Source organism: Xylocopa sonorina, chromosome 1 (genome assembly GCF_050948175.1).
Source record: "Xylocopa sonorina isolate GNS202 chromosome 1, iyXylSono1_principal, whole genome shotgun sequence".
In the NCBI taxonomy this organism is placed as follows: Eukaryota; Metazoa; Arthropoda; class Insecta; order Hymenoptera; family Apidae; genus Xylocopa; species Xylocopa sonorina.
Window position 1 is genome coordinate 9,256,472 of NC_135193.1, and position 243,793 is coordinate 9,500,264.

A 243,793-nucleotide genomic window follows, 5' to 3' on the forward strand; every position below is an offset into this window, starting at 1 on the left:
GTTTTCTATATAGTTGATTACGCTCAATGGAACGCATTATGCATGTGTGTTCGATTGGATGTCAGCCGATAGCTGGCTATCCTCAAGCGCTTTAACTCGCTCGTCAATGAGGGCAGCTGCGTGTACCTGGCATATCGGCTAGCGAACACCCCTTTTAATCAAGCCAAATCGAGAGCTCGCACTTTTCTAACACGAATCTGACAATCAGCGCTCCGATCCTCCAAAATTCTTCAGTCTCAAAATTCTTTTTAACGCACAACCTATTCTTCTCCCTTTCGTTGCTCGATAGCAAGATTACACGCATTCGACTAGGTGTCTGGCGAGGAAAATATGCACATCGGAGAAGGATCGTTTAAGGGGCGAGTTGAACGAACAAAGCGCGCAGGAATGCGGCCCGGATGCACGTATTGGTACGAAACGGAGTAGTAATGTCGTACGGATGTGTAATGGCGGCAAGGCTACGGCTCGAGCCGTTGAACGAAATGCGTAGACAAAGGAGTCGCGAGCGAGGCCTTCGTAGCACGTGTGTAACTGCCTTTAACGCTATGGGGAAACATAAATAAAGTCAGGGTCGAGTGACCACGCGTCATCGTCCCTCCATGGTATACACCCAGGCCTGTTCCGCCCAGTACGCGATGGTTACTCGCTAAACATTCGACTCGAAGAAAGTTTTACTGCCCGAGAGTTTCAAAGCTCGTGTCGATTTTTCTATCCACCGGTGTAGCTCCAAAAAAGTTTAATTTCCTTCAATTTCACAGCAGAGATTTTAATGCATCCTTCTTTTACTCTTCACAAGAGAGAGAGACAGAGAGAGAAAGAGAGGAACGTGTGAATACATTGAAAAGCAAGTACGATTCAGCAACGTGAATTAACAGAGAAAGAGAAACGGAGCAGAGGTCCGCTGGAAACTTCTTCATTTGGAAAAAGTTGAACCACTCGCCCCATTCATCCCTCGTTCACCTCCCAATCAAACGTATCGCGGCGGTACGAATTAGAATCGACGTCCTCCAACGAACGAGTTAGCAAAGTTCCCATCGAGCCGCGATGGCGAACTAGGACGAAGACAATTCGCGTTGTCGGAGAACGTCTGCCCGTTTGTATAGGCCGAAGGTCCTACCCAGGCCTTTTGTCGCGGTACAATGCCACGCGTTCTGCCACAATTCCGCAGACGATGAGGATGGATGCGCGTACTGCTCGCGGGGGCAGCCTCCACGCATAATGCTCGACCATGGATCCGGGCTGCGTTATTAAAGGTGATTGTCGCAGGTAGACACGGACAGGTGTGGTAAGGACGCGTGGCGCAGCCACTCGAATCTCGGCATGGAAGTTGACCCCGAGTCGCTTCGATTTGCTTTATTAATTATGCACGATAAATATCCATTCCCATTGGTGAGAAAGAAAAAGGTCCCCTCTGTAGGTATGTATCTTCGGTCGAAGGATTATTTGCGGCCTTGTTATAGAGTTTGTACGTTAATGCTGTCAGGTGTGTTGGTTATCGCCTCTTTTTTGCTTCCTTTGCTGGAGTGATAACAGGATGGAAACACAGTGGTTGTATTCTTGCCATTTGTTCGCGTTGTCGAATGTGTTAATGGACTTGAAAGAAATCAGGCTGAAATGGCTGCTTATTATTAGAGGGATCGTATCACATCGTACGATCGCGTAAAAGTTTGAAATTTACTTGGATTAATTTTTCTTGAAAGGTTCGAAGGAATTGTTTTACAAAATAAATCCTGATACATTAGTAGAGAAATCGCTTTCAAATATCTGAATGTAATTTTGCATCGGTGGTTGGCTACACGCGAGGATCGTAAATCTAAATTATTGCAGACAACCGTAAACATTCGAAGCCGTTAGGGTAATAACGAGCAAGAAGCAATAGGCGTGCGTGCTCGCAATTGGTAAGTAAAACCGTTTGTCTCGTCAAAGATCGTTATTAATCGAATACTCGAAGTGACAGACGGCCGTCAAACGTCTTTATCGTTCTGTTACCTTCGACGCGTGTACATAATGACACCATCGGCAAGGATCGTTCCCGGTTTCTCTTTAAAGGCCGCTTTTGCCCGAAGGACGCGTGCGTCGACCGATTAAAGTGGCCGCAATTATCGCGCTGGGACCAGTTCCCGCTATTCCAGTTCTCTACACTTTCGTTACGTAATCACGATTGTCGGATCGCATAAATATTCTCGCGGGATCCGTTATGCACGCGTGAATGGGCGAGCGCAGCTTTTATGCAACGGCCTTCTTCCGATTCGTGACCGTGCATCCACGGTCTGCAGTCTTCCGCAACGATTCCTTCGGTCCCCAGAGTGATCGATCGTTCCATCCTCTTAGCGTCTTCTCTTTTTCTTCGTTTGCGGTTAAGACTGTGTTGCTGTTGCCTATGTCGCGATGCAGAATGGCCAGATTGCAGGGTGCAGCGACGTATTGCTTTTCGACTAGTTGCAAGTAGAGTCTGTTTGGCGCATCGGTACAGATTTGATCGACTCGCGAAATCTGGAGCTGAATCTACAATACTTACGAGCGGTCTTTCTGGATCTACTGACCAGACAATGAAATTTATGTGTCTATCTCGATTTCAAGTTTCGCAATTGAAGAATGAAAAAAGATGCAGGTTACGAGAAATGGTGGTGCTGTTAGCCGTTTGTGTGGTATCCGTGAGCAAAAAGCAAAGGTGCCGTGAAAATGTCGCGTGACGTTAGTTCTAGTTTCTTGAAAAAAAAACCAATTGAGGAATCAGGAGGTCGTCGTGACGTGTTACAAGTACCGCTATCCTCTCACCTACGTGAGAGGTGTCCTTCATCGGCCTTGGAACTCTGTCCGTTTTCCTCAATGACAGTGTGAGCCAATTATTCATCCGTGATCGTTCCACATTGCTTTCATTTCCTTTTCCATTTCATTGTTGCACGTTGCTGCATTATCCTCTGGAAACTTCTACAGCTAATTTTAATTCCACCTTTCTAAGTATCGATCAATCATCCTTTCTAAGTATCACATCGTAATGAGTTTCTGAAGGTGATCCGAACAAATTTTTATCGCATTTGTAGTATATAATTTATCCTATTTTAGTATTTGAAAATATTTCTATCATAAACAGAACGTTTCGTGTTCGCGAGGAATGGACTGCCACGCGCGGCGCTGTTCGTAATACCGCAGCAAAATTGGCCACTATCTCTACACTTATGATCCGCGACCGCTGGAAAAATAGGAGTACGATCAAATAGCTGTGTCGAGGATATTTCAGTAATGTTTATCTCCATCCACATCTCGAAGGACACCGCATAGAGAATGACACGATCGATATCTTGGAATTGTGCTTCGCATTGTATGCAGTTTGCTATAACGGACCTCCAGCTGACAATCAGGCTGACCTTTGTCACGTCACATTCTTTTTATCGTAATTGAAAAATATTTGCTCGACGGTACGGTTGATGATGGATCCTCCACGCGACGTTTACCATTTCTAGTCGCACCGTTAGCGAATAAAAATCGATGCCTGTCGATCGACGTATTGTTCGATTTTCGTAGAATTCGTAATGACGCGTTAAAAATTCCCGTTTCCTTCGATCGAAGTTGGGGGGTAAAAAGGAAACGTGGCGGTTCGACGGAAACAATGGCCGTCTGATAAAAGTTGGAGACTGTCCTTTTAACCTGTCCTAATGTCAAGGATACTCGAACGATTAATCGCCCGCTAACGCTCGCATCGTTTCAAGGAAGTGTTGACGACTCGTCTAGACGGAAATGCTGGGAAAAAGAAGGCATCTATCAACCGCAACGTCCTGTGTCGCATTACAAACTTCCAGGGTCGACGCGAACGTGAAAGAAAGCCATTATACTTAGGAGTACCGTTCCCAGCAGTATTTTTAGCGGAACGATTTATTAATCATCGTTCACCTCGGACAAACGGGGTTTAATAATAGCAAGGAAACATTTAGTATTCGCAAATGAGACTATCGTTTAAATAGATCTATTCGCGTTTAACGCACGAATATGGAGGAACTATCTATTCGTTATTAGGGGCTTTGCGAGAATTCGAATCTTTCCGCTCGTTCTATTCTTGATAAACCCTTCTAAATTATTCGTTTCGTATCTGCTATAAACGTTTCATATCCTAAGCGTTTACACTCATGTTACCATACGTAGATATAGCAAACGTATTCAAGGATTCTCACGTTGCCTCGATCATCCCTTCAGCTATTTAACCCTCCACTAGCCAAGTGTAACTTTCGAGTCGCCACACCAGTGAAAATCTTATTCTCCCTTTGCGTCGCATTCGATTTTTAATTCAGAGAGATGATCGAGCCGGTTTCTCGCTTTAGTTTGACTTGATCGCGATAACGGGGACGGGAAAACAGCCGCGTGACTTCCGGCGTGGCCGCTCGTGCAGAGAGCGAACGGAGCAAACGTCGTCGAGGATGGCCGCAATGTCCTGTGTCACATTTCAGCGACAACCGTGCAGCGACGAGATCCATTCGCGACGGGAGTGACAATCGCGTTTCGAAAAACCGCAGTTTCCTTCTAGAGCGGTGAAATCAAGGATACAGGGGCTGGCACTTCCCCTCTCGCGACTCGCGGCGTCCGTTTCTTCTGGAATTGTACGCGAGCGGATATTGGTGTCTACGAGCCTCCATCGACAAAACTATTTCATAAGGGCGTTTTAAAAATATCACTGCTATAATGTTTAAGCGTCGCGCGGTTGTGCAAACACGGTAGAACGGTCCGATTGCGCGGAGATTGGATACCCTCGACGCTTCTGATGTTTGGCGACGAAAATTGTCGAAGCTTCAATTTCTGTTACGCAACTAACTCGTCGGAATGGCTAAATGTTTGCTTGAATCGAGACATCCGTTCTCCTTTCCGCGCTGTATCCGTTCCGTTGTATAATAACGCGTTTACGAAGCGATGGACGGGTAACAGAAGCGTTGCCATTGAAACGCTGCTAGCTTCGATAAATCTTCCTCGCCTCTCTCTGCTCCTATATTATCTTTTCTATATTATCGGAAAATTTTCAATCATTTTCATTAGCCCTCGAGCTGCTCGTAGAGCTCGCGCTCGCCTCGAGATTGAATTCACTGTTATCGATCGCGTTGGGGTTCAACAAACCCGCGTCGCCGGTCGCGACGAACTCGAGGGCGACTTGGAAACTGAAAAGAGACGGTTTATCGCGACGCTCAATTATCAGCCGGCGAGCGATTCGAGCGATCTCGGTCACCCTTCAAGATTCGACCTGACCTCGAATCGGAATTGAACACGCCGGGACTCTTAAAGCGCGCGAACAGTGCTGCAATCCTGGCCAATCAGCGAACAAACAGCCGCGCTGGGAATAAAGGTGAGCCTAATTGGCGCAATTCAGATTTAAACGAGGTCCACGTCCTTGACTGTTCATCTCGCGCGACGGCGAAACTGATAACCGTACGTAGAGCGTCGTAAGGCATCGCGACATAGACGACGGGCCGTGGTCGGCCCTCCTCATGGTTGGCGGCACGTTGTCGGCGAACGACCGCGTAAACGGTCATTCCACGCGGTTATCAGCGTTTTGTTTCACGCTCCTGCTCCGCTCAGGACGTTGGACTCTAGGGAAGGTCAGGCTGCGGGAAACGTCGTTCCTCCCCGCCGTGGATAACGACTAATGGGGAGAACGCGCGGTCGATTTATCAGAGATCCATGGAACTGTACGCTGCGAGTTATTTGTAATCGTTTAGGCGCGAGGTCGAGTGAATGGTTTTGTTCAGGGCTGGTAGATTTGGAATTAGATTAGTCCAAGAAATGCAATCAGCTCGATGACAGAGCGATAGAGTTGTTCGGTAAACCGGTTTGTAAAAACAGGGTGCAACGATAGCGTTATCGAAATTTGGCCTTGCTCGAGTCACGCAGAACAGTGTTCGATTGGTTACGAGCTTTGCAGTTATCGAGTCGGCTATTATTGTCTCTTGTCGCGTTCCGATAAGGCGGCAAGGGGTCACCCTGCCAGGTCATTAGCTTCTGCTTTAGCACCTATCAGTGCGATATCGGTCCCTGAGAAAGGTCAGTCATGGACTCGGTCTGTTTTCTTGCGACGAGGTGGTTGACATCGAACATGGCGATCCCGTCTTATCTTCCTCTCCATTGTTTCGGAACATCCAAAGAGCACTCCTCGATTCTAATGCCATCTCGCAATTATCGAAAACGTTAAGTTCGAAGAGAACTATTTGTTTTATGCGAAATAGGCTTATTATGACGCAACAACTGCTAAATTGCACTTGTAGGCGATTACTCATGCCGCGCTGAGAGACTCTAATAGGCGTCTGACGAAAACATCCGTGTACTACTTCGTCCTTGCCGCGGTTCCGTTGGAAAGGCGTTTTCCATCCGCGAGGGTGAAAGTTACACCGTGGAAAACGTCACCGCAGATGACGTGGCTCGATAGTGCATGCCTCACGACGAAACCGCGAACTCGAAGCCGGTCGAAGGTTGGACTCCTCGACCTTCGCCTGTACCGGCGTTTACGCCTGAAAACGGCGATCGTTCCGAGCCAAGCTCGACGCGGTGCGCGGCGCGCACACGCGACCAACGTGTCCTTCGACCGAGTTCTTTCAGCATTCCACGCGTACTTGTACTTGTTCCATCACATGTGTAGACACGCGTATCTGCGTTTAGACACGCGGAGATGCTCGCGTTCCTCTCGCGTGCACGTAAGTAGCTTAAACTGCACGCTCATTGGTATGACTTTGTCAAAAAATGGTAACCATCGTGCCATTATGATAGACGTGGACGTATCGCTTCTTTTTGGAACGGAATTGCTATAGTGGTACCTTTAAAGAGTTTATCACTCGTCGATTAAGGAATTTGCAGTTTATCACTCGTCGATTAAGAAAGTTTGCAATTTCACTATTTGATGTTCCTCGATTATGCAGGGTTTCTACATTTTTAAGGTTCGTCCATGTATCCGTTCTGAATATTTGAAAGCAGGAATGGCGACGATTTAGTCGAACGAACGAAACTTTCCTCTATTTATATAGGTCGTTATCCGTTGAAAAGCGACAGTGTGTACACCATTCATGCTCTCGTTCTACAGGGTGCGCCCATGGCGATCCCTTCGACCTACTTTCGCCCGCGTCTACTGGAAATCGAAGAGGGTCAGGCTCGATGACAGGATATCCTGGGATCGTTATGAACGCGTGAGAATGCAATTTGCCGCCATCTAATTTGCCGTCGCTTATTGTGCGCACTCGTGTTGCCCGCTGTTGGCACAAGTTCACGGATAGGGAAGAGGTAATGGCAGCTTTTTTTATCGCACCGCGGGGTCGATGCCACCATATTGTCGGTCGCTCGTTTTCCCGCCGACTCGTCGTTGTATCTCTTCCTTTATACCCGTTCTTTTAACAGTCGATAGCATATTTCTCGCCACTTCTCATTTCATTGCGTTTTATCGCGGTATAAATGAATAACGCAATGATTCAGGTAAAATTCCTAGCGAACGAAATTGACGAAATAATTGACGAGTATCCGGTAATAAAAATTTGAATTTCGATTCGTATGCGACGCGGAAACTTGATCGCGTCGAGCGTAAACAGGATATTTTAATTGCATACTGTCATAGGCAAATCGAATGACGTTACTGTGTTACGAGTTAGCTCGCATTATGTATTCTTATTCTTTTCTTTTCCTTTTTTCATCGCAGAGATAACCGCGCGCCACGATGCGACGCGGATGGAAAACGTAACGAGCCAAAGTGCGGCTGCTACCGAAAACTTTTGACCCCACGATACGTCGAGCACCTTGGTACTCGCGTTACGTGAATAATTTGCCCCCGTAGTCGGTCGTTCAATAAGATTCACGTGCACGCTTAACATGTGACCCGGAGGAGCTTCGTGTCTGTCTGTTGTAAGCGACATTGAAATGCGTCGGAGTACCCGATTGGCTGGAAAATGCGCGCGGCCTTGTCGGTGGAACTCGAAAAATTTCACGTCGACATCCACCACGACGGGGAACAGCACGCCGCGCGTCGTCGGCTGTTTGTTTAATCGTTATTCCTTTTGTTTAACTCGAGAACCATTGTCTAACCCGTAATACCAGGTAGTTAACTTACACTGAAAATTTACCGTGTACGTTTTTAATTCTGAACGGTTCGATTATACGCGGCTGTCTGTCGACGCGATAAGCCTTCAAGTATCGAAGCTTTGGTGGTTGAACTTGGCGTAGAGGTTCCTTGGGTAAAGTATTTACTTGGGATTTAATTTTGGGTCAGATCAGTTCATGCTTCGCTTAAATAATAGATTAATGAAATATCCCTGTCTCTATTTCAGTGATGCGACGTATTCCAGTGTCGGAGAAGCGTTGCATCGTTACGCGGTAAATAAATTGATAAGCTATGCTCTATTTTTGGATAAATGTATGCTATCATAGTTAATTACAGGAAGTAGGGAAAGGTATCTCGTAACTGTCTGAGCAAATAATGGAAAGTGTAAAATTTGCACTAGGAAGACGCATTGCATCGTATTTACGTCAGCAGAGTATGATTATAGCGAAATTGATCTAGCTAGCAGTTCACGGAAAAGAGCTACGATTTTCTGTAATGATTCGATCGTTCTTCGTTCTGTCCTCTTGCTCTTTCCATGTTTCTTGTTTTCAGAACGGAAAAATCGATCGATTCATATCGGTTCCGAGTCGCACGCACTAGAATCCCCTTATCGTTATCGCTGTTTCCACTGACAGATTAACGTAACGTGAACGCTCTGGCGCCGGTTTTCCATCTAGATTTTTGTTTCCAGCCGCCTCCGCGCGATAGCCACGTTTACGTTGTTCGTGGAAAACAGGATACTAATCGATGAGTAATGCGTCTTTTCTATAGACGCAATTGCCTCTGTGTAAACAAAATGTCATTCGACGTACTCCCCAAGATCCACTATTGGTAGATATCGTTTACGACCATTCCATTCTCTGCAATTTTTACCGAGATTAATAAACGAACGGCCAAGTAAATACAGCCGTGATCGTCGTAGTAGGTTTTAAACATAGAGGGAACGGGAGCCTCTTCAGCGAACTTCCCTCGAAACGATGCATTAAGCTCGCGCCATCCCTCCGTGCATTTTAATCGGATTTCGCGCGTAACTGATTTTAAAGCAATTAGAATGCAACGGTGCGTACCAAAGAAGATTACGTTTCCACGGATAGATTTAATTCGAACCGACAAAAATTATGAATTCAACGCGAAATCGTAATCGATACGCGTAGACGTTCGTCGCCCAGGAAATTTTAGCGAGTGGAAAAAAAAATAACAAGGAGAGAAAGGGAAGAAGGGAAATCAGCGTCCAAGGTTGTCGCGTGCGTAACCGTTAGACACGTACGTGGAATCGTTGTTCCACAATGTTATTTTCCACGAAATTTTCATTTCTTTGAATAATTCGTGCCGCGAGATAGAGGAGGCTCACGTGCCTTGGTACTCTTGAACTTGGCTGCGCTGACGCACCGTTTCCTAACGCTAATGCGTCTATTTGCGCAACACGGCTGATAACAGACAATTGTCATTCACGTGTCGTTTCGCTTTGGCCTTCGTTTCAGAATCTATATCATATTTTTTTTTGTTTTTAATCGGTTATTGCGATGCACGCTTGCGTGGAGGAAGACTGTCCCCCGTCTGTACGCCTTCTACGAGGGACGACTAGGCATATCGAGCAAACGGTGGTGTCTCGAATAATCAGGCCAGCCAACGTAACGGTAAAATATTGTGCACGGTCAAGGTTGAAAATTCTAATCGAGCATTCGTATTTGTTTTTAACTGTTTCGCCGTTTTAGGTGGACAGCGATACGAGAGATCTTTATAACACAATTCATGCACACCTTTGTGGAAAAAAAAGACTGGAAAAATATCAGTGGCCTAGAAAATGTTGGGTAAAAAATAATCGTAAAAAGGAAACTTTCTTCTACGATATTATTTCTTGCGAATAATTCGTGTTATCTTATTTTCATACACCAAGCGCCTATTTTTATGCGCCGCGGTTGTTTGCGCGAAACGACGAAATAATTTTCGAGGAAATAAACTTTAATATCGTATTCGCGGAATTTCAATCTCATCGGGATTATTTATAAGCAAATTGAACGTGGCTCGTTAAAGACGCGGTATTTTAGTAGGACGCAGCTGGTGGAGATTAATTAGTTGGCACGAGGGAGGGTGGGTCGAGGGTTCGATGTCTTCGAACGCAACGTGTCGACGAGGATTCGTACCGATTTGTGCCTGGTCGATCGAGGGTGAGCTACGATTCCATCGATTGTACGAATTAAACGAAGGTTCGTGGAAAGTCTGGATATCCGCCAGTGCGAAGGACGTCGATCAGCCGTGATAACGAGGCGCGTTACGCGTTCGCGTGGAAAACGGGCCGGTTGTCCCTCCACGGTTTAACGGAAGGGAGTAGGGAATGGAAATCAATAAGAGAGGGTCGCGCGTATATCGTCGTTGAAGGATTGGAAATCCAACGTGCATGTGTCGCGTCACGTGGAGGGAAACGTTGACGAGAGGGAAAATAAAGTCGTGGATGCTCGATGGTTTTCGGTAAAGTCTTTGGTAAATTTTGTCCTCGATGTGGGAATGGTCAGTTTTGCGCGATGGTAAATTGTGCATTTCTTGCTTCTTGGACGTGCATAAAACGATAGCTCGCAAGAAGGAGGATAAAAAAGATTTTACGAGATAGAAGAATTCGAAGGTTCTTTTTCTTATGCGGATACATGCAAATAAACGAGTGTGTAGAAATCAAGTCATATCGCAAGGGGAAAGGCGAAGGTTTCAAGACGCCGCGGGAAACGATTCTATCCAATTTCCACAAAAATTCCCCCGGCGGGTTTCGAAGCAATTTCTGGTCCCTCTGATGTGGTTTGTAACGATTTAACAAAAAAGCAGCCACCCTCGAGGAGAAATAAGCGGAATGGCTAAGTTTCACCCTGCGAGATCGTATTATTCGCTGAAAATATTTCAACCTTCCTGGAATAAAATTAATCTCGCTGGAGTCCGAGTTACTTGACAAGTCCGAACCAGATTTCACTAGAAAAATTGCGTGGCGTTTCAAAAGAGATTAAAACGGCGTTGAAAATGAAAAGCGTCGTTCCAAGTAGTAGTGGAACAAGATCGTGAATGAGTAACTGCAGCTCCGCTGACGGATTCGTTTGGCCTTGACCTCTGACCCGTCGCAGCCCTGTTTCCTTCGGCCCTAATTCGCGTCAGTATACACACCCCATTTTTCCCGTCGTCGAACAGCAAATACGGATATCAGAGTCAGCAAAAGGTTCTCCAAGATTAGAAAGCTGAGAAGCGCCGACCTTCGTCGGAAGAGCTTTCAGCTCTTTTAACTTTCCTCGCTTCCTGCCCCCTGATTATTTGGTAATTAAACGTGAAACGAATTTCTGCGTCGTCCCACTACGCCCCCGGGAACTAACGTTAACTAGACGGAACAAGGACGAAATAATTATATTCTAAACTTTTGCAGAGATATTCGTTTCAATAGAATTTTAATTAAAACGAGAGGTCGCCAGTTAATTGGCCCGTTTTGTTCGCAGTTCTCTGAGCTTCATTTTTCACGTATTTTGTTACACTAATTTTCATCGCGCTCTCCGGAAAGTTTTGATTTCCGATTTCGTCGAAGCTCGCCTTTTAAATTCCAGTTACTTGCATTTTCACGAAATTTGGTAACCGTGTAGTCGTAGAAATAGAAAAAGGATATACAATAAATCGCGAGGGAATTGAGTTTCCTTTGGTCGTAATTGTACATTCGAAAAGTCGTTTTTAGCACACGATTGATCATTTCCGAGTGTTCGTTATTTCAGCCAGCTGATCCAGTTCGGTTTTATTTTTCAACCAAGCGTGATTAATGAACCTTCCTTTCCCGCCACACGTCAGATTTCAATCTCTCGCACCCTTCTCGAACAGGCGGGCAACCATCTCGGATTGGTGAAGACATTTCGCCCCTTCGAAGCGGGAAAAGCACGCGCGTACCGAGCCACGTGCGTGTTCTTGGGGAATTTGGAGGTCGATTGGAAGCGAAAATGATACCGCCACCCTTTTCTCGACTCCCTCACCCCGATATCTTCATCATCTGTCCCTTCGCTGGTCCTTCAGGGCTTGGAAAACTTTTCCGCCCTCGAATTTTCCAGGATCTCGATCGACTTCCCACTAGCATTTTCCTTCACTGACACGTTTCACGTTTCTACAGACACGTTTCGTAGATATTTCGGAAATTTACAGTATTTCCTGCACGCGCACTCCAATCGTACATTATAGTTTGCAAACTTATCTGACCATGGTATGATTTATGAGAGACTGACGTACCTGACGTACTCGTGTGTGTCTACGTTAATTATACCATCGGTATCATTGAATTTTATTGCCATATCATTGCGGTCGTCCTCTATTAGCAATAATCATCGATTTCTAGATTACAAGGAAAAAAGGTGTGGTGCTCCGCAATTGCAATAATTACACCTTCTCCTTCGAACAAATAGAGGAGGATAAACTTCGTAGTTGTTAAGAATGATGATAATAATTAACGAAGAAGGTTCGTCCAATTAAAGCTTTCCCCGCGTTCCATTTCTTCAGCTTTTTTATTTTTTCTTTTTTATTTAGTTTCATGAATTATTCCTGTCACGCAGAGAAGTCAGCTCGAGAGAAGAGCCTTCTAATTTTTATCGCGAGGTAAATTGCCGGGGCGGTTGGTTTTCCCGTCACGTCACGGGGAGAGTAACGAGGAAGGACGGCAGAAAGAAAGGCGAGTTTAATAATGTATCGCGCGAGGGTGGTTTTAACAGGGACGCGCCGGGATGAAGTCTGATGGAAATATATCGCGACGTATTTTTAGAAGTATCTCGGGGGCATTCGCCTCCTCGTTTGCAAAAAGAAAAGTTTTCTCTTTGAACCTGCGGGGTGACCTTGACTCCTCCACTTTCTCGTTGCAGCACGCGCTTTGTCGGACGTCCGCGCGACTTTTTGCTACCGAAATACGTTTTAGTATTCGAATCCACGGATACGTGTACATTTCGCTTTGAAGAATGCTTCAATGTTCGTATCGGCGAATCGAGAACGAGCGACTCGAAGTTAAAACGCACGTAACTTGCCTAATCTAAGAGTTTAACGAGACGAGAAACCCGAGTGGTTACTCGCCGGCTGGGGGTGCGCTGCGAAACCGCGAAATTAAAAGGAAAAGTATACCACCGCGTTAAAGGGGAAAGTCTCGACGGATACTAAGCATTACTTTTCAATACTGTCACTTTTAATGAAACTGTTAATTACCATCTATCAACATCCAATGCCACCCTCTGTGGATCGTTATCCGATTCAAGGATTGAATCAGCCATACCCTTCGTTCCATTAAGAGAAGAATTTCGCAAAGTATTCCGTCGTGGTGGAGCAGATTGCAAAACTGTAAATTGAAAGCAGTCAAGCGATACGATAATCGAATTGTCAGGAATTAAACAAATTTGTAATAATTGAGTCGCTCTTCGTTAACTTTATTATTGGTTACATCAAGTATCAAGCAGCTTTATTTTCCGTTCAATCGCCGTTGGATCGGAGTTGACGATCGATCAGACGAGACACGATTAATTAAATTTCCGAAAAGCGGCGAACAGATAACAGAAGCGTGTGAATAGCTGCCTGTTGCTGCTGAGCTCTCGGGGGAGGGTGGGAGCGTGGTGTAAGTCGTTGCTAGCTGGGTTGTGCACCCCGCTCTGCAAGCTGCATCGATCCGCCGCTCCAGCCGGTGCAACAACCCACGCATACTGACCCCGTGCGTCCTTGTAGCTCGCGGAAGGATCACCAGGATACGGTGTACTCGAACGTCGACATTTTCCACCGCGACAATAATTATTTTATACTTCGTGGGCGATATCGCGTTACGACGATCGACGATTAATATAAATGCCAGCATTGTGCTTTCCTGCTGGCAATGAACTTTGTCGTTTTCTCAGAAGTTGACAGTAGAACGTATTGTTTACCGGATGTTTAGTAGCTATTGATTCGTACTTGCGTTCTCAGTAACGGATTTAAAATAAAGAAGAGTATAAAAGTTCTTCGTGGAATATCGTAGACTGAGTTTTTGTAGTTGCTTTGAAGAATCGACAGCATTAATTATAAACGCGGATTTGCAATTAAGAAACGTTAACAGTGAGAGGGCAGCTGTTTTCGTAACCTGTCCGTGTTAGAGTTCGCTTTGATCAAATTTGAACCCCTGTTATCGAACACGTGGCACTAGTATAACGAAGTCCTGAATATGTCAAAGGTTATGCTCACACTTACATACGTTGCGTGAGTACACACACGAGTACTAAAACTCCGTTTAACCCGTGTCAAAGCTGCCGGAAGTTTTCATAACAGAAAAGATGAAACGTGCGAAAGATTTAAAAAACAAATACTTTAGTTACAGCAGCGACGTGTTTGTGCTTTAAACAAATTTTTTATCGTTTTTAATATTGCCACTTTAGAAGTGTATGGTGAGCTTAGAACGTCTCGAACGTACGTTTAACATAACAGCATGGAAGACTCCCTTCTGGTATCTTGAAGGAACGCATGGCATTGCTGTTCCTTCAAGGCCCTCGTACAACTTGCCTAGGAATTCCTTTGATCGCAAATAACCTCCCATATGCGACCACTTGCCTTTCACGAGTAGCTGAAGTGTCTTGGGGCATATAAAACTCGAATTTCTCATTAAATGTTGAGTTTAAACGGAATCCATCGATCTCGTAACTCGATTATTACATTTCATCTGTTCACGTAATGTCAATTAGACATACAAGAGATCCTGATTATCTGCACGAATTAATTCAGAAACGAACTTCCAAACTTTAGGGAATATATGCATACGAGTGTTTCGAACATAAGTTCCAATTAGCGTCCGTCTGTTCGGTCGAATAATTAGGGCAATATGACGCAGGGAATGAGTTCGAGGTCTCGTGGGGTCGTCGCGATGGAATCACTCGGGAATCAGTATGTGGTAGAAAGAGGAAGAAGAAATCTTAGTCACCCGCACATTATTCATGGCAAAGCGCCGCGGTATAGTAATATCGGTGTTAATCGAGGTTAATAATCAGCTTCCGGTGAGGCGAACCGGTGTATCAAGTCGATCGAAGTATCGTTCTCCAGCTATACGTACGTGGAATAAAGTATGTGGAATGCGAATGGATTTAACTAATCTCGAGGATAACGATGTTAGTTTAATATTATTCGAACAAAAGTTAACTTTATCCTTGAAAAATGTTTGTATATATATAAATTTGTGAATCAGCTTGAATCAGCTCGAAGCGATGACGCTACAAAATGCATCAGTGTGTCACTTGTCCGCTGAACTGGAACGATCTAACTAATTTCGCCGATCATCGCGTTGCATCTCTTATTTATGAGAAATTAGCGTAGACCGCGCAGCACCTGTGCCTATGCGAAATTGCATCCAACGCGAACTTAACGCCACTTTCATACAAGCGCAGCCGAACCTTGACACGATTCCTCTACTTCTCACAATTAAGCGTGAAGTAGCTAAAGGCGACCAAACCTTACTCAGCACCTTCTTACATCCGCGCAATGTTTACCTCGCTATTTAATCGCAATTTTGTTATCGAACACCAATCGTTTAAAGGTTCTTCAAAAAGCAGGCTGATTAAGGCTGGTTAGAGCGAAATCGTTTCGCTGTTTAACATTTCTCGACATTTCTTCCCACGCGCGAAAAGAATTACCTGCCCAAGAAATTTGTCACGACCAATAATATTGTCGTGGGCATCCACACAAAGGTAACTCGATTCTCCCAGCGAGCTGAGTCACCCGACTATATTAAGTACGTACGTGTCCAAGTAAATTCACTTGTGCAAATATAGGTCGTAAATAGCGAGCGGGCAGGAAACGGTCGTCCACCCCTTTGGCCGAAAAAAAGGCGTACAGTTGTGTCAACAAACGCCTATCTCGCCAAGGAGGGTTTTTATCTTTGTTTCCACACGGGTGGCCACCCCACGTCCCCTTGGGTATCGGCCATTAGCGTGGTGGTCCCGCTTTAGGTCGCGTCTACTCACGTGCACCCTCTGCCAGCGTCGAAGTTCAGTTCGACGGAGGCCTTGACATCGTTCCAGCGCCGGCGGTCAGGGTGGCGAGGTGAAGCAGCCGCTGGCAAGAATGCCGCGTAAGCCCTTACAATTAGTTAACAATCCCTGGTCGTCCGTAATTTCGCGTCGACACGAACACCGCTAGGCTAATTAAACGAGTGGATCGAAACGGACTCGCGCGGAGTACGTGCGCTCCATTTCGAGCACGCGTCGGTAGACCGCGGGGATCGGCTTCTTCTCCGTCTGAATGGAAATATTACGACCGCCGCTTTATTATGTGGATGGTTCCTTTGTGCTGGTCGTTACTCCGCCTCTTTGCCTCTCGTTATTGGGTTCGCTGTTTAGCATTGTGTACCTGCATACATTTGCGGTGGGTATTGTCGTATAGTGGACTGCGGATGTTTATGCGGGTAGAATTCGCGAAGAACGATGTAAACGGAGCGTTTTCAGGTGGTTCAAATCTGGGTTTGGGGTTGGAAAATCTGTGGACTGCGTCGCGTGGAAAATGTATACTTTAGTTGGAGAAGTGTTTCAATTAGTCGAAGAAACGGATAATAAACAATGGTCAGTCGTATCGCGATACATCGCGGATAGTTGCAAAGAGCGGTCCACCCCTCGTGAAGTGCACCCTTGGCTGGGTATTACCGTTCAATGGCGGTGCAGCTTTTAGGAATATTCGCTGGCTAGCTGGTAGGGTTAATGGTTTAATTAATTTTGCGTCGCTTTCGCCCTTGTAAGTCAATTAAGCACGGCACTTTCGTATTCCTCGACGGAACGGTTAAATGACGCCAGGCACGAACAAGTGACTGAGATAAAAAAGATTCGATCTAACGTCATCCTCGCGCGTAATGACGATCGGACACGCATCTGACATTTAATTCAGTCCCATTGCATCTTGTTTAACCCTTGGCGCATCGAGGTAGGGTGGTCAAATGTTTCATACTTTTGTCACACCGATATCCTTATTGAGGCTAATGAAAACGCCATTGAAAATCGAGATCGTTATCGTTCTCCGTTTTCATCATTCACAGCGAGTGCACTGGATTGCAGTTTACAAATGTTATGCAATTAATGAACGTTCAATATTCAAGCGAGGCAATAAATTTCTGCTGGCTATTGCGTTTCGAACTGTTACTGTCGGACACTGAAAGGTGCGTTAAGGTTCGCGAACGCGATCCTATCTTGGTATGCTAATAAGAAGGGTTGAAATAATTCTTTTCAATGAATAAAGATATCCCTCGCGAATTGTACAATTTTAAATGTTTGGAAAACATCCAGCGAAGAATGTTAACGAGTGAAAGGACGTAACAGTAACGAACCAAGTTGTTTGATGTACCCCGCAAGCTGCAAGATACCGATCTGTTTTCCATCAAACTGGAGATATCACCTGTTTGTTTCGGATGACGATCATCTGGTATGCGAGAGATCGAAGTGGACGGTCTTCGAACGGCGAAGGACGATTTCTCTTCCTTTCGTCACCATTAAGAGAGCCTGGGCGCACGGAAAGTATCAGGACCTTGAAAAGGGGGTCGCACCTGCAGCCTATCCTTCTTCAGGGTTCCCGACACTTTCCACCTGAGATAGACCAACACTCGTCTCGCCGATAAGCATAAAGAGTCGATTATTATGCATGAATCGCTCCTTTGTCGAGGGTGTATTAGAAACCTATCGTCAAGATTTATTAACGTTACGATTCCCTGTGTCTCGAACCACTCACCTGCCTCGAGAAAATGGTGATTAACGAACGAAGATTTACTACGAAAACCTTTAAGTGAATCATGATAAAACGAGATCTCCTCGAAGGAAAGTTTCAGCCTTTTTAAAGTAGTTTTCTGTCTCGCTCGGTTTGCTGGCTACCTTAGGGGATAAGGCTGCCTTAGGCTGCTGTAGAAGGTCCAGAGGATTACCCGTTTCGAAATAGCGCAGTCGATGGCTGGTTTTCAGGCACGTGGAGGGCTGCTGCGCCTCCTTTGGCAACCGTGGGCCGGGCAAACGGGGCGGCAAAGTGTGAATACAACGTGTGGAATACATTCAATAAAAAAGGAGCAGGTGGTTGGGACACGGGCAACAGCGGTTGCCCCGGTACGTAACACCTGCCAGAGCGAAATGCTTTTTATGAGATATCAGACTCGTGTCTGACATCTTGCCTTTGCGGGATCTCGGTTAGGATCAGTCTACTTTATGTCCCTCTGCGAGGAAGAGAACAGAGGTCGAAGTGGGGCAATTACGCCTTAAAATATATTTTTAACGGGAGATGGGATCGTTGATAGGCTGGCTGAGTATATTTTAGCGTCATCCGAAGACATTGTAACAATATTGTTGTAACTTCGTGATGTTAATCCTTGGAGCGTTGCTGATTTATTCTGACAGAGGACAAGAAGGGCTGCCGTGGAACTGCATTTCACCTGCGAATCCATCGCCACGCTTGCATGCCTGGAATTATTCGAAATCGAGGATCGAACGGAATTAATCAAAGTATCTAACAAATCGCCACAGCCGCCCATTTCATTTCTGCGGTCCGCTTTGATCGCGTAACAACGATACCCGCCCACCGACCGAATTATCGGGTGATAACCTAGAAATGAACGCGCGTCGGGGCTCGAATCAAATCGTACGTCGTAGGTTAGCGAACGGCGCGTGCGACCTACATACGTGGAGACGAGTGAAATGTGTTTCTGGACGATCGTGTGCGAAACGCAGGATTCGGGGTGTCCGCGCGGCGTGACGACCCAGAAAATCAGGCGTCGTCGTTGCGTTGTTCGTGAAACACCTGGCCACCTTCCCTGACGCCCGTGGCTTCTACGTGACCCACGCCACAGCCGCGGCCAGTCCTTCGCCAAACGTGCGAATTATTAAAAATGAAACGCTTAATCTGCCCCTGCGATAATGCCCGTCTGGCACATCCGTTTCGGAAATTGTCTTTCCTAACGCGCCGATCCAATTATTCGTTTCCGACGTGGAACACCTCTTTTCTTCCATTAACCTTCGTTCTCCCTTTGGGGGACGTATGCTTTTATCGCAGGGGCGGCACGATTGAATGAATTTGTTTCTAGACGACGAGCTTCCTTCCTTTCTTTTTTTTTCTTTTATCAAATTACTGCGATACTTGTGATTTATGTTATATCACGATTTACTTTCCATTTGTTTGAGTGAATTAATATGAAGCTTTTCGTTTGTTTGTTATTATGACACTGATGTCGAATGTGGTTGCTTGATGAATTTTTTGTAATTGGCTTGAAATGGACATGAAAAGGTTCAAGTTTATCGTAGGTTGTTGAGCCGTGTAATCATTAATTAACCGTGGCGTGTCTCTGTCAAAGATAAATTGAAATTTATAACCTTCTACTCACAGGGTTTACGGGGGTTGAGTCACTCAACTTGAAAACCTAAAGTACCTCTAAAGTTTATGATGATGGAAGTAAATGGCTGGAGGAAGAAACGTTTGCTATATAAAATCGAGTCGCAAGTTTAATTATAACGCTTGTTTCTATGTAAATAATTTAAGAAACATCGTAAGATAGAATCTTTCATTAGGCCGCTGACTAGACTGTTTCGAGTTTCGTAAATTCGGCCTTGTATAAATTCTACGAATATTCTCGAGGATGAGTAACGACCTCGAACGAGCGTCAGGGCAGATGGCCAATCCATGGTGTCTCGAAAAGCGAAGATGTTCAATCATTACCTTGGACGGTGGTGTTGAGTTCGACCCTGGGTTTCGATTCTTCGAGAATCAAGACAGATATGCGTATCCAAGAAAAAAAAATGAAGAAAAACATAGAAACAATAGAGAATGCCTAAGATTTGTAGCAAAACTGAAGATGAAACTTGAATATTAATCATCTGTCACAAGTTCGTTCGACTACCCCATCGTTGCAGATTCGTGCCTCTCCACTCTTTCGAACACGTACTCCTTTTTCAGTGTTGGACCACCCAAAAAGCGGTGCACCCATCCGGATGGACAAAGTGGTAACTCGAGATCCCAAGTTGTTCATGCTGGTACCCAATGTCTGGGTAGTCTGAATATCTTCAGCTCCCTTTTGTTTCTCAGACAAGCCTTCGCTCGAGCCTAACAAAACCGAGTCTCCTTAATTTTACTCCTCTCAAAGTTTCTCTCAGTATTTGCTCCATCACCAAAACGTTTTCCTATTTTCCTATTTTCGACGACTTTCTTATCGTCGACGAACGTTTCACTTTTAGCAAGCTGTTAACTACCTTCTCCCGCCGCTTGCGTTTCCTAGACCTTGTTCCCTCAAAGATCCGTTTAGAGAGCTGCAATCGTCAGTGTCAAGGTGGTCGAGGGAATCGATGAGCAGAGCGCACGCTGCATGGCTAATTATTCGACGCGTCCGCTTTCTTTTCAGCGGCGTTGAATTTCCATAAACGAAGCTGCTCGAGGATCGAGGCTGATTCAAACGCGAGACGACGACGGAAGCGTCTCCCTGTTTTGTATTCCCCGCACAGAGCCAATTATTGGAAGAGTTTCCACGATGTTCCTTCGGCGTCAGCCTTGAACGAATGAATAGTCGCGCGGGACGTCCTTTGGGCAGATACGATTAGCACCTTTTCAACGGCTTTCCCAACAACAGCGAATCAATCGTATCGCGGTCCGTGAGAAACGGTAACACGGTTTTAAACACAAGTCACATCGTAACTTGCACTGGCCAGAGTTTCACGAACCGCGGTACCTAGAAAAAACTTTGTCTAGCCTCGTCAAGTTGCTTCTATTCCCCCAGATCAACTAACTTGCGAACGAAAACTAGAAGTGAAGTTGCATAATTGCAACAGCAAAGGTTAAAAAGGTAGCCTCGCGAACCGATAGCAGAATCCAATAGTCAGAACGGTTAATCTCACGAAGAGAAATACTCGCGAAGTCGAACACCCATCGATCGGTCGTACGCTCGTCACCCCGACGGATGCCCCAGGTATTTTCCATAATGAGGGCTCGGGTTTATTCTCGTGGTCGATCAACAGGTTGGGCCGCCTCGGATGCAGAGTGCTCGGCGTCGTATATGCGTGGCTTCGCGTAGTCTCGGGGAAAGGCGGACGTGGCCTGTGCCTCGTAGCCGAGCGGGAGGGTGCGAGCCGCTCGTACAAGGGCAAACAGACGAGGAGGGTGGGCGCGAGGCGTGGAACGAAGGGGTTGCTCTGACGTCAGGATGACGCAATGTGGGTGCAAACCCGCTTTCGCCCTCCGCTCGCGCATCTCCGCCCTATAGCTGACATTGACACTGGCCCGAGCATCGATCTGTCCTCGAACGGGGTGAGTGCCGAGGCTGGCGAGGGTCACCGCGACCGTTTCGCCGCGCGCGGCGTTGCTTCGTCGGAGGTCATCGGTGTGATTTACCTCCTACGTGCTGGTCAGATCTGGAGAACGATTTCAACGGATTTAAAGGAACTCTGCTGGCGATTCTGCGCCCCGTGTGTCAAGGCTGAATCGAGTTCATTTTCGTTAGCTTTCTGTGGAGAATTTTTAGTTGAGAAAAAGAGAGAGAGAGAGAGAGAGAGAGGTATTGGGTACTCGTAGAAAAATTGAGAGCTTTCCTTTTTTTATTGTTTCAAGGGAGTCGCGTCAGTGTGTCTGCGAACATATAAAGAACCGAGCTAATTGCAGTTCGTTTTAAGCGTTAGCTTTCTTTTTCAGGCTGGAATCTTTTCGCGACGGAGTGTAACATTCTGTTATTAATAACCACCAGAATGATTTACCTTCCATGTTCTATTATTGGAACGTCGATCGATTCATTGACGCCAGTAACGAGAATGTAAAGTGACCGATTGTACTTAGAAGCTTGGAGCATTGTTAACGTGGCGGATAAATAGTTTAAACGAAGTGGAATACAACGGGACACAATGCAGAGTGCTCAATAACTATTAGCATTGTATTTTCCTCGATCGCTTCTAGAAATTCTTTAACTCTTTCATAGCAGGAATTTTGATAAAAATACTTGAATTTTATATCAGATTCCTTGCAACCATTAAGTAGTAAAAATACTTCGCGAACTTAACGAAGAAGCTATGATTGCACAATTCACCCTAATACATACACTTCGCAGAGGGTGACTATAATCAGATTTCTTTATCCGTGATGAAAGTGATTTTCCAATTGGACGCTCACTGAAACGCTTGTTTCACGTTTCCTTAAATAATCAAACCGATCGTTCGGTCATTCATGCTCGAGGAATGTAAATTCAACGAGGGGTATAAATTGCCAGGAGGATATTCCACAGTCGCGACGTTTCCACGTCGTATTTATAATAACGGTAGCATTACCGATATTACGAGCCGCACGGAAATACGCCGCTATTATTAAACAGTCCAGATTTTACTATGGATTCGTCGAGAAGAGAACTATTAATGGACATTGATAATTATATCCAGCCGATAAGCGTTTCTGCTGTTCGCCAGTGGCCTAAATCCCACGAACGAATTATGGTATTGGTGTTCGAATAAATGAAAAAAAAGAAGAGAGAGAGAGAGAGAAGCAGAAAAGCTAGTGGATGCTGAATAACAACTGTAAAAAAAGAAGATGAAAATGTGAGATAGGTGTTGTTTGTCCCTACGTAACTGAACGAGTGAACGAAATGAACGAAACTACGACTTCAATAAAGATTCACTCGTGCTTTTCTATTTATCATTTTAATGGATGGACGAGCTGCGTTACGGGGATGCAGGAGTCGTTTCGAGGGGATGCAACGTGGTGCATGGGTAATCGCGCGGGCACGTGCCAAGGCCAACCTATCGGAGGATGAGTTTAAGGTCAGGGGAGTGCCTCCTTTTCAAGTATGCTAAAAAGGAACTCACGGCGCCGGACGAGGAAAAACCACCGCGATAAGATAATCAGAGTACACCGATCATTTGTCAGAGGTGCTTAATTTTCGAATTAATCGGTGCCATTTTTCGAATTCGCATTTCTGCGTGGTTTCGTAGATGGTTTGTGGGAATCTTGGGCATACACAAAGAAGATGGTGTTGTATGGATAGAGTTACAAAGTAACCAATATCGTGCAACCCTTTAATCGACTATATACTTCAATCTGCGACTTCAATCTAATGACATTTTTCTCGAGTATTTTCTGAAAATGTCATGTATACTAAATATTAAATTCATGATTTTTTGTATTTGCAGATATTTTTCAAGACTTCTAAGAATGTTACAGCGAAAGAATTACTAAAGGATCGATTCGGATGGGAAGAAGAAGACAAAGGTGTCGTTATTATAAATTTTCTACGCATAACTCGAGATATGAAAGTTTCTTTTTTATAACAATCCACGTAGGCGTCGAGGGCATAGGGGATCATTAATTTAGCTATTGATAACCTCTCGCGACCTTGGCCTTGCTCGTTACAACAAACCGCTCCGCATTCGATCAAGATGATTCACACGTGCTCTCGAGCCTTCTGATATTTTTAGAGACCTCCATGCCGATCGGCTGATATCTCGATCGAGCTTCTCGATCCGCACGGTGGCGTGTAAATTCAACCGAGAAATTTAAACTCACGAGCCTCGGCACGGAGCAACACCAAGGAACCGAGGAGCACGAATTCCGTGAATTAATCAGAACAATGTCAACAGAAAATGAAGGAGAACTTTCTTCAGCTCGTAAAATCACTCTGGCGACGCCCACGGGAACGAAGAACTCAAGCTGTTCCAGTAACACGGACAAATTCGCTTTCCCCTGGAAATTTCTGCAATTAGAGAAGCGCATAAAAACGTGGAGTTTATGATTGTATCCGTTGCTGCGATGTTCACGGACTAAAATATTATTAGCTCGAACAGCAGAAAAATGAAATGTCGAAGAGGAAAAAGCAGAACAGGCGAGAAAATGGTAAAAGTGAAGAACGAAGGGGAACAAAATGGAACTCGTCCCTGTTTACATATCCGACATATAGTGCATTGGCAAAGCACGAGTTTTGGGGACGTTTACGGGAATTCACGATCGATTTTGAAATAGCACGGATAGCCGAAGATGGGAATACGGGGAAGGAGAGCATATGCGATTCATCTGGGTGTTGATTTTCCAGAAATAGTGCCGGATGAGTACCGTAAACGTTGGTATGCGGCCATATAGCGAAGTGCCATTGAGTGCCTCGCGTAAACCCCATCCCCCTGGCCCCTTCTTCGGTTCCACGCCACCCTTTCCCGAACCGCATTCGTCGTTCTGACATTGAACGCAGAAGAGTGCAAGGAACTTTACTCTAAGGCCAATTCGCGCCAGCTGGCCTCGCCTCCGTCTTCGTTACGGAATCTCGGAATCGCGAGCGTTTCGAGATCGTTGGATCTCAAAATGAAGACGTCCATTCTACGAGAGATCGGCAGCGCAAGTACAAAATGACCGATCAGTCAAATGCTTAAGCGTTCCAACGCAACGTTGTATAATAGGCACCTCATGCTGCGAACAGATTCGTCTTAACCCCTCGAGTATCACGATCGTTTACCATTGGTACGCGTGTACTAGATTCGCGTTTTTGAAGCTGAGCCTGGAAGATTTCTGAGCCGCGAGATTTCTCATAAAAGTGTTCGTATCTACCTACCACTCGTCGATCGATGCAAGTTGTTGCGCTGTCTTTTAGCGAGCGTGTATACCTCGATGCATAATTCCAACCCTAGCACGGTGCTCGGGCAAAAATTTCGTGCACGCTCGAAGTCTGTTCGGTTCGCGCGGGCACCCTAATGCGAGCGATGGAAAAGCTCGAGAGCAGAGTGCAGAGTGGTAAAAGAAGATGGAACACGCACGACGAGCAATCGAGTGCAAGGATCCCATATGGATTGGCACGGAGCAATGAGTGCATCGGGTGAACGGCCGGCCGTGCATCCAGACTGCAGACGCCCAATAAAAATATCTTACGTCGGCCTCCCTCTCCCTCTCTCTCTCTCTCTGTCTGTCTGTCTTACTCTTTCTCTCTTGAACACCGTCTACCCACATTCATCGCCAAATTATTTTTATTATTGGATAACCGGCGGGATCGTTGCTCGTTAGCCGGCGTCGCATTCTTCGCGACTTAACGGAGGGCCACCTAACGAAAGTACACGTGCCCATCAATCCTTTTGTACATTTTTACCAACTATAAACATCCCTTTCAGCTTCTCCTGATCAAAGATCGCATCCGTCGTTCGCTGCTACAAAGACGTAACGCTTAAATTATCCACTCGAATTCCTTCAGTTTTTATTGATGTAACAAATGGCCGTTTGAATTTATCACCGCGCTTCTCGGTTTCCGGAGAACCGCGATTTTTGGATCGTGCTATTCTCGCGGTAAACGAGCGACACGGCTCATCTCGTTCAAGAAACGGGACAAGTTTTATCGGTTGTACGTTCCTAAACGACCTAGTGTACCGCGTGATAAATCGAAACGAAGCATTAGGCGGCTCGACGTCCGCGACGTCGCCATTGAATCATCAAACTCCGGCACCGCTTACGCAACAAGCGTAACAGCCGGGAAACACGATTTAATTGCAACCGTCGCAAGAATTATAGGTCGTTCCCCGTCCCCCCTCCGTTGCATACGTGAAATTTTAATTTACTGGCGACAGTCAGCGACCACGTGCCGTTCGCGGGACCGCAAATTACCGGCGCTGGAATAAATCCGCCACGCGGTTTCTTCCTCGAGCGGCCGGTTTCCCTGTGGGCAACCCTCGCGCGACGACGGTTTTCGGATTCTCGTGCCAAGTGATTCTCGTCCGCGGTTCACGAACGGCCCTCGTCTAATTTTTCGCACGCCGTGGCACGCCTTTCGCTCAGCCGACGCACGTGATTTACTCCGGTTATTTCGTATCGCACAGCGACCGGTAAATTGGGAATTGGCAGTTGCACGAAGGTCGACCAGGCGACGTTTGTAACGAGCGCGTAGATACGCGCTCCACGCGGTCGTCGCACAGGCGGTGCCGATCGTTGGAAGGACGTGGCGTTTTCATTCCGCGATATCGGTTCCTACATTCCGGTTTCCTGGTTGCAAACACTTTTTATATATACCCCTTCGAGTAATAATCGTTTTATGAAAATGTAATCGAGGCTTGTAAAGGTGGAAGAGTAAAGCGTTATGGGGGCTGTAAAAACGCAATGCTCAGGCCTTCTCGGGTAACCTCGAGAGACAAGCAAGCTTGCTCCTTTTTTTCGAACAGGTCCCATATATTTTCTGGCCTCCTTTCTGCTCAGATGCTTCGCGGAACGGCAGGTTTAACTCGCACGCCCCTGCCTTTAGCGACCTGGGTCGCGTGGGTGATTTTACCTGATCCGGTAGGGGTACGTCCTTTATTTCGATGCGTCGACCGTTTATTTCGTTATTATGCTAACAGCGTTTCGAACAGCTACGTTCTGACGGGAATTCACCGGACGAAAGAACGAAGCTCGAGGAGGCCTCTCATAAAAATGCATCGTACGATCCCAATTAGGCAGCAAAGGATGCCTCGCGATAACAGTCGCCTTACGTATATCCGAAATTTAATAAATCTCGATACTCGTCCAGTGCCTAAAAACCCAGCCTAACTCGAGCCCACCGATGAACCCTTTAAACGATCGTCTCAATCGAACCAATCGATCAAGAAGCTCCGAATCGAATAACAAACAGCCTCCAGCGCGATCTACTCTGATCCGAGTCCGGTATCCATCCACGCCAATCGGGCAACCAACGGTGCACGATTCCAGCTGGCCAACAAAGAGTCGAGGCATTTCCCGCTCCCATTTTCGACTCGCCTCGTCGCGGAGTAGCTCAGGTACGGGCAGGCACGTCCCTGAATCAAGTCAGCTCGGTCGCGTGGGTGATTTCGGTCTGTTCGGTGGGGATAACTGCCGGTTGTCGCCGGTAGTAGGGGCATCCGAAGGGCGGGACGGTCAACCGTGGCACGGACAGACGGACGGACGCACGGGGTACCGATAGGGATGCACCGACCTTGGAGGGATTTTTGCGTCTACCGTCGTGCGTTCACCCCGTCAGCAGCAGCGGAGCGAACGTACTCGCGCGGCCGCTCGGAAACGCGACGACCCCCCTCCTCATCCTTCGCTCTTTGTCTCCCCCTTTTCGCCTCCCCCCTCGGCCCTTCCAACCCCTTCCTCCGCCTCCACCCTTCCTCCTCTATCCGCGGCCCTTTCTTTCAACCGTCCTCGTCCGCAGCCTTACTCGCGGCTGAAACTCGCCGGGAATCGGCCGCCTCACCCTCGAAACCCTCTCCCGACGACGCTTCAGGGGCGGAATTTTTTCGCCGCCGTCTGCGACGGGACACCATCCAGACAATGGACAGACGGTTAGCGCTTGGAGCTTGCCGGATGTTTTGTGCCACGTTTCGGGTTTTTCTTTTATCGGGGGGCATCGGTTGCGCGTCCCTTCGACTGGGGTTTCGGAGGGAGGAAGGTCCAAGATCCTTGACCGATGAGGAGCACCGCGGCAGTTTTTAATTCGTACGATTAGTTTGGAGATTTTGGGCGAAGCTCGGGTGCTTTGGTTTCGTTCGTCGATGTAAGTTCTGGTTTTAGTGGTTGACGCACGCTCTTGGGATTCATCGAGATTCGTCGGGTCAGTTTGTTCTTAGAAAAATGTTCGTTTATTTTAAGAGGAATTGAAACGAGAGATTAGCCATGCGGTAATAGGAGCTGGTGAAATAGCGCGCGTAGGTTGATCGATGGAAATTTCTGGCGCAACGGCAGTCTTTCTACTATCTAATTGTGGCCGATGCATCGCATTGGTGGCACGTGGTGACCACGAGCCAGCCCTGGGAAGGAGATGCATCCCGCAGATTAGGCTGCACGTACGCAGCTTGCACGTGCGTGGCGTGTGCCTAATAGTGCGTGCATCGCTCCCTGCATCGAGTTGGAGGTCGTGACCTTGATGGTAGCCGTGGAGGGGTCGGTACACCAGACCAGTCGATTTACGCGGTCACGAGGCGAGAGATTGGGAAAGTCGATAAAGCGGCGCGTTTAATTAAGTATGCGTTTCACGTGCTCCGGTATACATCGACATGCCCAAGCGCTTTGCCTCTCTTTCTGCGCCCCGTGAAACGAAACGCTCGCCCCTCGCGAGTATAACTGTCTCTCGCTCCTAGGAAGTTTCCGTCCCTGATCGAAATAACAACGGCGTCGAGCACGCCTTTCGAAACCGAGCAGATGCTTCCATCGTCTCGTTTGTACATTTCACGGCTGACAAGCGATCTTTAATTTACTCGTGCTCTTCGTAGCCCAAAATTCCTTTAGAACGGAAGCCCTCGAAAGTCTCCGTTGCGCAAGAGTCTGTTTCAATCGAAGTCGAGGGAATTTCGAGGGTCGTGTCAGGGTTGAAAAGCGTATAAATGTTTCGTTGCACCCACTGCGCGGCATTGTCACCCGAGACAGGGACAGATCGCTCTTAATTCGCGGAAGAAAGGATCGCCCAGCGACCTTGGCGGACGTCCGTACGCCATCGATCCCAGAGGTCAAACTTAATTAGCGCGACAAGCACGGCGACCATTGTCGTTCAATTAATTACCCGTAGGCCAGGCCAGATAAGCCCGCGGGTGTGTGTATCCCCCAAGAGCTTCGAATCGCTTCATAATCGTCCAGCACGCGATAGGGAACGACGAACGGATCAAGGTCCTGCCGATTAAAGAAACGAGATTGCTCCGAGGGCTGGCTATTTTCAGTTTATGTATAACGTTCACGCAAGGAACGCGATCCCTTGGTTCGCTATTCCCATCGTCGTCGGAATTCTTGTTCGAGGTGACTAACAGCTTGTGCGAAACTCGAAATTGATTCGAGTACGATATTCGCACTTCTTACTTTTCTAATTGAATTCTGATCGACTCAATTGGGCGGCAAATGTCCTTCGCGGATGCAAGCCTGCCACGATTCGTAAATTACGCGAGAGGAAGAGAGGGAGGAAGAGGATCGATCAATAAGATCTTAGGCAGGAGGCAAAGGGTTAAAGATACTAACAATGCCCGAATTAATTTCGAATGGCAGGGTAGTCGCTGCAAGAAAGCGACTGTAGTTAACAGGCAATTAATAAAGGCAGGACCAAAGTGAGAGAGAGAGAGAGGAAGATAGAATTAAGAAGAAGAAGAAGAAGAAGAAGAAAAAAAAGGAACGAGTAAAAAACCGTGTGGGAACGAGATGGCACGACCTCGAAGGGCGCGGTCGAGTTCAGGCTAGACTGAAGCTGCCCTTGTGCCTAACCGACCTTGAGACAGCCCGTTTTGCCATAGTCTGACTCCCTCGTTCCCCATACCACTAACGCATCCTCCGCTTGCGCCACAAAGAGTTGTCCACCTCGCTGTGAATCACCTCCGTGTCCTACGTGGAATTTTGCAAATGGAATTTCGCCGTTTTCGACATGACCGTCCGCCAGGAGTTTCACGAACAGGTGTCCAACGCCGACCGGATTCTTGCCGCATATATTCGTGTTTTTGTATCTGGGACAAGAGTCATCTGCGGGACAGGAATCGCTTGTTCGCTGTTGCCTCTTGCTCGCGTTTAGGAAGATATGAATTTACATAAAGATTCGCAGACAATTCGCTAGAAGCGGGCGGTGGTTGCATTCCGATTTTCGCAACGTGTCCTTTGCGACAATATGTCTTCCGGTACTAAGCTCGTGCCAGCTGGTTTCCTATGAAAACTATATCTGCGTTTACTCTATTGCTGGTGATATTTTCGAAGCGACTGGTAATTAAAATATATTCGTTTCCAAGGTTTTTTAACAGGTCAATCATACGGGGCATAGATTATGCTGCGAGAGGAGGAATTTATTGGCAAATAAAAAAAAAGAATTGTTTCCGCCCGGGATCGAACCGGGGACCTTGTGCGTGTGAAGCACACGTGATAACCACTACACTACGGAAACGATGGTACGGATTTACTTCCCCTTAATTGAGAAGGGTAGTTTCTACCTTGAGACAGATTTAATTAGAAGATCATACTTGTGGATAGTGAAAGGAGGAAGTATTCAGGGATATATTGTTCGATTAATATAGTAATATTTTTAGGGAGATCTTAATGTTGATATCAGGCAAAATAAATCATAGTCGTGCAAGGGAAGTTTTCTGTTGTAAGGTAGTAGAAGAGTAATTGAAAAATTAAGGGTAGATTTTACATGTTATAGTCTTTGGAAAAAGCAAACACTATTGCTTTCTTATTTATAGCCCTGTCGGACAAGAGAGTAGATGTTAGAGTTATTTTAGTAATTAACGTTGTTAAATTTTAGCCGATTTCTAGATCGAAATCGTTCGCGTAGGCGCGCACAGTCATCCTCTTTACGAGAGTGCGGCATGCGTCGAAAAATGTTTGGTAACATTTTCTGTGAAGACAGACGAGCAACTGGTAAAACACAAAATCATCTGTAACGCGTAAACAAGGTCGACTAGGACAAACGTGTGTATAAACATTTTTTTATTGTTTCTGCGTGCTAACCTCCAAAATTCACACATTTTATTGTGCACTACGCATCGCCACCGCGCGGTGCCGTCTGCAATATCAAACACTTCGCCAATTTATTGGCCGTCGTTCAATTGTTCCAAACAATTTCGATGGCAATTCATCGAAGCCACAAATAAGTCTATTACACGCATTAACGATGCAGGATTAAGCATTAAGAATTTCTGCATCCGTCTCGCGAAATATCCCACAGATTCGATGGACCCAGTTTCACGGAAAAAAGCAGGAATCGGTACATAAATAGAACTGACCTGCGCTATCAGCTCCAACACGCGCGCTCCTTTGTCCACGACTTTCTGCGAATTCTCATCTCGTTTTTCTCTTTCGAGCGCGCATCGATCGGTCATTTTTCCACGCCGCCTCCAGCGACCACGGATGCGAAAATCGCATTTCCACCGATGCATGCATCGTGAACGCCGCGGAACGGATTTCCCATTTGAGCGCGGTGCATTTTCCAAAGGGGCGTTAAAAGTTGAATATCGATTCGAAGCGGCGAACCGAACGTTCTCATCGCTTCCTCTTTCTTTCGCCACTTTCTTTCTTAGACTCGCGTTTCCCTTCGAAGCGACAACCACGACCAAGAAAACCACTTCGAGGGTTGGAATTACCTTCCGATTGAATAAAAGCGACGCCAGTCGAGCAGTGCATCGAGCCGCCCGTTGACGCGCGGCTGTTCGAACATGCAAATGGTCCCGATCGTTAACCTTTAAATACGCGTGCAGGTGTACGAGGCACACCATTTGCATTAAACGAGAGTAAATAACAGTTGTTTTCACCGCGGGAATTTATTCTGCTTGCATCGATCCAGCTTTTCCCTAGTGTCATTCGCGCCTAATAAATATCCCCGCGCGATTCATATATTCTCGAGACGAAATCCAGGCTATTTTTCTTTTTGCTTCTTTCCCGACAGATTCGAAACGAGCATAGAGAAGATGTTACAGGAGGGATAGAAATTCAAGTGGAATGTTTCGCCACGGCGAGAGAAGGGTGGTTCCCTCGATCGGCGAAATAAATCAAAGGAGCGCGGTGCACGCTTCTGAACAGAATTGAAAATTCATCGCGCGTGCAGAGCACTTGCATACGTTACAGTTTACGGCGCGTGTAGTTAAAGGTTAATATCGTGCTGCAAGGTGATCGTCGGGTTATGATTTCGCTCGAAAAGTGGCCTGAAATTACACTAGAACGAGAGATGATCGGCTGGTTCCGCGGGGCAGGCCGGTCGGACTGGTCTCCGTAATACCAGCCTTGCAAAACGACGCTGACTCTTTTTTTCTCTTCGTTCTTTTTGTTCGCCGCGATCGAGAGGGCCGAGGGGGGGGGGGGGGGGGGGGGGGCACGGTTCTAATGAAAAGCTGCGCCTAGCCGGGTTGACGATCTTGCAATAATAGAAAGCTACGGTTAAACGAGCCGCCTGCGCGCACCGCGTCCCGCTCGGCGAAACTTTTACTTTTACTAGGGAGAAAGTGCATCGCCGCGTTGCACCTCTCGCGGTTTCGTTCGGTACGCGCAATCCGCGCTAATTTCGCGCGCGTATACTCCGTCGATTTGAGAATGCATCGCGTACGGAGCAATTACGCGGTGTACTCGAAAAGAAAAAATGCGAGACATTGCGAAATTAAGGCGTTTGGCAATGTTAAGAAAACGTTAACTTTCCATGCCAGACACCGTGGACAGCGGATTTAGAACCCCGATCCCCATTAATCAGCTTCAAGTCTCGTGTTTCCGAGTCATCGCCGGTTCGACGTTAATGAGCCCCTGTTGATCGTTCGGGGCATTGTGCTTCTCCCATTTAAGGGGGGCGACACACTTTCTTCGCGAGCAGGATCGCGAGAAACCGTGCAATTCCACGGTGGTTCATTTCGTTTCCTGGTTCGAGGCAACGATCTGCCCGGTCGTTAACCGCGGCACGTTGCATCGCGTACATAATGCGCTGTTGCATATTGCATCGTCCGATTGTCTGGCCAGAGGATCGTAGGAGAGCTGCGAGTCAACCGGCCACTCTCGTCTCGCAACGAATACGATCTTTTCAGCTCGTCGTTGCGACACGTGTGCTGTTGCGCGAGAGGGCTGCCTCGCACCCTTTCATCCCTCGAAGCGTGCGCCTCGCGTTAAGAGACACGCGGGTCGGCTCTCTCGTTGAAAAATAAAAGAAGACGCGAAATTAGTACCTCCGCGTGGCTGTACACGTGGTAACGAAGCCGGAGTGATGGTACAATGTGCAACACACTGGAGTAACAGGTTGTCGTAACGCGTGAAATACCTACTATCCTGTTATGAAATGATATTCGTGATTTATGGCTTTAGAGTGTCTGTAATTGGCGGCAGATTTTTCTTCGCGATAATGTTTCAGCGTTTCGATCATACGCGAGCGGAATTTTGCAATTCGCGCGGTATCTCGCGAAATTTTCGTGGTCCCCGATCTTTCGTTCGTGCGAAAGATAATTATACTGCGATTTAGAAAGGAAGCAACGCAGGAAGAGAGTTGTAAGAAGGAGAAAAGTAGCTGGAAATCGGTGGACGAAAGGTCAGGGGATTATGACGGACGAGGTCAGACATCTCAGCGCTCGAGTGATACCACTTTCGCACGGTGACGTTCGATCGTAGAATTCTGCGATCAAACAGTCGAGGATGGTTTCGTCATCGCATTAGAAAATAATTCCATTTGCGAGAGACTGCTGCTCATTATTCCAGCTTCGTTAGAAAATCCGAGTTTCATAGGAAAGTGGTCGGTGAGAGAATAGATCTAGGAAGTGGTAGCGTTTCATCCTTCGAGTTAAGTCATCGCGAAGTTATGCCATTGCAACGCTGTCATAAAGAAACGGTAGAAATCTTCCTGTTACCCAATGCCCCCCGCTTATTTTTCCGTCGGTCGAGAAAATAATAAATATCTGCCTCAATCGGACACACGTAAAGGAAAAACACTGTGTTCGTCTCGTTCCGTCGGTACTTGGCACAATGTGGAGAACCGACGAGTGTGTGCCAGTTAAACAAATTTCACTCTCAAAAGATAGGAAAAACTTTCACTCGCCGTCTGCTCGACTCGTGGGATCGGAATCGAAAGTGGCATATGCGACATTGTTGAATTATCCGCGTCTGGTCATTTCGTGCGCTACGATATTTACTACGTAATAGTCGACGATGACTACAAAAACGCGGAAACGATGATAGGAAGTAGACTTTCACCCAGTGATCCACTTAACTTTCATACGTCCATTCCCATCGAAGTCCACAGAAAATTAAAACTACATGGGTGGACCAACCAAAATCGTCACCCATTGCCGATATTTCGAAAGCTACGAAACCTGGGGAGCAATATTTCTCGCCACGGACTCAATGATTCGTTACGTTTCTCACAGTAGTGCATAAACGGTCGAACGTCGATGCCCATACGCGCAGGCCACAGAAAATTAAAACTACATGGGTGGACCAACCAAAATCGTCACCCATTGCCGATATTTCGAAAGCTACGAAACCTGGGCAGCAATATTTCCCGCCACGGACTCGATGATTCGTTACGTTTCTCACAGTAGTGCATAAACGGTCGAACGTCGATGCCCATACGCGCAGGCCACAGAAAATTAAAACTACATGGGTGGACCAACCAAAATCGTCACCCATTGCCGATATTTCGAAAGCTACGAAACCTGGGGAGCAATATTTCTCGCCACGGACTCGATGATTCGTTACGTTTCTCACAGTAGTGCATAAACGGTCGAACGTCGATGCCCATACGCGCAGGCCACAGAAAATTAAAACTACATGGGTGGACCAACCAAAATCGTCACCCATTGCCGATATTTCGAAAGCTACGAAACCTGGGGAGCAATATTTCCCGCCACGGACTCGATGATTCGTTACGTTTCTCACAGTGGTACACGAACGGTCGTACGTCGATGCCCATACGCGCGATACGCGGCAAAAATGGACCGACCCAATTATCCACGCGCCAATGATGGAAAGTGGAACGAGTGGCAGAACTTTCGGTTTCGCTGGCGGTTGTCTTTCACTCGGTAACCTCCATTCGGGCATTGTTACTGCGGGACGGATCTAACGCGGACGTCGGAACTTTCCTCGGTTATTGTCCCGATTTTCACCCGATCGTATCGCATCGGAGATCGGAATAAAAGCAGCGATGGAAACTACTTTCGTCCCGATGTCCATGATCCTCCGCGTCATTCCTAATTCCCTCACTCCCCCTTCTATCGTTGTAACTAGAAAGTTACATATATAATAGAGAAACGTTCGAAAGATTCGCAAAGCAACGAGGCAACATAGAAGCTCGAATTAACTAAACATCAGTCGAATTACCATCAACAGTGACCGCGTCGAGACGATCGAACTCTCTCCGAATCGCGATGCGAATCTATCCTATCATTTAGCCGGTCTGAGCAGCGTGGCATAAAGAACGGTTTGATTTCACCCTGTCGCCGGGGCCAGAGCGAAGCGGGGCCCTCGTTACGAGAGGCTCGGAGAAAGTTAGCCGCTTCATCTTCCTGGATCGAGCGAGTCGCGACGGTGTCGTTGATCCAGAAGATCGAGCGGCGCTGGTTCGGTTCGAAGAAAAGTAAGAGTGGCGAAGAAAGTGGCGCGAACTGGATGGCTGGGGCGAGGGGACCCGTCGCTGACCCAGTGCCATCCGCGGTGGCTGGTTTTACGAGCGCGGCCCAAAAACAACCGGGACGAGAGTAGGCGAAGCGGAGGTGTCGCAATCTGCTACGTGTAGGAGCCGATAGAAGTCGAGCGATCGAGGCGTGGGTGACCCGTCGACCCGGTCGATCGGGAGAGAGCGGCCTGTGAAACTCTACGGCTCTCTAGGCGATCCTCGTCTTCCTGGATCGCGGCTAACAAACGTGTCCTCTCCTCCTTTCGCGCCGTTTCGTGATCCACTGTAGATTTATGCCGTCGATCGCGAGGCTCGCTGTTTTACGTTAGCTTTTCGAGATGGGAGATTGCGGGGCGGAGGGGTTGGTACCGCAGTACGCGCTGATTTCTGATCTTTGCTCGCGAGTATTGGCGTGGAATGATTTAGATTGATATGTTTGGATTTGAGATTGATTACATGGATATTTGTTAAAAATTATTATTGCATGCTCGTTAGACATGGGAAATGTGCAAGCGTAAGCACGTATGTACATCCTAACGTACGAAGAGCAAATTTCAATGATCAAGGGCGTTGCTTACACGTACAGTCCACTATTCGCGTTGCTCGTATGTATTTACCATAAAGTCATACTTTGAAACAAGTCGTGCGATTTGCCAGTCGCAAAAATGTCACGTTTTTAATTCTATAATTAATGTTGGAGTCGATTAGATTTTTATGAAATACGAAAGTGAAGTGCGCAGTGTCTGCAAACATTACATCACGAAATCTGACGAGACGTGTGTAACAGCGAGATATTCCTTGTTAAGTCAACCAATTCTAGAGTCGAGAGTGATCAATCGAGAAAGCAGGTGTCGCGGCAGAATGGAGGCGCAACGAGGCGAAAATTACAGTAAAACTACGACGCGTCGAGAGCCGTTCGAAATGAATGGCGTGAGGCAATTTCGAGAAATAATAATTGCCGCCGCTTTAATCTTGTCAAGGTTCCCGCGAGTCGTAAATATGCGCAAGGCCGTGACACGTGAGTTACAATTCTTATCAATTCTACGCACGACAAGGTCATCACTTTATTATCAACCGTTACGTGTCCCCAGACCTCCTCCACGTGGAAACTGTTCCACGCTCGAAGACGAAAATCATTTTGTACGTATGCGTAACACATAACATACACGTCGCCTCTGATAAGTACATATTAGTTCCTCCCAGCTCGGTTAGCCTACTATTTATCGAGCCGTTCAAATTGGCCTTAGTTATTAATACCAACGGAAAGTAACCGTGAACGTGGCTGAGGGAGGGAACGATCGAACCGTACTGTTTTACCGGATCGACTCGCATTAAAACGTTGAGCAGCACCGAAAATAATTTGAGAAACATCGAGAATGCGTTCATAAGTAAACAGTATTGTAATATGAGGCTGGTTTTACATTTGGCAACCAAATCAGCGCTCGGCGGAATCAGTGGAGACGTAGACCGCTCCGAAAACAGAATTTATTCCTCTTCCTGTTTTGCTCGATTCGCACTCTGCACACTGTTTTACATCCACGTTACTTAAAACACTCCTGGTCGTATAATTAATAACAGACGTCACCGTGCGCGAATTTCGAAACCTTCTCACGCCATTAACGCGTTCTAATCGCTTTCACTTATCCTACGAAGACAGCCCAACTTCTGTTCTGTTCCACCAAAAAGTTCATCAGAGCCTTTTACTTTCGCTCCTACTGACCGACTTGATACACGACGATAAGTAACAGTCGAAGAAACGAGCAAACGGGAACGAAATTAGTGGGAGCGTCAAAGGACCAGCGGTGTTGCACCAACCAGCCAGGTGACGAACGCCACCTAATCCACCAAAACGTACCGTTAAGCGTTTCTTTTTTTCGGACATCAGCCGGCGTCAGACACGTTGACGTAATCGTGTCTCGCGTCGACGAACCGGGACAACTAGACGCGACCTACATACTGTTTCGACCGTGTTACACAACCTGCGAACAAGCCTCGACAGGGGTGAACGACCGCTTTTGTCGCCATGTTGTGAAAGCGTGTGTCGACGGAGCGTGGACCACGTGGGGACGTCTCTCAAATAGTACCACGGAACCAGTGACGACGTCGACGACGAGGAGTTTCGCTGGTCCGTTTCGAGGCCTCGTTTCACTCTCTAAACCGATTTATCGCGACCATTTCAAGAGAGTCGATTAGAGACTCAATTTCGAGGATGCTCTAAGTTCATCGTCGCCTTGTAGCATCATAGTCCGCGTATTGGATAACGAGTTCATCGTCCATTTTGGTACCTTCAACTTCGAGGAATATCTACGCTATCCGTTGATATTCCGAATCGTTCGAGTGAAATTTTCATTGTCAAAAGAACTAACGCATAGATCCAATATAGAGATTGGTATCCGCACGTTCGAAGATGTTTTATCTACTCGAGAGATGTAGTAAAGCTGCAGAGGTGCGTGGAAGTCGAGAAACGTATGGCTACCTGATTATCCCTGAAACATTGTAATTATTTTGACAGTGAGTTGGCATGAGCGAAGGAGGCACGTGCCAACGTGGCATCGTCCAGTCCGTTCCTCTCTGTTGAAACGAGACGTAGTCGACCGTGGACCGAGTATCTTTTTCGCCAGGCACGCGTTCGACTCGGAACGAAATCTTGCGTTTCTTCCAGTTATTAAATCTGTCATCGACGAACATTATCGACAGCCGTCACGTCGCCACCCGATCAATTTCCTCGGAAGGACTTTGCGCGTTGTATTTCGCCGCAGAACCTTTTTGCAAGCGTTCCCCCGCTGCCTCCGGAACGTAGCAGGAAGTGGAGGAACGGATTAGGCGTGATTCATGGCGAGCAATTATTGGACGACGGACACGTGATTAATAAACTCTTCTAGCAGAGTGAACACTTATGCCTTCAGAATGTTTTGACTCGTTCTTGGAATCAAATCACGCGATTTAAGATTTTACGTTTCATACTCCCATTGGTAATTCTTAAATCGGTTAACGAACATTTTCGATCGAACTTTCTAACTCGACAGGCGTGCGACAAGCGAGACATACGACACTTTCGATTATCAATAAAAACACGTACCATTTTGACACGTAAAAAGCGTCGATGTAAAAGTGTTGAGAACGAAGAAACAACGAAGGATCGACTATCCGTTCCGTTACCGTGCATCGAAGTCACTGCTTTCATTTCCGTCTACCATCGACGGCGCTCGATCTGCCGACGACGAGCGCCGTTTAAATGGCGCATCGAACGGTCTCGCGAACGAGACGAGATCGAACGTTTCTCTTCTCTTCCGGCTAGTAGAAATTTCTTGCGGTCCGCCGTTCCGTTAAATTGCCTTCAATTGGCGGTGAATGTCACCCCGGGTGCAACAAACTGCCCGCGGACGGTTTCGATCGATTCGTCGACTGAGATCGGATCGACGGCTAGGAGGTACGATCGGATGAAATCGTTACGTGTAAACCTGTTCGTACGGCTTGTGTGTAGCCTCTCGCGAGTAGTTAGTCCAGCGTCGGCTAGCCACGGGTAATCGAACCACGTGTCAAGGACACGCGCATTTAATTACGGTCGCACGCGCTGTTTTTACGCTCCTTGCGTGCTTTTTTACGTTCCGTAATCGAGTTCGAAGTAAACGTGTCTATGACGTGGGAACGGCGGGAGCGAGGGGGGAGAGCGGAGATGAAAAACAGAAGCAGCCGAGCGGCCGTAGAACGTGGAATTGACTTTAATTAGCTCCATGGGCCTTGCTCCAATTAATGAGGTGAACCACTTGACCCCTCGTTCTAAACTGACCAGTATTTTCTGACACATTTCCTTTTAGACGGCCACGAGCTTCCAAAGCTCGTCGACCTTTCCGTTTCACCAACGTGTGACCTCTTCCATCTTCTCCTCTCTCTCTCTCTCTCTCTCTGTCCCACAATTTCCACCTAGTTTATGAATTTTTTTTTTTATCGAACGCTTGGATATTAGAGAGAGAAACACTGAATGCACCTCGCTCGAATCGAATAGTCCCGACCGTGTGCTCCAATAATAGATCGTTCGATCGGAAGTTACTTAAAAATCCGAATAAAATTTCCAATTTAATAATTAATTCTGGTTTTGCTCTCTGTATGAAAGGCATCGACCAGACCCATTCGAGGCTAGTGAATCATTACCCCGTGTCCCTAACTACCGTCTTATCAATCAGGCCTCCACGATTCTAATTTTAGCGCCGTGTTAGGCCACTCTTCCTAATGGCCATAAACTGGGTCACATCACTGGACCATTATACATATATACACGTTGGCAAAAACACCCAATACGTCTCTCGTTCGTCAATAAAAACTCCAAACCATAGTTAAGGCATTTTTCGAACAACAAAAATATCACTACGAATGGAGCATTGTTCGAATCTTGATAAAGAATAGATTACGGCAAACCACGTAGCCATTTTACTGTTTCGAGGGTCCTACGACATTTGTATCGTCGGTCTGATCGACAACAGACGCGCTCTCGTAGCGCGATTGTCCTCGAAAGAAGGTCTGCTCGTTCACAGCAGACAGTCCACTCTCACTGGTGCTCGGTGAAAGTAAAGAGATTACTTTTGCCGCCGTTTAACCCGCCTCCGCGGTCCCAGGCTCGTTGCACGGGGTCCGCGATATCAGTGGAATACGACCGATACAATGCGCCGGAAGAAACTTTCTTTCTGTGCGACGAACGATCTTTCATGGCCGGAGAGAAGTTCGACCTGTTTCTTGCGCCTCGCAGGGAAAATCCGCGGGAACGGTTCAGCTTTATTCGTGCTTAACGAGACGATTTCTATGGAGTGAAACCAAGATGGCGACCGTTCGGTTCTTGGGACTGCCGCGCCTACGTCTGTCGCCTATATAGATCGTTCTGAAATCGTTGCATGTAGAAATTGTAATTTCAAAGAAACAGATAAGTCGAAAATGTAACATAGAAACGTGTCGTTCGAGCTCTGGCTCTCTTAGTTGGAAAATAGGGTTCGCAATTTTGAATTCGTTCTCTTGAGGAGTCGCGTACGCGTCTTTCCTGAGATACACGAGTTTATCTTGGCTGATAAATCTATTTGCCACATAGGCGTGTAAGTGGATCAAGAGCAAAGATGCTACTCCAAGCGTGTGACGCGAGCCAAGGAAATTTGATATTGTCAATTGAATCGGACTCGTAGAGTTGGTATTTTTTTCGGGAAATTTATTACTCGGATCGAACGGCTATTTTCATACGCGCGCTGCGAGAGCCAAGCGATTTTCTATTCGTCGTTCGCGAACGATGTTTGACAACTATTTTTTTAACGCCAGCCGAACCTTTGTTCCTTCAACCTGTTCTCATCGATTCCCAAACTCAGAGAGGAAAATACCGACTGAGAGGCGAAAAGAATCCGCTTAGCGCCCCCGGAGCGACGCGGTACACATATAATAGAATAAAATGCGGCTGCCGCGCTCGCACAACCATTGTCTGTTCGTAAAATTGTCGGAGACGCTCGCGTGTTTACAATCCTGCGACAAACTTGGTGACAATAAACCCTGCGGGCGGTTCGAGAACGGCGCGAGGAGCCGAAATTAGGCTGCTCAATATTTTCTGAACTTTCACCGATGCCGCACCGGGCGAGCAGATCGGACGCGATTACGCGTCCCGTTTTTTTCTCCTCTCGTTTTTCGACCGACTCTTTTTTCGTACGGCCGGCTCGAAACGCGCCAGCGTCCTCCTCTGGCGTTTCGACGAGCGTCGTAAACCACCCACGAACGGGCCATACTTTCGGGGAAATTACGCGGCCACCGCTCGACCAAACAGGACAATTAAGTCCGCGGATTTACGGCACGACTTCTATCGTTCCGTTCTCGACGAAACGCACGCACCGGTGACGACTTCGACGATTCTTGAAGCCTTTTTATATGTTTCCTCCGTCTGTTCGTTTTTCGACACGAGCTGTTTTCGATTGCTCGATTTTCGACGATGAGCGCTCCTGTTCGCGAATGTATTTGCGGGCATTCATGATTCCTCTGGGTTACAGCTACATTGTAGACCTTTAAAATTTCCTCTGCAAAAATACCTGTTCTACGATGAAGTTGGTTCAATTGCTATCGTGGTTTTATATCTGACGATCATCGTAATTGGTACGCAAGTTACACCATCGCACGAGTACAACCCTTGAACCATCCTAGAAGCTCGACTAGCATCCCAGAAGCGTCTCCAGCATCCACGTTCACCCTTCGAACACCACCTCTTCCCCATGCGTGCTCTCCCGTTCACCCTTCGCCGTCAGACCAATTACATCGGCCAACAACCGCGTCTGTGACCCCCAATACACCAATCAACGACTTCCAACCGCGACCATCACCCCATGGGGTTAGGTTGTAGCCCGAACATCCCCAGCGGGGCAGCCAAAAACGGTCCTTACAAGACGGCGGTCGATGAATCAGGGAAACAGAACCCGTACAGCGGGTCACGGTTCGTTTTCCCTTGTCGTACTTGAGGATATCCGGCGACCGCTCCCTTTTCTCCGCTCCGGATAGCGTTTCCCTTTACTCACCCCTTGCGGCTGTCCAACAGCCCACGCTTACCTTATCGCTGATACCAAAGGCAGCTGTCTCGTGTCTGTTACGATAGACTCGTTCGATCCTTCTCGACTGGCCACCTCTCCTACTAATCTGTATGTAGATTACGTATCTCGCATCCCCTGCATTTTCAAAGACGATTCAGGATGGTGACTGAAGGCTGCCTTTTGAACGCGAAAGAGTGAAGTATATGAGTTATAGAATGAAATGGACCGTGTACGGGATGGTGAAGGTATACCAATCGAGATCTTGAAAGATAATATCAAATATCGCGAAGAAGAAATCAGGTTAGGGGATGAGAGGGTACCTCGATAAGAAATCGTGTTACCAGCAAAGTGTTAACGCAGAGATCAAGATTTTTCTTTACTCTCAATGTACAATATTATATTGGTTCGTACGTGGCGATGATTATCCTAAAGAGATTCTCCTCGTATTTAAAACGAGAACAAACCATTCGATGTCTCGGAACCAAGGAGGCATTCGCGCGGCTGTCAGGCGAACAACACGCAAATGACGTTTCCACGGATTTCCTCCTCCAACGATATTACAGAAACCCGAAGGCGAAACGCTGGCCGCCGCGTCCAAAAGTGAACTCTCTTGGCGACACTAAAAATACCAGGAAAAATCACGTTCGCGTACCCGAGCGGCGAACAATGAGAGGGACCGCGCCTGGCGTCCGCGCTACCCTCCGCCCCCGCCGTATTATTACCATCCCGTAGGAGGAGGACCGAGCAACGGCTGAAGGGCACGCGTGGGCGCGCGTGAGGAGTGCGTGAGTGCGTGGACCGCGCACGCGACTCTGTCCCGTCTACGTGGAAAATGTCAATGACGTCTAAAAATAGGCCCGCACCCGGCCGCGCGAGACGTTTTCTCTCCTACGGATACGCTGGAACGCCGGCTAGAGCGGTTCCCCGTCGCCTGCGTGACCTTGACACTAGGCTGCTCGAGCCTGAGATTACGTCAGGTGGTCACCTTGACGAGGTGCTGACAGGTTCTCTCGTGCGTCCTCCTTCTTTTCCATCGTCGCGTCCTCCTCTTCTGGTACGACGGTCTGACGAGCTAAGTGGGCGTCGCGAGGGTAGAGTGGCACGCGGGGGTGGTATTCTCTGGTCTTCTCTCGTGGCTCTTCTAATGTCGTTACGCAACCCTTTTGGACGGGCATCGAAGGTTCTTCCCGTATCTGGTCGAGCGATTTTTCAATCCTGATGCGACGCCCCGTGCGAAACGATCCGTTACCCGTCGAGTTATTGGAACGTAAAACGGATTAGTCAGTACGCGGCCAATGGTGTTTTCGGTGGACGTCGAGTCAATTCTTATCGAGGCACGTTGGCAAGACACACGCACGCGTGTCTGGGAATAGAACGACAACGTGGGAGATTGATAATAGGATCGGATTTTACAGCCTCCGTCGCAGCCACTATTCTAACAGCTGAAATTGCCATGAACAAGCGGCGCGCGTCGTAAAAATAACCGGCTACAAGGGTACCTGGACTGCTAAACTGTTAAATTATGCAATCCCCTCCTGAATTCGATACAGCTTCCCTATATACATAGAAAACACGTGTCACCGATGCGTCCCAATTAGCAATGGCTACGTCGGGACGATCTGTCTCGCGCAGCGGATATAAAAAGTCCAAGGGGAAACGTTGCGTAACGCATTTTTAAACGACGCGCCGTCCGATCGACATCCACCGCGAGGATCGTCTTCGATAACGCGGCTCCCAATCAGCGGGACGTTCAATTTTACGTAACGAGCGTGAAAAGAGTCTCTCGAGGAGCCTGGAAACACGTCGTATTAACGGATCCAAGGCCTGGTCCCCTCTGTTAGACGATAACAGCCGGAGATCTTTCGATCTGCGATACTCCACGAACTCTTTTACAAACGTTCGAACAGTGTCTACGATAATTCGTAGCGAACAGGGTGCCCTCGCGAACTAATTACCCGATCAGTTTGAAATCGACGAAGAAGGCTCGAGGGCGAAGTCGGCAACGCGTTCATCCCAGAACGTGGCCATCTTGGAACAACTGGCAACGGTCCACGTTGCTTCGTATTATTATCTAAAATAATATATTTTTGCGAACCCCGTCCATTTTCGACGCGAGATCGAACCTCTCTTGAATCCGTCAACGGTTCCATTAAAACGAATCGAGCCGGTCAGCGGAGCCCGGCTAAGTTAACGACTGATTGCGCAACGAGCCTTGGTTTACGTAATTTTGGAACCGATCGGGCCGTGTCGATGACCTTGTCACACTTGGCCGTAGGTTAGGTTATGGGTGGGAAAGGCCTCGCGGAAAATTTGTCTCGCGACAGACTTATTAGCGGCGACGGGACCGATGCCGGTTTAAAATATTGGCCGGCTGCAGGGGTCGCCGCTGGTTGGCTCATCGGCGTCGACGACGTTGGCAAATGGAACCCTCCTCGCAAAGGGCGTCCGCGTGGCTCAGCTGAACACGCTGATTACGAAGTAACGAGCCAGCCTTGACCCGTCTGCGGATAGGCGATCGAGGAGTCGTACGCGCCTTGACCCGTCGTCTATTGGGACGCGGATCGCGCGAGGACGGATCGGGGCTCGAACGACCCGTGGCAAATTAGAATTTTCCGGTTTCACGGCCAGATCCTATCTATAGATCACTCCTGGGTGGAGACTTCCGGGTGTTCAAGTGGTCGACGTCGATTCGAGACCAACTAAAAACGTGCAAATCTACGGAATATCGCTGAGCCTCGTTTCGTTTCACAAGGGGCGAGATAGCTCGAAAATCCACTACTCTCTAAGAAATATATTTCAACATAGAAAATATTGCACGAAATGTTGTATTTTATAAATCGTCAAGTACTGAAGAGAACACACGTTTCTCGCGATATTCAACCCTGAAAGCGAACGTGGCTCGAGACGGCTGAGAAATCACCAGCCCTCGGATATTTTCGCGCGGCGAGAAAGCGAAAAGCAGAATGGCGTCGGGGCGTCGATTACGTCGCGTTCGTCTCGCGGCTGAATCACTTGTTGAACGGCTCGCGGAAAGTGCACGCGGAGGGACGGCCGTAAACAAAGTCCTAATATAACCACGTGTCAAAGTATCGGGGTTCGTCGAACCCCGGCTTCATTACGGACAATCGCGTTCACTTTGGCGCGCGTGTGTCTCCGAACGTAACGCCCGCTATTTCTGCCCCGCGTTCCGTCGAACCGCCGCGCGTTTTATCGCCCCTACGTTCAGTCATCGCCGTATTTACCAGGGATCTACATTTAATTATCGCTCCGTCGACCTTCCGGCTGGAACCGGAAAAGCCGCTCGACGAACCACTGAAACCGTATCGGAGCTCGTACGCTGTTCAAATATTCTTTTCCATTTCTTTATTTCACGATATACGCATTCGAGACGCTCTGCGAAACAAAATTATTCGATTCAACATTTTTATTCCATACATTAGAAGTACTTCTTACAAACATTCGATTATAATTTCGTTTGATAGATGTTGCAATATTTATTGCAACTCAGTGGTTTCTTACATGTACGGAATTAATACGGTTTTTCCGCGTCGTCGATGGGAAATTGAAGAGGTTCGTTCGCGAGGACGTGGCAAGGGTTGAGGGAGGTGGGAGGCAAAGAGTAGAAGACGGCTGTTTAATTGAGATTCAACTCCTGGCATGGATAATCGAGTGAGTCAGCGTTTGCAGTTGTCTATCCGCCTCCCTTTCCGTCCACTGGAATTCCAGCCCGACGAATCAATCGACGATGAAAGCGAGACGCGGCTCGCACCGATCGATCGACGCACGTCGGAAACTCTTGCCACGATGTTTCATCGTTCGCCACGACGACGAATTAATTCCGCTGTCTCGCGAACAGCCATGGAGTTTAATATTTCACGAGCCTTCCCTCCTTCCGTCGCGTCTTTCAACCCCGTTCTCACAAAATCGCCTCTTAATTGGAACAATTCATCACAACTTCTTGCAGGATTTCATAAGATTTTTTTTTCGCATTCGTATTTGTTCCAGTGGGTTATGCAAATCGCAACTGTGTCTCATGGAACGTGCGCATAACAGTGACCTTAAGAAACTCTACAATGTTCCGTGTAAACATCCTGTTCTTGAGTCGTCACATTTTTTGTTCCTTTAACATTGTATTACTATCTTTTTCGCTCGATGATTCATTACAAAACACTTCGTACGGTGACATTTGACTGGCAGGAAACCCTCGATTATTTCTACTTAACTTTAATCTTGAACGAAGCGGAAAAAGCCTCGTATCAGCTGAATAAAATGCAGTTTACTCGTTATTTATTCATCGTTAATTATCAGATATTTACCCCGATCGAGTCTGTAGTTAGAGAAATTCCTCTGGGTGTTCTGCGATTTTTTTTCTGATAACATCCGCTCGTTACGAGACGCGGGTGCCCCGCGTCGTTGCAGTAGAAGGTGGACGCGTGGTGTGGTCGCTCAACTTAACCTTGGAGGATTGAAATCAATGCGAGTCGCATTGTTCGTTCGAACAAGCAATCCGCGGGGACCTTGGGTCCGCCTTCGTTCTCTGAATTATTAGGGCAACAAACGTCAAACGGTTGATTTTAATTGGCCAGATAACGCGATTGAACGAGCACCCGTCGCGTACGACAGCCTCCTTCAATTTCCCGCGCCGAGGTCGTCGACGTTCACTTAACTCTGCTCGCGCGAAAATCGTATCCCTTACGATTTCCGTTCGTCCAGTGTTTCCTCACTTTCCGTCGCATTTTTAGAAGCCGAACACGTCGACGAAACGAACCGCTGGGGTGTAAATTTCGACGAGATCGTTTATATCTGACGTACAGCGCATCCGATCGATCGATGGATCATGGACAATTAACGAATCAGTTTATTTTAATTCAAGTTCGTTAATTTTTTCCTCATAGTATGACGGTGATCGAGATCGTAAAATGATCGAGGATAGTGAAGGGGACGCGACGTCCCTGAAGATGACGAATCTCGGAATGTTTAGTCCGCTTTTTCGCCCTTGTTCCATCCGCGTCGGTTCTTTGAAATTCGACGTTCGTTAATCGCTCTTTTTTTCTGGCGTTGTCCTTCGGGAAACGACGCGTGAACCTGTTTACGACAATCTGGCGATTTTCAGAATCCTCGTGTGATTTAATTTTACAAAATTTCCGCATCAAGCCAGTAGTCCAGTCATTTATTCGCATCGATAGACGTCAGAGGTGGACGAGAAGGTTGACAGAGAAAAAGGGGGATGAAAGGATCGTTCCACTTGAACACGACGAAGCTCAAGTTGAATAAAAGTGTCAAGCGCGATGTGGAATCGAGCTCGAACAGTTGAACGTTCAAAGTGTCCATCGCTGAATGCGCGTTGGTTCAAGGAGAACGAAATTAAGTCCGTGGGCACGTGTACGGCTCCTGCGAGTCGAAAATGGCCAGCGCGTACGTCTAAACAAAAATGCAGAACGAGAATTTAACGGCAGGCTGACGAGAGCAATTCGTTGATTCGCCTAATTCACGTTATAGCCAACCTTGCCCCGGATCCGCGTCTCAGCTACTCCGAGCTAATTTGTATAATTGTTTTCGACAATAGATCGTCGCGAGAAACGCGGCTAGGTCGCGTCAGTGGACCTGGTTGAGGATAAACGAGATTTTTACGGATGCCTCGCGACCGTGTGATCATCGAGTATCGCATTGCTGGCGCGAGACTTCGTCGAGTAATTTATTTTCGCACGAAAACGATTATTCGGTTGGCAACGAATCGTTGCGAAACTTATAACGTAAACTCGTCACGATTTAACACACGATTTATTACAGAAAAAAAATTGCAAAATATAGATTACCTAAATAATTGTCGATCGAAAAGGAAGCATATCTTCGCGATAGCGAAGATTACTTTCCTACGTCGCGTCAGACATTTCTTTTCCACGCTTTTTACTCGCCTTTCCTCGTGGATGACCTTTCACGGTTCGCGCAGCGCGCGCGGATGCTGCGAGTCTTCAAGGATCAAGGTTAATCCGCGCACACGCGCCTCGCGTTGACTTTCGATCTTGCGACGTTTACAGTTATTGTTTCGGTGCTGCAGAAATCCCCGCTTATCGCGACTCGTCGCTGTACCAGCGAATTAACGGTTCGATTGCTGCATATTTGCGCAATGTCCGTTCACGATACGTTTTGCGATCGCTCGAACAGCCACGGGGGCGGAGAGAAAGTTGTTGCTTCGGATGATCTCGCTGGTCCCATTGCAGAGCTTCCTCGTTTATGAAACAATAGGAAATACAGATACACCTGTGTAGAACGAAACCAGCATGAAATGCTTGGAATTTCGTGGACCAGTCGTAGCGTTTTGTAGTCCGCAGTGTTAATTCTCGTGAGTTTCTTCAGCGAGACGCGTCTCGCTTTATCGAGGCTCTCGCAAGGAAAGTAGAGACGTTCGATTGTCCACGAGAGGAGGCTGTCGTGTCGCAATCGTGAACCCTCGAGCCCGCCTCGTTGCGGTGGTATTCTCGTACCCTCTTCGTCGCTTCTGGTATTTGAATCGCAAATGGGACGACCGCTTTGCTCTGGTTCGACCAGCCCCGTTTCTGTGTCAAGGATACGAACTTTCGGTTAGAAAACGGAACCCGCTTCAAGCCTCCGTGCTGGACCTAAATTCCTCCGCTTATTGTCCAACGCGAAGAGCCGCCATGGACGCCGCGTGTCGTCCCTCGTCCGTTGCGCTTTCCGGTTTCATTCCGTTGGACATCGTCGTTAAACGACTGAGGGGAGCTTGGCAAATCTGGACTCGATTGGTGCTGTTAAATGTGTAACGTTTCAACTGAAATCGGTACACGATGGATACTTACTTATTTATTATATTATTTATTAGAAAGATGGCTCGTTCGATTCGTGTAAAAGCAACAAATCTACGAATTTCGAAGTAAAAGGATGACAATTATCGAGAAGAGTATCCGTTAAGAAACGAGTGTTCATCCACGCGTTGAAAAATCCAACAATAATCGCGAGCAGCATTCACGAACAATAATCGCGCAGTCCAACGCGTGTGCGAGACGCGCACGAAGAAGCCGTGATCAGCTGATTCGTCAGTGGCGAACGATCGCTCAATCTCATGCAGATACAAGGTAACATTCGACGTGAACTTTCTGCAAGGTTTCCGCACCTTGACTCGCGGTCCTTGCTGACGCTGCGACCGTGCCAGATAACCTATTTCTCAATACGCTAATTTATCTTCGATGAGAATAAAGAGTAAAAAGAAAAATTGTACGCACGCACACGCGCGCGCGTTAATCGTGCACGGATAATTCGTACGGTGCTTGAAAAAATTCCGTCGAAAATATTGAATGTAGATAGTTCTGTGGACAAAGTGGGGAAACGGGGGCGTTCCGAGTTCGATTCAGCAGACGCTCGCTAAACTTTCCTCGTGTCGAGCGAGCACGTAGACGCGACTCTCTGGATCGCGTCTACGGTTTCGGATCGTTCTCCTTCCGCGCGGAAACTTGGAGCAGCCTCGAGTCTTTTATTCACTTTCCAACTTCGAAACACACCGATCTAACGTGTACACGGTACGTCGATGGCGTAAAAATAGAGTTGGAGTCAGTCGCGTTTGATTTTTCGTAAACGCCAGTCTGCGAGCGGTGCCAAATATTCTCGATCGAATTCAGCGAATTTCTTCGAATCCCGAATTGATGGCCTGCCATGTAGATGGAGACAAGTGTACGCTATTCGAGAGATCGAGTGCAACGCTAAATTATTCGCACGACTTCCCATTCATGCCGCGTGGACCGTCGATGCCACACAGCTGACTGCATTCACGATGTTTCTTCGTAAACTCTGTCTCACAGTACTTTTGTAACGCTACCAAAATGATTGCCAGTCGAAAGAATGGTATTCGACCGCATCGTGTTTCCTCTCGCAACGAATGATCAGAGTACGCGCGAGCCATCCAACGGTGTTTAAAACGAACGTTTGTTCGTCATTTGAAACGAATGATACATATGCAAAAGTTCGTATAGCTCGAATCTACTTTCGACTTCGTAAGAGAATCGTAAGAAAATCAGGCGAGAGCCTCTCCGCCGAGAGGCAGCGCGGAGAAGCGATTTTCAAGCAGAGTGATTCTCGATAGTATAATGGACTACCGCGGTGGCTTCTATTTGCGGCAAATTGCATTATCTAGCGACACGTGGTGCGATGACGCGAGATGGGATCGATAAATCGTTCCTCCGGCTACCGTGCGACCAGCCATCGATCGTCGTCGCTCGAATTACGTGACGTCAATTGACCGCGAATGTTGGACGACTGTCATCGAGCTGGAGAAGCCTCGACGAAGCTACGTCTCGATCGAAATCGATGCTCGAACGGAGACGTAGAAATTGTTGCGAACGTGGGAAAATGTAGAACAGTCCTTCGACGCAGCGTCGGGCAGAAGCTTATCGAACGCGATAGATATCACCTCGAGATCCATCGACCACGATGGCATCGACGTACTGCGCGTATTAGCGACAGGGAGGAAAACTTTTTACTGGGACATGCTTGAAACGTTCGTCGATTCGAGGTGCGATTCAGCGACTATATTTACTCAGGAGTAATTGATCAGCTGTGCGTTTCGCTTGCTATCTTGGGACAGACCGATTTACCAGTACGCGGTACTATAACTAGGATGTAACTGCTATTAATAGTAACTTTTGTAACATCTCTTTACCTATACCACGCCACATCGAAATAGTAATTTTTTAAAAATAATTTTCAAGAAGTGGAACGTCGATCGTTTTCATTTTCGTGGGATATCTATCGAAGACACGATTGAAAACGTGCTCGCGATCCGTTCCCATCCATGACCCTCCTCAAGCAGATGGCGAACGATCGACTTCGACTCCGCCATCTTCTCTCGTCCACACCCCCGGGTTATTCGAAGTTCGTTGCACACACCGTTTGGGGCGGATCGAGAGATCGCGCGTTTCCGGCTCGCGTCAAGAATGAAGGCTGTCCTTGATACCAGAGTGCCAACAGAAACTACGAAACATAAGACTAAAATATTTCAGTACGCGGCGGGCGTGCACGGTCTGTACACAACCGGCTGGGTGCATTATTGACTGTGTGCCAGGACGAGCCCCTGCGTGTACGTACAGTGGGTCACGAAAGTATTCGAGCGATCACGTTTGCCACGTTTAACGAAATCAAAGGTGCGCGTTACCTTCGAGTCGGTCTCGAACCGCTGCAACGCGATATTTATAGGAAATTGTCGACAGTTTCCCTCGGACTTGGATTCTCCCTTACAAAATTGGTATCGATCGCGCGAGAGTCGATCGTTTCGCGATCGCAAATTTATATTATGCGTTATCACCTTGCATGTGATGTTTGTTCGAAAAATTGGAGATGCACGCGTGAAATCGCCACGCGTTTCCCACTCGCGCCGCCTCCGCCACCCTTAAAGGGGGATGTACCGGTAGCGGCAGGCACGCGCGTATTTCAAGTCGCGACATTGACGCGTGAACGGGGGAACGGTGTCGAGACCTTCGATTTTTACGATACGCGAGGATTCATAGAGCGTCATGGGAGAAATAGATTCTGTTGCTGGTCGTAAAAATAGCACGAGTGCCGGTGAAAAAAAAAGGGGAGCGGTTCCGTTTTATTCGAGCGGAGTGCTGGAAATTTATTACGCCATTCGCGCGATTCTCGAGAACAGGGATGCTGGTTGTTCTTCCCGCGATTGTTTGTCTCTCAGATCGACAAACATCTTTATTTCATCAATGGTATACGCTTAGATGAATCTAGTTTTCACAGATTCGCAGAATGCGCGGTCTATTATAATTAGGGTAGGTTTTCATTAACAAAAAAAGCTATCGCAACTTATTCCTCCTATCTGTGACTTCTGAACGTATGAATGAATCGTGAAAGCAACAATTTTTCCAGCTGGATCGCACCATTTCTTCCCTAAAATTCATCTCGTTCAACTGCAGGTGGCCTTAGCCAGGTTCGTTCGGTTCGCGCGTACCCATTTATCACGCTCGGGGTTAATTAATCAGAACTGAAAGCGATATCGCGGATAAAAATATCACCAGCTGGAGAATCGAGGAACGCACGAAACTCGAGTCAATTAAATGAGTCGCAGAACCGCGAGATGAACCGTCCGCGGTTAGCCCCAGGGTCTCGCGTTATAGGCAGATTAGGTGCGAGTCAGCTTCGAGCGGTTCTAACAACACCTTTCGCGCTTATTGCTTCTTTTCACGTAACCTTTCCGCCATTATCTAACCAGGAAACGTCCTATTGACTAATATTGTTTGCAATACCATTATTATATCATCATCGAGGTGGTCATTATTACGTAACTTCGCTGTAATTTGCTGATACCCAAACGATAACCGGAATACGTTCATCGAAATGTCGCGTTCAGCCTCGACTAACGTGTAATTAGTGGTCTTCGAAGTATAATAAAGTGTTACTCTTTTTTTTTACATTTTTTATTTCGTATTTGTACATTTACGACGTTAGATCATCTCGAGAAGTGATTAATTTCGTAGAAATATGCAGGGAATTCATGTCTATTCGGTAATGGGCGATGGTGTGTACATTTGGTTAAAAATAGTGTTACAGTTCGATGTAATGTGTTATAACAAGCCATATATTACGCTCAAATCATGTTACGGCCAAAAGGCGGGATAAAATTGTTTCATAGAAATGAATCAAGTTATGCGAGCAGTCTATTTTCGTGAACAACGTTAATCATTGATGAAGAACTACGTCTCCTTGCCAGACCTTTCTTCTAAAATACTCTACAACTGCTACCGCGAAGTACCCATTGTCACACATCAACCATTAAAATATAAAAACCCCACTCTCCAAGAGAACACGAACTTACACCCTTAAAGACACTTTCATCCCCACCAGTTCGCCCAAAGACAAAATTAGCCACGTCGCGTCTACTCGTGCTACCACTTCCTCACCCCCGGAGAAGACTAACTTCCCAAGTTCGAAATCATTCTTCCAACCTATCTAAATTATTTCATTCGCTACCATCTTACTCCTCCAACTCTTACTCAACCACCAGCCAAGAGAGAATCCCCTCGAAATAGAATCTTTCATAATTCAATGAACACCATTCGAAAATACAAGTTCTGATAGATACGAATTGAAAATTGCGCGGATCACGTGTACTTGTACCGCTTAATCATCCTAGGCCGTTAATTTCCCTGAAACGCACACGCCTATTGGCACGTCCGAGCATTTACCAATAACCTGACCTCCCCACGGCTCCCACCACTTCCGTATCCCGCTGACCGCTTTTACATCGATCCCGGTGAATGCCAAGAACGTCGACGGCGGCGGTGGCGGCGGCGGCGGCGGCGGTTCGATCTCGCGGATCGCCGTGACCCCGTCTGCACTTTCCGCGCAACCCCCGTGCGGGAAATTGCGATCTCACCTTCGCTCGCCGGCAATGCCAGCCAACGACCTTGGCCTTGCCCGAATAAGACGCAGCCTTAGCTGCGCCGGGCGATCGATGCGACCGCCACCGCCAGCCGGTGCGAACTGCAGCCGGGGAAACTGGATCCGGACTGGTTCTCACGTGTTTCCCGGTTTAGATGCATCGCGTGCTACGCTGGTCCCACTCGCGAAAACCGAACGGTGCTCCTCACGTGGCGAACGGTGCTGTTCCCTCTGGGCCTTCTTCTTCTTCGCTGTTGCGTTCGTTTAGGAGTACCTCTTTTCTTGCTTAGAATTTAGAAGTTAGTTCTATGCAATCGTTTTAGAAGCTGAGAGATGACGACTGCTTTCGTTGGCTCTATACACGAATGCAACCTATGGTTACTTACAATTTTTGGTACCAAAGTATTTCGGTTCTGTTCACGATTTTATTGGTTTTTTTGTGCTTTTCGATACTGATCGCTTCGGCTCGTGAATTGTTCACACGTTGTCTGGTATATAATGGGTGAAATAAGTTTAGCAGCGTAAGAGGTAGATGCTGCTGTAAAAGATATCCGCTATATTTAGCTTGTTCGACAGGCATCCGAGCGAGTTGAATCGGAATTTATCACACCGTCATCGTTTATATCGAAATTCTTTCGATTGGTCCCTGTTGTTCGAACAAAACGAGCTGCGTAATTCCGCCCTCGGAGACACCGAGGTGCCGAGTGGGACGCGACGGGACGCGATTTCAACGCTTTGTGCAAGTACCTCTGACTCAGCAGTGGGATGATGCGAGTGTTTGTTTGCGACCGAGATCGTTGCCAAGCGAGTGTCGTTGCTTCTAATCGAGAACGGTTGTTTGGTCAGGTTCTTGCTGAAGGCCTTTATAAATAAACAACTAAGGGAATCGCTTTAAAGCGCGACAGTAAAATTGGTTACTAATTCGCGAGCGCTGCGACGTCCGCTCGCTGTCAAGATGGCCGTCGTTCGAAGCTCTGCTAAAACTCTGCTCAAGGGTCGAGACACGAGCGAAACGCGAAACAATCGCGAGCGGTAATTTCTGTAATTCCAAACTGCTCCAGACAGAAATTGTAACCGCGAAATCCATCTTTCTCGTACTTCGCCTGATCAGCGCCGCGGATTCTCGTGTTCGCGACACGCGACTGCTGGATCATCGTAAACCACCGGGAGGAACGCGCACGAATCAGCGCGAGATCTGCCTGGCTCTTCCCGGGGTCTCGAAAGCTCCGATTGTAATCAGATTGCGTAACGTTGCGCGAGATGCAGCGGCAGCCTCCTTCCGCACTCCTGTACGGGGTGTCTCCTCGAGAGAACCTCGCGCAAAATTGTATTTCCAATAACTCTACGATTCTATCTCCAAGACTTTCTTCTCAGAAATGGATGAAAAGAGTCTGCAACCTCGTAAACCAACGAACCTTGGTACCAAAAGGACCTTGGTACCGAGAGTCGACTCGCGACAACCCCAAGAAAGAGGAGACGCTGGAATTTCCCGGTCACCTGTAGAATTCTGAAACGATTCCATTCGACTGTTCGACTCCCCCATTGGACGAGCTACCCCAGCCGCGATTCCTGGTTAAACGGCGCCTCCGCAGCCGACGTGGCCGGGAGCGGTCGTTGCGCGCGCGGAGCCGGCCGTCTCTCCTTCCTCTCCGCCGCGGCTGCTCGTTGGAAGGTTCCACGACGGTCGACGACGGGTGTCGGTGGCACGGAACGCTCGACATCGACGTCGTACAAGGACAAGGCCACGTGGTCACGGGCGGCTGGGACGGACACGTACGTGCACAGATACATATCGGCAACCAGTCGCGCTCCAACACCACCGCCATCCGCGGCTCGACTATAATCGGCACCGTTTACCACCGCCGCTGACCCGCTCGCATCGCGCGGGTCCTACCAGGTCTCGTCGAGCGGGCTAAGTGGGATGAGACGCTGTCGTTCAGCAGTGAACGCTCGCCTTGAACTTTCGACAATTATTTATCGTCGTTTGTTGGGTCTTTTATTTTTGGATCGGGAATCGAGGAGGGAGGGAGAATGTGAAGCGTTGGAGGATTTATTTCGCGATTGGGAAGAAACAAGTTGTTGGCACGATTTTCTGTGATAAACGTTCCTTTAATTTTGTTTCTTTTTTTTGTTCATTGGGTTAATTGGGTTATTGGTATTATTCTTTCGAAGCTTTTGCTCGGTTCGAGACTCCCGCAGCCTCCGTTATCGAGCTGCTGCTGATCCGTGCCCGATCATCGCGCACCTATTTCACTTACGCCCGAGCTGCTACCGGCACGCCTCGAATCTCTGTCACGTGTTGTCGCAGGTAAAAGCGTTGCAAAAATAAACGTGACACTGCTACGAGACTTTTTCACTAGGCACTGAATAGTGGTATACACACTACACGTGAACGTTCCATACGTAATTCTAACGTACGATACTATAATAAAACATCCAAAAATACCCTCCGCGCAGGTAATCGATAATATCCGACCGCTACAGCACGGCACAGACCGTGCCACCGTGACACGCGTACAATTTCATCGTCTAACGTACGACGAACATAATGCAGGATCGTCGCGTCGCGATCTGTGCATTCGACGTTTCACAATTTCGATGTCGCCTTTCAAAATCGTTTCCGAAGTAACTCCCTCCTTGGCTTCTTGGCGTTGCGTCTTTACGAGCTGCTCCCTTTAACAACGCTACAAGTATCCGCTCTATGCAATAAGCTCTCGCTGCTTTCCTCATCTTCGCGCTCGTGCAGTATTAAAACCAGCAGGAAGTCTCGTAACCCGACGAACATTTCCCTCTAACGAGAAGTCGCCTGATTCTGCCACGGTTTCCCCCATTAATTCCCGTCTACCTGGGGCATAAATTTTCGGGTCTAATGGATCCCAGATAGCGCACCCACGAATGTAATCCTTAATTACGCTGGCTATTTAGTCGCCCAGTACAAGGGCTGCACGGCGTCCAGTGACACGTTTGCGCGTGAGCATTAATTAACGGATGGAACGATCACAGGGACCGAGGATAGGCGCCAGTCGCTATCTGAAAATGATAGACAAAACTGTATAAAAAGAACAGCAACAATCGCAAGCAAGTTAAGAGTAATTCCGTATCCCGCAGCCATGCGCACCCCAATTGCACCCCGCGCTTCAACCCCCAAAACCGCGCGTTTCTCGAAGCAACCGTCGACCACTTTCTCGCGCGGCTTTCGATAGAAGCTGTCGACGACCGTGAGGCGTCGACGGGCCGTATCAGCGCGTGAAACTGTCTCGTCTCCCGCACCTATTCCGCTCAAGGACCCGGGCAAGGAACACGACCAAGATCGTACGAGGCGGCGGCGACGGCGGCGGCGGTGGCGGCGGCCTTGCGGTAGACACACGTGTTTCCGTGCGGAGAGCTCGCGGCGTCTACGACCTTGAAATTTGTACGGATCGACAAGATTCGGCGTAGCACCGCGTCGCTCGGTCATCCGAGAGGCGTCTCCGCTTCGCCGTGATAATCTCCGCTTACGGGAGCCGCACTTCCCGCGGTTGCGTCAGCGATCCCAGGAAAATGTAGCGTCGCAGCGAAAAAGAACGACTCCATTTGCATCTCTGGGCCTTTGGTGGCGATTTCAATCGGGCATCTCGCCTCTGCTGCTTCGTTGTAATCGACAGAAATGACCACGGTTGTGACTAACGGCACTGCAACGCGACGTTCGAGTCACGGTGCAAATGTCCGATCGCATAGAGTTTTTTAATCGAACTTCCTCGAGTTGCATATTTTTCGCTTATTCAATTAGTTGTGGCAAACACGGAACGTGACAATTGTCACACCGCAATTGGGTGGTCAGCGATCGAGGGTGTTATACGAATCCTTACATGTTACTCCTCGACGACCTAAGTCCACCTAGGAACGTCACTTTTGCTTATTCGACTTACTTATACGGTAGAAGGATATCACCGACTTCTACTCGAGACGTAGCACCTCGAATCTCCCAGTGAAATTTGAGTAAAAGGGTGAACGATGGGGAAGGACTCTGGTAGATCATTTCATAGTTCGATGCCATGCTTCTGCGGTCGTGGACATTCAAATCGATGCTGGATATTATAGATAAATAGATATTTCGACGAGAAACTCAACTTGGAACCATATAATGATAGGCCATTTTCTGCGCTGCGATGATAGCAATATCTTTTACTCGATCAAACGGTACCTTGATCCCTTCATGTTTCTTTTCGAGCAAGGAAGCTCTGGATCCAACGATCGATCCACGCGAGAATTAATGGCGTCCTCGAATTCGCCACGTGGAACTTCTTATCAATCGTAACAATTTTATCAGACGTAAGTACGCTTGGATCGTGTATCGTAAAATAGCAAATCTTTCCTCGCCAGATCTATACGAAATCGCGTTGAAACTCGTGAGTAAAATCTATCATAGAACGATCGTAGGTGAGGTCGTACAGGGTGTTGGTACGGTTGCTCGGTTCTACTTTACGCTCGCTTTTCAACCTCTTCACCAGGCGATCTCATCGACGTGTCGGAGGATTATGTAAAGCGGCTCTGCCCTTGTCCTCCCGGAATGATCGATTGGTCTCGCGTTTTCCGGTCGCGGATTACCGCGGCCACGCGGCCCTAAACGGATTCTACTCTGGCCAACCCCGAGGAAGGTTGTTCGTCCGTCGTAACGCGTGGCTCGCGCACGTAACTGCTATCGTCCGTACCCGCGTGTAGAGTTCGTTATCAGCCGAGATATCGGCGTGATTCAGCGGAGACGGGTTCAAGTACGGATCCGGAATGCGTCGTCAGATCGTAACCTCGAGAGCAACGTCACTGTCGATTGATTGTACGATCGTTTCGCGGAAACTTTATCAATGGCCTCCCCAGCCTTGAGCTTCGACGTCGCGCGGATCGTGTCACTCGTGATCTTCCATGCTCTTCTATTTCTTTCCATCGAAAATTAAGCTCGCCATCGAAAGAGAGCAGAGGAGGATGAGGCTGAAGAGTGTATCAGCTAACGGAGGTTGAAATTCCTGAGAGTTTTCCGCGAGCGTGACTAAATCGAAGCAAAACGCGGACTAAAACTGTCGCAAGGACGAGGAACGGTTCGCTCGAGTTCGTTTGAGCGTTCCTCGCGCGTGGTGGGTCGGCCTTCGACGTGACTTCTGCTCGAGAAGATCGAACCATCGTCCGCGGAGCTACGTCTATACATAATGCTGACATAACACACGGACAGCCGGCCACGGTGAAAAATAAAGTTCCATGGCCTCGAGAACCTTAACGGGCACCAGGGAATCCTGTTGGCTCCGAACTGCGACGAGCCTCACAATTGATCATCGCAGATATCGCGCCATTAACGCTGCTACCACTACAAACGCAGTCGCGTGGTCGGCTTTCTATTCTCTTCTACTTCAAGTTGATTCCATCGCACCGGAACTGCCGAAACGGACGCACACTGTTGGGAATTTTCCACAATTTTTGTCGACGATTATTCGTACGAGAAATGGCAGTCTTCCATTTTATACGATCGACTAACATCACTGGGAACCACTGCGTGATTAGCCAGACAGTATTATTTTTATCACGAAAGTTAAATTACCCGCAAAATGGCTAATCTGTTGTTTGAATTTTAAGATATGTATATGCATGGAAATAGCCTCTGAAAAACTTCTTCGTCCGACATACGGACACGAGTCTACGAATTCTAATGGAAAACGCTTAGCTCGACGGTGAACCGAGCGAGGAGTAAAAAATTTTTAGCGCAGTGATTCAGCGGTAGGGTCGCGTGTAGGTCAGAGGTGGTAACATTGATAGGGTTATGAAAATGAAATAAAAATATCTCGATCGAATTCCTCCGAACATCTTTCTTGTTTTTTTTTTTTCTTTTTTCTTTTTTCTCTGTTCTTACGCTACGCGAGATGTGTTTATTTGGACGGTTTTGCACACGAGGAGGAGAGCAGACGCACGTGGGTCCCGATCACGTTGTTCGAGGTTATGATCGAACGATCAGCCGGATCCGTACTTGAACCCCGGCGCCTTATCGCGATAACACGGGAACGAGCAGTTATCGGAGATCTGGATATAATGCGTGGTGTGTTTTAAATGGCGCGGTAAACAGAGAATCGGTACGAGCGTGTCGGCTCTCGGAATTTATCGCCGCCGGAACGTTCTTGGAACGATTAGCCGCGCAAAACTAATTTGTCGCGAGTCATTAAGAGAAATTTGCATTGCAATTATTGGCACTTACGTATTATTCAATAAACAAGAGCTTGAACCTTGGAGAAATTTTAATTAAATTCGATTTCCGTTCGGATCGTTACATAAATCGTAAATAATTATGACAAATAAACGCCGCGCGATGTTAGCTCCGCAAACGCGGCTAGGCTTCTCTATTGCCATAGTTAGCCTCTCTAACATTGAACATCGCCAGCAGGTACATTACCGTGTTTTTCACTTCCTGTTTACTCGGTAAATGAACACCGTACACCTTCCTTAATCTTATCCTGTCACCGAACGGAACGCAATACACGATAAAGAAATAGTTCTTCAACGCCAAGGTCGAGGTCGAGCTAATAATTTTTGTCACTTTTTAACCGATATCTATCATCTACTCGATGCGACATAGAAGCTACACAGCCAGCGAAAATCTAGCCGTATTGAAGTACTTGCACGCGCCTATGCTTGCGTGCATTTATCAAAGGTCTACACTATCGTATACGCAGTTAATCGCTGTACAAATATTCCCACGAAATTCATCGAGTATTCCACGCCAGTATAGAAACCCTTCAAGGAGCCAGCGAGTCAACACTCGATCGAATTCTACCATAAACCTAACGTTTATCGAACCAATCGCGTGCGACGTCTTCCTAGGAGGAACCAAAGGATACGCGTCGATGGCGCTTGCGTGTACTTTGCTCTATCGACTCAGTTTCGCGTGAACGACGAAGAATTCGAGCTGAACCATTGTACGGAGCTTTTTGCATTGGTATACGGAAATAGTTTGGAGTTTGTAGACTCATCTTTTCTGAGAGAAATTAAGGTACACGTATTTTCTGTCCCTTGCAGCGATCCTTAAAGGATCGTGGCATTGGCAATGACGTCGCCATTGTAAGACAGACTTAGCGGAAGCGTCGCGATCGTCCACGTCAGAGGAATCTCTCGTCGACCTTTAGATCGTGGCTGGTGAAAAAAGTGAACGACCTTGCAGAAAAATGTCAGTCTCTTGCTTAATTTAACACAGTGTCGAATATCTTTCGAGACTTATTAGAGGCGATACGTAAGGATGTTCGAGGCGAAGGATCGTTTAAGATCGAAGGGAGCGGCTCGACGTTAGTTCCACGAGGAATCGAAAGATTTTTATTTGCCATTCTTTAGCGGACCCGAGTCTATTCATTGGTACACGTTATTCGCCAGTATAAATCATCGTGTCGTCACGTGTCGCGTTCCGTCGACTATTTGCTTACACGCGTGAAACGAATTGCTTGTATCGTAGCCGACTCAAAGATGGTGATATATATTTTCCGCTTCTTCCGCTGTGTTTTTCCGACTCCTCTTTTCGATTTTGTATAAAATCAAATAAAGTCTGGTAATCTTCCTCGAGCAGACGCGCGCTGCTCCTCCCCTCGTTTCTCGAATTACAGAAGCTTCGTGTTCCAAATGTGCAAGGAAAAATTGAAATTGTACGGTTGTTTCGTTATTTTACGAACGAGTTAAAGTTACCAAGAAGCAGCGCCTGCAGATGTTCCGGCGAACGTTCGAAGTTGCTCGTGGAACCGCGAGCGCTAGCATATTTCTCCGAGAGGCTCGAGATCATTTCCAAAAATATCGAGAGCCTAGCGTAATGCCGAAATCATCTCCCGTAAAGGTCAATTCTACATATTCGGTTGTATCTCAAGGAAGAATTTCGTCTGGTGATCGCAGCGTAGCCTCGATTCATTGATATCGGGACAGGCGTCCGCCGGTGACTCGCCTATTCCGCTTACGATACGAAGGAGCCGCGCTCGAGGTCGCGAATATTCAACGCACGTGTTACGTCCACTCCGACGATCGATTTTGTCGCAAGATAGATCTATCAAGCTAAATCTCCTGGAATATATTAACGACTTTGTTACGTGCGCGCACGTACACCGCGTGCATGCGTGCAAGAGGCGTGCACAGAAAATTCCTGACCTGCGCACACTGCCTTGCTATGCACTATAAAAGATCAAAAGAGGCGGAGAATTAATTGAAACGAATAATTTCGATTGAAAATCGACCAGCTCGACAGGGTATACAATTATGTTCTCCAAAAATGGAGTCGATACGAGTGACGCCAGCGAGCAAGAACCCAAAGGGGGTACCATGGCGTAACGCGGACGAAGCGGAGGAAGAGGACGGAAACGGACGTCCATTATACACGTTTCCGTAATTTCCAAATACCAATCGAATTTTGTAATCTCTGCCTTGAATCTCGTACGAGCGTCGGAAGGTCTAAGTTCCATGTTCGAACCCTGATCGATTCCCAAACGAGATCGGTCGAATAGCGTGAAAGGATCGCTCGAGGATCGCTCGAGGACCGCGGAGGCACCGATAAACCGGGGCCAACGCTTTGTTCGCGTCGCGATCGGTGGCTGGCGACGCGGCAAGGACAACGGGCGCGCGTGCCAGAGGCGTATCTATCGCGGATCCGTCGGGACGTCTCGCGGCGAACGTCCGCGCGCGCTCTACCGGAGAGCAGAGCCGGCCTGTCGGCCTTGTCCTTGGGCATAATCTTTCCTCGTTATCGGACGACGCCGAGGCTGCGGTCGCGTCGGGCTACAAGCGATTAGCGCCGACTCCCGCTTCGCCGTGCGTCACTGTTCCTTTTATATATTCGCGAATAACAAACGAGCGCCGTTCGCAACGCGGTTCGCCTCCCCGGATATGCGCCTGCCGATCCTCGTGCCATCTCGATCGCTCCTTTTCTCTCGTCTCTCTTCCTTGCTGTGCAACTCGACGAATACCTCCAAGCGTCGCCACACTTTTTTTAATCATCCTTGTCTGTGTGCTTTCTCGAGCAGCGCGTTCGCCATTGCAGCGTCAATTTTCTTTCTCTATACAGATGGTAGATCGTTACTTTTATGGTATCCCAAAAGATTGATACCGTGTCTGTCCAGGTGGCAAGCTTTGGTTAAATCGTATCAGAAACGAGAATTATTGGCAGTGTCTGTATCTACTACGTGCAGTTCGTTCGAGAGATGGTTGTATCTACTGATATCGCTTCTCAGTGGACGGCTGATGCCATACGTTTGCTTAGCGATGCCAATAAAGCTAGATCGCTGCTCGTGTTTGTAACTATCTGAATTTTTTTTTTTTTTTTTAGTTTCTGGTATATACGTGTGCGAGATATACAGTGTCGATAGCGTAGATCTAGGTGGATTTTCGAAATTTCCAATGTCCGTCGAAGAAACAGAGGCTTGGAATATTGTGTCAGAGCCTGAAATAAAATTGGACAGCTTTCGATTTCCGCGATTCGGTCCAAGGTTGAAGAGTCTCTAGATTACGTATCGAAAAATCCATAGATTATAGGTTATAGATTAGGTTTATTGATTGAGAAATCCGTAGATTACGGATTAAAAATAGTTATTCCAGAAACGTCGTAATCGTTTGATTCGAAACGGAAAGCCGAAAATGCGAAACCTGTTGACTCGAGACGAACACCATTTTGGTACCGCTTTGTGGGTCTCGAGTTGCCATTGTTTCCGTCCGCCTCCGTTCGAATGCGTCACGTCGTTTGGTATTTCGTTATGGATTCAATACGCCAGTTTTAATTGAATTTCGTTTCTTTCGAATCTTCGCAAAAAAAAGGAGGAACACGAGACTCGAAGAGAGCTCGTTGAGCCAAGGACTAATTCTGCAAATGCTATCGAGGTTAACGTTGTTTTCCACCGACTTTGCAATCAACGTGTTGGATGTTTTAATATTTAACTTTCGTCTCCTTGATAATTAAGAAAAAAAAAAGAAGAAGAAGGAAATCGATGGCAACGAATTAATTGTTTGGTTGTTTCTTCGACAACGCTGTTTGTCGTTGCGTACGTTAAACGTAAATTTTTTGTTTTGTTTTTAACCAACTAATGACGAAATCGTTGCGTCAACGTGCATTGCAAAATGGCGTATCGAACCACTTTTAATTGGATATAACGCGCTTGCTATTCCTCATCGTCGACCTTGACTTCGTACTTCATATTCATCTCGTTTGACGATGAAGATCGTGTTTGACAGACATAACTGCCAGATAACTCTAAGTATTCTAGTAAACGTCGATGATCGTGGCGTTTCCGTCGATTTTCTCTGATTTATTTACCACGGCTGCGTACGTTGCTAATTAATAAGCGCTACCACACGGTAGGATCTTACGTCGGGCCGATCTTTACGCTATTTGCTCGGATTATTATCGTCAACTCTCTTGACTGTGGAAGATTTAAATGAAACAATACACTCGAGCCTCGACCAGTCATCTCGAGGAAGACGAAAGAGCTGCGAGTCCCACAGATTTAACTTCGAAGTCGAATGCTACAGATTCGAAGAACGTAATAACTTCGATACGATTATTTGCCCGTGAATTCAAGGAAAACTCTCTTATTAAGGAAAAAAGAAACGGTACGCATCGTCGAGCCGACATCTGTCTCAATCTTATGGAATAACCCGGGTCTGACGACGATAAAAATATGGCGAGCGAGAGAGAAAGAAAGAGAGAGAGAGAGAGAGAGACAAAGGAAGAAAAATGGAAGCAGATATTGTATCATCGCTGTCAGCGTCGTTTCGTCGAAAATCGAGTGGACGTTCGTCGAGGGAAAAAAAGAGAAAGATAAATCGCCTTGGAAACAGTCGAATTCCGGGGACTGGATATCCTCGAGCCTTTTTAATCGTCAACTGCTAATCGGCTTGATCGTCTGCCGGATGACTCACCGTTCTGCATTCGTTCCGTCGGTCAAGCCTGGAGGTGACCCCAGCCCTAAACAGCGATCTCGCGAGGATTGACCTGCGAGAAAGAACGCCGGAAGTCCACCGCGTAATCCGTTTGGCCACGCCAATATGGCGCTTAGCTTGGGGTCAAACCACTCTCGCGATCGTTTGATCAAGCGCTTCAGTTCGCAACAATTTAAGGACTAATTAAATCGTTAATTTACACGTTCGATTATCATCATCGTCATCATCGTCAGAACAGATGTGGTACCGTTAAAACTTTCCATTTAGAATTCTCTATGAATTGGATCACTTTCCGCCAGTTTGAAAAGCGAACGATTAGGCGAATAATAGGGTCACGGTAGTATAGCTCTAGCGAGGAGCGTAAGGTCCACTATACCAAGGCCCAATAGCACAATTCCTAAGCATCCGGCGATTATCGTCCAGCAATTGTCAGGCAACATCCCGCAGCTTTCGCAAGCTTTTTCATCGGCGAGTCCAAGTTCGACGGTGAAACACTCCTCTTTTGGCCAGCGATGAGTCAACCGACGAATACCTACGCTACGATACGCCGCGTCGTATCGTTCCACCCAACAGTGCTCCTAAAAATAATCCCTAGCTTATCGACAGGTTAGTCACGAGTTCTCAGCCCGCTGCGTAATAAGCCCCGGCGTTATCGCGGGGCTTCTGGTGATTTTTATCGCGTAATAAGAATCCACGGTCAGTTTTTGTTTGCGCCTATCGCGCGAATGACCGTGAGTTTCTTTTGTATCCTCTTGTTTGCGAGCCTCGACAGTTGGTTCCGCGATTGCCGTTGAGGATTACGTATGTAGGGACACTTGACTGCTGAGGGGAGTTGTTCATGGAATTGTCAGTGTCGAGTGCGAGTCTTTCGGTTGCTTTTTTTTATTTCGAACTATTCGTCGAAATGATTTCGTTCTGAGACCTTTTTATCGATCGATCCGAACAATTGTGAGTAAACTCGTTGGCGACGCCAAGGCTAGGTATGCGAAGGTACTCCGAAAGTTGACGGAATTAATGTTGGTAAAAGAAACCTATTCGTCTCTCTTAATAAACTTCAAAGTGGCCTTCGCGAATCGTTGAATGACATCGCGGCACGAATTCATATCTGGCGCTCGACACGCGAATCGCTGGGCCCGATCTAATCGCGTGGTCACGAAAAGCCACCCAACGCACACTATCGCTCGTGATTATTCAAACGATTTCAAAAGATGATGGATCTGGCTTCGATAATGAAACGACTGACCGAAGTGAGCACAAAATTCCAGAAATCGACACCACTTATCGTTAATAATTAATGAGTTATCTACGTACATATTCTCACCAATACTACGATTACCTTGAACAAAACTCATTCGTAACAGTCTATCGGACGTTTCTTAAAAAGCGGAACACATTTGGCACGCCAGTCTTTCTTTCCATTCGATTCTTCGATCGAAGTCTCAATTGATTCCCACTTAATTATAGCGTGTAAAATTTGTCTACGCCTCGGTTGGGAGAAAATCAAAAAAACGAAACGAAGGATCTCGAGAGAGAAAGAGAGACGACACGCTGTACGTACACGTGCTGGAAGAGCATTGAATTTCGCCACCAGCTTTCCGCCGCCTATGAAAATGACGTTCCCACTCGGCTCTCTGATTTTACAAGCCTTGACGAGACGATACAGGGCGGAGGGTGCAGAGGAGGAGGCGGTGACGCGACCTTGCGCGATTCCAACAATCCGACTAATAATAATACCAAATCGTTTCGCAAATACCGCAACACGCGCGAGCGGAGTTCCATCGTTTCTTTGCTTTGCGCTCCTCCTTCCGCTTCTCTTCCGCCTGCTTCCTCTCAGACGCTCCATCGCTTCTTCGCTCGCCAACAGCCGTGGCGATCGACTCCTTCGCTCAAACGTCGACTTCTGAACTATTAAAAAAAAGAATATTAATTATAAAAAACAAATATTGGTCGCATATCTCGCTCGTATGGCAGCCACCATTGGCGTTCTTAGCGAGCACGCGTCCCATTCCTGTCCGTTTCCAACTTAAACGCTCGCTCGTTTCGCTTGACCCGCGCGTTTCCTCCTCGTTCCTCGACCTCTCTTCTTCCTCGCGCGTCTCGCCAGCCGCGAATCACGCGCGCGTACGTCTCCTTTAACTCGAACTATTCGCGTTCGAAGGATATCCTCCAATTCGTATCCACTCGCGAAAGTCGTAACTGCTGTACGCTCGCGTTTCGGCTCGTTCGTTACGTTGGCAGCGTGTACCCGCGCGTTACGATACGGGGTCGTTTTTAAACGAGGTTTACGATTACGGGCGCAAAAATAGATCGCACGATAGCGAACGTACGCGTGGTGTCCATTTTCGAACGACGCGGGCAATCGCCGCTGCGGATTCAGCGAAGGAAATCGATAAAACCCCGGGTACGAGCGGCCAGATCTCGAAACGCGGTTTATCAACGATACTCCTCGCGGTTCTAGGAAGCGGAGCCGCTATCGTCGACCTTCAATGGCGAAACATCCATCGCGACAAGCACGTGCGTCGCACGTGTGCGCGAGGAAAGCACCGTGCAGCCGAAAGATCTGCCTAAAACAGACCTTGTTGCGAACCAACCATCGAAACCTAACTACGAATTTTCATTAGTTTCACCTAACGAAGAGGCTCGAATCAGGCTAGGTTCTCAACTATGCTCCATTCTACAGCTTAACTATGATTCACAGGGATATTCTCATTGCGTACCACTGTCTTTACGACTGAGTTGTGTACAAGGAACCATTGGTGGGGATCTTGGTGCGACCTATTTCCTCGCAGGAAGCAAACGGTGCTCCTCGCCCCGGATGAACCACGTGCGAACGCTCTCGACTCGGCTTGATCGATCTCAGTGCTCGAATAGAGTCAAATACGAAAAAAGCTCGAAGGACGGACCTCGTGTATTATAGCTGGGCGATAGAATATAAAATAGAACGCTGGTGGACGCGGTGTATACAACGAAATAGACCGCCTCGAACTTGCGAGAAATTGCGAGGTGAATGAGAAACGAATTCGAAAACTCGCTGCTCGAAGGAGGCGTGGAGCATATTGGCGCAGGGCAGTTACGCAATTAAGACGGCCAGCCGGCGGATCCTGCGCGACGTTTCCGGAACACCGCCGGTTCCGTTACGATGCAACGAACTGCGCCGCGTAACTGTAAAGGACTCGATCGTGCTAACCTGTTGCAGGCGGCTACCGCGTTACGTCACGGGTGCAGTAACGTTTATTAATACACGTCCCCTCCGAGAATGCCTGCGAGGCTGTCTTCCGTAGAAATCGAACGACCGTAGAACACGGCACGTCGATTGTCTAACCGCCGCGAATTATTTCAACAGCGACTGCTGCTGTCTCTCTTTGCTCGAAGAAATCCTCGTTAAGAAGCGCGAGCCCCGCTAAACGATTCGCGACGCGATACTCTTATCCGCGAGATCGTACGTTAAAGGTATGCTCGATTAACTGGCGGGATAACGTAACGGGATAATGAGTAATGGCGAAAATATCGCAGTTTTCGCGCGGTTCCCGCTCGAAGTTCGCGGCGACGCGTGGTACCGGTGCCATTAACTCCTCTGCGGGTCATCCGCATATTCATGAGGACGCGATCGGGCGCGTAAACGGTTCCCACGTAAATCTCATCTCTTAATTGAGAGGTAGTCGCGTTCTATTCCCACCGGTGCAGTGGCTCGATGTATCACGACGGGGCTTGAAAACGGGCACCTGGAAATTCATTACCCCTCTTGGAACTTCCTTCCAGACAGCTCGATCTGATCTGCACGTTTATCCGTCTCGCGCACGCGATCTTCCGCTCGATCGAATTGTCCTGCCTTTCGATTTTACTCGCGCGAACCGCTTTCGTACCGTTGCGCCACGTCTTTGTCGCTTTCTTATTGCTCTATTTAGTTTTTTTAACATTGTTCACCGTGTTTTTATTATTCGTAGTTGTTATGCAACCGTGGGATTGTGCGCGTGGTAAAAATCGATGAAGTAACGATCGTTCGATGATCGCAAAGATCGAGATGGGGATTCGATCATTTCGCGATCGGTGTAAAAGTAAACAAGACTATTAGCAGCTAGTTTGATCGGATAAATAATGTTCCTATTCGTACAGGATGTAGACACGATCCGAGAAATAGTCGAGTGGAAAGAACCGCGTAGTGTTTTCAAAACACCCAATAACAAAATATGTTTATTACGCGTATCGACGATCGCGACGACACTGATAATCACCGCAGCACCGCCGCTTTCGCAACTCGCCGCCTTATCAGACTCTATTTGAATTAGTTCGTAGAAACATTCTCGACTCGCCACTCGAACTCCTCGAATTATCGTTTATCGATCTAAACTCCCGAAGTTTTCGCATTTATTTTCCAAAAAAGAGTGCTTCAAAAATTATGATATCGAGGAACATTTTGGATACCATCTCCATCGTTCATGTAAAAAGAGTATGAATTAGAAAAATGGCTATCATTCGCGACAGTTCGATAGAAGTCGAATATATTTACGATCGCAATTCGATATATACTATATTTCATCGAGCAAGTCCATCCATTTCCCGAATTCGCGTCCACGGTGAGCCACCTATCGCAAGCTGCGGTTTTTCATCCGCGACGCTCATCAATCACGCCAGGTTCCGGTTGGTAAAAATCCCGAGTGCACGTATCTCCTGCGCACGGCGGCCTTGAACTTCGCTTGGACGACCGGGTCAGCCTCGGCTCGGACATCGCAAAGCCGGTCTTATCCGCTTGGTATATAAATTACGTTATTTTTACCGCGTATTCCGCCTGTTCGTGCTCCGTGTAACACGATTACGTGGTCGCCAAAGGCGGAGAGGAACGCGGAGGGAGCGACAAGGATGAACAGACGGAGGTGCGTGTCAGTGAGAAGGAGACGATGCGACGCGACAAAACAATTAATAGCAAATTCGATAGTTTCGAAAAAAAAAATGCAAACCTCCTAAGAAGAAGGGATGAAGCATGACGAAGGGGACGAAGCGTCAGAAGGGGTTAATTAAATCACAAGACGCGAGGAAACTGTCGCGTAAAAGCGCGGCTTGGCCTTGAACCGCTAATGGCCGATCCATCAACGTGGCTTCTTCCTCCGCACCCTCTGCCACGTTTCCGTTTCTCCACGGAAATCCCCTCGATCTGAAGGTTAAGCTCGTGGGATGGACCCGTAGCTTCGATTACGAAACGCGGACGGTGGACTCTGACATCTTCCTCGAGTTCGATCGGGACGTTCGTTGGGAAAAGTAGTCGGTGGAGGCGGTGGCTATTTTCGAGCACGCGCGTGCCTGGTTTTAATGGACACGCCACCGTCGAACTGTTTCCGTGGAGATGTAAAAGTCCGATCGGTATTCTTTTTTTACGCCCGCGGAGGTCGCCGTGTGGCGAGCTTCGGGTGCGATCGGAATCCTAGCGACTCGTTTTTCGATTACGGTCATTTTAAATCAGATAGATAGTCCTGGTTTAATCGTGGCCGTCTCATTGTCGGCTATAAATAGATATTTATTTACCTAGCAGTCGTCTGTAATGAAATATTGACGCAGACGGTCGAACGTTTATAGTCAATCGTAATGGGGCGTCGTAAATAGCGATAAAATACTTGCAATCGCGTATAAATCGCGCTGGATAACCATTACTCATGGTAATGAGATACAATTGCCAGTTACAGTTAGTAACAGTCGGTGGCGTTCCGTGGTTTCTTGTCAACAGCTAATCTCGAAGAATCGACGGTCCAATTAAACGCAAATTCCGCGAAACTTCGCAGTAAAAATTGCCAATCAACGTTGCCATTTATACCCTTACGTTCGCATCTTTCAACGACGGAACAACATTTGTACAGAATTTTCATTCCGCTCTCGCGAACTTGTGAAATCGACGATGAACGCAGGCTCGATCGTCGACGAGGATCTCGAAGAACGCGCGTCGCATCGCGGCCAACCGTTCAATCGATCCATCGGATCGATAGAACGTAAAACAGCCGCTGTATATACATTTTGGTAGCGTCTGGGCTCGCGTCGAATGTCCTCTTCGATCCGACGCGGCGTCAGGGGTGTCGACGGCCATCGAGCGACCGGAAATCGATGACGCTGATGAGAAAGACCTCGACGTTACTGAGACTCCAGTTTGGTAATTGCGACACCGACCAGACGATAACACGGACGACAGGTGATTACGAATATATCGAGTGTCTTTACACATCCGTTGTTTGCGGTACGACATCCTCTCTGCGTTGCTGGGTCACTTGCGATCCCACAGTTACGCGCTTCCTTTTGGACGAAGCTCTGGCGCGTTCGAGCGTCGATATCGAAAGTCAAGGTTGATTTTTTCGTTCGTTATTTCGGCCATTTCGTGTCTGATTTGTCATAGATACATACAACACCGTGTAGATTACTACACGCTAAAGTCTTATTTTATTACTTTGAAAACTTCGCGTCTGACTTGTATGTACATAGTAAATTTCAATCATTTAGAAAGAAGTATTATTGGAATTCCACGTTTGTCTTATCACACGTAACTCTACTGCATAGATTGTGATCTAAAAAAGGGTTAATGGGATAGACAGGATAAAGTGTTTTCAACAAGGGTTCTCCGCGTCTCCCCAATTTCAACGACGTCCAGCAAGAAGAACCGTAGGTCACTCCGCATCGGAAAGCGATGGTCGGCAAAGTTGAATTGAATCGCAAATCTCGGTCCAGACAGACGGCAACAAGGAACGGAAACGAGCTTTTCCTGTTCGTCGTCGGCTGTCACCATCGTTTCCTTTCGATCCGTCAACGGGTGGCTACGTGACGCTCGCGAGCCGACCCGTAACGCGTGCACACGATGCATTAATGATCCGCGAGATTCGCTCAAGGACGGCTTCGCGAGCCGAGGGGAAGAAAAAGTACAGAGTCGTTATGCAATCGATGCTCGCGTTTCCACGCGATTATTACATCGGAAGCGCGATTTCTGGCTCCGATCCGCTGTTTCCCGAGTCGCTCGATCCCGTGGCACAGATAGAAAGCTGAATCGCGTAATCGCGCGCAGCCATGTTTCGCGTGCCGTGGAATCTTTCCCCTTTGTTCGATCGTCGATGATTATCACGATTATCCGCGTGGTATCTCGCGTGGATGAAATCGCAAATTTTACAGTTCGTCGCCTGAATCGATATACCCGGTACACGGAATTAATTTCGCGATTGGTTACGCGCGGGACACACTTGTCAGCGTTTCTGTTATTTAATTCGTTACTTACGATCGTACTGCTGCGCGTGTAGATCGTACGGGCGAAAGGAAATCTAGTAATTGTGCTTAAGAAATTAGAAGGGGGAAAGGTGATAAATTCTTAATGGATTTTCCAAGTAGAATCGATGAACCGGTGTAGGTATTTGGTTTGCGCAAGTTGTTCGGTTCAAATGGTTCACACGGACAAAGGGTTCTGGAAGCTACGAGCGCGAGCCACGTTTCGATGGCCAGCGAATGTGATAATTGAAAAGGTAAATCTACAGTCATGTATGTGTCTTCCATCCGACCTCCCTGCGTTCTATCATTTTTCCTCGAACTTCATTTTCTTCACACGATTTCTCCGTCTTCACGTACATCCGTACAAAATGTAGAAAGCAACGAGACTTGATAACAACAGAGAACGCCAGACACGAGCTTCCTTAATTAACATATTAACGATCAAAAAGTATTTTCGACCGACTTAGTTCGTCCTAGGCAACCCTCTCCGCAAACACTCGGAGGTTCACCCCTAATCTCCCTCCGCGCGATCAACGAGCCCTCCTCAGCCCCTCAGCCCGCGCGACAATCAGAATGGCCGCGATTACGCGATCGAGACGAGGGTCGATCAGAGGAGCACGTGTTCGCGGTCGTCCAGAAGCTTCGCCCGTAAGAAAGGATTGACCTCGATGCCTGGGGTCCCTGAGTAATCACGGCCAGTCTCCTTTGGCGAGCCGAGCGGGAACGAGCCGCTCTTTATTTCGGAGCGGCTCGTTCCCGCTCCCTCTTCGTCTCGAGTGCGGTTTCAGGGCGGCGAGCGAGGAGTAGAGCGAGTGTCAACGGCCTGGCCACTATTCAGCGCAAGTGCGCGGGCTCTGGTCAAGCCGCTGGCGCGGGCGTCGCGACGAGAGAGTGCCCCGGAGGTCGTTGCCACGGCGCCCCAGCCTTCCTCTTCTTCTTCTTCGCTGCCCGCCATCGCCAACCCCCGCTACCACCCGCCGGATAACGTATTGTTTCGCGTTCTTTCCTTCGCTGGAGCCGAGTACTCGCGCACTCTGCCCTCCCTCTGACACTCGCCGCGGATACTCTTGAACCTGACGTCTCCTCGCGGTCTGACACGCGACGGGGACTTTGAACCGCGGTTTTTTTTTCGCGCGACTCGCGACTCTCGCTGAAATTTCAATCGCAGACACGACGGTGGTAGGATTGATTGGCAACTGTGCGACAGAAGGATTAAGAAGCGATGGCAGTTAGAGTCGTGCCGGGTTCGTTCTCGCGACGAAGTCGCCGCGAGTAATCCACTTTCTCCGCTACGTTTCTTTCCCCGAGGCGGACGACCGAGTTTCTGGCCAGAACGCGGCGAAATTGAAACGCAGCCGGTTAATTAACCCGTGAAAAGACCGCGCTAGGTAAGAAACGGGTGAAAGGGGCTGAAGTGGCAACGACCTCCCGCAAACTCCCGCTTGCTTTTCCCTCGAGTTACGTGGACAAGCGACTTTTCCCCCTTCGATGCCCGCCTAGCTGTTAATAACGCGGACGTGGGAATTCGCGTAGCTGTCTTCGAAACGCGGACCATGGGAGAATAAAAAATTACTAGCGTATCGTATATAGCTTGCTCGAGGACCAGCTTCGCAGCGTTTACCCGTTTCGTCGAGGGCGCCATTTTGGTGAACCGCTCTTTCTTGAGTATTCACTCGAAACCAGACAATTAGATCATTTCTACAATGATCAACTGATCTCACTCGGATCTAGAAATTGACAAATATTATCGTAACTATCAATTTAAACGCGAATTCGAGAACAAATTTAAGACATTCGTGAACGTTATAAGATATTCGTTGCGCGAAAAGAATTCTAGAAGGGCGAAGTACTTCGATGCCCGCCTCGCTGTTAATAACGCGGACGTGGGAATTCGCGTAGCTGTCTTCGAAACGCGAACCATGGGAGAATAAAAAATTACTAGCGTATCGTATATAGCTTGCTCGAGGACCAGCTTCGCAGCGTTTACCCGTTTCGTCGAGGGCGCCATTTTGGTGAACCGCTCTTTCTTGAGTATTCACTCGAAACCAGACAATTAGATCATTTCTACAATGATCAACTGATCACACTCGAATCTAGAAATCGACAAATATTATCGTAACTATCAATTTAAACGCGAACTCGAGAACAAATTTAAGACATTCGTGAACGTTATAAGATATTCGTTGCGCGAGAGGAATCCTGGAAGGGCGAAGTACCCTAAGTCACGAGATCGAAAGACGGGGTTGAATGATTTGCAGTCGATGGCCCGATCCATTTGTCCATCGGGGCCAGTTAATTCGGATCACCGATCGCCGGTCACGGGTCAAAGGTTCGACGGTCCTGTGAACGCGGCATAATCGGCTACCCGGCGTGCAGAGCGGCGGTGCCCGAGCAGGCGCGAATGTGACCTAATACGGGGCCACTCACCTCTGCTCGCTCCATAGTGACGCGATCGCGAGATGGTTCTATTTGTATCTCGTTACTTCCGAACAGCCGTTTCGACGACACCGCGGAACCCGCCCGTACCGATCACGTGCCCGTTGCGTTCTCTGACTCCTCTTTTCGAGCGCCCTGGCAAACAAACGTCACGATTTGTCGCCAACTTTTTTCGTAACTTCGTCGATCAGTGAAATCGGTGGCGCTGAGAGGTTTCTGATCTACGACAAACGATGACTAGAGCTCGATCTATCTTCTGTTCTAATTTATCCAAAATCGCAGCTGCATAATTAAACAGCGCTATCTTATTTTGGTGTTTCGCGCGCAATTTTGGTCACGGTTCGACGAACCGAACGTGTATGCAGGTATTATCGATTCGCCCTGAAATAGAGCCGAGCAAAAGTTTCCCTGAGGAAGATTAAAGTATCGGGAAAGAAGTTTAATGTAGTATTCTCGACAGATCGAAGAAGCTTGTTTCGAGAATGTTTAAAGGTACATTCTCGATACATAAATCTACGATTATGAACGAAATTAAAAAGGAGAAACTTGAAAATAGAGGAACCAAATGGAGTGTCCGTCGAGTAGAAGTATAACCAAGCCCAGTGTACCAGGCGCGCGTCTCTTCCGTCTAGTATATCCCAATAACCCAATAATCCACTGCGAGGCTGCCATTAACTGTCCATTGAACCCGCAGAACAGATATAAATGGAGCAGACCCGCAGCGGCTGTAGAATAGGGTCGTCTTGGCAAGTAAAACGCGCGATGCGTCTGCGCGGGGTCCGCGTCGATTTTCAGCCGATCAGCCGGAGGGCCATTCGATCCACTTGTGGTTTCAATTAACGCGGCCCGGTAAAAGTAGCTCTATCGAACGAATGGAAGTCGCTCGTCCCAACGATCGGCTGTGCGCGATCGTTTCGTTTTTTTTTCTCTTCTCTTGTTCTCCTCTTTTTTTTTCACCGGGGGACCCATTTGTCGATTGAACCGCGACGAGCACTCGCAATTACACGGTCTGCCGTTCGAAAACGAGTTGGCGGTTCGTTCACCGCGCGCTACGGCCCTCTATTTCCTCTCTAAGAATCTCCGCCTCTCTCTCTTTCTCTCTTTCTCACTCGCTACGCTCGAGTACTTAACATACTGCTCTCGATACATTTTTAGGCGCGCTCTTAAACGTGCTTTACGAGTAGAGCGGGTATAAATGGGCGGCCGCGATGCTTGGCGTTGGGCTAGCGTGATTTTCGACCCTTTTACCTCGGGGCGAGGCGTCTCGAGCCTCGCGAGGTTGGTATTCAGATTAGGGCGATGGTTATAACGCGGAGGGTAAAGCGTTTCGTTCCTCTGCGATCGGGAATAATCTGTATTATGGTTAAATCCCAAGGGTCGCGCATTCTTCTCTCTAAATGCGATACTTATTTCTGTACAAATAATAGCAACAAATTATTACCACTTCACTCTTGAAGAATGTAAATTCTTTCGCTGGAATGGGCTTGATAATTCATCGACACTGAAACGAAACCCTCCATCGAACTCTCGGTTCAGTTGAAATCAGACAGAACGGTTGAGGAAGCTTCGAGAGAAAAACTGAGGGTAACAACCCTATCCAAGGAGGGTGTTGGCGCAATTGGACGAATTGAAAAGTCACGCTCGAGACTGGTGGCGGGTGGTTTGGGGTGGCTGGGATAAGTAAAATCGAGAGAGATGCACGGACGAGAGATGCAACCTCCTCTCGCGGTGGTAACGTCATCGGTTAGAAGGAAAGGGAGGAGGAGAGCGAGCTGGTGGCGGGGACGTGTGTGTGTACAAGCGCTGGGTGCAACGACCGCTGCAGTCCGCGGATCCCAAGCGAGGAACTCTTGCGAGTTTCGCGCGTGCATTTACGGTACGTCACCGCGATGCACCTTGGCCACGTGCTGGGGAATTCGCATTGCAGAGCCCTGAGTAACGATTCGGAGGGTGGTCCTCTGGGGGTGGAATCGCTGGGAATTATTTAAGAAGAGAGTGACGCGAACAGTGCACGCGGTATGCAGTGGTGTACGCTGTAACGGCTTTAATTCGTTCCAGAGTCTCGTTATTTCTTACAGAACACATATGTATATTCAACTCTTCGCTGAAAAGTGCATTGTGGGTCGCTGAATTCTAGGTGAAGTTTCTTATCTCCTCTTTTTGCACACGGACTGACAAAAAAATCGCTTGAAATGGTATTTGGGGCTACGATATGTGGGTCAGAATTGTTTGAAAGTCTAAAACTAGAATGGATAAGGTTGTGGGATACAGGACTGTGTTTAACGAATAAACAAATTACTGTTCGAGGGTTGAAAGTAGTATGTATTCATTTATAATAGTAAAAGGGTACGAAACCCTTGTACTTTTTTTCGCGAAGGATGTTGAAGTAGTAATTTTGTATTTTGAAATTCGTCCATCGCTGCTGCAGCGTTCGATGAATATTCAGCGACTCAGAGGAAGAGGATCTTTTCACTGGCGGCAAGTCTGCCGGAAATTGGACCACGGTAACGACACGGAATTTCTCGCGTAGTATCGCGAGCGTAATCGTGGTACGCGTGACGTTTCGTAGCTCGAGCCTCGTATTCGAACGCGAGCGAAACCGTGTCGGTCGTTGAACCGCTCGGCTACAACGCGATGTAAACTACGCTTTGGTATCCATCGACGCGCTTCACGGTGAGAGTCCTCTCTCTCTCTCTCTCTTTCTTTATCCCTCTGTGAATTTCATCCAGCGCTTAAACTGACGCGTTCCGCGTGTAAAGCCTGCTAAAGATTTATGGAAAAAAAAAATCGCGGGAATCTAGTTCACGTTTCCGCGGTTCTCCTCGCCGCCTCTTCTTTTTTTTCGCGCCATTCCCGCGCCTCCTCTTTCCTCGCCTCTCTCTTTCTGCTTTTTCGTTCCTCGAGAGAGCAGGCTGCCTCTCCGCGGTCCGAATCAATTTCTGCGTTCGCCACACAGGAATTGTTATTAAACGAATTTCATTCTCTCTCTGTTTCTTCAACTCACTTTACATGACTCTTAATAATTTTCATATCAGCCCTTTCGTAAGAATTGAAGAAAAATGGGTTCAGATAGGGGGTTGATTCAGTCTCTTCTTTCAGTCAGTTCGTTTCAACGTTAGTTTCCAGGATGAACTCGCATACTCGGATCAGTCTGCGATATCAGTTCGAAATGGAACGCGAAAACGAGGCAAACTTCCCTTTGTCGGTTACTTACGCTTGGGGGCGACGAAAATATAGCAGTTAAGGAACACGGTCGACGACCCTTACGTACTGCTTCCTCTCGCACCCCGCGCGATGTGTTTCCGGGAACCGGGGCCGATTAATTAGACGCTTGACTGCTCCATAAATTAGGCCACCTTATCCTCGATAACTCTCTTTCCACGAGTCGTAAATCGCGCCGTTGCGCGGCATACCCGCGAAATCGGGTGATTAAACGCCTACGATTATCCACCCCCTTCCGTCTCCATCTAGTTTTCGACGAATCGCTGGTCTTTGGAATGTTTTCAACCGAATCGTTTCTAATTTCGATCATCGACTCGTATTCTAATTCGTGCGAGCATCGATACTCCACTTTCAACCCCCATTTTGGGGGATTGAAAAATGGAAACACCGATTTAACGCTAGCTCGATATTATTCTATAGCGTTAAATGATCATTTCATTTGAGAAATTGAATATATTTATGACTTCCGTATTGATGTTTTTCACTGAGAGAAATTGTTAGCATGACAGATTGTCCTCTGCGTGTAATCAAGCAAGATAAATTAAGATCTTACGTATCTCTCGGTATTATCAAAGACAAGCGAATTTCGGCTGCCCTCACCCTCTCTGTACGCCATAAACGAGCGGTCGAAGAGCGTCCATTAATCAAATTAAAGTCCATTGCAATTACGTTTAAGAATCAGGTATCAGAAGCATTTAATATTCATTAAGGCCGAGATCCCGACGACCGTAACCGATATTTTAAAATTCATTAGAAGTCGTTTTGTGCTTTGCGTCATCGTTCGTCGAGTCGCTTCTATTTCTCTTTTACCAGTTCGTTTCTCCGCTCGATCTCTATTCGACGACAGCGTCGTCGTTTCGAGTGCGAACGGACCTCGATAATTAGTTGTCGCGACCATGGTGGTCGAGTATAAATTTCCTCCGCGTCTGTTCTCCATTTCGAGGCGATTGGTACCGCTTGACCTTGGATAATGCGCGCAAAAATGGTCAGCGTCGCTGGTAACCGGCATTGTTCGATTTCCACGAAGACTTCCGCTCGCAACGGAGCGGACGATCTTCTTCTGGTACGCTCCATTCCTTTCCCGGGGCTGAAATATCGATCGCGCGTACGCAGCGCGGTTTTAAACGAAGCCTCCATTTGCATAACCACTGGGTCCCGTCCCGTAATTTATTGGGCAACGCGTGTTCGATAATTGAAATTTAAGCTCGCCCGTGAATCGAATCCTTTTTTTTCATCCCGTCGTTGTATATTACGTTTATAGTTTTGTATTCCCTTTTTCTTTCCTCTTTCGGTTATTTATTGGCTTCGAATCGAACTCTCGGATACGGGGACTGTGGATATATCCGTTTTTAGATTACGACGTACGCTACTAATAAGAGATACTCTATCTTTGCTACGGGGAATAATCAAAGTCTACTATTAATGTGTGTACAGAGATAAGCGTGTGTTTTACTTTTAAATACAGAAATAGATGTTTCCTCCGCGCGAGGACGATATTTTCTTTTATGCTATAGAACTCTGTATCGTGGAACGAAAATTATCATTTTTCTATGCTACAACCACCTATGCTCTAGATTAAACTTTCCTCTACCACAGCATCCTGTGCTCTAAAATAATAAAATATCATTTTCCTGTTTCGCGTCATCATTTTTCATTGTCACAAAATTCCCTTTGATGGAAACGAGAATTCACAGTCACTCTAAACGAACGCATTCGATTTTCAGTGGCGGAAAAATCGATGGCGGTCAGTTCACCACCGACTCTATCGTCGAAGTTATCGTCGTCATGGTTCGAGCTCGAGATACGAGCTGCCTCTCTAACGAGGCCCGTTGTGTGTGAACGTGAAATGCAAATGGCCCGGCGGGTTGGCCACTTTTCTGACACTCCGTCAGCCGGGTTCAACGCTCTCCTCTATTTATGCTCGTGAATGAAGAGTGAAGCGGGCACCGCGGTGGCGAACGCGCGTGTCGAAGGTGAAGCAGGTTACTTTTCGCTCGTCCACCAGAATCAAATCACTCGCCAATCATCGAACGAAGATTTATTATTTGAAATTCGACCGTTTGCCCCGTCTGTCAATTTTCATCCACATTTTCCAACTGAACGTTCGCCACAGTTAAAAATAATAAGGACGACGGTTTCTATCGAATTCGAGTATCATATCGGATACTTTCAGCTTCGAGAGCATCGCTAAATCAGCATCGAGATCCATCGAAAATGTATAATTCATACACGAAACGGTATTACATAAATTATCAGCGCTGTAACGGAGATTACCAGCCACGATTTCGTTCCATTGCCCTCTGATTACGTACAGAAGATACGCCTTTTGAAAGCACTCGACGGTACAGCGAGATAAATTCTACAAATTCACAGCGATTCGGATTCGGAAAGAATCGATGAAAAATCTGTAATACTTTTCAACTCGAACCAACGTATTTCCATCTCTCGCGACTGTACACCAACGAAATACGGTACGAATAGGTAGATAGAAGAGATAAATGGAAAGAAACAGTTCGTTTAATCGAACGACAGCTGACTCGCGTTTGAACGCGGAATGGCGACGCGCAGCGGTGAACCGCGAAGGGCGAAATCGGCGACGCGCGGACGTTCACCCGGCGTTCTTGAACTTTCAGGGTCGCGGTGCCACCGACCACGCAGCCTCTTATCGTTTTAGCGTAAACCCCCGATGGGATTACGCCCTCGACGCGTTATCTGTGCCGCTGTTAATTATCGCGAACGGCCGCTCTCTCGCGTAACGATGTGACGAAACGAAGGTGAACCGTTTCGCTCGGCCACGCGGTGAACGGCACGTGGGAACATTCTCCAGGGTCACGAAATTTGCGATCAAGATAGCGTGGTTTATTGTATAATCTATGTTTTTTTTATCTGACTTTACGATGGAACTGGCGAGTCGACTGATTGCGAGGGTGTAAAGAAGATAATACTAGCTTGCACGTGGTTTAGAAGACACGAGAAACGTTTGGTCGAGGGATATTCAGAAGACTCGTGGCATTAATTTATGCATAACTGCAAACTACGACTAATGATCGATGTATCATCCAAAACTTCCCGCAGAAAGTATTCAAATTCCACTCCTACAGATCTCAGAGGTGTACGCAGATTCAGTCGTAAGTTTTGGTAATTGCGAATTTACAGTTTACATTAATAAGAACGTAACAGGATAATTTTTTATTGCAAACTCTGCCGGTTGATTAACGACGCATCTACACGTCTACATAAATTTCGAGGTTCAAGACCATATATCGTCGCGAGGCGAGTGGCCTCCGTCGCGAAGCGTCGGGAATCCAATTTTTATAGTGGTCCCTATGGTGTACCAGCGCGCGGTACCATCGGCTGGTTTCGATAATTGCGACCATCGCGATGCTGGTCACGAACGATTCGCGGACAAAGCGCGTCGCGCGGAGGCGGCACATTTTTCTCTCTCTCTCGATGAGAGCGGACAGTCGTCGCCCTTGATCTAGCGGCGAAGAACCGCACGGGGACCAGTCTGACTTTCAGGAGAGTCGCTCGCGAAATTCACGACCTCGCCTTTCCAGGTGTCGTTCATTCCCGATAAAATCTGACCCAGATGCGGTTCACTGAACCCCGCGCGGATCTATAATCTCCATTGTCGCGTCCCGTCGATGATAATGGCCCGATGTTATCAAACGCTTCCGATAACCGTTGCCATTTTCTTTCCTCTCGCCTCGCGATCTATGACGCTTCGATCCTCGCGTTCGTGGATATTAAAATACTTTACATTCTTGTACGAAATAATTCAAAGTATTACTCTATATGCAAAGTTAACATTTCTGAACCTTTCGATGCATGAGAATAGAAAATGGTAATAGATGAGTGCGTTCAGATACACTTACAGATTTCATGAAAAAGGCTACGAATCACACAAACACGGTTTTGCAAAATGAATTTTAGACTCGAAGACGTTCGCAGGAACTCTATTATATATTCTCGAGAACCGCATTTCTGCAGCTTCGACGGATGAGAATAGAAAATAGTAATTGAATGCGAGCGTTCGGATGCTTACAGATTTCATAAAATAATCTACGAATCACACAAACAGCGTACTGAAAGATTAATTCTCCCTAAATCAATTCTTTCTTATATCCTCAAGAACCGCACTAACGTTTGCTTCCTGCGAAGCAGGATCCACCAACGATACGATCACTCGCGACACATAGTCGCCCTTCCAGCGTGGTCCAAGCACAGATTCGTTCGATACAACGAATTTTCACATGGTCACCTTTCGTTCGGAAGAAAAAACTCAGCAGCTGAGTCACGCCCAGCGCGTTTCCAGGCCCAGAACGGCGTCCCAAGCAAACAAACCGCTCGGTCCCGACAATTATCACCGCATTACCTTAAAACGATCCTCCGCGGCGTGCTTTCGCCCGGCGCTGGTCCCAAAATTCCCGGAGCGTCGACGAGGGTTCAACGAACCCGCAGCCGTCGTCGTCGTCGTCGTCGTCGTCGCCCTGACTCGCTGAAGATAGAACGATCCGGAATAATCCCGTATCGATCCGTCGTTTGAAAGCGTCGCTCGAATCCGCGGCGAGCGTAACCCAGCGACGATTATGTCATTTCTGGAATCCCCGCGGTAGGTGGGGGACGGAACTGGAGCAACGACCTTCGAATTCGGCCCGGTCGAACGGGGTTCGTGAACCCTGAAAAGCGCCTGTCAGGCCTGCGGGATAGGATAGTACAGTTATGCTCTCTTCCTCCACCTGCCTCCTTCCTCTTTACCACCTCCGCTTCTCCTTCGCGTTCTCTCTCTCTCTCACTCTCTCTCTCTCTTTCTCTAGCTCGACGGTACCCAGCGATTCAGACGCGGAGGAACGATGATACAAATTCGTCTGCCTCGCGTTCGGTTCGTTAGAATATTTTTAATCAGTCCTCCAGATTTTTTGCTCCCTTAGTCAAGCTTAGACAGAGTTCATTTTAGTTCTGGTATCTTTAGTTTCGCTAGATTTTCACTGTATATTTGCATATTTTTATCTGAGAAAGTTGGAATTATTTTAGAGAGATTCAACGTTTTTGAATGTACTTATTGTTTATGGGTGCACTGGAGAAGTGAAATATTTTCAGAAAGTGATTGAAATTATTTTATTTCGTGGTCCATCTATGAAGTAACGTGTGAGAGATACGAATTCGCAGATAACTGCCTACGTATTCTCGCAATCTAGATGTTTCTGTTTCCAGAAGGATGTCGGTCGCCTGCGCGCTTGCCTCGTTCCTCGACGCGTTCTCCGTTTTCACACGGCTCTTCCTTTCCTCCTGCTCGACAATGACTCCCGCGCAGCCGGCCCCGGGAGCAGAAGGAAATACCGTATGGTCACCTCGTCACCGAGGCGAAGAGGAAATCCCTCCGGTTCGTTGACCCGGCAAAGGTGACTCCGATTGTCTGGAAAGCCGACGCCGGGTGGCTCGTTCCATCGATCGCGCGCCTCCGCTTGCTCTCCCCCTCGTCCCTTGGTCGAGGATCGCCCCTGTCGTCTCGGTGGTTCTCGATGGACGCGTGGAAATCGATCGTCGAACCAGACGCTTTTAGGTTCGTACGTCTCCGTCAGGAATGTCTCCGTGAATCTTTTATCGTTTCGAGATACCTATTTGTACCTTTTGTAGAATTTTCTACATTCAATTTCTGAGGAATTAATTTCTCGTTGGTTCGAGAGGGTTGATCGAGAGGGGGATACCAATTTTACTGGATCGTTCTAACTTCGTGTTATGGAATATTAAATACTTTTCTTCCATCGTGATCGATGTGTAATTATAATAATTAGAAGGGGTTGGGCAACTAGTCGCTATCTTTGCTGGTGTATACAAAATTTCGAGGTGACTTTCTCTACATCGCGCTGTATATCTGCGAGTACAAAGAATTGCGTTTTCTTAATGCAAACATTTTGCGAAAATATTACTTGCTACCGATCGATCGTCCGTAGACTTCGTTCGATAGAACAAACGAGAGCCAGGTACACTTAAGTAGCATCGAGACACGATTTTTCTCTGTTCTTTAAGGTGGAAGGAGTAAAAAAAGGAGGTGGAAGAAAAGAGAATTCCTCGATGCGGTAAAGGAACGGGAAGAGTCGAAAGGGTCGTCGACCCCGTGGGCTCTGTGGTCAACGTTGGACAGCCGTGGAAGATGGCGGGAAGGCGGTAGCTGGCCAGCTAAGAAGAGGAAGAAGCCGTTTACCCCGCGTAATGACACGCGAAACATCGCGCTCTACACGGGAAACGTGAGAAATTCTTACGCAAACCGCCGGTTCGAGGTAAGTGGGCCGCTGATTCAGACTAGTCGGGGCCACTCCGCGCTGATATCAACGGGTTTTAACGGGATCGTGAGTAATCGACTCTTGCCGCCAAGGTGTAGCCGCGGATTCGAATCGAGAGGTGGATTATCGAGAGGTGGAGGAGGGCGACTGCCCCTCTTTTTCACTGCATTCTGTCATCGATCCGCACATACTTTACTATTTTTATTACGCGTATCGTTTTCCTTATTTCATTTCGCGAGGATCGATACATGGAATGGTATCAGTGCATTGTATGGCGAACTTGTCACTGCTCTTTCGATCCTGTTTCGATTGGGGAGAGTATCATTTCTACGTTTGTATAGATGAGGGTTACTTGGTTTCGATAAATTCTTAGATAAATCCTCTGGATACATTTTATACTCGACTCATTTCGAGAGTAGAATAAGCTGTTGAGCTTCTGTATTGCGCGCATCCCTTGTTGCACCCTTTGCTGCATCCCTTGCTGTCTCTCGCTACTCTTTATTACTTTCTAACGTTTTTATTAATTTGTCTTTTGCACGCATAATAAGAACGCGATCTTAACACACAGTAATCGTAATGGAACTCGAGGCACGATGGTGAACACCATTCGACTCTTAAAAGTCGCGTCTACTACTCATACGTGTCATTCGAGTACAGCCTCGCGTCTCTGTAGCAACGTCCACGGAGATGAGACATCAAATCTTTCTCGAAGATTCGCCCACGCGTAATTGCAGCCATGCACAAGGATTCTTGGAAGTTTGATTCGATGGGGGAACTTCGCAGATGATTTTCTGGGGCTTCACGCGTGATCCCGTTCAAACAGCTCGCGTCTATGACCATCTGGACCACCACGAGGACTCTTTAGCACCCTCGAACTTAAGAGTCGATTTTCGACCTTAAATTGCGACCATTGCCCGTCAAAGGAGATTACATTATTAATTAATTATGTTCAACTGTTTTGGGTGCGAATGTACCAAGTACAAGTATTGCGCAAGTGTGCCAAGTGTGAGTGAAAGCGATGAGCAATACGAAGACACACGCGTTGGATGAGTGTTATAATTTTTGTGGCGATGTGTATGTACACGGTTATCACATTTTTAAGATAATTTTCAACTAACTATTATATTGTATTATATTCTCTTGCGGTATATCAGAAGTATGTTGCGTAGCGAGTGCGAAAATCATTGTATTATAAGTATGCCACGTTTACACCATTGTGAAATACTGTATATTTTATTAATTATTATGAATAAATTAATTGTTTACACTGAATGCAACACGTGTTATCATTATCCACCAAGTGCAACACTCCTAGAATAACCATTACCAGTCCTTAAGCGAGATAAAACTCGTAAAAAGTAGCCCTGCACCTAAGTAAATTAGTTCTAAGATCGCATCAAAGTCCGAAAATTGAGATTTTCAATAGCAAGATCACTGAAGCTTGGCGGTTCCTGGAAAATGACGTCACTACCAGGAATCGCGGAAATTCCAGGAATTCTCGATGACGTCATTTCCAAGAAGTGGCACAATTCGAATACCTCCTATGACGTCATGTTCTCCTGATACATTGCCGATTTTTCCAACAAAATTTCCAAAAATCGACTTTGTAACAGGAGAACATAAGTAGTGAGGAGGTATGTGTGCCACTTCTAGGAAAATGACGTCACTTCCAGGAATCCCCAAAATTCCAGGAATTCTCGATGACGTCATTTCCCAGAAATGGCAAAACTCGGATACCTCCTATGACGTCATGTTCTCCTGATACATTGCCGATTTTCCCAACAAAATTTCCAAAAATCGACTTTGTAACAGGAGAACATAAGTAGTGAGGAGGTATGCGTGCCACTTCTAGGAAAATGACGTCACTTCCAGGAATCGCCGAAATTCCAGGAATTCTCGATGACGTCATTTCCAAGAAATGGCAAAACTCGGATACCTCCTCACTACTTATGTTCTCCTGATACAAAGTCGGATTTTCAAGATTTTGGTCGAAAAATCGGCAATGTATCAGGAGAACATGACGTCATAGGAGGTATCCGAGTTTTACCATTTCTTGGAAATGACGTCATCGAGAATTCCTGGAATTTCGGCGATTCTTGGAAATGACGTCATTTTCCTAGAAGTGGCAAGCATACCTCCTATGACGTCATGTTCTCCTGATACAAAGTCGATTTTTGGAAATTTTGTTGGGAAAATCGGCAATGTATCAGGAGAACATGACGTCATAGTAGGTATTCGAATTGTGCCACTTCTTGGAAATGACGTCATCGAGAATTCCTGGAATTTCCGCGATTCCTAGAAGTGACGTCATTTTCCAGGAACCGCCAGGACTCGAGTATGTCAATCCCAAGTGCGACAATGCAGAACTAATTTAAATCGGTTCAGGGCTATTTTTTACGAGTTCTTTCTCGCTTAAGGGATTGGAATTGGTCATTCTAGGAGTGCTGGATAGGTCTTTAAATGATTAAACAATTAAATAATAACAATTAAAGCATTTATTATAACTCAATTGCAATTTACAAAGATAAAGTGTACTTACGAGCTAATTTTTAGTTTCTACAGTGTACAATGTATCTTATACAACTAAGACTTACATACTATGACTTATCAGCTAATTTTTATAAAGTATTTTTGTATGAATCTGTGTACAACACATCTTATACAACTAAAACTTACATACTAAGACCTATCGGCTAAACTCTATAAACTATTTGTATATAAATCCATGCACGATACATTTTAGAGGAACTGAAAGAGTACACTCGCCAAAAAGATATCGAAGAACAAGGGGAGAAGACGAAGATACGTCTGTGTTGATCGAGGCAATAAAACGCAAAATTCCACTCCAATTGGCTTGACGGCGGGAGCCGAAAGTTTCGAAACGGAGATACGCGGCGAGTGAGACGTAAAAAATAATCCAACAACCGTCAAAAAAGTAAAGTAAACGTTTATCGAAACGAGCGAAACGCTCCAATTCGCCTTCGAGGCGGATTAAAAATGTCTGTCACGGTAGATTTTTTTCGCGATCCATGCCACTTTCGAAAACGTGCCGTTTGCACGATCGAGGCACGCTGCAGCGGGAATGAACGAACTCGTCGAACATTTTCACTCTCTTCTCTCCCCTCTGTTTTTTTTTCCTTTTTTTTTATTGCTTTCACTCTCGCAGGCGCGTTGGCACGATGATAACGAGCAACTCGGTTTGATGACGTTTTATCAGGCGAACAGGCGGCTGGCATTCGGTCTCTGCACGCTTCGATGCTCCCTGTGCAGTCTCGTTCGATGACTAATTAAGATCGCAACGCCTGCATGCAGGGTTGTGTCATTTGGTACTCTATCGCATTTCATGGATTTTCAATCTTTTCTTTTATCTGATAGAGTAGTAGTAACAACGATGCTCTCTGTGCAGTCTCGTTCGATGACTAATTAAGATCGCAACCCCTGCATGCAGGGTTGTGTCATTTGGTACTCTATCGCATTTCATGGATTTTCAATCTTTTCTTTTATCTATTAGAGTAGTAGTGACGTAGTGATAGTAGAATTGTAGTAACAATAGTAGTAACCGTGGGCAGTAGTAACAAGATCAAAGGGTAGCCACCCCCTCGAGCGCGTCGCGTACATCAACGTGGTGTTCCTATTCCAGCCACTGCTTTGCCTCCACGTTTTCTACCTCGTTCTGGGTTATATTTATCTTCTCTGTAGACTTTACACTCGCAACGAAGGAAACTATCGTCTTACATAAAAGTCACTCTTCATCGATAATAAATCACGATATTTATTCTACAACCGAGAATCCTACGCTCAAACGACAAACGAATTTCTAATCAGTGCTGTCTGTGCACGATGAACACCAGGATCTTTCGATCGCGACGAGCACGAAAAATTTCTACTCGAAGAGAGAGAAAAGATATTGAAAGAAATTACCATCGCGAGAGGAGATGATAATTTGCCGTAATTGCTCTTTCTCTAAATGAAATTGAAAAGAAATCGCGTTTAAATGGACGCGCAGGGACGTCTGTGTTCCGTGGTAGCGCGTGGCCGAGGAAAAAGTAACGGCGAGAGGAGATCATTAATCGTGGAAAGTAGCGATTTTCCTTTCTATCTCTTTTCTCTGGCGCCGCGCCGCCGGTCGACGACCTTTTTAACCCGGTTGCACGCGCTTTAATGGCGCTTTCTTTCGTGCCGCGCTCCCATTTCGCTCTCACGCTTTTCCGTCTGCTTCCTCGTCCAACCCTTTCGTCCCTGGCGTCTGCATCGCGTGCGAACGCGCGACGACTGCCAACCAACAGCTCTCGAGAGAACCTGTCCCTTCGTTCCATTCGAAATCTTCCTCGTCGCACTCGTATCGCGTCTCTTTTCTTCTCTGGACGATTCTAACGTGAAAGAGTCTCTTTTGAGTATCCTCCGAACGGTACCATTCGCGAGAGGCGCCAAGAAGAGGGTCGAATGGAAAAATTAAGGAATTACTGAGCCTTCGAAATCGCTAATAATTGGATCTTTCGATTGGACAAAACGCGCGGTTAGATTCGATTTCAGGGAATAAAATTTGTGGAATGAAAGTAATGGAAGTTCAGGCTCGAACGTATTATCGCGCGTGAAACCGTAACGCGAGCAGAGAAACAGGAACGCAGGCGATACGAGTGCGTAGAAAATCGATCGACCGATAATCCGCGGATAGAATGACCTCGTTCCTAGTCCAGTTACGCGGACCACACTCGTAGCCGCGCGTAGTGTGCGGCTAAATATTTGATCTGCCGGGTCGACGATAACCCTTATCACGGTTCGCACGGTAGGCGAGCGTGTGCCTTCGTACGACAAACTCGTAGCAGCCTGCGCGTCCCTGCAAACCTCGTTTCGATTCAGCCTTTCTCGACTAACGACACATCTGCGACGTGTGTACACGCGTGTGTGACCGAAATTCGAAACAAGATCCACGAAAGTGCGACCATTTGCATTTACAGTCTGAAATCCCAGTGTAATATCGCCTTTATCGATCAAACATTTAAGCACAAATCACACTGTTAGAAATTTCAGCAAATCACCTGCAAGATCAAGATTTTTAAGCGTCGTTAGTTTGATTCGTACGTGTTGATCCCAGATTCTCATAGACGAGGTCATGGAAGCGGTTCGCGAACCGTTGGCTACTGAAATATTCATCCACCCTCGTCCTCGCAGTCGCGTCTTCCTCTTGAAAGGAATCCTCTTTCCATCGAGCGGATTGTCGAAAATTCACACCGTCTGAAGGAAGTCCGGACACGTCGATCGATCGACGAGGTGGAACGAGTTCGCAGTCGAGGAATCAACGCCCCCGTGGTCGTGAGGCGCGCAAAAAAAAAGCGTCCTTCCGTCGACCCCGCCGCGAATACATCTCCCTCTGATCGCCGCCGGGCGACGCACGAGAAGTGGCTCGTCCGCTCTCGTGCTCAATAAAATCGCGAGTTTACTGCTCGTAAAACTCGACGGGGTAGGAGAGAAGGAGCTGCTTCGGCGAAGACACGCTTTTATTCGCGAGCGCTAGTCGGAAATCGTCGGGCGATCCGTTTGGAAACGTGTCCCTCGAGATTACGGGGCTCACGTCTCTTCGCGTTGCGAATTATTCCACGCCATCTTCTCTTGGAGAATTTTCGAAACTTCTCTAGTTTGGCCCAACTCAGACCACAACCCACTGAGAGGAGGGTGTGAATTATTTTTCTATCCTCGAAATTGATTGTCAGAGCGTACAGTTTTCTCGCTTAAAAGCAAGAGCAACGCGAATGGTCGAATGTCTGTTTAAATTGAAAATGAACCGAGGCTGGTAACAAAACTGCTATCTCGCGATGGAAGAGACCGATTCCACGGATTGCTGATCGATTCTGAGGGCGAAGGGTGCGAGGAGGGGCGGCGAGGGCGAGCCTTGAGCCGACAAAGTGCAAACACTCATTATCAGCGGTGAACGATTTCGATTCAGTTTCTCTTCTTTTACTTTATACGCTCGATGAACTCGTTGCTGCTCGTAAGAGCTCCTCACCTGTGTCCAGACGAATCGAGACGACTAGGGGTTGTCTTTATGGTTCCGCGCCCTTGTAACTTCAGCAGAAAGTTACAAGGGCGCATCCGATCGAATCTTGGACTTGGTGAGCAATGGGTGACAGTGGCACGAGCAACGTTCCATCATGAGAAATAGTTGAAAGTGATATTTGATAACGTCGAACAGCTTTGCCCAGTTCGAACAAGTTCAGCTATACTTTGGCAACTTGAAACGAGTCTGAAATTCAATATTTTCTTCCCTTTATTAATGCTCGTTTAGTTATTAAAGGATCGAGGGAACGAACGAACACGCGACGACAGTGGGTATCGATCGAATCAGAATCGATGATATTCCGCGATAACCTCGATCGCTTTATCGTCGACCTTGGTGAACCCGTGACTGTGCTCGCCTTCGACCCTTTTTCCATCGCGCGACTTCAGAGCTAGAAAAAAAAGAGAGGTGGAAATTAGAGTCGAAATTAGGGCGATCTTCGCGAACTTCAGGTCCTCCACGAAGACTGTTGAAGAGGCCAATGTCGATTTCTCTCGTTGATGAACGTGCGTTCACATTTGTGCGACATCAGAGCTAGAAAAAAAAAGAAGAGTAAATTAGAGTCGAATTAGGGCGATCTTCGCGAACTTCAGCTCCTCCGCGAGGACTGTTAAAGAGGCCATATCGATTTCTCTTGTTGATGAACGTGCGTTCACGTTCGCGAGACACGTGCCTCGATCTACAGCGACATCGCGAACGTATGCCGCTTATTTCTTTGTTTCATTGTCAGCGGTCACGTGGGAAACAGGGGTGAATCGGAACCTGCCGGAAACGGAGCCACTCTCCTTCCGCGTGTTTCCCTATCGAGCTCGCGATCGCGTGCTGTTTTTAGCGCCGTTGCTGTATTTTTACTCGCCTGTTCGATCGTTAATGAACGATCGGTTCCCTCCTTTCCAGAGGACGAACAACGATGACCAACTGCTTGCAATAATCTAACACAAAACTCTGTCATCTACAGAGTTAAGTTGGTTCCTCTTTAAATTACTGAAACTGATTCTCGTTCGAATTTCCACGAGAAACAAACCCCTTGAACGATTTCACCTGAATTTCAATCGTCCACTAATAAGAATAATCGAGAACGCTATCGTATCAGTTTGTAAGGTTAATTGACCAGCTAGGACGTGCAGCTCGTCGACGCGAAAAAAACGCTCGTTACCAATCAACGAAGAACCTCGTCCGAGCTTCGCACCCTTGGATCCACCTCAAGGATGACCTCACGTTCTAGGCTCTCCCGGCACACTTTTACCGTAACCCTGATCGCGATATTCCATTCCGGCTTACCTCAACATTCTATCTGCTCGGTCTAGATCGACCAGCCTGGGCTAGAGTCGTTCGAACGGTTTGCCCTCTTATTGTCCTTGCCGATCGCGGCCTGTCCCCGATAAATCGTCACGAAACGATACGCCACATCCTTCGCTACGTAACTTCATATCTCGTTCTGTGTTCTCCGCGTCGCGAAAACGTTTCTTTCGTCGAGGGCGACGAATTTCGCGTCTCGAGACGAAATCGTTCGAGCAGGGGTTGAAAATATGCGAGGAGGTATTCGCGATTTTTCATTTCCAGAGAAACGACGTCGTTTTCTGGAATTGGCGAATTTTTTGGAATCATGGCGCTAACATTCGAACCTGACAATTAATTTCAACCAGTTTCTTCTCGTTCAGAGATCAAAATGGTCGTTCTATAATGCGTTAGAGTTACAGGGTAACGACAGACTTATTGTATTCCGTTTAAATAATGAAGTTACTCGTTGAAATGAATTAAGTATACGAGTCATAATTGGACTGTATCTTACAATGGTACAAACATGGTAAGTTTATAGTACAATGATTTTTCGTATTCGCTAGACAACTAGATACGCTGTCGCGAATGTAATATACTTGTAACATATTTGAATTACTCTGCAAGTGTGCTAAGTTTCAATAGAATCGGTGAGTAACAAGAAAGGTAGGTTTACTTCTAGTCTGTCGTTGTCAGATTCGTAAAAACGCCGTCTCCGCTATTTTCGACATAATGCGTACCGATTTAGAAGTCGTGTATACAAGTCACGAGATCATTTCGTAAATTTCCTCGCCTCTCTTTCTCAGCTCTCTCTTCTTCTCTAATCCGTACAATAATCATATTTACACTTTCTCTTTTCTTTTTTTCACTGAACCAAAATACAATATTCTATTCTTTTTCAATGTCTCTTTTAATTCTTCCTCTCGTTAAGATTATTAGATTTAGAAAAAACTACCCCTCGTGTCTGCGAGCAAGCAGCTTCCTCGACGAAGCAATCGATTAAAATTGCAGCACCAATCTGCTGAAGAGAACTTCCCTGTGTTTTTTCGTAGAACGTAGAAGTAAAGCGTGGAGTCGTTCTAACGAGGGAAACACGGCGATGGAGGCAAAGAGCGGAGCTTTTCATCGTCGAAGGCCGCCCCGTCCTTGATTCGAGACGAGAGTCGATACGCGTTTTTGGTAAACACGTTTGATTTGTTGGCGTGGATACCAGGCGGTCGCTATAAAACAGCGGTATCGGAGCGATAAGAAGGGAATTCTGCCTCGTTGCGTTCCGTAAATCAACCGCGCCTCGATTTTGCAAACTGAACTGAAAAGAAGACAAAAAATTGGAACGAGATACCCGTAAAAATAATTAGAGATCCCGACGAGCTTTCGCACGGTCGCATTCCCCAAAGAATCGGACTTTCGTGTTCCAATCTGGCGTTGAACGTCCCGCGAATAAATTCCCTCGAATGTTGGCACGATGCTGAAATCGAGAAGAGAGATTTCGTCTCCCTCGATGCGTTCGAGCCTCATTGAGAAATTCAGACGAGATTTCATTCATCGTTCCGTGCCCTGGTCTCTTTAATTTCCCGCCTTCTCTCAGCAGCCACGAGGAAAGATAATCGCGGGATCAATGCCGCGAAATGGGCGATTTGCACGGCAACAGCTGATCGCAATTCGCGCTGACGACGCCCGGTAGCCGCGCGCGAGGAACGTTTCAGCTTGTCGACGCGATGCGTTCTCGCGTCTACTGGTACAGAGCGAGCGATATCATTTCTCCGCGTTTTATTGGCAGAATTTGTAATTTTAATCGCCTCGATTAATTATCCGGCGTTACGCTCGCAATTGTGAGGCGGTTACGTAAAGCTGCGAGGCACGGTTTGCCTCGTACGAAGGAAGAATTAGATCGTGACGTTGCTTGCGTCATCGTGCACCGCTTCGAAGGATGGCGTTAATTGATGGAAAAGAGAGTGGTCGAATTCGATTCAGGAGAGCGGTTAATTGACGCGTCGGTGAAAAGGAAGCGGGTGTGAAATTGCTGCGAGGTAAGAGAGCGGAGCGTTGCAAGGGCGAGATGGGGGCTAATAACGAAGATGAGCGTGCGACTCGCGAATTTATCAGCCATCAATCGGCTCAGAATCGCGGAAGATAAACCACACTTGTAATTACCTATTGAAAATAAACGAAACTTTACGAAAAACAATTTTGTACCAATCGTTTCATCAAATTCTTTTCTCTTACGTACATCTCACAGCGAGGACAATTGTTTATCGTAGTCGTAGAACAAGAACGCGGAAGTTCCTGTTTGCGACTTGATCCCTCTTCGACAACGACGCGAGTACGATGAGAAAATACGGGGATGCGGATGGCGGAGGATGACGTTATTGAAACCAAACAGGGAGGGTGGAAGCGTAAGTGTTCTACGATCCAAACACCTTCAAATCGATCCTCCATGCCAATCGCAACACGTTCAGAACGCAATATTCGCGATACATCCTTTAGCAACCCATTGCATCTCGATTAGACTGAGAAACCATGTCCAACGATCGAAGCAACATTAATAAGAGTCGCGTGAACAGCAGCGCAGGTTGGCCACGAGCGCGCGTGCCACGGCAAAGTAGGCGTTTACGCTCGTAAATCCCCCTTCGACTAGGGGTAGAAAGACGAGGGCAAGGTTGTTTTTTCGCACGGGTCGTAACCTTGCCACGTGGAGGCAGGGGCGCGAGACCTCTCGAAGGCCAAGGGATCGTGAACCCGGAAGGCCAGCACGGGTCTCGCGAAGTGGAGTGTCGAGGGGTGTCGATCTCTTCCCCTCGATCGCGATGATCCTCGCTTCGGGTATAAGCTCGCGAATGGGGAAGAAAAAAGCCAACAGAAAGACGTGTCTATGAATCGTGATGAAAGAGAGTCGAGCTCGACGAATAACCGATCCAAACGATTTCCGTGGCCATTAGTGACGAAGGTACGTTGCACAGCGAAGAATCAATGGCCGCGTCGTGGAAGGGCACCAAGTTTTCTTAGCTCGAGTCGCAAACAATGCGAGAAAAACTTGCCACGATGTTCGCTGGCAATCGCAACGGAACATCGTCGATCGTGTATCTTTTATTTACACCCGCGAATGGTATCCAATGGCACGCGCATAATCTCGATTCCCTATCAGGCTTCTCGTACTACTGTACACACAGGTCGGGTTCGTGAATGGAGATAAGGGGGCACGGTCCTGATTCACGTCTCTCGTTAAACGCAGCGTTATTATCGCGGATCGAACCGGTGAACCTGGCGACGTCGCGGTGCTTAGCGCGTTTAAATCGGCCAGTTAGCACTCGGCTCTATTGGCTTTCCTCGCGACGTGAACAGTTAACTTTGCTCGTCCGATTGTGTACACGCGCTACACTATTCCCTGCCGCGTGTGCCGCTGCACAATCGCCAGAGACTGGGACACGTCCAGTGTTCCCAGAAATTAGCGAAAAGTAAGACGAAAAACTAGACACCAGCTTGTTCCACTCGAAAGGAGAACTTCGATTGAAAGTCTGCTCTGTGCGAAGTTCGCAATTAACGTACACGAGAGTTGAACTCGGTTCGATTCGAGTAACGCGTGTCCTCGTCCTCCTCCTCTCCTCAGCCAGTCGATGTGTGACAAACGCGAGCGAGGCTCGACGGAAATCGGTAGGTGTTTAACTGTATTTGCAGTTTGATTGCCGCGCTATAAATAAACCCTAATCTAGGTCTTCGTACGGTCGACGAGTATCATCGCTCGCTGGCTGGGAGGAAGACAGAGGGAGGTGGAAAAGAAGGGAAAAAGAAACGAAGGAGCGATAGCAGCTGCTGCGAAAAAGGGGAGGAAAGAGGACAAAGTGCGAGGAGGCTGCATTCCCTTGGCGATGCGGAGGCTCATTGAGCTCCACATCCGCCGCCTCGTTGTCTCGCGCATTGATAAGAGGGGGAGGGTTCCGTTCGCGCAAGGGGGGATGCTCTGTCCGCTCCTCGAACGTGTCTGCGACCTCGCTCGGACCTTGAACGCGGCTCCTCAGTCGCGTCTGCCGACCGTTCTTAAGCCTGGATCGCGCTTTGCCTTCTTCTCGGCACAGTACGCTCGTCTGCAACCTTTCAAACCATTTAGACTTCTTAAAACGAATCCATACACTTTGAGGAGCGAGAAAAAGTTAGCGAAATTCAAAATCTTAGTAAGATCTTGGTAAGAACTAATGTCGCTCGTAGAAATGTTCACAGAAGAAGCTTCGTTCCACCCAGGGAGCAAAGTGGCTCGTCCACGACTGGGACAAGCCTGAAAGTGGCATAAGAGGAAGGGCGGAGGGCCTCGATATCGTGCACGCGATGGTGTGCGCGTCCGTGAGGGCGTCCTGGAGGCTAAATCCCAGTCTGGGAATGTAGTGCGTTCGCCCAGGGACACCGCGCGCGGCCGGGTGCCAGTCCAAGGGTGGCCTCGAGCCAGGCCACGTCCGCTGGAACGACTCCTTTCAGAAGACAATGCCCGACATCGCCCCAGCCGATAATTGAATTCCGAGTATGAACGAGGCTCACGTGCCGTTTTGCGTCGTCCCCCTCGATCGGCTCGTCCCGCGACACCGGGGATCGATTAAACCGATGGATTTCTCTTTAACCACCCGACGACGTCGATACTTTCACCCCGACGACCCCGTGCGTCAACGCTTTCTTTCTCGATCGCGCGTTCCTCTTCCCTGATTTCCACTGGCGAACGACAGCTTTGGGGGTTGCTGGTTCTTTTTCAAGGGTAGCTCTTAACGCGTCTCGCACTGTTTCGTGAAAAGAAATAGGAGAGGGAGAGAGAGAGAGAAAGAGGAACAAAGGTGGAAACGACCTGACGCGTTTGGATAATTCCATCGTTACGAAACACTGACGTTCACCGGCACCGCCCACTCGTCCCGTGGCAATCAGAGCGTTCGAGAGCGGGGGTGCGCGTGGCTTAATACCAACGGATGCACCCTGCTCGTATAATGCAACGGCGGGTGGTTGCCACGGGGCGAGGGGTGTGGGCGGTAGACCAGGACGCATGGAGAAAGTTCACGATAGGACACGGAGAGGTTAGACAGGTTGCGTGGCAACCGACGCCCACGGGATGCCACGCGCCACCGTCCCCGCTATGGGAATTCACCACCGGATACCAGCCCCCGTTCCCTCCGTTCGATTCCTCGAACCGGAAGAAAAACTCCCCACCACCCCGTGGAAACCGTGCGGCCAATTATACGCTGGCTACGCGTGCGGCAATTAGAACTCTCTTTACACGCGTCCTCGTTTACGTGCACGATCGTCCACGCAGATGGTGTGCTCGAGTGTACTCTCCTTTATCGAATAGCAAAACGAACGATGGATATACGCGAACATTTGGTATCGTTCGTGTCGTCTTCGATTCGGTCAATTCCACTGGCATCGCTGGCGCCAAGTGTAAACGAGGCTTTAGCGGCGCGAGAGAAGAAAAATGATGATCGATCGAAGGTTTTAGGTGTGCCTCCTCGATCGCGTTGCGTTCAGTGTCAATTTTTTGCTTTCCAACGCGTTAATGACATACTAATAGCCGATGCGAAGAAAAAAAGTATCATTGACGGCGACATTTCAATCGTTGATCGAGGCTGTGCATTAGAAACGATTGTTTCCTGCCGTACGGTCGTTGCTTGTTCGTCTTTATTAATGAGCCACGGTGGGAGTAGCCGTGGGTGCGCGCGGACGTCGAGTGGCGATTTTAAGGGTGGTTACGCGAGCTCTCGAACGGGGCGAGAGAATTGACGGGCAGCCAGCTCGTTCCCCTGAAAAACGAGACCCAAAGAGCAAAGGGGACGCTCGAGTAAGATCGAACGCGCGAAACGGAAAAATGACACGTGGTTGCTCTTTTCCGTTCGTTACGCCGTGCACGGATTTTCGACCAGAACCGATCCGATCGCGCTCCTTTCTCACGGTCCTGGCTCCGTTTAATCGCGAGCATTAACGCCGCCTCTTCTTGCCAACGCGAAAAAAGTGGATCGAGGAAACCGCGAAACAATTAGCCGACGATACTTTGTTTCCCCGGGCAAAAGAGACCGCGGATCCGTTCTTCTCCTTTCCAGCCGCGATCAGGCTCCATCGCAACCCCCTCGATTAACTTCTTTCCGCAGCGCTCGCGCAGTCTAACCTCCGTTGCGGATCAGCCCACTTCCGGTAGTCACATTTTTCACCTCGATCCTCTATTTGTAAATGAGTCGGCGATTGCAACGCTATTTGCGACTATCCCTCGAGCGAGGTGGCACCTCGCCTGGCAAAAAGGGTGGGACTCGGCGTTTCTTGGTTACGTCTGTTGCTCGCCTCGAGATGAAGCTGTGCGAGCCTTCCTCGATTGTAATCTTTACGAAACGTTACGCTTAAACAAAAATTCACATTTCCTCCTACCGTGGCGTAAAATATCTTTTCTTTGAATACCACTGTTCTGTTGCAATATCGGGTTCACTTTTGAACGACTGTGCTCTTTAGTAGCGACGTGGACGGATCGACCTCGAAAGGTCGTGGAAACCGCGAACGGAAGGCGCGTGTCCACTCGAAACTGCTCGCAGAGCAGGAGAGAAAGAGCAGAGGAAGAAGAAGACGAAGAAGATGAAGAAACAGGATTCCATCGGACGAGGGAAGCGCATAAATAAGAGACGAGATGTTCTGTATAATTCACCAGACAATGTTTATTCAGACGACCTCACAACTCCCAAGCGTACAAAACGACGTGCTCACTGGGCAATATGCGGGGCTGCGTTTGTATTCTTGCAATTGTAATACAGTACACTTTCGGTATGCTCGTTTATTTGTTTCCGGTACATTATTTTTATTTAGTTTATTTATTTATTTTTTTTCCTTATCATCCCACCATTCATATTACCGTTTTACTTTATTATTATTATTATTATTAGCTCCCTCGTTTCTTTCTTTCTTTTTTTTTTACGCTTTTTTCTCGCTATTCCATCCCTATATCGTTTGTTGTCGTTCCGCCTCGCTCTGTTTCTCAATCCGTAAATCATCCCACCAAGAAACAACAGCTGCTTTGCAATCCTCCTTTCTTAATGAATAGAGAAATATATCATACTTTATGTATCGTTTACTATAATAATTCATTATGTGTAGTTTATGCATAACAAGTATTACGAATATCAACGCTAGTTCGCTTGCGGGGGGAGGACATATCCAAGAATAATGCGTGGACCGAGGATGTTGCGGGTGAAAAAGGTTCAGGGGGATGGGCTAAGGGTGAGGGGTGCGAAGAAACAACGGGAAAAACTGAGGGGTTAATACAGGCGATACGCGGCTCGCCCGCGGGACGAAAGTTCGAATCCGTCGAACGATGGTTGTTAGCTGTGGTACAGCGGAAATCCGCTGCGAACAGCCGCGACGCGGCTGCGACAGCCACGACGACGACCGTTCGCAGCGGATGTGGATGCGACGCTCTGATAGCGGACTAATCTGCGGGAAGGAAAGAATGGTGCGTTCGTTTCGAAGGGAGCGTGTAGCATCGGGGGTAGGTGACAGCAAGAAGGATTCGAGGACCAGAAAACGAGTCGAGGATAGCCGTGTACGTGTCCTAACGCGTGTGAGTGTATCGAGGAGATGCGTGTGACGCGTACGTATGCTTTGTTACTCGTGGTACACAGCGTGAAAAATGGGGAATGACTTTGTCTTCGAGTAGTACAATAAATACACAGAAATGGTTTTCACTACGAAGCTTCTCTCTGAGGATTCGTCTGTATGTATGTATGTATGTGTGTGTGTGTGTGTGTGCGTGTCTCGTGTACGCGTATGCGTGTGATCGAGGGGATTCGAACGGTGCTGCGCTCAAAAAAGAGGCGAGACTACGTGCCCATCGAGCAGTATCTTTTGTTCTTTCGCTTCGCGGTTACATTTTGCCCTCAGATATTCTCTCTCTCTCTCTCTCATTCTCTCTCACTCTCTCACTATTTAAACGATTTCCTCGCGTGTGATCCTAGCTACGTGTACATTTCTCAATTTGCTCTCGTTTCGCTGATTTCTGCGGCCTGCTAAATAATATGAGTAACTGCGTTCAATATGCGCGTGTGTAGTATGTATGTGAGCAGAGTGTTACATTTAGCGTGTGTTTCTCGTGTTCTCTAGGTTGTTGCCGTCTGTTATCCAGTTTTCGCCACGATTTACTATTTCATTCTTAATCTTTGCTGTTCTTCTTTACCTGTCTCTCTCTCTCACTCTCTCACACTCTCTCCCTCTCTCTCTCTCTCTTTCTCTCTATATCTGCCGCACCGATGATACTTGAAGGCGTCGACTGTACTACAGGGTGCAAAAGAGGGCGGGGGGCGGGCGTCTCAACAACACGTCAGCGGCGGCCCACCGCGTATCTTTTCGCACGTCTCTTATTCTCTCTTCCACTCTCTTTCTCTCTCTCTCTCTCTCTCTCTCTCTCATCGAACGTTTCGACTTTTCTCCAGAGACAAAAAAAAAGAGAAAAAAAAGCAATGATCTCGTCCACTCGCGCCATCTAGGACATAGCCTTACGAATCTACTATTTACACTGCGCCATTTTGGTACCTTCTCACCCCTTTCGTCATTAAATACCGATCTGCCTGCTCTCTATCTCTATGACGCGCGACATCGCGCTCCTACCGGTTTCCTTCAGTCCCTCTATGCTTCCTCTCCTGGTTCCTGTCGCTCGCACACGCACGCATCTCACACGCTCCACCGTCGCCACGTACTTCCGGTTGCCTCACGTCTCCGCTGCTCCAACCGGGCCTCTATCCCACCCAGAAACCCAGATCCCTGTCCCAGACGCGAACGCGACACGCGTGGGACACACGCGTGTCTCGTCGCAGCTTCTTCATCTTCTCTTCTTCCCTCCCTCTCTCTCTCTCTCTCTCTCTCTTTCTCTCTAGACCTCCTTCTACCCTTCCCTCTGTTACCGTTCCATGGCAGAGCGACGGCAACGGGGGATGGTCGAGCACCGGGTCGCCTCGCTTCGCCGCGGAACGACAACGCGCGGCGAGATGTTTCGAAATTGTGGTGGTTGGAATCAGAAGTTGGACAGAGATGGTTGAATCAGACTCGTTTATTCGACAGAGACGAGAGACGCTACACGTTTTCCGCTTACAAAGATACGTACGGTTGATTGCAAACTCCGAAGGCCGCGGCGGGCCGGGTCAGTCTCATATACATGTTCTGAAAAACATCGGCTATTCATTTTTTTTTTTTTTTTTTTTTGCTTTTATCTTTTCTCTCCATCGTTCCTCGTTTCATTTTCACCTGAAAAATTCACTCTCGAAACGCGCGCTCTTTCTGCATCGGAACACCGATCGTAACACGCCGCAGTCGACACCGATCGACTCGAAAAAGCCATACCGCTTTCCGTTTCACCTCGGTTTCGCGTTCGTTTCGCCGTTTCACCTTCTGCTATTCTTTTCTCTGCGTCTTTTATTCAGTTTTCTTTTTCTCTTTTTTCTTTTTTTTTTTTTTATTTTACTTCTTTTGTTACGATTTTGCCCCGACTCACTTGCACAAGCACGCTCACGTCCCATTCGTTCGTGTTGTTTCTCTTTCGTATCGTTCCTGGTCGATTTCCATTCACTCGCTCATTCTCTCCCTCCCTCTCTCTCTCTCTCTCTCTCTCTTTCTCACACTCGCACGCACGCACTCCCACGCGCTCTCTATCTCTCTCTTTCTCTCTTCCTCGCATTCGTACGCTCGTCTTTTTCTTTCCCTACGCGCACATACACAAGATGTGATAACGTTTTCGTTTACGGTTATTATACCTTACACATGTTACAATAATATTAATTACTTTTTAATAATATTCAATAATTATAGTAGAGTAGATGATCGATGAATGAGGTGGAGTACTGTACAGGATGCGCGATTTCCATGATTATCACATGTAAGATAGATTACTCATTTTTTTTTTTCTGTAACACTCAATCCTCCTCTCCCTCCTTCCACGTTCTTCCTCTTCTTCCACATCGTTCTCTCCTTCCCTTCTTCGCTTACATCTAAAGGGGGGAAGGGGCTTGGGTGGAGGTGGTTCGCGGGGCCATCGACTCGCTGCCCGTCTAGATCGTCTAGGACCTGGGCAACACTTCTCTCCCCGTCGCCGTTCTTCTCCCCGATCCGTCGATAGGTGGTAGGTAGGGTAGATGGGTGGATAACAACTTCCGTTTAACTTATACAGATAAATCTCCGGAAAATACGCTCTCGCCTCCCTTCGCTTTCTCGACTTCCGTTCGGGGCGTACTCGTTTCCGCGTGTTCCGCGTGTTCGACTCTATCTATCTACCTCTCTCTTTCTCTCTCCCTCTCTCTCTCTCTTTCTCAGTTCAATGTCCATCGAACGCGACACGCGGCCATCGCGGGAGAAGAAAACCGGACGGGGTTGTCCTCCCCGTCCGCGCACTGTGTTCGAACACTTCCCCCGTGAATCGAATCTCCATCTTCCCGAGTCGCGGTTGCACGCGGCGAACGGTGGTACCGTTGTATCCTGGTACCACCGGAACTAAACCGCGAGTTCCGCCACCTGGCCACCGTATCTCCCTCGTCCGTGTGTCTCGCGCAGCTATCGATAGTTAATGGTTTAAATTAATAAATTATTTGGTTTATCACGCGCTCTGAGCGTCCTGGCACTGTTTTTCTTTTCTTCCTCTCCCTCTCTCTCTCTCTCTCTCTCTCTTTCTCTCGCTCTAACTCTCTCTCTCTCTCTCCCTCTCGCTCTCTTTCCGTACGTTTTACGTGCGTCGGGAAGGGGTGGTGGGTGTCGGTGGTCGGTGGAGGGAAACGACGTGTGCGCGGGTGGTGTGTACAGGGGGTGGCGGCGTGTAGGTTGACACGCGCGCGCGCGCGCGCGCGAACACCAACTCTTTAAACACCGTTCTCGTACAATCGTTAATCATACGTCGCGAGTAAAACACCACGGTGGGTGGGCGGGGGTTTTATTTTGGGGTTGAGGGGGGACAGTAGTACCGAGGGGATGATTACACGCCGCTCCGGATAGGTGGGTTCTGCGTTTCCGCGCTGTGCTCTCTGTCCCGGTCGCAAAATGAACGACCCGCCGGTTCCGTCACGAACAACGACACGCTCACGTGACCACGCGAGACCACTACGCCTCGAGCGACAACGCCTTGCACGGGCCCACCAACGGCCTCGGCGACGGGGACGGCGACTTCTTCGATAGGTTCAACGGCTGCTGGCTGTCCGCGATGTCCACCTGCAGCTCCATCATGTTGCTGGGGCAGCCGGACAGCACCAGCGTCGCCGCCGTGCTTGACGCTGGCCTTGGACTCGTGCTCGTACTACTCGTCGCCGCCGCGGACAGGTACCTTGGCGACGAGGCCGGCGAGTTCCCGACCATGAGGTAGTCCGAGGAAGACTGTTGCTGTTGCTGTTGTTGTTGCTGCTGCTGCTGCTGTTGTTGTTGTTGTTGCTGTTGCTGCTGCTGCTGCTGCTGCCGGGCACCTGTCGTCGTCGTGATTACGGACGTCGCTGGCCACCTGGTCGTCGAGTAGCTGGTGGCGCATTGGAGCAATCCTTGAGATCCTTGGGGTGAACGGGCGGTGATCGTGGTCGTGGAGGCGCACTGTTCCGCTGGGGAGGGCGAGACCGCGGGCGACCTTGGGCTAGCCTCGCCGCGCATTATATAATTGTGGATGATGTCCGTGCGCTTGAGCTGCTCGGCGGTCATCCGTGGTCCCTCCATCAGGCTCCTGGCCAGGGTCGAGTGCGTGCTGCTCAACAGGCTGGCCGTTTGCGGGCACTGGGCTTGCACCTGGTTCGAGGGGCTTCGCGCCGGTGGCGAGGTTAGGTGGAGGTGCAGCTGGGACTGGGCGTGTTGCACGATCACCGCCGGCTCCGCTTCCGCGCTGTCCTTCTGCCGTAGGGCGCGGAACTTCTTGTGGGGCTTGTACGCCTCGTCCATCAGAGAGTTGGTGTCGTACAACGGCGGCGCTTGTAGCACTCGCTTCAGCACGGGCATGTCCTCGACCTCTTTGTCCTCGGATCGGGGACTGGAGCAGACGGACGTCGGGGCGCTGCTCGCGCTGCTGCTCGCCGGTTTGTCCGGCTTCTCGGTGCCGGACTCGATCCCGCTGTCGCTGGGCGAGTCCAGTTTGCGGAATCGCGGACACTGCGGCGGTTGAGGGGTCTTCGAGAGGGACGCGCGATGGAGTTCGTCGTCGCCGGAGCTGGTGCTGCCGGAGTTCGCACGTCTGCGATGGGGGCAGAGGCCGCCGGCGAGAGTGGCGGCCAGAAGGGGCGCGCTGGAAGCGTGGTGTCCGTTTGGCGGCGGTACGTGATGGTACTCCGTTAAAGAGGCGACCTCTCCGCTGCAGGTGCTCTCCGTACTCGAGACACTGCCCAGAGGGCTCTTCACGGCTTCGTCCAGGGTGACGTCCGATGCGGAGCCCCAGGACGCTGGCGGCTCCTCCTCCATCGGCCAGTGCTGTTGCTGCGGCTGCTGGGCACTGATCACGTGCTGCGTTTGCTGTTGCTGTTGTTGTTGTTGTTGCTGCTGCTGGTGTTGCTGTTGCGCCTGCATCTGTTGCTGTTGCTCCGTCATCTTGAAGGCCAACAGTTTCTCCGAGTGGAGGGTGTTCAGGGTTCTCAAGTCGGGGATCTTCTTGAGCAACTCTCTGAGAATGTCCGGATGCTGGGGATGGTTCTGCGCGAGTACGGTCTGCAGAGCGTTTCTCAGCTTGTTGTGCATACGCTCGACCAGCTCGGTGTTGCGCAGCCCTGGCCGATCGGCGGCGATCACCACCACCGAACAGAACAGGCCCAGCTCCGCGTCCGACAGTCGCAGCGAGTTCACCCTCTCGGCGAAATCGAACATCGAGTCCATCAGGAACCGTGCGTTGCTGCTGTTGTGGATCGACTCCCGTTTCAGCACCTGCCCGTTCAGGCAGATCATGCTGTTCGTCTGAGCGTCGAACATGCAGGCCAGCCGCACCAGCAACACCTCGAACACGCCCGCCTTGAGCAGCGTGACCTGGTCGTCCTGTGCCAGCAGGCTGAAGCCAGGAATGCGTTTCGCGAACTCGACCACGCCGCGGATCGCCGGCGAGAACCTCTTCGAGAAGTCCTGCAGCAACTCTTGCTGGCCAGTCAACGGCTGGGGGTTAGGGTTCAGGGGGCATGCCTGCAACAGTAAAAGAAACGGGCGAAACGTTTTTAACCTCGCACGTGAACCGCGTGGGGAAGAAAGGAGGCACGCGTGGCGTCGCGTTAGTCTTCCTCGTTCGGTCGAGGACGACCGGTTCGATTTCCGCGTAGAACGTAAAACGTCTCGGATGATCCAAGGCCTGCGCGCACGGTAGCGCTCGGTGTTGACGTAAGTCGAGTGGCGAAGAAAAAAAGAAACAGAAGAGAGAGAGAGAGAGAGAGAGAAAAAAAGAACAAAAAAACACACACCGAGACCAACCGATGTCCGAAATGTAAAGTCTCGCGAGGAAGGGGTAACGAGAGCTAATAGAGAGCCTCGCGTCTCGACTAACTTCGTATACTAACCAAGGTTGGAGGACACGCGGTGTAGTTGGGCGTCTCTCGAGCTCTGACCAGGATCGGGGCCACCTTGTCCCTGGTGAAGTCGCATGTGTCGAGGTGCGCCTGCACGACGGTGGCCAACAGCCGTTGCTCGTCCTCCAGCTCGGCCGCTACTGCCTTCTCTTGAGAACGGCTGTGGGAGCTTTGCTGCATAGCAGCCAGAATCCTGGCCTTCTCGCGCTTGGGCACACGGCCGAATCGCACCGCTGTAACCAGAAACAGACGGACGGCCGACGGTTAGAAACCCGCTTACATTCCGTCTACTCTAACAGCGGCCGGCAGAAGGAAGGACGCGTCGATGAATAGTTAATGCGATCAATGGATGAATCATGCAACGGACACGGCGTGTCGGGCCGCGTACCGCGACCTTCGAGCGATTCCACTACCGTCGCTGGTATCATACGCGGAAAACTGGGTACGCGCGGTTCGCGTCACGCAAAAAAAAACACCCTCGTGTCTTCCTCGTACACGTTCGACGATAGTCTCGTCGATTCTGATTCGTTTTACCCGCCTGCATCTCTTTCGCCGCACTGTGAACAGTCAACATCGCAACAACGGAGCACCTGCCGTCCCGTACTCGCGACGGTACACGTCCTACGACCCGTTGGCGCGCACGCGGTTGGCGAGGGGAGAGAACAGAAAAAAAAAAGCAGAAAAAAGAAGAAAAAACTCGATAGGGGAAAGCGCGCGACTTTCTCGCCGCGCGAGAAACGAAAGTGGCAGAGCCTGGCCGCGTGCTACGAATCGTACCTCCGCTAGAAAGTGACGAGCGCGACGGCTACGGGACGAGAAAGGGGAGAAGCGGTGCGACGTTTCGGTAACACTTGTCGCGGGGTAAAATGTGCGCGACGCGCAGCCCTGTCCATCCGTAAACCCGGTGCGGGGACACCTACGTGCATTACGATAGTTGACAACTCCGTTGAGGATTCCCTTCAGTATGGGCAACTCGTCTCCCATGACGATGCGGCGTGTAGTTTCTCGAACTGCACCGCGCACCAAAACTAGTCTCCCATCGGTGTGCACAATCACTGTCGGTCGACGTACGCGATGAACCAGTACCGCACACCAGCATACACGCGACTCGACCGCGTTCTACCGACTATATCGTCTCTCTTCTATGTCGTCTCTTGGGTTTCTAACTAATTGGAACGTATTAGTCCGGAACTGTACTCGAGAACTGGTGGCTGTCGTCGCTGACTATCGTTTTGGCTGACGAGCGTGGCAAGTCACTCCGACTCTGGGATCAGCGTGTATATTATAACACGGCGTGGACGGCGCGGCAGCAGATAGACGGCTGTCTGCCTCGCACACGGGCGGCCAGAGTGTTCAGGAAAGGAGCGCGACAGTAAGACGCGTGCAAACGCGAGACAGCATCACCGCCGACTGAGTGATGTTCCGCGGGTTGCGTTCAACAGCCCCTCCACTTATTCAGCCATCAACGACTCCCACCACCACCACCAAGCCACGATTGTGGCCTTTGCTGAGCCTTTGGCCTTGAACTTGGTTTCAGCGACAGCCGCACGAGGCGTACCGCCGACCTATATATACTATATAGCGAGCGAATGTATGCGGCGAGCGTAGCGGCCAGCAACACGCTACATCGGAGGGTGGTGTACGTGACTGTGCGCGCCACTCTGTGCTTGTATACGTTTTCTTTCTCCCCCTCTTTCTCTCTCTTCCTCTCTGTTCCCTCTCTTTATGTTTGTACGCGAACGCTCGACAAAGAACGGATTGTAATAGACGGCCAGAGGACGAGGGAGAGAGAAAGAGGGAGAGAGATACGAGGCACTGTCCGTGTGCGCAGATGCCAACTTCCTTTGCCGGGGGTAAGCTACCCTCGACGACCTTGGGCAACCCCTCGGCTGGCTGGCTATTTGCCCTGTCACCAGCTGCCGTCGTTCGACTTATCTGTGTTCACGGATGATCGATCTTTCTCGCCGTCGTCGTATCCGCCGTGCAACCCTCTCGACTCGACGATCGCCCGATCTCGTCCCCTTAAGATCCGTTCACCAAGACCAACGCGCTCGAACTACTTCGACGGCTGAAGAGCAAGTTCGCGACTTTGTTCCTGTTCCGTCGCGACCACCACCGAGGTCATCGTGATCACGATTCATAACGCGTCCCGTCTCGATCACGTACGAGCTCGACCGCTAGCCAGAGGCACGCTTCTCCCGGTCGTGTGGACGACACCGGTTCGTGCATCGTCCTCGCGTTGCTCGTCGCGGGGCGCATCCTTCGCGAACGTCTAACTGTACACTTCCCCGCCAGTGTTGTCGCTCGCCAGCTACAACGATCTCTCATGTACCTCATTCAATTTTCTCCTCGATCGACTGGCGAACGAATTCGAGCAGCGTGAACGCTGGACGCGGCGTCCTCGCGAGCGGCCACTCGCTGATTGCGGGGCAAGTCGAGTCAGTCGCGTCGGTTTGGCGGGACTGCGCGAGGCGGGAGCATGCGCTCGAACGCCAGGTGGCTCGATCGCGGTAGGGGAAGTTGGAGAGGAGGTTCGCGTGGTACCCAAGCGGGGGAAACGCGATCCGACGGAGACGAAGTTCGCGAGGTCTCCGCGTGGAGCGTAGCGCCACGCGACGGCGCGTTGTTGGTCCGATTCGCGAGGTAGGGATACCCCCAGACGGTGATCGAGCGGCTCGCGTTGGGGGAACACGGGATGCGATGGCGAGTGTCCGTAGCTGGGATGGAGGGGGACGATGGAAGGAGCATGGAAGGAGGTGGAAGGGTCACCGGGTACGTAGCGGCGAGTAGCGGTACTCTTTCTATGGACGTGGAGTCGCATGCAAGCCGAGCAATGCCCGACTATTGACCCCGAGCCACGGACCACGCTGCTATCACAGCCAGAGACTCGATTTTCGAGCTTCGATCGCTCTACGACGGAACGAGCCGCGCGATCGTTCGTCGCGATCGCGACTATCGAGTCCGTCGAGACCAAACGTTGAACGTTATCGTAAAAAAAAACGCGAACGTAACGATCGTAATCGTTAGGTAACGAGCGTGTAACGTTCGAGAATCCCGGTGGATTATTTCGGTCAAGTCCGACTCGACGAGGGAAGTAGGGTCGTTTATAGATCAGACGGCGGTAGCAGCAGCAGCGGTGGTGGGCCAGCCGCTGCTCCCGGGGTCGTTGACCCCGGTGGGTCTGCGCGCGTCAGCAGGGATCTACACTCGCGAACACTCGTTTCGCGGCGGGAAAAAAGGGGTCAGAACGGGCGAGATCGAGCTCGATGTTTCGAAAAGAAAGCAAGCTCGTCGGCTCTGGAGAATTCCCGACGGGGGGGGTATACATATATAATTGCGGCTGCTTTCTCAAACGGCGAACTGGCCACTTTCGCCCATTGCGACACTCTTGCCGTGTCGCGCGGAGCGGCGTTACGCAAACGGTCAACGACCCGTCACTCTAGATTTTAGAAACCACTTTTCGGACGAGGCGAGGCGTTGCGCGACGACGAAATCCAGCGTCGCGACCGACGACGCGGACCGCGATAATACCGTCATCGACTCGTCCGTTCCTTGACGGACGCATAAGGGGGATAAGGGGCGCGTGTGGAGTTAGTTAGAGGTTTAAAAATGAATGCGACTCACCATCTCGACTCATACCGACGGCGATACACTTCTTGAGACGGCAATACTGGCAGCGGTTCCTGTTGATCCGCAGGATGCTGCACTGTTGGTTTTTAGTGCAAGGCCGGTACTGGATCTTCTGCTGAATACTGCGCCGGAAGAATCCCTGCGAATCACCAATGAAACCCTCGTCAGTCTGACCGTCGCTGTCCGAGGAGGACCCGGACGAGCAATTGGTCCCCGTGCGCGGGGTGGCCAGGTCACATTCGCATAAGCACCCCATTAATTCACTCAGCCCCGATGGTGTTTATCTTCGGCAGTCTCACACGTTCCCGTATATCCCCTCGAGACGATGATCGCGTGCCCTTCTCGCACGCGCACTGATCTCTCTCCCTCGACCCTTCTACTTTTCTATCCCTAATCGCCTTCGAACAGTTTCAGGTAGGCGCGCGCGGACGCGCGCTTATATCAGTCCGGTCAACGACCGTAAACGAGCGAGCGAACTCGCGAGCGACAAAATCCGTGGGACCGTGCACGCAGAGAGTAGCTCGCGCGTTGCACAGTGTCCTCTCGCGGGGTGGTTCACCACGACCAGGGGGTGGCAGTGATTCGTCGACGTGAAACGGCGCGCGGTTAAACTCGAGGCAAACCGACCTCACCGGCGAATCGAGCGTAACTGTTCGACGGTACTCGGTATCGCGCGAAGCCAGGGGGACGCGAAAACTGTTTCGGCGAGTGGAAAAAGAAGCGACCGTTTGTATCGGAGCTTGGCTGTGGACTGGCTCTTTCTAGCACAGAGAGCATAGAGCCTCGGCACATTGCCTCTGGCACGTCGAGGTGGGGGACACTCTGACCCAATTCCCGGACGTTCACCCGCAGTTCACCGCGTGAAAGTGAGAGTCCCCCTTGCGCGCACTCCTGCCGTTCCTCGCCTCTCTTTCTCCTACCGTATCACCGTCTCCGTCGCGCCTTTATCTCGGCTCCCTGTCCCGTTCGCGCGCGCTAGCAAACCCTCGATACGTATCGTCGGTCCTCGTCGAACGAACCCGACCATAGAGGCCTCGCGCGCGCTTCGAACGCTCTACTAACGGGTTCCTTTCCCCCTACCCGCGATCCCTCCCACTCGAACGGGTCGTCACCTCGCCGCGTTCTGCGAGGAACCACCCTCCCAACCGACGTGTCCCGCCCCACCTTTCTTCCCTCGAGCTCTCCTATGCACTTTTCTCGCGACCACCGACCCTTGGCCCCTCTGCCAGCCGAATAAACGCGGGAACCGCGTACTTTTCGGCACGAACGCCCCACGCACCGCGGTTCTAACCCTCGACAACCCGTACAGCGCGTATACCCGCCAGTTTTTTTCCACCCTCGTTCGCTATCGAGCACCGACCACCGCGAGAGACGACGATCCTCCACTTCGACGCCGCCGGGTGAATAACCCCGCGGGCTTCATCGACCGCCGTTCTCCGCGCGTTATTTTAAGTTCGAGACCGAGTACCAGAGCCGGGTTCGCGTAATCTGTACCGTTTCTCGTTATCGTTATAGATCTCGATCGGACTGTATGCGAACGACAATAACAGAGTCTCGTTTCTATCGGAACGCGGTGACTTGGAGTTGATGCATGGACGAAAAACCCTGGAGAACGGAAACGGAAACGTTAGTAGAGAAGGAGAGAGAGAGAGACAGGTAGAAGCTACTTGGTTCAGTTTTTCACGCAGCGGTTGCTAATTGGGAATGAGAAAAGAGGTAGGTCAGGGCGGAGGAACTTCCCGGCCGCGTATCGGTCAACGACCTCGCCGGTTACGTAACGAACGACGCGCGGAACGACGACATCGTCGTCGTCGTCGTCGTTGTCTTCGTCGTCTTCGTCGTCGTATCTTCGTACAGGGTGGAGGAGGAAGAGAGGACTTGGGCGCAGGCGCGCGCGTGCAACGCGCGTATACGCGTACGGAATTGGCGACACACTGTGGTCGTCAAGTGACTCTCTCGTGACGTCAGACACGCGACCTCGCCTACCTCAACTTCGTGCACGGCCCGAGCAAGAGAGACGAGAGGAACGATGTACCGTTGCACCTCCGCGCCCGGCCTGTCAATCGGTGCACGCGTTCGATGCAAGTCAATGAACTGTCAGCGTTGCCAATGTTAAGCTTCCCTGTGCAGTGGCGATCGACCACGGACGCCGTTGTCCCGGGCACCGCGCGCGCCGTTTCGAGTCCTCTCCTCTCGCCATCGACGAACCCGGGCCAATGAACCCTGCCTCGCGTTTGTTTTCTACGAAACGCGGCTACGTTTTATCTGATAACCATTCCTCTCGCCCCGGGGCTGCGTCGCGATTTACATAGACGCAGCCGTCGCTCGAACAGGTGACGCGGAAACGCGGCGATTTCCTCTTTGGAATTCTTTCGCGCGGATGTACGCGTGGTGGTCGAGGATCTTATCGGAAGCGACCAATTTGGAGTTCTCCTGCGGTTACGAGGAGAATCGAATCAGACGGAGGTATTAAGCGAGATCGGAAAAGAACGACGATGTTATCGGGCGCGAGCTGGTGCCGCGGATGCCCGGACGAGGCCAGCAACCCCTGTTGAACCCCTTGCTTGGCGGGAATCCGGCGGTACTAGCGGTGGGGATGGGATTGTGGGAGAATGCGGTGCATCGATCTCTCAAACTCTGTGCATTCCCCTGGCGGGTCAAGGGGCGACCACCTTTGCGTGCCGTGTGTCGCGGACGCGTCGCCATGGAATATGCGAACCGACTCGCTCGAGGTTCGCCCCAAAATGGACGATATATACGCGAATAGATTCTATCTCTATTTCGAGCGGACGCTGTCTCTACGATTGACATGTGTGCCTCGCTCCGCTTCCGTGAGACGGTAATCAGAGACCTTTGACCCGCTACACGACACTTTCTAGTGGAAAAATCGAAGAATCGACCCTTCCTTGGTAATCTCCAGGAACTTTCGCTCGAGAAAGTTCCACGTCCATCTCTGGCCACCCAGAATCCCATTGAAGCCCAGTGGTGGGTCTCGCGTCGCTCGAAGCCGCCGAAAGGCCGTCGACGAGGCCCCATCCGAGGGGTCGTTCGCCCCCTGCAAAGTTGCTCGCGTCGTATCTCTGGTCGCGGGCCTAGCTCGTGGCGCGTCTCGCGTCACGTTCACCCGCTCTGTGTTCGCTTTTATTTTCCGCGAAAGGAACGAGCTCTCGCGGCTTGGCCGGCTGGTGGCTCGCGTGCATGTGCATCAGTGTGCACGCGCGTAGAGATGTGGGTAAGGAGAGTGTGGGATATACACACGACGTGGTCGCGGGGCCAACGACCGGAGCGCGCGACTGCACCTCGTTGGAGGGGGTTGGAGCGTTCATTCGGAAGGGGGGTTGAGACTGTCTCTGGTGGGGGAAGGTGAGCGTATCTGCTCCCACGGGCGAACCACGGGAAACCAGGGAGTGAAAGAAAGAGACGGAAGAGAGAGAGAGAGAGAGAGAGACGGTGGATAAAGAGGAGAAGACGAAGGAGCGCGAGAAAGAGAGGCGCGGTGCAACGAGTGATACCCGGGTTAGCGAGATGATAGGAGGGGGACGAAGGGGGGGACGAGAGAGGACAGAACACGAAACGGAGTAACGGTGACGTACATAATGCGCGCGCCCGTGCAAGCGCATGCGCTGTTGCTCGAAACAGCCGCGGCACTCTCCGCTACGCTCGGGGGCATTAACCGCTCGCGCGCGCGCGCGCGCGCGCGAGCCAGCTCCGAACGAGCGCCTACAACTAACCGATGGCCACGATGCTTCTCGATTACTATCGATTCTTAACTGCGATACAAATCGCAGGTAGTCATTGGAATCTTCTGATCGAACGAGCGAGTTTTCATGAATTTTTCATATTCATTTTTGAAGATAAACTATGCTCCTTTCTTTTCTTGCTTACCCATTGAGATTTCTTCACGGTGCACTTAATTGTCTCGATGGTCAATTTTTGAATCGCGTCGAGAGAAACCTGGGCACGCGAGACCTGGCAGAGTACGAGAACGGTGGCCGTTGCTCGACCAGCTTTTGTACTCTCGCTTGACCTCGAACAGTTCGCTGCTCTTATTCCCCGGGCATCGATACCGTGGAAGTCGATCGTCGAGGTCACCACCGGCTCGAACTATCCTCCGTTTCCACCGCACTCGACGACGTCCGTTCGCGCTGTTCTCGAGGAGACCCCGCGATACACCCTGCACGGATCAGCAAAGGGGATGGTGGCGATTTTAGAAACGGACGGGCACGCCAATCCGATCGGGACGCTCGGAAAATAGCGCGAGCATCGTCTTCCGGAGTGGCCGCGCGAGGGGCCGAATTTTGCTGGCGCGTTGATTGAAAGTTGGAACAGGAAGTCTCCGAGTGTCTCGAGGCGTAAATTAGAAACCGAACACGCTTTTATTAGAAGCTGACCCAATCGATCACCTACTGATACCCTTACGATCGTCCAATAGAAACTTGATAATAGCTTTAAAAAGAAAACAAACAACAACTAACCTGTGCCTAGGAATCCCAAAAAATATAAACCACGACTCGATCACTCTCTCAATACTCTCTGAATGCTCTCTCAAAAAAAAAAAAAATCAGTGGCGATTCCTCGCGACAGGATCACGGACGATCGAAAGGCTGGTCACGAATCGCGGGGGTGTCGTGTTTCACAGGGTGGCTTTATCGGGCGCAGAGGAGCGTGACGTTCGATTCTACTCGCGGCGGCGGTGGTAGCGGCGGGGGCAACGCGGCGTTATCTTGAAACGCGCCTGCCGCTCCGGCCGGAGATACCGCGTCGAGCGAACACCTACCACGATAATAAGCGGCTGACCCGATTCTAAAGTAGATGCACCGGGGTCAGTAACCCCAACCGAGCACCGAAATACCCGCGCAATCAAATGAAAATGAGATCACGACTCGTTACGACATCAAAAATGACGGTTACCCGAGGAGGAGGGGGGTGGAGGAGGTCCCGGCGGAGGCAGGAGAAGAATCGTTGGTGGGAGGAGGGGATCTGGAGGGGAAATCGTAGGGAAAGAGCGAGGAGGAAGAGAACCGTGGCGAGGGGGGGTGGTGAGGCTCTCTGGTTGCCTCGCGGTGGAGGGAACAAGCGTGTGACGTAACTGGCTCGGGGGTCGACGACCGGAGGGTTAATGCACCGGTCGCCTGGTTTCAACCCCCCCGGAAAAAGAGTCGGCGAGCGCCTCCACCGTTGATCGTCTCTCGCTGGGGAAAATTTAAGGGGCGGTTCTGCTTTCGAGTATCGAAAAAACTCCGCTTCTTTTTGCCCATTTTTCCTTTACCTCGCTATCTCCTCGTGGCAAGCGAAATATTTTCCCAGCTAAGCTTTGCTCTTTTTTCTCTCGCGCAAAAGTTCACGAAATTTGCTCGAAGCCCGCATTCGAGGCGTCAAACGAACGAACCTCTCGAATCGGACGGATGTTAACCTAGGACAGGATAGAGTCCACTAAAGAATTCGGGAAACTACGCGACGCGTTTTACGGGGTCGTAAAACGGAAACACGGGGGAAAGGCTGTCGTCTCGCTATACTTTTCGAGTCTCCACTAATTTTGCTCGGTCCATCGACAAACCTTGTGACCTACGCAAGTTCGAAATAACCGTAAACATATGAAAATTATTCGTTACTGCTACCAACGAGATACGTACACGTGGTTTCTTCTAGATTGGCGGACGAATATGGAAACGCGCGAATTCGAGGCTGTCGAGACACGCTGGGCTTTGGGGTGGAATAAAAAGGATCGAAGAGAGCCACAGGGTATATATACGTATAGTGGAATATATAGTGTAATAAGATTAGAGGGATAAATATAGAACGATATATCGAGTCGGAGGGGATCAGATTCGGATGAGCGTTTCGTGAGCCGGTCGCGTCGCCTCCGGAATGCCGTGGCTTTTATCGCGGCTTTATCGCGAGACCCGCGCGCTGATTGCGGCGCCGCGAATCTCTCGTGCCGTAAAACTGAGCCCAGGTCAGTGACGCGTGCACGAAAACTGTCGTGGAGGGGGGGTGCAACGTCCTGGCGGGATCTGGGCCATTGCGAGTCCACGCGGCCGCCGCCATCTTCGCGTCACTTTTTCCAGCTCGAAAACAGGGCCTGCGCGGACAACCTAACCGATCGGTCCCCTCGACTCTGTTCAAATTACGCGAGAATTTCGCGCGTCGTCCACTCGCCTCTGAAATCCTCTATTCCTGGTGACCTTAAGACCAGGTGATTTTAACGGAGTCGTCGAGGCAGGGTTGGGCGGAATGGACGGCGTGAACCTGCGAGGAGGCATCGGGGCCGAGGAAAAGTAGCTTGTGGCCAGGCGGCATGGCGAAATAGTGCAACAGCAGCGCGCGACCGAGCGACCTAGTCTTAAAGATATCCAACACTCTTCCGCGTTCTCTTCCCTTTCCACCTCGCGGGTCCCTAGCAGTGTTCCAGTGCCCATAAGACGGTCTCTACCGCTAGCGGCTAGGTCACTCGGCGTCGACTGGTTCGCCATAAACCGCCAGCGTTGCGCTACGTCCATAAGTTACTGACCCAGTCAACCCAGCCCGAGGCTCCTCGTTCGACGAGTCTACGACGAGATCTCTGGTCCACAACGGTGGGAGAGGCTTCGACCACGAAACCCAGCCGTGGATCCAGACACGCTGGTCGACTCGACCGTCTCGTTTCGAGGGTTAGACCAGGGTCGAACCGAACTGGCGTTGGTTGGACGCGATGATCAGCGGGGGTTGAACGGAGACACTTTCTCTCTGCCGCGGTCACCCGCCATCATCTCTCTTTTGGCTTTTCGGCGATCCTACCGGGCCACTCTCTCTTTCTTTTCATCTGAATACCGGACCAACGACCATGGGGTGTCTCCACGGGTGTCTGGGCATCGCGCGGTTCTACCAGGGACGAGAGTCATCGCGCTGTGGTACCGAGACGAGCTTGGAAGACCCATAGAGTGGTTCACCAGGGTACCAATCGAATCTGTGAACGATCGATCACTTCGTGCGAGATACGTTCCAAGGCTAACGTTCCAGAGATCAATTTTGAGAGAATCGATGCGAGCTAGATTGGAATTTGAACATCTTTCTCGAGATCGTGACACGAGTTACGTGTACCGCGGAGTGCCACGTCATTTCGATCGAGAGAGGAGTACCTTGATCTGGTGGCACAGACGAGATCGTCGAGTCGACGGACGAGGAAGATCTGCCAGCATCGGAGCACCTAACCGCAACACCTGGCGGCGAGAGCACCCCACTTCGAGCACCCGACCGACGTGGAGGTGGCAGAGCGGCGGCTGGTGGTGGGCAAGCGTTCCTCCACTTCCTAAAACGATACTCGACGGCCTGTGCTGCCCCCACCAGCCGCCTTGAAGCCGCACAATGACGAGCACGAGGACGTTGGCCTTCGCGGGGCATAATTATCAGTCTCGAGGAAAACGATTTACATTCGATCCGAGGTTTCGCGCAGGATGAACTTTTAAATACCTTGCCACGTTAACAGACCGCGAGGGGCGTAAGCGAGCCGCGTTTAAAATTCCACCCTCTCCTTCGTAGAGACGTAAACGTAAACACTATGAAGAGCGAATTTTCGTTTTTCGAGTCTCTCTTTCGATTCGGATAGATCGTGCGGCGAATAGGAGATATCGATCCGAACAGGAGGATAATGGGATCGAGGCGAAAGCCGGACAGGAAGTTGCACGGACGGATGTGCATTCTTCGCGTTGCAGCTACCTGGGCCTAAAAACTCGGCCACACGTAAAACCACCGGGCGAACAAAACGGTCGTCGCGAGTGGAAGAGACGACCGCGCGTACCTGGTCTGGACCCTTCTCACGCCAAGGTTATCGTTCCACAAAGAATTTCGCCACATTTTCCGCCCCCTTTTGCGTAACCGCCCGCGAAGCTATTGTCCGAGCCAGGACCTTCCTGCGATCCTCGCGTTCCACGAAAAATTCGATCGTCCACAGCATCCACGTCCGACAGACGATCGTTCGAAAGTTACGCGACCGATTCTGTTCTTCTCGTTCTTCCTTTTTCTCGAACTGAAAGGATATACTCGTCGCCAGAATAGAGATAAATACGTCGAATGTCAAGTCGATGACGCAAATACGCGACTCGAAGAGAGAGCGTTTCTACGGAGCGGATGGGTCGGAAGAAACGAGGCCTTGGCGGGATTTTTCGTCTACGAGGAGAGGTTGCCAGTCGAGGAGGCAACGTCAAGGACTCGGTTCGAACGTCTCGCGATTTCCGCGTGCACAAGGTCGAGCGCCGCCCGGTCGATAGCTTCTCCGTAGCCTTGGTCGGCGTCGTACGTTCACATTCAAGCATCCGTTCACTTCCTGGCCAGATCCGCGTCACGGCTCGACGTTTTCGGTGCCTCGTTCCGCGTTGTCGATAACGACAAACTGAAAGATCGAGCCATCGAGAACGTCGTGGGAACGGATCGTTCGACGTATAGTCCCTGAATACGGTCCCTCTCGGATCCTTGCGAGAACGTGGAAACGAGAAAGAAAAAAAAAATTCCATCGAGGAACACGTACGATCGTTCGCGAAGTCGTAAGCACAAATTGCAAACGGATCTCTGAGGAACGTCGAGGGTAACGTTGCAACGTCGAACGGTCGGTATCGCGTGTCGCGAGTTCGAATTCCACTCACCTTGCATCCCTCGCAGGAGTGTACCCCATAGTGGAAACCGGAAGCCTTGTCCCCGCAGACACGGCACAATACTGTGGTCCCGTCGAATTCTGGAACAGAAGAAGAGAAACGGTGTGGGCATGGATTTCACGGCGCCGGTGGTGGCACGCGCCTTGGTGCACAACGTGTACGCGCGTATGTAACGCCGGATATGTATAAATACGGGTGGGGTTCGCGGCGTTCTCCACGTGGCGGAGACCGCGCGGCTGGGAGGAGAAAGGTGGGAGAGAAAGAAGAACACTTTCTCCTCTCTCGCGGCGGGTTACAGCATCGGGCTGTTACAACTTTCCGCTTTCACTACGACCGTCACGAGGCGCCGATCGTTTTTCTCGCGACTGGTACTGTTTCCGATCGCCTCCGACTCGCCGATTTTCCCGATCGACGCTGCTGGATATCGTACCTATGTTCAATTCAGGCTCTGGTTTCGCCGAGGAAACGGTCGAGTCCATGGTGGGCATGTTTGGGCTGAGATGATGGGGCAGCTGGGCCACGTGATAAGGGCTGGACATGCCCTGAGAGACGCAGGACATGCGCGAGACGCTGGAGGCGCGCGAGCCGTGCGAGGACATGCTCGAGATCGGCGATTCCGGTGCCGGTGACGTAGCCATTGTGGCCTGCGCGCTGCTGTCCGGCGTCAGGATCATCTTGCCTCTAGAGATCGTTCCGTCGATCGATCCAACGACGATACGCGAGATCCGAAATACTCCTCTTCTTAGCTTCTTCGATGTACCATCCACTTGGCACGACACTGCACTGAGCCGAGAACCGACATCGGTTCGCTACATTGCGTTCCCTCCGGTATCACTGACTAATAATAATCACAAACTCACTTCTCCTCGATCGATCACCAGACGTAATAAACCCTCTCTCTCTCTATATATATATATATATACGTGTATATATATATATATATATATCTCTCTCTCCCCTTCTCGCTCTTTCTCGTCGTCCTCCGAATCCCTCAGATCCTCAACGAGGTCTTCCAGCAGTGTTCCTGTCCGATCGCGACACAACGGGCACGCGATCACACGTGGTCGAACTTGGGAACGCGAGCCCACCGATACGGGGTGACGTGGTTGGTTCGCAGCCGTGTGTCACCACGGCGGGCAGTGGGTCTCGTCGCGGGCGAGCTCCAGCCGAAACGAAGGGCAGGTGCGTTCTGTGGCGAGCGGCGTAGACCGCGTCCGTGTTATAGACCCGGCGTTGTCGAGGAGGAAGACCGTGTGTGCAGGACCGGGTTGCACGCGGCAGAGGAAGGAACCGAGCGGAGGAAGCGCGAGCGAGCGTACGAGCGAGCGAGCGAGCGAGCTAACGAACGAACGAACGACGGATGGAAGGCAGAAGAGAGAGTGAAAGTAAGTGTTAGCTCGAGGGAGGTTCGCGTTGGTCTGACTGGAGTTCGGCGCTGGCGAGTGTTGGTTACCTGGGGGCCGTGCAGCCCTTACTCGGTGCGACGACGGTGTGGAGGGGAGGGATTGATGTTGGCTGCCTCGACCATCTACAATGTCTACGCCCTGGCTACCTAGTATGTAGTAGAGGACACACAGCGCACAGCGGCGCGGTCTTACAGAGCCCCCCGAGAGAGTTCATCGTATTTTCAATGCTGGAGGTCACTGACAAGCGGCTGCGGGCCCGGGCACCGTCGTACGCGGGCCCGTCCAATCAGAGGGCCGCGCGCTGGGCCGCGCGCCGCCGCTATTGGCCGACGCGTATCCCCACCGTTCGCTGCGGACCTCTACCGCCTGGCTCTCCTTCCTACCGTCGGTAGGAAGTTCATCGGCCGAAACCTTGACTGAATTACCCCGCAGCAGCGGCCAAGGCCATGCGCCTTCTCGCTCGAGCCAACCAACCCGGGATCCTGTCGATCTCTCTCTCTTTTCTCTCTCTTTCTCTCTCTCGTTTCGCCTTTCTGCTTTTCCTCATCTCCGTCTAACCTTGCCGGCTTCCTCCCGGCCTTTCTTCTGCCTTACTCGCGCGCGCGCGCGCTTCCCTCTTTGTCTCGCCGATCCGAAGAGAGCCAGAGATCCTCCGCTTCGTTTCGTTTCGTCCTCCTTCCTATCGATCCCGCGTCGCGCTACGATTCCCTAATCCTCCTTCGATTTTCAACACCTCTCGACAGAGACGCGAGAAGTTATGCCATCGCTGGCGAGTTCGTCTCGAGCGTTACAGGTTCGAAGGAGGCTTCTTTCAGAGCGATGGATCCTCCCGTGTTTGCACGATACGCTGCAGGTACTGGCCACCTATACGGTGCACATAATGGTACACATAGCCTCGACTGGTTCGCGGGTCGATACAATGGTTCTCATTCCCTTCGTACTCGCTCGTTTCGTATACGGAAAAAAATTGTGCAATCGCAGAGAGACGGAGGTAGGGATGTTTCCTTGTCGCAGAGTTTGCTGCGATTTCCTGGTCACCCAGAGAAAGAGGCGATGCGAAATTCGGGAGCACGTACGGCGTTCCGATTCGCAGGACGGATAGGCACGTGCGTGGACGACGGGCGAAAAACGTGACGCAGGTTCGATGAACTTGTCGCTGGGGTTACTTTCGTTACGCGTTGAACACGCTTCGAGATTTCGTGAGCTATGCGTTGCTGCCCGCTCCTCGTCCTTGCGAGCGTGGCCGCTCGCGGAATTTCGCGGCTGCAGTCGGATCGGTTTACCGCTGATTCAAGCGCCGTTCGCGATTCTACGCAGCTGAACAGCACAGTCGAGCGTATTCTCGTTAATGAAGTTGATTGTTTCTCATTTTTTCCTTATCAATTACGCGGCGATTAATCGCGTGTCACCTCCGCGATTCGCCACAACGGATTTGCTCGAATCCGCTGTCGAAGTGCATTGCGCTCTACCCACGCGACCCGCCATCGCTCCACCACCTGTCCAACAGCCAGCACCCGCCATCGACTCTCTTTCTCCTCAATCGCTAATTCAACCACGCGTGTGTAGGTACCAACGATTCATTCTGGCCGTGCTTTCGCTCGGGTACTCGGCTACCCAGCGTAAAAACGCGCGCCACGTTCGTACGTCGTAAATCCTGACAGCCAATTACCAACCGGTTATGAATCGCCAACGTTAATTGGGATAGTAAAAGTGCAAACCGCCTCTCGCAAACGGTGTTACCCGATGAATATCGGAAATATAACGATTTCGAGCGACCGCGAGCCCAGAGAGAGACGCGTTTCGGTCGATCCATTGAAAAGGGGTGCGTCTTCCGTAGCAACCGGAAGCGTAGATCCATTGTGAATCGAGATTCCCCTACGGAAACACGATATTTTGCTGGAAAACGTCCGCTGAGAAGGGTCCGCGGTGACAATAACCTGGAAACCCAAACAGGGCGGCCGTCAACCCTTGCCGGACGGGGCTCGCAACCCTTTCGGACGCACGGTCGACTGGCCTGGTGAACCGTGGCCCCAGCTCGTTTTTTTTTCCTCGTCCTGCGTTCGTCGCGTTCGGCGTTTTATTGCCGGTTCGTAAACGCATAAACGAGCGAACTTTCTCCGGTTGTACGCGACAGCTACTTAACCGCGCGAGGAGACGCGACGACGACGACGACGACGACGCTCGAGGGAGTTAACGTTCGCCATCATCTACGCGATAATTTATTTTCATGATTTTACGGCTGCGTTATTACGAGAAGCGGTGACCCTGTCCCTCGCGTCCACCGTGTTGACCTTCTTCCGAGCCTGAAAGCCGATTGCTTTTTCCATCTCTCTCTTTCTCTCTATCTCTCTCTCTCTCTCTGTATGCCTGGCTTCCTTTATTCCTTTCGTTGCGTCCGTTTGTCCTTGTCCAGTGCCGTTTTCAATTAGAATACGCGGCGAGGATCGACCGTGCGGATGTCTGACCGTGACGTCCCTCGACTGGTTACGATTTTTGGCTGCTCCTCGTCCATTGTCCGCTAGGCGCTGTACTTGTAATTCTCGCGGCGATTCGAGTGACAGGTCGCTGAGTTTCCAGTGGTATCCGTTTCCTTCGCGCGTTTAAAGGGTTCTGAATCGAGCAATTATGCCTCTGATCGACCAGTGTGGGAAAGAGGGGGGTCGTTCGACGATGTTTCATCGTTTCCACGTCAAGGCTGGGCACGCTCGCGTATCTTCGAGCTTCAGAAATGACATGAAATAAAGTGGAAAAGAAGGAGAGATTTAAATCGCAAATCCGATGGATTACGTAAAATCGTAGATAGAACGGCGCTGCGTTGGGTTGCGAATCGGCGAGCCGTCAGCCGGAATATTGGACAGGCCTCGAACGTAATGGCCGGCGGCGACGGAGGTCAGACGAAGACGTTTCCTTGAAATCGGCTAGCGACCTGCAGTCACGCGCATTTATATGCAACGAATACACCGTGGCCCTCGCGTGGCATCTATTTTTAATCGGCTAGTGTAAAGCGATCGCGCGTGTCGGCATTATTGGACTCCAACGAAGTGGAATATCGGGGGAGCGCGTCAACGGGAGAGCACAGGAAACGAGAGGAAAAAGGAGGAAGAGAAAAAAAGAAAAAAAGAAAAAAAGGATACCACTGGCGAACAGTTTCCAGAGGCAGCGTTCGAAAGGGGATTCGGAGTGGATATTATATTTATGGATACGCGAGAACGTTCTCAAATCATCGACTAGCTTCCTGCCTTTTGTTCCAGCGAAATGTATTCCACCCCCTCGCGACTCGAGCCCCTTCGCTATCCCAAGCTCCGCGTATAGTTATCCCGGTTGAACTAATTACGGTGAATATCTTTGGCCTTACGATTACAACCGGTTCGGTAATTAAAATCATCGCTCTAATTGCTTCGCCAGCGAGTGAAATTCGATTCGCGCATCCTGTGTCTCGTATCAACCGTGGTATTTCGAATTCGTCTGGTGTTGTCGTCGAAACTTCGAACTTGGAAATTCGAGCGCTCTTAACGTGCGACATGTTCGTCTGTCTCTTTTCTAAATTCTGAAACGAAGAACTCGCACGTGTAATATATTCGCGAATTAATTCTTCGCGTATTCGAGTATACAGAAAATGGTCGAATCGGTAGAATTTCAAATGGAACGAGTCGAGGAAGCGCGAGCATCAATCTCGTACGTGAACCTTGGAGAACTGGCGGTGCCTCGCGAGTTCTCCGTTTTCCACGGGGGGGAACACGGCTCGAATCGCAACGCGGTCGAGGTCCCCAGAGCGTTCGATCCAACAATAAGAGAGACGTCGCGCGTCGATACGTGTCGCGCGTTCGCATAATCTATCGTGGCTACCGAGAAATTTATCCGGTTGGTCGACGACCTTTGGGACGCGCGGAAGAGCCCGCCCGTCCGCGGACCCATCACCGTTCCGCGAATCCACCATTTTATCGCGCGATCGTTGCCCGCTAATTATGTTAATCGACGCAGAGGCGTCGGGTGACGAGGAATGCCGCTCCATCGTCGACCAGTTTCATTATCCCGCGGTAATTGAATTTTCGACGCTCGATCGAGCCAGCTGATCCGATCTAATGTCAAGCCCAGAGCGATTTTTATCGCTTCCTGAATCACCGTTCACTCGCCTCTGTCCTTATGGAAATCATCCCTTAAATTATACGTAGCGTCACCTTCGACCACCTCTATTTTACCACTATTTTACAGTCGACACTCGATAAGCGTTCAGAAAATATATCTCCACGAGACAGACTGGTGGAACCCTCCCTTCAATTAACTCGTCCCGAATTTTGTCCACAGATGGTACCGTCGATTAATTTACACCGCCGCCTGTTGTCAGTGGTCGAAATGTTAATCCAGACAATTACACAGAATGGAGAGAGATGGTATTCCCTGTTTATACGGAAGAGACGATCCAGGAGATCGTAGAGGCAGCCTAAACTAACCGACAAACAGCCACGGCTTACCCAGCGGAACAATGGCGAGCGTACCGATTAATTACAAAGTCGTTTTCATCATCGAGGCGATCGAATTAACGAGAGCCAGGCCCCCGTCAACGTTAATTGGCGCGAACAATAAGCCGTAAACCGAGGAATTCGTGGTTGGCTAGGTTCGCCTGGGAAAGCTCGAACAATCGCGCGCAGCTGCCTAAACTGTTTTTCCCGCGGCGATGGCGCTAATCGAGGGGCGCGATGGATGGCGAACGCTAACGAGCCGCGGTTAAATAATTAAAAGGCGTTACCGCGATGCCTCGTACGCGTCCTTGCGTCGAACGACCGGTTGGCGACCGTCGTTTCGCCGTCGTAAGCGGTTCCTTCCTGGATCGTCGACGACGCTTGGTAACGACTTGGTAACGCGAGTTCGCGTCGACAGTGAGAAATTCGTTCGTAGATTAAAAGAATCGCGACTCGAGCGTCGTGTAACGAGATGACTTCGTCGGAAATTCTCCATTATCGGTTCTATCCGATTCAGAAAAGAAACTCTGACCCCTTGGGCGATCCTCTCGCAAGAAACCTTTTAAAATTGAATAAGACAGTTACGAAATGTGTATAAAAGAGAAAGAAATGAGAGATCGCGAGAAGAAGGAAGAAAATTGCAGAGCGACTCGACGTTCCCTCGATATCACCTCGCGAGAGGGAAAATAAAATGGCCGTCGCGCTCGTCTAAACACCTATCATTTAGCCATTAGAGGATTGCGCGTCGACCATTTTCCATTAAAATTAATTGAATATCTGTCGGGGGAATCTCAACCGCGAACGTTTTGATTAGAGGAGAGGAGAGCCGAGAAGGGAGCTCGCAAAAAGCCGATCGGTTAGGCTGGGTCGACGACGATCGTTCCGTTGCATATTTCAAGACGTTACGACGGTTTATTAAGCGCACCGGTGGTTATCAGAGGCCGAGTCAAACGTCTGGCCTGTTTTCGATCGTTATAGAACCGATCGTCGATCGCTTCCTGGTATTTCCACGGCTGTTGGGCGATCAAACTGACGGCCCTGGCTATGGTACCAGCTACTGCGCGATTATTAGGCGCGAGTCTCGTTAAGTGATATCGTAACGTTATACAGCAGAATCGAGTGCTCTCTGCGATGGAAGTCGATCGAAGATTCTCGTGAATATTAACGAAAACGAATCGACATCACTTTCGATCAATTTCACCATATCGTACAAACCTTGAACCTCAAATTGCTATTCGTAAGAAAAACTAAACTCCAAAGGGTCCACTCGAAAAGTAGCTTTTGTAACTCGTTCTCCAACTCTCCACTCGCTACTCCTCAGAAAACCCGAAAAATGAATCCACCCTGAGTCGAAACGCTGATCGAAACACGGAAGATCGATGGGCAAGCAGTGTTCCAGAGGCTTCGAATTCCGAGCGCTGTAAGGTACCAGGCCAACTAAGCGGTCGTCCGGCTAGATCGGAGGCCGATCGCCGCTCGCACGGCGTGCCAGCCAAGTAGCGTATGGTTATACTTCCGCAGTGGGCACTATAGGGCAGGCTATGGGCATAACGGTGCGCGCGCCGCGTCACGCACATGCGTGCGTTGATGTCACTGAACCTGCAGCAGCAGCAGCAGCAGCAGCAGCAGCCAGGAGGCAGGAGCGAGGAAGCCTGAACGGGTAGCACGCGTCGCAGCAACAGGGACTCGCGGACCGCAAACCAGCGACGTGCACCGTTCTCCTTTCTGCACGCTCGTTGCACGGCTCCGCGAGATTACCAGTTTATTATCGCGATATGTAATCTCCTCTCGCCGCGGTGATTCTTCGTTTTCTCACGAAAGAACGGGCCGCGGGACAATGGATGCCCCGCGAGCAAACCCCGCTCGCGTAATTACGCGACGCCGCGATAACAGGCGAGGAATTAACGGGCCCCGTCGACGGGGTTGCGTTCCACGATTTGGTCGCGTCCAATGAAAAATCGCGAGAGTAAAGCACGCGTTAAACCTTACATTCTTACTTCTTCTTGACCTTGTTTGAATTTGCAAAGTGTGGAGATAGAGGCTCGCGAAGGTGCAATGTGGATGGATCTACAAGAGAAGAGGAAAAGGAATCGCTCGAAGAAGGAAGACGCGGTTTTGGTGGGCGTAGAGGAGAGCAGTTGGGTCCAATGAAAAATCGCGAGAATAAAGCACGCGTTAAACCTGACTCTCTTCTCCGTACGCGATTTTTGGAACGTTTGAATTTGCAAAATGTGAAGATAGAGGCTCGCACAAGCGCAATGTGGATGGATCTATAAGAGAAGAAAAAAGGAATCGTTCGAAGAAGGAAGACGCGGTTTTGGTGGGCGTAGAGGACAGCAGTTGGGTCCAATGAAAAATCGCGCGAATAAAACACGCGTTAAATCCGACTTTCTTCTCCGTACGCGTTTTTTGGAACGTTTGAATTTGCAAAGTGTGGAGATAGAGGCTTGCGAAGGTGCAATGTGGATGGATCTATAAGAGAAGAGGAAAAGGAATCGCTCGAAGAAGGAAGACGCGGTTTTGGTGGGCGTGGAGGAGAGCAGCTGGGACGCGGGACGTGCCTGCAGCGGTTGAACGCGCATTAGGATGCACACTGCGGTCCGGTGGCGTACTTCTTTTCATGCGACGCGTGTCCCCGATCATATCTCGCCCGAGAGCCACACTGGCCGGGGGATCTGTGTCAACGGCACCGAACGGGCCCACAGGGACCGCGAGCCGCCCCCGTCGCGGTATTAAATCGTCCGCGGCTCCGAAATCGAGAGCTACCGCGTGCCTCTCTTTCCAATTAAACCTCGTTCAACTCCGTTCTCGTTTCGAACGCGCGATCGACACCGTTCGCTCTATGCTACGCGCGTCGCGATTAATACGAGGGTACCGTTTTTGGGCGCAACGTCGAGCTGGAACCTGTTCCTCGCATAATCGCGGACCCAAATCGCGCGTCTCTCGATCGAAGGCTTTTGAAAATCGCGGAGATCGCGAGGAATCGACGCGTCCGGCTTCAGTCGAGGCGAAAGAAAAATGGAAAAAGTAAGTTCCACGGCCTAGCGATGGACGACTTGCGCCGTGACCCGCGAACGACGCCAGTCCGCGTACGCGCGTCCATCCAGACTTGGTTCTCTTAGTTTTCACCATCACGGTTTCGTTTGCCGATCGCGGATCCGCGCGGACGCCTGCCAACCGAGCCGTGCGCGTCCAATCGAAATGGAACGGCCACGGTCCGCGCTCCGAATTTCCCATCGCCGTAAATCGTACGCGCCGCCGCTGGCCACCGACTTTCCGTACCCGTCGCTCTCTTCTCGCGCGGCTAAAAATAACGATCGTTCCTGAAATTTTTTTGATGCTTCGCTGCGGCAACGTGGATTCTCCCTCCGACAGATTCCTCCTTGGGATCGAGGAGCGTTTCGAGCGTTTCACGGTCGGTACCTTTTCGCTCGCCGCCTCGCCAAGTTCGACTATCCCACTTGTACAGTGTATCGCGCGATACACTGTTCGCCTTTTCGAGAGGTTCTTCGACTTTCTTCCAAGTTCTTCTCTCTTTTCATCAATGCTAGTTAATTTTGTCGCTGTTGGAGGGGATACTCTACCCTGGGGGTTGAACAGGAGACTCTGAACGAGCAACAGGTATCGCGTTGAAGATGCATCTTCCACGTAAAACGATGCAAAGACTGCACCTCGAGGTGCTCGCAAGTTTCACGGAGCGTCGACGAAGAGTCGATCGAGGGATTCGATTTCGAAGGTTTCCGCGAGCGTTTCAACGAAAGCGCGACCATCGGAATGTCGGATCGCCGGTAAAAAGAGATTAGAGCTGAATGCGCGGCGGCCAGGAGAAAAGGGGAGTTCGGGAGGAAGACCGTGGCCGAGGAACGGGTAAGAGCGAGGCGGAGGAGGAGGAGGAGGAGGAATAGGCAGAAGAACGTGTGCCACTAGTCGCGGCCCCGAAGTGGCCTGCTTCGCGTCACCGCTTCGATCGCCGCCGAGCAGCACGCTTCGTATCTCCTCCTCCTCCTCCAACTCCGATCCTTTCTTCTTCCTCTCACGGACGTCCGTGGTAAACCGCTTTTTCCTCTCCCGATTAATCGTGAAAAACGAGGAGAAACGCGCGGACGACCGGCCACGCGGCTCCCCCGACGCCCAGGCTACTTGTTGAGTCACGGCCATTTCGGAGAACCGGATATCTTTCGGTATTATTAACCCCTTCGCGAGCACCGCGGCTGTCATCGTCGAATCACCGCTTTGACCTGATCTCCTTACTCCAAACGTCTTATTTCGAGCCGTATCATATTAATTCTATGCTTGTCGAGATCTGATAATCTTCAATTTCATCCCTTTAATAGAAACTTAGGGGTACGCGAATTTTCATAGATTTTATTTCGATTTTTCCAGCCATATCATATTAATTCTATGCTTGTCGAGATCTGATAATCTTCAATTTCATCCCTTTAATAGAAACTTAGGGGTACGCGAATTTTCATAGATTTTATTTCGATTTTTCCAGCCATATCATATTAATTCTATGCTTGTCGAGATCTGATAATCTTCAATTTCATCCCTTTAATAGAAACTTGGGGATACGCGAATTTTCATAGATTTTATTTCGATTTTTCGAGCCATATTATATTAATTCTATGCTTGTCGAGGTCTGATAATCTTCATTTTCATCCCTTTAATGGAAACTTGGGGATACGCGAATTTTCATAGATTTTATTTCGATTTTTCGAGCCATATTATATTAATTCTATGCTTGTCGAGGTCTGATAATCTTCATTTCCATCCCTTTAATGGAAACTCAGGGGTACGCGAATTTTCATAGATTTTATATCGATTTTTCTCGTCTAACGTTCTGTACTTTTTATTGGAAGACAACAGCGATTCTTTCTGCGAGTGTAATAAAATATCCAACGCCCACGCACAAAGTGAGCGTCGTAAATCACGAGTACCTTCGAACGGCTAAACAAAGCCGCTCGAAACCTTTCGCGCACCGCAACAATAATCCCCAATAAACCCCAGGATGGTTAAACTACTCCGCAGCGCATTCATCCGGCCGATTAACCCTTTCCTCCGTCCTCGATCTTCCCCGAAACCCGGTAGCTAATTCTCGTCAGCCGTGTACATTATCCACGCTGGCCACACGTCCCACCAGCAAACAACCCACGGCTCGCTCTCTCGACGTAGCCTTTGAAAGGGTTTCGAGGGGTCCCGTGCACAAGCCAGCCGTGAAATTTCATCGACGAATTTACGAGCCGCCGCCTCGTGACCGATTGACTTCTCAACCCTTTCCCGCCACGCCCACGAGGATTCCCGCGACGTAACGAGCCCGCCATTGTCCATCAATTACACTCCTCTGAGTTTCTCTCCCTCTCTTTCTCTCTCTCTCTCTACACGAACGCCACAAGGGACGCCACTGGACGTACCCAAAGGAGAGGCCTCCTTCGTCGCCGTTTCGATCGAAGAGGAGGCTCGATGCCTCCTCGAGGTCCCGACGGTTTGTTTTGGATAATCCATCCGCGCGAGGCAAACAGACCAGGCTAATCGCCGTGTCCATCCCGACAAACAACCTTCCTAATCGCATTAACGCGGCTGGTACCTGACGCGACCCTCGAAAGCTGCCAGGTCGACGGTTACGATCCTTCATGGGAGCGATATTTTACGCGAACCATCGCCATCGATTCGCCATGAACCGTTAAGCGATCGATCTCCTCGCGAGCGCTGGGAAATTCGTCGTTATCGAATTAGGCGTTGATATACGATCGATGGTACATTGTTCGAGGGAGAGGAGTCGAGTGTCTTCGAGTAGTCGACTGAAGGGTCGCTCGATCGATCTCTTTTCGTACGAAATCACTGCTGTATACACACGTCGCACGCGATTTCAATCGCTACTCCTGCAAAAGGTTCCAAACCCCTCTGAAAGTCAGATCCAGCCGCTCGATTTCGATTTTCACGTGCAACGCCGGCAATTGGCCCGTCGCGTTATTCATGTATGCGCATAATCCAGTGCTCGTCGACGGCGTTAGCGGTTAATTGAACGCGGCGGAGGAACGACTCGGGGCGTGGAGTTCGACTTCCGCGTCACCTTTGACCCGCACCCCCGTGGAACGTAGATCTGCATCTGGGGATCGCGAGTCGGGCTACGAAAATGCGAGACGAGTCGAGAGAAAAGGTGGAGGACGAGGAGAGGCGAGGAACTGAGGAAGGAGAGAGACAGAGAGAGCCTCTGACGGTCATCGATCCCGCGAGAAACCCTGAACGAGCCACGGTCCTTGAGCCCCGACGCTGGAGACAATGAGCGTCGCTCGAGCCGCCGTCCTCGGAGCGTTGACCCAGAGAACGAGTCCGCGAGCGATTAATGAGGCCTTTGCATAACCGGCCTCGCTCGATCGATCCTCGATCCGAGGGGATCCGTAAGCCTACTATCCCCGCTTCGATTTTCTATCGACTGCTACGAGAGTCGTCTTTGTCCAACGAACTGAAGCTGACGATCGTTTCAGTACATTTTCTTTTCACTGAAAACCGTTGACACTCTAATGCCACACGTTGGAGGACGACGAATGAGAAAAAAGATAGCGATACTTGAGAACGACGTTGAGTATCGCGGGGATCTATGATGAGGCAATTTACGTACGACGATGCGGGGTGGTCGTCGCGATTTTTAGTCGATACTAGACCCATCGAGGAAATGACGAATCTTACAGGAGATTGTCAGAGGTATCGTTTATGGAGATTGGTGGTTGGGGTTTTTCCAAAGCGAGAAGTCGTCGGTCAGAGCTTTTGGACAGGTTCGATAATAAAGCGCGGAGGATCGAACAGAGAGTTGTACTGGTAGCTGGAATAGTAATGGACGGCATTAAGCTCGTTCTTTGTATTTAAGGGTTATTATTCCCGAAGCAGTGGAAACCTGAAATTTGCGTTCAATAGCGGAACACATTGTTTCAGCGCGCATAATGTTCCAGCAGACGATGGTGTGTATACCCGAGGTGCCGCCGCGCGCAATTTAAAATCGCAGCTTCCATCGTTCTATCATTTGCTTTACAAACGCACACGGCGTATTTTTAATGCCAGCTCTGTTGCGGGGAGCATTCAATTTTAATTAGAAACTAAAAATAGCACGCTGAAATGTGCGAACGCTCGTCGCTATCTACTGGATCCGACTGTATTCGTTCTCCATAAAGCGTGGGCATTATATATATTTATAAAAAAAGAAAATTACACGATCCTCCGCAGCGTCGGAAGCCACAAGATCGCGAGTAAAAAGAAGCGACGCATCGTCCCACCGTGCACCCTCTTGGGACCAAACCCAATAATGACCCCGTCCGACGAATCCTAAATCAATCAGACCTAATCCAATCTAACCTCGTTGCTCCAATTGCACCAGTCGCGCGTCCCCTAACTCGACACTCGTATACGACCCGTCTAACGATCCCAATTCTAAACCTACCGACCTTCTAATCTCCCTCACCCCTTCTCAAAAACCCATCCTCGCCCTCGAAAAACGAAACAATACCTATAAAAAGCAAAAAGAAAGGAAACAGGTGTTAAAAACAACAGAGAGACGAGAAGGAGAGAAGCGAAATAGCCGAGGCGGGACAGCTGGACGGTGGCGCGGATCCGCGTGCACCCTGCGTGACTTTTTTGCAGAGCTCGGTCACGGGTGCACCGCGGCGCGGTGCGGTTGCCAAGTCGAAATCGGTCCATGCGCGAGAGGCGGCCTCTCTATGCCTCCTCGAAACGGGGCAACGAGCGTGTAGAACCTTCCGAGGGGGAGGGAAGGCGAGGAACGGGTGTGCAAGCGAAAGAGTTCCCTCCGCGGCGGGAGGGGGTAGGGTGGAAGTAAAGAGCCGGAGAGGAGAGCCAGAGAGCGCGCGTACCCGACGGGAGGAGAGAAAGAGACGAGCGGTGTGAGAACGAGGGGGAGGCGGCGAGGGGGTACAGGGGGGGTGCACGGCTTCCGCGAATGTTACGGGACTGCATAGCGACGTGGGAGTGTAACGACTGCACCGGCGCGCGTCTTGCACCGACATGCACGCACGTGCATACGCGCCGATCTTGGGAGTGCGCCGACCCCTACCAGCATGGAAAACGGTCACTGACCTCCCACCGCCGCCCCTCCCTGACAACCTTACCCCTGGTCGACGTGTTTCGTTCGTGGCACCTGCACGTTCGAGGGTTGCGTCGCGAGGGTGGCGAGGAAAAATCGCGAAATCGCGGTCTGCGCGTTCGAACTGGCGATGAGGTTCGATAGGTGGCCCCCGTGGTTTCCGTTTGCGATGGTTGGATGTTTATTCGAGGGGGGTTCGTTACAGTTGGGGGTGGTTTCTCGTTTAATGTCGCGAGGAGTGGATCTTTCACGGTTCGAAGTGGTGGATAGGTAACGAGAGGCAGAGTCGAGTGCAGCGTTCGTTCTAAATCGAGCGGGTCATTTATATGCGCGCGGTTTATCTTTCGTTTCCCCTGAGAGCTCGATTCAGCGAGCAGAGATACATTATCTCGGGGTTGTCAACCCGCGAAGTAGTCGCTGAGGCCCCCTCCTCTGGAACCGCGAGGGCGAGCTTATCGAGCCGCTATCGGTCGACTGTCAGTTTAATCGTCGCGCGATTGCGATTTTTTGTTTTAATATAAAAGCACCAACACCCTGACGATCGATTACCATCGAGAGACTATACTACATTCGTACGAGTCAAGCGCCTACGATTCGCTTCTGATACGCGTAGGAAGAACGTTCGAGAGTCATCCTGAAGCCCAACGGATCGTCGACCGTCGTCGCGTCGCTGGAACACAACGGCGAGGAGAAGGAAGGGAGATAACAGGGGGCAGAAGATGCAGAAACAAGAACAAGATGAAGAAGCCGAGAGAAGAAGAAGACCACGATGTCGACGACGACGATGACGAAGAAGAAGAAGAAGAAGAAGACGATGAAGAAGAAGAAGAAGAAGAAGAAGAAGACGTAGAAGAGGGGAACGCATCCTCGGGGCCGTCCTAACGGTAGGGCGGGTCACTGCACGCGGCTACGCGAATGCAACTCTTTGCAGTTGCACCGCGAGCGCCGGGCAAAGACTTCGACTGCAGCGTCGCACCGGTGCAATGCCCTACCTAGGTGTAACGCTCTCGGCTACCCTTGCACATCCTCGCGTCCTGCCTCTTCCTCCTTTTCGCCTGGCCGTCCTCGTACCCGCGCGCCTCCCCTCGACCGCCCAGCCGCCGTGCAACCGAGTCCTTGAACTCGCTCGCAGGAAGGGTGACGTCTGGGAGGAGGAAGGAGACCTCTCCTCGTTCGGGGTTACTGTCTTTCGCACCTGGTCGTCGCGCGTAGGATGAGAGAGAGACGAGAGAGGGGACAGAAATTTGCAGTCGAATCTCTGTTGCATCCCTCCTCGAGTTTGGATAGGTTGAGGTTGACGACGCGGGTCGACGAGGACGACTTCTTCAAACGACCCATGCGAAGCACGTGGATAGAATTCGCGAACACCCTTTAACGCGAGAGTACCCAAACATCTAGCCACTCTGAACGCCTCTCGAAACGCGTTTCGACCTCGTCGACCTTACGCGCGCGTTGGTCTCGCGTTCTTCACGATCGTTGGAAAAAGGTGTTCGCACGCGTGGGACTTCGAAACACCGACGACACCTCCTCGCGAGTCCGAGTCGAAACCTTGGACTACTTGGCAACGCTCGATAACCTCGAGCGACTCCGCGGACGGGCGCCGCTGAGATTCACCCCCGTCTTGCTAGATTTCATTAATATTCGATATCCTCGAAGCGACGCTTAATTACGTGGCTGCGAATCAAATATACAAGACACTTCTTTCCGTACGAATCCGAGGCGGAAACCTTGGACTACTTGGCAGCGCTCGATAACCTCGAGCGGCTCTCACGGAGTGCCACTAAAATCCACCCCTATTCCACTGGATCTCCTCGATACATCCAACGTTCCCTGAGAAAAATCGAAAATTGCCCAGCTACGAATACCATGCGATACAAGGTTGACACGAGAGAGGAACGAAGAGATCGAAGAACCCCTTTCGAGGCTCTCTGGAGGTTATTCAGGAATTCTGAAAGGCTCGAGCCCACATCCGCGGTCAGCTTGCCAAGGGATTCCCCGGAACGCTCTGGTACCCGGTACCAGCGAGCGCGTACATCGACGGAGCGGCAATAGCCGCGATAACGATTGTTCGCCAGGGTACGACCGCGTCGGTGGGAGGCGGGGGATGGTCGTAAGGAATGCTGGACGCCGCGGGCTCACCTCTGAATCTAATTTTCGCGGCCGTTGCAGAGGGGAGGAATCCGTTCGGGGAATCGCGACGCACGGCCGACCTAGAATCGTGCGCGGCACGAAATTCGTCGTAATTCCGCGCGGCGCGCGGCTACGCCGTGCGTAACAGTACTCGCGCGTCTCTCGCGCGCGGTTAGAGCGCGCGTGCACACGTTCACACGGTTGCGTACAGCGAGAGGTTACGTGCGCGCGTAACACCATGAATGACATAACGATCGTAGAGAGGCGTCGGGGCGTCGACCCTGGGGCCCCCGGTGCATTACCAGTGCACCGCGTTCCCGCCGGCTGCCTTTTCCACCGCCGCCGCGTTCGAAACCGCGCGCGTTCTCTCACGGATACCTCGCGGACGGAAAATCCGCCTGGCGAATCGATTAATTAAGCCTGCGCGTCTTTTATCTGCTATTTTCTCCACCGCTTCTGTTCTGTTGTGGATGTTGCAAGTGCGTGGAGGGAATTTTAACCACCCCTGCTTTGCGATTTTGCTGAGAGCAATTGAAATTATTCCATGCGAGAGGAATTAATATCCTTTAGAGATTTGGTAAAATTTATTGGTAGCGTATTAGCGTTGATAATATTTTTATTGCTTTGTGGATATTGTTAAGTTGCTCTTTAAGGGTTGAATTGAAACGTGTGATTTATTTTTCAAATTCTGGTAATTCGTAGCAAGGTGTAATTAAGATTCGACTACGGTTCGAATAAGTTTGCAACGCAGCTCGTTGCATTACACGCGGGTATAAAAATGTTTGTATTATTAACGATTTAATTATGGTAATGCGAGGCTCGTAATTTATTCCAGCCGCGTAATCGAACGTACTTTATGCGGCACGGTGTGTCGGCGTGTTTTTAGTCGCTCGCGATTTCCTTAATAATGGACAGGTTGATAGATCGATCGATCGAGATGAGCCGACTGCAGCCTACTTCTTCCTCTGCCTCGCGACTCCTGTATTTTTATGAATGAATCCGTTTCAAAACGCTCGTTACCGACCTTCCTCACTCCACTTCCTCCATTAGAAGCGTCCAAACTCAAGTCGTTTCTTCTACGAGCGACACGAATCGCCAGTAGCATTCCCTTTTCAAATTTCTATTCTATACGATTCGCGAATCGACGACGATCGCAGCTAGCGACGGTGATTAGCGTCCGCCTCCGAGATGTCCGCTTCGACGTGGTCGTTCCATAACGGAAAGAGGCGCTCTTAGAAAATTCTGACAATGAGCCTGCATAACAGTACTCTCGCGTTTCTACGCTTACGCACGCTTGCGTAAGAGTATGAATGACAAAGTCATCGACCCGGGCCACCGCGTCACCGTATACGTAGCCATCTAAAAACAGCTCGTTTTCGATCGTTGTTTTGACTCGTCCGCCTCTCCGCGACCCGCCGCCTCTTTTAATCGTCGATCGTGGCCGCTTAACGGTTACGCTCCGCGATTAATCGAGAATATTTGATCGAAGGATTCAGCGAGACCGGAAATGTCGAGCCCGTTACATCGACGGGACAGAGTTTCAGCGAATTGTTCGTCGCGAAGTTAATCGTGCGATCGAAAAGAAATCGAGAACGTTCGATCGCGAGGCAAAGAAATCCGTCTCGAACCACCGCCGCGTTGCAGCAACGTTCGATTTCGATGCTAATTTCCGGGCCTCGTGACCGCCTCGCTACGCAACACCGGGTCGTTAATTGACTCGCTTAATTCCTCGACTCGTTTTCGACCAGGCGTCGTAGCTGCTTTTGTTTTTCTGACCCACATCGACGGAAAGTTCGTTGCCTCGTTTGCCCGCGCGTAGCCCCCCATTTTTGCTAGCCGCACGATCCTCGTCCGCCATCGCTACATCCTCCGTCCAATTAGAGCCTCCTCGCAAAGGTCACCGACAATATCGATGCTTGTTCGTACGAAAATTCGTTTGGATCGATCGAACTTAGAAACGAAGACTTGTAACCTACGATCCGTGGTGTAGACCAGTCACTCGCAAGTAGATAGTCCTCGACGATGATCAGACGAGTCCTCTGGCGTTCTCCATTTCGGTACTCGAGCGCGCACGATGCAACTGTGCCTTCGATTCAACATAATTCTTCGATTTCTTCATTTACAACTATATTTGTCAACTCTAATATTTTCAGATATATATATTAATAATAATAATATCAGAATTTCAAGATTATCAATCACAGACTCTCATCGATCATTTCTGTGGTATCCACTGGAGGAAACGATAAATTTTCGAAATGTTTGCGAAGTAATCACGACGAACGACGGGGTGAACGCGGTTAATCGAGAAGGATCCTCGTAACGGGGCGTCGCATCGCTGCGATCCGGTCTCCTCGCTTTGTCATGGAAATGAACGCGCTTGGGTATCTCCGTCGCGACGCAGAAATAAACCGTGATACAGAAATAGTCGTTTTAAAGCGGATCTATCGGCGTCGAGCAGGTTAGTGAACCGCGATCCCGGGAATCCACTTGTTTTCTATTCGACAAATCGTGGCTAACACCGAGGGGGAGGGACTGTTGCGCGCGTACGCGAGGCGAGGGACGCACGCACGTGCGTGCCGTATCGGCGTCGACGGCCCTCTGCGTCACTCGGCCAATCGGACGGGCTAGATTAGTCAGGCTCGTTACGGGCCAGAACCCTGAATCACGCCGCGTGGTTCCCAACGAAACCGCGCTTGACCCGATCGCTCCGCGTCGCGACAGGTATCCCTCGAGTTCGACGACCCCTTCTATGCGTCTTTTAAACGAACGAGTTCGTTACTCACGCTTTCTGGAATCGACCAAGTCGCGTTGCTTCTCGACGCTACCAGTTGTTCTCCAAGCTATTGGATTTGGAGTTAATTTCTTTGGAAGTTATTGGATTTCCAAAAAAATTTTCAGAAAACTATCCCAATTTGTAAAACTACCCTCGTCGAACGTAGACAGTAGATTCTATTAATTAATTCTAGTGGTTTTAATTGAAAAGTTTGAATTTTAGATGGATTAGAGGAGATCGCGAAGACAACCGCGAATCGACCAAGTCGCGTTGCTTCTCGATGCTACCAGTTGTTCTCCAAGTTAGTGGATTTCCAAAGAAATTTTAAGAAAACTATCCCAATTTGTAAAACCACCCTCGTCGAACGTAGACAGTAGATTCGATTAATTAATTCTAGTGGTTTTAATTGAAAAGTTTGAATTTTAGATGGATTAGAGGAGATCGCGAAGACGACCGCGAATCGACCAAGTCGCGTTGCTTCTCGATGCTACCAGTGTTCTCCAAGTTATTGGATTTCGAAAGAAATTTTAAGAAAACTATCCCAATTTGTAAAACCACCCTCGTGGAACGTAGAGTGTAGATTCTATTAATTAATTCTAGTGGTTTTAATTGAAAAGTTTGAATTTTAGATGGATTAGAGGAGATCGCGAAGACAACCGTGAATCGACCAAGTCGCGTTGCTTCTCGATGCTACCAGTTGTTCTCCAAGTTAGTGGATTTCCAAAGAAATTTTAAGGAAACTATCCCAATTCTTCAAACCACCCTCGTCGAACGTAGACAGTAGATTCTATTAATTAATTCTAGTGGTTTTAATTGAAAAGTTTGAGTTTACGATGGATCAGAGGAGATCGCGAAGGCAACCGCGATCATCCCTCGCTCCCAACAAGGGGTTGTTCACCGCGCGACGATGAAACAGAGGTGGCGAACAAGACCAGTAGCGATTCCCAGTTGGCGTGCTCGTTAATCTATTAATAAACGTGTCCTTAACTGTTCCAGCGAGCGGCTGCGCGGGTCGCAGCCGCGAAGGGAATCTCTCTCGCGCGCGTCTCGAACGAGCAAAACGAGCGAAGCAGGAAGAAGCGGCGCGCGGCGGGGCGGCGCGCGGCCGGGGAGCGGGCGTTCTCCGTTCGTCGCGAGATTAGCCAACCTGGAAGAGGGCCGATGCCAGTGAACTCGGTTGGCCGGTCACTAACCAGGTAACCCACACTAGCAACAACGTCAACGTGCTATGCAGCGCCGCCAGCAGCACCAGCACCACCGCCAGAGCCGCGGCAACGGTTACGCTACAGGCTTCTTCAGCTAACTTCCGAGCCGATGCCTCCCTCTCGATCCAACCGAGATAGACACGCGGCCGTCGATCGTTCACGACGAACCACTTTTCAAGATTTGCGCTCTGGAAACTAGCGTTTTTGATGGATGCACGTTTAGACAGATTTTCCTTATCGATTATTTCCACCCTCTTCGAGACGAGCGTAGAAAGATTTCGGATTTCTCGAGTCGAATTTCAGCCTCGTCGAGCTTCGAGTCGAGGAATCGGTTGACCCATTTGCCGCGTTCAGCTATTTCGAGCGCGTTACGGAAAAGTTGCAGCGCGGCGTGCAACGAGCGTGGCGAAACTGGATGGTCGATGGATCGACGAGGTTCGTCTAGAGCGCGAGGCGCGTGTAAATAAAACGCACGTATCACCGTGGACGGGGAAGTTACGAGGATTTAATTAGGATCGACTGGATTTAATGGACGTCCGCGGCGAGAACCGATTCCGTCGCGTCGCGGCGGTCTCGCAGATCGAAACCTCTCGCGGTGGGCAAAACGAAAACCACGCCACGGACACACTCTTAACCCTGTTTCCCTCCACGTACGCCAGGATTCTAGCTCACGACGTGGAACGTAATATTAACGGCCTCGCGGAGCATGCTGATAACGGTTGCCAGGAACAGCAAGAAGAGGCGAGCTCGCGCGCGCGCGCGTTCTCGCGCGGCTGTTCCACGGACGATTATCCGGAACTTTCGATCGCGATCGTTGACAGAATCTAATCGCCGTTCCGGCCCACTTCTGCCGTCCATTTTCTCTCTATCCCCTTTACCCGTCGTCCATACCAGCCGCGGACCTGTCTCATTACCTCGTCCGCGTATCTTTGCGAAAATTCCACCGCGAAACGGGGCCGCGCCACGTCGAACGATAATAAAGACCCGCCGCAGGACGGCGTAGAAACTTCGAGCAGTCGTTACAGAACGCAACGAGGAACCGCTATTCCGTACGAGCGTTCACGTACCGCGGCGACACGTGACGAGGAAAGTTTGTCAGCCCAGGTAAGAGGAAGAGACCCGACGAACGCTCGCTCGCGGGGTGGGACGATCCAGCTCCATCGCGGCGGTCACGTTTGCTCACCGAATTACCTAATGCCGCTCGCCTGAACCGTGTCGTTGGGTCACCAAAATCGAATCCTAGCGACCGCGACCGGAAACGACGCCCACTTCCACCAGCGAGACCACCCTCCTCGATCTCAGTCGCTTCTTCGATTTCCTCGACGTCGAATTAAAAATCGTCCATCGATCACGAGGACATCTCGAGCAGCTTCTTTTCATCAGAGTCGAAGGTCTAACGGTTCGAGGTAGCGATTCATCCTCACCCCCTTCTGGTTATCATCCCCACGGGTGGCGTCGCTGGTTCTCCTTCCGTTCCTCGCGATCTCCGTTGCTCCAGTCATCGAGGAGAGGGGGGCAAACGAGAAGAAAAAATGCTCGAGGAATTCTTCGGCAAAACCGGGCGCTCTCCACCGAGCAATTCCTCCCGATTATCCCCCCCGCCTTGGGAACGTGTTCAGAAGTTCACGGTCACCTTGAAGAGTACCACGAAGGTGTATTACGAAACGGTGGCGTGGCTCGCGTGTACACAGACCTTACCTTCTCCTCTTCGAGAACGGAGGAGGAACGCGCTCGCGACAGAGGAGGACGGAAACAGGAGCGTGGAGAACAAGAGGGACGAGGAAGACGAAGAAGAAGACGAAGAAGAAGAAGAAGAAGAGGGAGAGAGCGAGAGCGGTGGCAGCGTTGGTGGGGTTCTCTCCGACAGTTTGTTGCCCGGTGACCGAGTTCATCGCCTCCTCGTCGCCGATGCCCCGAAATCGAGAATATTCGAGAAGCGCCTGGCCCGCCCGACGAGACTCGCTTTTTCATCGAAAGCTGCCCGGCCAGGGAAACCTCGCCGCGGAAACGGTCGATGGAAAAGTGGCGAACGGCGTGCGAGGAGCGTGCGAGCCGCGTAGAAGCCGGCGAGCGGAACCGCGCCCGCCTCGAGAGCGCGCGCGCCGCGTTACCGAGCCGATTCGAGCCGTTCGAGCTTGCACGCTCCTCGCGCCGCACCGTAACGGTACACACTGTTGCACTTTGTACCCGCCGCTTCATAAACCGGGGACACGGCATTGTGGAAATTCGAGAACGCTCCGCGAGGCGCGCGTTCGCGCCTCCGCGTCGTCGCGTCCGCGGGTACCGCAAGCGGTTTTCCGCTCGAGACGTTGACTGAAATCGACGCGAGGAAGCAGAGACGCGACTGTTCGCAACTGTTTCTGCGTTCCGTCGATATAGTTACAGGGTTTCTATGTAGATTCACGGTTTTTAGCGGTGCGACACGATTTATGGCTGGTACTGGTTGCCTTAAACGGCCTGCTCGAGGGAGATTATCTTGGTGGCCTCTATAGAACGAGTGAAATTAAAAGGAATCGCTCGCGTTCTTCCTGTTCGCCTCAGAAGCGTTCGCGTGGAGCGAAAAATCGGCTCGAGATCGGTGATAGACTAGTTTCGGATGCTTCGCGAGAGAGTCGATTGTTTCTGTCGAGAATGTACCAGTGGCGGTTGTAAGCGTGAATGTGAATCGAGAACATTCGCGGCTGGAGTTGGTACCAGCGTCGAGCGAGAGGGCTGGCGAGTGATTCGCTTTAATTGATCGCAGAGTGGTCGCGGCTCGAACCTGATTCGATCGAGCGGACCGATGTCTGCTGGCGTTGGAAATTAAACGATCGATCGAGGACGACCGTGAACCGTCCCGTTTCTCTCGCACGCCCCCTTAAACGAGCCTCGCCTATCGATCCTTGGACGCGTCTCTCTATCTCGTTAAAAGGCGGAATCGTCACCGCGGATGTCGACCTCGCCGCGTGTCGAGGAAGCCAGTCGGCCATGGCTGTCTTATTCTACTGGCAGACTTTAATTAGCACCCGTCGAGCGTAACCGATTTCGCTTCGAGTCGCCCAGTTTGGCTCGTTCGATTCTCTCCTCGCTCGTATCTGAAGAATTCCAATCTCCACCTCGTAGCTTTAACTTTGGATCCTCGAATAAAAGTTTCCCGATGACGCGAGAAAAAATGTCGACTCGAGAGTCCTGTGCGACGAGAGATGAGACGAACAAGTCGCGCAGCGTGCAACTCTCACTGCACGTTCGCGTAATCCTTTCGCAGGGACGACGACGACGACGACGAAGAGGAGGAAAAGGCTTAGAGGCGGTCTCGCGTATCCCCGCTAGTCGCGCGGGTTCACTGCACCCCGCGATGGGCGAGATAACTGAATCTGCATCCCACTTTTGAACGGCGCGGCGGCCGATACTCGAGTAACCGCGTTCGGATGGGTGGCATCCCGCCGCGCGAACTGCCACGCGGCTATTTCAACCAGTCCTGCCGGTCAACGCTGGAGAAGAAGAAATATGAACTGTATCGGCTGTTGCGTGGTTCACTGAACCGGCGACGATCGACGAAGACTGCTCGCGAACGCGGCTACGCCTCGAGGATCCGCGACAGGTAGCCTCTGCTTCGACGTCGAGTCGAAAATCGCGCGCTCATTCTCCTAATAACTTTCAATCAACGATCGTAATTGGTGTACTGAGAAAGTGCGAGGATAATGGATGATTTTTGGTGCAAGAAATAAAAACCCCATGAAAATTATTCGAGAAACGAACATCTCGAACCTGAAGATTCCTCGAGGATCGCTTTGGGGTGAAATCAACCCTTAAATATTCTACTGTAATTCTCCAACTGTTTCTCAGAAAAATCGTCGATCCGCAAAATTCCAGCTGCTCGTAAAAATCGCGGATCCGCTCGAAATCGACGCGACGAATCTAAGCAGGCCAAGCGAGTCCGCGCGCTCGTGGAACAGCCTGTAGAGGCGCGAGAGTATAAGGCGTGAGTTCTGGTATCGCCAGGCTGCGGAGGACAATGCACGGGTTGAGTCGGTACAGCGTCGGTCAGTGGCCGTGTGCCTTGGACGGTTACGTATCACGTATTCACAACGCGAACTTCTCTTTGATCGGTCATCGGCACGACCCTCGTCGAGCGCGCGCGACCGCGCGTGCACACATCGCGAGCACCGCCTGCTCGCTCGTACGTGCACGCCACTCGTCCATCGAGTCCGTGGAGATGCACGCGCGCGCGCGCGTACTTGAGTCGACGGTGGTTAGAGGGAAGAAAGGGGTGAGGGGACGAGCCGTTGCACACGTTCGCGATGCCACGTTCTTCTCTGTGCATTAAACGAGCCTCATTGTGCCGAACGAGCGAAAACCTGGCCAGGATCTCGCGTCGTCCTCTCGCTCGTTGCCGCCGCGAGTTCCTCGCGAGGACGCTGACAGGTTCGATCGCGAGTCGCGATTCCAGCTGCGAGCAAGTAGCTTCGAGCGTGGACGTTGAATCGTACGTTCCTCTTCTGTTCTTTTCGCTTGGTCGAGATCATAGAAGAAGGCACGAGGAAGAGGGAGTTGATCTGTAACGATGAATAGTATCGAGAACGAAATGACGCAGAGTAGAAATAGAATTTTCGAGAATCCTTTGCAGAGGTTCGAAGAAGAGACGAAAGGTGAAATGGCAGCGTCGTCGATAATGGAGCCGTGATACGGGGTCGAGTGAATGGCCACTGGCCGAAAGTAAGTTTTCGGCCGAGTAAAAGTGAAGCGATAAACGCAGCGGCGAGCGGAGCCGTTCGCGGTTCGTTCCGATCGACGCTGGCGACGGAGAACGGAAACGGCGTTCTCCAGCGAGCGGCGATCGCTCGACCCATCGCGTTTAACTGTGAAACGCTAGCCACCCTAATTGGGCCAATCGTGTACGGGCCACCGAACACGGACAACAACGGGCCTGGCCCCGATAAGATCGAACCTCTGCGCGCCCCGATCCTCCCGCTTACGCGCACGAAAGTGGTTCCGCGCTCGCCTCTACCGGTGACTACTTTCGTTCTTGGATAGAGCCAACTAGGGAGCTGATCGTCGATGCCCAAGCGTTAACCAGCAATCTGATTTCTTTCGTGGAATCGTTCTCGCGTCGATGGCAAATTCTATGATCTCCAATCGCGAAGAAAGGAAAGGGAAGAAGTACCAGTCTATCCGTTCTCCAAATCTTGGAGAACGGAAGCGACTCGACTCAGAGGTGCCTCTGACACAGACTTAGCGTCACAGAACTTCTATTCTCGTTCTCTCGAATTTCAAAATTGTTACGATACGAAGAAAGGTAGCACAAAAAGAGAATTGAACATCTCGAAGCTGGCTGAAGCTCGCGAGCCGAAGATCGCCGTCGCCGCTCCAGATCTGTCGCTCTAAATTCATACGAATGCCGATAGCGCGATCGAGACCAGTCCCCTGGCGTCGTGCTGGTTGTTCGCGTGCCTGGCAGTTCTACAACGAGCGTGAAAGGGGGAAAGAAAGAAGGCGGCGGCGACGCAGAGAGGAGCCGGTTCAACGACGACGATCCACCACCGTGTGCCGCGGCGGCAACAGCAGAAATACGCTGGTATGCTCGCGTGCTGCCCACAGAGTGGGGCCACACGCCAGAGATACCCCTTTCGTCGTGCTGACCGGAGAAGGGAGGTTAGTGAACGCAACTGGACGCCGGTCACTCACCTCCAACCATATTGCTCCACATCCATGGAAGATAAAGAAGAGGAGGAGGAGGAGGTGCTGGTGGTGGTGGTGGTGGTGATGGACAGCGGCGTACCGCACCAGCTATGCACCGACCGCTTATGCAATCGCGCGAAATTTCACTCGTTACACACCCTCTCCGCCCACCCCCATCTCGCGTCCAGCGAGAGACGCTTCTAAGCGATGATATCGATTCGATATTTAAACAGCGATGTCGATTATATTCTGAGGCTAGAAATTTCCAGGTGCTAATTCGGGAGTACTTTCGATTTCTTGCTCGAGAAATCTACTTTTTCTTTTGGCTGATTTATCCCGCGACCGTGAGTTTCTTCTATTTCAGGGCGCGCAGAATAGTTTCAGAGTCGTCAGGAACGATTCGATGTACTTGTTTCGTGTCTATCGCGCGAGTACTGCGATTATGGTTGCGTACTTCTGGTTGACGATCGATCAGGCGGGAGCGTCGCGAGACAATACGCGATATCCGGTTCGGAGAAAGTAATCCGTGTATCTGGAAAAGTCGATGGTCGTTGCGTGACGTGGCGCGTCGCGCAATAATGGAAAAATCGAGCCGGTCGAAACTTTCGTTTCGAGACGGCGTTTCGAAACGTTTGAGGTCGGAATGCGAGACGGGATGAATAATGGAGCGTGAGGGCCGGCTCGAGTGCGAGTCCCTCGGGTTCTCCGGCTCCGAGCCGAGCGAAACAACCTCCCATTACGTAACGACGAAAGTAGGCAAGCACGAATTTGGTTATTCGGTCAACGGCGCGGCCCGAGGACTAATCGACTCTGCCCGGGGGCCAGCTTGCCTCGGTTTTCCAGTCTCTTCGAGCCTGTAAAAGAGAGAGAAACCGAAAACGATCGTAATACTTGTACGCCACGCTCTCCGCGACGCGAAGAAAACGTAATCGACGCGACTGGTTCGATGAAGCGCATGGATCCTTTTGCATTTCGATCGACGATGGTCGTCTCTAAATGGAACTTATCTTTCGCCTCGTGGAATAGCGATTTTTACGACGATCGAAAGATGTCTCGCGATCTTTCACTCTTCGCGCAGAAAATTTTCTTTACACACTACTACTCGATGCCAACAATTTTCTTTATGCAAACGTTCAAACTGAAATGCAATCTGTATCGCGACTCCAGTCGACTATCTCCTCTCCGTTCGCCATTGCGCAATGTCTCCGCAAGAGGAGTAATTCCGAGGAGGCTACCAAATTCGAAGAGAGCCAGAGTAGCCTCTGAAATTCCACCTGTCCTTCATTCCCAGCCCGCAATCGTGACCCAATATCTCCCACCCAAAGGTGACTGGGTGCCACACCGGGAAACGCTCGCTCCCCCACATCCCATGATCGGAATACACAGTCCGATCGGTACGTTCTAACGCCCGTGGCGGAGCCACTTTTCATTCTCCGCTCGTTCCTCGCGATGCACCGGCACACCGTGAACGCGATGCAACGGGTTCACTGAACCCGACCTGACCCTCGCTATATCAATGCTAATGCGGGACCACGCCAACGCGTGCATATCGCGCTGGGACCAACGGTGGACAGAGTCTACGGGCCATCGCCTCTCCCTCTACCTCCTTCTCTCTCTCTTTCTCTCTCTTACTCTTTCTCTTTCTCTCTCTCTCTCTCCTCCTTGCTCTTCGTGGCTCGTTACCGCAACCAGGCCGCGCGCGCGTTGCGCTGCTCCAACGGCGTGTTCCCTGGCCAGAGTGCCCGGAAGGGACGCATCCTTTCGTCGGAACGGGAATAGCCAAGCTGTAAATCCGCGCTTAGAGCCCCCCCCCCCCCTCCCCGCGGTGCTCCTTCGACCGTTCCCTGGCCGTTGGATACGCCGCTCGTTCGACTCGCGGTACACATCGTGGATCGTGGCGCAGGTTGGAGAACGATCGAGGTGGAGTGTGCTCGCGATTACCGGGGCACGCGGTGAATTTAGAGGCACGTATCGAGCCGTTCGACTTCGCGCGTGGGAAACACCACGGCGATCGACCCCTTTTCTGGGGCGCGATCGATTCCTACGGCGGGGCATGGGTGTAACGGAATGTCCGAGGTGAAATATTTCGCTGTGAACGATGACTCTTTTCACATTGACGATTGTTACTTAAGAATTGTTACTCGATCGCCTCAGCGAGACTCTGTATTTGTATTTAGCAACAATCGAAAGATCGTCGAAGAACAAATAAGATACTGTGTTCGAAGGACCACCGATAAACTGGTCCCCAGGTTGGGGCATCGAAGGATCGGTCTGTCCGTCGTATAAAATTTAAGGTTACCCGCGTTAATAATCGCAAAAACGACGAGAAGGAATTCGTATCGCGAGGCGCAACGGTCCCGCGGCGCTTCCAGCGGCGTTCGCGTTCGCCTCTAACGATGCAACGACCTCTCTTCCTCCCCTCCCCTCCCCTCTCCCTCTATCTCTGCCCGCGGTCGTGGCATGCACATCGGCTAGTGCACCGACGTATCTACAGTTAGGCGAACCGAATTCGCGACAATGAACGAGGAAGTCAGCCGCGGTTGCTCACCGCGCCGACCTATTTTTGGGGGGAGCAGGGAAGGGAGTCGGGGCGAGGAGGCCGAGGAGACCCCGAACCGGTGCCGCGCGCGTAAATTTAAACGCGCGACTACGCGAGCCAGCCTTACTCTCTTCTCTTCCGCGCCGTTGTCGTCCTCGAGGTGATTCATCGACTTTTTGGAACCGGAAATCGACCCTCTATTTTCGCCCCGCGACAGGGTGAACGGCCTGCGCCGCGTCGCGTGCCAGCCACCGGCATTCCGATCGACCGGATTACCACCGCTCGACTCTTATCTCGTTCAAACGCCGTCCTTTACGCTTATCTCTCTCTCTCTCTCTCTCTCTCTCTCTCTCTCTCTTTCTCCTCGTTCCTGGTCCCTTCTTCTGGTAGTCGATGCGATGATCGCTCGAAGGTGTCTCTGCAGAGGTATAGACTTGCTTTCCATCGAGAGAACACAGAAATTGGAAGAACGGTAGAAGTATCGTGGAGATCTTCAAGAATTTCTGTTCGAGATAGGTTAATTTGCTTGGTTTGCAAAGATTGTTTAAGAACGAGTAATGTTTCACAGAGGTGATGCACGTTTGGGTGTTTAAATATTGGCGACGAGAAGAGATACGTCGAGTAAGTCGCAAGTTTACGCTAGAGAAAGGGGTGAAACGGCACGCGAGAGGGATTATAGCTGATGGTGTCTCTGCAGAGGTATAGACTTGCTTTCGATCGAGAGAACACAGAAATTGGAAGAACGGTGGAAGTATCGCGGAGATTTTCAAGAATTTCTGTTCGAGATAGATTAATTTGCTTGGTTTGCAAAGATTGTTTAAGAACGAGTAATGTTTCACAGAGGTAATGTACGTTTGGGTGTTAAAATATTGGCAACGAGAAGAGATATGTCGAGTAAGTCGCAAGTTTACACGAGGGAAAGGGGTGAAACGGCACGCGAGAGGGATTATGGCTGAGGGCGATCCGCTCGTTCCCATCGTTTCGAAAGCGGCGCTGACCCGTTCACGACGAGCGACCGGCCGCGAGGCGTCTCGATTCGCATCGTTACGTGTGCTCCCGATTCCGATTAACCCGCTTCGATCGATCGACCGCCCGAGCGCCGCTCGATCACCGCCGCGATCCCACCCACGCGATCCGCCCGACTTATCCTTTAAAGGGCACCTGCCGCACCGGCGAAAGCGAGTTTACGCAGATCGCGCGAACAATATCGCGCCACGACGGAATCATTGTATGCAAATCGGCTGACGCTTGCCGATTCGCCGCCATTCGCGATGCATCTGGGCCGCTGGGCGGTTACACGCGTTAATTGCTCGCTGAATTTCAGAATTCCTCCTCTCGTTCTCGATTCGAAACCGATTTTCCTCCAATCGTTCTCGTTCTGTGCACTTGCGAAGCCTTCTTCGAAACCACCTGCTCGAAATTGCTCCGTTTCCTTCGCTCGTAGCAAGTTAGCACGGACTGGCGAATGTATACCGACTTTTTAGAGCAATTCGCGATACTTTTACTTTCAACTGCGAACTCTGTGCTCGAAAACGTAAGAACTGTAGGGTACACGCGTCTTAGAACTATTTTAGTACCTTTTCATTCGCTTGTTACAATTTTCCTCGCGATAACTCCGATCGATTCCCTTCTAATCTAAGAAAAAACGATGCGATGTCTTTCGACAGGATCGCTGGGGCGCGGAGAAGGAGAGACTCGCCAAGGATCACCGTCGAGGAACAATGGCGGACTTATTCGACGGCAGGACGGGCCGCGATCGGTTAAGGAAACTTGAACGTGGCCATTACATCGGTAGACAACTACCGCAACGTCGTTAACTAAGGCCAGGAACGAGGCAAAGTACAGGGGCACCGTATTCGTCGACCTTCTTCGGTCATCGGCTCGAGCGGGCCCGTTCTCTCGAAATTTTATGCTGCCAGGCGGAAGCTGCTCCCGATGTCGCCTCTACACACGAAAACAAAGCGGGTGTCTCTCACGCGGTGGCTCCGTGTGCTCTCTCGCGTGGAATATCGAATCGTTCGTACGATGAAATTAAATATCCGCGTGTTAGATTTTCTAACAACTTGTTCGCGCGTTTTCTTCTGAGAGACGTTAGAAGCGTCGCTTGAATAATAGCGGTGATTCATGGTCCGCGTTGTAAATCGCCATTCGTAATTAACCCGTTCCGCTGGCGACGCCGCGGCACGAGCGACGAGAGTATTGTCGCGATTGATTGAATTATAACCGGCACCCGTATGATTGCAGGAAATAAGCCGAGGGAAATTAGCTAATAACGCGATAACGGCCAGCTACTGTTGGCGTCGTTGGAATTACCGTCAATTTTACCTCGCGCGATTTATGTCCGCCTATAAAAGTTCGCCTCGTTTCCCCTCCGCGGTAAGGATCGAGTAGTTCGTCGCGACATCGCGTTACGAGACGTTCGCAGTCCGAAAATGGTAGGATCGCGATCTCGTGCCACTCAGGAAGTCCCTGGGACATCGTCAAACGCTCGTCTAATCTGAATCGCGATGTCCTAGACGCGAGCCAGACAAACAGAGTCCACTTTTGAATATTCATCGCTGTTTCAATAAAGGAAACGACGTTGCGTGTCTCGTGTACCGTCGAGAGCTGGGAAATGGCGCACGAAATGGCACAGGGACGACAGGGATGCTCGCGTGACTTCATTTGTCACGTTTCCAACCGCCGCGATTAAATGAGAGAAAATGGTACCGCGCAACGTGCGAGTCTTTTCTCTGCGGAAATTCTGCTTACAAATCCTTGCATCGATTTTAGAAATACTCCAGCGCTAGCAAGCTTCGAATAGTAATCACATTCATAATCCATAATTCATACGATTTCGATTGGTAAACGTTGTCAACCTGTCGCAATCTTGATAATCGTGTCGATCTGGACCAAGCGTCGCATCGTGGCGTATCAAAATGCACTCGACCGTATCCTCTACCGAACGACACGCAAACTAGTGGACACTGGTCCCCAGAGAGGCTAAAAGACCCGTATTCCTCGAAGATGCCAATTATCTGGATCTCCACGCGGTGCAACAGCGCGCTCGACGATCGCGAGCCAAACGATGACGAGTCGGAGGAACCACGCGCCTCCGCTGGTACCTGGTACCCAAATAGAGCCACTGGAGAACGCGTGTAATTCCCCATCGAAACGAAAGCATTCGAGCGTTCCGGTTCGCGCGCACTCGAGACCTTGACCAGCGGTGGCCTCCGTTCACGGAGGCGGTGGCCCGGTATTTTCGACGCGATACTCATTGCCGCGACACGCTCAGAAACAACAACCGACGGTCGTTGACCAAGCTGCGAGTCGTCGCAGCGAGGAACGCCGCCGGCGTCTCGCGAGACCGCATGGAAAATAATTCGCCAAGGGCCTCCACTGTGCGACGCGTTCACGGAAAAAGAGGTCGTAGACCTCCAGCTTCCTCGTTCTCTCGATCAATCGAGTCAGATAGACGCTCGCGTCTATTCTACAGGCTGTTCCACGAATTACCAAAGACTTGGACGACAACAAAAAAAAGCCCACAACACAGGATACATCGATTAATTCTACGCTCATTAGCGCGTGGCCCAGAATCTGCCGACAAACAAACCGATCGTCGAACTAACAGTACACACCGTCCGATCGAACCGTCTAACCTTGAACCCCAGCCCAGTCCTCTCCAACGAACAACCTACTTCCTTCCCCCGAAACCTTCCGTCGACCTTGCCACCACCACCAGAAACGCTGTCTAACGTGCACGAACGTAGGAATGGAACCATCCTCCGCCCATTAGACAGAGTCGCGCGGTACCAATCGGGCCATTAGTCCGTCGTGGGCATCCCTGGCGGCGGTGTTAATTTAAGAGGGGGAGGGACGCACCTTTGGGACACCCGTCTATCGGTCATTCACAACGCCAGGGTACACGACGTTAGGCAGAGAGAGAGAGAGAGAGAGAGAGAAGTTTCCACGAGCAGTTCGACGTCTGTCGATGACACAGAAGGCGATGTAAAGGGGAGGAGGCGGAGGAAGGCGGGTAACGAAGAGGTGGAGGAAAGAAAAAAAGAGCGTCCTCGCCTGAAGGTGTCACTGACTCCCGTACGTAGGTGATCGACCTCCATAGCCTCCTGCCCCCCCTCCAACGTGAGCCGGTGGGAACACCTCCGTGTCCCCCGTCGCCGTCCGCGCGTTCCTTCTCTTCCTCTTGCGCGTTGCCCTGTTTGTCCGTCTGCGAATGCGTGTACACGCCGTGCCGGTGACGTAACGCCGGTTATTCAACCTGGCCTGCCTGCCCGCCTCGGTGACGAAATGCCAATGCCCACGCTCCGCTCCGCGAAAGTTCCATTTTCCCTTGGTCACCGCCGGTACCATTGTCCCGCTGCGAGAGATTGCCGACTTCCGGAGTCGTGGATGGGGAAACGATACGCGGTCTCGTTTTGGGGAGGACTCTCTGGCAGCGGAGAAACTGTTTTCTTCTGATCTTTTCATTACCTTCCAGAGCTGCTGATTTATTACTGCAGGATCTAAATATTTTATTGTTGTTTATTGGCGAATTTGTACGTTTCAGTTTATTATTATTATTATTTCGACTTTTTACTAAGTCATCTGGAGAACTGTTGAGAAAAATGTAAGGAGTGCAGGGAAGAAAGGGGTGAGAGCAAGAGTGAGGTTAAGGGTGGTTGGTCGTCGACGATCGAAGAAACTGTTTTGTTCTGATCTTTTCATTACCTTTCAGAGCTGTTAATTTATTACTGCAGGATCTAATATACTCGTTTATTGGCGAATTTGTACGTTTGAGTTTATTATTATTATCATTTCAACTTCTTACTAAGTCATCTGGAGAACTATTGAGAAAAATGTTAGGAGTGCAGGGAAGAAAAGGGTGAGAGCAAGTGTGAGGTTAAGGGTGGTTGGTCGTCGACGATCGAAGAAACTGTTTTGTTCTGATCTTTTCATTACCTTCCAGAGCTGTTAATTTATTACTGCAGGATCTAATATACTCGTTTATTGGCGAATTTTACGTTTGAGTTTATTATTATTATCATTTCGACTTTTTACTAAGTCATCTGGAAAACTATTGAGAAAAATGTTAGGAGTGCAGGGAAGAAAGGGGTGAGAGCAAGTGTGAGGTTAAGGGTGGTTGGTCGTCGACGATCGAAGAAACTCTTTTGTTCTGATCTTTTCATTACCTTTCAGAGCTGTTAATTTATTACTGCAGGATCTAATATACTCGTTTATTGGCGAATTTTACGTTTGAGTTTATTATTATTATTATTTCGACTTCTTACTAAGTCATCTGGAGAACTATTGAGAAAAATGTAAGGAGTGCAGGGAAGAAAGGGGTGAGAGCAAGAGTGAGGTTAAGGGTGGTTGCTCGTCGACGATCGAAACGACGCGATCGAGCGATCGCGATGAGGAAAGAGGGAAAGTTGCGGCGGTACGGGCTGGCCTGGCTTCGTCTAACAGGAATCAAACGCCAGAGAAGCGGAGGGGGCTACGAGGTAAGGGGGTCAGCCTAAATCCACAGGGCCTAGACGGAGCCGCGAACGAAAGTGTTTACTGTTTACAGTCGTTACTTTCGGGACCGCGTCATCGTGGCCTTGTTAACGCCCGTTAGAAACCGTCCGCGTTAGAAGCGTTCGATTCCATCCTGGTCACCTGCCACGAATAACCAAACAAACAAACGACCATCGTATTATACCTTACAAAATTTATAATTCAATAAAATGCTCGTTAAATACACGGGGAAAACGAGCAGAGAGAGACTCGTTCACGGAACATTCCAGAGGCTCCTGCGTTCACCAACAGGTACCACGCCGTGTTCGAAGCGATGCAGACCGAATCTGCTTAAGCCACGAGTACAATCGAGTTCTCCACGGTGTGACGCGCGTATCGAAAAGTACGCTGGCTGTAATAAAACCGAAATAGAGACGCGGAAGGTTCGCTCGGGTCCTTGGTCAGGCGATTCCGTTAGCCGGTCGAAGGAGGATCCTCCTGGCGAACGCCGCGAAAGGATGCGGAAGCGGCTGGCGCGCTCGCGCGCCGGTGAGTGACCTATGGCTCCTTCGTGTCAACGCACTTCGTTTACGAGCACGGCCACCGTGTGTCCTCGCACGTGCGCGTGCCACGTACGAGCGAAAATGGGACCGGTTTTCGGCGGCCCCATGGACGCTGGCCACGCTGAACATTGTACTACTGGTTTCGGCTAGGCCACGCGCGGCGCCGTTCGCGTAACGCTGACGTAACCGCGTGGCGTTGGAGAACGGTGCTCGCAGGAGTAGCAGGGTGCGCCATTTCGGTGTTCCGCGCGGCCAGATTTCTCTGAATCGGTTCGTTATTCAGCTGGCGTGCGGATGTTATTTAGGCCTGCCCCGCGAGTCGAGAAAGGCGCGAAGGAAGAGTGGACGAGGATACGACGAGAGGAGAGCACGATGGCCGTGGAGTAGGGCTTTTTTTGCCGTCGATTAGCGTAACGGTGAATCCTTAGGCGAGATCGCGGAAGGCTACCGCTGTTCAGGGTGTAGAGGGACCATAGGCGTGCGCCGTGGTTCCGCGGAGTTATTAGCGTGAAATGCGATAATTCGCTCTACTCAGCGGCGCTCCAACCCGTTTTTGAACCCGTCGTGTTCCCGTTCCACTCGTACGTTGCGAATGTTCCGGTATCGCATCGTCGTTAAACTTCGAGTCCGGTACCCTAACCTGTACGAGGCTCCCAAAGTTGAATGAAAAAACGAGAAAGAGCCTCTAATCTTTGCCAGTTCTCGAACGATCGTATAAATTCGAGCGGCGCGAGCTAAAATTGGAATTCGTGTAAACTTGGCTAAACACGGATCCGAGGCCGCGAAGTAGGATAACAGGTGCGAGAGGGGCTAATCAGAAATGCGAAAAAGGAACGAGGAGAGTCCGAGCGTCCATGGTAGTCGCAGATAAAACGTATGGCACCTTTATGGGTCACTCGCATCGATCAGAGGCGGCGCGCGCCAAAACAACAGCGCGGAAACCGAGCCGCGGAACGAAACCAGGAAACAGCGGAGCCCGCAAAGTGGAACGAGCGAGCGAGCCGGGGGCAACGACCGGCTTCGTCACCAGGTGCCGACCTGAAATTTCATTAAGGGCGTCCAGCCATTGCGCAACCGATTAGGATCGTCACGGTGTTTACACGGCGCTAGCGTACGCTCCAAGATCGCTCGAACGGGACAAAGGTCCACGATCGTTCCCCCAGTGTACAATCGAAGGCGTCCGTGGAAATTTTCCAACCAGATCCAACCGTACACGCGCGCGCGTACACACTCCCATATTCGATTCGAAACCTTCTTTTCGATGGGTTCAAGGCTTGCGTTCCGTCTGCCTACGTTTCTAGATTACCTCTATCGGAAAAGTACTGAAAGTGGAGAAAGTTCGAGGGGAATCGATCGAGAAACCGACGAGGAAAATTACTCTGATTATGTGGAATCGAGGTGAATACGATATAGAAATATTCTACGTTTATTTTTTATCCGTTTCGTAGACTTTGAGTGTACGTCTCTCGTTCAGAGTTTTACGCGGAATAGTCATCGAAGCGTATCGAAGTTCGAGGATCTCGTTGGAAAAAGATCAGAGTCAAAGGGTGGAAGCGATCGATCGAACTCCGTTGCGGTAATTCTCGAACGCCTGGCAGAGATCGTGGGACGATACCATTCGCAAAATCGACGGCGTTTATTGCGTTAGCAGAAGGAAGGCAGATTCGACGCGAACGGATAGGTGGACGATCGAAAATAATCGAGGTTTCGCAAGCCGTCTCGGTCCACCGCGGATAGCAAGGCCACCAGGGTCGTAGCCGTTGCTCGATCGCGGCCTATTTGCTGGCTGATTTGTGGAGAATAATGCAACTGTCATCGAACCGCGATATCCTCGACTTCCACGAGAGATTTCATTTTTTACCATATTTCCTATGCAAATTTCAATTTCCACCTACCGTTGCGAAATAGCTGCGGCAAGCCTCTGTACGTCGTGGTATTTAATCGAATAAGAAAAAAAGAAGTGGGATAGAAAATAAATCAAGCGATGATTGCCTTCGTGGATAAAAACGATTCTAAATTACAGCTGTTTCATTTTTTCTCTTCTCTTTTTTTTTCTTTACGGTACCCGTTCGATGACTGGAGGTTTCAACGAGCTTGAAACGAAATCGTAGATCTCGATCTCGCACGATTTATGGAGCAGCAACCACCGCGCGATGACGATCGGATATTACATTTTTACGGAAAGCTCGCACGCGCGCACGGGGAAAGTAACATAGCTCGCGAGCGCGCCGTTTACTTTCAACCGGCCATTCGAAAGCCTTTCCCCGGCGGTCCCGGTGAAACGATTAACGCGTTCCTCTTTCACTTTCCTGCGTTTTCATCGGCCGTTCACACTGGCCGGAGACCACCACCCGTTTTCGACTGAAATCAGTTTCAAATCACCGCCGCGCTGCGCGCCTACGCTGCGTCCTAACACGTCGAATACCAACGCGAAACGCATCGAAATTCTGCAAACTGTATCCAAAATTGTTGCTCGCGTCTCTCTACAACCAAGTGCTCTTACTTACGCCACTTTTCGACGAGTAAAAATTATTTTTCTCAACGTTTCCTTCGTTTTTCGACGCTGACGATCATCCGAATAACGTCTCGACCTTTCTAATAGCTTAGCTCAGACGATATTGCCAAAATGAGGTCGAAAATGAATTTCAAATTCGAAGAGCCTAAAAGAGAAATCCCTCTTCTATCATGGTCACGCAATTTTTTTTTTTTTTTTATTATGTAAAGATCAACTACTTTCGCAGACCAAATACTTTGACAGAAGAAACGTACCACCAGTGTATATCAAATTGGCTCGATGGTATCAAAGGGGACGGGTGTTCTTGAACCAAAAACGAGGAGGATCATGGAAGCTGGTCCCATGGGGCCACGTAACATCCCGCCGCTGATATAAGCGGACACCAACGACGTCTCTAACGCGTGAAAGTAAGAGCCGTCTCCGCGCGCGACGGCCTTGATTCGGATGGGGTTGCCGTCCGACATCCAGGACGGTCGAGGCCCGTTTCGACGTTGCTCAACAACGCTGGATATCGTAAAAGCCGTCGTTCGTGACGAAATTCCTCTCGCCGGCTGATTAACGCCTGCCTTCGAGCCTTTTAGAAGGAGGAACCCCCTCGACATCAAGCTTCGCGCGGTCTTCCATTCAGCTGGTGCCTCTTTCGTACTTTCCTCGATCCTTCTCGCACCACTTTGCAAAAATAATCGACCATGGCTATCCATCGAGCTCAACGTACGCGTTTCGCGTGGTTCAGACGACATTTTTAACATCTCAATTTTACCATCGATCTCAGCGCGCAGAGCAAAGCGTAAATCGCGAAACGATTTAATCCTAGGAAAGATTTAATCGAGTCTACCCTCGATGTTGTAAATTCGCGGAATTCACCAGCGTTAGAGGCATTCTAATAATAGTTGGAGCGGTAATCGAGAATACGAGCTGATAATTATCCTTGGAGTTAACCAGGACAGAAGGTTTCCCAATCTAGAGCAGATTAGCGTTAAGCGGTGGCGAGGAGCGACGAAAGAAGAAAGAGTCGAGGGACGGAGGGGGATTGGAAAAATGGTTTAAAGGATATTGTAGTTATTCTGGAATGCGTTCCACCTGCGACCGCGAATCGGGTGACCGCAATCTACGCCGGTATGTCGATACGTACAACGATTAAGAAATTCTGTACAAGTTATCCAATCGTTGCGGTATGCGAATCATTGGCGTGACATGTAAATCGGGTAACAAAGGAGTCGATCTATCGACGGCATCCGCGGCGGGACCAGGATAATCAAGGACTCGTGCGTCACGATTTCGAGGCCCAATCGTGCTCTACCACGTATGTTCCAATTCGAAGAATCGTTGGAGACTGATCACCGTGCTGCAATTACACGAGCGATTGCAAACTGTTGCAAATCGTATGCATTGAAAATAGCACGATCGAGATATCAACTGCGTTGCAATCTCGAGGATACTCTTTTACAAAACTACTCTGCTCTAAACCCAGCACCCCATAACCCACCATTAAACGACGCACAATCGATCAGCCTCCCACGGCGAGAGCCTTTGTATATTATATAAGTCACGAAGGTTGGGCCACGGGATTTTCGTGGCATCAGTGACTGCCGTTCAGACTCCAGACGGACAAAGAGAAAGAGAGACGAAGCGAGTCAAGTCGTACGAGAAAGAAATGTCGTCGCGGTGAACGCGACGAAGTCAGAGCTGCTTTCTCCGTGGAGAAGCGAGCGAGCAACAGCAGCAGCAGCAGCAGCAGGTAGCAGGTAGCAGCGATCGAGAGTAAAAGCGGCTGATCGCGGAGAGCAACGGAGAGGAGCAGAGGTCCCTGGTGGGCAGAGCGAGAGAAGACAACGGCAGGGAGAAAGGTGAAAGCACTCTCACCTCGCCTCGTAGCCATGGAACGATCTTTTCGGTTTTTATGCCGCGCTCCTCCGAGAATACGATTCGCCTGGCGCCTCGGATACTTCGTTCCAGTTACGTGCTGGTTCCAGCCACGCTCCTCGGCGTTATTCATCATCCCGTGCGAGAGGAGGCTTCTCCAGTCTTCTAGGCTGGCTCGCGTACGTGCCAGCACGTGACGCGCTCCAACTATCCGCTAGAACTGGATTCTATGTACGTTGGAATCGCGTGTCCGTGTTCCGCGTGGATTCCGCTGACGGCTTCCGCGGTTTCCGGAGGCGCATCAGAAGCGCGCGTCTTTCTGGCGTATCATCGTTGCGTGGCAATTCGAGCAAACATCGCATCGTCGCGTATCACGCAATTTCGCAGAACCATCGCTTCGATAATCGACGACGATGGTAACGCGTAATCGTTCGAAACTGGCAACCACTAAATTCTCAATTTAACGAACGTTTAATCGAGTATGCGAAAAGTTTCGTTCGCGCGCTCGATCAGTCGAACGTGCGTGTAGACGAAGAGTAAAAAGTAGGGTGGAAAAAGAAATGGCAGTGGCGAACGATGATGCATCGGAGAAGGGACGCGTCATCGTGTTACGTGTCGCCGCGGCTGAGTCCCGGAAGTAGCGTCATTTCGGCGGGAGAGCGGTCGATGCGGGACGGCGCGAGTCTTGAATAGCGAGGCGAAGGGATAAAGAGACCTCGATAGCGGGCGTAGACCTCGCGAGCGGTTCTGTTGTAGCCGTAGAACAACGGCCCTGAGCCTTTGTGAGGCGTTGCGAAACACAACGAGCCAGGCCACCGCGCTGGTGCACGCTCGTATCTATTATTACGTGACTTTTTTTTTTTCTCGCCCCTTCCTTCTTTTCCTTTTTTTCTTTTCATTCCCCTCCAGGGCCGCGGCGAGTGTAGCCTTCCATCGGGATCAGGTGTCCGGCTCGCTCGCCCGCTCGCCTGTGACCGACTCGATTAAAATGGGATTAAACGGTGACAGGCGTAACGATCCCTAGTTAATAGCGCGCGAGGTGAATGGGAACGCAGGAAACCGCCTTTCGAGTTCTCCACGACGAATTCGCGGGTTTCAAGGGAGGACAGTGTCACGTGGCGAGTATTCGTGGTTTTTTTTTAAATTTTAAATCGGACTCTACAGCTATGTAGGAAGTTAATACACAACGTTCTTGCCGTGACGAGCGTTCGCGTGTGAATTCAATGTTGAGAATTGGTCGAGGAATTGAATTCGAAATTAGACGGAGTAAAAGTTGACTCTGTTCGCTGGTGCCCGCTTGCGGTAGTGGAACAGAGAGGCAACGTGTTGATCGTGGCCGTCGCTCAACAGGACTAGACGCTTGGCTCCTGACAGATAAAATGCTTTTATGTAATGCTGCCAGGTCTCTAGTCTGGATAAAGAGAAGTAAAACTGTTGCGCAATGACCCCGTTGCGCGTTTCGGCCAGGCCGTGTTGGGAAATCCATCGTGTCGTTAAAAATGTGGGCCATCGGCACATTCTTGTTCCACGAGAACGAGCTGCGATGCAACAGCGAGCTGCGACCCATTTAGCCATAGTCGTTCGCCGCTTTCGTCATCAAATTTTGCCCCGTTAACCCGTTATAGGACTTCGCAGCCGGACCAGCTTCGTTCGATCGATAAAAGGGCGATCTCTCGATTGTTATTCCACGTTCTCTCTGCGGAAAAAGCTGGCGCCCTTTACGAAATCTCCTCTCTTCGTGCAATACTTTTTCGCGCGAAGCGTGAAAAATTGCTCGACGGCAGTAATAAACGATTCAGCGCAGAATCCTCGCGACGGTTCGCGGAATCGAACGCGTACGCGCGTTCCGAGGAAGCGGATGGAAAAATCGCCGTGGCATTGGGGAACGTCGAGGCGATGACGCGAGCCGGATCGCGGGTCATTTTCCTGGGAAAAGCCGGTGAACTTGGGAATTACCGAGAGCGTCGCACGCGGGGCGAACGAAACCAGCTCGCTCGCCGCGCCATCGTCCGGCGTGACGCGCAACTTTCTTGGTAGGTGCGCATCGGTTCGCGGACGCTAGGTGGCAGGTGGACTGGCCGTGGTAGCGGGCAATGTCAATGTCAATGAGCACGTGAGCACCGCTCGCGGAAAAATCGATACGCGTCAGTGTCAAAGCTTTTCCCGGCGAAAGGGAGGTAGCTGCACACGCGAGACCGAACCCGGGGATGTCCGTGGGGTCGTCGAGATGACGCGGTGCGATGTTTATTTAGATCGCCGCCTCGATTCTTTCCACGGCACGCCAAAACGGCACGTCACCCGTCGTTGGTTCCTCCTGGACGGTTGGTTCTCGTTTCGTCTGCTCGAGAACGAGATTACGAAGTCCTTGGAAGTCGACGATAAAGATTGCTCGTGATGGTACGTGTCGTCTCGATGAAAGCATCCGAACATCCGATCCTTGTCGAGGATGTACGAAAGGAGTGGCTATTGGAGAACGTGCCGGTTCCATCGCAGCTGTTTAAAGTTCCGTCGAGAGTGTAAAAGCACCGCTTTAAGGAATACACTGGTGCGACGAGACTAGAGAAACGTTCGACACCAAAGGCACTAGCGATTCCGTACAGAAAAGTGCGACATCCAATCCGATGGTACTATCCTCGACCAATACCCCGAATCATCCCTTGTGTCGCGCGATACCGCGAACCTGCGCGGAACAGTGTCCCAATGGTGACGAAAATAACCCAGCCGTGGTCGAGCGATGAATAATCCCGAATTGTCCTCGAGATACCCACGACGACCCTATCTCTACGAACCTGTCCACCCTCGTTCTAAAAATACACTCGAACCACGTACAGAAATTACGCCGCTCTAACGGGCCACCTGTACGACCTGCCTAAACAACCCTCGAACAAATGAACGCGAGCGAAAACAAACAGCGTTGGCTAGCCAGGATCGTGCCAGGACCAGTTCAGGCTGAATCCAACCGATCCGTGGATCAGGCACAAGGAACAGGCACGCGAGGAGACGCGACGCGGTTACACAGAGAGATAAAGGGGTTGTGGAACGAACCTTTGACCCGTTGATGACGCCTCTCGGGGTTCTGCGTCTCGTTGACCGCGATGGTCGCCTCGCACACCTCAATGGGATAGAGGGTCACCGTGTTGCTCGCCGCGTGATCGATGATCCCGGTTTCGGCCGGATCATCGCTCGCTACCACGTTCGCCGACATACCCGCCGTAGTCGCACTGGTGACAACACACCGTCGAAGCGGTAGGCGCACCCGCGTACTCTCGAGGGTTGATGTCCATGAATGGGGTGGAGGTGGCGGCAGACGGGGCGAGCGAGATCCGCGGCGCACGCGCCCACGGTTTTATGCCCACGCGATTCGACTCGTTCGCCGGAACCGAGCGACCCTTCCTCCGAGGGACGTCTCTCGGTTTTGCGTAGGACTGATGACGCACGGCCCCTCTGTTTGCCGGAACACTTTTACCCTTCGGTTTTTTTAGCGTCCGCGACGGGGGTTGAACGCGCGGGAAACGGCTGGTATTTAAAGCGACGGCTATTTTTCGAAACGTATCACGCGTTCACGGGTGGCTGGGCTGTTGCGCGCACGCGGGGCACCAGCAATGATCCAGATGCTCGAAGGGAGAGAGTAATCGGACGATTGTTGTACGTATTGGTCGACTTGATGTTTCAATTAAGCTTGTTACTAATTGGTTTCGTGAATAAGGTGGCGTCGTTGATCACTTACGGATTAAATGGCACGGGTGACGGGGCCGTATAACCGACGACTGACTTACCTGCAAGGAAAAAAGAAACATTGCGTTAGAACGAGTATTAGGAACAGTAAAGATTGTATCAAGAATATGGTTCATGGTTTGGATAAAAGTGTTGCGCGGGTTCTCTTATTGGAGAGCCTTTATGTTGTACCCGTGGCGTGTATTATTTTGGTCGTTCTATTTCCGTTTCGCCAAGCGTCAAGCGACACGTACGAAACGAGCATTGTTGTCTTTGACGGCGACTATGCGCTGTCATAATTATTCGCTAAACCTTGCGAATGGAACAGCACCCTCGTAAAACCATAAACTTGTCATTCGACGGGCATTCCTGGGAATTGCACGGTGCGCGGAAATAGAATTTCGTCGCCGTAACATCCGACTTCCGAGACCCCCATTACGAAGTTAAGAATAAGCCTCGTAAACGAGGACTATACCAAGGTTTACGAGGTCTAAATTTTCACTGAATCACCCCTAATCTGTCCTTCGTACCTGATCCCTCGCCAGATCTGTCGACTCGAGGGTCGCGTTCGTCGCGCGGTTCCTCGGACCGCGAGATCGTTCGAAAATTCCCGCCAATGGCGCCCCGAAATCGGTCCCTCCAGGTGTCTATTGGGTGATAACGTTATCAGAAGGAATTCGCGCGTCCCGATACCGACCCACGAGTCGCGAATTTCCTGTCGTACCGACTCGCAGGTTGGGATTCGCGAAAGGATAGTGGCGCCTCGTCGCGGAACGCGTCGGAACCGTTTCGCGGTTGCTGTCCCCGTTCAAATGTGCCCGCAAGTTTTGCGAACCACCGTGTATTATCGCTATTGGACCGCTGAATTCCTCTTCGCACGGTACCTCGTACGATTGCCTTAGATTAAACGTGAATTTTGTAAGCGACAAGTGAGAGAGAGAGATAAGGAGAGATTAGAAGAGGTTTGAAATTATTAGCGGCAGATTTAAAAGGATTAAGGCAATGGCTGCGATAAACAGACGCTTCTGAACGCGAATTGCAAGCTAAAAAAATAAAGAGTATATAATGCGACAAAACGCTGCACTCGTTCTCTCCATGTCGCGCAAACGTAAAACAAAAGAGAAAAGAGAAAAAGGAAGGATAACCATCCTCGGGTGATGCTCGAAAGGAAATGACTCGGGTCAGCTTGAGAGGCACTGCTCGCGCGGCGATGTATATTCTCGGATGGAATAGAATCGAGGGACGCGTGCGGTGTGTTGGTGCACCTTGGAAACTCAGCTACCAACCGGGTCGTTGACCGGCCGTCGAGGAAAGTGGGACGGAGCGAGCAGCACTCCGGCGTTAATGCGCGAAGGCCTTGAGAGATCACTGACGCATGCGTCCGCACGGAAAGATCGAGAAAGACCGTCGTCCCGCGGGGGAGACCGGGACGCACGCACGGCGCGCGCGAACACGCGAGAGCGAAGAGGACGCCGCGAGGCGTCGACGACCACCGCGAGTTGCCCGCGTCCTTTCTCTTTGCCCGCGCGGCCACGCGCTTCTGCGAGCGTGGAAACCAGGGAAAATCGCGACGAACAGATCGCGACGCCCCTTTCCTTGGCCGTCTTTCGGATCGCGGTGCACTCGCTGGAGAACGGTTCTCCAACTCTTAACTGGAGGTGCGCGCGGTGAACCACTTCGAACGCGTTGTCCGACATTCCTATCGTTTTACTATTTTTTCAACTGCCACGAGAGATTGCTGAAACTGCTCCAACTAATTAAACGCTCGAACGGCCTCGATCGCGATCCTTCGTCTCGCGTCTGCTTTACCAATTCTCTTCTACTGGTTGTACTACTCGAGTTGCTATTCCAGGAGAAGGTAGGAACGTAGGATAAGAGCCGGACGAGGGGCACGAGAAAGTGAATAGGACGCAATCGTTCGCTCTCTCGTCTGATTTTCCCGGGCGTCTCGCCGTGGCGGCGAAATTTATGTAAGTTTCTCGAGGGTTTACATAAGGCCTGGTGCGCGCGTCAGTTTCCGCAACACGCGCGAGCGACCAATTTAACCGCGTTGACGTAACGATGTCAACGCACCTTTAATCTACGCTGGCCGAAATTCGCCAGGCGCGACCTTAAAAACCGCTGCCTCCGCCTGGCTTTCGCTCGCTCGCGAATTCGTTTATCACTGGGACCAGGACGCTCGCATTAGCTGCCGCGCGACCACCTGAGTCCCTTTATCGACCATTTTGGTACCCTTTCACCCGTGTACGTGAACTGCTTCACGTACTTTGCTGGCGATCTTTGGGTTCAGTTAGATTCGCCTCGATTTGGAAATCTTTCGATTAATCTCTCGTCTACGTGTCTTGTACCATAGTACAGTATAGTGATTCATCTCATCAGTTCTGATAGTAAAGAGTAATATTTTCAGACACGAAGCGAAATTTTTGAAACGAACGATACCCTTAAATGGAACGATCGCTTCTGCGATTTCCCACGGATCATCCAATCATCGTTCCAACTGTGCATAAAATTAAGGGATGCTCGAGTAGCCACCCCGTTTCCGATCGTGGATTGACTGACCCGCGAGCGACTCGAGGGGGAAGCACGCACGGGATAACGAGCGTAGAAACGAGCCGGTTAATTGGACCGTTTAAAGTCGACTCGATTCGCCGGGTCGAGTCGCATCGAGCGGCCGGACGACGAAATGAATTCGATTGCGAAATCGGCCGGTTTGCCGGAAGTCGAACACGGATCAGCGACGGCGAACCAGGACGCGGCGCGGTGCCATCGCTAACGCGCTTGTCTACGTACGATGATGTCGAATCGTTTGCTGCGCCTCTCGGAAAGTGAAAGCACAACGGTTGTCTCTTTGTGTCGTAAACCTCATGGCTACGCGACGCCTCCAGCTACGTACGCTCTCTTCGACCCTCTATTTCGACGTTTTCGATAATGAGTCGACGCGAATTTTTAACGATGACGCGTGATTGCACCCTCAAATGATCCGATACCAAGCAGTTCGCAAGTCAGAATGCTAACACGCGCTTTCAGAATTCTTTTCAAACTCTAATACAACAGCAATGAAGTTTCATTAGCGTCTGCTGTGCTTCAGGATCGAACTCAACCATTTAAAGATTCTCGAATGAACCTACGCGCAAAGTTGAGAGCAGAGAGAGAGTAGAAGATCCAGAGATCGGTTCGAGTCGATTCGATTTTGAAGTCGAACGAGGATCAGAAGTTGTTGCGCGAATCGGAAGCGTCGTTTTCTCGCGATACGTTTCAAAACGGGCGTGTTGAGCAACGATCTCGCGCATTTCACGGCTGAATGTGATACAGGGCGACCTGTCGCGATACACCGCGATATATACGTTTCACAAGCCTCGCGTTTATGAAATCGCGTTAAGCAACGGCGTACGCTCGTTTCGATGCTCGGTGCACGCTCGATAAACGATCGAGCTCACCCTGAAACCGTGATTTCCACCATATTTCGAACTTCGCAGCTCGCGAGTTAACTGGACGCGTCTGAACGAAGATGAATGGAAACGTAACTTTCATCGCACCTCTGCGAACACACCTTTAATACTCTCCGTCTCTCGACGCTCTGCCTTCGAAGGACTCGTCGCAAACTCTGAATTCTCCAATTGATCGATAAAATTGCGCGCAATTTACTTGGAACTGTACTTCTCAATACCAATTGTATCTTCAGCGACCCTGCGATTTTAAATGAACATCGTGAACGCTTAGTTCGCGCTTCTTACATCATCCGTTTGACTCAATTATCCGTAGAAGCTATGCGATGAAACTAAAAACAAACTTGATAAAAATTTTCTTCGGCGTTTCCTTAACCGTACCTAATGGAGAGAGGATAATTGCACGCAGAGGAACGGAAATGCTCCCAAGGCGTCGATGAATCAAGGAGGAATAAAAATAGAACGAGAGGAGAAGAGAAGGGAGGATAAGAACGAAGAGACACGCGCTATCACGCTCCACGGAAAAGTACCTCCAGGAACGGATGGAATCGGAATTCCAATGGAAAGCGAGCGATGGAGCTCGGATTGAGATTGAATTCCTCGCGCGGTGGCATTTAACCGGCGGGCGGGTGCATCGTGTGCAACCCTGGCGCAGCACGCAATCGCGCGCGCGTTTGCAGTTACGCAAGGGACGGAAGGCGAAACGAGTGCACGAATCGAGGGTGTGCGAGTTACGCTCGAGCGAAATGGCCGATCGATCGACGGATAACGCCGGGACAGGCACGTACGGACGATCGACGAACGGAGAAAGCAACGCGAGCCCAAATTTTCCCTCCTTTTTTGCTTTCTTCTCGTCCATTTTTTTTTAATTTATGCTAACTATCACTTTTTTCATTCTATGGTCACTGTAATAGTCTCTGTAATTCTAATCTTTGACACAGAGAGCCTCGTGTGTTTGTATTATTGTTAAAAAAAATTGTTGAAAATTGTTTGGAGGCAGCAAGGAAGTGGTTGAAAGACATGAATATTTTAATTAACAGCTCGTTGTTCCGTAGCATCAGCGGAGTTATGTTAGCCGCGGTAATGGCCGGGTCGACGACCCCTTAGCTCGAGCGCGTTAATGAAATAGTTGCATAATGCACGAGCGCGCGATGAAACTATCCCGCTCGAAGCAACTCCGCTGACCGAATTCACCGGTGCTCCGATTGTGCAAAGTGAAAATTGCGATTCTGCTTATGATGCATAATAATAAGCGCTCAGCCATTTTCCTCTCTCGATTTCTCGTGCCACTTTTCAACTCACACGCGTGTATCTCGCTCTGCACTTTTCTTTTCGTGCCTCGTGTGTATACGAGCGTGCATCTCGCGTGAAAATTTACCGGTTCTTCGGAAGTTCGATAAAAACTTTAAATCGCGCGATCCCTCCGCTTCGACGCGAAACTTGGACACCGACAATCTCCATAAAAAGACGTCTCGCTACCAGAAAAATGTCGCGAATTTGCATCAGCGCGGACTGTGCGTATTCGAATAGCAAGTCACATCAATAATTTCTAACCAACATCGCAGACAGAAATTTCCTTTGATACAGAATAATTGATATTCCTTCAATTCGCCTTGTGTCAGACGCTTCGCCTTGGTTTCAGAGAAAAAGAAGAGTCTCGTTCGACGCGTCGATACCTGCACGTCGTAAAACAGTCAACCGATTTTCCCAACGAAACGAATATTCCCGCGAGCAGGAGCGTGTGGCGAGAATTCCCGGGACAATTCCGCGGTTATTATCGCGCGCGAAACCCATTACGGCTGCGCCTCGATCGGGCTGCGAGGGGTTGGGATTCGCGGGTGGCTCGGATCGTTTCGCTCGCGATAAAAGTAACGAGGCGATCGGCTTATATTAAATTTGCCGGCTTTGCAAGACAGATATCTCGGTGTGTAATAAAGATAGCAGAGGGCCGCCCTTACCCCTGTACGGGTTCGAGCGGAGAAATCCCCGGGGGTCGGCTGTGCATCGGGTCGCGAGGGCAACGAACTCGCCGCGATCTCTAACCCGGTCAACCGCGACACAGATTCCACGTAGCAACCCTCTGCGCGGCGCCCACCCGCTGTTCCCTGTTTACGCGTTACCGTAACATCGATTCCACCCGAATTAGAACGCGCGTGAAACGATCGTGCTTTCGAAATTGCGAGCTTCGCCTTCCTTCCCCGACCTCTCGTCGCGCGGACCATTCTGTGGCTCTGTTCTTTGGCGAGAGAGAAGTACAGTTTTCCCTTATTTCTGGCGTACAATATCGTTTCAAGGGGTTTGATTTTATTCGACGAAGATTTTCTTTTCCAGCCGTGATTTTGGATGACGGGTGTGTGTGCGCGAAGTCAGGAGACAAAGCGGGGTTGACGTCTCGCGGGTCAGCCACGTGCACCAGAGAAAGCTGGAGGGAAATGGCACCCAAGGGACCAGCGGGGTGATCCTACGCGTCCTTTGTCACGTTGGAAAACGCGACATCCCAGGCTATTCCAGGAGCAGCGCAGAGGGCGGAGAAGCGTATCCGTCTCTCGAATCGAGTTCGAGCGAGTCAGGCTTTCTTTTATGCGGTACTGGCCATACGATTCGAGGGTGAACGCGGCAAATATGCGATCCATATGACAGAGACAAATGGTGTCTCTTTATGTACTTCGAACGATAATTATCGTATATTTTCCAACCTACATGCGATTGGACGAACAAACAAGTCTCTAAAAACTATCGTCGAGAACGCGTTACCCTTACAAGCCATTATAAAAACCTCATTATGCGAGTGTAATTGAACATTCCAATGATTCCAATTTGAAAGAAACGGGACAGGAAAAAGCCGCGTATAAATTATCTATCTCTTGATCGAACAATAAAGCAAAAACCACCGATGCCAACGAACGGAACAATGATCGATCTGTTTAATTAAAAAGGGAAAAAAGCGCGGCGGCAAAGTGGAGAACGGGCGAGGAGAAAAAAAACGCTGAAGAAAGAGAGAGAGAGAGAGCGCGAGAAAAGGAGAAATAGAGCAGAGTTGCGATAAAAAAGAGAAAAAAAGTGGGGCGGGGAGTAACGAGCGAAGGAGGTGTAAAAAAATTGGAATGATCGTGTAAGGTGTCTCGTTGGCGAGTTAGTCACACCGGTGATTAACCGTTAAGCGGTCGCATTTGCATGTTGCGCAAGCAACGCGACGACTGGGTGCCGGTGAGAAAAAAATCGCGACGAGTTCGTCGCGGATCGACGCCCGCGTCCTTCGAAGCCGGAATCCGAGCAGCAAGTGGCTGCTCGTCTGCGTCGAGAAGGAATTACGATTCCGTTCGATCCAGCGAAATTAATGACGCGAGGTCGGGAATTAACTTGATCCTTAATGGGCGCACATGATGCACAGCGATCAAACATGCATTCACCAACGTAAACAGCAGAATATCTTCCTTTCGTACACATCGAGTGCACTATCCTCGTTCTTACTGAATCGAGAACGTCTTGATCGCATTCGTTCCAAAGGTAGATCATCGTAACAACGAAAGAAAGCGAAAGCGATCTACCTGTCGTCCCGTCGATGCTTTGGCGTGCAAAAGGAAGACTCGAAAGCACAAATACCCGAAAGAGAACGAAAGTTCGAACAGAACCAGCTCGAGTCTCTTGTCCAAAACGCATCGCAAGGACGGTGGTTCCACCGCGAGGCAGGGACCGGAGAACGTGAGCGCCATACGGTCCTCGCCGACCGACGAGGAGGAAAGGCGCGCGTTGCTCGCGCTGGCGAGTACGTAGAAAGTAAATTGACGGCCTCGACGAATGTGAAAGTCGTGCCGTTTCGCGGAGACTTTCCATCGTGGCGCGTTGGAAACTGTCGCGATCCGTTGCGCAACCGCGCGATCGTTATTAATCGCGAGTCGAGCCGAGTCGAGCCGCTGGTACCCAAGGACGCCCCCTTATTTTCTCTACCGCGGTTCGTTCACCCTGATATCCCGTTATCAGCCCGCGATCGGACCAGCCGTTCGAACCGCGTGGCTGTTATCGTTCGTTCGCGCGTTACCCCGCTGGCGAACCAGCCGTTTCATCGATCCCGTCAATGGAGAACGAGAAGACCAGTTTAAATCGAGGAAACTGCACGCTCGCAGAGACTTTATTGCTCTTGTTTCAACGACCGTCCACTGGCTTTCTTCGGCTGGTTTTACTGGTCATTTAAACCCTCGCGTTAAATAAAACCGTGAATCAGAAGAGACTGGGGGTGGTTAACGACCGCGTAAAGGGGATGAAGATGTATCGTGGCAGTGGTGAAAAGAATTCGCGTCTATTGATCTGTTGGAACGATTTTTGAGTTCTTCAGATGTTAGAGTTTGAAATTGACCAGCTGGAATGACGCTGTATGGTGCTCGAGCGGTAACGTTTACCTCGCAGCACCCCTTTTACACCCCTTTAGAGCTTCGTAACGAGAGTCTAGCGCGGAGGTACGTGGAAGACTAATAAATCATAACGAACGCGGGAGCCAAGATTATTTCAACAAGCACAACAGTCTCGAAGAAAAAGCTTCGAAAGAACCTAACGTACAAACACGCTTTACTGCCTCGAGAGTCGTGCCTGTTCCTTCTCGTCTCGCAAGCCAACAATGCCAAAAATTCGCAGAACAGTAAAAATGTATTGGAGTCCGGGGAGGAGGATCGCGGCACAATGCACCCTCGCGTTTTTTCGCAGGAAAAAATCAAAGATTTACGACGGAAGGGTTGTGTCTCCTGCGAATCTGTCCGATAACGGTAAAAAGAAAAATGTTGCAGAGAAGAGACAATGCCGTGAAGGGTGCCAACTGGGATCCCTAACTGTAACCCTAAAAAGGCTCGTAACCCTTAAAAAAAGGGTTCGCCGTGCGTGGCAATATCGGTTGGTAATAAAAAAAAAAAAAAATGGGGGAGCAGGGCAGCCTGGGCGGCTGCTAACGGGTTTAAAACGCGCCAAGTCGCAAAGTCAATTTCTTTGCCCTGGTAATCCCTCTCGCAAACGACTCTCGGCCCTGTCTGCTCGTAAACGCGTAAAACCAGCCAAAGGATTAGAAGTCGCGCACCCTTCCCTAGCCCTATCCCGCGTTCGTTTCGAGACCCGCCGCACCTTCGACAAGAAAGCGGATTAACGAGAAGACGCGCGTAAAAAGCAGTAAAACGTTCCATTTTTTTGGCCAACTGGCCAACGTGAGTCAGACCGCGTTCTCGCGCTCTCTCCAATTTCGAAGTCACTGGAACGTATTCCAATTTATTGTCCACTTTTTTTTCCTCCGCCGTGTTTTTTTTTTTTCTTTTTGTTCCTCCTGTCGCTTCTTTCTCGGCGATGGTTCGCTTTTTGCCTGCCTGCGTCCGTTCTTGACACCATCGGTGGACGTCGAAGACAGGTAACGGGTGTACAGGGTTGTTCAAAAGTTCGTAACGCGTATCACGAATCGAAGTGCGAGCGTATAAAATACTTTGTCGCGAGTATCGAGCAATTCGTTCGCTCTGTACGCTATCAGGTGAACTGTGCGTGTGTAATAGAGGGAAAAAGTCTGGCGTTCTCGCGATGGCGAAGGATGCTGCGAAACTTTTGAGCAGCGGCGTACACAAAGAAGCGAAACGAGGGGTTGGCGGGAGTAGTCGAGCATCGACCGGTGAAATATTGCTCAACTCGGAGGCGAGAGTGAAAGAGTTAATTGCTTTCTCTTCCTTCGACGGATTATATATCTGCGTGCACGTTCCTCTGTCCCGCTTTCGTAACCCTTTTTTACGCGTTTCCTTCGAGACATCGGCGAACATTTGCCACGTCCACGAACCACATTTCTGACCGCGTTCGCGGGTGTCTTGCGTACCCCGAAAGAAGACAATAACAAACACTGCGTACGCGTTGCGTTTCGAAAGTCGACTTGGCGAACGAAAGTTCGCAAACGAGAGTGTACAGGGGTATTAGAAATTCGTTTTGGAATGATTTATGCGTGTCACGTGGAATTCAAATGGAACTGAGTCACGCGGTCCATGTTGGGAATTTCGTTCTCGCAATTAATTGCTCAACGCGTTGCACCGCGAACAGACCGTGGACGGCTTCGAACGACAAAACGAACGAGCTTCCGCCATTACAAACGCAAAAACCCAAGCATCGTACTCGCAAAGAATTCATTTCTACGCGAAAACGACCATCGAAACTGACCAAAACGCGAGCAGAATCGCTGACGAAGGATCATCGAAACGAGCGTGGACCACGAATTTTGCGCGACGCTGTAGGGAACGTGCTCCCAGCGGTCTAATCAGGCCGAGGAAAATGCGCGCGGAAAGTGACGCTCGTCGGTGTCGGTCGCGGTGACGGTGGCAGGGGGTTGGAGTGGGTGGCCGAGGAGTCGCTCGGATTGCAAGCGTCGAGGTCGCGAGGTCGTTGACCGGCGAGGGTGGCACTCACCCTAACTAGGCCAGCGGATCTCTCTTTCTCTTGTCTCCCACCGCTGTTCTCCTAGCGTACCCCACCGCTCGAAACCCGCTCAGCCCAACCCCACTCGTCGCGAACCCCTCGCTTTTCCCCTACTATCGCCTCCTCTCCGTCCTCGCCTCGCTCCAACGGTCCACACGGTTCTGCTATTTTCGCGGGGGCCACTCGACACGGATATATACGGTCCGCCTACGTTTGGCGGGATAATTTACGTTATTGAGGCCGTTCCACCCTAGCCCCCACCCGGTTCGCCGCCGCCGCCGCCTCGCGGCGTGCTCTGCGAGGCCGCGCCGGGTGGAAAAAAGCGCGCGATCTTTTTTTCCCGCCCGTCCCTCTCTCGCGCCTGCTTCGACGCGTTTTTCCGCTCCTGGGACCGCGGTTACGTACGCGTTCCGGGTGAATTACGAAAATTAGGGAAACTAATGAGGGGGAAAACGAGAAAGAACGGGAGGGGATGAAAACGGAGCACGCGTCAATGATTTACAGAGCGCGAGTGGAAAAAATTGTATGCGCTCGGGGGTGAAAAGTTTCAGGCTTTTCGCGTGTCCACGCGAAGAGCGACGCTCTTCTGTGATGAACCACTGCGTTTGCACGATATCGAATAATTTATAACTACTTGCGATACCATCGAATACACAAGTACTCTCTATCTCTCTCTCTCTCTAGGTTGATACAAAGATACGTAGGAACACGTAGGTTTAAACTGTACTATGGTTCGTTGCGACAGAATCGTTGATCGAAAGCGCGAGAAAAAGCTCGTCTACTATTCTATAATTAATTATCAAGGATCCCTGGCACGCGATAGCCTCGAAACGAGTCCGACATCAAAGACGGTCTTCCCTCCGGAGACGGGCTGCTGTTACTCTTTAATCGGAAACGAGCCGCAACCACGGGTACAAGTGCGGTTCTTAAAATCCCGGCTCTTTCCAGCTCCTTTCCCGGGGAGGCGAGTTGCGTGGCGCGCCTCGCCGCGTCCCATATTCGCGGTTCGAGCCTGAAAAAGCTCGCTTTGCCCCGCATTCAAAGGGGCAAACAAGCCGCGAGGGAACACGCAAAGGAACAATGGCGAACGCGTTTCCGCGTCACGGAGAAATTCAATCGGGACCGGACTACTTTCCGCGATTATTCTCACTCCGCGGAAGAAGTGGTCCATCGTCGCTGCAACGTCCCAATTCTACGGTAGACGCCGCTGGACTCGACGGAGATCTTCGTTGGAACCAGTAGTCGTCGATGCGAGCATAACGACGAAAATAACAGCGCCTAGCATCTCCCATTGCCGACGTTCGACTTTTATCGAATCTCGATCAGACACTCTGACAAGTTCTACGCTGATACACGTGGACGTTCGAACTATTTACAAGTAGCGCAGCTTTTCACGAAAGCCTAGCGAAAAAAAGTGGAATCGAAACGAGGACATCGGGAAGCAACGATTAACCCAAGCACCAACGGGGGTGGATTTAACGTAACCCCGATTAATCCCAGCGACGAATACGCATGTTCGGGTGGGAACAACGACAGCCAGCTAAACGCTCGGAATCGTGCGAGCGATAAAACGGTAACAGGACGAAATTACTGAGCTTTCGAGGAGAGCTGATGGGCGAGAGGGTGTGAGCGGGGGTGGTCACGGTGTAGATATAATATCTGTAGCACAGGGGCGACAGGTTGGTGGAAATGCTATACTTAGCACCCGTCCGGGAGAAGGGGTGGCGATACCGGGGTTGGCTGGTAGGTCAGAGGTCGTTGCCCTCGAGGCTGCTACCCTCTGTCCCTCCCACGCTGCCACCCATCGCCCGTAACCCGCTCCTCAACCGAGTTTCCGGGGGTTGACTGTGCGAGCGGTCGTGAAGCTCGCTCGAATTCCCGTAAAACGCGCGGACTCGTCTGCGATTTGTTCCTTTCCTCCTCCCGCCCTCCTTCCTCGACCCCTTGTGTCCCGCTTCGATTCGATTCCAGCTATTCCAAAGCTCGTGAACTCGTTCGACCGTGGCTGCGATTTTGTTCGGCTACCAGCGACTTTAGACTTTAGTTTCCACGAGTTTTACTGATCTACGGAATCGGTGTTGGTTTAACGCAGGAATTTTACCCCTTACGCTCGAGCCTCCTGTTTGGTGTTCGCGCGTAACGGCTCGAACGTTCGATATTTGTGGATACGTTTTGGTTACAAGTCGTAGTGCGAGTACAGCGAGCGGATTATTTATAGATTAGGAATGCATGAGAAAAGAGTGTTTATTGCTCCACGGTTTTATGATGTTGAAGGGTTACTGCAGGAGGCCTACCTTGTCCGCCTCTAACCGGCACCGCTCTAGCCGTTCCAATTTTAGAGTCTCCGACTACTCTCTTGCACCGCTCTAGCAACTCTAACAGATCTTCGGATCCCCTTTTCGAGCCCCTTCTAATTTTACTTACCGCGCCACGTCACTTTACCGATCGCCCTAACAATAGTGTACCTCACGCCGAGTGAACTTCACCCCTTATCGCGAACCAGTAAACCTTGGATCGCCAAACAGACAGGTGCAGCTTATCGCTGGCTTTTCTAACGATCCACGATATCGTATCCATAGGTAAACTACGCGTCGAATAGATAGATAAGGGTGTCTCTGACGCGAAGATCAAGTGTGACCCTTCTTGCTCTCGCGCCAACCCCACTAATCGTCGTTTCAATGCTGCACGATACCAGTACACGCGTAACGAACTCCGTGCGATCATCCCGTTGGCATTGAGGAGATCGTAAGACGATCTCGAGAAGAAAGAAAGATCGATCGTCCGCGGTGAAGAAACAGAGAGAAAGTCGCGGCCACGTACGAGTCCGCGATGAAACCAGCCGAGGCTCGCTGGAAAGAGAGAAATCACCGATTCCCTTTCATCGGCATCCGGACGGACCAGCCTTCGCGCGGTGCCTCTCGACTTCCTGGTCGGACCACTCTTACTTTCCTCCCGGTGAACCGTGACTCGATCTGCTCGCACTGTTCGCCACGAGACCGAGCGCAATGCGCCCGTCTCGATCGTCTACCCTCCGCGTCACGTTCCCCATCGTGACGTGGACGCCTCTATCGATCATTCCTATTCTTCCCTGAACAGTGACGCAACGAGTGCCTCGTGGATTAAGAACAGGTCGCGGCGAACGAGCCACGGACGGTGCTACTTCCCGTTGAGAAGCTTCTAGACTCTACCACGAAGAAACGATCGAGAGTCCTACGGTTTTCGAAGCTCGTCCGATAAAGCTGAAACGAAACGACCAACGCATCCATTCTCCTTAAACCCTTCTCCTCCGCGAGTGGACGAGAGTCGTTCCTGGAACGATCGTCAGAGCAATATCTCGGAATCCACGGTTGGTGCACAGAAAACGCTGGATGTTCGCGATCGGTTCAGCGAACTCCGGTGGAAGAAGCGGTCGCTCGCTCGTCGATAAGGGTCCGAGAGGCAGGCCGCGATAAGAGTTCGCCCGACACGGTTCGAGGTTGTTCACCTTGGCGTGCCGGGGCGAGAGCACGCGAGAAGCGTTGGAGGCGAGAGGGTGGACACACACAGTTGGTCCGCGCGTACGCAGCGTGAACCCGGGAGCGAAGGGGGATATATAAAGGAAGGCGAGAAAAAGAGGCGAGCGCGGACCAGCGCGAGGAAAAGATTAGAGGGGCTGAGGGGGGTGGGATCGGCGCTCTTATCGGGCTTCTCGTCGGTTTGGCTTGTGGCGTAGGGACGTTGCGAGATTAGAACGACCCCGAGAGCAGCTCGGAGAGTCGACGAACCGGTCTCTGATTGGGCGACGTCGAGTCAACGCTCCTCTCGCATAGCGATGAGGGGGAGGCGCGGGGGTGCACGGACGGGAGCAGAAGGTAGAGGAAGGGGGTAATCGTGGACTGGGAGAGGACACAGCGCATCAATCGAGGTCACTGGGGACCAGAAGGAGGCCAGGCCATTGCCCGTGTGTCTTGTTTTTGAGGTTAGCCAGTTGTCAGCACGAGCGCAATTAGAAAATGCCCGATGGAGTTTCGCGCGCGCGCTGTCGAAACGAGCTTTTTCCCTCCCTCCGTCTTCGAGGAGAGAAGATTTATCCGCGGAGGTATCTTCGCGCTTTCGTGCACGCGTTCAAGCTCCTTGAATCGTCGACGGGGCACGAGGATTCTGAATGGAACCTGGTGGCATTTATTCGATGGGATAGAGGAATCTTGATGTAAGTCTGTCCGACAGACGCAGCGGTTTTTCCGTCCAACGGCTCTAGTTCTCTCGTCGACTCTGCTCTACGAAATCCACGTGACGAATAGCGCGTTGATAATGCGATCCCTGCCTACTCCTCTCGTTCTGTGTTACGCGTCTTTCGAAATCGATTTCGACGACCGCACGATCGAGCTTCCTGCTCGCGGCAGGACCGAACGGAGTCGTTGCGCGGGTCGATTTCGCACCCCAGCGGCGACACCCCTTTTCGCGACGTCGCGCGCGAAATTTCGAAGCGCACGCGAGCGGAACCAATGGATCTCGCGGCGAAACGAGAGAGCGGCTCTCGACCCGCCTCGTAGTTACGCTCGTCGAGGCAGGTCAGTGCTCCGAACGGCGGATGCAGCTGCGACGAGGAACAGAGAAACGGTGAAAGCATTCCAACATGGCGAGAGTGATCACGGTCCAGCAGGCTGTTGGCTAATGGTACTTTCTCCGCGGGACAGCCGGGGCCGTGGAGCCCCCGAGCGTTCCCGTGTAAAAAGAAACCGTGAAAGATTCAGCGCGAGAGAGACGGACCCGTGAGTAGGTAGTTCATACGTAATTCACTATCGCGCGGTTACGTAACGCGCGAGGAGAATTCTCAGCCGGTTGAACGGAGCTGTATGCGTACACGCGTGCGTGTGACGTACGTGTGTACAACGCGTAACGCTTGTCAAGGCGGTCTTTCTCTTTCCCTCCGCTGACTGTACTCGCGTTCACGCAATTCGTTGCGCGTGTGACAGGTACGTGTGAACCATATCGTTCTCAGGTGCCGGTGTGGGTGAAATTGCACGGGTTTAAGGAATGGAGCTGCTGGAGCAAGTGCGAGCGGTGTCGATAGAAATTGTTAGGCACCGTTCACTCGCGCCCTTTCCAAAGAACAGAGGACCCTTCCTTACCCCCATCGATGTCACCCCCGCTGAGACGGAGGCGTCGAGCAAAAGTCGAGTCGACAAGCGAGCGGACGAAGACGAGACTAAAAAAAAAAAAAAAAGGCAGGAAAGTTCTAAAATAGGAAACGAGGGAGAGATTACGGTCGGAACAAAAGGTGGGCGATCGCTTATGAACGGGTCGCGATGCGCGACTGTATACGAGAGGCACATCGGGTCTCTTTTACGCGAGCAGAACAAGAGGGCGAACAACGGGCTAGCCGAGTGTGTTGGTGACCTTCGATGATAGCCGCGGGTGGGGAGTTTAGTCGAGTAGCTAAACTACGCTCTGGTGGGGAAGGGAAGGCACCAAAGAGAGAAAGAGAGAGAGAGACAGAGAGAGTAACAGAGAGAAAAAGAGTGAGAGGGTGCGAGAGAGATCGAGAGTCAGAGAGAGAGAGAACGAGAGGAGAACGGGTCGGTAGGGAGACCCAGTTCGAGTTTGTTGAACCGACCCGCCGGCGATTGGCCACACGAGTCGCGGAGTTCACTCTACTTGCCGAACGGAGGTAGGAGAAGGCGAGAGGAGGCAGTGGGGCGAGGTGGCCGGCCGCTCAGTTAATTTCATCTTGCCCCAGTTACGGGCCAGGCAGGGTGAACGAACTAGCCTCGCGCCAAGGCCCCACCGACCTACTTTCCTGTTCTACGGACCGCCAACGAGGGAAAGAGACAGCCACGGTATATGCGCCTCGCCCTCTCTCGCTCCCTCCCTCACTCCCTCTCACTCTTACTCGCTGTACAACACCGTGAGTTCACGACGAGTTCAGTAGAGACGGAGAGAGAATGCGAGAAAGAGAGAGAGAGAGAAAGAGAGAGGGTGAGGCGTACGTCACGCGAGAGCAAGAGGATACGTGGAAGCGGTCGAATCGGACAGAGAGAGAGCGCTTATAACGCGAACGCGAACGTGTGCGCGGATCTCGCACGTGGTGGAAGGGAGATCCGCGAATACTCTAGAGTGGGAGCTTCGCTAGAGAGGATCGCTATCTAGGCTAGAACCACGGGCAAAAAGAAGAGAGGGAAGACCGTGCCGGCTGGTGGGACAGGGATAGGGAGAATTCGCGACGAGGAGGGAGAAAAATTGCCGGAGCGCCGAGTGGAAGGCCGCCGACCGAGGGCAACGAACTAGCCTCGTCCCGGGCCCCGCGACCTACATTCCAACCCCGCTGGAAAGTGAAACCGCCTCTTTCTCTATTCCTTCCTACCTGAATCGCGATCTATACGCTAGGTTAAGAATGTTTTTACGAGCCTGTTCGTACACTCCGGAGGGACGCTGGCCTCGTGTGTGGATCGTTCGATGCGATATAGTTTGCGCGAACCCCTACAACACCCGATTCGGGAGCAGGACGCGCCGGGAAAATATGCGCGTACTCTCCCTTTCGTACGACGAGCGCGTCCTCGAGGGCGTGCAGCGTACCGCTGGGCTTATTAAACGAATGAAAACAATGCGTGGACGGGCTCGCTTACCGGCTAACACGCGTCCCAATAGGTTCTCGCTATCCTGGGGTGCACCACGATAACAGACTTGGGCCGATTGTTCCTTGTCGTTGTCCAGTGGCTCGGTAGACGGTGACAGAATATCGCCTGACGGCTGTTGTTCCTCGGCCGCGCTGCCACGAGGCTTGAACTCCTGCACGGTCATCTCTCGTCACGACAGTCCGCCGCGATATATCGCACCACTGACTCCTCTGATTTTTCCCGCCTCTTTTCCCTTCCTAGGTCCTCCTGTCCCGTTTACTCTCCCCGTTACGGCCTACTCGCTCGTCAACGACGTCGATGATCTCGTTCCAATAGTTCTACCGACAGTCTCACACGTAAACAGTAGGCTCGAGGCTGGCATAACACGGCCCGTTCCCGTACGAACGCGATGGAATGGAAACGCGACGTCGAAACTCGGCTCTCTATCGCCACTTTTCTTCGTCCTCGTTGACGACGCACACTCGAGCCTGGTCTGCGACGGGACTGTCCACGAGACAACGCGGCGCGAAAACGCGCGAGTTTTGTTGCGACCCGCGCGAGGATCGGTCCTACCGGGCGCGCTCGCGGAAACGGTCTTCCTTCCTTCTCTCTTTCCTCGGTACGGCACCACTTTCATTCGCGCGCGCGACAAGACAACACACGACGCACGTAGAGACGAGCTTGTTGCTTGCAATCGAGCGGCGGCCGCGTGGATAAGACGCGGTAAATCGCAAATCGAAGCCCTGCACACGTTATTAGTTGATATGTTGCGTGTGGCGTGCGATGCGGTGCGCAAGTGAGTTCGCCGCGGCGTGGCGTGCCGCGGCTTCGCGGCGCCTGCGCGTTGCACCGCGCGATAGACATTGGTGTAGCGCAGCCGGACGGCGCCCCGCGTTCGTCTTTAACCGCGAACATTACGATACACCCGATATCTCCTTCCGACCATTATCTCACGATTTGAGTTCCTGAGCAGATTTTACACCCGATCGAACGCGAATCGATCGATCGTCCGATCGAGGAGGAGAAAGAGGAGCGAGCGAAGGATACGCGCGGAGGATCGAGCCTCGCGATTTCTATGGCTCTACGTTCGCGTACGTTTCACAGTTCTGCAGATCGTTCGTCGGAGATAGACGAGGTTTGATCGCGATCCAGCGATATAGGTCCTCACGCGCCAACTGATGGAACAGATCGCGTTTCTTTCTCGCTAGATTATCAGCCACTTTATTAGGATACTTTTTGCCGAGCGTTTTCTTATTGCAGTTTCGCGTGACCGTGATTCCACGCCCGCGACCAGGAATTATACCGCGACGGTATCCAACTTTTGAACGCAACAACTTTCAATATTTTTCCTCGCGCTGAAATCGTACGCGAGTACGTCGATTCGAGTGTGTTCCCCGGTGAATCGCGTCTAGTTCGAGCCGTACGTGTTTACGTTTTTCGTGCACGATTATTAAGTCCCCGAGGTTATGCGCGCGCGATTTGCATGAGAAAAGAATCGTCGTAAATATTCAAACGATCCTCGCGTCCGATACAATTGAAATCGCGACAACTCGCGGCGCGAGATAGTCGTTCGACGTTCAAAACGAGCGGCTCGCGTCCTCAACTTCGCAGCCATGATGGCGGCGAAAGCTCGTTTTCGAACTGTAGGACGATAACGACGCTGGTTTATCGAGATCGAGCCACGGATAGCCGGGTGTATCCCAAAGGCATAGCCGGCTCGTTCCTATGGCCAATTGGCACGGTTGACCCGTCATTAGGATCAAGGATTTTCATCGGTAGTACGAGGAGGCTTGGCCTAGCCTTTATTATGCGTGCACGCGTGCACGACCGGGAGGGAAACGAAACAGGCGTCGTAAAAGCTGACGCGCGCTGAAACGGACGAAGAAACAGAAGTAAATTCGTAGTCAAGGATCACCATGAGACCCGGGGTCCTATTTCGCGCAGTTTCAGCCTCGCGCCAAATATACCAGGCCTGCTAATGCGAGATTCCACGTTCCAACGACAACAATGCTAAGACACGCTAGGATATATTACAACTTAAAGACAGTGCCAAGTGGCCCTGCGAACGAGAAAGAAAAAAGAGGAACACCTTCTCGATCCTTTCCTCTGATGGAATCGGATGCGCGCTTGGCGGGTGCTCGTCTACCTAGAGCAACGACGGACCAAGGTACGCCCCTGATCGGTGTGATACACAATCAGAGAATAATACACCGCGTTCCCCTGCCACAGCCTCTGTTGACTCACTAACACTCGAAAGACCGAGAGAGGCAGCTTAACCCCTTCGTCAGACGCGTGTAAGTACCCGCTCGCGTAGAACGGCGCGGCCTGTCGCGCCTCTTGGTGAACACGTGGCTTCACGTCCACGGAAAGTGGAAGTTGGATACCAGGTGAACGGGACGCGTACCCAACCGAGCCTCCCTAATCCGGCTCTCCGGCTAGGTCAGGACTAACCTGCCTCAATCGTGGCCCGTTAACCATTGCTACGTTGCTTCTGACTTTATTATCTAACGCCGTCGGGCGTCCCTTTGAATTCCAAACGCCTCTACGGGCCTCGAAAATTATCGCTGTTACTGTTAGACGCTTCGCTAACCGCTTTTAACTGGCTTGGTATTAGAATCGTGTAACTCTTTGTAGATATGGAGAAAATGTTTCTTCGTCCAGTGATTGGTTAAGGTAACGGGTGAAAAGATTTTTTTGGCGATAACTTCAGTCTCGATGGATATGTTCGATCGATAAAATGAAGGACTGATAAGGATTGGAAGGCTCGTCGAGGCTCTTCAAGACAAAGTTCGACGGAGAATTCAACCCCCAGGTTGTTCTCTTTCGTGCCCGTTCCCCTCGTTTCTTATTTCCGTAATTGTCACGAGCGTCAAGCACATAATTCCCCGTAATTGATCGTGTTTTGCAACAATTCGTTCGACTCGACCTCGTTCCTGTTGCTCTTACACCGGAGCGCATAATCAGCGCCGGCGAGAACCGCGTTCCTTTTGTTTTCGCCGGTCCAATGGCATTTAAGCGGCGTGCAACGCGATCGTTCGCGATGCTAATTCGGCTTAAATGGAAATCGCTGCTTTTTTTTCCCCCCAGACGAAAATCGCCGGGGCGAAGTGGCTCTAACCAGCGCACGAAAGGAAGGTTGAATCTAAATTGATGCGAACTGGGCGCAGTCCAAGCCTAACCTGCCCTAACTACGGGGGCCTTGAGTAAACGGTTTGGCGTACCGGTGGGCCATCGACGACCAAATGGTACCGCGTCTAACGGGAATAATTCTAGCGCCACTCATCGTTCTGGAACCGAGCCGCCTCGTTCTCACTTTTCGATCGCCTCCAGCTTCTCCGTTGCTCGCCTCGATTCGCCGATTCGTCGTATTTCGGATCCACCGTCCTTTAGAATCGCATTATCCGATCGAGTCGTCTTGGTCCTCGACCACAGAATTAGAACCGGAGGCTTTAAAACGCGAATCGTTTTGAACGTTGCGCAATCCAGAGGTTCGAGCATTTATTAGAGTAGAGAATTGACGGCAGATTAATTTTGATTAAAATAGGACAAGGGCCAAAGACGAGGTTAATCGTTTTTTACTCGAAGGCCGGATAGAAGTGGTTCGTTAACGTCGCCGATACTATTGGATCGCCTCTTTCTGCGTCTAGATCACGGCCATCGTGTAGATCCGCTAAACGGTTCGAATTGGATATATTACAATGGGCCATTTCAACTGTGCCATTCTAAATACAATCGATGCCCGACCTACCCTAACTACCACTCGTGACCATAGATACGCGCCATGATTTAACCTCGAGGAGATTAATTTCCAAACGCGAGCGCATCGTTCACCGTCTATTAATTATTTTGGAAACGGAGTAAAAATAGACGCGAAGTATCGCGTGAAATTTTTCATTATTAAATAACATATCTGTGGAAGAAGCGAAATCCAAGTCAAGGGGCGAAGAATTTCCAATTACATTAGAGCCGCGCCATTGCAATTATTCAAACTACACGACTACCCTCTTCGACCCTCCGCAACAACCCCGAAAAAATAAAATAAACGAAGAAAAAGTGAAGAACGTAAAAGCCGATATCGCAAAGCTCTTTTCATCTTCGTTCTCCATTTAAAACAACGAAAGCCAGAAAGAGAGGAGGAGAGAGAGAGTTACAACTGGTGCTTCCGCGGATTCCCTTTGTGCCCGAGCAACAGGGAAGATTTATCACACGCCGGGAACCCGAGGTTCCACCACGAAGCGTGTAATCGACCCTGCAGCCCCTACCTGGAACACCTGTTAGCTAATCTCTCCGTTCCGCGGTGCTTCGATTTCCGTGGACGAGAACGAGAGAAAGAGAGCGTTTCTGCCCGCGAATGGACCGCGGAGGGGTAAAGTTTTACCACCCGCGGAAGCAATCTCCTCGTGCCACCCTCCAATCGTAAACTTCGTTAGATCTGCTCGTTTCACCCCTCACATCATTTTCTTTCACGTACACGGAAAAAAGGCGAACAATTGCAGATTTTTTACAGATGCACACACAAGTAATCAACTTCGTTCGTTCGATTTTCTTGAGAACAGTTCGTTTCGATGGTTGCGTCCACCTTTTGAACGGTGGTCGCCTGACCTTGCGTTGGGTTAGGTAAGAGCAGCATCCCGCTGTTAGGGGTTGACGCGAATTACATTTTCACCGCCAATCACCGTGGTGAATCTTCTCAGCGGTGACTGGAAATTCGCTGGTCCTCAACACTCACCGGGTGGCGGTGAGGAATTGTCAGGTAGAAAATTTACGAACGGCCACCGTGGCGAAGTGGTTACGGGGTTGCGGCGAAATTTTATGGCTGCGGTTTTCGCGCTCTCTTCACGCTCCGCGGTCATAAATTTCTAGGGAACCGTGGGCCACGTTACGCACTCGTAAATCACTGCTACGCGACTCGAAGAGATCCTGGGCTTCGCAGTAGCCGGAACAGATCCCGATCTCCGTCGAGAAAGTCGACGAAACGACTTCTTCGCGAGCTGAAAGTGGACCCTGCGCGTCGTTCGCTCGTGGATCGAAGATCGCGGTGTTTCAAGGGTGATTTTCATAGCTCTCGCCAACGATCTACGAATCTTTCGACATAGTTTGCTAGCGATTTTATTTCTATTTTCGACGTTCTTGTTTCATTCTTTCAATGGAACAAAAGTAACAAATGGTAAGAATTAAGCATTACATAAAATCGCTCCCGATCGCGACGAGAAAAGCGACTCTCGTGCCTAAAACGCGCCTCGAATAAATAAGAATTCGTCTAGCCAACGGCTATGACAACCGTGTACAAGTTTGATTAAGGTATCATTCGAAGATCGCAAATTACACTGTTGACCTTATCGATCTCTCGCTTGCCCACGGACACTGATGAACGACCGGTTGTCGCAACCGTTGCCTCCGTTGCATGTGCAACGCGTGTTACGTGCACACGCGCGGGCCACGTAAGAGGGAAGCGGAGTTGCATCGATAAGAAAGACCACTGATCGAAGAGAAAATCCCATTCAGGCACGAAACACGATATACCTCGCATTGGACGTCCGTCAACTTGATCGCCAAATAATTCGTTGAAAGATGGTACCAGTGAACGATTTCAATCAGAGAAACAACGAAAGAAACAGCGTTTCCTTGTTAAATAATGATTTTTCCGCGATGTAACGAGCGATCCAAAGGTCTTACGCTGTTACTCCAAAGTTGAATGCACGTTCCATTGCAGTTTGAGTCATTGAGTTCGCCGCGTATCGATGGAGGTGGTTACGAGCGCACGTAAAAATGGGTTGCGCATACCAAAGATTGGTACAAGAATCGTCGATAAAAGAACTCGTCAATGCGGACCTAGCATTATGTAGTTACGGCCAGCTGGAGTTGTATCGAATCTAGACCAGTCCGGGAGATACGTGGAAATATTATTATTATTATTATCGTGTTACGATAGCCGAGCGATACAACGACTATTCTCCGACGAATTTTATTTCACAGCTGATGGAAGGGGTCCATAATTTCGATCTCCAAGTTGTTACCAAAATGGCGTCCGATTCGGTTGGGCCACGGAAGCGAGGCGCGCACGGGCGGGCAACCACGTGCGCACGCACGCGCTGCCCACGTTATCCAGCCGACACCCGTTCGACAATTTTATTGCATTCTGATGGCAGGCCTACTTGAGCCGAGACAATGGTCCCAGCCAGATATGCAACCGGCCAGGACAGATACGTCGGTGCAACGTACTCGCAGACTCGCGTGGGACTTCGTCTTCTCCGCGTTGCGACAGCTACCCACCGGTCGAGGGAATTTTTTGACGAGCAGGTTGCACTTTCGACACCCGCGAGCGCTCCGCTCGGCACTGGAGAAGAAGAAAAAAAAAAAGAACCACGGGTTACGATTACGTTATGCCGCGCGCGTATCTGAATCGGTTTCTCGGTGAGAAACTCGCGGGCGAATCGACTCGCGAACGTGAAACGATTTCGCTCGATTCCGCGTTACGGAAATGCGAGGAGGGTATTAGAAAGTGGGAAACACGTCGATCGAACCCGAATACATTAACTCGAGACTCGCGCGCGTAAATGGAAATGTTGCACAACGAACAATGACGTTTCGCATCCTCGAAACTCGTGCAGTCCCAACCCTTAAGCCCAGCACTGAACACCCACTTGTCCGGCGGTTCGATCGCCGCTTTCACCAGACCCAACCCACCAGACAGCCGTCACGGAAAAATCCCTAGCCATGAGGAAACGGGTGACTAACGTCGAACGGAAGCGGTCCAAGAATTTAGAAACCTAACCAGCCCCGCGTTGCTGACCCACTCGACGCGACGTGTTGCGTCAAAGGGTGGAGAGTTAATACGTGGCCGTAAAAAATCGCGACCGCATTGAAACCAGTCTCTTTCTCTCTCTATCTCTCTCTCTCTCTCTCTCTCTCTCTTTCTCTTGGTTTTCACAGCTGGCTATTCATCCCGTGTTCGCGCTGGCACGGTTCATTTATCAGGGCCCCGTATCCAAATTAACAGGGCCGTCCACGGGCGACAATGGCCGCCAAGGCATGGCCCGGGTGCTGGCGCGTTCTACACGCTTGTATCGCCGCGCAAAATCGGACCACCCGGGGGCATACTGGCTTTTTGTCAGCGCGAAAACAACGACAATCGGTATCTGGGCTGCGGTGCCCGCTGCTACTACTGGCCGCTACATAAAATTACCGCGTCCGCATAAATCCGCGGATCGATCGGTCGATAAACCGTAGTGCCTGAACCGGGCCCCCAGCCTCGCGTCTGGTTGCGACAGAATGGCTGCAGTACGGCCCAACTTTATCTCGACTATCCGGTAGCGTAACGCGGGATTTTTAACACGGCGATGCTGAGAACTGTGTTTCCGCGTTTCTGGCCCCCTTTCGCGGGCTCTTGCAACGACCTCGCGGACGATCGTGAGATCGAAACTGAGAAACTTGGAATCGATGGATTCCTTTTAGTTGCCTTCAAGGGTGGGAAGATGAGAATTCTCTTTTTCTGATCCCTCATTGCGTTCTTTTTGTATTTGAAGGTATTCTTATGCGATTGTGAAACTCGTAAGGGCGAAGTTCGCGGTTTTCTGGTCTCTACGATTCAGTTGTGACAAAAATGAAGCGATACAAACGAATTCCTGAGTCAGTTGGTAACGAGAGCAACGATCCGTTTACGCCTCTAATTTAATGTATTCCCACGAGTGGCACGGGGAGGAAAGAGAGCGCCCAGCCTCCGCGACGAACGCCGCGGAGGTGTTTCGAAAACGTTGCGTCGTCGCGTAATCGCTGCACTCGCACGGCACCCGGGACGCAGCCTCGTGCATGCAGGTTGCCCAACGAACCGCGTTGGTATGCGCGCCGGTCACCGACTCCCGACAGACACGCGTCCGATTCCGTTCGACGAGCCGTACCGATTCCATCGATCTATGCGTCGCTCCTCGCCAGATTCCAATTTTCCCTTGAAACCAAACGTCAGATTCGCGAAACTTTTAATACGCGTACACGTAATCTAACGAATTTTCAGAGAAAGAAAGTGTCGAGGATAAGCGAAGCTCGAAGAGATCTCGTATTTCGCTCATTTTTATTTTATTCGTGTGGTGTTTCGCGATCGTTACTTCAATGGGATGAATCGAGTCGACCAAGATATCGTTGGGTACGCGTGGATCACCCTTGAACGTTCACCCCTCCAGAAAATCGGACATCCGGTCGCGCACCTCGCGCCTCGTTTCCAACTTTGGATGTAGGCTACACTTTCCCGGCTCGATCGTTCCAGTCAACCTACCTCCCGGCCAGGCCTACGCTTCTACGGTTGCGAAACAGGGACGAGACCCAGTTACCCACATTCTGCGTCAGATATTGCCCGGTAATTAAATAGCCGCCGATTTTCCGGCAACCTTTCGCCTCGCAACCGGGCCATCCGGACGTCACGCGTCCGTTTCCAATCGGCAAATGTCATTTATTATCGTGTGTACGACGCTCTGTTTTCGACCTGCGCGACACCGTTTACGGTTCGATGGACTTCTTAATCGCGACGTGATTTAAAGGGCGGAATATTCTCGGATGCGAGGCTCTCGAAATTGAAGCAGAACGAAATTTTAGAGACAAGAGACCAAAAAAGGGAAATCGCGAGAGTAAGAACGGAGGAATGGCAAAAACAGAAATAGAGCGTTCGATGCGCTGGTGTTGTTGGACCTGGCATCTAGAATGAAAATCTAGGAAACAGGGATTTTTGGTTTACCTAGAGCAGATTTAGAGACAGGGATATTTAGAGCAGAAATTCTGTGAAACATCACAGGCGCACACCAGAGAGGAGAGCAAAAATCCCAAAAGAGACCGATATCCGAAGTAGAAATCCCTGGAGGTAGTGTCTAGCATCTCGGATTTCTCAATTTCTAAATTTCTACCGATCCGCGTGTACTTTCACGAGCCGATTTTCAACACACCCGAGACACTCGAGCCCCATTGTGGCTCCTTTCCCAATCCACGCGTCTCCCATTTTCTCACCGTGTACCACCGCCACTTTCACCGCGACTTCCTCTTTCCACGATTTCCCAATTCCACGTCCCCATCGGGTTCGCCGGTGAAATCCGGCGTACGATCGGGTCGAGGAGAACTGGACATCGAGAACGCGTGCACCTGGGGTTCGTCGAACCGATTTGACGCGAGTAACGCGCGTACGAGCCGACCTAGAATATGCAACGGGTGCACCGCGCGACAGAGAAGGATAGAACGCGCTCGTTCGAATTAAGGGAGAAGAAGAAACGAAAAAGAAAATCGGCCGCGAGGTTGCAGGCGCGTGGCCGCGCGCTATGCCGATCATGTAACCGGTGGTATCCACTTTCTAATGCTCCGCGGTGTTGCGTAATGCCGCGTATATACTTGAAATTAAAAGATCGACGGGCTTAATTAACTTCTCCAACGACTTTTCGTCGCTTTCCTTTCCGCGAGCCTCGACGTGGACGTGCTTGTCGATGCGACATCGATTTCTCACCGTCCACGTATCGGTTGTTTCGTTCGTTTATGAATCATTCGGGGCTCATCGTAACGTGAATGGTGACTGACTCGTTACGAACGAGAACTGGCTTAATGGGGATTTACGTTTGTCTGTAAAATTCGACGCGAGAGAATGCGAGAGAGTGTTTAGTATGAAAAATGTATCGGCTGTTAGAAAGGGTTAGGTTACTCAACGAGGCTCACTTACGCGACCGTTTCGCGTGGATACCGGTTAATTAGCGGCGTCGATGCTGTTTCACGATTATCTCGCGGACCACCGCCGTCGTGGGAAGATCGCCAAGTATCGAAGAGCTATTGGATGGTGAAGCAAATTGATTCTTCGTGCCAGACGCTCTTAATAATGTGGAACGTAGAGGGAACGCGGCTCTATCCACGGCGATTGTTGCTGCCTTCGTTTTCTATCGAGTAATAGGTGAAAAGGTTGACAACCTTTTCAGGTATTCCATGCGATTGGCACAACACACGTTTCTCAATTGTGGCTCGATATATAACAACAGTTCCTCCATTAAACCATTATAACGAATAGAGAGTATGATTAATCGTAATCGAAATGAATTAAATATATATGATTCGCGACATTAAAATGCGTGCGAGCACGATTCTCTCTTCACTTCTTCTCGATTTTTAATTGTCTAACTCGCGCGATAGAAATTCGCGAGGGCGACCATCGCGGCTATTGGCGCGAAACACCCGCAGACTCCAGAAAAATCGCGTCTAACAATCGATATCCCGTTCGCGACAGCGAGGAACGCAGCCAGCGAAAGTGTAATTGAATTTCACGAGAAGTTAACCCCCGTCACGTCCCCGCGGCTCGTAAACTTTCGAATGCCCGACGACGTTCGCGCGGCGACCCGCGTCGCCACAGGAAACGCCGTCTAACATCGCGATTTCAATCCCGATCTCGGTCCACGATCGGTTCCGCGCGACCATCCGCTCGACAATCGCCATCGACACCGGCGCGGTTTCGTCTTTTATTCAAATTCACTGGTTCACGAGTGCCACGGGCTGTAAATCGCGGCGATTAGGTACGCTCGCGGTGGTTTCGCTCGGACGTTAACCATCGAGCAATAAAAGCCGAGGCAATTTATAAATTAACGACTCGCGAAGCAATAAATCCGTGGCTCGTGGAGCGCTCGTTGCTCGAGGGATCACCGATTTCGTTCCAAATATTTCTCTCGATAGACTTCACTGAAACCGTAGTATCCGCGTCGTAACCAAAGTCGATAACGGGGTAGTTACGCCGCCATTAATCGAAACGCTTCGAACAGACTTTGGGCGCCTCTATCGCGTCGTCCACGCGTGATAACGCAACTTTTGTCACGTTCGAACAGTTTACTCTGTAAACGAAAGGGAAGCGAGAACGAAATAAAGTTAAAAAAACACGCAGACGCGACTGACACGAGTCAGCGAAGATACGAACGGAGTTGAATAAAAAATGGCAATGAGATCGACGACGAGAGACGCGATGAAAGAACGGAGGCGTACCACTTGTCGACAGGGGGCGATTATTCGCGACTTCGATCACGATCGTTCCGCGTTCGCCGGCGTCGACCTTTGACGAATGCGATCTCGATAGCCTTACACAGTCAGGCAATTAGAGCGGCTATGATATAGCCGTGGCTCCACCGTGGAATATCATTAACGCGTGAAGTAGCGGCTGGTTAGAGTCTTTGCAGTTTGATTAATTACTGTGGAAAAGGGCAAGCTGGTGGCTCGCGTTAAGCCCGTTTCACACGGCTGGTGCGCGACTGCCATGCCAGCCGATTCGTATCGACGCTGGTCGCGTTGCATAACCCGCGGATTATGTCATTTCTCGCGTTAATACACTTTTTGCCTCTCGCGTTGCGCAAGCATCCGGATGTTACCGTCTTTCGAGTGGCGAGCTTGCTCACGTTTCCACGCGATTCGTCTCGATTGGCAATTCTCATCGTTCGCAACGTTTCGACGATTAGAAGAGAATCGCAATCTCTACGAGGGAGATAATTGTCGGATGGAATCGGTATGAACGCGACCTGCGACTACCAGCGCGGATACATCGATCATTTAGCCACGAAGATCGCGCAATCCTCGCATAGACGCAGCAATCTCGTTCGATCGATCGACTCTGGTCAGGTCAGTGGGCTCGATGACTCCGTGTCGCAACTGCGCTTCGTCGAATCGCGTCGTGGCAAGGTCGCGACGATAATTCGTACACCCTGACACCCCATCTCTCCGCGAGAACGAATCGAGAGATATCGTCGCGGTGATCGCTATGGAACGAAGGCGAAACAGCCGATTGTCGGCAAACCGGCACGAAGGGTTGCGCAACGCTTGGGTAACGCGTGTGCGCTCGCAAAAACCGTGCAAAATTCGGTCACCGGATCCGCGTTCACCGTGAACTCTGGAAAATCTGTCTCCAACGCTGTGCACGACGTTCTCGCGAACATATCCAGCTGATTCGTGCCTTTAAATACGCAGTCCAACAGAGAACGGTGTAAACGAACGCGAATTAATCGAACGATAAAATTCGAGTTGCTCGAACACGAAACGAACAACTTCACGCAAATATAAGCAGCCCAACTACTCCAATAAAGATTGAATTCGTACCCTGGTTGGCTACGCAAGAAAACAAGAAGCGCGGTTCGACGTCTTCCGCGAACGCTCTTCATCCCCTGACGCAGCAATTTATCTCTTAACAAGATCGCTGGCAAAATTAGACGCCGATTATTCCCACCCTGGCTATTATTACCACTTCCGGGAAACATCTATCCATCATCGTCCGTCGAAAGAACCCGAAAGCGGTCCGATTACCATCGCAGTTGGTATCGCGTCGCCGCGTATCAGCCTCGCGTCTTATATTAGACGCGGTCAAAGTGCAACGTCCTCGCTCGTAGCGCGGGGTCGCCCTCTTTCTCCCTTCCACCCTCCGACGTTTCGATCCCCGTCCTCCTCGTCCCCAGCCAGCAGCAGCCGCCGCCGCCGCCACCACCGCCGTTCTCCTCCTCGGTTCGAGGCGGACGATCGGTTTATTCGCGTCGCACCCCCCTGAAAGCAGCGCCGCCGTAGAAAAATGCAAAAACCCCGGCTAAATCCGGACGAAAGAATCCCCTTTGGTTTCTTCTGGCCTCGCGGCCGCGCTCGCTCGCCCGTCCGCCTCCCGCTTGCCACCCCCGTTCGTAGTAGCTCGGCCCGAGAGGAGCAGGGTTGAACGACCGCTCACTGGGACGGCCAGCCCCGTTGCATCGAAATCGCATACGCGATGCATTCGTCACGTACCGTGGCCGTGTGCAGGTGAACGCGGTGCCGGACGATTGATTTTTACCTTCGTCCACCCTCGCCCACCCCCTTCTCGATGCGCGATGCGCCCTTAAGTGTCGTCGTTCTTTCGATTTTTCGCTGCGTGGCAATGTTTGTCGTCTCGATGCTTCTGTTTTATTTTTTTTTTTTTTTTTTGCAGAGAGGAGAAATTGCTTCTTGCGATTTTTTTTTATTAGTTTTCAGGGAATTTAGAGTCGAATGTGTGTGGATGAGAATTGGATCGTTCGTGGGGGTGGTAAGAATTGACTCGCGCGTTTAATATCATTATCGTTCTGTTGCTGCTATGGATTTTGTAACTGGCAATTCAGGCTCCCTTTTCGTGGTGCGCGAACGTATGCTCGTATTTGACAGTTCAATTAACTCGCGAGCGTAATATGATTTATAACGCGAGGCGTGACGGCTGTTTTACCATTGCGTTACCATCGTGGCAGTTTTCTTTCTTCTCGTCGTGAAAAACTGTAAGTATCGCGGGTAGTGGGTAAAAAAGTGTTTAGAGGTTTCACGCGAGGTGTAATGATAGAGTTAAGCGGCGATCGGGTGATTGATCCTCGCGCATATTCAATGAGCGATTAACTGGTTCTGCTCGTTTTTCTCTGCTCCCTTGAATAGAGCTTTTGAAGTTGGAACAGAGCGAACAGTGACGATTTGAGAACGGATCCAAGTTCGTGAAATCGCTGCGAGGATCGTAGACGAAGGAAGATGGAAGGTTCGCGCTCGATGGCCGCGCGTATGCACGCGATCGCGACAATACGATCATCGTGGGCGCAACTAGAAAGTCGTAGAAAAGTAATAACTTTCTATCGCGATTGCATTTCGTTGCGTCACTTCTGACCGGCTGCGAGACGAGGCTGCGAATACGCTTATAGCTGCCGCGATACGCTGGCAATTGAATTCGTGATACAATACTTTGGAAATGTCCAAGTCCAACTAGAATCACGTCAAACAATTATGAACGTCGAAATAGAATTTCTACTTTCCAATGGAGAATCTTAACGTTATTAATGAGAAATCGAATTTCCACGTATTTAAATCGTTTAAGATTCCCTCGAATATGTACTCGCCAAAATGACGTTGAAACGAATTTATGAAAGCAACGTTAATTGGCAGCCTCGCGAGCGACGAGTAATCAATCCGACGAGCCATTCATTTCGTTCGATCGGAATCGAATATCCAAGAACACGAATCGCTCGGGAATCTTCAGTTATCGCTTCGATTCGTTGCACCAGAATCGCATCTGGCTACACACGCGTTTCGAGCTGTATCGCCAAGGAGCAACGTTCGACTTTTTTCCCGGACCGAGTCGTTATCTGCCTCCGCGTGTGGGTGCATCCGCGTGGGTGCAAGCCACTGACCTGCATCACTTCTTCGCCTCTACCCAGCCTGTTACCTTCCTCGATTTCCTCGCCCCTTCTCGCGCGTCTATCAAAATCGTTCGATTTCCATGCGATCGATCGACGATTTGAAACTGCATCTCAAAGGTGCGTCTACCCTCTATCCATCCGCGTACTCTTGAAAAAATCTAAACTAATTACGTGGTTATCTCAGAAAAAATTTGTCGAACGAAGGTGATAAGAAGTGCATGTATTAACGTTTCTCGATCCATCGATTATTGACGAGCACCGTGGTTCCCCGGTTTCAGTCTCGTTCCTCGAAAATGTGACATCGAATCGTGGAAAAAGGACACCTGCTGCAGCGGTTGCGGCACATCGACCGGGCGAGCAGCGCAATCGGCGCTAATAAGCGTGTATAGGGGAACGGTGAGCGGCTAAGGCGGCGACAAATTACGGGTAGGTAAAGGCTGCTACCGTCTGGCAGAAATATCGGGCCCGGTTTATGGTGAAATCGGCACGGTTACACGCCCGTTCGGCTCGTAACCGGCTAGAATCGGCGCGCAACGGCCGTTTTATAAAACGGCCCCGCGCGCCTTAGTCATTGTCTCCCATCGTAGCATAAATACCGAACCCGAACCGAGTTCTAAATTCGTCTCTGACTCGGTCTCGAAATAGCGTTCCTCTTAGCGGGCACGGATTTTCATTAGACTATAGTCGCTAGCGGCTGCGATCTGCTCTCGTCCTCCGCTTAGTCACCGATTTCTGCTCCCATCTTCGACTACTCGACATTTATTATCTTATTTTCTGTGGCGGCCTTTCGACTATCGCCACTAGAGGGACAGCACAGCCTACAATTTCCTGAAAGTACTCGCTAACCTATCCTTTCCAATATATAGAAGTTCTTAACTGTCCCTAATATCCCAGCGTCTAAGGCAGGGTCTGCTAGGAAGCCTTACTGATGAGTCCACTAGCAGGCCCAGGACGAAACGTTCTTCCCCTCTCTTTTCCTTCCTTTCTTCCTCCTCCTTTATTCTATAGCTACATGAAGCATGCCGCTTCATTTCTCTTTCGTTGGCGGCTGTACGAGATCGAAAGAAGATTCGCAGGGTTAACGAGAAGTTATTCGAACGTAAGAGGGAATCGAGAGGACGTTGAATCGCGAGGCTGTCGATTTTCCGCTGTGGAACGGACAGGAACGCGACGCGAGCGATTTCTCAAGACGCTTACCCCCGTGGCTGGCTCGCCTCGCCTCTCCTCTCGCCGCGACCGCTTAATCTGCGAGCGTTCATCTACCGTCGTATGTAGAACGTAATAAGGGAAAGGGCGAGGAGCGCGCGGCCGGTTTATTAGAAACGGCGGTGATCGCGCATCGATCGTGACGCATGCGAACAATGAGCATTATTTGCCACTTTATGCAGAGATGCAGGTCGCAGATTACGCGATAGCCTGCGCTCGAGAGCGGTTGCGAACAAGGCTCCGCGTCTCTCCTACGTGCGATCGCATGTGCGAGCGACAGCGGGTGTCGGTGTCGTTCTCGACAACCGAAACGATCGTTTCGTACGCGTCGATAGAGGTCCGTGTTTATTTTATTTCGCGTAATCACGACTGGTGAAACGAGCGGTAGGGCTCGCCACGGAAAGATTAGATCCGAGCTCTGAATTATCCGATAAATTCCGATTACTCGGACAATGTGTGTCATGGTTGGTACGGATAATCAAAGTTCTACTGTTATTTCGGTGTATTAATTTGCGTCGACTGGCCTTCGAGCAAGAAGCGACAAATTAAACGAGAAATCGTGCCACGTAGCTACTCGATTTTAATTAATCGACGCTTCAGCGAACGTCGCGGGGTAAGGGAAACATTCGAGGAGAATTTGCTGGGCGATTAAAAACAGCCCCCCGCGAAGTCTTTTAAATTTAGAAATTAAATCGCTAGAACGAACCGTCCAAAGGACGCGTGCGATCGAAATAGACGGTGGACTCTTTTAAATTTAGAAATTAAATCGCCAGAACCGGCCAGAGAATCGAGACGATATTATCTACGCGCAGCGATCGAATATGCATAGCGATCTCCTCGATACATCCACCTCCAACCAGCCCACAAATTCCATTGTTCCAGCCGATCTAAAAATAGCCGGGAAATCATAACTCGGAGCCGTTTAATAGAAGGATAACATTTAAATGCCGTTGCGCGTGTACGACAAGTGCGCCACGGTCCTTCCAGAGGACCGTGGGACGACGACTAGCTCCCGTGGCTGTCCTATTGCTCGCGTACTTGAGGCCGCGATTCTTTTTCGTCGATACCGATCAGAAGCGTTTTACTGCGCGCCTTCTCTTCCACCGCGGAACCTTGGGCCGCGGCGGTGAACGTTGCACTTGGTGCACGACCGTCTGCATACAGGGTGGCACTCGTTACTACCCTGCTAAACTGTGCGACCTGCTCGCTACAATTTTTCGTTCCCTCCATCTATCACCGTTTCAGATGTCGCAGTATTATTCAGTGCGCACGCGAGTTACACGCACCAGATTCCACGCGCTGCGCTTCGAATGTTTATAAAATCGTACCTTTTAATATGAAAGTCTCCTTCCATATTTTAATATGAAATCGTCTTCGCGTTAATCACGTCTGTCTTCGAATCGCGATTAATTCGCGGTGACGTCGAACGCGTCGCGACGACTAACATTGACCTTTGGTACTTTGCTCGCGCGAGAAATGTTCGTAGGGTGCGTGAAAAAATTCGAGAATTGGCACAGAAAAATCAGGCGGATCGAAAGAAGAGAGTGCGCGATTTTCAAAGTGCGTGCGGGAAGAAAGGGGTGGAGGGAAAACGGTGGAATAGGATCGCGCGATGGACGGCGCACCCGGTATATAGGGTACGCGTGCGCACACGCGGTTCGTAGTAGACACGTAGAGGCGAGAGTGTCCGTAGGCATGCATCTGCAGTGAATGCATCGTTGCACTTGACGAGCGTGATACGCGATTCCGCGGTGCACGGAGTCGTCGCGGGTTCATGGCGGTACGTTGTTCCACTGACAGAAGCCCCCTCCAGCCCTCTCTCGAGTCCGACCACCGCTGTCCTCGTCTTCCTTCGATTCCGCTGCTGCTACCCCCTTCTATTGTCGCGTTTTCCATCTGGGACCAATTTAATGCCGACCTCGAATCGCCAACGCTCTTTGGGGGTAGTTTCGAGCCCTCGCAACCCCATTCCTCGGTGTTTCGAATCGCAGGTCGAGTCGCAGGAATTGAAGCCGGTTCAAGTTAGGGACCCGTGACTGATCGTCGTCGCTCGAGCAATTGCCCCAAGTTGGCGACCGCACGCGCTTAATCGTTTAATCGTGGATTCGCGTATGGAATCCGAGATCGCGACGGCTGCGCGAGATCTCGAGATACGATAGAGGACAGCGAATCACGGATTCACCCTTGAAATTGCAAACGAGTTACCAACGAGCGCGTGGTCGTGGCGATCGTGGGACGCTCTTTGGGGGCGAGTGCCTTTTCTCGATGAGAACGCGATTTCATTGAGATTCTCTTATTGCATCTTCTGATTGAAATCTAGTTATTCAAAGAGAGAGAGAGAGAGAGAGAGAGAGAGAGAGTGAAAGAGAACGAAGCACGTTCGATTATAACGCGAAACAATAAAAATATTTAATTAGAATCCTCCTCGTCGTTAACCATCCCCTGGTCCGATGAAAGCGGGGTCGCGAAGGTGACGCGTGTAAAAATACACGATGATCAATGAATGCGAGCAATCGAAGGGGGATGCGACATTAAATGAGGATCACTGTGCGATGCGAGGCCTCGAGAGTGCACCGCGTCCCGGTGCACAGATAGGGTGGGCTGCACTCGAACGCACCCCGGTCGAAGGGGCGGTAAACGCGGCGCAAATGTGTCAACTGGCTCCGCTGCTGCCCCTTCCCTCTCGCCGCTTCATCCAGGACCAGTTCCTACGGGATTCACCCCGGTTCTAACCGCGTTTCCACTAGAATTGGATCTATTTGCACTCCGGCTCGATAATAGGATCAACCATGTGGATCCTTGAGTTTTGATTCGACCGTTTACGAAGAGTAATCAAGCCGGCTGATTTAATTTCGTTCTCGCGGCGATAACTCTCGGTGGAATAATTTTTTCATATCGCCTAGCCGTAAACTCGCGACACGCCTCCGTTTTTATTCCGTTCGATAATGGCCTCGCATCGGGGCGCACGTTCGATCTTCTTAAGTACACCTTTTTAGTGTCTTAAAGCCAGTTAATGAAGATTAATCTGCAGTTATCTCGGACGCAGAAAAGGTCAGCGAGTCGGAGAAACAACTTTTCTAACTTGTTAATGGACCGTTTCGATCGATTGCGAGAAATAATGGAAATCCAGCTAGCTCGCACTGCCCCCCAACATCGTTCCCCGCAACCCCGATAATTCCGACTCTCCCGCGGAATCGAATCATTTCCAGTGAACAAACGCGCTAATAACACCGATAACAGACGCTCGAGATGTTTACGCAGCCACGCTCGTTCCCATACTCAGCGATCCGTTGAATTCCAGAGCGTCGTGCTTTCACCCCCGACTACCCCGCGGCACGGGAGCGCGGCCATATTTAAACAGACCCAAACATTAACAGACGAAACTAACAGAAATTCCTTGGCGACAACATTCTTCCGATTCCTTACAATTTTTTGATATACCAGATCCACTCGATTCTCTGTCGGTCCAGATATAAAGCATCGTTCGAACTAGTCGAATTCGATTTTCAAGTCCGCGAGGTTCAGACCAGACGAACGTGGAACGGAAAAACTCGAAAGTCGATCGAGAAGAGTAGGCTGCAATCGATGGAGTACAATTCGAAACGCGCGAAGAAGTCAAGCAACCGGGGCTAATCCGAGCAGAACGTCAGCGTTCGATCATCTGGCCTACCGATGACGCGCAAGGGATGAACTGGGCCGACAGGGAGGCGGCGCGCCGCGAGAGAAACCCGGATAACTTGGCGAAAACTTGTCCCAGAGATATTCCGAACCGGCAGTTACCTTCGTTTTTCTCTCCGCGCCTGCCCCCCCTGTTCCACCTCCCCGTCCACAACGAAGAAACTGTTCGCCTCTACGCGTGTACACAGCGTCGATTTCATCCTCGTCGGTCCGGCTGCGCGCGAGATGCGACCGTCTCGGTCGGACTCTGCTAGAACGAACGCCCCCGTTTCCGAAGGCCGTCGCCGGACGACGAACCACCGACACGTCGAGGACGGGGTGAGCCGCTTCGCGAGCCCCTCGAGCCGGAATTGCTAGCCTTAGGCTGCGTTCATAATCGCTGAGAGTTAGCACGAGGGGCTAACTCGATTCGAACGCTGATGGAATATCTGTCGCTAAGGTCTGACGATGACACTCGACGCTTTGGTGATGTTGCTTCTTCGTTTGCGAGTGAGTCGTGTGATCATGGGCTCCAAGAGAATTTACTCGAAACCTTTACCATTCCTCGATATCGAGTGGCTGACAATTGGAGTGGAAATTAAAGTATCTTCGAGCTTCGAATTGTGGCTTGACTTCTTCCAATCTGGCTGAGAACTTCTGGCGTCTCGTTCGATTCGAAGTATGTGAAAAAATAGCGGAACGACAAGGTCTAGCGATCCCCTATCGTTCGAGCAGAGGAACGAGGGATGCGCGGATCGGATCGTTTCCCTTTGAGGATCGACGGAGGATCGCGCAGGAGCAATATAGGAGCCGTGCGAGCGTGCCAGGAGCCCTCTGGTTTAAATTGATCCTGACTATCGAGGGGGAGGGTTAAGGTTGTGTAGCAGGCGGTGGTTGAAGATGCGCACGTGTGGTCTGTACGTTGGCCGGATCACCCCGTTTCTCGACTGGTGGTTCGTCGTCTGATCGACCTTCGGAATCGAGGACACGTATTACATTGCGACTAAGGGGCGGAAAAGGACATCACTGACGTACGAAGACGAACGATATTGTTGAATAAAAAATCTGCCTGGCTACGATGCGTGTAACGCTGGATTCGCTCAGCTTTGGGGTAGTTTTCGTGGCCATTTTTATGGGAATAAAACATCGCAAAAATTTCGCGCACTCTTTAGACTACTCGAAACCGTTGCAAAAGATTTTTGGCGTCAATTTTGGGGATCTGAAATCTGTGGAGCTGCCGAGAGACTTTCGTATCGATCGCGAGGAGCGCTCGAAGAAATGAAAAATGTCACCGCCACCCTCGGAACGTGCGCCGTCCTTTCTGGAAACGTTTACAAGGAATTCGAGGCTCGCGTGACCTCCGGATGAAATCTGCAGAGGCCCCGGCTAATCATCCGTGCTCTCGACCTCGTTCGTCTCGATGAGCAGGGACAAACGCTGAAAAATCTGTCCCTCCCCTCCGTCATCCCCCTCCCGCTCCAATCGTTGAAACGAGCTCGAATTTTTGAATACGCCTTGAAACGTTCGCCTCGAGTGTTCGAACACGTTCAGGAAGCTGTTAAGCGAGATTTCGTCCTCGTTTGCCTCGAACGACCCTCTACTCTAACAGCTAATCGCGAGCGTTAGAATCTACCCGATTAAGAAGATCTCGCGAACCGCCCTGAATTATTATCGTCGCGTATGAATTTTGTAAGCTCGCGAGAAACGAGAGCTTCGTCTTGGCGATCGAAGGACTGTCGATTCGACGATTCTGAAACGCTCTTTCATTGGTTCTATCGATTGGTTGTCGCGTGTCGAACGCTGGCGAATCGCGAGTGGTTAATATCGTTCCGAATCGACAGGTTCGGAGAAACAACCGCGAGAGGAGAAATCACCGGCTAATTGTCCGTCGCGGATCGATCCGCGAGCGAGCAAAACGCTTCCGCGGGATTGTAAACGTCGAGAGGGGAAACAGAATTTCCCCGCTTTCACCGTTGGGTGCCACCGCTCGATTTCTAAACGTTAAATAATTCCCGCGTTTTTCCACCCCGACCGGAATCACAATCCGCGTCTCCTTCCCGTAAAAACCGGCTGGAAGTTTGCGAAGCGAATTCCGAGAAACTCGAGTTTCGTTCGACGACAAGAAAGGATTGTCTCGTCGCCACGGATCGTTTAACGTTTAACGACCGATTAACCCTTTGCCTCGCAACCGCGCGAGCCACGCTGTTGGACCAGCCGATCGCGGTCCGAACCGAGCGAGAAAGTGAAAAATAAACAGCCAAGACGCGTCGAGCAACGTCCTCGATCTTTCGATTCGCGCTAGAGACACGCTTTTAACCCTCCTCGAGTATAATACAATTATCAATTTGCCACGCGTGACGCTGCGAACTTTCACCGTCGTCGCGCGAAGGAGAAACGATCCTCGAGATCGGCTCGAGAAGTCGCTTACGTTAAAGGAGATGCTCCAGAGGTATTCTAGATTCCGCTGCGCTCCGGCAGAAAGGCTGCACGCGTCGAGTTATAAATTCGAAGGCAGCCAGGCTCGCGGTTAGTTCGCTCGGCGTGTTGCAAACGGCTGAAGCGGCTAAGGCGGCTTTCCAACCCCATCGCGTTCGACGCAAAATCATATGGCCCCGTTCGCGAAGGTCCCCAGGCCGTTGAACCGTCGAGGACGGGTTGGACTGCTTTTTCCCGGAGATATATCCGAGAGTTTTAGGTCACAGTTAGAGCGCGGCTCGATCGCGAAGCCGTTCCTCGCCGATTAATCGCGCGAGGTGACTCGATCGTTCCTCGATTATTGCACGATCGTCACCTCTGCGCGAGTTTTATTATAGCCGCCACGTAAGGCCTCCATCCCGATTGACCAACTTACTCGAACCCAGCTAATTCGAAACCCCTTCGTAACCAACTAATCTTTTTCTTAAGACTTTTAGAACAATCTTAAGACAAGATACGTTTATAAAACTGCACTCAGATTGCAAATAAAACTGATCAAGCTATTATCATTTCGTTGTATTCTACCTAGTTTCGCTGCGAATATTTCTAATCCGGCTATTTCTGCCGCTGCGAATACTTCTACTCTAACGATCTCCATAATGAATATCTGCGCGCGAATGCCGCAACAGCTCGAGGGTCGCGTGGAATCGCGAAAGCAATTCGCGCAACGATCGAGCGCAGAGAAAGAGAGCCGGCCAGTTCGATCGGTGGAAACAAAATAACCGGCTTATCAGCGAGGCATTAGGCGGGCCGAGTATCAAGAACGCGAGCGCTCGGTGAATTTCGTTCCGGCCGGTTCATCGGCCTGTCCTTCGTATCTAGGCCGCTCCTATCCACCCATATCAGCCTCTTTATCATAATTCATGCCAGCCGAGTCGGTGCATTGTTAACGTGACGCGCTCGATCGCTCGCGTATATACGGTGTGCAACAGCAACAGCAGCAGCGGCGAGCGAGCAACGAGGAGCGTACAACACTCGCATAATTCAGATGAAAGTAAACTGCAGTCGAACGTTGCTTTCGCAACGAGGCAGACCGTAGGTGAGGCACCGACGTTCCTTCTCTATTCCCGTTTATTCTTCTTCGACCGGCAGGGCGCACACCTATTCGCTTCCACCCGTGTACACAGCGACCATCGCCAGCCGCTGCCTTCCACTTCCGGTTACACGCGAAACGTGGGACCGTGGGCTGTCGTTTTTCTTTCCACTTCGTCGTTCTCTCATTCAGATGCTCTCGGTGGGTTCATCTTTTTCCACTGCTCATCGATGGAAAACATTTTCTTGAAAATCTCACGGATATCATTAAGCAGTCTAATTTCTTTCGCTACCATCCCATCGCTTTACGAGAAAACGTATAAATTTTGCAATGAATATAACACAAGGAATCTTAAAAAATACACTAAAAAAAAGAAATCCAAATCTCTTCACTCTCTCTAACCCCTGAACCCTCCAAAACAACCCTGTATCAGTAACTACCAAAACCATAGAAGAACCCTTCAAGAATCCCACTTCTCCGTTACCTAAATACACGAAAGATGAGAAAGATCGCATTCTATACTATCTGAGGACCTCCATATAAGTCGAATCTTGCGATTTTTCGTATCGAAACCTATGCCTGGCGTCACACCGCGACACGAGGAGGGCCGACTGTGCTTAAAACTGAAACCTACCATCGAGGGGCCCCGATTGCAAGAGGCATCCGCCCACGCTCGGTCCCCGGCATCTCGATCGAGCGCGAACCGTAGGACAGCCGTGAAAGCGCAACGCGGCCGAGCGCACAGGTTGACTCTCGATCGCGGCCGGTTGGGCAAGCGGGCGAGCGGCGGCGGTTCTCCGGTACGCGGACGCGCGTGCTCGCGACTCGCTCGCTCGCTCGCTCGCTCGCTCGTCGTGTCTGTAATGACGTCAGAGCACGGTTGCAGCGCCCTAGATCGAGGGAGGTCACCGTGTGCCAGGCCGACGGCCCGGCGAGGTCGTACCCTCGTGGCTCTCCGCGGCGGTAGCGCGCTTTTCGTCTAGCCGTTTCTAGGTTAGCTTCGGTTACGTCTCCGGAACGTGGGAGGCCGTCGTCGGTGTGCAGCCTCGGAAATCCGATACGTTTCTGTCTCCCAGACTACGCCTGCCTCTAGGTCATCCAGGTATCTCTCTGCCTAGGGCCTAGCCTCGAACTCGCCGCGATTTACACAACCCGCCGCCGCGCTCCACTTGCCACCCCTGTGCAGGGCTCCTTTTTCGAGGCGGGATAATTCGACGTCTCTGGACGGAGCGACGAAACGAGCGCTGGAGACGGATGCAGGTCGAGGATGAGAGCGTCGTGTTGTAGTTGTGGAAGTAGAGAGAGGTTTTTAGGTGTTCGAGATGAGGATGGATTTGATTCGGACGAGGGTTGATCGAATTGAGGGTTGTTAAGTGGAATGTATGCGCGGTGAATCGAAGTACGAGGGTTTGTTCGAGGATAAATGTTAGGTGTTGAATAGTTCGAGATGTGTCGGAGCGAATGCGTTACGAATTCGTAGGGTTCTCATGGATTGGGATAGAAGGTTAGCTGAGCTGAGAGCCACGTGGAGTACACCGACTTTGAACCACTTTGCGGTAACAATTTCGATCGCGAAAAATAAATCCATCGATAACCATAATGTGTGCGCGCCGCGGGAAGGTCGAGGCGAGCTTCTGCGTGAAAGAAACTCGATACACATCGTGGAAACAGAAAAGAAGCACAAGGTGCTTCGTACACACCGTCGAGAGATGATCGATTCCTTTCTATGTGGCGCGTTCCCAGAGATACGAGGTGGGAAGGAGAGAAAAGAGGAGAGGGAGAGGCAAGTTTTGTCACTCGATAGGTGTAAATTCAAGGATATTCGGTGTTCCATGTAATAACCCACATAGGTCTATTTTGCATACGCGCTCTATTCACGCTCAGTCTCTACTCGCTGGACTGTGAATCGAATGACTTGGAGCGCAATCACGCGGCCGGGCGCCACGCGATAATCTCTCGATAAAACGAGCGAGACACGTTTTTCCACGCGTTCCAATCTCCCGATTTCATTAGCCGCTGATTCAGATCGACGCCCATTTTTCTTACCCCCTCCGTTCGCGCGGCGGGGCGATCGACAACTTGTTTCAGCGATCACACGTGCGTCTCGGTTCGAAGGATCGCACAGCTCGCGGGGTGGCGCAGCGTCTATCCGTACAGAATCCGCTCAACTGCGCTCCGAATAACTCCGTCCGCCCTTTTCTAACCTCACTGCTCGCCGCTGCTTTTTCTCGCTTTCCTTTCGTTGCTCCTCGACTCGTCCGAGAATAGCCCCGTCAATTTGTGTTAGATTTCAGATTTTTAATTAGCTAACCTCGATGTCCGTAAATACATCATCGGAATAAACAATTTTCTAAATAAAGAACAACGCCACAATAGCACCGGGGCGAGTTAAGCAAGCGGGTTAAGAAACGCTTTCGAACGGGGGGTTGCACGCGCGTTGCACCAATGAACGCCGCCGGATGGCCACGGAAGTCCGCGATCCGATATCCTACATTGTCCTAAATATAGGTGAGGGACGCGGCGTCGTGCTCGCAAATGGATCGTCTCGTGACGGTGTCATTGTTCAGCGGGCTCGCGGTGGCGCGCCAGATACCTAGGCAGACGTATCTGCGAATCGTGTCTCTCTTCACCGCCCCGCTATTTTCAGCCTTGGCATGTGTCCCCGTCTACCAGAGCTTTTTGCGCCACGGTTTTCTCTACGTGCCGTGGACCCCGTGCGAGACACCCCCCGATCGAGATCGCCAACGTATCATCCGCTACGTGGACCTCCCCCTCTTCACGAGACTAAGTTCGAGTCCCTGCTGAAGAGTATATCTCGATGCGTCGCTAGTGTCGAGAATTGGGTTGTAGTACCAACCCCTTTGCGAGGTTTCTCTTGTTCTTGTTGTTGGTCGAAAGTTGAAGTGTTACTTTTAGCTAATTTTTCTGAATTCTCGAGTATATTGTAGAGAGAACGAAGAATTATATCCGAGTGATACGTGGATCTTTAAGAACGTGGAAATAATGGCAGAAAGGTAATCGAACAGCCCACGATCGTTCACAGAGATAAACCGTTTCCTCCACTTGGCGAGGGATCGATCATATCCCGGTCGAAAAATTGCATCGAGGGTGGCGAACGCGACGAAATCGACGGGCTGCGCCGCGAGGGGTGGCGTAAACGCCGCGCGAGTCAACGAACCCGCGGCGCGAGTCAGCGGCGTAAAAGTTGGCCGCTCGCAACGTGCACAAGTTTCACAAGAGCTCGCGATCTCTCTCTCTATCACGATTGCCGTGCCGTGGCATGCAAATCCGCCGATTGCACCGCCTATCTCCGCTCCGGCGCGGCTCGCGAGCACCGTCGCCTCCGGCTGCTCATAAATTGATTCGTGCACTTGCGAAAAACCTCCTTCTGCTGAATGGCCCCGCGCCGCTGGCTTCTCATTTCGCCGCGTACGGCGATTTAAATTGGGTTAGATTACCGGCTGCTATTTTTTCCACGTCCCTGCCACCGTGGAAACTCGTTCGCGTCTCGATCGGATCGATCGTTTCGAGCCTCGTCGCGGTGTCGTTCATCGACAGGAGGAAATATCGTCGAACAGTTAAAGGGCTCGCCAGTCTCGAGCGTCGAAAGATACCGTTCTCGATCCGTTATACTTATCACGGCTATAACTTCAGATAACGCTCTGTATCGCGTGATATTGCATCGTTGAAAACCGATGATAAAAATTAAGTGGCGAACTTTGCTCAGCGTGGCTACTTATTTCATCTCGACGGTGGCTGTGTACGCCGTGTGCGGTGTAGAAATTGACGTTTGTCCTTTAGAGAAGGTGTAAAAGTTCGGCTGGAATAAAGAATGACGAAACGATCGAGAGCGCGGAGGATCGAGGCGCGAACGGCGTCCGCCATTCCACCCCTCATCGCCATTCACGGCGCGCGTTCATAGAAATTGATCCTGGCTTGGCAAACGCATGTAAACACACGTAAACTCGAAAGTTCCTGATTTCGTAACGCCGTGAACGGAGCCGAGTTCGACGCCCGAGCCACGCTCCGGCTTGAATTCGCCGTTTCATAATAGCCGATCGAACACACGGCCACGCGAGCCAATCCCTCTTCTCATCCGGGAAAGCGAGAACAACGGGATCGCGTCTGACTCGTATTTCCCCGCGTGACGATCGAATCGTTTTCACGCTTGTTCCTTCGATCAACGATCGCGACCTCCCTGTCTCATCTCGCGTCTCATCCGAGAGAGCTCACAGCTCGCGAGAAAGAAATCGAAGTTCAAAGGGTGCTAAAAATGATGCAATCTATTGCGACTGGTGATAATTCGTCGAGTAAACCGAGTTTGGGTGTCTCGATTGCCTGACGGACCAGCAAGGATAAGCCGAATTAGTGGTTTAGGAAATGTTTGCTCGCGCTGGCGAATGTAAACCGACTCCTGTCGGAGAAAGCGAAGGAAGTCATGGCTAGACTCCGAATGCGTGCGAAATTCCCGGTACGGCACGTGGAGGCGCACGCTCGCTCAAGATTAACTTAGCCATCGTTAACCCCTCGCATTACACCTGCCTCGATAACGAAATTGCTCAATTTTCGCTGTAAAGGATACACGGTGGCACGGAAATCTCGCGATCGAGGCGGAGGATCGCGAAGCAGGACGCTGGTTCATCCCCTCGCGGAGGATAGCCGCGAGGTCCTCGAGGTCCTCGAGGCCTCCGCTGTACGATGCACGCGCTCTCGCCTAGGCTCGTTAGAAAGCGCCAAGGATAAGACCGCCCACTCGCCACCGATGCAGTTCGCAGCGGGCATGCTATATAATGCTCTTACGAAATTCATTAGCGTCTAAATGCAGCCGACGCGAGGCATGCGGATCCGATCACGGGCAGTTCGGTCTCGTTATTAAAGGTGCCACTTAGACGCGCGCGCGCGAAAGGAAACAGGGCTGGCTCTGTCGACGAGGCTCGATACACCCGGCGCCTTGAAAGCCTTCGCTGATTTAACAAAGGATTCAGGATCGCGTTGGAGAACGGATAGCTTTCTCTTTCGTTTCGTTTCCTTTTTCTTTTTTTTTTCTTTTCTCTCTACGTTGGGCCAAGGTGGGTGTTCGAAATAGTAATTTCGTATTTCGCAACTTCTCTCTCTCTTTCTCTCTCTATTAAGGATATCCATTGGAGGAGCAAATAATTCTCGAGCAACGGACGTTTTATCGAGAAAGAAACCAAAGTCTCTCTTATTCACCGCCTCGTACTACTACCGTCCGCCCTGCATCGCAGCATACTACTGGCAGGGTGGGATACGCGAAAGGAAATGGAGCAAAACCTGGCGCCATCGCGACTCGATACGCGAATCGCTTATCTGCGCCTGTTTATTGCCGATCGCTGGTTACGCAATCCTGTTTATCTGTCTCTCGTTCGACTTAAGAATCTCGATTCGATGTCGATGAACTGTCGCCGTCTCCCGTTTCGTCATCCCACCCCCACTCCCGTCCTTTCTATCGTTTCTCCTCCTATTTTTTCGCTTCTTCCCTTTTCCCGCTCTCGCCCGCGAGAGAGTAGCATCGATGATCCGGCTTCTTTTCGTTGCTCTCTTAGGAGGACGACTATCGTCAGCTGGACGAGCCGCTGATCGATGATTACTCGCGGTCAGCGTCGTGGACTCTTATCGAGAAACTTCTATCTCGAGTACGAACGAGGTGGAACGATGGAATGTATGTTCGAAGAATGCGTACGATAACATATTTAAAATTGTGTTATAAAAAATATACGATCATTTGGTTGAAACGTCGATGTTCTCCATGAAACAACGAGATAGACAATTGAAGTAGAAGATCCAGAGAAAATTTAAGGATTAATTTTACAATACAGACGGTATAAAAAAATAAACAGAACGTTTGTTTCGAAGATTACATCCTGCAAGGGTGTACTAAAGTTTCTTGACAAACATTTGGGAAGTGTTTCTCGAGTGGCAGCAGAATCGAACCGTTGAACACGGATTTGTTCGCGAAATGAAAAGATACGATAGTGTGAATCACGAACAACACGAAAGAACGATGTACAGCGATAACATTGACAACGGAACCCGTCGTTCTCCCAATGAGAATCAGCTCCCGTTGAATCGCGTGGGCGCTCGAAACCGATGATAAATTTCGCGGCGACGACAGCCCTCGCTTTGATCCTCGTGCCTCTATCGAAACGAAGGTTATTTGGCAGCGGCTAGGACCGCGTTAACACCGCCGTTCGAGCGGATTTATTCGAAAGTGACGGAAATATTCACCGCCAAGCGTCTGAAGATTCTATTACTCGGACTGGCGCGGAAACGCATCGTTTCGAACGCGCGAACGAGGGAAGTTGGATCGTTTGACGCGTACAAAGTGGTTCTCGAGACACTGTCATCGTCGATTCGACAAATTTGTTACGTTTCGTCGAGACACGTGGCGCACGTATCGCGTATCCATTACGTACGATATCGTTAATACCCAGCGTAGGTTCGTCGTCACGTTTGGCGCGTTTTCAACCCTCGAATCGAACCCCTGTCGACTTGAAAATTGCGACCAAAACCTGTAGCACTCCTCTGAATGGGAAACGATAGGATAACGGTGCGATAACAGCGCGCAAAACCCAGCGAACTAGATGAAAATTTGCATCGAACGTTTCAGGCTAGATCAGATTAATCTCAATTGAAATTACATCAGCGGTTAGGTTGCCCAACTTCCAACCGAGGGCTCCCCAAGTCGGCTATCCCAAAACGAAATTGCACCGCGAACGTAACCTCGCTTTCCCTTTCGTCCGCACCATCATCCTCCATCCAAACAACCAACAGGATACACGCGACGTAACGATCGAGCGAAACGAACGCGTGCGTAGATAGCAAGAGCGTCCATTATATAATTCGCAAACTTAGTAATTGGGATCGATTAATCGAGGAGAATTCGAGGGAAGAGGATGGAGAGAGAGGGAGAGAGAGACACGTACAACACTCGTACGAGTGCTTGTGCGTGCGCGTGCTCGCTACTGTGCGTGATCCGTGCCAGTAACGCCGAAAGTGTCCCACTAATGCTAGGGAACAACGACCCGGCGTGTCCCTCTCTCGCTTTTCTTCTCGTCTTCGTCGCGCGAGCCACCGCTGCCTCGCTCACTTTGCGTCATCAAACGGCTCTAATAACGCACTGTCGTTGTCACTCGGCTCGATACGAGCCCCGACCTGTTTCAACCGACCGGGGACCGACAACAAGTTTCGCTATGCGATCGCATTCGTAACAGGCATTCCGACTGGGGCATTCCGCGCCCCTGCCCTCGCGGAGGGTGCTGTTTGTTCCACGAGGTGCCATCGATATTTCTCTTATCAAGTATCTTTTACGTTTACGTCAATTAATCGATATTAAATATAGATTACAGTACCTACGTTGACGCTGAGGAAATCGTATTATCGTAAGCGTAAGAGTTGACCACTCAAAATGGCAGGTTTATGGGTCCAGATGGCGAACGTATACTCTTTTTTAAATCTATCGTAGTATAACTTTCCGCGACGCTAAAAATTTTCCACAGTTTCCATTTCTAAGACACAGTGTACGATTATCTTCCATTCACAGCCTACCTCTATCGAAAGGAATCGCTCGAGATCTAACTTTTAAGTTCGCGTTCGAGTAACCTCGTTAAAACTGAATTCTGCGGGAATGCGTGTCTGATAAAAAAGAAATCGCAGCGATTTCTGTCCAGGAAAGGTAATATATAAGGCGCGCGAGGAGAGACGTAACCAAAGCGTCGTTATATCACTCTCGTCGACGGAAGGATCGAAACGAACGTACGAAACGAGGCGTCGAGGAACGACGAGAGTGGCAATTAGGTTGGCATCGCCGATCCTGGACAAGCCGTACCCGTGGAAAATCAATGGCGGTCTCTGTACGCGCGTCGAGAGCCTTTAATCATCGATAGAAAATCCGCGTTCGATTGAAATCGCGTTTATCCTCGCGAGTAGATCGACGAGGGGGAGCACGGGGAGGGAGAGGAACCTCCGACTGCAACGGCTCGCTCGCCTATATGCATATTCACACATTCTCTTTTCCCTATGAAAATCGCAACCTTCTGCCTTCTGCGAGACATTAGCAAATCGTTCTGATTATCGATCATTAAATCTTGCCTCCGTATGCCTATGCCTGGTTAAGTACCAGCCACTTTCATACCACCAAGCGCCAAGGTTCTCGATTTCGTATTCCCGCGATCCCCGGTTTCTTTTATCCCGCTTTTTTCCTAGCGCTTCTACGTGTGCGCCGCGAACGCGTTCCTCGCCGTTCAGATCCGTTTCGATCGGCTAACCGTTCCACTGATCTACTGTTTTTCCACTACCTCGGTCATTTTCGATCCTTCTCGAGCGTTACCAAACGTACCACCACGATCGTCTCACGACGTTCATTGACGACCGACGAAAATCCAGAAATAATCGATACCGTCCACGCTGGTCCCCGATGGTAATCTCCGATACAACTCAAAGACCAACGACTCTGTCTCCCCTCGCAACCCCGTTTCACCTATCCAACGCCGTTCACCATCCATCGCGTCTCGCGGGACGCTCTCGCGGAGCTTTCCAAAGTGCATAACAACAAGTTTCGCTTTTCATACGTTACGCGAGGTAGACGTAGTTAGCCGCGCGCGCGCGCGCGTGAACGCGCGGCTCGTTGCACGCGTGTGCACGAGGTAGCGCGAGCAGAGCGCGGTGTGTGCGCCGGTGCGCCGGCCTAGATTCCCGCGGGTTCAACACTCGCTATCGAGGTGACTGCTGCTCGGCACTCGGCTTGCTCAACGCAACCCAACGACCGACTAAGCTCCCACCGAGGAGCGCAGCCACCGTTCGTGGAACGGCGTTGTCCCTAGGACCTCTCTTCCACCGCGCGCGCGAACTCGCCCGGGCAAACGGCTACGGTTGGCACGTAGACGCGCGCGCCGGATAACATTTCAAGCCCTCGATCTCTCGCGGCTGATACACGGGATGCTGGGGACAGACCCGTCGCTCGAGTCGCGTACGCCGTGCGAGAGGTGTCCCGACGATGGCCAGATCGACCGAGGAATCTTGGATCGGGTTCGATTCCTCCGGGGTATTCGGTTCCTGGGATGTATCGACGATGCCCTCTCTGCTCGTTCTAAAGCTAGGTTTTTCGAAGTACGTCTGTGCGTACGAGCGAGGGTGGAATGTTTGTATGTGGTACACGACGGATAGATGAATGGTGGAGACGAGAAGTCAATGGACAGGAGAGAACAGACACGTGTAACAGCGAAGAAAGCGATCGAGCTCGCGGATCCTTGATCTACGAAAGTGTCACGCGACCGGCGATGGGAGAAAGTGGTCGTGCCACTCTTTGTCCTTTCGTTTTCGTCGGGAACACGCTCGACGTGTCGCTCGACTCGCTCCAAGTCGTCCAAACTCTACTCCCACGCGTATCCTCGAGATCTTCGCAATATCTCTTCTGACTCTTCATAAACGAACCTAATTTCGACGCCTCATTCATTTCTGAATCGATCGACCACGCGTAGATGATAATAAACTCTCGAGTTTCTACTTATAACAAAACGCAGCCATTTGCCATATTCTCGAAATCGCTTTGGTTCGCCCTTTAGCTTACTTCTCTGCTAGCTCGTCTTTCATCGCCCGTGTCGTTCGAGAACGATACCGATCGAGGACGAACGAGTCTCGATCCACCCTGAACAGCACGCGCGCAACGACGACGAGGGATCGCCGTGGTGCTCGCGGCCAAGAAACTTCTGGAAGGCAGCTCTCTGCGAAACTGAACTACAGTTACCGGACCGGTTGCACAACGGCACGGTAGGCCGGGTAACTCCTCGCGGTGCAGCGACCGTTCGAGGACGCGTTTCGACCGGTCCGCCGCGCGTACTGTCCGCCTACTTTTACTTTCGTGCGCGCGTGCAACGCGCCCCGACCGATATACAAGGCGCGTTACGGGTGCCTTAGATCGATCCCGCGAGGCGAGCCGCGGTCCCGTTTTGTCCCTTCGGCTCCGATTCAGGATACGACGTCGAAATCGCGCGGTGGGAGTGCGCGCGTGGGACTCAGGTGAGGAACAACAATCGCGCTCGCGGAATCCTCCGCGACTTTGACGGCGTCCAAGCCGCGCTATTCAGACGGACCTTCGTCCGCGTTGCGTCCACGGATTTCGCGCATTGTTCGTTTCGCGACGTAGACAATGGGCCCGTGGAATTCCTGGACCGACGTCCTTTTACGGGACGGTTCTGGATGAAATTCGCTAGCACGCCCGGGTGGGAGCGGCCGTTAACGGGTGATTAAGATGGACAGACGGTGCGCGCGTAACGACGAGAACCAACGGTGTCCGCCTTTGTGTGCCTTAATGAATGTTTCGTTGCAGCTAGCGAACGCTAATCTGGAATATGCGCCGTCTAACGTCAGACGCGCTATTGTGCTGGCTAAGAGAATCGTACGAAATTTTATTTACCACGAAGCGACGTAACGAAGATGAATGACGGGACGTGGATACTCGGGACGATGAATCTTAAACGAGAATGCATTGTTCGGACGCTTTCAATGAAACCCGAAAAATTGACTATGTAATAATTATGGGATTAATTACAACGGAATAGTAGCTATTCTGCTAGAGAGAATATAAATGGTTCGACAATAACATCGAGCGAACAGCGCATCGATTAATGTGAACTGTGTTAGAAAAATTGTATAAACGTTGGTAATCTTAATCTCGCGCGATTGTTCAGCGAGACGATCGCACTTTCCAAGAGGATGAATCAATTTCTAAGATGCACGCGGTTGCGTTCGAGGCTGGCAAGCAGAGGAGGAGGCGCGCCGCGATGGAACGAGAACGAAAGTAAAAATCCGGCTGCGTTGAGAGTCACTGGCTAGTGTGTAATAGTTTCGATCGAAAGGAGGTTACGGAGTGACTGAACTTTGGCTTCGCTTGTGTGCGCGGGACTGAGCGTGCGAGTAGAGGCGAGCAGCGCGGCCACGCGTTCAGCGCTATCCAACACAGGAGTCGCCATTAGTACGCAGCCGGCCGACGAACACCGCCTGTGCAGGTCGAACGCATTGAAATCACTATAGTTTCGAGGGGGTCCGCGCCGTGTCGCCACGTGTCGCGACGAATCCGCGTGGCCCCTAATCGAACGCTTCTTCTGCCCGTTTCACGCGTCGATTATCAATCTCTCTCTCGCGCGTTTAATTAAAAAACTAACTCTGTTTATTCAATATTTATATGTTTATGTTAGACGACGATTCTTAAAGCTTTTCTATAATTTTTCTTTTAAATACCGAATATGTAACGCGATTAAATGTTCCATTTTTTCACATCTCTTAGAAAGTTCTCCGCCTTTCGCGGATACTTTCGTGGATCCCAGTGTCTGGTGTAAGGTAACTGTTTACATAAAATATTGATTCATTGCTAGTTTTGACGCGATTTTGCGAAACCCCAAGCGAAGTCTGGCGTCATTATTGTCCTCACTTTTTAGAGCCTTCTGTAGTTTATTACTACTTTCGTCAGAATGCTTGATTGGTTACTTACTAAATGTACAAAGACTTGGGTAAACAGAAATGCTGTTGAAAGTGAACATTCTCCTAGAAATAATACGTCTACGTGCCAAAAGGAGCGTCGAAAATAATAACTCTTGACGATGGATGAAAAAACAAATCGAACATTAATTCAGATCAATTCGATCGATTCTAACTTCTATGATAAATGAATCGAACACCAATCTAATCACTGCAAACAACCCCAACTCCCTATACTTCGACTGTAAAACCTAATCTGTCGACAAACTCCGCTATCTGGCCTTAAATCAGGCGGATCGTCTATCAAAAGACGTTTCACTCTCGACTTAGGCCCAATTTCGTTTTCATCGAGCAGAGAGTCGGTGCGCGACGTGGGCCAGGTGTGCACGCGGAGAAGTGAAAACTGCATCGCGACGACTTTCACGTCGTCGGCCTGGTAGACAAGAATGTTAGCGTCGGGCATTGAAGAAAGCGAAACCGCCCGTTCGCCGGGTAGCTAGGCCTCCATCGAGCCGTCGTTGCTGTTGCAGTTGCCACACGATTCGTAGCAATGCAGTTGCGCAACCCACTTTTGCGGTAAGGATACTTAATCCAGCCGCCTACCCTCTCACTGAACGTCAACGATACGAGAAGCTGCCGTGCGAGGAGGAGCGCGCGTTGACCCGAGATGACCGGCTGGCAGAATTGCTCGAGCACCCTTCTCAAGCATCCCTTCAACTTTCTATCGTCCCTGAACGCGTGTCCCGTTCGAATCGCTTGTACGCGTGCAACTGTGCGTCGCTAATTGGGATTACGTGTTCGTCGCGCTTTAAAAATGCGAACGACGCGAGAAATTTCGCGATGAAAATGAACGATGGATCGAAAATTGCATCGTTTGCAAAAATTGAAAACCGACGATGGTTCGCGAGAGTAAGTAAGGTAGCGTACGTATCGAGCAAGCCGCGACAGAGAGCAGTAGGTGGCGGTACAAGTCGGACGGACGTCGAACGTAGAAACGGATGGTAGTTAACGACATTGCCGACAGAAAATGGCGGCATCGCGTAGCCGTCTGACATCTGCTGACCGTGGAACGAATCGCGAGTCGGTTCCACTGCAACAGGTCGCACATGCGCCGATGCACCCGGCACGTGCTCGACCTTTCCAGCCCGCCATCGGGCCGCGAATTCGATTCAATTGCTCGCTCGTTCACGAGCGACTAATCCGTTTCAGCCGTGGTCCCAACTTCTATCTCCCCCTAATTACTTTCTTCTGGTTAGACGAGCTAAGCTGGATAGTATTCGCGAATGAAGAACGATGGTAACACCTGCAGTACCCAATGCAGATGGCCAGGCGACGCTGACGTTACTTGGCTGCACTCACCTGAAATCATAATATTAAACAATAATTACAATTATTATTACAATTACCATATCGAATAAAAGATGTATTATAATCGGTAAAATTAGTTTGTTGTATTTCATTCGAAAGAAACAACTCCTACGAGTATCCAATAATTTTCAAATTCATGAGACAACGATAATTAAAGGAGAAGACCGCGGCGGCGGAGGAGACGCGGAAAAGAGCGCGCGCGACTCGAACCTTTTTCGAAAAACAGACGCGCACGAGAAAATGGAGCCGGTCGCGCGGGGTGACTGACCGGGCGTCCACCCCGCGCGTTTATAGAGTCGCGAGCGGCTGGTTCGCGCGGAGAGAGCACGCGAGCGAGTCTGACCAGCGCGAGTCGAAACCGACGCGTACGAGGACGACGCGAGCTGCGTCCGATCGCCGGCGGAGACGCGTGGCGAGGGGGGGGACGCGATCGCGCGGCGTCGCTATCATCTTCCGAGGAGCGTCGGGTGCCGGCCAAGTCGCCGCGACACCGGCCAGAAAAACGAGAGGGAGAGTAGACGGCGTCTCCGTGTTAGAGCGTGCTTGCACGCGCGTATCGCGGCGTACAGAGAGAGGCGTCACTGCATCCTCGCTTGCTCTAGGTTAGGGACACGCGTACGTAAATATGCTTGAACGCGACCGTCATCGTCCAAATTGGTAGAACGGATTCAAGGCCGAGCGAGACAGTCGCGAGGAGGATTCGAGGAGGGACACGGTGCCGAGTTTAACTCGATTGTCTTAAATACATCCAAGGGACCGCGTTAAGCACCCTCTTAACATCGAATCATCCCCAATATGTGTACTTCATTAGATTAGTTCTTTTACTTCAGACACATCGAAGATACGAGTCTCGTCTATGGCGAACGAGACGTTTTCGTTGCTGTATGATGCATGGAAAAATAATGGAACTTCCATCACCAGCGAGCATACCAGAGAAACCATTTCCAGGAGCCGTTAAAACAACCGTGCACCGTTTAGAAAACGAAAACCATGGGACCGGTCCTGACAGAGCAGCGAAATTGAACGCACGCTCCTCTCCAGGTCAAGCTTCGTTCCATGGCGCAGCAAGTTCGATCCTCCTCCTCCTCCTACTCTTCCTCTCTCCTTCTCTCACTCTCTCTCTCTCTCTCTTCTACTCTTCGTAAGCATCCCTAGAGAGCCCCGCCAGGACTTCCAACCCCGGAGACCTTCACCCCATTTAGCCTTCACCGAGCTCGCTCCGGTTCCGGGCTCCCGAGCGGCTATATATCAGCGGCCACCGCGACGTTCTTTGCCCATGAACTCGTGTACGTACCTGGAAACGTGCGTGCCGCGGCCGAAGCTCGGTCACGCGGCAAACCGGAAACCAGGGGGATGCGACGCGACCCCGCTTCAGCCTCGGGAAATTGCTTTCGCCCGGACACGGGGCTATGGAGAGAGGAGGGAGGCACGGAATGGTAGAGCGTCGTTCAATTTCGATAGACTTTTCAATGGGACTTCGTTTGCCACGCTTTGCACCGCTCTGCTCTCTGCGTGAATTTTCTTCTTCACATTTTTTTTCAAACCGTTTACGGTGCGTAAACGGTCCACTAACGAAGCATTGGAAAAGTTTCGAGGGCGCAGAGTTAATTATACCGCAACACGTGGAAAGTGTTGCTCGTGTATGGAAGCTTGGTTCGGATTTCGCGATTTGCGATGGACCCTTTAACGGGTGTTGGTTTCCTTTGATTAACCAAATTCGAACGAGAGATCAAGCGAATCGAACCGTGACCAGATACGTACGCGCAACGAGACGGCCCCGAAAAGACGTCGAACCCTCTTCGAGTGAATGCGATTCCATGAAAGGGCGCGTAATCTAGATAAAACGCAACGAAGGACACGGCACGGAGGTATATACGCGTATCCAGCCGAAAGTTAATTAGCCAATTATGCGAGCCAGCGGACGTTAAGCGACCCTCGACCGTAGGAAATGTAGGCGAACGAGCAGCGGGGAGCCAGACGCGGAAACAATAAAGGCACGCCGCGATAAAAGCATCGCGATGAAAGGGGGGTGGACGGGAGGGGTGGACGGGCCCGGTTTTTCGGATCGAACGGCGCGGCGCGAACTCGCATTATCACCATATGGCCTTTCCAGATTGGCGAAGATACCGGAAGAGAGGGTACTCGGGATTCCGGGGTTGATTGCGCGGGACAAGGTCATCGTTGCCCTGACAACGGAAACCGGCACGTGCTGCCTACGTTTCACCTCATCCACTGACCCCGAACCGCCCGCGCGCTACTTCGCGCTGATCCTGCCGGGGGATTTCGGCTGTATTTATCATTACGATCGAGACTGCGACATAAATTCTACTAATTTCTCGCGACACGATTATTTTTTTAAGAACGTACAATATCCTCCTCTGAAAATACAGAGAAACGTGATAGTGAAACGAAAAGGTATCGTGGATGGAGGATTCCTTTTTTAAAGTCAGAGAAACAAAATATTGTTGCGTTCGATCGATTAAATGATTCTAATGGAATATTAACAGTATCGTATAGACAGTTGGTCGACTCTTCGATACGAATTCAATTTGTATAATGGAATCGAGGACGAACGATTCGAGTTAAACACTGCTGAGTGGACCTCGGCGACTTTTAAAGAACAGCGAGGGAACAGTTTCCGATGGAATTCCTTCGAGCCACATAACAAAAGGGATTGCCACATTCCAACCCCCCAAAGGAAACGAACGGAAAAAAAGGCCAGCTTCACGACCGAATAAGAACGATATTTCATTCGCGCGGACTGCCGCTCGATTGCACGCAATACCGGATACGAAGCTATCCGTGAGAATCCGGATTCCGGGCGTGATCGCGCTGGGCAAGGACGACGTTACTCTGACAACGGTCACGGCACGTGGAGAACAGAACGATCTCGCCCCTGTCTTTTTGCATACATCTGGCACGTGAACGTATGCGAGAGGAGGGGATTTCGTGAAATGATGTATCGAATATCTGATAGTCGACTCGTGCGGATACACACATATATTCGCCTCTTTAAATCGACGATGCTCGACGGATATTCCGCAGCATCCCCTGACAAAATTTCTGAGGGATATTTCTTGGAATAAAAATCTCAACGAAAAGATCGAGCACTTCGATCGAGCAAATATTTTCAGTATACTTTTCAAGCGACGAATAATTCTCGTTAATATCGAGGCGAGCAGAATTCGAGCGTGCCAGGGTCAGGACGCGTCGTTCTCCGGCATCCTCGCGCCCCAATTTCGCAACTCTTCGCACCCTCGGTCTCGGGACGGTGGAAAAAGAGGAACAGTGGCGAAACATGAGGCGAAATACCCAACGGAGGGCCCGTCTCGTCCCGCCGCACCTCCAGACGGACCGTGAGCAACCCCTCGCGCACAAATCGCGGTCCCTCGACCCTGAGGAAACCAAGGGTCGGTACAATCCCTCCCTCTTTCTATCTCTCTCTCACTCTTGTTCACCTATCGCGACACCCTCGACGCCTCGCGTCTACCCGGACAAAGACGCTTCCTAATTCGATCGCGACGCTTTGTTCATTCGGCCTAGAGACACGTGCGCCGTTATTCGTCTTTAATTTTCAGCGACCCTCTGCGGCTGCCGCTGGCAGACTTTTCGAGCGTCCTGCGAACCCTCTTTCTTCGCTCCAGCGCAGATTGGGCTCTCGTAATATACGTCGCGTGTTTAGCGTTTATTTCCATCTTTTTCTCTCTCTCTCTCTCTTTCCTTCGCGCTCGATTTGATACCGTTCTATATAGAGTGTAAAACAGAATCAATCCAGCTCCTTCGTCAAACTCGTTCGTTTCTTCGTAAAATTTCTGTTATTGTTACTACAATGGACTGTTCCATCTCGTATGCTAGCTCGCGAGTACTCTAACGAAGGATTATAAATTCATTACCACGAGAAAAGTGTAATCACTGTTGTTTCTCAACTCTGCTGAAAACCAACGAACTTAGCCCAGGCTCTTGGGCGCGGAACAAATCGTCAACCCCTTCGTTAACGCTCTCTAATCCTACGACTCCTCGAATTACCAAAGTAACCGTGCGCGAAACATTTAACAGACAAATCCCCTGCAGCTCCCAGGGAGCCCTCGAAATCCTCGCGGAAAACAAGTCCCTGGCGTGCCGCTACTCGGTCGAAAAATATGGAGAAAAGAGGGGTGGGGGGCAGGAGGAACTCCTGAAAGTTATCCCGTCGACTTTATTACGACGATCGCTGTTTAATCGCGTCCTCCGAGCGGAAGGAGGGGGCCACCGCGCGTCCGGAGTCTCCTCGAGGGCTGGCATCCCCTTCGGTTCACGTGACGGTTTCGTGCGTGCATCGCGCGACACACGCGAACCTCTCCACGGAAGATCGAGATCCGGAGCGTAGCCTTGAAGGGCTGATTGGGGGATGCATCGTAAAATCAGACCATAAAAGCTGCATGCACGTGAAAGAGCGAGCACGAGCCAGGAGGGCTCGAAGGTGGTGTGTTTTAGGGGTGTATATGGCTGTAGCCATAGCAACGCCCGTCTACCACGCAATCGATAAAGTGCAACATTCAAACCGTTCTCTTCCCTTCTTTCTCCTCCTGCCTACCCTATATAGACGCATACGCCACGTTTGCTCCCAAAGTTTAGCCGCTTCTCTTCTTTCCTCTCCGTTTCGTATCCTCGACTAACTTCCGACTTCGCCCTCGTCGACTGGTGGGGGCCCTCGACTAGATCGCCTCGTGGTGATCGCGCGAAGGCTAAGGTCAGGATTCATAATCTAAATCGCGACTCTATGGGAATAGAGGGGTTGTTTTTGCCGAGCTTTCACAGACGCGTCGATATTCCTTATGGTCACGATGCTAACGAATATATTAGATGCGATAGAATATACTATAAAGTGTTTCGATGTTATCCACGAAATCAAATTAGCTGCGTCTAAATAAGAATTGGACGAAGGAAGTAGAGCAAGCTGTACGATTCCAAGAGACAGAAGTGATATCAGAGATGAATCGATGAATCTGGTATCGCAGAAAGCATCATAGTCGTCGCGAGAGATGACGCGAGCAAGTTCAGCGCACCCTCGTCCAACGCTTGCCCTTCGATTCTCATTCAAGGTCCGTAATGGGGGTGCAGCGTACGCCGAGGCATCGGGGTTTCCATGGCGACCGCCACTAAACTACCCTTGCAACTCCCACCGAGGGTTGCGTTTCAACTTTCCACCCTCCGTGTCTCGTCCGATCGACAACCGTCCCGACGATTGCAACGGAGTTTCTCGTCGAAACGAAGGAATCGCGACTCCTACGAGTCGTTCCTAGGCCTGCCGCAATTTCTCCTGTTCGAAGGTCGCGAGGAACGAAACTCGTTCTCCGTATCCTCAGCCAACCGTATCTTCGATTCGCGTATTTTCGAAAAGTTTGCAATCTACTTGCTCGATTATACCTCGCGAACATCCTATAACTGTCCAATAAATAGATGGTTTTTTTAATCCCAAGTGAAATTTTGAATTTCAAACAGATTAGTATGCGATAACTTGAGCTCGAGTCGAGGCGAGTCTTCTCGTACGCTACTCCCATTTCGTCTCCTCGGGCGTTTCTCTGCGCTCTCGAAACACGTTCGTCCAGTTTCGTACGGACAATGCGCCCGGTTCGAGTTTCGAAAGAGAAAATTTCGCAGGGACTGGTCACCCTTTTTACCAATCGAGGTACGTTGCACCGTGTGAATCAGTGGCCCAGTCCTGCGCCTCGCGAGGATTCTCGAGGACCACCACCGCGGAGGTCCTTCGCCTCCTTCGAGAGGGATCGACGTTCCCGGTCAACGACGCTGGGTGCATTAACCAAGGAGTAGGTTACCCGCGGACCTTCACCGCTCGCCACGAGGTCGAAGACCCTACGGTACCTTCGGTCGCGCTGATCGATTCGAGTCCGACAGGTTTGAATAAAAAGCTCGCGGCGAGGAAAGAGACACGTGGCGAAACGAGCTGGGATTATCGCCAGATATATTTCACTCGAAAGCGGTGCGAGCGTGTATGCGTGCCACTGTACGACTCGTAGGTGTGATTTTCGCGACCTACGTCACGCGAAGCGACGCGGAAGATGGAAAGTGCGCGTGAAAGCGACGCGCTCAGGAAAAGGAGGCAGAAGGGCGGTCCGTGCAACCTAGATGGGGTCCCTGCCCTTAACGTCGAAGGTCGAGGACCTTTCAACGACCGCGCTCCTCTCTTTCCTCTCTTCCTCTCGCTTGTTCCCTCTCCTCGACGGTTGCTCGCGACGCCAGACCCTTTTTGCGAGCACCTGCCCGATGGACTGGACCAGGTGCCCAACCATCGAGCTCGAGCTCGATCCTCCGTCGATTACTCGATTATATCGCCGCACCCTACTATTTGTCCCTGTGATACGAGAGTGATTTCGATCTGTTTATACACGAATGCTTGAGGAACTTCGTCGTCCGATCGAAAAGAATGTAATACTAGTGGCACTGTAGCTGTATCATCGATAATTGCGAGAGCCCTCGATCTTTCTCTGCTTTCTATATCGAATTGATCGCTAAATCGATGAAATCTATTATTGCCAATTCGAGTAAAACGAAAAGCGAGAAGAGGAATAAATATCGTGTATTATATGTTTCGTTTCAGTCTCGGTTACGTTACTTCCTTCGACGCGCCTATACGAGGATGCAGGCTGGCGCTCGAAAGCGCGAGAACGCTCGCTCGATCGAGAGAGTTCGATTCTGGAAGATCGATGGCGGCGTAACGAGAAAAAGGAGACGCAGCGGAGTAAATAGCCGCTCGTTCACCGTTAGAGTTCGATGGTCAGAGGGTTGTGCAGAATGCACGCGAACACGCGGCGTCTAGAAGAGAGAGGCGAGAAAGGGGCGTAGCGGGCGGGAAAAAGGGAACACCCGATCGAGCGTTACCAAAACCGCGACGACATTATACTTGCATAAGGAGGAGAGGCTTAGCAATTCAAATGGTGGGCCACCGTCCGATGCAAATTGCCGCGTGCAGCCGAGCTTTATATGTATTAATGGGTCAGTGGCATCGCGCGCGGCGAGTGTGCAGTGAACCTCGTCGCCTCGGAGCGTTGCACTTTTGCCACGACCGTGTCCCCGCTCCTCGAGAGCCGTGTTCGGCTCCGTTCACACGCGCGAGAACTACCAACTCGTTCGTGGGCCTGTTAAAACGATCAAAAAACTCAAAAAATATCGAGTCGTTCGCTAGATCAGAATAATTCAAACAAACAGACGAACGAACCACGATTCTTCTAAAATATCCCTGAATTTTGTAAGTTTACGCGAGGAATAATACTCCTTTCTGGAAAACTCGATTATCATAATTTTCAGAATGTCGCGAGAGATGCGCGAGTTATCGAAAGCGAACGATCGATAACGAACGACGGATGGAACGGAGTATCGCAGAAGAAACGATACGCTTGAAAACTGGCGAGGAACCGTGGCGAACGTTGGCTGCGCGAAGGGTCCCAGCGGTCGGAAGCTGGGACAAGGCCGAGGGTGCATCGTCCTATGCGCGGAGGTCTTTGCACCGCGAGCTCGCTCGCGCGATACGCCGGCACGGCGAGCGAGCGAGCGTCGCGGAATCGTGCTGTAAACAACCGGCTATGTGGGCCAGACGATCATTGAATGAACGAGAGAGAACCGGCCACGATCTTTTCAAACATTCGTGCGAACATAACCGCGTCGTAATAACGCGTTAACGTCCCTTGCGTAACGAACGCGTTGCTCGAACTCCAGTAAAATAAAGCGATATTCGAAGGTGCGCTTCGAAAATTCTATGCGCGTGGCGCGCGAAAAGGGAGCGCACGGATTCGAGACGTTTTATTTAATTAATCGTTCGGTCCGCGCGTTACAATGAGCATAAAGTAAGAGTGGTTTTAATTAGAGATACACACGGTACGAGACGCATTAGCTTGGGCGAACTTATTGCATAATCTCGAGAACATTGACCCTCATCCGACGGAATATTCGTCGCTCTCGTTTTTCGGCTGCATCTGCAGTCACTATGTCAAGCACGCGAGGAATGGAGACGCAAACAGCTGCACACACGCGGACCAGAGACCTCGAATGACCAACCGACTGCGCTTTTCTCCGAGCAGACGCTCGTTCTTCGTTACCGCCGCTCGGCGTTCCGGTGCGACCGCGTGCGACGAATCGACGACTCGCAGTCAATGGTCCCAGCAACCCCGATATCAGCAACCACGAGTCGACGAGCGAGAATAGAAGGAATAATTGACGACCGTCGTTGCTTGAAATTCCTCGCTCGTCGTCGCGTAGTACATCGCGTGGAACGCGCCGCGTGACCAATTAACGCGGCCAACGCTCCTGCGAGCTCGACGTTACGTTCGAGCTAAACGAGCCGCGCGATGAGAGAGAGAAAAACGAAAGGAAAAAAAAAAGAAAAACGGGTAATACATAAACATCGAAAGTCGAACACCGCTCGATGGAATTTACTTTCACGAGCACTTTTCCTTTTTAACGCGAAGCGTTTCCCCCGCGGCCTTAAGAGGTGCTCCGCCGAGGCAAAAGGAAGAGAGTCGCGCGCTATTACCATGCAAATTTAATTGGACCATTTTCGGAGGAGCATCTCGACGAAAAAAGTGACTGGCTGGCTCTCTTCTTGTAAAACGTTCGCTCCGCCCGCTGGGTTCGTCGCCGTTTAATACACTCGCTTACCTTGTAACCGTCTCACAATTTTTTCTACCATTTCTCGCGCGTTTACTAGCTACATTCTCGAACGCGAGACCTCTCGGCAGTAACTTATATTTTATACGAGGACTGACGAGTAAATGAAAATTGCTAGAAAATGATTAGCGGATAAACGAGTGAAATTATCGACTGAAAAAAATTCCACGACGAGCCAAGGTCCGCGTTCCGTTGAAAAGCAAAGGAGGCCGAAAAGGAAGTGGAAAAAAAGGATAGAAAACGACGTCCAACGCGAAGGGGACCTTGAAACAAGCTTATCCCAACGACAAAGCAGTTCCCAACTAACGAAACGTCCCGTCAGCGTTCCTCCAATTACGGAACGCTTTGGTCACGGCCAATTTGCTCGGGAACAGGTCCTTGCACCAGGAACAGGAGACTGTCAGCACCTCTTCCTGGATCCTGTCCGTCGCCAAGGTCCAAGACCAGAGATCTGTCGTATACCATTGCTCCCTGGGCATAAATAACCTCGACGAGGACCATATTTCCGCGCGGCTATCGAGCGCACAGAGCGGGCAGAGTAAATAAACGGCAGTCGTAAATCAGGTCCTAAGGGGCTCGCATCATTCGAGGCGTAAATAGCATTATTGGTTTACGAGGCGGGCCTCTTCACGGGCCAACGTGAAAGAATTCGTCCTTCCTGGCCCAGATTTTCACGCTTGCCTGCCAGGAATATCCTGCTACGCGTTAACCACCGGAAGCGACCCAGAGGAAGCGTTACTTCTCGACCAAGCTCGAAGACCTTCGCTGTTTATCGACTGTGCTTCTTTTTTCCGTTGGGAGAAGAAAAGCACTCGATCGTTCGTTAACGAGATTAAAGGATTTCTAATACCTTCGAATGAAGATGCGTTTAGGATGATAATAACCTACGTATCTGACTGCCAGCAAGAACACGCATTCGTCTCGAAACGGGAGCACCAGGAGGACTGATATCAGACGATCATCGCCGTCGCTGCCATCCCATTATCCCCAACGATGACAAGCACGATCCAAAAGGATTCCACGAAACGAGGCCATGCGAAGTTTCCCATGATCACCGACCGCTTAATCGGCACAAAAACCATCCGTGGGACGGAATCGAGCGCCATTGTATTCCCGGTCCGCGACCCCTTTCAACTTTTTCCCCTTTCCCGAGAAAAAAAAAATTATAGAAGAGGAGGAAGAATAAGTCTCGCGCGGATATTATCGACAATGCCGAATATATGTTATTTCATCTCGTCTATATACATCGATCGAACCGAATGCACATACGTATCCGTGGAAAACCACCCCTTTGGCAGGGGAGTATCTCCAGGTCCTCCAGCTGGCAGGACCCTCAGGTATGGATCTCGACGTATACCTGGCTGAATTCCGTAAACTGGGAAACCCTTTTACAGGGTGGCGCCGCACGGTGCGGATAAACCAGCCCGTTTATATTTCTGTGAAGACCCTTTCTTCGAGAAAGGGGTTTCGCCTTTGCGTTACGAGGGTCCAGGTTGATCTAGATTCGGTTGTAATTCTAAAGGCTCTCGGGCCCATCCCCTTCGCTGGTATACAAGGTGTCCCACGCAAGTGTTACGTACCGTGGACTATCGAAATTGTTATTGAACTTCGCAAAATGAGAGTTTTAAATCGTTTCTCATCAGGGACAAGTCGAATTAAGTGGAACTGAAGTCGCCACCCCCTAAGAAGAAGACACCCTCTGTCGTAATCCGTCGCGTTCCGATGTAATTTACAGTGCTGCTCCCGTTTTCCATGAATCTGTAGCGACCGTTTTGAATATCCGACCGGTTCTCGACGACGAACCCTTTTGCGTACGACGAGCAGCCCATAAATTCGGTTGACACCTTACGGGTTTTCGCGGCCCGGTGATTTATTGCGGCCGCCAGGCAATCGATATACCGTGGACTCCCTAACTGAGACAAACGTTACCCGAATCGAAGAGTTAAATACAACGGGTGCAACCCTTCTCTTGGGCTGTAAATTAGTTCAAGTTAGGTGGCCTGTTTGTCGCTTCGTTCGTATCGCGTCTTACTCGAACCCTGTTAGACGTAACGCAAATTTATTATCGTATTTCCAGTCTTTACGATGGAACGTACCGCTGGTGTCAATAACAGACCGCTTTCTTTTACTCTCTGCACTCGAATCGGTTCGTACTTAATCCTTCGCGAGAAATAATTTATAGCGGTGGAAAGATTGGAAATTCTTAGACAATAATAGCAGTAACTTCGTTCACTCTTCTTTCTTCGATTTTCGGTGAGATTAAAATTGATTGGAAATAGAGGATATTGAATTCGAAATGGCTATCGATGTCCATGCAATGTTAAGAGCTACTGACCTAAACGATCGTGTCTATCGACAGCAGCGATGGTCGAGCTGGTAAACGGGCTAAGTTTGATGGCGAAACAATCACAGGAACCGGGATAAGACGGGTAGCCAGCCCTCTGAGAGAGTGGTTAGACCGTATCCAAGGTCGGGATTGGTAAACAGGACCGTTCCCTTGGTAACCATCCCCTGGGACACAGGAACCTTGAACGTCCCTCCGCGAGTTGAAATCCTTGCCGGAAGAAACAAATTTCGCCGCCACTGGAGTATAATATGGAAACATTGTCGTCGTTCATTCCGCACCCTCGAGTGATAGGGTGACGGAATAAAGATGAATCATGGGTTGCCCTCCGATGGTTTTCCTTTTAGAAGCTATTCTAGCGTCGCGTCACTCGGTCTATGGTGATATCACTTTCATTGACTGTAATAAACTGGTCGTTACCTGGTGATGAATTTCATTTCTCGAGATAATTCTCGACTGTGATTTTCTTTAACGATCTCCACAAGACTTCTAGAATTTCATTTTTAAATTTAAACCGCGGAATATCGACGCAGACAACAACAACGCGGAAATTCACTTTTTGACGTTTCGAGTTCAATTCGTCAGCGACGAGTATATTAATCTACGCTGGCCGTATAAATGAAATTAATATCAAGTCGAATGGACGTCCCGTTCAATCGTTTCTTCACGGACAATTAACCGCGCGAGAGGAGCTCCGCAAGATTAACCTGCCCCTCAGAGGGGGTGGATCGAGAAAGAAACTTTCCGTGATTGACTTTTCATCTTCGCTTAGGCCCCTCACCGTTTATCTTCAGTCCTATCGTTAGCATTCGTTTCCCCTCTTTCGAGCCCTCCAGTATTTCACCCCCAAGCCTCTCATCCCTCGCGATGACTGCGCTGGTCTCGCCGCTACTTCTACGATTCAATAAAGTGAAACAGTTCCGAAGTAAGGAAAATTGTCGTCCCCGGATTCATCCCTCTCATCGTTTTCGCGCCGCTTCACGGTTATTACGCGTTCACCACTGGCCGATATCAATTCCTTCTCGTATCACCACCGTACGAAACGAGGCTGAAGTAACACTCGAGGCAGAAATTTCCTACTTTCTCCGCGAGCAGGAAAAACGAAGAAAATAATAAATTATTACTACCCGAAATACGGAAGTTACGGGTGGTGTTTCTCGGTATTTGACCTGACGGACAAGCCGTGTTGCGAACAATTACTTGTTTCTTTGGCTAATTAAGGAAACGTTTAATCAGTCGACTTGATAAAACGGCACGTAACGAAGCTTTATGCTCGTAAATTGAAGCTAATTTAGGCGGTCGGTGCGTGATACATAAATGGGAACGAAAGAAACCCGGTCGCGGCGCTCGACGAGGCATTACTCGCGAACGGGACGGGATCGAAAGCCTAGTGAAAGTGGTTCGAATAGCATTTCAGGTATCGAGCCTCGACGTATCGATTCACCGTGGTGTTTACGACGCGATAACTCAATGCGCCAACGAGTTTCACCGATCGCGACTTCCCTCGATCTGTTACGCGGCTAATCGAATCGACGCCTCGCGGAATTTCATTACCCGATCGATTCACCAGGCGCACCTTCTGTTTCATTGCACGCGTGCAACACGTGCTACAGAAAAAATGCAGAATCCCTTCCCTCCGTTTCGTTTGTTCCATTAATCTGAGCAGAAATATTCGAAAAAATTCCCACTGTCTTTTAAGGGATGAAAGTAAAGAAAAAAAAAAAAGATACACGCAACGATGGGTTAACAATAATTCTCGAATCGCTCGTCAACCCTCCCCTCTTCGTTTCGACGAAGCGAACAAAAGTATTTTCCAAGCATCGATTGGCAATCGGCTCCAAGCTGCAGATCGACTCGCGCGAAGGAGAAAGTGAAACGGAAACAGAGGCACGAGGGAGCGATGCCAGTGACGGCGTCGTAGCGCGAGGCAATGGGATAGGAAGAGTTCGTTTACCCGCGGTTATCGCAACAGGACTCTTCCGAGCCGTAATCGCGGCGTTGTCTCGCGATTCTTTTTCGCGCACCTCCAGACCAGCCATCGCGTATACGGCAGCCGGATAACGCGCAGACGTTGAACGTAAAACAGCATAGACGATCACCGAAAATGACTCGCCCTTAGCGAGAATACGTAAGAGACGTGGGTGCTGGCACCTCTATCGAAATCTAATTCGTAACGTTCGCACCCTCGACAGTGCAGATCTATAAATACTCTCCGAATATCAGCATCGACTCTGGATCTTCGTCGCTCACGACGCGTTCGCCTCGATCTCAAAGCGTACCCGTAAATACGATCGCAAAAACAGTGATTTTCGTCCGAAGAGCAAACAGCAATTTATTGTCCATCTAACGCGAGCTGTCCATCCGCGGTCGAGGGAGAGCGCGGAGAAAGAAGCACGCGGAGAAAGAAAGGAGGAAAGGAGGCCATAGAAGAAGGCGGGGCGCGCTGGAGCCCCGGCGAAACGCGAAAGAGAAGAAAACGACTGGCAAATGAGCACGTTGCCGAAGAGCGAAGCGAAACAGAGAAAGAGAGAGAGATAGAAAGAGGGAGGCGGAGGATCGAGAGGGTTGCGGGCGAACAACACGGAGAAATTGGCAAGAAGAAGAAGAGGCGAAGAGTTAACGGAGAGGAGACGACAGGGTCCGTGACCGAGCAGGATCAATGCACGCCGTGGACCTTGAGAATCCCTCTCCGCCACCGTCTTATCCATCGGGATATCCCCACCGTGGCATCGACGCAGCCCTTGCAGAAGAATCGCGACGGAACGTCGTCGTCGTCTTCGTCGTCGTCGTCTTCTTTGTCGTCGTTGTTGTCGTCAGTGAAACGCGATGAAGAGGACGAGGAGCAAAGGGTAGGAGGGCCGTGACGAACGAGTAAACGCTTGCCGAGGTGAAGCTGGAGGGACGCGGAGGGGAGGCAGGGTAGATTGCATCGTGCACCAGTATCGCTGGGAACACGGACGACGCGTAACCTCACTAACACAGTCGCCAACGAGTGATATGCAGGCCGATGCACCGCGGTGGCCCGTCTCGGGCCAATGCTCCTCTGTCGACGGACACAGCTTGGTCAGGCCCCCTCTCCCTCTCTCTCTCTCTCTCTCTCTCTCTTAGTCACCCCGCAATGGGGAACCTCTACGCGCGTCCTCCTTTTTCCGGAACGGTCGCAGACTTTTAGTTCCGGTCGATTTTTCACGGCCAGTCTGCTTTTTCGTGCAACTACCGGGGTTCTGTTTGGAACATTACGCGCCATGCTGGGTATTTTCGCCACGAATCGTTCGTATCTGATCCAAACCATTTTCGAAGTGGACTTTTTTGTTATACTCCTCCTCGATTTTCCAGGATTGAAACGAATAGTAAAGGACACTTTTAATTCTTCATTTAATTGTTATCTTTAGACTTGATTTTCTTGAATCGCACCGTTCTGATTTTCCTTGAAATTAAAAAGAAGAGAGATATTTATGTTGAGCAGAGAGGGATAGTGGGAATATTACATAGATCAAAGTCAAAGGAGGATGTTTGCGAATCGATGATGCAAACTTCCGTCCACGAGGGTCCTGTAGAACAGCTGCGATCGCAACAGGTCAACCCTTTCGGGCAGCTTTTGCCCGAGCGTGCCTTTTCAATCCCTTACCAGCTGGTGTTTACGCAAAATCCTCGAAGAATGACCGAATATGCCTCACGATCGACAGCTGCGCCGAAAATCCACGAAAAGGGTAAACGCGTATGCACTTTTACCATCAACCATCGAGGGATTTGCATCTGGTTCACGCGGGATACCGCGAATCAGGTAGATGACACGAAATACTCGTGGAACCCTATCCCCTTTGTAATCCTAAACAGCTTCATCGACAGCAAAGGTTTCGAAAATTGGAGAAACGCAAAATTAATCCATCCTGCATGGAGCGATTGATAATATCGTGAAACGCTCGTCGAAAGCTGTTTTGCTTTACGCAACACGAGCAGACAGATGCTCCGCATCTATCGTCCTTTGTAAGGCTCGGAACGCAGCTTTTGTGTCGTTTCTCGAACTCAAATAGAAATGCCTGCGAACGTTGCGCCATGCATCCGTGTGCAATTCGAACGAGTTGCACTTTCAATTTCTGAGAAAGTGCATGAAATCAAGGACTAAAAAAGGGACCGAAAATGGTAGCAAGTAATCGATGAAGTAAAACGAACAAGAACAATACAATTTTTAACACTGTTCTCCTCGAAAATGAATTCCAACCACCAGCGTCTTCAGGTCCGTCCAGAGCATCGACATGGAGGCAATCTCTGGAATAATTCTATGCACGTGCGTGTTCTCTCGAGGCAGGTGCAACCGCCGCTGGCACGGGCGCTCGCGCATCGATCAAGAAGGCCCTGAGGGGGTGGAGTCGTGCCCGAATCAAAACTCGATCCTCCGCGCGTAACCTTCTGCCCGGTTGTTGCGCTCTAGTCCCCTTTCCGCCCGTTGGGATCCTCTTTCCGCTTCTTTTCCGTCAACGCGGCGCAACGATAGCCGAGCGAACAGCTGCGCCCTGACACGCGTGCACGTAAGCACTGGTTCGCCATTATGCAACCTTCGAGAAAGGACAACCCTTGTTACCGCGCGAAGGAGGACCACGGAGGCGTAACGCACCCCCGACACGTGCTGCGTGTAACGCGACGCACGGAGACGACGTTGCCGCCACTTCCGCTTTTCTACGAATCTTAAGTAACCTTTACGTACGATACAATTTCAGATCTGCTGTGTATTACGCGAGTTTTTATCAAAAACTTCGCTCGAAGAGGAGGAAACGCGTGTCTCTTTGCGCAGAATTGGACACAGGTGATGCTTTCTCAAGCATTCCTATCTGGTCGCGAAAAAGGGTTGTGTTATCTCGTCACAGTGTTGGTTTCGCAACTCTAAAAACCAACAACAGTCATTCATTTTTCTAGAGATAGAAGGAAAATTCTTGGAATATAACAGACGAAAGATCGACTGAAGAAGAATTGATAATAATCGGGACTGGCAGATACGTTCATAAAAGCGATGGTGGGATGACGGCACGCTTATTGGATTTATGGCATTATACATCTGGCGAGATCGGTAAGAGGAAACGTAGAACGTGACACGCGCCTCTCGTAACGCGAGACCCCTTTTACACAAGAGATGATTTTACGTAACGGATGTAACAACTCCGCACGTGGCTGCCCTGCAAGCCGTGACAATGGTTACCGGAAGTTCGAGCGAATTCATCAACGTAAGGGAAGATATTAAAACCTTTTATGTACAAGTAAATACTTGATGTTTCTCATCTGTCAAATAGTTGTTCTTGACATAAGGCAACGACTGATAACGCTACGATAAAAAATATTAGGACAATGAATTTTATATTTTACCTGTTTCAAGTTATAAGTTGAAAACGATTTAAAGGAAATTGCTTTTTAGCTAAAAATATGATTTCTAATTAAATGTACGATAAATCGAACAACTTAATGATAATTTCGCACGATGCAAGATTACTCGAGTCGAATTTCTCATATTTTCGAACATTCTGTCGACACCTAGCGGCAGCAAAGGGTCGCGAAGGTTCAGGGTCCAGTTCGGGGCCTGTCCTAAAAGAGCCATCTGTGTTACACATCTACAATCATCTAAACGATCGAAACAAATCGGTCGGCAAATATTTAAATATCGATCAAAAAAGATATCCTTACATAATTTTCCTGCGAAAGCTAAACCCTGCTTCGATGGCTCGGATGATGACAGAGAAACGTTACAGCGGTAAAATTGATTTCGAAAAGGGGAATGATCGGAGTTAATTGAACGGAGAAAAATGTCGACGCGTGTTCGTCGAAGAAAGAGAGTTGATAGCCTGCTAATTGGACAACTCCATTAGAATCGAACCGAGTGACTCACCGCAAATTAGAGGCATCCGTTCCTCATTCACGAGGCTCGTTCGCTATTCGCGCAACCTTAGTCATCGACATTTATCTCGAGGAGAGTATCGGACACCCACGACGCTCGCGCGCGGTTCGTTGCTTAATGAGCCACGGTTAAATTATCACCTCGTCCTGATTAATCTTCCTCGCCTGAGCCGGGTACGGAACACGAGTAACAGGTGCCCAAGTTCCGCCCACGTTAATTCATCACGCAACCTTATTTCATCGCGACGTAACAATTACCACCACTATTCAATGAGAATAACTTAATAATCGCATTCAATTACATCGATCGAAAAGGAAATTAAGATTAATGCGATAGTCGCGCGAACTAGAATTCCTCGTAATCGTGCATCCTCTTCTCGCCTCTTGGTGCCCGTTTGTCGGTTTCTTACGCTACGAACCCCAGATACGATCGGTTCCTTGGAGAATTGGAGCAAGTAAAGGGGAAAAAATCGAAGGAAATTGTTTAAGGGATAGAACGGGTGGCGTTAATGGGAGACGATACACCCGGGTACCGTGAACAAGATCCAGGTCGTTCTGTATAATCGACGACGAGGGTCGATCCCGCGCGACCAAGGAGTAATTGGGTGACTGGGTGAACTTGAACACCAGTTTTACATTTTCCTATCGAATGTACAATTGTCGATAGGAACTGCTGTATACTTACACGATTATTTCGTACAATTCATATACAATTATTTTTCAGCGACAAGTTCTACGCTATAAGAATAGCTATGTTTCTCTCAATTTCTGTCCTTAAAACTATTAAAAGAACCGTAACTAGATCTGCTTTCGATGGATATCGACTACAGGTGTTTCAGAATGTCTTTAATTAGACCAGCGAGTAATCGAACACTAACTTAACGCTATACGATAGCAACGCCTGGCTAAGTGTTCATATTCCCATGCGCGATAAGTCACGATCGTCGCCCACGATTGTTCCAGCGTTAAAAATCACCGAGGAACTTTCCTCGTCGATCAAGATCCAAACCTGCCGCGTATGAAAAAATCAACATTTTTCTCAGGCTAGTACAAAGAAATCGATGGACGTCGTTGATTTCCAAGCTGAAAATCGCGAAAAAGGATGTTCGCGTAGTCGCGAAGCAGACGAACGGGGGTGAGGGTAACGGTAGCAACCCCATTTCGAAATGCTAACAGTACCTCGTGCCCTCTGTCGGTGGACGCGCGTACCGTTCAAAGACAATAAAAGGAGAGAATCGTACGGTGCATTGCACCCCGTGTCGGACGCGGCTTGGCGGCGGTGGTGGTGAGGAAAGGGGGCGAGAGGTGGTTGGATCGATTCCGGGCGTTGGCGCCGAGGTCACCGGCTCGCCTTGCTCGGAGTAATGACCCTCACCCAGTGCAGTGCAATGGCATCGTCGTCACCCCTTTCCCTCTCTCTCTCTCTCTCTCTCTCTCTCTTCTGCTCTCTCCGTCGCCCTTCGCTGCGCTACGGCCGCCGTTTCGCCGCTCGCGGCGCGCGAGGGGGTGGGGAGGACTTTGTGTTCGAGGGGTCGCGGCTCAAGGGGTTAGAGGGTGTCTCGACGTAGCATATCGGCCTCTTAGAAAGGTATAAACCAGAGGTAGAGGGTGTGATGGGGAGCAACAGCGGAGAGAAGGGGTGTAAAAAGGGCTATCGTAAAATAATTCTTCCTCCCCCTGAGTTGGCTGGCTTCTCTCGATCCACGCCTCCGAGGGATTCTATATTTTTCGAATGAAACATCGGGATACTCGCAGAGGAAAAGTAACGATGGCAGAGTGAAGTTATGGACGAAATTGACCAGACGTTTACTGAAACGTACCGCGCGTACGTGTACGTACGTTTAAAAATAATTCCTTAATGGTCGCATACAGCGATGTACTCGACCTTTGAACTTCTACCTTTGTTACACATCTAGCGAAAGGTTACGCGATCGTTCCTCGTCAATTTCGTTTCCCTTCGCTGCAACGTTCCAGCGTTTCGAGATGATTCATGGAGGCAAGTAGACGCGAACGAGGAGAGAATCCAGAACTTGAAGAGCGGCCCGGAAAAATCGTGGACCTGCGCTGGTATATACGTTTCTACCCACGTGACGCAACCGATAGAGGGCCACGTTCTCATCATCCCCTCCAAGCGTGGCGGCGACGGTGCTGATGAACCCTGGCATCCACTCGTCGGGACCTTAAACTTCGTGGGAGGTCAACGATCGACACCGCGGCGACGCGTGCTCCCACCTTGACTCGCGGTCGATCCCGGTGAATTATTCACAGCCGCGATATGAACCAACCGATCGCACCTGCCGCGGGTGCTAATTTTACGACGGATGCTCGCAACCGACGGGGCCAAGGTATTATTGTTCGCTGACGGGTTTCCTGGACGAGCGGCTGCCCGCGATTTTCAACCCTTTTAGGAGCGCCCGCCCGTTCCTGACGCGAACAGAAACGATTCGCATAAACGCGACGCTCGTAACGAGAAACAACTCCCTGCGCGGAATAGAAATGTTCGATGAAGAATATATACTTGGTTCCAACTAGAATTCTTTCACGATAACACTTGCGACAGGGGTTGAAAACGAGAAATAAATAGCATTGCACTGGGAGATGGAAGATTTACAAATTTCTAAAACTGTGACTGTTGTCTTATTCGAATCATCATCAGCCGTACCTAAGAACTCAACGTCTACGAATCTACTGTGCCTCCACCCCCAATCAGGTCATCTTAAAACGCTTTAGACGTACCCTTAACCATCTACCAGCTCCTACACTGATTCGTAACGTTTCCTAATTAAGGAAACAAAAATTCACTTCGTTCGCTGTCCATCGAAGTCAGGAAGATCGCGATAGGGAAAAGTCCAAGGGGTGGTGTGTTCCAGGAAAAGTGTGGCCGTGCCTCCCTCTGGAGGGGGCGAACCGCAACGGCGTCGTGACGCGAAGGTGAGGCGGGTTGCGGCGCGACAGGAGCGTATATACCAGCCAGCGGTAGCAGCCGTGCAAGGGGACTAGGTCATTCCCCCTTGCCTTGCAGTATCAAGCGAACAGGGGTCATTGTGAGACAGTGAACCCTTCGAATGGTCACCCTTCCCACTGGCGTCGCGCGCGCACTCTTCGAGCGGGTGGAGCTGGCGGAATCGCGGCACGCCGCCGAGCTGTTTCTGCGCTTGCACGCTCCGAGATAACGCCTTCTTTGGGAGTTAATGGGTTCCAGTAACAGTAACGCTTACGTGCAGCGAGATCCAGAACCAGGCAGAAATTTGACCAGACTGGAATTCGTCTGATAACTAAGATCCAGATAGTAAAATGATACGACACTTGTGGCCACCTCGAGTCAATCGCCTACGCGTCGATCTTGAGTCGATGATACTCGGAAAAAAATGTATTCTCGCCTCTCTTTTCCGAGAATTTCAAATTCGTCCGAATTTACGAGCGTCTTTACTTCGCCGACGACAGATCGCGATACGGTCATTCTATAGAAGAGCCTATTTCTAAACGCCTTGAAGCTGAGAATCAAAATAAGGTATTTTTAAATGTTGCAACGTGGATTCCTGGACGAACAATCTTCGCGGAATTGTAACGAGAATAAGTGGAAGGAAATCGAGGCACGGATTCGTGTCTGAAATTGAACGACATGAAAACGATGCTGCCTATCATTTAGCCTTGGCTGATAACAGCTTCGATATGCCTCGAATTCTTTTGTCTCGGCCGTCAATTATCGTGTCGAAGGCCTCTGTTCTCATTTGACTATGTAATTTCAGAAAAACTCCTTTCGATCGTACATCAAACCACAGTGGAAACGTAATGCAGAAAATTAAATTAGAATTCAAAGGCCGAGGTTCTATTCGAAGTTCTCTTGTTTACGACGCTTTCCTTTCTCGTTTGAACAGTTTTATTCGCCTCAGAATACTAATATTAATTCTTATATATCTGCGATCAGTTAATAAATTTGTTGTTCGTTATTTATGTGCTATCGCAGTGGTATAAAGCGCACGAGATAAACAGCCGATAAATTAACAGCGATAATGAGATTGCAAAATTTATTTTTAAAAGAGTATCTGCAGAAGAAACCTAAACGATGCCTCGATTACGTTCTCTTAAGGTCATGCTAATGATATTACCCAATCTGTTTTTTATACCGGACAGAAATAACTAAATTTCGTTTCATTTGTTTTCAATTTTCACTGGATCGCGCAATGAGTCGTCCAATGAATAAACATATAATTACAATCTCATCTCCCCGCGCTCCACTCTACCTCAAATATATTCAAATCAAATTGTACCTAATGTAACGTATAAATTTATTAAATAAAAAAAAAAAAAAAATGCTTAAAAAGTAAAACAAATCCTGCTCGATCTCGCATACACCATCAATCCGCCAAACTCTCGCACTATGGAGTCAGTCCATAAATCACGAGGTAAACACAATAGTGTGGCATGATGTTTTTTTCGAGGCACAACAAACATCGATTACTCTTAGCGTGAAGAACTGTATTGAAAATCGAGCTGAAATTGGGCCATGGAAACAAGGGCGGGTGCAGCGGCAGGGTCAAGGCGGTGCACTTCACCGATGCACTCACTCCTCCCGAGGAGCATTGCTCTCGCGCCACCGTTCTGTCGCTTTCATTGAACGAACAATGCCGTCACGATTGACGCATTCAGACGAGCCGACGGGCCGAATTGGTCGGCTCGTTTCAAGAAACAATAATTATACGACGAATTTACGTCGCACTCGAAATATCCGGTGGTGCCGACAGCCAGGGATTAGAGGGGTTTCGATGGCCGCGTAGTCGTTTATTTCGACGAACGCACTCGACGGAACTCCCATCTTGATCTCGTGGTGCAACAGAATTGGATTTTTACGCGTTTATCGTAAATTTCAGTATGAAAAACAGCGCACAATGCAAATTTCTGACCACGCGACATACAAAAATCCGTAATAAATACATTGCTTTGATATTATCTGCCTTCAACGGAAAACCAACCCCTCGACACGAAGTCCCTCCAATTCTTCCTTGAAAATAAAAAAAATTCGAGTCTGCGTCATGGTATCCGTCATCAGTCCAACGAAAGAGGCCTGCCCTTTTCCCCAAAGCGAGATTTCCAAAGTCCCCAGCGATCTCATTCACCGAGCGGCAATTAAGATCGAGTTAAGACTCAAAGCGAGGCGGCCAGACTCGCTGAAGGGGTGAAAAAAAAAGGAAAAGGAAAAAAAGAATCTTTCATTTCGACGAATGCATTTCCACCACCGTGCAAGGGCCACCACCTCCCCCTCTTCCTATCCGTTGAGTAGAGAAGAGGCCAGACAGACACGCGTCGACACGGCAGAAGAAGAGGTATCGAGGGTGGCGTGAAAGGAACGGAGAAAGACGGAGAGAGAAAAAAGGGCAGACAATAATGGCGGAAGATGAAAGGGGGGGCCAAACGCTGGTATATACGTGAGGTCGCCTTCGTGTAGACGCGCGTGTGTGTGTTCGTGTAGGGTGTCTCGACGTGTCGTTTGAAACGAACCAGAACTGGTCCGACAATGGCCAGGGTAAATGAAAGAAAGGACATTTAAAGTCACTAATTACTTCGAGAAATGCCGATCCGCTGACGTGCAACGGTGGACTGGAATTTTGAATCGTACAACACCGCGTCTGTTACGAATCTTGCAATTAGCGGAGTCTAAGAAAATTGTACTCCCTCGTTGTAACGACGGTTTAATAGCTGTTTCACAAAAATCCATAAAAACGTGCTTTTTTTTATGGTAAAGAAAAAATGTTTCAACGAAGAACGTGGATAGACGATGATACGTTTCGATAGCCACCGGTACGTTTCGACGTCGAACAAAAAGGGAAACGACGTACAAATTATAGGAGACGAATAACGAATCGGCGAACTGACCGTCTGGTCGAGCAAGATCGCCTAGATACACGCCACGCAACAAGTAATTAGTCGGATGCGTTCTACCCTTGAACCTGAATCGTTCAACATCGCATTATCGCCTATTCGTCGGGTTTTCGCTATTCTCTTCTTAAACGGATCACCCAATAGATCACTGTGTGTGTGGGACAGCTATTCGACCGGCGAAAAAAAAGAAAGAAAAAAATGATACGACGGGGGTAGAAGGGAGGAAAAGGAGAAGGGTGAGGTTGTCTGGACGGTCGGCACGCTTCTCCGTGACCCTGCAGATCCGTGTTACACGATGCATTAATTAGTCGCCCTTTCACCCCATTCGCTGCGATCGAGATCGCAAATTGTTAATCCTCGAAGGGAGAGTTGCTCGAGATGTTTATACAAAAATGGGGAAATTATTTCGCGCAGCGGATTGTACACGATTCTTCGCGAAAATTACTCGAATATCTAATGAAACACGCGCTAAAACATTTTTGTATACAATTAATTACAGTTTAGGAGTTTAAAGGGTAATCGAAATTCAAAAAACAGTACGGAAGCCGCATAATACGCGCGAGATATCGAAAGTAAAGCAGAGGAACGTGGATTACATAGTTGTGGAGTTTTTCCAAAGCGAACAGGTCCCACCGATTCCGAGGGCAGAGATAAACAGACGAAGGCCCTAAAAATATTTGCTCTGGTTATCGGGTGACGCGACGTGGCCACTTTTCGGAGTCTAGGCCCTTACGATCTCCCGACATTTTAGGGTCTTAGGTTTCCTTCGTGGAAAAACATACGCTGGAAATTTACACGAGACTTTCCAATACCTTTCACACCCACTTTTACAACGAGTAACACACAGAATTATCGAACGTAAACACAGAGAAATATCATCGAGAAATCGGTGCTAGGGAACTCGATGGAAGACGAATTACACCGTCGGCCTTTTATTTTGATTTAAAAAGGGGGTGGAAGGGTGAATTTCGGAGAGGAAAGTTTGGAAACCACTGGCGTGCATAATGCATAGGAGCGACAGCGCTCCGAGCACTTGACGCGCACGTGCTGCATTCGTGTAGTCGGAAATGCACGCACACGCACGCATCTTGAGACGAGGACTGAAGGGTGTCTGCGCCCATGGTACACGTTGCGGACCGTAGCGGTTCACACCCTCTGCACGCAAGCTTGTTCAGACTGACATTGAACTCTGCTGCTACCAACGACAGAACGATTTGTCACCACCAAAAAACCTGGTAATTAATTAATCCAACATCTCATCGACAGTAATCAAAATAAAGTATCCACGACGAACAGTTATGCCAAATAGAAAAATCGAACAGTTCTCGATGTAATTGTTCGTTTGTAATTCATCGAGACGATCGATCTTTTAGCGGATGATTAAACGTAATCAACGACCAAGGGCGTCCAATTCACGATTTTTTCGTTTCGATTATATACCCACGAATCGTCAACAAGTCCGTTCATCATCGATTCGCGCGAACGCCACGCATATGTGTCAGAAAATTCGGGCAAAACAGCGACGGAAACGTGTTCGAGTCTGTTTTTTCGAAGCACACTCGACCAAAAGGGAAAAACGCACGACACAGCACGGTCGACGAAGCGTAGAATCGTCTCTCTCCTCTCTGCTCTGCCTCCATTTCTAGGTGTACACACGTCACCAGGCCTTGGCCTCCAGTCAGACGATAATGCGGAGCTTCGATAACGCGAGGGACCATTTCGAAACACTGATTTGGCCCACTCGATACCGCCTCCACCCCCGCGACGTCTACCTGCATTCTTTCCGGTACCAATAAAGTGATGCGCGTTTCCATTGCGTACGTCCTTGCGAAAGGATGCTTGGCGCGCGGAAATCAGATCATTATCAATTATTTCCTCTTGTTGAGGGATATTTGTAATGTATGCAATGTTTTTATAACACGCTCTTTACACGATACGACTTGATTAACTTGGACGACCCTCGTTAGCAAGTTTAATCGTGTCACAATAAGGTTAACCATGTTGCAAATACAAGTTTCTTCGGTGTTCGACAATAACTTTTTATCGTTCTGTAGAAAAAGTGAGCGGTTCAAGAAAATTGTTGAGGAAGTTGAAGGACCAGGTGAAGAGAGGGTGCAGGTTCAGCGAGACGCGAATGCGGGCGTATCGGCGGGTTTTCGCGAGGCTTTCCGGAATTTCTCATGGCCAAGGTCGTGGCTCTCGCGTCATCTCCTCGAATTTATATTTAGAGCCAGTTCGAAGATTGACTCTTTTTCTCCCGGCGAGAAGATTAACATAGATCGTGAAGTCTCACCGGCTGTTCTCCTGAAAGAACACTCGTAGTGCCCGGATAACTCGTCGAGTGAAACGAACGCTTTGCATTCGGTTCGTACTGCACTTTCTTTTTATCGAACGACAAACAGTGCCTTCGACAATCAATTGCATCGTGGACCATGCAGAAAAGGACCAACTCATAAAATGAGACAAATATTTGAATACTTCGATTCATCAAACACTGAAATACATCGTTTCCCTCAGTTTCGAATACGCGCTGTCTACATTCCTTCTTGCGAAACACGACAAGCGCAACGCAGTTCTTTCGAACGCGATAACACGATAGTTCTATTCACTGTACGAGGATCCAAAAAATTGAATGCATCTTGCTACGATGACTGAACCGCGAAACGACACGCGCGCCTCCAGCTGGCTTACTTTTGAGCTTGTTCAAAGAACGAAATTTTTCGCAAACGAGAGCCAATGTCGAGGACGCCTTAGTCACGTTTTACAAGCTTTATCTCCGCGCTCTGATAACGTGACGCGTTTCAACCAGTCACCGGAAAAATTTTTGGACGTTACGCGATTCGCGTGAGTCAGGAGTGCGAATTAAAATAAACTATCCCCTGCTCGAGGGATCCTCGAGAAAAGGGATGCAAAAATTCTAACCGCGAATCATGTAAAAAAAAATTCTATCGTTTCTATTAACGGCGCTCGAGTAAGAGGACACGTGATTAGTCAGCGAACGCAAGGAAATTTCCACGCGAATCGACGATCTCGAGGATCGTAGGAGGATTTCAAGGGCCTGACCCAGTACAGTTTCGCGTGCAATTGATCCTTCGTCCCGTGGAGAACGCGATTCGACACGTTCGAACGGCGCTCGATTCATCCCGAACTCCCTCGTCGATCGTTTGTGGAGCTCCACTTATCAGCTACGTCATCGTGGCCCGTGATAACGTGCCACCCGTTCAATGTCATCGGAACGAACGCCGTATTTTCACACCGCGACGGGCCGGCCGTTTATCCGAGGAAAAATCGAGCGCGACAACCTGTCGTGCCATCGAACAGAGCGATGAAAGTTGGTAGTTTCGACCTTCTGCCCGGTTATGAATTCGTGTGAATCAATATTCGACTTTGGATACAAAAATCAGATTGGAAAGTAAAGAAAACGTGTAAAAGACGATTGGTTCCGGGTGGTCCATCGAATGGACCACCCGTGTGTGCATATCGAAAGACGAATCGAACCGGGTCAGGAATGTAGAACGGATCGCGATCAATTTTTGCCAATAAAGTGATCAATGAAACGGCGACCGTGACATTAAAAGCGACAACGTCGATGGCTTAAATCGTATTTGCATGCCGTGGTGGATGTCTTAAGAAACCAGTTGATCCTCCAAGCTGAAACTGCTTGTTATTTAAATTCTTTAAATTCTCAACGAGGCCAAAATGACTGAGAGATTGATATTTGCACAAATTTAAACAGGTTTTCCGGCATTCAGCTTTGATTAGTCGTAAGACAAATTTATAATCAAAGTAAAAGTTTAGTTACGCGATTTTTCTTAGTAATTTCCATCTCTTCTTCCACCTCTCCCTCATTGTAGATCTAATTCAAATTATGCCTTTTGAAGGTACAGTTAATCAAAATGGTGGCTACCAAAGTTTACACGGTTCTAGGCGGTCAGGAAATTCTAAAATTTCGCAAGTGAAATCGAAGGCTTCGTCGATCGTTGAACAAGCTGCGCAATTAGAAACAAGAACGAACCGTAGCCAAGAGAAGCGTAATATTTGCCATTTTTCTTGGCCGCACGTCGTGTCGTCTGAATCAATAAAGCTCCCGCGAATCGAGCGGCTCGCATACGCAGATTATTTCGACAGCAAAGAGGCCTCTGTTCATCGGCAACACGGATCGATTATCGATTATCAGACCATTTTCGTATTAACTTTCAGAGGACGAAACCTTGTAACGCGTTCGATTCTTTTCGATCGAGCAACGTGTCCGTATCAACCGTGTCACGTAGTAATAATTCGCAACGACCTGGACGAATGGATTTCGCTGTTAATATGAAATTAATCGAGCAACACAGAGAATTCACGTGTACAAAAGGAATAATGGAACACGCTCGAGCCGTGTCAGGCTTGTGTTTCAAAGAAAACAATGATTTTATGTCGCTTAAGTGCACGTGCACACGAATGATTCGACTTTGTTTAACCAACTCCGTTTGTATACGGCGTGTAAAAAAGCGAGTATCAATCATCCAGCTCGCTGAGAACACCGAGCACCTCTCGCGTTAGTTAAACACTCGAACGTTTCGAGAATCGCGAGTTTCAGTTACACCCTGATCGTAACCACCGCTTGTAATTGGGCATTCGGTTCGATGAAACGCCATTTTCGAGGTTAACGAAGATCCAATGAATTAAGTTGTTTAGAAATGAAGAAAAGAAAAACGAAAATAACCGTGCGCTACGATGACGCGAAGCGATATCATACTACACCACATCGTAAGCTGCTTCGTATCTTCATCAATTTCTCTATTATCTTATCTACAAAATTCCTATACACATATCTTTTTAGATACTCTCTACGCATATAAATATGTCGAAGGAATTGCATCTCTTTTATTTTCGAAGAGCGTCCTCTCTCATTCTCTTCTCAATCTCTTTTCGTCGAAGCAAAAGTCGCAGACGAACGTCTGTCTATACGTCTCGTCGATTATGCAAAGCTTATCATTTATTTTTATATCATCTTAGCCCCGGAAGCAAGAAGAATGGCTGGTTACGGGGAGAAAAAAAGGGTGAAGAAGAAACGGTTGCATCCGCAGGGTAAAGCGACTATCAGTGTTTGCTTACACGCCACGCTCGCCGATATATTCGGAGTAAAAGCGTATACACACCGGATAGCGTTAAGAGGGAGCTTTTACCCCATCGTGGAGATGAAAAACTTATTTTTAGGCTGCAAACGGCCTGATCGGAGCTTCCCCGGCGTCCGCGGCCACTGTCAACCTTTTCTGCCTTCCCTCCGCCGTCTGCCCTGCACGCGTTCGTCCTTCGCGTTACACAAACGTCCGGCCGTCACGAAGAACGCAGACGTTAAGCGCTTAGCGAGGCTTATCGTTAATGAAACGTACAGACGTAAACACTAAACATAGTACAACGCCGGGTTGAATGCGAGCCGCGATTTTGCGAGTCACAATTCATAACTGACAGTAAGTACGATCGTGGCCTTAATAAATTGCACAATTTACTATTTAATTCATTTCAAGGTACCGATCGAACGACCGGATAGTACAAACGGTCCTATATAAACTAACCATGCGATAGATATTTTCAAAAGTATCCGAGAAGGCTGCTAATGAATAACTGTTTGGGAAATGTAGGAAAATTTGAGATAATCGATCTGTGCCTACACTGTGGAATAATTAAGGATAATTGATGAGTTCAATGGACGGTTCACGGGAATTTTGTACCAAGCAAGAATTCAAAGTTGAACGCGAGGACTAGGAATATAATTAGTCGGGAATTTGTACGGTTGGGGACTAATCGAGTCGATTGTTAATCATCGGTATAGTTTTAGAGCCTAGGGGATGAAAGAACGCGTCACGAATATTTCGATCGATTCGCAGAAGAAAACTGCAATCGTAACAATCTCCCGTCTGACCCCTAAAATTTATCGATTCCACGCAATCGCAACGGTAAAGAGGGCCACGTTATCATTTAAAACGAGATTAGAATATCAGACGAAATTACGCGTTTCTTCGCATTTTTGACGATAAGAGAAAACGGTTCAAAATCCAACCTTAATTATTATTCCTGCTACGTTCCCATCAAGTACGAAATAAGCTCTCAAAGATTGAGCATTATCATTTGGTATCGATCGAAATCGATCGATTCTTTTTGCAGACTGTGCACAAACGAATTCGCCAAAACGGAGACGATATTACGCAATATATTACGTATATACGTCCCTCCCAGGAAAAAATATGTATACATCGATTCAAACACTTAAAAGCCATCTGAATATACATCTCGACTGCCATTGATATTTAAGAAAAGATGCATCGACTGAACTTTGCTTACACGTTCAGAAAATCTTTCAGCATACAAACACGCAGCTTCTCTTATAATAATTTACATAGTCCACTTTTCCATATAAGGTTTACAAGGTAACCCAATGTTTGTTTACGTTTTTAGATCCATATAAAATACCGTAAAAGCAACACCACCAGCTATACAAATGCTTAACATGTTCTAGGCGTCTACTAATAAAAATATATTACGGATTATGCACCCCCCCATACGAATCGAAGTTCAATCTGATACATTTGTTCGTATCGTCGACTCGAATAAATACATAAACGCATCTCGAAACTCACCGAGATCAGGAATGGAGCTTGTAGGTTCCTCGTGGTGGCCCTTGCCTTCGTTCGACGCTCTGGCTCTGGGGGGCGGCGGCGGCGGTGGCGGTCTCATGCTGGACGTCGAGCTGACCACGACGGTAGCCGGGGGCGGTTGCTGCGTCGTTCCTCCGTTTCGATGATTCGGTCGCATCTGAGTCTGCGGTGACATCAACACGGTGTCACCGCGGTGCCCCTGGGGCGGCCTGGGGCACCAGCCATGAAGCACCCTGATCGCGCTCCTCACTTCCGCCTGGAGTTCGGCGGCCCTGTCCCTCGCCGTGTGAGCCACGTTTGATGCGTTTCACCCGCGCGCCGCGCGGGTCACTCGATTGCACTTGAAAAACTGTCGCGTACTACCGTTACGATCCGGCTTCATTCACGGAAACACGCGAATAAGAGGAACACATCGACGGTGCCAAAGATGGATGTGGCGCGCTTTCCCGGGTGTCTCGTCGCGAGTCACAACTACGACGACGGCGGTGAACAATAATATCCAGGGACGAGGGAACGATTGTCGGTTTCACTTCGATTTCACCAGCACACGTTTGTTTTACCGTATCTCTCGCGAGCGGATGTCTCTCGAATGTCACGGTCAATGTCTTGCGGCGGCGTGACACCTGCAGGTGGAAGCCCTTGTGGCAACACTTCGAACTAATCACTCACTTTACGCGCGCCACGCGTCCGATCGCGATCGCTCTTGCAGCCCAGCGATCGCGTTACTACTGAGACGTGAACGCGGAACGACGCGAAATTGCTCGGGGAAACAGATGGAATTCACGGTGACGACGGAAAAAGCCGAGTCGCTTCGGCTCCCGAGTATATTATCGTCGCCCCGAGGGCACGGGACGCGGTTTCGGTGGTTTTGCAAATTTCTCGCGGAATTCGCGCACGTGGCGACGATTCTTAGAATCCCCTGCGGAAATCAACACACAACAGATGTCCGTTTCGCGGTACGGAATCACTGGCGTAATATTTTTCTTCACTGGAGATACGTACAGTCCTTCGAGCGTAGAGAAGGATACACTTGGTACACAGTCCTCGTAATAATAATCACTGTCTTCTAAAGTCGATTGGAATATTTCCATTCATAAAGCCGGTAAAATATGCGATGCGTTCGGCGATCCACGATGCTGGATGACACGTGCGGCACACAATTCCGATCACGTACGGCGGCGCATGGAAATGTCATTAACGGACGATCTTCGGAGCCACGAGTCGCGCGTTATTATCGCAGAATGCAAGGGGGATACCGAAAGGGAGAACGCGCGTAAAGCTGGTCCGCGTGGACGAGTGTATCTTAGCGGTTCGCCGAAAACAACAGTCCTCGGAATACGAGTAGTTCCTCGCGAGCCACCGCCGACCTTTCCCTCTCTCCCACCACCCACGCAGCGTCCTCCTCCCTTCTGGCTTTCTCACTCCCGCCCTCGTGCTCGAGTCACTCTCTCCCACTCTCTCCTCGAGCACTCTCGGTTTTCCTCTGTCACCCCTGATACACTCGGTCGAGACGAAGACGAGGCGAACGGGAGATCCACCTCCACCGGGTTGACCGCGGTTTATCGTCGCGAAGGCCTCCAAGAGCGTCAACCCCTGCTCGAGTTTCGTCACGAGGTAAATCGAAAGCAACGTGACTCCGTGCAGTCTCGCGACGACGAACCGATTAACCTCGATTACGCACTCCGTGCACGTCTCTGTGCCGCGGCGTTTGCGACTATTCTTTTTCACTTCGATCGATAATCGATAGAATCGATCATCACGTGTTCGAGACGAACGCAGCGCGAAATCATCGCGAAAGCGCGCCCCCTATGCGTTACACACTCCCTCTCTATCTTTCTTTCTCTCTCTCTCTCTGTCTTTACCTTTTTTTCTCTCTCCCGAGACACTTTCCACGGTGAAAAGCGCGTCGATCGGTGCGTAACGCGTCACACTTACGGTCGAGCGAGAAAAAAAGCCGGTGGTTGAAGCGTAGACGGCAATGAGCCGACGACGACGAGAACCGTCATCGGTGCCGGCGAAAGTGAGAGTACGGCCGGCCGCGGTGGATTCAGCGGTGCATAAGCGCTCTCGTTTCTCTCTCTTCCTCCATCTGGATATCGTCTCCCTCGCTCCAAATATCTCTCTCTCCGTATTATCTCCGTTTCGTTCTCGCCCTCTCTCCCTCTTCCTCTATCTTCCTCTATGCGTACGACCGTCTCTGTCCTGCTCCTCGTCTCCCTTCATACGTCACCCCTTCTCACTCTCTATTTGGTTCTCTATCGCACCCCTATAGCTAGCCTATAGCCTGTGGCGAACGCGCATGGTTTCGACCTATAGCGTTCGACGTTCTAGCCTGCTATCCGCGCGCACCGACAGCTCACGACATATATAAACCGACTGCCTTGCGATACGACCCCACACTACGCAACGCAACACAATCTCCCGATGCGCACACACCACCGCGCCGTTCTCTCTCCTTTATCCACTTCCATCGGCTCCCCATTTTTTCTCCTTTTCGGTCCCGTCTATTGCCCTCGCTCCTCGTTCATTCTCTCTCCCTCTCGCGTGATAATAACATCTCGTTACTCTTTCACAAAATATCTTCATTTTCATTTATTCCTGTCGTTTCATCTTCTCTCGCGGCGTTAGCCATTTTTTTGCTCACCATTACGTTCCTTCTTCGTCCCCGCGTATTAACGTACCCCTAACCGCTGTACACTCGACGCACGTTACACGTCCCTCTGCTCCGTCTACATTCTTTCGTTTCCACAATCCCATTAGAGAGGGACAACGGAGTACACGCAAGCTCGCACTCTCGCGAACGGAAGCTGACGAGAGGCCAGACCTTTCGTCACACTTATCCCCTTAAACTTCTTTCGCGCCCGCGTGCACGCTGATGCGAAGCTCACGGCGCGTGCGCATTCGTAGCGCGCGAACCACCCGAAGGGCCATATTTGTTTCGCACGAATGCAACCCGCGACATTCGAACCGCGGTGAACAAGTACTCCGCGGACAGAAACGAACGAGAGACCCGCACGATTTCGACGAGTACGCAAACGATGGGGGTAATTTTCGTACGTGTGCCATATAGGATTGCGCTCGAATGTGTGGGGAGGCGCGTGAGCCGCATACGACAAGTGTAAACGGACTTGCGGTAATGGAGTAGCGGGGTTGCAGACAGAGGGAAGCTAGTCGCGCCACCCACGGTTGACCTAGGCGCGTGTGCGTGGCTGGTGCGTGCCACGTAATCGAGGGACGCAGGCATGGATGAATACCGCTTTATTTTCATAGCTTTTCCGTCGAGAATGTACACGCGTTCGTCTTAGAACGGACGAGATCGGATCGTAGCGATCGTGTAGACTTCGAGCGATTCGTAGCGAAGGGGGGAGACTTTGCATAACCAGCGGCTAATTTTTGGCATCGTTCGTACGGGTGCAAAAGTATGAGCCGGGTGTTGCGCCGAGTAGCGACAAACCTGACGCAAACGACCAGCCGATAGGCAGAGATGTCTGAGTGCGCGTCCGCGGTTGCGCGGCCGCTATCACATGGCCTTGTCCTTGAATGAGGCTCGTGAACCCGACTGCCGCTTTTATCGATCAGCCCCCGCATCCCGCTACGACGCACTCGCTATAAGCATCCATCCATCTCGGTGCAATGGCGTACCTAGTCGCGAGTACTCCCCGATCAGCGAGGCAGACGCTTTGAAACCGGCCCACGTACGAGCCACGCATCGACTCCCTTGATTCGAACTCTCTTTCTCTTTCTCTCTCTTTCTCTCTCTCTCTCTCTCTCTCTCTCTCTGTCTGCCTCTTTTCTACGCACTCACACTTCATCCATCGTTTTACGAACCGTTCCGTTAAACCGAGATGATTCCGTTCTGAAAACGCTACTGTACGTCTATTTTCGTGGTAGCCTTAACCTTAGATCGTTGCAGGGTTAGGTTTCCAGAGAGTTCTTGGAATATTGAATTAAGTGGAATATTTTTGGTGCTTCGCCGGATCTAGCGGTCCATCGAGAT

At 50.1% G+C, this 243,793-nt stretch overlaps 2 protein-coding genes and 1 non-coding gene across 6 annotated transcripts in view; 1 reads left to right on the forward strand and 2 right to left on the reverse strand.

Annotated features, from left to right (window-relative positions):
- LOC143422915 (uncharacterized) overlaps positions 1-85,430 on the forward strand; it is a 96,987-nt gene extending 11,557 nt beyond the window's left edge. The window contains exons 3-4 of the mRNA XM_076893931.1: positions 82,802-83,052; positions 85,374-85,430. Of these exons, the coding sequence (XP_076750046.1) occupies positions 82,802-83,052; positions 85,374-85,430 (308 nt within the window). The remainder of the gene's footprint in view (positions 1-82,801; positions 83,053-85,373) is intronic.
- Positions 29,771-29,843, reverse strand: Trnav-cac (transfer RNA valine (anticodon CAC)). The gene has a single exon. It is a non-coding gene; the product is annotated as a tRNA-Val (tRNA).
- Positions 85,431-101,288: 15,858 nt separating the features above from the next.
- Positions 101,289-239,986, reverse strand: E75 (ecdysone-induced protein 75). 4 transcript variants are annotated; one of them, XM_076893619.1, is made up of 5 exons: positions 239,779-239,986; positions 116,127-116,215; positions 107,503-107,647; positions 103,870-104,111; positions 101,289-103,501 (listed from the first exon to the last, which is right to left on the reverse strand). In XM_076893619.1, the coding sequence occupies exons 1-5, from the start codon at positions 239,969-239,971 to the stop codon at positions 101,468-101,470; spliced, it is 2,703 nt and encodes a 900-aa protein (XP_076749734.1). In that variant the 5' UTR covers positions 239,972-239,986; the 3' UTR covers positions 101,289-101,467. The 4 variants fall into 4 exon arrangements, with proteins under 4 accessions (XP_076749734.1, XP_076749743.1, XP_076749725.1 ...); XM_076893628.1 differs by lacking the exon at positions 239,779-239,986 and adding an exon at positions 175,006-175,227; XM_076893610.1 differs by lacking the exon at positions 239,779-239,986 and adding an exon at positions 116,566-116,809.
- Between the last annotated feature and the right edge of the window lie 3,807 nt (positions 239,987-243,793).

What these genes read in the sequence shown, in the direction of transcription:
- E75 (XM_076893610.1), bottom strand. Translation starts at nt 116,809, where the DNA reads ATGATCCTGACGCCGGACAGCAGCGCGCAGGCCACAATGGCTACGTCA. An exon ending in CGTCGGTATGAGTCGAGATG is followed by an intron (nt 104,112 to 107,502) that starts GTGAGTCGCATT and finishes TTCTGGTTACAG; the next exon opens with CGGTGCGATTCGGCCGTGTG. An exon ending in CCGCGTGTCCTCCAACCTTG is followed by an intron (nt 103,502 to 103,869) that starts GTTAGTATACGA and finishes TTACTGTTGCAG; the next exon opens with GCATGCCCCCTGAACCCTAA.